General features: G+C 41.8%; 3 protein-coding genes across 4 annotated transcripts in view; 1 reads left to right on the forward strand and 2 right to left on the reverse strand.

Annotated features, from left to right (window-relative positions):
* The first annotated feature begins 35,768 nt into the window (after positions 1–35,768).
* On the forward strand, positions 35,769–36,161 carry LOC126209959 (speckle-type POZ protein-like). The gene has a single exon (XM_049939072.1). It carries the CDS (start codon positions 35,769–35,771, stop codon positions 36,159–36,161), a length of 393 nt encoding a protein of 130 aa, XP_049795029.1.
* A 22,520-nt stretch (positions 36,162–58,681) lies between these two features.
* LOC126210068 (serine/threonine-protein phosphatase PP1-beta catalytic subunit) lies at positions 58,682–158,066 on the reverse strand. Of its 2 annotated transcripts, none has more exons than XM_049939190.1 (8): positions 157,940–158,066; positions 157,559–157,690; positions 156,996–157,226; positions 122,650–122,826; positions 108,637–108,788; positions 92,485–92,619; positions 71,663–71,771; positions 58,682–61,009 (listed from the first exon to the last, which is right to left on the reverse strand). In XM_049939190.1, exons 1-7 carry the CDS (start codon positions 157,989–157,991, stop codon positions 71,673–71,675), a joined length of 978 nt encoding a protein of 325 aa, XP_049795147.1. In that variant the 5' UTR covers positions 157,992–158,066; the 3' UTR covers positions 58,682–61,009; positions 71,663–71,672. The 2 variants fall into 2 exon arrangements, with proteins under 2 accessions (XP_049795147.1, XP_049795146.1); XM_049939189.1 differs by having other exon boundaries at positions 58,688–60,977.
* A 42,606-nt stretch (positions 158,067–200,672) lies between these two features.
* LOC126210307 (basic proline-rich protein-like) overlaps positions 200,673–288,358 on the reverse strand; it is a 94,143-nt gene continuing 6,457 nt past the window's right edge. Inside the window, exons 2-8 of the mRNA XM_049939503.1 lie at positions 271,395–271,870; positions 263,090–263,594; positions 261,959–262,053; positions 230,882–231,013; positions 211,420–211,487; positions 206,753–206,821; positions 200,673–202,935 (exon numbers count right to left, since the gene is read on the reverse strand). Coding sequence (XP_049795460.1) covers positions 202,902–202,935; positions 206,753–206,821; positions 211,420–211,487; positions 230,882–231,013; positions 261,959–262,053; positions 263,090–263,594; positions 271,395–271,856 — 1,365 coding nt within the window. The 5' untranslated portion in view covers positions 271,857–271,870 and the 3' untranslated portion in view covers positions 200,673–202,901. The remainder of the gene's footprint in view (positions 202,936–206,752; positions 206,822–211,419; positions 211,488–230,881; positions 231,014–261,958; positions 262,054–263,089; positions 263,595–271,394; positions 271,871–288,358) is intronic.

A 288,358-nucleotide genomic window follows, 5' to 3' on the forward strand; every position in this document is an offset into this window, starting at 1 on the left:
TTGCTTATAATATATCCATGCAACCCTTCCTAAAATGTTCCCAAATAAGGGCTCTGTGTTATACAGACTCGAACTCGGGACCTTTGCCTTTTGCGGGCAAGTGCTCTATCACTGAGCTACCCAAGCACGATTCACGCCCCGTCCTCACAGCTTTACTTCTGCCAGTACCTCGTCTCCTACCTTCCAAACTTTACAGAAGCTCTCCTGCGAACCTTGCAGAACTAGCACTCCTGAAAGAAAGTATATTGCGGAGACATGGCTTAGCCACAGCCTGGGGGATGTTTCCAGAATGAGATTCTCACTCTGCAGTGGAGTGTGCACTGATATGAAACTTCCTGGCAGATTAAAACTGTGTACCGGGCCGAGACTCGAACTCGGAACCTTTGCCTTTCGCAGGCAAGTGCTCTACCACTGAGCTACCCAAGCACGATTCACGCCCCGTCCTCACAGCTATACTTCTGCCAGTACCTCGTCTCCTACCTTCCAAACTTTACAGAAGCTCTCCTGCGAACCTTGCAGAACTAGCACTCCTGAAAGAAAGGATATTGCGAAGACATGGCTTAGCCACAGCCTGGGGGATGTTTCCAGAATGAGATTTTCACTCTGGAGCAGAGTGTGCGCTGATATGAAACTTCCTGGCAGATTAAAACTGTGTGCCAGACCGAGACTCGAACTCGGGACCTTTGTCTTTCGCGGGCAAGTGCTCTATCACTGAGCTACCCAAGCACGATTCACACTGCGTCCTCACAGCTTTGCATCTGCCAGTACCTCGTCTCCTACCTTCCAAACTTTACAGAAGTTCTCCTGCGAACCTTGCAGAACTAGCACTCCTGAAAGAAAGGATATTGCGGAGACATGGCTTAGCCAAAGCCTGGGGGATGTTTCCAGAATGAGATTTTCACTCTGCAGCAGAGTGTGCGCTGAAATGAAACTTCCTGGCCAAGCATGACTCGCGCTCAGTTGGTAGAGCACTTGCCCGCGAAAGGCAAAGGTCCCGAGTTCTTCGAGTCTCGGCCCGGCACACTGTTTTAATCTGCCAGGAAGTTTCAAAAGCAAAATGAGATGTTGGGCAAGGTGTCTGTCATCACTGCAACAACCTCATGCAGACCTGTCCAGTATCCCATGTGCTGGCTGGCCACACACAGCTATGACCTCTGCAATGTTGGAACACATGGACACACTCATTCTAGGTGACTGACCAATCACAATCAAACATCTCACTGCTCAACTGGACATCTCTGTCAGTTGTGCTGACACACTCGTCCACCAGCTGGGGTACTCAAAGGTGTGTGCTCGCTGGGTTCCTCAGTGCCCGACAGAAGACTGTAGAGAACAAAGAAGGACCATCTGTGAGGAATTGCTTGTGTATTACCAGTCTGATGGCGACAATTTTTTGTCGAACATCATTACGCGCAACGAAACGTGGGTTCAGAACTTCAAACTGCAAACAAAACAGCAATGCATGGAAAGGCACCACACCTCTCTTCCAAATAAGAAGTTCAAAGCTGCTCCATCAGCCAGTAAAGTCATGGCAACTGACTTTTGGGACTCTGGAGGGTTATTCTGTTTGATGTCCTCCCTCAACATGCAACAACCAACTCTGAAGTGTACTGTACTACCCTCAGGAAATTGAAGAAACTACTTCAGTTTGTTTGTTGTCACAAAAATGCAAATGAGCTTCTTCCCCATGACAGCATGAGGGCTCACACAAGTCTGCGCACCCAGTAGGAGTTTGCAAAACTTGACTGGACTGTTCTTCCTCTCTTACCTTACTGCCCGGACCTCACACATTCTGACTTAATCTGTTTGGCCAACTAAAGGATGCACTGCATAGAAAGCAGTTTGTAGATGAAGGGGTGGTTACTAATGCAGCAAGACTTTAGCTCTAAAGTCGATCAGCAGAGTGGTACTGTACAAGCAAACAGGCCTTCCCAGTAACGTGGCATAAGGCCATCGCATTGGTGGAGACTGTGTTGAAAAATAGGATTTGGAACCAAAATAGTGTGGAATAGTGTGGTGTACTGGAATCCTGAATAAAACCAATCTGCTTTCAGAAAAAAATGTGTTGCATTACTTACTGAATGCCTCTCCCAAATTTAGTTATAGAAATAAGCTCACTGGACAAAAAAATAAACTACCCCATAAGACTTCGCAGTTACAATGACCTTATCTCCATGGAGAAGAGAGTCCATATGTCTCTTCATCAATGCCATATCCAGCTGATGTTGTTCATTGATAATTATATCCCACAGAACTACCAAACTGTGATCATTTTGACTGCTACATTTCAGCTGGTACACTGTTACAAATAGTCCCTGACATTGTTAATGGGACTAAAACTGGGTAATTTAGATGGCCACAAGAGGTGCAAAAGTGTGCTTGAGTGTTGGTGAAACCAAGAATGCCTGATTGCAACCCTCCAATGATGTACACATTTTTTTAGCAAATGCATGTTAACTTTGCTGTATAGAATTTTACATATTTATTCTGAATGGTTTTAGTTTTCAACCATCATCCAGGGAAAATGATTGCTGGTGTCATCTCGGAAAACAGGAGTATCCAGAGTATACTCATCATGGAGATATAGAAGAAGGGCAACACTTGGTCACTGAGATTTTTGAAATAAACATACTAGTTTCCTGTTCGGCACTAGGATGAGTGAGCCAAATCACTGTAAGAAAAATCCCCCAAAACATCACAGAACCTCCTATGGTCTAAATTACACTTCCCAAAGACTGATGGTTCAGTGACTCATTGGGCTGTTGGTCAACTCTAGGCCTTAAGTAGTTTGAAGAGAAAATTATGGCTCAATGGACTGTATTAAATGCTTTCTATCAGCTGCTGTCCAGTTACTGGAGTGCTTGGCCCAATGAAGATGTGCAGTTTTACGTGTGTGTGTGTGTGTGTGTGTGTGCGTGTGTGTGTGTGTGTGTGTGTGTCAGCTACGGCATTTTTTGTAATACCAGACTCAAAACATCCGTTACATGCAATCCCTCTGCAATATTCACTCTGAAGCTGGTTGAGATGGACCTGCATTCACTGACAGCAGCAGTTTCCATCAGTTTCCATTGCCATTTACAAGGAGTGACACTTGTCCCCAGTCCCAGTCATTTGCGATCTTTTCATGACTAGTGTCCTTACAATGTGTTACATGGCCACAAGTGTCACACCATTCTTTGCAGACACATTGAAGAGTCCACACTGATACATCAAAAAATTGGGCAACTTCATTCACAGTAGACACCACACCACTGCTATGATTTACCTCAGCAGTGGAGAGCCACATGACCACTTTTCCTTCTTCTTCTTTTTCTTCCATCACTCTTGTAATCAATTTGATGCAGCGTGCCACAGATTCCTCTCCTGTGCCAACCTATTCATCTCAGTGTAGCGCTTTCAACATACATCCTCAATTATTTGGTGGATGTATTTCAATCTCTCTCCACCTCTACAATTTTTACCTTCTACTGCTCCCTCTAGTACCATAGAAATTATTCTCTAATGTCTTAATAGATGTTCAATCATCCTGTCGCTTTTTCTTTCAGTGTTTTCCATATATTCCTTTCCTCTCCAATTCTGTGTAGAACCTCCTCATTTCTTACATTATCAGTCCACCTAATTTTCAACAGTCATCTGTAGCACCACATCTCAAATACTTCAATCCTCTTCTTCTTCACTTTTCCCACATTCCATGTTATGCTGTCATACAAAGCTGTGCTCCCAACATACATTCTCAAAAATTTCTTTCTCAAATTAAGGCCTATGTTTGAAACTAGTAGAATTCTCTTTGGCAGAAACTCTCTTTTTACCAGTACTAGTTTACTTTTTATGTCCTCCTTGCTCCATCTGTCATGCATAAATTTGCTGCATAGGTAGTAGAATTCCATGACTTCATCTACTTTGTGACCATCGGTTCTGATGTTAAGTTTCTCACTTTTCTCATTTCTGTTACTTCTTATTACTTTCATTTTTTTTTATTTACTGTCAATCCATATTCTGTACTCATTAGACTGTTCATTCCATTCATCAGATCCTGTAACTCTTCTTCAACCGAGGATAGCAATGTCATCAGCAAATCTAATCATTGATATCCTTTCACCTTTAATTTTAATCTCACTCCAAAACATTTTTTTGGCTTCTGTCATTGCTTCTTCAGTGTATAGATTGAACAGTACAGGCAAAAGACTACATCTGTCTTACACCCTTAAAAACCGAACACTTCGTTCTTGGTCACCCACTCTTGTTGTTCCTTTTGGTTCTTGTACATGTTGTATATTACCTGTCTCTCCCTACAGTTTACCCCTATTTTCCTCAGAATTTTGAACATCTTGCATCATTTGATATTATCGAACACTTTTTCCAGGTTGACAAATTCTATGAACATATCTTGATTTTTCTTCAGTTTTGCTTCCATTATCAACTGCAATGTGAAAACTGTCTCTATTTTGCCTTTCTCTTTTCTAAAGCCAAACTGATCATCATTTAACACATCCTCAATTTTTGTTTCCATCCTTCCATATATCATTCTTGTCAGCAACTTGAATCCATGAGCTGTTAAGCTGATTGTGCAATAATTCTCACACTTGTCAGCTCTTGCAGTCTTCAGAATAGTGTCGATGATATTTTGCCGAAAGTCAGATGATATACAGGGTGGTCTATTGATCGTGACTGGGCCAAATATCTCACAAAATAAGTGTCAAACGAAAAAACTACAAAGAACGAAACTTGTCTAGCTGGAAGGGGGAAACCAGATGGCACTATGGTTGGCCCGCTAGATGGTGCTGCCATAGGTCAAACGGATATGAACTGCATTTTTTAAAATTGGCACCCCCATTTTTTATTACATATTCGTGTGGTATGTACAGAAATATGAATGTTTTAGTTGGACCACATTTTTCGCTTTGTGATAGACGGCACTATAATAGTCACAAATATATGGCTCACAATTTTAGATGAACAGCTGTTAACAGGTAGGTTTTTAAATTAAAATACAGAACATAGGTACGTTTGAACATTTTCTTTCGGTTGTTCCAATGTGATGCATGTACCTCTGTGAACTTATCATTTCTGAGAATGCATGCTGTTACAGCGTGACTACCTGTAAATACCACAGTAATGCAATAAATGCTCAAACTGATCTCCATCAACCTCAATGCATTTGGCAATATGTGTAATGACATTCCTCTCAACTGCGAGTAGTTCACCTTCCATAATGTACGCTCATGCATTGACAATGCGCTGATGCATGTTGTCAGGCGTTATTGGTGGATCATGATAGCAAATATCCTTCAACTTTCCCCACAGAAAGAAATCTGGGGGCTATGTGTCAGACATCCATCATGTTGGAAGTACATTGCCATTCTGTCATGCAGTGCAAGATCTTGTAATAACATCGGTAGAACATTACGTAGGGAATCAGCATACATTGCACCATTTAGACTGCCATCGATAAAATGGGGGCCAATTATCCTTCCTCCCATAAAGCCGCACCATACATTAACCCACCAAGGTCGCTGATGTTTCACTTGTTGAAGCCATCATGGGTTTTCTGTTGCCCAATAGTGCATATTATACGGGTTTACGTTACCCCTGTAGGAGAATGAAGCTTCGTTGCTAAATAGAACGAGTGCAAAAAATTTGTCATCATCCCGTAATTTCTACTGTGCCCAGTGGCAGAACTGTACTTGAAGTTCAAAGTCATTGCCATTCAATTCCTGGTGTGTAGACATATGGTACGGTTGCAATCAATGTTGATGTAGTAGCGTTCTCAATACCGACGTTTTTGAGATTCCAGAATGAGATTTTCACTCTGCAGCGGAGTGTGCGCTGATATGAAACTTCCTGGCAGATTAAAACTGTGTGCCCGACCGAGACTCGAACTCGGGACCTTTGCCTTTCGCGGGCAAGTGCTCTACTAACTGAGCTACCGAAGCACGAATCACGCCCGGTCTCACAGCTTTACTTCTGCCAGTATCTCGTCTCCTACCTTCCAAACTTTACAGAAGCTCTCCTGCGAACCTTGCAGAACTAGCACTCCTGAAAGAAAGGATATTGCGGAGACATGGCTTAGCCACAGCCTGGGGGATGTTTCCAGAATGAGATTTTCACTCTGCAGCGGAGTGTGCGCTGATATGAAACTTCCTGGCAGATTAAAACTGTGTGCCCGACCGAGACTCGAACTCGGGACCTTTCCCTTTCGCAGGCAACTGCTCTACCAACTGAGCTACCAAAGCACGACTCACGCCCGGTCTCACAGCTGTACTTCTGCCAGTACCTCGTCTCCTACCTTCCAAACTTTACAGGAGCTCTCCTGCGAACCTTGCAGAACTAGCACTCCTGAAAGAAAGGATATTGCGGAGACATGGCTTAGCCACAGCCTGGGGGATGTTTCCAGAATGAGATTTTCACTCTGCAGCAGAGTGTGCGCTGATATGAAACTTCCTGGCAGATTAAAACTGTGTGCCCGACCGAGACTCGAACTAGGGACCTTTCCCTTTCGCAGGCAACTGCTCTACCAACTGAGCTACCAAAGCACGACTCACGCCCGGTCTCACAGCTTTACTTCTGCCAGTATCTCGTCTCCTACCTTCCAAACTTTACAGAAGCTCTCCTACGAACCTTGCAGAACTAGCACACCTGAAAGAAAGGATATTGCGGAGACATGGCTTAGCCACAGCCTGGGGGATGTTTCCAGAATGAGATTTTCACTCTGCAGCGGAGTGTGCGCTGATATGAAACTTCCTGGCAGATTAAAACTGTGTGCCCGACCGAGACTCGAACTCGGGACATTTCCCTTTCGCGAGCAAGTGCTCTACCAACTGAGCAACCGAAGCACGACTCACACCCAGTCTCACAGCTTTACTTCTGCCAGTATCTCGTCTCCTACCTTCCAAACTTTACAGAAGCTCTCCTGCGAACCTTGCAGAACTAGCACTCCTGAAAGAAAGGATATTGCGGAGACATGGCTTAGCCATAGCCTGGGGGATGTTTCCAGAATGAGATTTTCACTCTGCAGCGGAGAGTGCGCTGATATGAAACTTCCTGGCAGATTAAAACTGTGTGCCCGACCGAGACTCGAACTCGGGACCTTTGCCTTTTGCGGGCAAGTGCTCTACCAACTGAGCTACCAAAGCACGACTCACGCCCGGTCTCACAGCTTTACTTCTGCCAGTATCTCGTCTCATACCTTCCAAACTTTACAAAAGCTCTCCTGCGAACCTTGCAGAATTAGCACTCCTGAAAGAAAGGATATTGCGGAGACATGGCTTAGCCACAGCCTGGGGGATGTTTCCAGAATGAGATTTTCACTCTGCAGCAGAGTGTGCGCTGATATGAAACTTCTTGGCAGATTAAAACTGTGTGCCAGACCGAGACTCGAACTCGGGACCTTTGCCTTTCGCGGGCAAGTGCTCTACCAACTGAGCTACCAAAGCACGACTCACGCCCGGTCTCACAGCTTTACTTCTGCCAGTATCTCGTCTCCTACCTTCCAAACTTTACAGAAGCTCTCCTGCGAACCTTGCAGATTCAAATGGCTCTGAGCACTATGGGACTCAACATCTTAGGTCATAAGTCCCCTAGAACTTAGAACTACTTAAACCTAACTAACCTAAGGACATCACACACATCCATGCCCGAGGCAGGATTCGAACCTGCGACCGTAGCAGTCCCGCGGTTCCGGACTGCAGCGCCAGAACCGCGCGGCCACCGCGGCCGGCGAAACTTGCAGAACTAGCACTCCTGAAAGAAAGGATATTGCGGAGACATGGCTTAGCCACAGCCTGGGGGATGTTTCCAGAATGAGATTTTCACTCTGCAGCAGAGTGTGCGCTGATATGAAACTTCCTGGCAGATTAAAACTGTGTGCCCGACCGAGACTCGAACTCGGGACCTTTCCCTTTCGCAGGCAACTGCTCTACCAACTGAGCTACCAAAGCACGACTCACGCCCGGTCTCACAGCTTTACTTCTGCCAGTATCTCGTCTCCTACCTTCCAAACTTTACAGAAGCTCTCCTGCGAACCTTGCAGAACTAGCACTCCTGAAAGAAAGGATATTGCGGAGACATGGCTTAGCCACAGCCTGGGGGATGTTTCCAGAATGAGATTTTCACTCTGCAGCAGAGTGTGCGCTGATATGAAACTTCCTGGCAGATTAAAACTGTGTGCCCGACCGAGACTCGAACTAGGGACCTTTCCCTTTCGCAGGCAACTGCTCTACCAACTGAGCTACCAAAGCACGACTCACGCCCGGTCTCACAGCTTTACTTCTGCCAGTACCTCGTCTCCTACCTTCCAAACTTTACAGAAGCTCTCCTGCGAACCTTGCAGAACTAGCACTCCTGAAAGAAAGGATATTGCGGAGACATGGCTTAGCCACAGCCTGGGGGATGTTTCCAGAATGAGATTTTCACTCTGCAGCAGAGTGTGCGCTGATATGAAACTTCCTGGCAGATTAAAACTGTGTGCCCGACCGAGACTCGAACTAGGGACCTTTCCCTTTCGCAGGCAACTGCTCTACCAACTGAGCTACCAAAGCACGACTCACGCCCGGTCTCACAGCTTTACTTCTGCCAGTACCTCGTCTCCTACATTCCAAACTTTACAGAAGCTCTCCTGCGAACATTGCAGAACTAGCACTCCTGAAAGAAAGGATATTGCGGAGACATGGCTTAGCCACAGCCTGGGGGATGTTTCCAGAATGAGATTTTCACTCTGCAGCAGAGTGTGCGCTGATATGAAACTTCCTGGCAGATTAAAACTGTGTGCCCGACCGAGACTCGAACTCGGGACCTTTCCCTTTCGCAGGCAACTGCTCTACCAACTGAGCTACCAAAGCACGACTCACGCCCGGTCTCACAGCTTTACTTCTGCCAGTATCTCGTCTCCTACCTTCCAAACTTTACAGAAGCTCTCCTGCGAACCTTGCAGAACTAGCACTCCTGAAAGAAAGGATATTGCGGAGACATGGCTTAGCCACAGCCTGGGGGATGTTTCCAGAATGAGATTTTCACTCTGCAGCAGAGTGTGCGCTGATATGAAACTTCCTGGCAGATTAAAACTGTGTGCCCGACCGAGACTCGAACTCGGGACCTTTGCCTTTCGCAGGCAACTGCTCTACCAACTGAGCTACCAAAGCACGACTCACGCCCGGTCTCACAGCTTTACTTCTGCCAGTACCTCGTCTCCTACCTTCCAAACTTTACAGAAGCTCTCCTGCGAACCTTGCAGAACTAGCACTCCTGAAAGAAAGGATATTGCGGAGACATGGCTTAGCCACAGCCTGGGGGATGTTTCCAGAATGAGATTTTCACTCTGCAGCAGAGTGTGCGCTGATATGAAACTTCCTGGCAGATTAAAACTGTGTGCCCGACCGAGACTCGAACTAGGGACCTTTCCCTTTCGCAGGCAACTGCTCTACCAACTGAGCTACCAAAGCACGACTCACGCCCGGTCTCACAGCTTTACTTCTGCCAGTACCTCGTCTCCTACCTTCCAAACTTTACAGAAGCTCTCCTGCGAACCTTGCAGAACTAGCACTCCTGAAAGAAAGGATATTGCGGAGACATGGCTTAGCCACAGCCTGGGGGATGTTTCCAGAATGAGATTTTCACTCTGCAGCAGAGTGTGCGCTGATATGAAACTTCCTGGCAGATTAAAACTGTGTGCCCGACCGAGACTCGAACTCGGGACCTTTCCCTTTCGCAGGCAACTGCTCTACCAACTGAGCTACCAAAGCACGACTCACGCCCGGTCTCACAGCTTTACTTCTGCCAGTATCTCGTCTCCTACCTTCCAAACTTTACAGAAGCTCTCCTGCGAACCTTGCAGAACTAGCACTCCTGAAAGAAAGGATATTGCGGAGACATGGCTTAGCCACAGCCTGGGGGATGTTTCCAGAATGAGATTTTCACTCTGCAGCAGTGTGTGCGCTGATATGAAACTTCCTGGCAGATTAAAACTGTGTGCCCGACCGAGACTCGAACTAGGGACCTTTCCATTTCGCAGGCAACTGCTCTACCAACTGAGCTACCAAAGCACGACTCACGCCCGGTCTCACAGCTTTACTTCTGCCAGTACCTCGTCTCCTACCTTCCAAACTTTACAGAAGCTCTCCTGCGAACCTTGCAGAACTAGCACTCCTGAAAGAAAGGATATTGCGGAGACATGGCTTAGCCACAGCCTGGGGGATGTTTCCAGAATGAGATTTTCACTCTGCAGCAGAGTGTGCGCTGATATGAAACTTCCTGGCAGATTAAAACTGTGTGCCCGACCGAGACTCGAACTCGGGACCTTTGCCTTTCGCAGGCAACTGCTCTACCAACTGAGCTACCAAAGCACGACTCACGCCCGGTCTCACAGCTTTACTTCTGCCAGTACCTCGTCTCCTACCTTCCAAACTTTACAGAAGCTCTCCTGCGAACCTTGCAGAACTAGCACTCCTGAAAGAAAGGATATTGCGGAGACATGGCTTAGCCACAGCCTGGGGGATGTTTCCAGAATGAGATTTTCACTCTGCAGCAGAGTGTGCGCTGATATGAAACTTCCTGGCAGATTAAAACTGTGTGCCCGACCGAGACTCGAACTCGGGACCTTTCCCTTTCGCAGGCAACTGCTCTACCAACTGAGCTACCAAAGCACGACTCACGCCCGGTCTCACAGCTTTACTTCTGCCAGTACCTCGTCTCCTACCTTCCAAACTTTACAGAAGCTCTCCTGCGAACCTTGCAGAACTAGCACTCCTGAAAGAAAGGATATTGCGGAGACATGGCTTAGCCACAGCCTGGGGGATGTTTCCAGAATGAGATTTTCACTCTGCAGCAGAGTGTGCGCTGATATGAAACTTCCTGGCAGATTAAAACTGTGTGCCCGACCGAGACTCGAACTAGGGACCTTTCCCTTTCGCAGGCAACTGCTCTACCAACTGAGCTACCAAAGCACGACTCACGCCCGGTCTCACAGCTTTACTTCTGCCAGTACCTCGTCTCCTACCTTCCAAACTTTACAGAAGCTCTCCTGCGAACATGGCAGAACTAGCACTCCTGAATGAAAGGATATTGCGGAGACATGGCTTAGCCACAGCCTGGGGGATGTTTCCAGAATGAGATTTTCACTCTGCAGCAGAGTGTGCGCTGATATGAAACTTCCTGGCAGATTAAAAGTGTGTGCCCGACCGAGACTCGAACTCGGGACCTTTCCCTTTCGCAGGCAACTGCTCTACCAACTGAGCTACCAAAGCACGACTCACGCCCGGTCTCACAGCTTTACTTCTGCCAGTATGTCGTCTCCTACCTTCCAAACTTTACAGAAGCTCTCCTGCGAACCTTGCAGAACTAGCACTCCTGAAAGAAAGGATATTGCGGAGACATGGCTTAGCCACAGCCTGGGGGATGTTTCCAGAATGAGATTTTCACTCTGCAGCAGAGTGTGCGCTGATATGAAACTTCCTGGCAGATTAAAACTGTGTGCCCGACCGAGACTCGAACTCGGGACCTTTGCCTTTCGCAGGCAACTGCTCTACCAACTGAGCTACCAAAGCACGACTCACGCCCGGTCTCACAGCTTTACTTCTGCCAGTACCTCGTCTCCTACCTTCCAAACTTTACAGAAGCTCTCCTGCGAACCTTGCAGAACTAGCACTCCTGAAAGAAAGGATATTGCGGAGACATGGCTTAGCCACAGCCTGGGGGATGTTTCCAGAATGAGATTTTCACTCTGCAGCAGAGTGTGCGCTGATATGAAACTTCCTGGCAGATTAAAACTGTGTGCCCGACCGAGACTCGAACTAGGGACCTTTGCCTTTCGCAGGCAACTGCTCTACCAACTGAGCTACCAAAGCACGACTCACGCCCGGTCTCACAGCTTTACTTCTGCCAGTACCTCGTCTCCTACCTTCCAAACTTTACAGAAGCTCTCCTGCGAACCTTGCAGATTCAAATGGCTCTGAGCACTATGGGACTCAACATCTTAGGTCATAAGTCCCCTAGAACTTAGAACTACTTAAACCTAACTAAGCTAAGGACATCACACACATCCATGCCCGAGGCAGGATTCGAACCTGCGACCGTAGCAGTCCCGCGGTTCCGGACTGCAGCGCCAGAACCGCGCGGCCACCGCGGCCGGCGAACCTTGCAGAACTAGCACTCCTGAAAGAAAGGATATTGCGGAGACATGGCTTAGCCACAGCCTGGGGGATGTTTCCAGAATGAGATTTTCACTCTGCAGCAGAGTGTGCGCTGATATGAAACTTCCTGGCAGATTAAAACTGTGTGCCCGACCGAGACTCGAACTCGGGACCTTTGCCTTTCGCAGGCAACTGCTCTACCAACTGAGCTACCAAAGCACGACTCACGCCCGGTCTCACAGCTTTACTTCTGCCAGTATCTCGTCTCCTACCTTCAAAACTTTACAGAAGCTCTCCTGCGAACCTTGCAGAACTAGCACTCCTGAAAGAAAGGATATTGCGGAGACATGGCTTAGCCACAGCCTGGGGGATGTTTCCAGAATGAGATTTTCACTCTGCAGCAGAGTGTGCGCTGATATGAAACTTCCTGGCAGATTAAAACTGTGTGCCCGACCGAGACTCGAACTCGGGACCTTTGCCTTTCGCAGGCAACTGCTCTACCAACTGAGCTACCAAAGCACGACTCACGCCCGGTCTCACAGCTTTACTTCTGCCAGTATCTCGTCTCCTACCTTCCAAACTTTACAAAAGCTCTCCTGCGAACCTTGCAGAACTAGCACTCCTGAAAGAAAGGATATTGCGGAGACATGGCTTAGCCACAGCCTGGGGGATGTTTCCAGAATGAGATTTTCACTCTGCAGCAGAGTGTGCGCTGATATGAAACTTCCTGGCAGATTAAAACTGTGTGCCCGACCGAGACTCGAACTCGGGACCTTTGCCTTTCGCAGGCAACTGCTCTACCAACTGAGCTACCAAAGCACGACTCACGCCCGGTCTCACAGCTTTACTTCTGCCAGTATCTCGTCTCCTACCTTCCAAACTTTACAGAAGCTCTCCTGCGAACCTTGCAGAACTAGCACTCCTGAAAGAAAGGATATTGCGGAGACATGGCTTAGCCACAGCCTGGGGGATGTTTCCAGAATGAGATTTTCACTCTGCAGCAGAGTGTGCGCTGATATGAAACTTCCTGGCAGATTAAAACTGTGTGCCCGACCGAGACTCGAACTCGGGACCTTTCCCTTTCGCAGGCAACTGCTCTACCAACTGAGCTACCAAAGCACGACTCACGCCCGGTCTCACAGCTTTACTTCTGCCAGTATCTCGTCTCCTACCTTCCAAACTTTACAGAAGCTCTCCTGCGAACCTTGCAGAACTAGCACTCCTGAAAGAAAGGATATTGCGGAGACATGGCTTAGCCACAGCCTGGGGGATGTTTCCAGAATGAGATTTTCACTCTGCAGCAGAGTGTGCGCTGATATGAAACTTCCTGGCAGATTAAAACTGTGTACCCGACCGAGACTCGAACTCGGGACCTTTGCCTTTCGCAGGCAACTGCTCTACCAACTGAGCTACCAAAGCACGACTCACGCCCGGTCTCACAGCTTTACTTCTGCCAGTATCTCGTCTCCTACCTTCCAAACTTTACAGAAGCTCTCCTGCGAACCTTGCAGAACTAGCACTCCTGAAAGAAAGGATATTGCGGAGACATGGCTTAGCCTCAGCCTGGGGGATGTTTCCAGAATGAGATTTTCACTCTGCAGCAGAGTGTGCGCTGATATGAAACTTCCTGGCAGATTAAAACTGTGTGCCCGACCGAGACTCGAACTAGGGACCTTTCCCTTTCGCAGGCAACTGCTCTACCAACTGAGCTACCAAAGCACGACTCACGCCCGGTCTCACAGCTTTACTTCTGCCAGTACCTCGTCTCCTACCTTCCAAACTTTACAGAAGCTCTCCTGCGAACCTTGCAGAACTAGCACTCCTGAAAGAAAGGATATTGCGGAGACATGGCTTAGCCACAGCCTGGGGGATGTTTCCAGAATGAGATTTTCACTCTGCAGCAGAGTGTGCGCTGATATGAAACTTCCTGGCAGATTAAAACTGTGTGCCCGACCGAGACTCGAACTCGGGACCTTTGCCTTTCGCAGGCAACTGCTCTACCAACTGAGCTACCAAAGCACGACTCACGCCCGGTCTCACAGCTTTACTTCTGCCAGTACCTCGTCTCCTACCTTCCAAACTTTACAGAAGCTCTCCTGCGAACCTTGCAGAACTAGCACTCCTGAAAGAAAGGATATTGCGGAGACATGGCTTAGCCACAGCCTGGGGGATGTTTCCAGAATGAGATTTTCACTCTGCAGCAGAGTGTGCGCTGATATGAAACTTCCTGGCAGATTAAAACTGTGTGCCCGACCGAGACTCGAACTCGGGACCTTTGCCTTTCTCAGGCAACTGCTCTACCAACTGAGCTACCAAAGCACGACTCACGCCCGGTCTCACAGCTTTACTTCTGCCAGTACCTCGTCTCCTACCTTCCAAACTTTACAGAAGCTCTCCTGCGAACCTTGCAGAACTAGCACTCCTGAAAGAAAGGATATTGCGGAGACATGGCTTAGCCACAGCCTGGGGGATGTTTCCAGAATGAGATTTTCACTCTGCAGCAGAGTGTGCGCTGATATGAAACTTCCTGGCAGATTAAAACTGTGTGCCCGACCGAGACTCGAACTCGGGACCTTTGCCTTTCGCGGGCAAGTGCTCTACCAACTTTTTTTTTTTTCTTATTTTTTTTTCTTTTTTTTTTCTCCGCCTTTAAGAATGAATGTGTAAGTTGACGATGTGGAAACGCGCTTCTTCTGAAGAACGAACGAAGTATGCCCCTTCTGTTGCCTTTCTTTGCAACATGGCTTGAATAAAAATAAATGTAAATTCCATTGAGAAGGCAGTCTCATAATTGTTTTGGAAATGTAACTGCATCTGTAAATTTCGTTCTCCGTGCGTGGAAAAACGGAAAGAAGCAAACTCATTATTCCTGATAAGGATAATGTCCTTTTTCAGAAGGTAATGAAGTAAAATAGGCTTCTTCTGCTTGAGTTTACACTTGATTAACATAAATGTATCGTCTTGTGAAAAGAAAAGGAAAGAAAGACAGAAACTAAATAAATGGTGTATACCAGTTTCATCACTGTGTTTCACCGAAACCAAAGTAATAGATACACAGAGGCTTAATTGGTCTATACTGATGATCTCCTCTAACTACTTTCTGTTGGAAATCCTCCTCCTGCTACGTGAAGTACAAACTTTAACCAAAAATCATTCGTCTAATATACGAAATGCTTGGATGCGCAATGTAAAATACGCATTTCTGTTGATTACAGGATTGTTTTAGTTAAAAAGTTTGCGTAATTGTCTTTATATTTTTTAGTACACATCAACTTGTGGTGCTCAGTTGTAAGGTATACCCAGAAGTCCTCCCTATTGCTTGATTCTTTTGTTAGGACGTAATGCATCGTTTGGCGTTTCAACCAGTTAATTGCATTTCGTTTTGTTTTAGGGTAAGGTAGACCGTCAGGGTTTAAAAATTCAGCAGTCGTAACGGCATTGGGCGTAGTTCTGCTGACGCTCGCTATCTTTTGTCTTATGTAGAGCCATATTTCTTTTACCCTGTCACACAGCAATCTATGCTCTTCGGTATCTGGTATTTTACATAATGGACACAGCGGTGACTCGGCCAATCGAATAGAGTGAAGTTTAGAGTTCGTCGTAATTTTTCTGTTTACAGCAAAGTACCAGGTCGATTTGACATACGTTGGCAAGTTCCGGCAGTGAATATTTTCCCATATTGTTTCCCAGTCATAACAAGGATACTTTTGTTCTACGTCGTTTCTGGGTTTGTCTTTCATCAAGTTAGTATAAAGTTCTTTTACTTTCATTATGTCTTTTCCAGGAATCCTTGCCTGTATATAGCTGTATTCTACGAAAAATTATTTCAAGTGGTATAGCCCGTTGGGTATGTGTTGGACATTTATAGGTGCACTGACGTCAGCAGGAGCTATTTCGTTTAACAAATGTGAAGCAAGGGTACCACTTGGCTCTTTCCATTGTTTGTATGTGGTAGCAAGGTATAAGGCTTGCGCTTTTTTGCTGACATCGGTAAGATTTAACCCACCACATTTCGTAGGGAGCATCAGAATGTCATATTTGACTTTGAAAATACGTCCGCGGCTCACAAAGTGTCCTAGTGCAGATGCGATGCTATTCAACAAAGTCGCAGGTGGTGGCAGAACTTGTGCTACATAATTAACTTTGGATGTGATGTATACATTTGCCACTGTTACTTTTTGAAGTTCATCGAGTTTCCTAATACTATGTGCTTGTACAGAGGCGCGTATGCTGTTAAGTAATTTTCGGTAATTCGCAGCAATAGTGTGCTTGATATTTCTTTTAAAATCTATGCCGAGACATTTCATGGTTACAAGCTCGCGTAACAGATCCTGCGTTTGCGTCCCAATTCCACGGCCGATGTTGAAAATCCCCGACTTTGTTCTATTAAGTTTTGCACCAGATGCCTGTTCATGTTTTGTTACTATTCGTAGTGCGCTCTGTACTTCAGCGCCATTCATGACTAGGAAGCCAACATCATCAGCGTATGCCTTGCACACGATCTTTTCTCCATGTATTTGTAGTCCTTGTAGATGTTTCATAAGGGAGGCAAGCAGGGGCTCGATGGCGATGGCGAAGAGTGCCATTGACATTGGACACCCTTGCCTAATGGAGCTGGTGACGTCAATCGGGCGGCTGATGTGCCCATTGATGACAAATCTGGCTGAGTTGTTTCTTAATGTATTGCTTACTACCGCAATGAATCTAGGTGGGAAGCCCATTGCGCCCATGGTGCGAAGGAGAAAACTATGGTTAACTCTGTCGAAGGCTTTGTCAAAGTCGAGTGAGATGAGTGCACATTTTATTTTGCAGACGTCGGCCGTTGAGATTAGGTCCCTGTAATCACAGAGGGTCTGGAGAATTCTTCTGTCTTTGCCCACACTTGTTTGATAATGGCCAGTGACGCTGGTCATTGTGCTTTTCAGCCTGCGAGCGAGGATGCGGCCAAAGATTTTGTAATCGCTGTTTAAAAGCGTAATTGGCCTCAGAGCGCTTACAGATTTCGTATTGGTAGTTTTTGGCACTAGCACTACGAGTCCCTCACGAAATTCTTTCGCGATGTCATTCTCAGGGTTTAGCAGTTCGTTGCAGATGAGAGTAAACTTGCCTTTTACGAGGCCACTGAATCTGCGATAAAATTCTGCTGGAATTCCATCTGCCCCTGGAGACTTATTTTTCGTGCTTCCATATATAGCTTCTTCGACGTCTTCTTCAGTCACTTCCGAGATGAGAGTTTGTGCTTCCGCGTGGCATACTTTGCCCTGGAGGTTAACCATTAACTCGTCTTGAAGCTGTTCGTCAACCGGCTGACTAGACATTAAGGATTCAAAATGCTGTACGATTGCCTCTTTAATCTCTCTTTGCTTCGTCAGCTTCCTTCCATCATCAGTTGTTATTTCAGATAATATCTTGCGAGACGCCCTTTTGCTTTCACGAATGACATGATAAATGGAAGTAACCTCGTGCTGGGCTATGTTCTGGGCACGCGACCTTATTTGGTAGCCTTCCAGTTGTTTGTGCCGTAGTGCTAAAATTTTTGCTTTAATTTTGTTAATTCTTTCGTAGTTGTTCACAACTGTCAGTGCCAGAGTTGTACGAGCTAAATTTGCTTTCACACTCTCTCCATACCTTGTGAAATGCCTCCTGACAAGCATGGTCTTCCAGATGTGACACATTGAGCTTCCATGTGCCTCTACCTCTGAATGTCCCTTGTTTTATCAGATTGATTGTGCATATGTATGCAGCATGATCGGAAAAAACGGTAGGCCATACTTCGGACTGCAAAATGAGGTGTTTCAAATTGTGCGTGACATATATCCTGTCGAGACGGCTCGCCGAGTGACTTGTGGCGTGGGTGAAGCCAGGGGCTGCACCGTGCATATGTTCCCATGAGTCTATTAGTCTGAAGTCATTAACTATACGTTCCAGTTCAGTACACTTGTTGAAATTGGGAGTTTGGTCTTTGGCATGCAAAACACAATTAAAATCCCCTCCTAGGATAAGGTGTTCATATCGAGTTCCAAATAGTGGGACAATTTCTTCTTTAAAGAACTCCGTTCTGCGGTGCCTGTTACTGGATCCTGAAGGGGCATACACGTTAATGAGTCGTATTTTGTTTATTGTGGCCGCTATGCCTTTACTGTTTGGTAGTTTTACTACATCTTGGACTACTATGCCCTCCTTTGTGAGCAGAGCCGTGCCCATTTCCGCTCCATGCCCTGGGTTTGTAATGGCGTTGAAGCCAGGTACGTTACCAAGCTCAATGTCTGTCACTTATTGTAGAAGTATAATGTCACTGTCAGAAGCATATATAAAATCTTTTAAGTTCTGTAGTTTAAAGGAACTATGAATCTTATTAAGGTTTACTGTCGCGATTTTGTATGCTTGTATGTCAGACATTCTGCGTTCTACTTGATCTAACTTTAAAAAACATTCTTCTGTTTTGTCTCGCAAACGTCAGCTTTAAAACGCATCTTAATAATATTCACCGGTAGCAAATGTTTCAGCGGTGTGTCCTTGTCCTTTAGAATGTTCGTTCGCGGAGACGTCGTCGTTGAAGAAATCAGCCACCTGTGGGGCTAGCTTACAGTCTGTCTTAGTTTCTGAAACTTCTGTCATTTCAGCGTCGGCATTGTTATGGTCGCTTTCGTCTGCCCAGCTGGTTGAGGTTGTCGTCGTGGGTGGTACGAGGGAAGCTTCATGAGAGTGACTCGTTTCTTGAGGGTGGTTGGATGCTTTCTTTGTTGGCTTTCCTTGGACGTCTCGTTTTTCCAGCGCAGAAGGGGAACGCTCCACAGAAACTGGTGTCGCTTTCGCGTTGCTACAGATCTGTTGGTTTAAGGTACTACCTATTTCCTTCGCTTTTTGTCGGAGTGTGGGAGCTGTCTCCTCTGCACCATTGCGCGCCAGCCGGCGTTTCTTATTTTTCTTCGGAGAATTGCCTCTCGACGGACTTTCTTCAGTATCCAAGTTAGTGTCGCTTTCCTGCAAGGTGTGTCGGTCTTCAGCTTCCGGCGGATCTGCTGCCTTTACAATTGCAGGTGCCTGTGTCGGTGGAACTTCAACTGTTTCCGTAGATTGGCGGGACTCTTGTAGGTCGTCAGCTATGACGGCACTGACGTCCATCGGAATTTCAGTGTTTGGAGAATTTGTAGTTTCACACGATTCAGGGGCTGAGAAGACAGTCGGCCGTTCGCGTGCCACGGCGGCGTAGGTTCCCGGCAGTGTTGTCATCGCCGGTGGCCTGGCGGCCTCGCCGGCCGGCAGCTGTGCAACGCGCCGCTGTATACATTCTGCGCGAACGTGCCCAGGCGTGTTACAGGCGGCACAGGTTCGCGGTTGGTCGTCATAAATTACAATCCCTCTATATCCGCAGACATTGATGTACGACGGGATGTGCTTTTGTAACTCTACACGAAGCTGCCGTACGCCATTTAGTACTGGGAATTTATGCGCGCTTGACCATTTCTCGGCAAAGTTGCTGAGCACTTTCCCGAAGGGTGAAATTACATCATTAATTTGGTCTGTTCTAATCTCAAAAGGTAACTCGAAGATTCGAATTGTGCGAATGCCAAAACCAGCATGTGCAACGGTGACTTCACCAACGTTTCCATCGAAGTGCTTAAATTTCATGACACCTCCGGAAGACTCAACTATTTTCTCGCACAACTCGGAACTACGCATTTTAACAAACACGACACAAGCTACAATCGACAGCTGGATACCAATTACATCATTAAAGGAGAGCTTCACATCTTCTTCTAACCAATTTTCTACTTCAAACGACTTCGGTCTGGCATATCGAGCATCAAAAGTAAGTTTCAACGTATCTTTTCGACTTGGTTGAGCCATCACTGCATGCTACTCTTTACTTTTCAAAGCGCGCTATAAACAGAGTTTTAAGCCGCAGCAGGCGCAAGACTTACCACGCGGAAGCACAGACGGCGCAGCGTACACCACACTACGTCCTACCTCCACGCCGTCCGCCGGCGAACTGGCCAACTGAGCTACCGAAGCACGACTCACGCGCGGTCTCACAGCTTTACTTCTGCCAGTATCGCGTCTCCTACCTTCCAAACTTTACAGAAGCTCTCCTGCGGACCTTGCAGAACTAGCACTCCTGAAAGAAACGATATTGTGGAGACATGGCTTAGTCACAGCCTGGGGTATGTTTCCAGAATGAGATTTTCACTCTGCAGCGGAGTGTGCGCTGACATGAAACTTCCTGGCAGATTAAAACTGTGTGCCGACCGAGACTCGAACTCGGGACCTTTCCCTTTCGCGGGCAAGTGCTCTACCAACTGAGCTACCGAAGCACGTCTCACGCCCGGTCTCACAGCTTTACTTCTGCCAGTATCTCGTCTCCTACCTTCCAAACTTTACAGAAGCTCTCCTGCGGACCTTGCAGAACTAGCACTCCTGAAAGAAAGGATATTGCGGAGACATGGCTTAGTCATAGCCTGGGGGATGTTTCCAGAATGAGATTTTCACTCTGCAGCGGAGTGTGCGCTGATATGAAACTTCCTGGCAGATTAAAACTGTGTGCCCGACCGAGACTCGAACTCGGGACCTTTCCCTTTCGCGGGCAAGTGCTCTACCAACTGAGCAACCGAAGCACGACTCACGCCCGGTCTCACAGCTTTACTTCTGCCAGTATCGCGTCTCCTACCTTCCAAACCTTACAGAAGCTCTCCTGCGAACCTTGCAGAACTAGCACTCCTGAAAGAAACGATATTGTGGAGACATGGCTCAGTCGCAGCCTGGGGGATGTTTCCAGAATGAGATTTTCACTCTGCAGCGGAGTGTGCGCTGATATGAAACTTCCTGGCAGATTAAAACTGTGTGCCCGACCGAGACTCGAACTCGGGACCTTTCCCTTTCGCGGGCAAGTGCTCTACCAACTGAGCTACCGAAGCACGACTCACGCCCGGTCTCACAGCTTTACTTCTGCCAGTATCTCGTCTCATACCTTCCAAACTTTACAGAAGCTCTCCTGCGAACCTTGCAGAACTAGCACTCCTGAAAGAAAGGATATTGCGGAGACATGGCTTAGCCACAGCCTGGGGGATGTTTCCAGAATGAGATTTTCACTCTGCAGCGGAGTGCGCGCTGATATGAAACTTCCTGGCAGATTAAAACTGTGTGCCCGACCGAGACTCGAACTCGGGACCTTTGCCTTTCGCGGGCAAGTGCTCTACCAACTGAGCTACCAAAGCACGACTCACGCCCGGTCTCACAGCTTTACTTCTGCCAGTATCGCGTCTCATACCTTCCAAACTTTACATAAGCTCTCCTGCGAACCTTGCAGAACTAGCACTCCTGAAAGAAAGGATATTGCGGAGACATGGCTTAGCCACAGCCTGGGGGATGTTTCCAGAATGAGATTTTCACTCTGCAGCGGAGTGTGCGCTGATATGAAACTTCCTGGCAGATTAAAACTGTGTGCCCGATCGAGACTCGAACTCGGGACCTTTGCCTTTCGCGGGCAAGTGCTCTACCAACTGAGAAACCGAAGCACGACTCACGCCCGGTCTCACAGCTTTACTTCTGCCAGTATCGCGTCTCATACCTTCCAAACTTTACATAAGCTCTCCTGCGAACCTTGCAGAACTAGCACTCCTGAAAGAAAGGATATTGCGGAGACATGGCTTAGCCATAGCCTGGGGGATGTTTCCAGAATGAGATTTTCACTCTGCAGCGGAGTGTGCGCTGATATGAAACTTCTTGGCAGATTAAAACTGTGTGCCCCACCGAGACTCGAACTCGGGACCTTTGCCTTTCGCGGGCAAGTGCTCTACCAACTGAGCTACCAAAGTACGACTAACGCCCGGTCTCACAGCTTTACTTCTGCCAGTATCGCGTCTCCTACCTTCCAAACTTTACAGAAGCTCTCCTGCGGACCTTGCAGAACTAGCACTCCTGAAAGAAAGGATATTGCGGAGACATGGCTTAGCCACAGCCTGGGGGATGTTTCCAGAATGAGATTTTCACTCTGCAGCGGAGTGTGCGCTGATATGAAACTTCCTGGCAGATTAAAACTGTGTGCCCGACCGAGACTCAAACTCGGGACCTTTGCCTTTCGCGGGCAACTGCTCTACCAACTGAGCTACCGAAGCACGTCTCACGCCCGGTCTCACAGCTTTACTTCTGCCAGTATCTCGTCTCCTACCTTCCAAACTTTACAGAAGCTCTCCTGCGGACCTTGCAGAACTAGCACTCCTGAAAGAAACGATATTGTGGAGACATGGCTCAGTCGCAGCCTGGGGGATGTTTCCAGAATGAGATTTTCACTCTGCAGCGGAGTGTGCGCTGATATGAAACTTCCTGGCAGATTAAAACTGTGTGCCCGACCGAGACTCGAACTCGGGACCTTTCCCTTTCGCGGGCAAGTGCTCTACCAACTGAGCAACCGAAGCACGACTCACGCCCGGTCTCACAGCTTTACTTCTGCCAGTATCTCGTCTCCTACCTTCCAAACTTTACAGAAGCTCTCCTGCGAACCTTGCAGAACTAGCACTCCTGAAAGAAAGGATATTGCGGAGACATGGCTTAGCCACAGCCTGGGGGATGTTTCCAGAATGAGATTTTCACTCTGCAGCGGAGTGTGCGCTGATATGAAACTTCCTGGCAGATTAAAACTGTGTGCCCGACCGAGACTCGAACTCGGGACCTTTGCCTTTCGCAGGCAACTGCTCTACCAACTGAACTACCAAAGCACGACTCACGCCCGGTCTCACAGCTTTACTTCTGCCAGCACCTAGTCTCCTACCTTCCAAACTTTACAGAAGCTCTCCTGCGAACCTTGCAGAACTAGCACTCCTGAAAGAAAGGATATTGCGGAGACATGGCTTAGCCACAGCCTGGGGGATGTTTCCAGATTGAGATTTTCACTCTGCAGCAGAGTGTGCGCTGATATGAAACTTCCTGGCAGATTAAAACTGTGTGCCCGACCGAGACTCGAACTCGGGACCTTTGCCTTTCGCAGGCAACTGCTCTACCAACTGAGCTACCAAAGCACGACTCACGCCCGGTCTCACAGCTTTACTTCTGCCAGTATCTCGTCTCCTACCTTCCAAACTTTACAGAAGCTCTCCTGCGAACCTTGCAGAACTAGCACTCCTGAAAGAAAGGATATTGCGGAGACATGGCTTAGCCACAGCCTGGGGGATGTTTCCAGATTGAGATTTTCACTCTGCAGCGGAGTGTGCGCTGATATGAAACTTCCTGGCAGAATAAAACTGTGTGCCCGACCGAGACTCGAACTCGGGACCTTTGCTTTTCGCGGGCAAGTGCTCTACCAACTGAGCAACCGAAGCACGACTCACGCCCGGTCTCACAGCTTTACTTCTGCCAGTATCTCGTCTCCTACCTTCCAAATTTTGCAGAAGCTCTCCTGCGAACCTTGCAGAACTAGCACTCCTGAAAGAAAGGATATTGCGGGGACATGGCTTAGCCACAGCCTGGGGGATGTTTCCAGAATGAGATTTTCACTCTGCAGCTGAGTGTGCGCTGATATGAAACTTCCTGGCAGATTAAAACTGTGCGCACGACCGAGACTCGAACTCGGGACCTTTGCCTTTCGCGGGCAAGTGCTCTACCAACTGAGCTACCGAAGCACGACTCACGCCCGGTCTCACAGCTTTACTTCTGCCAGTATCTCGTCTCCTACCTTCCAAACTTTACAGAAGCTCTCCTGCGAACCTTGCAGAACTAGCACTCCTGAAAGAAAGGATATTGCGGAGACATGGCTTAGCCACAGCCTGGGGGATGTTTCCAGAATGAGATTTTCACTCTGCAGCGGAGTGTGCGCTGATATGAAACTTCCTGGCAGATTAAAACTGTGTGCCCGACCGAGACTCGAACTCGGGACCTTTACCATTCGCGGGCAAGTGCTCTACCAACTCAGCTACCGAAGCACGACTCACGCCCGGTCTCACAGCTTTACTTCTGCCAGTATCTCGTCTCCTACCTTCCAAACTTTACAGAAGCTCTCCTGCGCACCTTGCAGAACTAGCACTCCTGAAAGAAAGGATATTGCGGAGACATGGCTTAGCCACAGTCTGGGGGATGTTTCCAGAATGAGATTTTCACTCTGCAGCAGAGTGTGCGCTGATATGAAACTTCCTGGCAGATTAAAACTGTGTGCCCGACCGAGACTCGAACTCGGGACCTTTGCCTTTCGCGGGCAAGTGCTCTACCAACTGAGCTACCGAAGCACGACTCAGGCCCGGTCTCACAGCTTTACTTCCGCCAGTATCGCGTCTCCTACCTTCCAAACTTTACAGAAGGTCTCCTGCGAACCTTGCAGAACTAGCACTCCTGAAAGAAAGGATATTGCGGAGACATGGCTTAGTCACAGCCTGGGGGATATTTCCAGAATGAGATTTTCACTCTGCAGCGGAGTGTGCGCTGATATGAAACTTCCTGGCAGATTAAAACTGTGTGCCCCACCGAGACTCGAACTCGGGACCTTTGCCTTTCGCGGGCAAGTGCTCTACCAACTGAGCTACCGAAGCACGACTCACACCCGGTCTCACAGCTTTACTTCTGCCAGTATCTCGTCTCCTACCTTCCAAACTTTACAGAAGCTCTCCTGCAACCTTGCAGAACTAGCACTCCTGAAAGAAACGATATTGTGCAGACATGGCTTAGTCACAGCCTGGGGGATGTTTCCAGAATGAGATTTTCACTCTGCAGCGGAGTGTGCGCTGATATGAAACTTCCTGGCAGATTAAAACTGTGTGCCCGACCGAGACTCGAACTCGGGACCTTTCCCTTTCGCAGGCAACTGCTCTACCAACTGAGCTACCAAAGCACGACTCACGCCCGGTCTCACAGCTTTACTTCTGCCAGTATCTCGTCTCCTACCTTCCAAACTTTACAGAAGCTCTCCTGCGAACCTTGCAGAACTAGCACTCCTGAAAGAAAGGATATTGCGGAGACATGGCTTAGCCACAGCCTGGGGGATGTTTCCAGAATGAGATTTTCACTCTGCAGCAGAGTGTGCGCTGATATGAAACTTCCTGGCAGATTAAAACTGTGTGCCCGACCGAGACTCGAACTCGGGACCTTTCCCTTTCGCAGGCAACTGCTCTACCAACTGAGCTACCAAAGCACGACTCACGCCCGGTCTCACAGCTTTACTTCTGCCAGTATCTCGTCTCCTACCTTCCAAACTTTACATAAGCTCTCCTGCGAACCTTGCAGAACTAGCACTCCTGAAAGAAAGGATATTGCGGAGACATGGCTTAGCCACAGCCTGGGGGATGTTTCCAGAATGAGATTTTCACTCTGCAGCAGAGTGTGCGCTGATATGAAACTTCCTGGCAGATTAAAACTGTGTGCCCGACCGAGACTCGAACTCGGGACCTTTCCCTTTCGCAGGCAACTGCTCTACCAACTGAGCTACCAAAGCACGACTCAGGCCCGGTCTCACAGCTTTACTTCTGCCAGTATCTCGTCTCCTACCTTCCAAACTTTACAGAAGCTCTCCTGCGAACCTTGCAGAACTAGCACTCCTGAAAGAAAGGATATTGTGCAGACATGGCTTAGTCACAGCCTGGGGGATGTTTCCAGAATGAGATTTTCACTCTGCAGCAGAGTGTGCGCTGATATGAAACTTCCTGGCAGATTAAAACTGTGTGCCCGACCGAGACTCGAACTCGGGACCTTTCCCTTTCGCAGGCAACTGCTCTACCAACTGAGCTACCAAAGCACGACTCACGTCCGGTCTCACAGCTTTACTTCTGCCAGTATCTCGTCTCCTACCTTCCAAACTTTACAGAAGCTCTCCTGCGAACCTTGCAGAACTAGCACTCCTGAAAGAAACGATATTGTGCAGACATGGCTTAGTCACAGCCTGGGGGATGTTTCCAGAATGAGATTTTCACTCTGCAGCGGAGTGTGCGCTGATATGAATCTTCCTGGCAGATTAAAACTGAGTGCCCGACTGAGACTCAAACTCGGGACCTTTGCCTTTCGCGGGCAAGTGCTCTACCAACTGAGCTACCGAAGCACGACTCACGCCCGGTCTCACAGCTTTACTTCTGCCAGTATCTCGTCTCCTACCTTCCAAACTTTACAGAAGCTCTCCTGCGAACCTTGCAGAACTAGCACTCCTGAAAGAAAGGATATTGTGCAGACATGGCTTAGTCACAGCCTGGGGGATGTTTCCAGAATGAGATTTTCACTCTGCAGCAGAGTGTGCGCTGATATGAAACTTCCTGGCAGATTAAAACTGTGTGCCCGACCGAGACTCGAACTCGGGACCTTTGCCTTTCGCAGGCAACTGCTCTACCAACTGAACTACCAAAGCACGACTCACGCCCGGTCTCACAGCTTTACTTCTGCCAGCACCTAGTCTCCTACCTTCCAAACTTTACAGAAGCTCTCCTGCGAACCTTGCAGAACTAGCACTCCTGAAAGAAAGGATATTGCGGAGACATGGCTTAGCCACAGCCTGGGGGATGTTTCCAGATTGAGATTTTCACTCTGCAGCAGAGTGTGCGCTGATATGAAACTTCCTGGCAGATTAAAACTGTGTGCCCGACCGAGACTCGAACTCGGGACCTTTGCCTTTCGCAGGCAACTGCTCTACCAACTGAGCTACCAAAGCACGACTCACGCCCGGTCTCACAGCTTTACTTCTGCCAGTATCTCGTCTCCTACCTTCCAAACTTTACAGAAGCTCTCCTGCGAACCTTGCAGAACTAGCACTCCTGAAAGAAAGGATATTGCGGAGACATGGCTTAGCCACAGCCTGGGGGATGTTTCCAGATTGAGATTTTCACTCTGCAGCGGAGTGTGCGCTGATATGAAACTTCCTGGCAGAATAAAACTGTGTGCCCGACCGAGACTCGAACTCGGGACCTTTGCTTTTCGCGGGCAAGTGCTCTACCAACTGAGCAACCGAAGCACGACTCACGCCCGGTCTCACAGCTTTACTTCTGCCAGTATCTCGTCTCCTACCTTCCAAATTTTGCAGAAGCTCTCCTGCGAACCTTGCAGAACTAGCACTCCTGAAAGAAAGGATATTGCGGGGACATGGCTTAGCCACAGCCTGGGGGATGTTTCCAGAATGAGATTTTCACTCTGCAGCTGAGTGTGCGCTGATATGAAACTTCCTGGCAGATTAAAACTGTGCGCACGACCGAGACTCGAACTCGGGACCTTTGCCTTTCGCGGGCAAGTGCTCTACCAACTGAGCTACCGAAGCACGACTCACGCCCGGTCTCACAGCTTTACTTCTGCCAGTATCTCGTCTCCTACCTTCCAAACTTTACAGAAGCTCTCCTGCGAACCTTGCAGAACTAGCACTCCTGAAAGAAAGGATATTGCGGAGACATGGCTTAGCCACAGCCTGGGGGATGTTTCCAGAATGAGATTTTCACTCTGCAGCGGAGTGTGCGCTGATATGAAACTTCCTGGCAGATTAAAACTGTGTGCCCGACCGAGACTCGAACTCGGGACCTTTACCATTCGCGGGCAAGTGCTCTACCAACTCAGCTACCGAAGCACGACTCACGCCCGGTCTCACAGCTTTACTTCTGCCAGTATCTCGTCTCCTACCTTCCAAACTTTACAGAAGCTCTCCTGCGCACCTTGCAGAACTAGCACTCCTGAAAGAAAGGATATTGCGGAGACATGGCTTAGCCACAGTCTGGGGGATGTTTCCAGAATGAGATTTTCACTCTGCAGCAGAGTGTGCGCTGATATGAAACTTCCTGGCAGATTAAAACTGTGTGCCCGACCGAGACTCGAACTCGGGACCTTTGCCTTTCGCGGGCAAGTGCTCTACCAACTGAGCTACCGAAGCACGACTCAGGCCCGGTCTCACAGCTTTACTTCCGCCAGTATCGCGTCTCCTACCTTCCAAACTTTACAGAAGGTCTCCTGCGAACCTTGCAGAACTAGCACTCCTGAAAGAAAGGATATTGCGGAGACATGGCTTAGTCACAGCCTGGGGGATATTTCCAGAATGAGATTTTCACTCTGCAGCGGAGTGTGCGCTGATATGAAACTTCCTGGCAGATTAAAACTGTGTGCCCCACCGAGACTCGAACTCGGGACCTTTGCCTTTCGCGGGCAAGTGCTCTACCAACTGAGCTACCGAAGCACGACTCACACCCGGTCTCACAGCTTTACTTCTGCCAGTATCTCGTCTCCTACCTTCCAAACTTTACAGAAGCTCTCCTGCAACCTTGCAGAACTAGCACTCCTGAAAGAAACGATATTGTGCAGACATGGCTTAGTCACAGCCTGGGGGATGTTTCCAGAATGAGATTTTCACTCTGCAGCGGAGTGTGCGCTGATATGAAACTTCCTGGCAGATTAAAACTGTGTGCCCGACCGAGACTCGAACTCGGGACCTTTCCCTTTCGCAGGCAACTGCTCTACCAACTGAGCTACCAAAGCACGACTCACGCCCGGTCTCACAGCTTTACTTCTGCCAGTATCTCGTCTCCTACCTTCCAAACTTTACAGAAGCTCTCCTGCGAACCTTGCAGAACTAGCACTCCTGAAAGAAAGGATATTGCGGAGACATGGCTTAGCCACAGCCTGGGGGATGTTTCCAGAATGAGATTTTCACTCTGCAGCAGAGTGTGCGCTGATATGAAACTTCCTGGCAGATTAAAACTGTGTGCCCGACCGAGACTCGAACTCGGGACCTTTCCCTTTCGCAGGCAACTGCTCTACCAACTGAGCTACCAAAGCACGACTCACGCCCGGTCTCACAGCTTTACTTCTGCCAGTATCTCGTCTCCTACCTTCCAAACTTTACATAAGCTCTCCTGCGAACCTTGCAGAACTAGCACTCCTGAAAGAAAGGATATTGCGGAGACATGGCTTAGCCACAGCCTGGGGGATGTTTCCAGAATGAGATTTTCACTCTGCAGCAGAGTGTGCGCTGATATGAAACTTCCTGGCAGATTAAAACTGTGTGCCCGACCGAGACTCGAACTCGGGACCTTTCCCTTTCGCAGGCAACTGCTCTACCAACTGAGCTACCAAAGCACGACTCAGGCCCGGTCTCACAGCTTTACTTCTGCCAGTATCTCGTCTCCTACCTTCCAAACTTTACAGAAGCTCTCCTGCGAACCTTGCAGAACTAGCACTCCTGAAAGAAAGGATATTGTGCAGACATGGCTTAGTCACAGCCTGGGGGATGTTTCCAGAATGAGATTTTCACTCTGCAGCAGAGTGTGCGCTGATATGAAACTTCCTGGCAGATTAAAACTGTGTGCCCGACCGAGACTCGAACTCGGGACCTTTCCCTTTCGCAGGCAACTGCTCTACCAACTGAGCTACCAAAGCACGACTCACGTCCGGTCTCACAGCTTTACTTCTGCCAGTATCTCGTCTCCTACCTTCCAAACTTTACAGAAGCTCTCCTGCGAACCTTGCAGAACTAGCACTCCTGAAAGAAACGATATTGTGCAGACATGGCTTAGTCACAGCCTGGGGGATGTTTCCAGAATGAGATTTTCACTCTGCAGCGGAGTGTGCGCTGATATGAATCTTCCTGGCAGATTAAAACTGAGTGCCCGACTGAGACTCAAACTCGGGACCTTTGCCTTTCGCGGGCAAGTGCTCTACCAACTGAGCTACCGAAGCACGACTCACGCCCGGTCTCACAGCTTTACTTCTGCCAGTATCTCGTCTCCTACCTTCCAAACTTTACAGAAGCTCTCCTGCGAACCTTGCAGAACTAGCACTCCTGAAAGAAAGGATATTGTGCAGACATGGCTTAGTCACAGCCTGGGGGATGTTTCCAGAATGAGATTTTCACTCTGCAGCAGAGTGTGCGCTGATATGAAACTTCCTGGCAGATTAAAACTGTGTGCCCGACCGAGACTCGAACTCGGGACCTTTCCCTTTCGCAGGCAACTGCTCTACCAACTGAGCTACCAAAGCACGACTCACGCCCGGTCTCACAGCTTTACTTCTGCCAGTATCTCGTCTCCTACCTTCCAAACTTTACAGAAGCTCTCCTGCGAACCTTGCAGAACTAGCACTCCTGAAAGAAAGGATATTGCGGAGACATGGCTTAGCCACAGCCTGGGGGATGTTTCCAGAATGAGATTTTCACTCTGCAGCAGAGTGTGCGCTGATATGAAACTTCCTGGCAGATTAAAACTGTGTGCCCGACCGAGACTCGAACTAGGGACCTTTCCCTTTCGCAGGCAACTGCTCTACCAACTGAGCTACCAAAGCACGACTCACGCCCGGTCTCACAGCTTTACTTCTGCCAGTACCTCGTCTCCTACCTTCCAAACTTTACAGAAGCTCTCCTGCGAACCTTGCAGAACTAGCACTCCTGAAAGAAAGGATATTGCGGAGACATGGCTTAGCCACAGCCTGGGGGATGTTTCCAGAATGAGATTTTCACTCTGCAGCAGAGTGTGCGCTGATATGAAACTTCCTGGCAGATTAAAACTGTGTGCCCGACCGAGACTCGAACTCGGGACCTTTCCCTTTCGCAGGCAACTGCTCTACCAACTGAGCTACCAAAGCACGACTCACGCCCGGTCTCACAGCTTTACTTCTGCCAGTACCTCGTCTCCTACCTTCCAAACTTTACAGAAGCTCTCCTGCGGACCTTGCAGAACTAGCACTCCTGAAAGAAAGGATATTGCGGAGTCATGGCTTAGCCACAGCCTGGGGGATGTTTCAAGAATGAGATTTTCACTCTGCAGCGGAGTGTGCGCTGATATGAAACTTCCTGGCATGAGTGTGCTAGTTCTGCAAGGTTCGCAGGAGAGCTTCTGTAAAGTTTGGAAGGTAGGAGACGAGATACTGGCAGAAGTAAAGCTGTGAGACCGGGCGTGAGTCGTGCTTCGGTAGCTCAGTTGGTAGAGCACTTGCCTGCGAAAGGCAAAGGTCCCGAGTTCGAGTCTCGTTCGGGCACACAGTTTTAATCTGCCAGGAAGTTTTTGAGATTCCTGATTCTCGCGCAGTTTGTCTGCTACTGATGTGCGGATTAGCCGTGACAGCAGCTAAAACACCTACTTGGGCATCATCATTTGTTGCAGGTCGTGGTTGATGTTTCACATGTGGCTGAACACTTCCTGTTTCCTTAAATAACGTAACTATCTGGCAAACGGTACGGACACTTGGATTATGTCGTCCAGGATACCAAGCAGCATACATAGCACACACCTGTTGGGCATTTTGATCACAATAGCCATACATCAACATGATATTGACCTTTTCCAAAATTGGCAAACGGTCAATTTTAACACAGGTAATGTATCACGAAGCAAATACCATCCGCACTGGCGGAATGTTGTGTGATACCACGTACTTATACCTTTGTGACTGTTACAGCGCCATCTATCACAAAGCGAAAAAATTGGTCCAGCTAAAACATTCATATTTCTTTACGTACTACATGAATATGTAATAAAAAATGGGGGTTCCTATTTAAAAAATCGCAGTTGATGTCCGCTTGACCTATGGCAGCGCCATCTAGCGGGCCAACTATAGCGCCATCTGGTTTCCCCCTTCAAGCTATACGAGTTTCGTTCTTTGTAGTTTTTGTGTTTGATGCTTATTTTGTGAGATATTTGGCCCAGTCACTATCAATGGACAACCCTGTATAGCCAGACACATACATTCTGCACAACAGTGTGAATAGTCATTTTCTTGCCACTTCCCCAATGATTTTAGGAATTCTGATGGAGTGTTATCTATCCCTTCTGCCTTATTTGATCATAAGTCTTCCAAAGCTCTTTTAAGTCCTGATTCTAATATTGGATCCCCCTATTTCTTCTACAACAACTCTTCTTTCTTTTCCTTTCACATCAGACAAGTCTTCCCCCTCATAGAGGCCTTCAATGTTCTCTTTCCACATTTCTTCTCTATTCTCTGCATTTAAGACTTTAATTCCCATTGCACTCTTAAGGTTACCATCCATGCTTTTAATTTCACCAAAGGCTTTTTTTGACTTTTCTATATGCTGTGTCGTTCCTTCCAACAATCATTTCTTTTCCAATTTCATCACATTTTTTGGGCAGCCGTGTCGCCTTAGTGTCCCCGTACTTCCTATGTATTTCATTTCTAAGCAACTTGTATTTCTGTATTCCTGAGTTTCCTGGAACATTTCTGAATTTCATTCTTTCATTGATCAACTGAAGTATTTCTTCTATTATCCATAGTTTCTTTGCTGTTACCTTTGTTGTACCTATGTTTTCCTTCCCAACTTCAGTGATGGTCCTTTTTAGAGATGTCCATTCCTCTTCAACTGTACTGCCTACTGAGCTATTCCTTATTGCTGTATGTGTAGCCTTAAAGAACTTCAAGCATAGCTCTTCACTTCTTTGTACTTCCATATCCCACTTTTTTGTGCATTGATTTTTCCTTAGTAATCTCTTAAACGTCATCCCACTCTTCATCACTACCAAATTGTAATCTGAGTCTATTTCTGCTCCTGGGTATGCCTTACAATCCAGTATATGATCATGGAATCTCTGACTAACCATGATTTAATCTAACTGGAGTCTTCCCGTATCTCCTGGTCTTTTACAGATATACCTCCCCCTCTTGTGATTCTTGAACACAGTATTCACTATTACTAGCTGAACTTTATTGGCAGAACTCAATTAGTCTTTCTCCTCTCTGATCCCTAGTACCAAGCCCATATTCTTCTGTAATCCTTTCTTCTACTCCTTCCCCTACAAACGCTTTACGATCCCCCACGACTATTAGATTTTCGTCTCCCTTTATGTATTGAATTACCCATGGCATATATACCTGAACTATCATCAGTGTCTGTGTTGGTTTGTTGTAGATTCTGATGAGAACAACCTTATCACTGATCTGTTCACAGTAACTCACTTTATGCCTTACCTTCCTATTCGTAATGAATCCTACTCCTGTTATATCATTTTCTGCTGCATTGATATTGCCCTATACTAATCGACCAGAAATCTTTGTCTTCTTTCCATTTCACTTCACTGATGCCCACTATATCTAGATTGAACCTTTGCATTTCCCTTTTCAGATTTTCTAGCTTCCCTACCATGTTTAAACTTCTGACATTCCATGCCCTGACTAGTAGAACATTATCCTTTCGCTGGTTATTCAGTCTTTTTCTCATGGTCACATCCGCCATGGCAGTCTTCTCCCAGAGATCTGAATGGGGGACTATTCCAGAATCTTTTGCCAATAGAGAGATCATGAAGACACTTTTTCAGTTATGGCCACATGTCCTGTGGATACACATTATGTGTCTTAAATAAGTGGTTTCCATTGCCTTCTGCATCCTCATGCCATTTATTATTGCTGATTGTTCTGCCTTTTAGGAATAGTTTCCCACCCCGAGGGCAAGAGGGTGCTCTGAACCTCAGTCCACTCCTCCACCCTCTTTGACAAGCCCATTGGCAGAATGAGGATGACTTCTTATGCCAGAAGTCTTCAGCTGCCATTGCTGATAATTTTTATTCAAAATTTAAGCAGTGGTGCAGTTTAAACCCAGGTTCAAAGATGTTTCGATTGGTAATTGAAGACGCTACACCTAGATCACAGGCGCTCTCACTCATTCGGTGCTCAAAAGCTGCCATTGTGCATTTTTAAGTGGACAACTAATATTTTGTCCATTAAACTTATTTGTAGTAGCATTGGATGAATAACCCAGTGTGAATGCCTTAATTGGAAAATATTAGGCTGGTGCACAAACTTGTTAAGTTTTTGCTTTGCCTGTTGGTATTCCAGTTGGTATGGTTTTTTTTATCTATTGCCACTTTTTATTTGTAGTACATGAGTTTACATATTGTCATTTTGTCATTTGGAGATGATGAGTGAAGCTGTGGATGCTAGAAAATGTAGTGCTGAGTGGAGAAACGGAACATTTCTGACATATTCTTCTGTTTGAGTTCAGTACAGGGGTGATAGCAGTGGAGGCAGCCAGAAAGATTGACACTGTGTGTGGGGATAATGTCATTGGACAGAGCACAGCAAAAAAATGGTTTTCTCATTTTAAGGAGGATTGTTTCGACATTGGTGACTCTGCACATTCAGGAATATCTTCAGGGGTTGGATGAAGATTGTTTGAACACATTAAACCATAATGATCCAAATGAATGTACTAGAGAAGTGTAAGATATGGCGAACTGTAATCAACCCACCATCATATAACATTTGTATGCATTGGGGAAGGTTCAAAAATTGGGGGCATGGGTACCGCATGCCCTAAGCCAAAATCACAAAAGTTAACAGGTAGCAATACATGCATCTCTGCTTGCTCATCATTAATTAGCTTGTGTACAATGTCGACCATTTCTACCCTGTATCATTGCTGGGGATGATGAGAGGCATCATTATGCTAACATAAGGAAAGAAAGGAATTGTTGAGCCCAAACAAAGCAACAACTCCCAGTACAAATACCTGTGTGCATGAAGAAAAGATATTGTTACGCATCTGGTGGAACAGCAACATTGTGGTGTACTACAAATTGCTTCCCTGAGGTGTAACCATCACCTCTGACATTTATTGTCAACAACTGAGGTGTCTTTCAGACACAGTCCAAGAACAACAACCAGGAAGACTGTGAAGTGATGCTATTCCATTATAACACTTGCCCACATTCTGTTACACTGACAAACACTGTGCAGGAGATGGGCTGGGAATTCATTCTGCACCCAACACATTCACCTGATCTTGCACCCTCAGATTTTCACCTTTTCTGCTCTCTATTGAACAACATTCAAGGAACTTCCTTTCCATATGAAAATGCATTCCAAACATGGCTCAGTGAGTTATTCACCTCAAAACCACATGATTTCTGCAGTTGCGCAATATAAAAGTTACCCCAGCATTGGCAGACTATTATAAATAGTGAAGGAGAATATATTATTGATGACCAAAATCTATTACGCGTATCTGTTGTGTTTATTAAACTTATGGAAAAATTCTGTGATCTTACGCACCAACCTAATACTTACCGTCAAGTCTTTGCTATATTGCTTGTGTGACAGTGGCCATGTTACCTTGTCCAACACAGTTTGATGATATTTGTTTGTTGCAGAAATGAGTGATATGGCGAAAGTAGCAGCACATATACCAACTGTTCTCAAGTACTCAAGTGTTACAAGATTTGAGGAATTTTCATCTGTCCACACTTGGACTGTGATGGGTTTGAAGACACTGTGTGAAGGAACAGCAAGTATTGAGTCTGCTCCTTTAACCCATCAGAATTCCAGTAAATGGTGCATAGTCCTTACAAAGAAATCCAATGAACTTCATTTGTGTTTTTTGTTAAAAAAGAGTGAAGACAATAAGATACTGAGAGCAAAGTTGAAAGCTGACGAGATTCTTCCCACTGGTGCAATACGTGAAGTATTTCCATGCAAATGGTATGATCTAAAGGAAGGAGAAAAATCAGAAACGCACATCATTAAGAAGGTGGATGCTGTTGGACACGACTACAGTGAAAATGAGATAGTACTCCGGTGCAAAATCTGCATGCAGTGCATTATTCAGGATGAGCTGCCTGTGCCATGCACATCAGAACCACAAGATAGTATAGTGAAGGCCATGGATGAGATGTTTCACAAAGAAGTTCTTGCGGACTTGAGCTTCACACAGGAGACACAGTTCTAAAGGCACACAGGGCACTACTGTCTGTGCGGAGCCCTTGCTTTGCTGCCATGCTCCAGCCACACTCAAAGGAAGCAAAGGAAGGCAGCATGGAGGTCACGGATGTAGCGCCAGAAGTACTAAAGCAGGTTCTGCTGTACATGTACACAGGAGTAGCTCCAGCTCTCAAGGACATGCCGTTGGAGCTGTTGATGGCTGCTGAGAAGTACCAGCTGCACCAGCTAAAGCGTCAGTGTGAGACCCACATCGCCAGCTGTCTGAATGTGGACAATGCCGCAGCAACTGCAGCCAATGCATCTGTTTTCTCCTGCGACCTGCTATGGGATCGTGCTATCGTTTTCATCAGGCACAATCTGTGTGAGGTGATGCGCACAAAAGGATGGGCTGAGACTGTAACCGTACATCCTGAAGTCATACAACGTATCAGTGAGCTGATGGGATGAGTCAGTAACAGATAGCTAACTGTACACTGAAACACTCCCACTGCTTGAGTTCTTGAGTACTAAATATATTTAGCGATTTGTAACTGCATATTATGTCAAAATAATGGGTACATTGCAATGTTTTAAAAGAAGTTTGAGAGCATGACGCACAATTTATTATTTTGCTTGTCATTCATATTATTGGTTTTCTTGAAAGTACATTGCAGGCTGATGATGTGAAGATACCAGTTTTGTCCTATATTCTTCTTCATTTTTTTATGCTGCGAGTGCAATAAGTGATTTCTGGTTTTCTTAAAAATTAATTTCTCCATAATTTTTGTTATTGACATTAGTTTATTTAATTTGAGCTATAAAATATTACTTCTGAGCACATAACTTAACTTTACACCTACACTCGAAACAGTTCCATGCTATGTGCTACACAAAAATTTTGTCAGATATATTCAAAGATATTGATACATTATAAAAATTGCCCTTCCACTGTTATGAATGCTGGTGGTGATCTTTAAATAACATGTTTACAATTCAACATTTTGTGTCCTTTTAATGTGTGTTCAAATGTATTAAAATAAAAATGAAATACTTATTTGAAATATTTTAATTTTATATTGTTATAAAAACTGAAAAAAATTTAATAGCTGTTTGGATGTGACCCTCATGCAAGCATTATTTCTACAAACTTTACATCAAAAGGAAGCTGTAACGATTTAACTGAACCCATTGTCATGAAAATGATAGGCTTAATTGATTTATACAGCCTGGCAGTATGAAACAAAAGACTGATAAAATTCTATACCTCAGAGAAACATTACTACCTCTTGTGTTTCTTGAAGTTTTCCTGGCAGATTGAATGTGCCAACATTTTTGGGAGTGTATCTGGGATATTATTAATTCTTGTATCAATAATCTGGCTGATAACTTTTAGCCATTCTCAAGGTGAGTTACTTGCGAGGGCAGCAACAGGCAGGTTTATGCAAAACTCATCAGGAATGGTTACAACTTTTGCCTTCTCTTCTTGGCTTCCACCTTAAACATATGTCTCATAGATATGAGGACCTGAAATTGATCAATAAATACAGATCTTGTTTCCAGAGTATAAATGTGAACTTTGAGTAAAATGTATGTGAAATCGAGCTCATTAGTCAGTACTTGGTCATCTCAATCAAGCCATAAAGCTTGAATACACTATGTGATCAAAAGTATCTGGACACCCCCAAAGACACACGTTTTTCATATTAACTGCATTGTGCTGTCACCTATTGTTGGATACTCTATATCAGCAACCTCAGTAGTCACTAGACATCGTGAGAGAGCAGAATGGGGCATTCTGCAGAACTCACAGACTTTGAACGTGGTCAGGTGATTGAGTGTCACTTGTGTCACACATCTATACACAAGATTTCCACACTCCTAAACGTCCCTAGGTCCACTGTTTCCAATGTGATAGTGAAGTAGAAACGTGAAGGGACACGTACAGCAAAAAGGTGTACAGGTTGTCCTTGTCTGTTGACTGGCACAGACCACTGACAGTTGAAGATGGTCGTAATGTGTAATAAGCAGATATCTATCCAGACTGTCACACAGGAATTTCAAACTGCATCAGGATCCACTGCAAGTACTATGACAGTTACGCAGGAGGTGAGAAAACTGGGATTCCATGGTCAAGCAGCTGCTCATAAGCCACACATTACACCAGTAAATGCCAAACGATGCCTTGCTTGGTGTAAGGAGTGTAAATATTGGATGACAGAACAGTCGAAAAATGTTGTGTGGAGTGACGAATCACAGTACACAATGTGGTGATCCGATGGCAGGGTGTGGGTATAGCGAATGCCCAGTGAACGTCATCTGCCAGCGTGTGTAGTGCCAACAGTAAAATTCGGAGGTAGTGGTGTTATGGTGTGGTCGAGTTTTTTATGGAGGGGGCTTGCAACCCTCTTTGTTTTGGAAGGCACTATCACAACAGAGGCCTACACTGATGTTTTAAGCACCTTCTTACTTCCCACTGTTGAAGAACAATTCGGGGATGTCGACTGCATCTTTCAGCATGATCGAGCACCTGTTCATAATGCACAGCCCGTGGCAGAGTTGTTACATGACAATAACATCCCTGTAATGGGCTGACCTGCACAGAGTCCTGACCTGAATCCTATTGAACACTTTTGGAATGTTTTGGAATGCCGACTTCGGGCCAGGCCTCACCGACCAATGTCGATACCTATCCTCAGTGCAGCACTCTGTGAAGTGGAAGCTGTCATCAAGGCTAAGTGTGGGCCAACACCATACTGAATTCCAGCAATACAGATGGACGACGCTACAAACTTGTAAGTCATTTTCAGCCAGGTGTCCAGTTACTTTTGATCACATAGTGTATCAGAGTTATGTTGCTATCATATGAAAGGACCTGTGCTTCCAGATGTCAAGTCACGTATGAAATGTTTCCGTATAAAACCCCTTTTCCTCCATATAGACTTGGGATTGTTCCCTGGAAAAGAGCATTCCATCAAAAGCCTCTATGAACCAGTTTGACATTTAATATCTTCCAGAATCTCAGTATAATTTTAATAAATTCTGCTGCTGACTGACAATATAATATATTTTTCTTGCCCTCTACAGCTGAAATGAATTCAGCTAGTTGCTTGCTGAGTACTTGTAGAACAAGACTTACACTATAAATTGTTAAAAGAATACATTGCTGCTCACTATACATAAGAGACGTTGAGTCATAGATGGGCACAATGGAGACAGCTATACATTTAAGCTTTTGGCCAAAAGGCCTTGTTCCCAAAATGAGAGAGAGAGAGAGAGAGAGAGAGAGAGAGAGAGAGAGAGAGAGAGTGTGTAACCCCCCCCCTCCCTACTACCACCACAGACACACACACACACACACACACACACACACACACACACACACTCTCTCTCTCTCTCTCTCTCTCTCTCTCTCTCTCTCTCTCTGCGCCTCCAGCTGTTGTGGTGGAGAGTCAACTGCAACTGTCCTTGACAAGGTGGACGGCGGGGGGAGGAGGTTAAGGAGGAGTCACAGGGCGGGGAGCAGTAGATATAGCAGGATAGGGGTGAGGGAAGGTGTAGTGTTGCTCATGTGAGCATGCAGGGATGTGGTGGGTACAGGGTATGGCTGTAAGGTGTAGTTGGGTTGTTTAGGGATAGGGTGGGGTGGGGGTGGGGGTGGGGATTGGGGGGGGGGCGGGAGTGGAAGGGGAGTGGGAAACAAGAGAAGGGGAAAAAATATTAGCGGTTGCATTGATAGAATGGAAGGTTGTGTAGTGATAGAGTGGGAGTGAGGAAGGAGACAAGTGGATGGAGGACAAGGACTAGTGAAAGCTGAGACCAGAGGGTTAAGGGAACGTAAGATACGAGGTGCATTCAAGTTCTAAGGCCTCCGATTTTTTTTCTAATTAACTACTCACCCGAAATCGATGAAACTGGCGTTACTTCTCGACGTAATCGCCCTGCAGACGTACACATTTTTCACAACGCTGACCATGATTCCATGGCAGCGGCGAAGGCTTCTTTAGGAGTCTGTTTTGACCACTGGAAAATCGCTGAGGCAATAGCAGCACGGCTGGTGAATGTGCGGCCACGGAGAGTGTCTTTCATTGTTGAAAAAAGCCAAAAGTCACTAGGAGCCAGGTCAGGTGAGTAGGGAGCATGAGGAATCACTTCAAAGTTGTTATCACGAAGAAACTGTTGCGTAACGTTAGCTTGATGTGCGGGTGTGTTGTCTTGGTGAAACAGCACATGCGCAGCCCTTCCTGGACGTTTTTGTTGCAGTGCAGGAAGGAATTTGTTCTTCAAAACATTTTCGTAGGATGCACATGTTACCGTAGTGCCCTTTGGAACACAATGGGTAAGGATTACGCCCTCGCTGTCCCAGAACATGGACACCATCATTTTTTCAGCACTGGCGGTTACCCGAAATTTTTTTGGTGGCAGTGAATCTGTGTGCTTCCATTGTGCTGACTGGCGCTTTGTTTCTGGATTGAAAAATGGCATCCACGTCTCATCCATTGTCACAACCGACGAAAAGAAAGTCCCATTCATGCTGTTGTTGCGCGTCAACATTGCTTGGCAACATGCCACACGGGCAGCCATGTGGTCGTCCATCAGCATTCGTGGCACCCACCTGGATGACACTTTTCGCATTTTCAGGTCGTCATGCAGCATTGTGTGCACAGAACCCACAGAAATGCCAACTCTGGAGTGATCTGTTCAACAGTCATTTGGCGATCCCCCAAAACAATTCTCTCCACTTTCTCGATCATGTCGTCAGCGAGCCCGAGGTTGTTTCGGTTTGTTGTCACACGATGTTCTGCCTTCATTAAACTGTCGCACCCACGAACACACTTTCGACACATCCGTAACTCCATCACCACATGTCTCCTTCAACTGTCGATGAATTTCAATTGGTTTCACACCACGCAAATTCATAAAACGAATGATTGCACGCTGTTCAAGTAAGGAAAACGTCGCCATTTTAAGTATTTAAAACAGTTCTCATTCTCGCCGCTGGCGGTAAAATTCCATCTGCCGTACGGTGCTGCCATCTCTGGGCCGTATTGACAATGAACACGGCCTCATTTTAAAACAATGCACATGTTTCTATCTCTTTCCAGTCCGGAGAAAAAAAATCTGAGGCCTTAGAACTTGAATGCACCTCGTATATTGCAGGGAGACTAAGAAATTCAAGAAAGCTGGTGCTAGCAGGCTGTGAAGGAGTCATTGAAGTGAAGCACATAGCATTGGACAGCACGTTTAGCAACTGGGTGGTCCAGCTGTCTCTTGGCCACAATTTGTTGGTGACCTTTCGTACAGACACACAGCTTTTTAGTTTCATGACCACCCATAATACAGCACAGCAGTTACAGCTTAGTTGGGCATCAGCTTCCGTCCAGACAGCTGTAGTTCAGAGCACAAGCTCCAAACAATAAGAAGTGACTTACCATTTTATTTACTGTGTGCATTTCAGTCTAAAATCTAAAATTACTTGCATATTTGTGTTTCTGGTAGCCACAGATTCATGTTTTAATTGCTGTGTAGTGTCTATTTCCACAGTCTGTTTTGTGTCAGTCATTACAACTGTAGAACTCGTTATTTGGGCAGCAGTCCCTATCCTGGCAGCTGCACTTCAGAGCACGGCATTTCGTTTATGAAATCCACATTTTAATTAGAGTTTATTCTATAGTTCCTCTGTCTGTAGTGTGGATAGGGACTGTGATTGCTATGTTCAGATGGGAGCCGAGTTGTTGACCCTCCGGGCACAACTCTACTCGGCGCTGGCTTCGGTCATGTAACTTGATGCTGTTGCCTGGGTAGCTGGATGTGGGGATGCAGGGAAGTCCAACACGTCCCTCGTGACCCACGATCGGTCCACTACTGTGGCCACCTCGGGTACTGCCTGCATTGAGGATGATCCCTCACTCGCAGTCAATTGGAAGGTCATTTTGAGGTGTGGCAGGTAGCAGAAGACTTTCTGGGAGGCCGATTGGAGGGCTACCCCTGTTTGTCTGACGAATGAGTTTCAGGTGCAGTTTCGAGCTGACAGATATGCTGAGCCAGATGCAACAGCTCACCCTGTTCCACAGGAAGCTCCTATGCCTGCAACATGTGGGCATTCATAGAGGGTGGGTTCACTGGTAGCTGGGAACTCGATGTCAGGTGCATAATGGGATCCCTTAGGGCTATGGCTGCCAAGAAGGGGGCAAAATCCATTGCACACACTGTGTGCACACTGAAAAGGGTCACTCAAGATGTTGAACGAGTGCTTCTGGATGCTACGAAGAGCCATGCAGCCACCAGCAGGTGGTGGCTCATGTTTGTACTAACAATATGTGTCATTTTAGATCAGGAGAGATTCTCTCCAGTTTTGGATGGAAAGCTCAATTGGTACAGACTGCCAGTATTGCTTGAGAGATGAATTCAGAGCTCACAATCTGTAGCATCATTAACAGGACCAACTGCAGACCTTTGTTACAGAGCTAAATGAAGGGTCTGAATCGGAAGCGACTGTATAGGTTGCATGTTTCTTGACTTGCACCTCGGGGTAGTTGGGCTTCCGGTTTCTCTTAATAGAGCAGGTGTTCACGACATGCGGGAGGCAGCTATGTCAGTGGCAGTGGCTGTGTGGAATGGACTGGGTGCTTTTAAGGTTAGTGGGTCTTGGAAAAGTGTAGAAAATGCTTCAGTTTCAAAGGGTGCAGGGTGAATACGAGAAGAGCATAGACGTGGCAACAATTGATACTGTAGTTGTAAATTTTTGTACGGTAGCTGTGTTGGGGAGGAACCAGAGCTTCAAGCACTAATAGAAATCACTGAGGAAGATCCCAAGCTTCAAGCACTAATAGAAAGCATTGAAGCTCAAATCATTATAGCTACCAAAAGTTGGCTGAATTTGGAGACAAGTTCAGATAGAACTTTTACAAAGGATCTAACAGTGTTTAGAAAGGATAGATTAAATACAGAGGGGTCCAAAAAATGTATCCACTGTTTAAAAGTCCATAACTGGCAAACTAATTGACGGAGTTGTCTCATCTCTGGTAGTGTAATAGTTTGTAGTTCCAGCAATTGCCACAGAAGCATTGTATTCTGTTGTTTTTGTTTTGTCAGATGACAGTCACCAGATAGTGTTTTGTTCTTAGTTGCACCTAGTTACTCGAGTAAACATGGCTGGCACAAGGCTTACATTCGATGAGCTTAAGAAGCTTCAGACATCCATTTCACCTGCCATCTGAGACTCGTATGGAGATGGAAGAGTTTGCCTTCAACAAGATGGTGCCCCAGAACACTACCAAAATCGTGTTGGGGCGTATCTTGATGAAAATCTACCAGGAAGATGGATAGGCCGTAGAGGTGCTGTGAAGTATCCACCACATTCCCCCGACCTAACTCCTCTGGGCTTTTACCTGTGGGGAACACTGAAGGACATCGTTTATCGAAATAACCACGCACATTGGATGAACTTTGAGATCCATCATACATTCATGTGCAAATATCCAACTGAACACGTTGCAGTCAGTAGTTCGTGCTGCAGTTCGGTGGCATCGTCTGTGTGTGGATGTTAATGATGACCATTTCAAACACCTACAGTGATATTTTTAAGTTGGACTTTAAGCTACATTTTCACCAAAAATGAGACAACTCCGACAATTAGTTTGTAAGTTATGAACTTTTAAACAGTGGATACATTTTTTTGGACCCCTCTGTATAGTTGGTGGTGGTGTCTTTGTTGCTGTTAGAAGTAGTTTATGTTGCAGTGACATTGAAGTAGATTAATTCCTGTGAGTTAGTACGGGTAGAGGTTATACTTGACGCCTGGAATAAATTAATAATTCATTCCTTTTACTGAACCCCGAACTTGGATGATTCAGTTGCTGAACTGTTCAAAGAAAACATGAGTATTGTCACAAATAGGTACCCACTCATACAACAACAGCTGGTGGTGACTTCAGTCTACCTTCAAAATGTTGGCGAAAATATATTTTAAAAGCCACTGGTAGATATAAAACATTGTCAGAAATTGTACTAAATGCTTTCTGTGAAAATTATTTTGAGGAATTACCTCAGGAATCCACTCAAGAGTGTAAATGTTTGTGAAAAAATACTTAACCAATAGCAACAAATAATCCTGAGCAAGTAGGGAATGCCATGATGTATACAGGGATTGGTGATTATAAGGTCATTCTAGTGAGATTGACAGCTACAACATCCAAATCCACCAAAGTAAACTCATGATACACCTATTTAAAAAAGCAAATAAAAATTTGATCAACACCTTCCTAAGATGCAGTCTCCTCTCTTTCCCAATTAACTATGTAAGTGTAGTCCAGATGTGGCTTCAATTCAAGAAATAGCATCTGAGACAGTTGAGGATTTATACCGAACAAATTAATAAAATATGGTACTGATCCCCCATGGTACACAAAACCAGTCAAAATAATGTTACAGACACAAAAAAAAGCATGCCTAATTTGAAAGAAAATCTGGAGAGATTCTGGCCACATGTAAAGTACACCAGCAAAAAGACAAATTAATAACTTCACTTATGATTCACTAATGATGACAGCATCACTAAATTGGAGATATTAAGCACAGTTTTCTGAAATTCCTTTACCAAATAATAAAAAGTAAATATTCCAGAATTCAAGTTGCGATCAACTGCCAACACGAGTAACTAAAAAGTAGATATCCTCAGTGTAGCAAAGCAGCTTAAAGCACTTAATAAAGGCAAGTCTTCTAGTACAGATGGTATACCAATAAGGTTCCCTTCAGAATGTGCTGATACAATAGCCCCTACTTAGCAGTCATGTACAACCACTCGCTCAATGAAAGATCCATACTAAAGGAATGGAAAGTTGCACAGGTTGCGCCACTACTCAAGAAAGGAAATAGGAGTAATCCACTGAATTACAGACCAACATCACTAATGTCAGTTTGCAGTAGGATTGTGGAACATGTATTGTGTACAAACACAGTAACTCACTGACTGAAACCTTCTATCAGCTACTTAAAATCTAGCCTCCCATGTCAAAAACACCAACTACTTACTTCACCAACTCTCTGCCATCCCCACCCGTTTACCTCCTGAACCCCTACTCATCACTATTTACACCACTTCCCTATACACCAACATCCCTCATGCCCGTGGTCTTACTGCTATTCAACACTACCTCTCCCAGCATCCTTCAGACTCCAAACCCACTACACCATTTCTCATACATCTTTCTAACTTTATACAACAAACAATTACTTCTCATTTGAAAGGAGGGCATACAATCAAATCTGCGGCACAGTCATGGGCACCTGCATGGGGGCCTCTTATGCTGACCTGTTTATGGGCCAGGAAACCTTCCCAGCCTCCTAAAACCCCAAACTTGTGGTCAGGTCAGGTTCCTTGACATCATCTTCATGACCCTGACTCAGGGCCAAGACACCCTATTCTCATTCCTTCACAACCTCAACACCTTCTCTCCCATCTGCTTCACGTGGTCCTCCTCATTAGTGCATGCCTCCTTCCTTGATGTTGGCTTCCTCCTCTTTGATGGCTCCAGCCAAACCTTTGTCCACATTAAACCCACCAACCACCAACAATACCTTCATTTTGACAGTAGCTATCCCTTCCACAACAAAAAATCACTACCATACAGCCTGGTTACCCGAGGATGGCTTATCTGAAGTGACAAGAACTCCACTGCCCAGTATGTTGAAGACCTTCACAGACAGGCACTACCCCCAGACCTGCCCCAGCACACCCACACAGCCTTCCTTTTCCAGTCATGTTACTTGGCTTATCCTACCCATTCAAAGGCCGGGCCACCCATGGAAGCAACCATGTCATGTATCAGCTCTGTTACAATCATTGCACAGCTTTTCATTCTGGTATGATTGCCAACCAGCTGTTCACCAGGACGAATGGCCACTGTCAAACTGTGGTCAAGAGTGAAGTTAACCCACCCTGTTGCTCAAAATGCAGCTGAATATAACATGCTTGATTTAAATGGCTGCTTCACAATGCAGGCTGTTTGGATCCTCCCATACAACATCAGCTTTTCTGATCTGCATAGATGGGAGTTACCATTACATCACACACTATGCTCCCAAAATTATTCAGGGTCAACCTACCATCCCCATACTCTCCACTTGATAATTTCCACCCCCACCGTCCCCTCATTGTTATTACATGCTGCTCTGGACCAATGCACCCAGTGTCTTCTTCTCTGTTCCTCATCTGTACCATTCCTCTTCCCCCACAGCCTCCCAATGCTGCACTTGCAGCCTTGTCTTGCCCCCATCTACGAGGGCAGTTCAATAAGTAATGCAACACATTTTTTTTCTGAAACAGGGGTTGTTTTATTCAGCATTGAAATACACCAGGTTATTCCCCAATCTTTTAGCTACACAACACTATTTTTCAACGTAATCTCCATTCAATGCTACGGCCTTACGCCACCTTGAAATGAGGGCCTGTATGCCCGCACGGTACCATTCCACTGGTCGATGTCGGAGTCAACGTCGTACTGTATCAATAACTTCTTCATCATCCACGTAGTGCCTCCCACGGATTGCGTCCTTCATTGGGCCAAACATATGGAAATCCGACGGTGCGAGATCGGGGCTGTAGGGTGCATGAGGAAGAATAGTCCACTGAAGTTTTGTGAGCTCCTCTCGGGTACGAAGACTTGTGTGAGGTCTTGCGTTGTCATGAAGAAGGAGAAGTTCGTTCAGATTTTTGTGCCTACAAACACGCTGAAGTCGTTTCTTCAATTTCTGAAGAGTAGCACAATACACTTCAGAGTTGATCGTTTGACCATGGGGAAGGACATCTAACGGAATAACCCCTTCAGCATCCCAGAAGACTGTAACCATGACTTTACAGGCTGAGGGTATGGCTTTAAACTTTTTCTTGGTAGGGGAGTGGGTGTGGTGCCACTCCATTGATTGCCGTTTTGTTTCAGGTTCGAAGTGATGAACCCATGTTTCATCGCCTGTAACAATCTTTGACAAGAAATTGTCACCCTCAGCCACATGACGAGCAAGCAATTCCGCACAGATGGTTCTCCTTTGCTCTTTATGGTGTTCGGTTAGACAACGAGGGACCCAGTGGGAACAAACCTTTGAATATCCCAACTGGTGAACAATTGTGACAGCACTGCCAACAGAGATGTCAAGTTGAGCACTGAGTTGTTTGATGGTGATCCGTCGATCATCTCGAACGAGTGTGTTCGCACGCTCCGCCATTGCAGGAGTCACAGCTGTGCACGGCCGGCTCGCACGCGGGAGATCAGTCAGTCTTGCTTGACCTTGCGGCGATGATGACACACGCTTTGCCCAACAACTCACCGTGCTTTTGTCCACTGCCAGATCACCGTAGACATTCTGCAAGCGCCTATGAATATCTGAGATGCCCTGGTTTTCCGCCAAAAGAAACTCGATCACTGCCCGTTGTTTGCAACGCACATCCGTTACAGACGCCATTTTAACAGCTCCGTACAGCACTGCCACCTGTCGGAAGTCAATGAAACTATACGAGACGAAGCGGTAATGTTTGAAAATATTCCACAAGAAATTTCCGGTTTTTTCAACCAAAATTGGCCGAGAAAAAAAAAGTGTTGCATTACTTATTGAACTGCCCTCGTAATCCATGTACGATTCACCAGCAGCACTCACTTCTCTCCCCCCCTCCCACCCACCTGTACTGTGCTATCGCTCCCCCTTTCCCTTCCCACTCCAGATTGCTGTTTTCATTTGATGCAGTTACATTCTGGCTGATGATATCTGTCATGTACATGTGAGATGTGCTTGTTTTTGTGTGTGTGTGGTTTTCCTTCCTGAAAAACGCTTTGGTCGAAAGTTCATTGTGTAATGGTCTTTCCACTGTGTCTGCCTGCAAGTCAATCTGTCATCTTTGTAGTGAGTAGAAATCTATTATTTTCATAAAATTGTTGATATTCCTACCTGCACTTCCCATTGTTTGAGATATAAACATTTATAAAATGAAGATATAGCCTGTGCAGAGAAAGGTGCTCACAAGGTAAAGGCTTACGATGACTATACATTCCTGTTTGCTTACTTTGATCTCCAACAGGTATGTAACATGCCATACTTTGACATAACTTCTCCTTACTACAAATGAAAACTTAGCACTTAAAATTTTACTACCATAACACAGGGAACCTCAAAGGAGAATGTTTCACGTGGAATGTGGGTATGCACATAGAGTAAACATAGAAATAGCTAGGTGTATTTATATACTTCTCGATGCTGCATATTTGAATGGCTGTCAGACATTTTCTCTCTCTTCTAATAATTGTGCTGGCCAGAATCTAAACCATTTTTTCATGTATCTCTTCAGTGTGGCTAATCTATAAAATTATTCAGTTACCTTCCTCAAAGGGGCATCATCTAAGGTCACAAACTGGGCAACAGAAAACTGAGAAAGAATGAGATGGTATGAAGTTTTGATGGTGAAGAAAGATGAAACCGTGGGTCATTTTCCAAATATGAATATGTTGCAGAGTACAAAGCAGTCCATTTAATGCATAACTTTCGTGGTTACAGGTCATGTATGAAACATGCAGCTACATTGTTACTTGCATAATCATTGCCACTACCAGTTACAGAGGGGAAAAAATTCAGATTTATTACTACTATGTGGGATGATATACCAACTGTTTACCACAACTTTTACAACTTGAAACATGATAAACCTCATCTTGAAAATGAATGAAGGTGTGAATTATTTTTCTGATGATAGAAACATTTTGTTTAAATTTTTCCTTGAGTTCTTAGTATAAAAAACACACATAAAAAAAAGTTGTGCATCACCCCTGTTCCCAGAACTCCTGAAGATAGACATTTTGCCTTCCTCTCGAGATCATATAGATTCTAAAGATTTCTGCCACACACTGGTGGAATGGGGAGGGGGGGATGATCTGATATCCCTTGGAAAGTAATGAATAGTTGAGATAAAATCAGTTTTTATTTTTTAAACTGACCATATGACTTTCACACCATCGTTTCTGCTTTTCTTTTCATTACAATTACAGAAATGGGGCTCTCGTCTCATACAATGTTTTCTTAGAGTTAATCCTTATTTTAAAATGTACCGTAACATCTTCATCTTGTATTCGTATGACGTCAGTTATTTCATAACTGCTTAATCCCCGATGGTAATGTGCCATACTGCTCATTGTCTCGATCTTTTCTTACTAGTATTTTGTAAGCAATCTTTCATAGAGCTATTCTGCGGACCAAGATGATTTTCCATGATGACTCTGGATATTGTATCAAAGACACTGACCCTTTGACCTGACCAAAGATGTAAACAACCATGCAGGAGCAGTGCCTATTAGACAGAGGGCTCCGACAACCAAGCAGTTCCAGTCATTCCACCAGGAAGGAGGTACACGGTTCGTGTTATCAGTAGTTAAACCATGCCTAGGTGGTCAGTACCACGGTTCGATCACATCCGCATCATTACTTCATGCAAGGAAGTGCTCTCAACAAGGGAAGTGTCCACGCGGGGTGAACCAAAGCAATGCTGTTCGGACATGGAGGGGGATACAGAAAGACAGGAACTGTCAATGACATGCCTCAATCAGGCCGCCCAAGAGCTACAACTGTAGTGGACAACCGCTGCCTACAGATTACGGCTCGGAGGAACCCTGACGGCAACACCACCATGTTGAATAATGCTTTTCGTGCAGCCACAGGACATCGTGTTAAGACTCAAACTGTGCGCAATAGGCTGCATGATGTGCAACTTCACTCCTGACGTCCATGGCGAGGTCCATCTTTGCAACCATGACACCATGCTGCACAGTACAGATGGGCCCAACAACATGTGGAATGGACCACTCAGGCCTGCATCACATTCTCTTTGCCAATGAGTGTCACATATGCCTTCAACCAGACAATTGTTGGAGACATGTTTGGAGGTAGCCCGGTCAAGCTGAACGCCTTAGGCACACTGGCCAGTAAGTGCAGCGAGGTGGAGGTTCCCTGATGTTTTGGGGTGGGAGTATGTGGGGCCGATGTATGGCGCTGGTCGTCATGGAAGGCACCGTAACTGCTGTATGATATGTGAATGCCATTCTCTGACCAATAATGCAACCATCGGCAGCATATTGACAAGGCATTTGTCTCCATGGACAACAATTCGCACCCCCCATTGTGCACGTCTTGTGAATCACTTCCTTCAGGAGAATGACATCATTTGACTAGAATGGCCAGCATGTTCTCCAGACATGAACCCTAGCGAACATGCCTGGGATAGACTGAAAAGGGCTGTTTATGGATGACATGACCCACCAACCACTCTGAGGGATCTACACCGAATCGCCGTTGAGGAGTGGGACAATCTGGATCAACATTGCCTTGATCATCTTGTGGATAGTATGCCACAGAAAATACAGGCATGCATCAATGCAAGAGGACGTGACACTGGGTATTAGAGGTACTGGTGTGTACAGCAGTCTCAACCACCACCTCTGAAGGTCTCGCTATATGGTGGTATAACATTCAATTTGTGGTTTTCATGAGCAACAAAAAGGGCAGAAATGATGTTTATGTTGGTCTCTATTCCAATTTTCTGTACAGGTTCTGGAACGCTCGGAACCAAGGTGATGGAAAACTTTTTTTGATATATGTATTTTGTTGTATGTGTGGTGTCACTGCCAGACACCACACTTGCTAGGTGGTAGCTTAAATCGGCCGTGGTCCATTAGTACATGTCGGACCCGCGTGTCGCCACTGTGTGATCGCAGACCGAGCGCCACCACACGGCAGGTCTCGAGAGACGTACGAGAACTCGCCCCAGTTGTACGGCGACGTTGCTAGCGACTATACTGACGAAGCCTTTGCTCTCATTTGCCGAGAGACAGTTAGAATAGCCTTCAGCTAAGTTAATGGCTACGACTTAGCTAGGCGCCATTAGCCTTAAATAGCTTGTATATAAAGAGTCACTTGTATCGCCACAATCTCCAGATGTCTCATCAAGAACGATGTATACAAGGATGTATTAAAAGTTAAGTATATTCCAAAGATACGTATTTTCTTTATCACATTCATTAAGTCTCCTGTTTCAGACCTCACTCCATCCTTTGTGAGTTAGCGCGTGCATCTTGGCCGCCTCTTTCAATTAGTGTGCATAGTGTTGGCAAGTCTGCCGACACTACAGTATGTATGTATGTGATCATGCTCTGAAATTTATTACGATAATGTCCCTCTAGTTTTCAGTGTTACTGCCCTAAAGCACAACAGTTTTTCATATGTGCACATGGCACTGATACCATGTAAGCTTAGATCAATTTGCAAGTGTTCTTAATTTTGGTTACTAATAAATTTATAGCAACATTCAGTCCCAAAATGATTCAGGTATGTAATCAATGAAATAGAGTGAATAACAATGATGCGAAAAGGCCTTCTAGCTAAATAACAAAACTGTCAAGTTCAGTGGTGATTTTTGGCAAATAATGAAACTTTCAATTCGTTATACTGTAAATGTCACTTACAAATAGTATTACTCTGAACCATCAATATGTGGATTAAGACTTCAAAAGCCATCTACTGTTTTCCAACGGGGTGAGATAGTTTCTACAAATTCCTGTGTTTGTGAAATCAGTAAATTTAATTTTGTAAGTATGAAAGTGATGTGACTGCCATGACCAGCTACAGGTAGGTATATGGAACACACACAAGATTTTCCACAATGAAACAAAAGAAAGGATGGTCCTTCAATAAGTGAAACAAAAATGGATGCTGGTCCTTCAGTGAGACAAGTAACAGAGCCACCTCTACTTCCGGAATCACAAATTAAACAAATGAGTTCTCTGGTACTTGAAAGAGTTACACACACTTCAGTGAAAACAATCTGCAAGTCTTATGAGTTTTACTTTGAAAACAGTTAATTAAGTTTCCATAGTCACACACTCTTTAATTAGCAGATTCTACAAGTCATAATAACTATACATTAAAACAGAAAAATAAGTTTCTACTTCAGGCTTAAGACCAAAGTCCAAATCAAGCTTCAGTCAAGAAGAATAAACACTTAACAACTCCCATGGTGTACTTCACTTAAGAAGTATTGAGAGCCAACAGTAATGAAATACCTAAGTCTGGTAAGGATAGAAAACTCCAGCCTGACTATCTTTTTAGCTAGAAGACAAAAATATAATTGTACAAAGTCTCAATGAGTACATCGCTGATCACTTGGAGTCCCAGCTGGAGAGGCAACTTTCTATCCAGAGGTCGATGGCACAGTCCTTGGAGTAGTAGAATATCCACCGGTTAATGGCCACGAAGGGACTGCCATCTGGAGCTTGTGCGCCAACCTAAATACCCACCTCACAGATAGATATTTGCAGGTCTAGTTTCAGCAAGTGACATGGAGGATGCACGAGGAGATGTAGTTTGTCAATGACCTCCATCATCGTCATGTACGCTGCTTGGTGGCCTGGTGCAAACGCTGTTGATGCACTCTACTGACCTGGCTGCTGAGTTCCACGGTTGCAAAGTCCCACATCATTTGAACTTTAGGGCCCGAGCTCGCTGCAACCTGCACGACGAAAAGTTGTGCTTGGTGCCGTTGGCGCCTGATGTCTAGGGCACCACAGCAAAAACTTTTATTAATATGTTGACTGCTGCACGCTTAATGATGTACGTTTCACTGCCACACGTGCACATAGCATTAAGCATGAAGTTATGCTGTGGCCGCCAGCTGCCACGCAGTGTCATATGTGCGGTTCTGTTGTGGCCATTGCCGATCACATGGCAATCAATGTATTAAAGCTGAATTTCATTGAATAAAAAAGTTTTGGTTAACATGATTTTAGATTACCCCCCCCCCCCCCAACCCCCTGTGGGGAGAGCGATGGTTTGTAATTTTATATCCCTTTCCTGTCATGTTGCTCAACGTAAGACTGTAAAGTCCAAAACAGTCAATGTAATAATGACATTAAAGGAATGTTTTAGGATTTTTGTGGTAGCTGGGTGCATTTGAGAGCATGTGGGGCTGAGCGTTCGAAAAAATGTTGTAGCTTTAAAGCTAGTTAAGTCTACATGCTATTAATATATTTATCCACTCAACAGTAATCATCTTTAAGTGATTGGCTGCCTTCCTTTACTTTGTTTCCATCAAGGAATTTCTGTTTTTGTAGAATACAAACATGTATTTTTTAATGGTGCCAAATGTGAAAACCTCAGATTTCCTTCCGTGCACTTAATCTTCAAGCTGAAAGTTATCTTTTTTAGTCTTTGCTAATAACTGTTTCCATTGGAACGCAGAGAAGGATCTTGAAGCACTAATTTCAAGACAGCTGAATGCTATATTGTAAGAGAAATTTGTGTCGACTTAGTTCCATGGAGTAATATCTATTTGCTCATTGTTTATATGGCAATACCATTGCTATTTAGGACCGACGTGTGTAACTTTAATTTTACACACACAAATCTAAAAAATCAGAAATAACTCTTGTCAAATAAACTAACAATTTGTATTCAAAAGATACACACATGGTCTTGACTATCATTGTGCCCAGGAATGAGGAGCACCCTACCGACGGACCTTCCCACTCCTTTTTAGGTGGTACTCTGCCTCCCACCCAGTCTATGCAATATCCTCGTCCTGTATCACACCCGCTCTCACGCCATGCCAGTTGGGTCATACCCCTGTGGAAGACCCGTGGGCGAGATTTGATCAATTCACCCACCAACCACATTCTACTCCATTCACATGACAGGCTTAACCGTCTCAACGGTAAAACACCCATGTCATATACCAGCACTGCTGCCATTTCTGAACAGAATTTTATGTGGACATGATCACCTACCAACTGTCCAACTGAATGAATGACCTCTGCCAAACTGTATCTGAGAGCAGATCTTATTCACTTTTCTTTGTACACGATTTTGTTCCACTCTCTCATATGTAGAAGGATCCAGTGGCAGCACACACTGCTGAACCCAACATGCTCAATATCAGTGGCTGCTTTACAACACGTACTCCCCTGACCCCCATCATATTCTCTGAACTACATAGATGGGAATTATCCATGCAATGTGTCTTTTGCCCCCATAATCTCTGACCACAGTTTCCACCGAGCTCCGTAGACCCACACCCACCTCTGCCTTGTCTCGGGACCCTAACTTCACACATTCTGCACCCACATCCTCTCTTCTCAATTCCATCACATCATGATGCACTGCACGAGCTGACTGGTGCTGGAGCCTGTGTGTCTCATTCCTATTGTGTACACCTACTGCCTTTAAGCCGTCAGCCACCCATCCTCACTGCTCCGTGTCTCCTTTCTCCCCTCACCCACTTCACTGTATAAAGCATCCCCCCCCCCCCTGTCTACCTGCAGTAGTACAGGCCCAGCACTGTGTATTCAGCTGGCACAATGTAGCCGTGCATGCCTAATTTATTTAATACAGTGAACCCCACTTTTACACTTTTAAAGGGCTTTTAAAAAATGGTGTAGAAAGCTGGAAAATGTGAAATGTGGGAAATAACTATTTATGTGGTAAAAGTTAAATATAGGACCCCCTCTTCAATTTTCTCAATGTACATAATAGGAATCAAAATACTCATCAGGGACTCGTTTACAAGGTGTACAACTTTGCTTCCGTCATTTTTTCCCCAACATTTGAGGCTTTAATGAAACAAATAGGTTACACATTTATCATTCAACGTATTTTCCATCGATGGCCACTACTTTCTTCCATCTTTTGGGTAGTGTATGAATTGTTCATCTTTTGAAGCGATCCACAAATCGATCCAATTTGTGACTTCATAAGATCGGGAGTGTTGGTTAGCCAAGCCATGTGCCATTGATCTAAACAAGTGATAGAGGGAGCAATGTCTGGAGTATACAGCGGCCGGTTTTTTTTTTAGGGCGCAAAACTGCTATGGTCATTAGCGCCCGACCCGTGACTTAGGAAACAGTAAAAAACGAAAATGGAAACCAGCAGCAATGGGAACGAAACTCAAAAAATTGGAGAAACTACAAGCAGAAGGAAAGCTTAAAAATCCACTACAGAAAGGGATTGGTTGTCCCCAAAAAAAGCTTCAAATGACTGACGTCATATCACTGGCACTAATAAACTCGAGAACGCGATCGGCCGAGCGCGTGTCATCTGCCGCTTAACAGATGTCGATGGCTAAAAAGACAGTGCCCTATCCGAAGTCTAGTTAAAATTACCTCCTCCCGACGACGCGTTCGGGAGGAAGAGGTCCAAGCACAGGGAAGAGCTTTCACGTCCCGCAATTTATTATGGGGAAGTGTCGAGCAATGTGCGTACCATAAAAGAACAACACGACGACATAAAACGCACCGTAGATCGGCAAAGGGAATCGATCGAATAGCTGGCCGAAGAAGAGAGACTGCAGCCTTGGCCACTATAACGGCCGCCTCATTTCCACAGATACCAATGTGTCCTGGGAGCCAGAGGAACGCCACCGAGACGCCCCCCACGTGGAGCAAGCGCAGACAGTCCTGAATCCGGTGGACCAGAGGGTGGACAGGGTAGAGAGCTTGGAGACTGAGTAGAGAGCTGAGAGAATCTGAACAGATAACATACTGTATCCACTGATGGTGGCGGATGTATTGGACAGCCTGGAGAACAGTGTAAAGCTCCGCAGTATACACCGAACACTGGTCGGGAAGCCGAAATCGATTTGGGGTGACGCCAACAATATAGGCACTCCCTACACCTAACGATGTTTTCGAGCCATCAGTGTAAATAAATGTGGCTTCCTTCATTTGTGCACATAGAGCAGCAAATGCCCGATGATAAACAAGTGAAGGGGTACCATCCTTGGGAAATTGACAAAGGTCACGGAGCCAAGGCGGTGCTGTACCCCAAGTTGTCAAGAAGGTTTTAGGAAAGCGGAAGGAAAGAGAATGGAGCAGTTGACAGAAGCGGACTCCCGGTGGTAGTAGGGAGGAAGGGCGGCCTGCATACCCTACATCCAAGGAGGTGTTGAAAAAAATGTCATGGGCTGGATTAGCTGGCATGGAAGACAGATGGCTAGCATAACGTCTCAGAAGGACTGCTCGCCGATTGGACAGCGTTCAGCAGTCTCAGCATAAAGGCTTTCCACAGGGCTGGTGTAAAAAGCGCCAGACACTAAACGTAATCCACGGTGGTGGATAGATTCGAGACGCCGAAGAATAAGACGGCCGAGCAGAGGAGTAGACTATGCTTCCATAGTCCAATTTCGAGCGCACTAAGGCGCGATAGAGGCGGAGAAGGACCACTCTGTCCGCTCCCCAGGAGGTACCATTCAGGACACGGAGGGTGTTGAGGGATCGCAGACAGCGAGCCGAAAGATAGGAAACGTGGGAGGACCAGCACAGTTTTCTGTCAAACATAAGACCCAAGAATTTAGCGACGTCCGAAAACGGAAGGTTGACAGGTCCTAGATGTAAGGAGGGTGGAAGAAACTCCTTACGTCGCCAAAAATTAACACAAAATACAGCGGGTGGGGTAGGACTTCCCATTATAATGTTTCCAAGTACGTTTTGACCTATTTTGCAATGTAGGATCGAGCATTATCGTGCTGCAAAATCACTTTATAGTACCTCTCGCTGTATTGTGGCCATTTGTCTTTTAATGCTCTGCTCAAATGCGAATTGCGTTCGATAATGGCACCTGCGATTGTTTCACTTTGTTTTAATACCTCATACTACATGACACCAAGCTAGTCCCACCAAATGCAGAGCATGAATATTTGGTTTGGCCATCGACATGGGAGTGTGGCCAGGATATCACCATGATTATTGGTGTTGAGGGTTATCATAATGAACCCATTTTTTGTCCCCGGTCTCAATGCAATGCACAAATCCCGTCCGATTTTACTCTGAAGCAACTGTTCACAAACGCCGTTCAACGTCTCTTGGTTTCAACTCACATGGGACCCAAGTTCCTTCTTTCTGAATCATGCCCATAGCCTTGAGACGTTTTGAAATGCATGCTGTGTCACTCCCATTAAACGTGCCAATTCTTCTTCAGTTTGACGTGAGTCTTCACTCAGCAACGTCTCCAATTCTGCATCTTCGAGAACATTCTCTCTTCGACCACTATGATGGTCTACGACGCTAAAATCATCATTCTTGAAGCATTGAAACAGCTCACGACACGTTCTTTCACTAACAGCGTCCTTACCACACGTACTTGAGAGCATTCGATGAGACTCAGCTGCTGTTTTCTTCATACTGAAACAAAACAGTAACACCTCCCGCAAATGACGAAAATTAGGCTCATAAACTGACGTTTTCAATCAAGAACAACTTTATGATGCAGACACAAACAGACTAATGTTTGAATGAAGTTATGCTGACCGAGGTCCAAGCTAACTGCCTGACAATCTTTTTCTTTCGACCGCTACTTACCGTTGTTGCCACCTATCGGCAAATGGCAGAAGCAAAGTTATACACCTTGTACTATCTAAAAAAGGTTATCTGAATTCCGTAATACGTTTACCACCCATGTAACTGGAACTGGTAACAGTCTGGGAAGTAAAAATGTTTGACTCAATTTCATACATCATAATTGATGTTTCTGGAAGCCTGCAACAGTCCTTCCTTAAAGAATGAAATACTGCATCAGTTCTGGAGTTTTTCAAGCTTAGCATGACATCTTTTGAGAATTTAAACACATTGCCAATGTTTACACAGGTATTGTGTGTGGTGTTGCATATGTGCTGTTATCCATCTCTTTCACTGTAGTCTTTTTGAGATTGTACGGTTGGCCTACTGTACCACCTCCCTTATGCAGAAACAAACAAACACACACACACACACACACACACACACACACACACAGTGTCTGTGAAAAAAAAAAAGAAAAAAAAATACTTAGTAAATGTTTGCACTTGATAACGGGAATAAATTCTCAAAATGTGTCTTGCTAAGCATGAAAAAACATATAACTAGTGCAAACCAAAAACATTTGAGCAAAGCAGAGAGAGAAAATGAATGAACTAGCACTACAAATGACCAAACAACGAAACACACGAGATATGAATTAAACGCAAAGGTGCCACAATGATCACAACAATCATGAAGTTGTGCATGCCAGTGGAGAGGGTTTGGAAATGGTTGGGACTGTTCATGATACTTTTATTCAAACAAACCTACTGACTCCCATCACCCATCACCTTGAATAGAGCTTGGCAGCAACTGGAGATAGAACATGAATTGCTCCAACTTTTACCAAATTAGCTCTTTTGAGTAAAGTGCCCTAGCGCCAAGAAACTTAACTACATAATATTTTAAAATATTACTTTAAGGCCAATGCAATGCCAACATCATTTTTTGTCAATTATATCAGATTTTACTTCACTATCATTTTTTCATAAAGCATACATCGTGGGAAAATTATAAATATGTAAACACAAAATTGGATGCTAATTAACATTGCGATCAAATAAAATTTGATGGGAGCAATAAAAAATGTAACAGATGGCAGCAAAATGTTAGTTCCAGGAATGTAAAAGCCAGGTTGCACTGTAGTGATTTAATATACATCAAAGTAATTTTGTGTGTATTAAAATGGTTTTATTTGTGTGCTACAACATCTGAAACCTAGGTTTAATTTCTATTTCTGTTTTGTGTCAAGCACCTGAGCAACAAACAGCCTGGCAGTAGCATCTTTGATGCAGCAGCCAGAAATGCTATGCCAGCCACCACCACAGCTTACGTGACAACCAGCTATCACCTGGATCCTGTCCTGTCCCCTAGTGACACATATCTGACTCCACTGTCTTAGTTAAAATTCAATAGTACATATTAAAGTAACTGAAGGACTTGTATTGATCATGTAGTATGTCATGTTGAAACAGTTCACTTCCTTGTCAGTAAAACCTCTGAAAATTTACTATAAAGCATTCTCAGAAAGTAAACACAATCATCCATGCTACATACACATCAAATAAAGGGAATTATCTTTACTCTTGCAATGAAATAATGAACCTGCAAATACAGACAAACTGCATTTTTACTACTTCAATCACAGAATTACTGCACCTAAAAGTCAGGAAGAAGTTATTGTTCTGAGCACAATCAGAACGCAAAAATCAGATCTTCAGAAATCCAGTCATCGGGTTGCAGATGGCATATTAAAACAACTGATGTTACAATTGTGCTTTCCACTGGATTCTTATTACCTCACTGAATCAGTGATATTTGTTATATGTATCACATATCTGGCAAGTGGCATACTGGAGATAAAAAAGATCTTATAAACATTGGTTGAAATCTTTATTTGTAACACAAAGGCTAACACTTCTGATCATCATTAATACTAATTGACAAGTTTTAATTATAATTATTTTAAAAGCAGTTTCCAATATCTCTAACTATATGAGGAAATGAAATGATGAAAGCTCTGAATTTAACAAATATGAAATCTAACAAGCTTTTCAATAACTGTAACATGTATTATTTTACAGTGACATTTGTGTCCCAACAAAAATAAATGCAACTTGATGCATCACCAATTACACGGAACCATGCACAACATTTAAAGAAAAATATTTCTCTCAAATGACAAATATAAGCTACAGAAATTGAAAGCCAATACATTAGTAATGAATTCTACATAAGCACAAACACAAGTGCCCGTTCATTACAGGTAACACACAGACATCTCTCAAAATAGGGAATACTTTCTGGTACCACTAACTAACTCTCACAGAGATGCTGATAAATGCACTGTAAACAGTGAACATAACAAATTTTCTACTACAGAAAACTGTTGCAAAATAAACTGAGAAAACATCACAGTGCGTACATACATGAAAGTATGATCAGCTTTCTTCAATACTGTTATTTTTAATAAACAGACTTTGCACAACATATGCTACAAAAGTCCAAAATACAATTCAATTCAACTGGCATTATAATAATTCAAATTCACAACATTTATAACAAAAGCAATTTTCCATCTATCTGATGAAATATGCTGACTTACGTGAGTCCACAAACAACTTCATAAACAAATCAGACTAATAAAAACTGTTTCAAGACGTACTGTATATACACACATACATAAAAAAATGATCGAACCCGGAAAGAAAGCTGTCTATACACTTTACTTAAATCCCTTATGAACATCATATATTGTAGCATAAAAGATACACCAATTAAAAAGAAAACTTTTAAATGCAGTTATATCAATATGTTTCTTTGGTACTCATTATTTTCAAATAGAATGTGCAACAAGCTACCTTGCAGCCAGTAAGCAATAACATTTTTGTACTTCTGTTAACACATCAATTAAAATTAAAGTCGTCTCTTAGAATGTAAAACTGTATGTTTACACTAACAAAAACAGTATATATTTAACAGCAGCATATGCACATTTCCCCTTCAGTAAAAAATTCAGAGTATCAAAGAAACAAACACATTTAAAGCAGCATACTTTGAGAAAAAAAAGCTTTCTTTCAAGTCCTTCCATTTCTGCTTATGGTAAAGACCAAGTGTGCCTTGTATTATGTAACTGTCCCACATATGAAACATTTGCCAGAAGGGCAGACGTATGAAATTAAAATAGGACTTCCTTTTTAAGGCAACTGGCATGGGTCTCCAGTAAGCAACCAAAAGTCAGTTGCAGCCTGTTCTAAATGAGTGATTTAAAAAAGGCCAAGAAAACATGGCAAACCTTCAAACCAGCAGCTGTGAAATAGTCTCATAAATGTCTTTTTGAGGTTTGAAAAGCACACTTAACTGAAATTAACATCAAGTCCCCAACATGATTACAACCAACTGGTTTGAGGGTCATTATAATGACAACATTACAACATTCCACAGTGAACTGAAAAGAAATATATTAATGAACTCCAGGAATATAATGAAAAGAAACTGAAAGACAGTTAATGAACTGAAATACTGAGAAATAAATAAATAAATAATGTACCAGCCATTTACAGAATAAGTAGAGATTTGAATTTAAAGGTTTTTTTTTTACATAATTCAATATACATGCAGTTTCTCCAGCACTTTGACAGCAAACAACTTTGGGCAAAAGAATTCACTTTACAGTTGTCATACGAGGCTAATCTGTTCCACAGCAAAAGTAAGTAATAAGTAGGAACGGCATGCATCACATGAGAGATGTAATGACTGAAGATGTGATGTATATTCCTGGGATGAAGAATACTTTATAACTTATCTCTACAAACAGTGAGAGTATCTTGAATTTGTATAGCAAAATATCATCACAGATTGTAGGGCTGTAGCCAGAAAATAGAAGAAACACACAAGTTCTCTCCGTTCTCACACACACAGGATTTTTCAGCACCTGTAGAACACAATTAAGGAGGTGCATTAAATCTGGAAAAAGAGCATAAAACATTAAAAACACACACAAATATTCATCAATTACAGAATAGTGTTGTTAATATATAAATTTTATGCAGGCAGTAGCCCACAGCTTGTCAGTATTTTAAAAGTACCTAGAGCGGCTGTTAAAATAATTCAAACTTCCCATCATCCTCCGGTATCAAAATTATTTACAACATCCCATTCAGTGGCAGTTTACTCCGCATCAAATAAAATGAATCCATCATGAATCACAGCAAGTTGCACCATGACTCGGAGTACATGTTAAACTGTAGGTCCATCTGTAACCAGGAGCATAAGTCAGTTCAAAGGCTGGAGGAAGGCAATGTCATATTACCTGTAATAGAACTGCATCTGGTGAAGCACTGCAGTGTTTGAAGACAGGTTTACCTTCACTTTTGTGGTCAAGAAGGGATCGAGAGTTGTATAGCCTACCCCTCATTTTATTCAATTTGTACATTGAGCAAGAAGTAAATGAAACCATGGAGAGATGTGGAAGAGAGTTAAAGATCAGGAAAGAAAAAATCAACTTCTTGATTTGCTGATGACATTGTATTTTGTCAAAGATAGCAAAGTAATTGGAAGAGCAGATGAACATACTAGACTGTGTCTTAAAAACAGGTTGTCAGAACAAGGGTAATGGAATGTAGTTGAGTTAAATCAGACGAGGGTGTTGAAATTAAATTATGATATGAGTCACTAAAAGTAGTCTATGACTTATTATTTGGGTAGTGAAATAACTGTGGATGGCCAAAAAGGAGAGGATATAAAATGCAGACTAGTTATATGAAGTAACACCAAATACAGATTTAAGTATGAGGAATTCTTTTCCGAGGCCATTTGTGTGGAGTGTAGCCTTGTACAGAACAGAAATGAAATCTGGATGATAAACAGTTCAGATTAAAAGAATAGAAATTTCTAAAATGCATTACAGAAGAAAGTTGAAAATTAAATGGGTAGGTCAAATAACTAAAGAGGCTGTACGGAAAAAAATTTGGGGGGTGGAGGGAGGGGGGAGAAATTTGTGGCAAACTTGACTAAAAAAAGGGGCCAGTTGATAGGACACATCCGGATGCATCAAGGAATCATCAACTTGCTAACTGAGGGAAGCCTGGGAGTTAACACTGACATGGAGACCATCAAACCTGTTAATCACTGATTCTGATGAGTCTCCAGTGTGTTCTGCAGACACCTGTCCTGAGTACATGGCTAGTGGCTCTTCATGCAACAGCCCCTAGTTTCTGAGAAAACTAATGTTGGAAGTTTTATAGATACATCCTATCCCCATAATGTCAGTCATGTTTAGACAAAACAAGTGCAGCGCAATGGCTGAGGTTCATGGTGGCATCCTGCGGATCAACCGATCGAGTGATGTTTGCTTTTACAGACATGTAAAAATTTCCAAATAAATAAATAAAATACTTCAAAATGTTCCCAAATTGTGAAGACAAACAGATACATAACTTTGAACATTCAATAAAAATACATTCTTCAATTCTACATCAATTTAATGACCTGCTTTCACAGGAATGGTCAAATGTGTGTGGTTCATATTGAAGTTTACCGAAGAAATAACAATAGTTCTGAATTGAAACGAACTGCATTTTCTGGTTCCGACTCTGAAAAATTCATGTGCACGTTTCATGAAAGCTACTGTCTTGCAGGCACAGGAATTTTTCAGAATCGGTACCAGAATCTGTGTTTCCGCTGATTCTATAACAAATACCATCCATAATTCTGTTCTAACACAACAAGTGGTAGCAAGTAAGATGATTGTGTAATCTTCTACACAACAAACAGAACACGTATTATTCAACAAAGTTGGCTGTAATGGTTGATTTATTAATTAAATTATTACTGTGAAAATTACTACTTTTGAACAGTTTTGCATTACATATACTATTTAATGATATTCTGTAAATTCTGTAAAAACTGAAGAAAAAAGTGAACATGCAAGGTTTGAACCCATACCACTGACATTATAATTGTGAACCTTAACCACTGCACTACACTCACTTGGCCAAAACTTTCAGGTATTAGAGGTACCCTTATATCAAGATTTATTTTCTTAGAAATTAGAGGCTGTAGCATGGAAAGCCACTAGACGTGTACTCATGACAGATCCCTCTACAACATACCTAAGACTCATTGAAACCAGTGATTAACAGGTGTGATGGCCCCCATGTCAATCGCAAACCCAAGCACAGCGTGTGTGACAGGCATGCTGCAAGTGTCCCAAGCTCTAACTCCACTCTTCTTCCTCCATTCACATGTTTTTCACTTGTTTTTGGGTCTGACTGTCCATGAAATGACCTCTGCATTGTGGTGCCACCATGTGGATGTTCCTCAAAAACTTTCGGTGTTCTCAAAAACAACCCCCCCCACTTATCCAAAACCACTGCACTGACACGTGACATCTTAGTTTTCATGGGTTTCTTGTTATGCTAGCAGTACATTTTACAATAAATACTGGAGAGATTTTGACCAATAGTGACCTCGAGAAGCTTTTGAATGAACCACCTGAAGATTCAGGTTCTGGAGGAGACATTTTTTAAAGCAAACAGTGATTTTGCTTCTGATTTAGGCTCTGGCACAAAAACAACATTATTTCAACATTACCATTCCACTGTTCTACATTACTGTGCTTGATATATCAGCCATGTAAGTTATATAGAAGATGTTTTACTGTTGAAAAATCTTCAGATGAGGAATTAGGATGGACCACATCTGATGAAAAACCATCATTACCTGAATCCGAAGAAGAAAGTGGATATGTGGCAGAAGTGGATGACAACAGCAGTCCTTTCAATAGTTTTTCAACTTTTCTACCTGAAGCAATAATAAATCACATCAAGGCAGAAACTAACAAATATGCGAAATCCATTACAGAAAAATGAGAAGTTCAAAAAACATGAAACCCACAAGCATTTGGTGCACATTGACTGGGGTATAAACTTCAAGACATTTATTTTGCTCTTTGTTGTTCTAAGCCATGTGTCTCTCTTAAAGAAAAACAAAATATGTGATTACTGGTCTACAAATAACTGTTTCCACGCCTTTTGCAGATTCAGTTCTGGCTGGAAATAGATTCTTTGCTATTCTCTAGTGTCTGTATGTATCTACAACTACATGTAAATGACATTGCATAAGATCAGACCTTCGCAGAATCATTTGCTTTCACAGTTTCCAGCATTGCTTTCACCTGAGGAAAATCTTATCAATGATGAAGGTGTGTGTAGATTCAGAGGAAGTTATTTTTCACGTGTGTGGTGATTTAAAGACAAGATATGTTTTACACAATGAACTGTACATGGTTAAAGGCCAGTTAAACAGTTCACGTTCACTGCCCCGACTGGCTACCTCAACAAGGGACAGGGACAGATACTACGGTTCACCAGATTTTTTTATATTCTGTGGGAGAATAAGTCCAAGGCTGTGGGAATGTATGAGTCAAATCAGAATGGATTTCCTATATAAGGCATAGCCAACAAAGCTAGAGAAAGATGACTGTATATTAATGGGGGAGGAACATTTATTGTGCCTGAAGTGGAGGGACAATAGAGTCTTTCTATGATTATCAAGTCTTCACGAGATGACACGAACAAAAGTGGAGGTTCTTAACAAAACTCAGAAGACAAAGAACCTGACCTGATACCATTCAAGGCTACAATCTTGACAAGACTGGTGTAAACAAGAATGGTCAACTCATTTAACTACCTTTTCAAGAAATGGCAAATGACATGGTGAAAAACTATTTTCCAACCTGCTTTATAATGGTGGAGTGAACACTCTTGTCATACTGAAAACCACAAAATAATCAGGACAAATTTTCTTCTGCAACAAAGTTTGCAGTTTGCAAAGAAATGAAGCATACATCAAAACACTGTTCCCCACCAAGATGTATGTAGCAACAGATTTCTAGAAAAGCATTTTGCTGATAGAATTCCTTCCATGGAAAAGAAGAAAGAGAATGCAAAGTTTGCACAGGAAAAGCATAACTGTTCACAGGAAAGCTATCAAGTAAAGAAACAGCATTATGCTGCCCTGACTAAAGTTACACCATGCATACCAGAGTATTTAAAACTGTACCATACAATGACAAATTCTTGTTAATTGCAGTAATAAGAATCCCCACAGATTTTTTTTCATAAACATGTACTGAAATTTAAATAAAATTTGTGTGCTAAATTTGTAGTAAATTATTTTGTAATTATAATATAAAAGAAGCTTTCTAAATTTAAAAAATTTATCCAAATTTGTACTTAACATTATGAGAATGAATTGTTAAGCACTTAAGATACGCAAACAGGCTTGGGATTCTGTGACACGCATGCTGAAAAGAACCAGGACTCAAAATGCCTACTGCACCAATGCCAATTAAAAGTTAGTTCACATTTAAACCTGGCCAATGCAAAATTCCACTGCACCAACCTCTGTTAAACAAGGGAGTTAATCACAGTTAAAGTTGATGGAGGTTGGAGGCTAGTTTAGGTTATCATGGCTAGAATGAAGTAAACACGTCCTATAATAAGGTGGTGGTGCATTTTTATGTTTTAGGTGTCACAGAAGATGAAGAAATATTATATCTTCACCATGTAAATCACCACTCCCTGGTGTACTTGTGGAAAGGGGAAATCCTTTTGCAGATTACAAGGACAGGAAATTTGAAGAAACATTTTGTCTTTCAAAGGAAACAGTGTAGTGATTATTCTGTCAAATCAACGAGAGGTTGGAATTTCCTACTTATCAGAATAGCACTGTCTTGACAATGAACAGACTTCTAAAGACATTGAGTGCACAAGCATCTGGTGCATTTGATACAGCTATTGGTGGTAGTGCTGATGTACATAGTACAACAACATAAAGAATTATCAATGACATATTGGGGATCATAGCAGCAGAGCCTCCACAATACATAAAGTTCTGTCCTCCAGCAGAATTACACTTCGAGATGGATGGTTTCAGAGTACTTGATGGACTTTATGGATTTCCTGGAGTCATTGGTACTGTGGACTGTACTCACAGAAGGATTCAGTCTATTATGGGGTATAATGTGGAACTTTCCTACAGTAGGAGATCTTATTTGTCATTTAACTGCCAAACTGTCAACGACCACAATTTAATAATATGGAACACTGTTGTGGCCTGTTGTTAGACTGTGTTACTATATTTGACCACGCCTCAAGTTTCTCCCTAACACTACACTCATACATTTTTTTGCATTCTAAATTATTTACATTACAGCTGCCCAGCTCTGAAAGGACATCGGTTTCAAATTTTGAGAAATTCAGCATCTGTTAGTTACGCTTCATAGTGCAGTAACAATACCCAAGTTATGATAAACTGAAAAGTGTGACTAAGTACCAAGGAGGTTATACAGGTAAGTACCACAGACTACAATTATCATTATCTGAGCATGTACAGTGGGCACTTTCTTTTTTCTAATCTGCGTTAGTGCACTGCTGAGAAAACTTAATCACAATTAAGATTTAAATGTGATGACATAACTGTAGGATATCTTGCTTTTTAATTGACATTGGTGCAGTTGGCCCAAAGTGTTAAAACTTCCTGGGAGAGGGGGGGGGGGGGGGGCTCTTATCATTCGTGTACTGTGCTTAACAGTATTTTATGCCATTAGATTGTTAACATCGCTCTTTACTACAGTCTGTCAATGGCCATTCGTTCAAGAGGACAGTCTGCTGGTGACTGTTCCCACACAAGGCTGTGCAGAAGTTACAGTAGATCTGATATATGACACGACTTGTTTCACAGATCTCTGGCAGGGTAGGATACATCTATGATTAGAATGTAAGAGACTTACAATTATTTCAGTCTCTTACCAGCTGTCGACCATTTAACACCTCACTACACTGTCACCATGTATCTTTACTCATTCCACAATTTAAAACGGAAATACTACAATATAGAGTAACAGTATGTCAAAAATAATAAATTCGAAAACAGATTTTTGTAACTGCAAAATCAAGCCATAATGAAGTCAAGGGAATCTAACAATTTTAACACAGATTACACACAACACAAAAAATCTCTGAGAAAATTAGAAGTGAGAAATGCCATCTATATCATTGGAGTGAATTTGGCTGGATCTATATTCACATTCTGGAGGCCACTGTGGACTGCGTACTGGAGGTTCTTTGTACCATTGTCAACTACTCCATGTCCTACTCTATTTAAGTATAAAACAAACAATGGAAAATCCAGGATGGAATGTAACAATATGAGAGAAGGAAAGTTGCTACTCACCATACAGTGGAGGATGCTGAGTCACAATAGGCACAATAAAAAGATTCACACAATCATAGATTTCGGCCATTAAGGCCTTTGCCAGCAGTACACACACACACACACACACACACACACACACACACAACTTGCACATACATCTGCAGTCTCAGAGAGCTGAAACTACACTGCAAGCAGCAGCAGCACCTGTGCATGATGGGAGTGGCGACTGGGTGGGGGTAAGGAGGAGGCTGGGGCGGGGAGGGGGAGGGATAGTATGGTGGGAGTGGCGGACAGTGAAGTGTTGCAGTTTAGATGGAGGGTAGGAGAGAAGGTGCGGAGGGGGCGAAGAGGGTAAGTAGCGGAAAGGGGAGAAATAAAAATAAATTATAAGGGTGGGTGTGGCAGTGAAATGATGGCTGTGTAGTGCTGGAATGGGAATAGGGAGGGGGCTGCATGGGTGATGACAGTGACTAACTAAGGTTGAGGCCAGGAGGGTTACGGGACTGTAGGATGTATTGTAGGGAAAGTTCCCACCTTAGCAATTCAGAAAAGCTGGGGTTGGTGGGAAGGATCCATATGGCACAGGCTGTGAAGCAGTCATTGAGATGAGGAGTATCATGTTTGGCAGCGTGCTCAGCTACAGGGTGGTCCACTTGTTTTTTGGCCACAGTTTGTCAGTGGCCGTTCATTCGAACAGACAGCTTGTTGGTTGTCATGCCTACATAGAATGCAGCACAGTAGTTGCAGCTTAGCTTGTAAATCACATGACTGGTTTCACAGGTAGCCCTGCCTTTCATGGCACAGGTTATGTAAGTGACCAAACTGGAGTAGGTGGTGGTAGGAGGATTTATGGGACAGGTCTTGCATCTAGGTCTATTACAGGGGTATGAGCCATGAGGTAAGGGATTGGGAGCAGGAGTTGTGTAAGGGTGGACGAGTATATTGTGTAGGTTTGATGGATGGCGGAATACCACAGTAGGAGGGGTGGGAAGGATAATGGGTACCATTTCTCATTTCAGGGCATGGCGAGAGGTAATCGAAACCCTGGCGGAGAATGTAATTCAGTTGCTCCAGTCCCAGATGGTACTGAGTTACGAGGGGAATGCTCCTCTGTGGCCGGACTGTGGGGCTTTGGGAGGTGGTGGGACTGGAAAGATAAGGCATGGGAGATTTGTTTTTGTACCAGGATGAGAGGGTAATTAGTTAGTGAAGGCTTCAGTGAGACCCTCAGTATATTTAGAGGGGGACTGCTCATCACTGCAGATGCGACGACCACAGGTGGCTAGGCTGTACGGAAGGGACTTCTTGGTATGAAACGGGTGGCAGCTGTCGAAGTGGAGGTATTGTGGTTTGATATGGTTGGAGGTACTGATGTAGCCATCTCTGAGGTGGAGGTCAACATCTAGGAAAGTGGCTTGTTTGGTTGAGTAGGACCAGGTGAAGCAAATGGGGGAGAAGTAGTTGAGGTTCTGGAGGATTGTGAATAAGGTGTCCTCACCTTCAATCCAGATGGCAAAGATGTCATCAATGAATCTGAACTAGGTGAGGGGTTTAGATTTCTGGGTTTTTAGGAAGGTTCCTCTAGATGGCCCATGAATAGGTTAGCATAGGATGGTGTCATGTGTGTGCCCTCCACCTCAGAGATGACTACATCAGTACCTCCGACCATATCAAACCTACTAACCACCAGCAATACCTCCATTTCGACAGCTCCCACCCGTTTCATACCAAGAAGTCCCTTCCGTACAGCCTAGCCACCCGTGGTCGTCGCATCTGCAGTGACGAGCAGTCCCTCTAAATATACCGAGGGTATCACTGAAGCCTTCACTGACTAATTATCCTCCCATCCTTGTACAAAAACAAATCTCCCATGCCTTATCTTTCCAGCCTCCCACCACCTCCCAAAGCCCCACAGTCCGGCCACAGAGGAGTATTCCCCTCGTAACTCTGTACCACCTGGGACTGGAGCAACTGAATTACATTCTCCGCCAGGGTTTCGATTACCCCCCATAAATCATCCTACCACCACCTACTCCAGTTTGGTCACTTACATAACCTGTGCCATGAAAGGCAGGGCTACCTGTGAAACCAATCATGTGATTTACAAGCTAAGCTGCAACCACTGTGCAGCATTCTACGTAGGCATGACAACGAACAAGCTGTCTGTCCATCGAATGGCCACCGACCAACTGTGGCCAAAAAACAAGTGGACCACCCTGTAGCTAAGCACGCTGCCGAACATGATACTCCTCATCTCTGACTGCTTCACAGCCTGTGCCATATGGATCCTTCCCACCAACTCCAGCTTTTCTTAATTGTACACGTGGGAACTTACCCTGCAATAAATCCTACGTTCCCATAACCCTCCTGGCCTCAACCTTTGTTAGTCACTGTCTTCACCCATCCAGCCCCCTCCCTGTTCCCATTCCAGCACTACACAGTCGTCATTTCACTGCCACACCCAGTCTTTTAATCTCTTTTTATTTTTATTTATCTCCTTTCCGTTACTTACCCCCTCCCCCCTCCGCACCTTCTCTCCTACCCTCCATCTAAACTGCAACACTTCACTCCCCGCCCCAGCCTCCTCCTTACCCCCGCCCAGTTGCCACTCCCATCATGCACTGGAGCTGCTGCTCATAGTGTAGTTTCAGCTCTCAGAGACTGCAGTCTGCAGACGTGTGTGCAAGTTGCCCTTGCACACTGTGTGTGTGTGTGTGTGTGTGTGTGTGTGTGTGTGTGTGTGTGTACTGCTGACAAAGGCCTGAATGGCCGAAAGCTGTGATTGTGTGAATCTTTTTATTGTGCCTATCACAACTCAGCATCTCCGCTATATGTTGAGCAGCAACTTTCCTTCTCTTGTACTGTTCTATTTGAGTATGAAAGGAGGAGCAAAATCACCGCCTCTCGATCTGCCCTAATCTCAGTTTCATTACTCTTCTGAGAGACATACAATTGAGGCAGTAAAATTGTGGAGTGACATTTGGATTGGGGAAAAAAAAAAAAACTACTTCACCAAGTGGCAATGGTATCTTCTAAGACAACAGTGCAAATGTTGGAAAAGTGTATTCAGTGTGGTTCTACATACCGCAACATAGAATACTGCCACATTACCAGAATGAATTTTCACTCAGCAGCGGAGTGTGTACTGATGTGATACATTCCAACAGATTAAATCTGCATGCTGGATCAAGATTTAAACCTGGGACATATGACTTTTGCGGACAAGCACTCTATTGACTGAACCACCCACTTCCTCTTCTGACGCATCAGGGAGGTAGGAGAAGAGGTACTGATGGAAGTGAGGCTGTGAGAGTAAATCGTGAAGCATGCTCGAATAGCTCAGTCAGCAGTATACTTGGCTGTTTAAGGTAAAGGTCACAGGTTTGAGTCTTGTCCAGCACACAGCTCATAATCTATGAAGAAGTTTCATTGCCACATTAGATCACCACCCTGCAAAGGGAAACGGAGAAACTACACAGCAGGCACACCCACATCAACAAACCTACACCCAACCCCACCCACACAAATACACAATTCAACGGTTTGTTCCCAATAAAAAAGGAGAGCCTTTACATAAATATTTTCACCACTGACTCAACTAATTGCTGCAATTTCTTTGTTGTTGGCCTTCTTCACTTCTCAGCATTGTTTGTATTTATGCAACAAAAATTTTAGAAATTAACTCAATATTGTCATTGTTTTAAACAAATGTGAGATGAGAACTGAGCAGAAATCTACAACGGAAGCCCATATCAACAAAAGATATGAGTTTGATGTAGTCATTGTAAAGGTATATTTGAATTCTGATAAGTATAATTGATTCTCGCTAGCAATGATTTTACTAATCCAAGGCAGATTGGGGGAACAGCCACTCGAAACAGAAAGCACTTCATTTGTCCAGTTCAGAAGTTGCTACAGGACATAATTCTCAAGATCAGCTTTTTATAATTAATTATTATACCAAGGACATATTGTCTCACCGTACCCGCCGAATCTGAAGTTTCAGTTTCTTTCTAGCTGGTTAGTTCTTACTAAATCTGCTTTCTGCTGGTATCCATTCTTTTACATAAGAATTTATTCCATCTTGAGGTCAATGCCTCTGTGAAATTCACCCAACTGGCCCTTGCCATCAAACACATAATCACCATAACCGTTATATTTGAATGACATGCCCTATGCCAAGAACGTGTTCCACCAACGCATTCTACAACCAGTTTCCCCACAATGGCAGCGATATTCTTAAAAAAAAATTACAGATCTCATTTGGACCAATGACAAATGACACTGAAACCTTTAATTTTACTAAATTAGCGTCTAAAATGAGAGGGAGTGGTGCATTTAATAATTGTATACCGGGCATAGTAATAAAGAAATAATTTGCAATAATTCACTACTAACCTGTCACACTTTATTTCTTCTTTGCTGGGTTCCTATGGGGTGTTGCTGGTCGCCCAGAATTCATTCCTGCATACTGGTATTTTGCCTTCTTTTCTGATGGTTTTAAAATCTGGAACAGGAAAATAAGTTCAGCAAGTTAATTTTGTGAGCTATGAGGCACTTCTTTATATCAAGATGAATAATTGCATAGTTCCCACGGAACCACAAAATGGTTATTGCCATGCCTTCACATTACTAGTGTATGAAGATTTTTTGTAAAGTGAATGTAAAAAATGTCGATATCTGGGACAAAAGCATCTAACGGCTACTACAACAGGAATGACTCTAGAGAGTCGATAGGCTCAAAAAACACTGTTTAATCTCTAGGGTCTAGAAATTTTGGGAAATTTTTTCCTCAGGTGAAAGACAGGAAACAGGAAAAGAAGGGTAACTTTTATATCAGCTGAAGGGGAGGAAATCCACTAGGTATAGGAAAAGATTCAGAAGTAAAAATGGACTAAGAACCAGGATATATGTGCTATCAAAACTCAGGCAGAGCATAAAATTACTTGCCCTTCCACAAATCATAAGCACTTGAGAAGCACCGCTGTTATTTGTCTTCACTGTCAAATATGCACTGATCTATCTACATCCTGGATAGTCGTGATCTTTAATAAGCATTGTTTTAGTAAGTATTTTGATCACCTATCTTGCGAGAAATTTCGTTTCTTTTGTGCATGTCATGAGCAAAAAGGTGGACACAGCGTATAACCAAGGCACCTACATTTCCTGCACATGGAGACACCTGCTCATAGGGAAAGTTATTCCCCGAGAACACTGCCCCACCTCAGAGATTCGCTGCAGGCCATAGAATCTCGCCTTGCAAGACAATGGTCGTGATGACACTGGTCAATGGAGACACACAGAAGACATACAGAGCTCAATGGAGACGGCATACGAGGTGTGGCTAGAAAAAAACCGGACTAGTACTGGTGAAACAATAAAACGAATGCAATGAGGCTGAAAGTCGCGTGGCCTGTCACGTGACTCTCGCTCCACCTACTGCTCGACTTTCATCTGCCTCCTGCACTCGGTCTGCCCGTGGCGTCTGTTTTAAGTAGTTGACGTTTTGTCTGTGCGTCGGAAAATGTTGAGTGTACAGAAAGAACAGCGTGTTAACATCAAATTTTGTTTCAAACTAGGAAAATCTGCAAGTGAAACGTTTGTAATGTTACAACAAGTGTACAGCGATGATTGTTTATCGCGAACACAAGTGTTTGAGTGGTTTAAACGATTGAAAGATTGCCGCGAAGACACCAGTGATGACACTCGCACTGGCAGACCATTGTCAGCAAAAACTGATGCAAACATTGAAAAAATCGGTAAACTTGTTCGACAAGATCACCGTTTAACAATCAGAGCAGTGTCTGAGTTAACAGGAGTTGACAAGGAAAGTGTTAGGCAGATTCTTCATGAAAGTTTCAACATGAACAAAGTGTGTTCAAAAATGGTTCCAAAGTGTCTCACAATGGAACAGAAGGAACGCCGAAGAATGATTTGTTCTGACATCCTGGAAAACATTGAAAGTGATCCCACCTTCTTACAAAATGTTATTACTTGCGATGAATCGTGGTTTTTTACTTACGATCCCGAAACTGAACGCCAATCGATGCATTGGAAAACTCCTGGTTCTCCACGACAAAAAAAAGCACGAATGTCAAAATCGAAATTCAAGGCAATGATGATTGTTTTTTTTTGACATCAAAGGGATTGTGCACATTGATTGGGTACCAGAGGGACAAACAGTGAATCAGCATTACTACATTAGTGTCCTGGCTACCCTATGCGAGCGAGTACGGAGAAAACTGAACGATTTGTGGAGAAAAAAGTCATGGATCCTTCACCAAGACAATGCCCCAGCTCACAGTGCGTTGTCAGTGAAGACGTTTTTGGCAAAACACAACATTCCCATCTTAGATCATCCACCCTACTCACCTGATTTGGCCCCCTGTGACTTGTTTCTTTTCCCTAAAGTCAAGTCAGCTTTGAAAGGAACTAGATTTGCGACTGTTGAAGCAGTAAAAGAAAAAGCGACGGAAGTAATGTATGGACTTACCGAAAATGATCTGCAGCATTGCTATGAACAGTGGAAAATTCGTATGGAGCGGTGTAGAGACCGAGGAGGAGAGTACATTGAAGGAGATAACATGAAATTGTAAATAATTGTAAATAAATGTTTTTTCAAGCATCAGTCCGGTTTTTTTCTAGCCGCACCTCGTATATGTATTGTGAGCTATGTCAAGCCTTTGTTAAAGCCTTGTTACAGTAAAATCTAATACGGAATATCATAACTGGGATAAATACATGTGCAATAGAGAAGCAATACAAGAATTTATTTTGTAGTAATGGGTGTTTTGAGATTTCCACCTGGCACGGACTTGCCATCTTCAAGAACTGAGTGTGCTGCCTCAAGATAGAGCAACTCAGTCCAGTCAAATAGCTAACAGAGGTTAAAGTAACAGTGACCACAAAAGCTTTTAGCCAACATAGTCCACCTATATACAATGCCGGAACAATGGTAGGTGCATTACATTCCACACCTAATCATTTTGTATGCTTCTACAGTCACTCAACAATGACACTTTTCTGCACACTACAGTTTGTCAGCAAATAGTCACAGACTGCTGCTCACTATCAATCCCATCATTAATTTATATAGATAATAAAAGTGGTCCTATCACTCCTCCCTATGGCACTCCTGATGATACAGTCATCTCTGATCTGTCACATGTCTTCGAGCCACTCATCTACCTAGGAACCTATTCCATATGCTTGGCCTTTTGTTAACAGTATGAAGTATGGCACAGTGTCAAATGCTTTCTGGAAAGCTAGGAATAGAGAATCTGTCTGCCACCATTCATCCACAGTTCACAGGACATTGTCAAAAGTTTCGCACGAGAAAATCTTTTAAATACTGGGATGAGGCATATACATAAATGACCTTGTGGATGACATCTGAAGTTCACTGAGGCTTTTTGCAGATGATGCTGTGGTACATCGAGAGGTTGTAACAATGGAAAATTGTACTGAAATGCAGGAGGATCTGCAGCGAATTGACGCATGGTGCAGGGAATGGCAACTGAATCTCAATGTAGACAAGTGTAATGTGCTGCGAATACATAGAAAGAAAGATCCCTTATCATTTAGCTACAATATAGCAGGTCAAGCAACTGGAAGCAGTTAATTCTATAAATTATCTGGGAGCACGCATTAGGAGTGATTTAAAATGGAATGATCATATAAAGCTGATCGCCGGTAAAGTAGATGCCAGACTGAGATTCATTGGAAGAATCCTAAGGAAATGCAATCCGAAAACAAAGGAAGTAGGTTACAGTATGCTTGTTCGCCCACTGCTTGAATACTACTCAGCAATGTGGGATCCGTACCAGATAGGGTTGATAGAAGTGAGAGAGAGAGAGAGAGAGAGAGAGAGAGAGAGAGAGAGAGAGAGAGAGAAGATCCAACGGAGAGCAGCGCTCTTCGTTACAGGATCATTTAGTAATCGCGAAAGCGTTACGGAGATGACAGATAAACTCCAGTGGAAGACTCTGCAGGAGAGATGCTCAGTAGCTCGGTACGAGCTCTTGTTGAAGTTTCGAGAACATACCTTCACCGAGGAGTCAAGCAATATATTGCTCCCTCCTACGTATATCTCGCGAAGAGACCGTGAGGATAAAATCAGAGCGATTAGAGCCCACACAGAGGCGTACCGACAATCCTTCTGTCCACAAACAATACGAGACTGGAATAGAAGGGAGAACCGATAGAGGTACTCAAGGTACCCTCCGCCACACACCGTCAGGTGGCTTGCGGAGTATGGATGTAGACGTAGATGTAGATTCATGGACAGGAGCTCTCATAGTTAGAATATGCAACAAACTGACATTAAGGATATTAATCTGTAATTTTGTGGGCCCGTTATTTTACAGAACTCCCCCCTGTGTTTTTTCTGGAGTGACAGGATTTGAGATACAGCCATTCAGAAAAATTTAAATGTAAAGCCTCTGAGAAGGCTATTGCAACTGACAGGTTAAAAGATTTGCCTATGTCCAGCTAAAGTTAAAAGATTGTTAAAATAAACGAATGCCGTAAGTGTAGATAGCAAGAGAGGTCAAGGAAAGACATTGAAGAATGGAAAAGAGAAGAAGCAGAGTGGGCAACAAACATGACTCCAAACACTAAGGAATGGGGACTGTTCAGATCTGCTACACCTCAAGGTATATTTGGGAAGAATTAAATTAAGTAATACAGCAAAGCACAATGGATACCCCCCTCCAATAAATCACTGCAAGTGATACGATATAAGAGCAGAAAATTTGTATACAATGTAGTTAAGGCCTGCAAAGAAGGCAAGCAGAAAGGGACCACTATTATTACTTTTTATTTTATTTATTTGATTCCAAGGGACTAACGCGATGAAAGTTACTTGGTCATGGAACAAATCAGTACCTAACTTACAGAATGCTGTTCCTAATTTTTTAAAACAAAAAAATTAATAAAAAGAAAAAAGTGTATGAATAAACAACACATTACAAAGGAAAGTTCATAGGTGTTACGAGAAATTGCTGTACAGAATAGGTATGAGTCGTAAGGAAACCTTTCAACTTGGATATGAATACAAACTGGCTTACGGGAACAAAGGACAAGTTCCAAAGAGCACTCTCACTCACGCAATTCAGGAAAGCTGGTTTGGTGGAAAGAATCCAGATGGCACAGGCTATGAAACAGTCATTGAAGTCAAGCATACAATGCTACGTGGCATACTCAGTAACTGGACAGTTAAGCTGTCCCTTTAGCACAGTTTGGTGGTGGCTGTTCCCGCAGACAGCCATTTCTTAGTTGCCATGCCCACATAAAATGCCACTTGACCACTAACAAGCTGTCTGTTGGGATGAACAGCTACCACTAAACTGTGCCCAAGAGACAGATGGACCATCCGGTTGCTGAGTATGTCATGTAGCAATGAGTGATTGACTTTAATGACTACTTTACAGCCTGTGCCATCTGAATTATTTCCATCAGACTAGCTTTTCTGAACTGCAATATATCCTCCTTTCCTGTAACACCTTTGTCTCAACCTCCTCCTCCTCCTCCTCCTCCTCCTCCTCCTCCTCTTTATGTTACGGCCTCTGTAGGACCACAAGCAGCCCCTTTGTGCATTGCATTTTCCTCTTCTTCTCCCAGAACCTCTTCATTCTCTCTCCTTTTCTCTCCCACTCTTCTTCAGAGATCTTCAGTGTCCTTTTCTCCTGTCAGTTTCACTGGTGACACACTAATCTTTTCCCGTATTATTCTCTGTCATTGATCCCTAGCATATTGGTTGGTGTATATTTGTTCCTCCAATTCTCCTTTCCTTCAACCTTGATCCCCAGTTCCAACCAGTCCTTCCAAAGTTCTACTACCCATTTGGTTCCTGTCTTTCCCCTTGTCCTCCCTGCTGTTTCCCACACACTCTTTGTCATTCTGTCCATACTCATCCTAATTATATGTCCAGCAAACCTTGCCATTTTGAGTCTGATTTTCCCTGACATTCTTCTCATGTTCCAGTACAGTTCTTCCCTTGGTCTTCACATCCATCTATCTCTGCCTCTTTTGGGACTTAGTATTTTTCTCTCTTCTTTCTCTAGTTTTTCTGCCCCATTTTCCCCAGTGTCATCATCTCAGCAGCATACAATAGTGCATTCCTCACCGTTGCCTCTGTGGATATATTCTTTTTAATATGTATCTCTCTCGTCACACAGAAGGCTGACCTCATCTTTTTATCCTCTCTCTTATTCCCTTCTTGCTCCTGTTCCTTCCTGTTATAAATTCTGCCAGGTATTGAAAAATTTGTCTACCATTTGCACTGTGTCTTCTGGTGTTTCCCAGTCTGTCTCAACCTTCATTAACCTTTGTGCCACCCGTCTGCCTCTACCCCTTTCCTTGCTATCACTCCAGCCTCACAGATATGTTCTGTCCCAGCTCACCTGCACAGTCCTTTCCTTTTCTCTGCTTCTCTCTTTTCCCTTCCCCTCCAGCAGCACTGCTCTTCCAATGCTGCACTAGGAGCCCACCATCCTGACTAACATTCCTGCACACTCCCTCAGGCAGTGATACAGCACCCCTAACTGCTACCATTCATCCACCCCCACCCCACATCTTTTCTGTACTCCCACTACCCACCCCAGCCAAGCCGAGCCGAGATTGCTACTCACTACAGTATAGCTGCAGCATTCAGAGACAACAGTGTGTGTGTGTGTGTGTGTGTGTGTGTGTGTGTGTGTGTGTGTGTGTGTGTGGTGGGGGCACAGCTATTTCCCAGTTTAAGTATGCCAATTGTACTGTTTGTACTTAAACATCATGGACAGTAGCATATTTTGACATTGCTTATGGTAACTCTTTGGCAGCTATGATAAGCCTAGTTTACACAATGATACTGGTTTGTACAGAACTGCGCTACTGGCCACTATGCATGCCTGGCATATGTCTGTGCAACTCGGCGAAACTAAACATTTGGCTTTTTCCAACTTTGGCGACACTAGCTGCATGAGTACTGAGGCTAGGTGTGTTGGTAGAGAGTAAACAAACTGAAATTTTAAGTGGGGAATGGAGGCCACTGTTTGCTTTTTGGGTGTTAATGCTATGCACAGGTATTTGTCGTATTTTAACGACACTGACTATAAAAATGAGCAGCGACTTGTTGCTGCGCTTGAGACTCTTGTACGCAGTCTGAACATGGTTTCATAGGTAATACCTGAGATGCACAGCAAAACCCTTTCAATTGCAATTAACAGTGTACATACACAGATGAATTAAGAAAGATACAGGCAAGCAAAACATCTAGCTGTGCAACAACCCATGTCTACAAGACTAAAATCCTGTGGTCTGAGTTGGTGATTCTTTTCTAAGGGGCTCCGGAACGCCCTATACTTGCAATGTTAAAATAACGCTTATAAATTACATCTTTCCTCACAAAGTATTTGAGGTAGGAAGTTGAACTTTTTACAGATTATTTATTGGAATATGGGCTACAACTTAACATAGGGATTTTACAAAATTTTAGTTCAGCTATTAAAGATGATTTTTTTTTCAATTGTAATGAAAATTCACAACATTTTTTTGCAATTTTTTATTTATATATTCAAAAATATACAGTTTTTTGGAAAAAGGCTGTGTTAAATTATGCAGAAGGTACTGTGTAACATTTACTGAAAGTTTGAAACAAATATGTTTGGAAGATCCTTAGAAAACATGTAATTAGTATGAGAAAATAAAAGTTTTGGGAATCGAGCGACAAAGATTGGATTAACTTTTTAGTGCATTCCAGGTCCATAGGATGGATTATCTTCATCCTCTGCAAACTCCTCCTCCAGCTTCCTCTTGTTCCTCCTCCTTTTTACTCTTGCTTGTATTTCTAGACTCTTTACAGCCCCGTCTGCAGCCCGAAGGCGTTCCTTGTCTAAAGCAAGCATCGCTCGTACCATGTTAGAACCTATCTTCATTCCCATATTTCTAAATACCTTGCACCTTACAATGTTGCCATCATTGAAAGTCGCAACAGCATCATACACACCAAAGTGAAGTGTTTCTATTCCAACAAATACAGTCTTGGGGATTCTCGACCATATAACATTATTTACACTTTCATTGGGGTTTTGAGTTTTTCCGTGAATACACTTTTTCAACAGTTCAGGTGCTGCTAAGTCTCTGAAAATAGGTTTTATCACCTCCATTATTGCATGAGGCAGACTCTGCTTATGAGTGTACACTTCACCAGTTAGCAATCCTTTGTTATATTTACACCAACTGTCTTCTTCTTTGGGACACAAGCTATGTTGGGGATTTTCATCGTCTTTATTGTTTACAGTAATAACACATACCTTTGGCTTTCCAACATTTCTCCTTTTCTTAAAAGCCTTCAGAGGATTTCTAATAACTTTACTTTTACTCATTATTATACTTCAACAAAACAGAGACTCAAGAAACAGAATTAATTACGAATATTTTCGAGATAACGACAGAGTAAATAAACGTGAAACAATCGACAATCACACCAGCGATATATATTGAACCATCACAGGTTAGCCACAACACATACTTTATCTCACATCACTAAAATGTACCTGATGAACATGGACGTTAATAATAACACCATTTGACAGCAGTTTAACAGCGCCACAGTGGGTCACACCCATGTAGAACACATTTCAAAAAAAATTTAAAAATAGTTGTAGTCTTCGGAATTGAATAAATTATATATCTATTAAAAGGTAATAGTCTGCAGATTCTGAAAACGCAAAAAAGTAAAAATTGAACTTTTCATGATTTTGAGCCTTTCCGGAGCCCCTTAAGGAAGATAACTGATAGCGAGAAAAAACAGGTAACCTGAATTCTTCAATCAATATTAATTTATTTAAAAATTTACAAAAGTGTTTCCTATTCACAAACTACAGTACAGATGATTAAAATAAATTTTAGAGTCTTCCAGTACAATTTCTTTCAAGAAGCTCTGTGAGTAACCACTACGTTGACCTCTTTTCTTTATGCAATCAGGAACTCAAACACGTTTCTTTTTTTCCATCCTTTGTCTTGTGCAGCAATTTCATGCAAAAAAGGTTAACTCTGACACATTTTGTAATGATGAATCGTAAGTGTACAATGGTCACACCATGTCAACAGACATATACGAAACTACTTGCGTGCAACTCATTGTACGAAACGAGTGGCGCAAGCGTGTGTCATCATGTAAACGAGGCTTTACGTTCACATTACCATCTGATTATTTCAGATTCATAATGTTGTGTACTTTTTAAAATGGCACACTGTCACATGCTGTTTTGTAATGTGCTGCAGCAAACAAGCATAACTGTTACTCACAATTTTGATGTCTGTATAATAATAAATGTGCCACCACAGTTGAACTTTTGGTGTTTTAGTAAGACACAGTGAATTTTTACATTGTTATTTACAGCATATTTATTAATGATGTATGAGAAAACCTGAAAATGGCTACAAAAGCCAAAATTGGTTGTGTGACCATAACAGGCACAAACAAATATCACAAATCAAGCAATGGAAAATCCAGGATGGAATGTAGCAATATTAGAGAAGGAAAGTTACTACTCACCATACAGCAGAGATGCTGAGTCGTGATAAGCACAACGAAAAGATTCACACAATTATAGCTTTCGGCCATTAAGGCCTTTGCCAGAAATACACACACACACACACACACACACACCTTGCAGATGTGTGTGCAAGGTGTGTGTGTGTGTGTGTGTGTGTGTGTGTGTGTGTGTGTGTGTGTGGGCACGCGCATGTCTGTCTATTACTGACAAAGGCCTCAATGGCCAAAAGCTATAATTGTGTGAATCTTTTTGTTGTGCCTATCGCGACTCAGCATCCTCACTATATGGTGAGTAGCAACTTTCCTTCTCAAATAATTATTATAGCGTTAGTGGGAAAATGTCACCTTCATTATTCTTACATAAGATATAGGACGTAAACGGAAGTCTCCAGATGTACATCGCTCAGTGTTACGAAGCTGCCAGCTACTTTTAGTTTAGGATGTAATTTTTGCTAGTAAAGCAAGCTTCCGATAATCTAGGTGCAGATTATCCAGTTTGCACATTATCCATGGATAAGCTATTTCTTCTTCTTGTAGCATTGTTACGATGTCTTTGCAAGTTTATTAAAGAAAGCACTGGATTTCATGATCTGTCTAGGTTGATTTAAATCTGTTAATTAAATCGTTTACCAAAAAAAATTCAACTGCTGCTTTCACCACCAAGTTCCAAATGATAGATTCCGTGCTGCAATTTCAACATTTTCATACTGCACTAAATGGCCGGTGTCAATGCAATTTTCTGCCACAGCCGATTTAATGGACTGTAAGAGTCGGGTGTACCTATTGTGTTTGACACGTCTTTCCTGAACAGTACAAATCGTTTGCACAATATATGGAAGGCCACACTTGCAGGGTATCTTTTAAATCCCTGCCTTGTGGAGCATCGAGGCATCTTTGACAAAACAAACTAACTTTGTGTTTGACACTTTTTTTTAATAAACACCTAGACACATTGCTCAGTTAATAATGAAATCAATAACATAACACTGATCAACACCATAGCAAAAATATTAAATGTAACAGTATTATTGGAAAAGAAAGTTGCTACTCACCATATAGCAGATATTTTGGCCACCAAGGTCTTCGTCAAAAATAGATGACTGATGCACACGCATGCACGCACTCACAAACAAATGCAACTCACACACACTACTGCTGCTGCTGTCTCTGGCAACTGAAGCCACACTGTGTGTATGTGTGTGTGTGTGTTTTTGTCGAAGGACTTGCTGCCTGAAAGCTCATTTGTGAAAATCTTTTTGTTGTGCCTATCTGCAACTCAGCATCTCCGCTACATGGTGACTGGCAACTCTCCTTTCCATAATATTGTTACATCCCATCCTGTATTTTCCATTGTTTAAAAATTTAATTTATGCATACTCTTTGCTGCCAAATGACATTTCTGAAGCTTGGGTTTCTGCGGTTTAAACTGATGGAATGAGTACTGTAGCATACTGTAGCTTTAGTGTGTTAACTCTCTCTGAAGATGGCCGAAAAGTATATGGCAAAAGTATTAGAAGAACAAGTAGATTTATGTTGTTGCACTCCTAAAATTTAAAGATTCAATTATTACCATGATAAAAACATCACGGCACATATCCACAGATGATGGTTTGTCGAATTTTTAAATGAATAAAAAATTTAGTACTGATGTATTATTATATCCAGAATAAATATTAACATTTAGAATACATTATTATGCATGTGACTCTCGTTTCACTGCCATTAGATGATGTAGGCTCCAATCCCACCATCTGGCATCCCAAAATATTTTCCCCATTCGATCTTCAGGAAAATGTCTTCAGTAAATTTCCTATCTATATATTTGCCTAGCTCTTTCTCAATATACCAAAGGTCAATAATATCAACCCATCTGCTCCTGGTGAGTACCACTTAGGAGGTGGGCTTCCAAAAGTGTCATTGAAACAAAGGAAGGTAAAGTAGTTCTAACTGCAATAATACCCCTCGCAATATCAGTTTTTTCCGCACCCCCATCCATACGTAATACATATCCATGCACATATGAAATCTCCAAAGTCTTATCCACACTGTATTCCTCAAAACTTTGTAGTTCAGTTTCTATTTTACAGTCTGCTGATAACGGTGTAGATAGTTCATGTAGAAACATCTGCATTAGAGAAATATTCAAAATTTACAATTTGTGAAATCCACATGCAACTGTTAAAATTTGACCCCTCTGGATAAGTATGTGTTTTGGGATCAATATACTTTATTTGAAAGCCTCCATTCCATCTTTCTAAAAACCATCTTATCTTTTCTGGGAACCATGTAATTCAAAATTGGTGTCCTCTTAAGTATTCTAGAATGTGTCAATCTCAAAATGTAACCCATTCAAAAATCCAGTCACTGTCTTATAGTAATATTTCTGTTTACCTTGAATAGTATTTTAGTTTATGCAGTATTTCAATTAGACAATCCGAGTTGGTCGAAAAATATCAACAAGCTTTGGAAACCCTATATGCATTCCTACTTCCGTCCTATAAAACAAAACCATCATATGCACCTATCTAGGGCATGAAGCCAACTTCTACCTTTGTCAGAAAAGTTCCAGGACAAGTTTAAAAGAAATAGAAAATGGCACTTGTCAAATACTGATCCTAGCTCCTACTGAAATAGCCCCTTGGTTATCTATACACAGGTGTCAACATTTATGGAGATCTTGGAAGCAATCAGGGAAACTTTCAACTGCAATGCTTGTAAGATCATTTGTCACAGCCTGTTGAATGTAAGTGATATCTTGATGAAGCTTTCCTTACAATCACATTTTCACCTGTGGAAATAAGAAAATCACAAGGCAAGAGGTAGGGCGAATATGGTTGATGTGGGACAGCATACTAGAATGTCTGGCCAGATACTAGACTCACCAAGCAATGGCAGAATACGCACACAAAAGGAGGTCGTAATTAGGTAAGCTTTCGGAACCAGTGGCTCCTCCTTCAGGCAGCAGGGTTGAAGGGGAAAGAAGAAGGGTGAAGGGAAAGGACTGGAGAGGTCTAGGAAAATGGGTAGATTTCAGTAAAGTGATCCAGAACAGCAGGTCAGGGGAGACTTACTGCATGGGATGATAAGGAAAGACTGATTGCTGGGGACTGCATCAGATGAGATTTGAAAACCTGAGATCTTAAAAGTAGAAGACAGGATAATATGCAGGTCAGAGATTACAGCTTAAACATCATGCATGAGTTAATAAGAGTGAGAAGGTAAGTGCATTGTACATAACAGAGGTGGGAGGGGGGCTGTGAAAAATAGACGGGTAAGATGAAAGATGTAGAAAACTAAAACTTTTAAAACTTTTCTTCACTCCAGATACTCAATGACAGGTAAAGCAGTATCGGATTTTGCATTGTGATGCAGTAGTAACCAGCTCTCAGAATGGTACAAATCAGGACGGCAATGTTGAATTGCTTCTCATAAACGTTTCAAGACCGATGCAAAGAGGTTGGCTCACTGCTTAACATGGGGGAACATACTCTTGGTGAACTAATCCTTTACTATCAAAGAGTACTATCAGCATTGTCTTTGTTCTTGAAGGTTGTCAGACTTTTTTCAAGGCTTGTGATCCAGGTCTCCACCATTCAGCACTTTGATGCTATTGTGAGGGTCATACTGGTAGCACCAACTTACATCTCCAGCAACAATCTTTGACATAAATGTGGGATAACATCTGGGTCTATCCAATGGTTCAGTGGAAATTCTTCACCTATCCTCTTTCTCTTCATCTTTTAGTGTTGGTTGGTTTGTGGGATTAAAGGGACCAGACTGCGATGGTCATCGGTCCCTTTTTCCAAATACTAAAAACACCCACAAAGAATAAAAACGAGTAACAGAATAGATCACAGGCAACACAGAACAAGAGAGCCTTAGACAAAGACCAGACAAGACGAACTAAAATCACAAAGAGTGTGACGGTGGTTGGCCGACCATAGAAACAAAAAAGGAAAAGCCAACCACCGAGAAACACATTAAAAATTCAGATTAAAATCGTAGGCCAATGGCCAGAATCAACACAAAAGAACATAACAAACACTCAGAGTAAACGATAAAAACCCCCTGCCCGAATAAAACATAAAACTAAGCCAGCCATAACAGGGTCATCAGATAAAAGGGCAGGGAGCGTATCAGGCAGCGCAAATGTCTGCCTGACCACAGCTAAAAGGGGGCAGGCCAACAAAATGTGGGCCACTGTCAAAGCCGCCCCGCAGCGACATAGAGGAGGGTCCTCCCGGCGAAGTAAATAACTGTGTGTCAGCCGGGAGTGGCCAATGCGGAGCCAACAAAGGACGACTGAGTCCCTGGGGTTGGCTCGCATGGATGACTGCCACACAGTCATCGTCTCCTTAATGGCACGGAGTTTATTGGGCGTGATCCGATCGCGCCATTCAGCGTCCCAAAGCGCAAAAACTTTTCGGCGGAGGACTGCCCGCAAATCAGTCTCTGGGAGGCCAACATCCAGAGATGGTTTACTCGTGGCCTCTTTCGCCAGGCGGTCAACATGTTCATTGCCCGGGATACCGACATGACCGGGGGTCCACACAAAGACCACAGAGCGGCCACAATGGGCAAGGGTATGCAGGGACTCTTGGATAGCCATCACCAGACGAGAACGAGGGAAACACTGGTTTAGAGCTCGTAAACCGCTCAGGGAATCGCTAGAGATAACGAAGGACTCACCTGAGTAGGAGCGGATATACTCTAGGGCACGAAAGATGGCGACCAGCTCAGCAGTGTAAACGCTGCAGCCATCCTGCAAGGAACGTTGTTCGGAATGGTCCCCTAGAGTTAGCGCATACCCGACACGACCAGCAACCATCGAACCGTAAGTGTAAACAATGCCAGAGCCCTGATACGTGGCCAGGATGGAATAAAAGCGGCGGCGGAAGGCCTCTGGAGGGACTGAGTCCTTCGGGCCCTGTGCCAAGTCGAGCCGAAGGCAAGGGCGAGGAACACACCATGGGGGTGAATGCAAAGTGGCCCGGAAAGGAGGTGGAACAGTGAAAATCCTAAGCCCGGAGAGAAGCTCTTTGACGCGGACCGCAATCGTACAACCAGACCGGGGCCGACGTTCTGGCAGATGGATGACCAATTGCGGGAACAGGAGACGATAGTTTGGATGCCCAGGCAAGCTAAAAACATGGGCAGCATAAGCGGCCAGCAAACATTGACGCCGTAACCGCAGGGGAGGGACACCTGCCTCCACTAGTATGCTGTCCACAGGGCTGGTGCGGAAGGCACCAGTGGCAAGTCGCATCCCACTGTGTAGTATTGGGTCCAGCACCCGCAGCGCAGATGGGGAAGCGGAGCCATAAGCCAGGCTCCCATAATCCAGACGGGACTGGATTAACGCCTGGTAGAGCCGTAACAGGGTAGATCGGTCGGCGCCCCAGCTGGTGTGGCTCAAGCATCGCAGAGCATTTAGATGCTGCCAACACGCCTGTTTAAGCTGCTGAATATGAGGCAGCCAAGTTCTCCACCACAGCAAGAAGTTTGCCGTCAAGATAAAGCCGCGGCTCAGAATGGACCGTTCGGCGCCGGCAGAAATGCATAACGCGGGTCTTGGCAGCCGAAAACTGAAAACCACGTGCTACAGCCCAAGACTGCGCCTTGCGGATAGCGCCCTGTAGCTGACGTTCAGCAGCTGCAATATAGTAACGGCAGAAGTCGTCAGCATACAGGGAAGCGGAGACAGAATTTCCCACCGCTGCAGCGAGACCGTTTATTGCAATTAAAAACAGGCAGACACTGAGTACAGAGCCCTGTGGTACCCCGTTCTCCTGGATGCGGGAGGAACTATGGGAGGCTGCGACTTGGCATGCGGAAGGTACGATACGACAGAAAATTGCGGATAAAGATCGGCAGAGGGCCCCGAAGGCCCCATCCATGAAGAGTAGAAAGGATGTGATGACGCCATGTCGTATCGTACGCCTTCCGCATGTCGAAAAAGACAGCGAGCAGGTGCTGACGGCGGGCAAAGGCAGTGCGGATGGCTGACTCCAGGCTCACCAGATTGTCGGCGGCGGAGCAACCTTATCTTTTAGTGTGTAAGGGACGACTTCCACATTAAGTTTCTGTTTCTCTAAATCTTTGTGTAAGATCTTATGACACATATCACAATTCAAATTAAGTTGTTCTGATATTGCATGCACAGTTACATGATGGTCTTCTTGCAATAACTGCCTTACATATTCCACATCTGAATTGGTATGTGCTGTAGACAGGTGACCAGCTCTGGGATCTTTTTGCACTGAAGTTTTGCCTTTATGAAAACTTTTGTGCCACTCAAAAACATGACTTCTTGAAAGTGCCTTGCCTGCATATGCTTGCTTATTCACTGCCCACATTTCACTAGGGGTTTCCCCGAGCTTAACACAGAACTTAATTTTCACTCTTTGCTCACAATCAGCATCTATTTTATCTAGTGTGTTACTAAGCACAACCCTCCCACCAAGTGAATTTGGCAGAAACATGGCCAAGGTAATTTCAAGGATGTGTGGATACCATATAACAAACAAACATTTGTTCCTTTTTAGTACTGTAAACTCGAAGGGGGGGGGGGGGGGGGCTGTCCTGAAGCTTTTCTGACAAAGGGAGTATCAATCAAAACAGTGTCTTTGCTTAGTGCGTATCTGTACTTTTTTTGTTTTTTCAAGTTACTATCTAAAGTGCAATAGGTTATTATTCTAAAATTTTATAATTGTCCTGTGCACATCTTTAAATTGGCATTCTGCACAAAGCAACAGTCAGTGGCCAGCATCCAGCGTGTGAAGTTCCAAGTGAATTCAAGCCTAATACTCAGCATTTAAACATTGGTGTCAGGTAGACAGTAGTCAACATTCTAAGACCATAATCACGTAACTTGTTCGTCAGTTTGTGTAGTCAGTCCATAAGCATTAATTAAGTATAAATACCACATAATGTTTCGTACCAATCACAATTATTTTCAAGTCGGCAAGCACTCAACACTCAATTTGTAAAGTTCTCTATTTGTGAACTGTGGGTATGCTTTTATTGTATACAGTCACTTTGATACTGAGTTGGGGCCTAACAATCGTTGTGTAATGCTCTGTATCACTAATGAATAACTGAACTGTGGAAATTAGTCCTCTGTATTGAACTGGTGCTCTATGTAGACAAAACATTATCCCCACTTATGTAATCTCACTGATCCGTTGAGTGAATTATATGAAAACTAATAGTCAGCTGATCATCATTGTGAGTGACCACATTAATGCACACCTATAAGTGTGCTGTGTACAATTATTTTAATAAATCACTTCAAAATCCTTCCAATTGCCAAAAGAGCTTTGCAAAGAAAACTATTGAGAAACATAACTTGCAGGTCAGTAAGTTTGCAATATACACTGTGTTTTTTAAATAGCAGAAAAATATATTTTGGGTTATTTGTGTCTGATTATCTGCGAAGTCTAGGGTCTCTAATAACGAAGTCTAGGGTCTGTAATAACCTGGTTAATCAAGCCTCTGCTGTACTATTATAGGGTTTAAATTTTGAGGACGTCATCTCAATAAGTTTAGATATACTGAACTGAAATATGGTGAATAGTTGTCCTTGTGTTTGTGGAAAAAGTGATCTGACAGACAACTGAAACCCTGGTGCATCCGAAAGACATTCAACAGATTTCAAATTGGCATTTTTGGCGGGCTTATCTGACACATACACTGTCCCTTACCATGTTGACATCAGCTTTATCACTCCAACACATGGATATTGTTAGTAGAAACTTCATCACTCTGTGGGATGCAAATTGCTCTCTAAACTTCTTTGATAAACACAAGTATTAATGTTTCCATCAACCAAATCCAATGACTTCAAAAATATAAAAAGCTTGACAAAGCACCTCACCACTTCCACCGAATATCACTTCTGGGGTAAACTTTGGAAATAAAGATCACAGTTTTACGAAATTCAGAAACTAAATCTACATAATACTGTCATCTAACAAAATTAGAATTTGATGCATATACAGTCCTTGGCCAAATTATTAGATGCACTGTGCATTTTAAATGTTATTTGTAATAATTGCATGTTGAGTATTATATTTAATGTGATTGATCGAAAAATGTATGACAGTTATGCAGGGCACTTATTATATTGTTGAATTTTGTTATCTATTGGTGCTACATGATATTGGATTGTTGACTTACTGTATGTCTCAATGTGCAGAGTACATCATCATACAGGAAAGGACCTGTTCAGTGGCATTCTCGCTTGTAACTGGTGTAATACTTTGTTCGCTTTGATTATCAACTTCGTAATATCGAAATCACAACTGATTGTTTAACAGTCAGATATTACTAATTGTGACCTTTAAAAATGGGTAGAAGAGGGGATATTTCACCCCATAAAAAAGTGAAGGTCAAAGCCGTCATTAATATGAAAATTTATTCCAATCGGGAAATTTCATGAAATTTGGAAATGTCAGAAGCTCACGTGAGGAGCATAAAGAATAAAATTGATTCAGGTGAAGAAGTGAGCCCCAGAAGGAAGAATAAATGTGGAAGAAAACCAATTTGCACCCCAAGCTCAGAAAGATTTCTCAAAATAATTTGCCTAGAAAACAGATTTGAAACAACAAAACAGATAAAATCTCCACGAAGAGGCTAATGTGAATGCAACTGAACACACTGTTCATAGAAAGTTGAACAATACCGATTTCAAGACTTGTCGACCCGCTAGAAAACCAAAGCTAACAGTCACAAATAAAGGATGTGTCTGAAGTGGGCTAAACAATGGTGTGATAAAGATGTGGTCTTCTGGGGATCGGTAATTTAACTTTAAAATTATTTATGACATTATTTAACCTATGTAACTTTATTCACAGTACATTAATTATGTGCAATGGGAACCAGGATGGCTCTGTCCTATGCCAACCTCTTCATGTGCCGCATTGAAGAGGCTTTCCTGAAGACCCAACAGCTGCTTCCCCTGGCCTGGTATAGGCTTATAGATAACATCTTTGTGAAACTTCCTGGCACATTAAAACTGTGTGCCAGACCAAGACTCGAACTCGGGACCTTTGCCTTTCGCGGGCAAGTGCTCTACCAACTGAGCTACCCAAGCATGACTCACGACCCGTCTTCACATCTTCACTTCTGCCAGTAGCTCGTCTCCTACCTTCCAAACTTTACATAAGCTCTCCTCAGTTGGTAGAGCACTTGCCCGCAAAAGGCAAAGGTCCCGAGTTCGAGTCTCGGTCCGGCACACAGTTTTAATCTGCCAGCAAGTTTCATATCAGCACACACTCTGCTGCAGAGTGAAAATCTCATTCTGGAAATATCTTTGTGGTCTGGAATCATGGTGAAGAAACACTCCTTAATTTCCTCCATAACCTCAACTCCTCTTCGAATCTGAATTTCACCTGGACCTTCTCCAACACCCAAGCCACCTTCATGGATGCTGACCTTCATCCTGTTGAAGCTCACATCCACACCTCTGTCCACATCAAACCCACAAACAAACAACAGTACCTTCACCTTGATAGCTACCATCCATTCCACATCAAACACTCCCTTCCCCACAGCCTAGGTATTCGTGACAAACATATCTGCTCCAGTGACGAATCCCTCAACAATTACACCAATAACCTGACCAGTGCTTTCCTCTCCTGCAACTATCCTGCAGACCTTGTCCACAAACAGATCTCCCAAGCAATACATTCATGCCCATCCAACAACAATGTTCCTACCCCCAGACCACACAAAAGCATCCCCCTTGTCACTCAATATTATCAAGGCCTCGAATACATCAACAAATTACTCCGTCACAGATATGACTTTCTCAAGTCAAGCCCCGAAATGATATCATCCCTTGACAATATTCTCCCCACACCACCCAGATTTGCCTTTCGTCGCCCCCCTAACTTCCGTAACATCCTTGTCAAACACTACAATATTCCCAGACCACCTTCTCTACCCAGCGGTTCCTACCCCTTTAACACACCCCACTGCAAAACCTGCTACTGGTAAAACACACCCAATTCAAGGCAGGGCCACATGTGAAACAAAATATGTCATTTATCAGCTGACATGCCTGCACTGCACAGCCTTTTAAATTGGTATGACGACAACTAAACTGGCTGAGTGCATAAACGGGCACAGACGACTGTCCGCCTAGAAGATGTCCAATACCCAGTAGCAGAGCATGCCCTCCAGCATAACTAGGGACCTGCTACACCATACGTGCCATTTGGCTTCTCCCACCCAACACCAGTCCCTCAGAACTGCGGAGATGGGAACTTGCACTCCAACACATCCTTTCATCCCGCCATCCCCCTGGACTGAACCTACATTAACCAACCCCACTCCCATTTACTCTTCAGTCTTCTCCTCTTTAGCTATTAACGCATCTTTTCATCCTACACATTTGTGTTTATTTTTATACTATATACCGCTTTACTTCTGTATGCATCCTCTTTGGTTTGAAGCTGGCACAGTACTTCCCTCTGACATCCATGCCTCCATCTTTGCTACCCTCCCTGTTTACCTTTCCCCCGTTGCTTCATAACCTGGGTTATCCACTTTCCCTTCTTCCCCTTTTTTTCCCCTCTCTCCTCCCTGATGAAGGAACAAAGTTCCGAAAGCTAGGATACGTAAATTTTCTGTTCTGTTTTGTGTATCTATCGGCTGTACTGAGCTGAGGTAAGTACTGGCCAGCCCCTCTATCTCTTTGTTAGTATTTGTTTCACATCTTTATATGAGATTTTCCATTAATCATTTAATTGTTTCTTGATTTTTACAGGTATGATTAAGCGATGAAAGCACATTTGAAGTTTTAACCAACAAATCTCAGTATGTGCACCATCAAACAGAAGAAAAATTTCATACAGACTGCGTTATTCAGAGCGTAAAACATGCAAAGTGATTTGGTCTGTCATCTGTGGCAACGGTACAGGACATATTTGCGTGGTTAAAGGCATAATGAGGCAAGACCAGTACCGAGAATGGTTCTCGAATGGGGAACCATTTATTTTTATGCAGGATGAAGCTCCCTGTCACACAGCCAGGTCAGTTAAATCCTTTCTGAAGGAACAAAATATCCCTCTGTTAGACTGGTTAGGTAATGGTCCTGACATGAACCCCAGAGAAAATGTATGGGAACTAATGAAGAGTCAGGTGGCAAAAGATGTCATCACAACAAAACACAGCTCTTAGAGAAGGTCATCCATGTGAGGTACCATCATCCACAAATGCAGGACACAGTGCAGTCCTGCATCGACAGCCATGTCGTATTAAGGCTCTCATAGCTACAAAAGGTGGCTCAATGAAATATCAAAAGTAATGTTTTCACTTTCACAATATTTTTTGATGTAATTACTGAAATAAAACATTTTCAACAAATACTACATTTTATTTCTTTGTTTTATCACCTTAGTTGTGAAGTACGCTACACACAATCATTTTATCACACTTTATGTGCTGAAAAAAAAAAAAATCATTAGACATAAATCAAAATTTGCTTAAAAACTGTAGTGCATCTAATAAATTGGCCAGGGACTGTATATTAAACTTAACTCTAAAAACACAGGACCATAATTTTACTGAAAGTACAAGGCAGATTTTCCATTCTTGCAACAACTGCAAGAGGCAGGGGCAACATTTATTTATTCTTACACAAACACTAATGGTAATTATTATTCCTATTTACCTGGAAAGAACACATGAGCGTTTCATCCACTGACATCATCCCACCAGCATTGTCAAATTCACCACAATAGTTTGGTGCAGAAAACAGTGTTACCAGCTGCCTCTTCGCAAAGAACTCATAGCCGTCCTCCACAACCTAAAACAAACTTTAACGTGAATCTGAAAATATTGTTAAAAGTAATTAACATTATTGCAAATATATGGTAATGTGAAGGCCTTGGTGGAATATACATAATTTCAAGAGTACAGGTAACAAACGTGTCAAATATTTGAGGAGGTGGATCATCGATATGCATTTAATCTAGACAAAATGTTGCTAGCTTCCAGACAAATCCTGCCTCAGAGCTGCAGAATAGGATACATTGTCAGCTGGAACCATGCAGTGAAACTGATTGTAACAACCCAAGATTAAGTTCCTTTTGTCTTAGTATACTATTGATGCCAGCCTCACTGTTAACGAATCACTCAGTAACACTTTGTTCAATATTTGCATAATTCTCTGCAGTTACTGGGAGGGTGGGGGGGGGTTGCTTTTTACTGTATTTAACAATTACTTCTATTTCTTTGTCCTTTGGATAGTTTTGAAAATATTTCGCACCCTTTTTTCACAAAAATATGTACATTCTGAAAACTATTCATCCATGTATTCTTACATTCAACTTAAACAAGTTATATTGAACAATATTAAATTGAACTATTGAAATTAGTATTTCAGTCATTTCATAACTTCATTTTTGCAGTATCTGAATCGAATTTGGCCACTCCTGGACACTGACACTGAAACAAGATAAGTTGAAATTATCTTTTCCTGTTTTCTACCACACTTTATTATAATAAATATTTAGGTCATTGCTGTAAACGTGGTATACAAACAATATACAATGCTAATAATTCATCTTCACAAAGCTACTCAACAGCAGAATGGCAATTAGAAGGTATATGAGCATGTGTGTATTCTACAGCTCACTTTCCAGTCGCACTAGACATCCTTTGATATTTCGTATGCCCCTGAGAGGTGGCAGGGTGTCAACAGCCTGTGATGTGTTCAAGCCTTGTGTGCACTCTATAATTCAGGCATTTGCTCCATACGGAAGGGCATAGGCCCAGCAAAATTAAAGTTCGTGATTTGCTTCTAAAATATCTTTCTCCACTAAGAAACACTCATTCTTAAGGTTTTATTGTTGAAAATCACTATGAATTCACTGGGGTAAGTAGTATGCAGCACACCCCTCCAGTTCAGTAAAATCATGTAGTACTAGAGCTGTTGAATACTAAAGGTCTCCTTGTCACTGGAAAGTGTCAGCCAACACTATGTCTCCGATGTGATCTACCATCCGTAGACATTTGATACATGGAGACAAACATCCTGTATATAGAAGATCTGGTGGATAACACTGAAAGCCCTACAAGGCTGTTTATGGATGACACAGTGGAAAATTTTACTGACACAATACTGTAACAAAGTGTGGAGAACTGATGTAAAGCCGTAATGACTCATTATGGTTGGACTGTATTATTGCTGATACATCACTGAAGACACTAATAAACCAAAAATGTGTAGATCTGCAGCAGTATACAGGGGAACTTATTGTGTGTGTGTGTGTGTGTGTGTGTGTGGAGGGGGGGGGGGGGGGGGGAAGATGGCAAAGAGGTTTAAAAAAAAAAAGGTAATGTACCCACAAAAGAGGTAAGCTTAAAAAATCACAACAGATTCTTGGGAATTGTTAATCAGTTTGACACCCTTTCTTTACACATACTATTAATAGATCAGATAGAAATATTGACTTAAGAGTGGTGTATTTGCTTAAGGATTATTTTAATAAGTGCAAGAGTGTTATAAAGATACTCACTGAACCTGGTATTAGATGCTACAGGAGAGGTGCTGTACATCACAGAGAGATTTACAGTTAAAATTCCACAACTATACAGCACAAAAAGAGTCAGACAAGATATTACTTCTTCCCATGTGAATCTCAAGATATGACAATGAGGAAGAATTCAGATAAATTACAGCTCTTACAGGGGCTTGCTGACAGTCGCTCTTTCCAGACATAATTCACGACTGGAGTTTATCCCCACACCCACCCACTGATAGATGGCTTGTAGAGAACAAATTATGTACATGTTGTTCTAATTTTGTTGTCATGATCATTACATGAGATGGCTGTAGGAGAAACTAATATCTTTCTTCAGTTGCATTGCAATGTGCGCTTTTCGTATTTTAACACTTTGCCATCTGCACGTCTCGTACAAATTTATTAACTAGGTGCCAGCACCGCTAATTCAGATTACTTGGCTTGTCGCCAGCCGTTCTTGACATTATCGAGAGATTATAAATTGTTACGTTTTACTAATCTCATTGTTAGCTCTCATAAGTTCTAAATCCTGTTTCCCTACTTTCATGAAATTTTGAAGACATACATATGTAAATACAAAATTTGTTTGTTTCATATATTTGTTTATTTGCATTGTCTTTGGTACTCAGTATTTCTCTTTCATATGATACGCAACAAAACAGTCTCCAAGATGTAATGTAACTCCACATTAAGTTTGTTGTTCTGTTTGTGTTTTGGAATATATATGGCAGTTTCTTCGTTTTCATTTATTGTTTCGAAAATACATAGGCCTATTAGTTGGTATTGCTTTATGTGACCGGAAAGTCTGTCAACCGGATCATGAGACATATGCGATGTAGTCGCAACTTCCAAGTTGTGCTCCATGCATTCATCGTAAATAATTATATCGTCTCTTTCATCAGCCACGATGAAAGGCACAGGAAGTTATAAAAACAAAAAAACTTGTTGACTTGTGAACTTATTGTTGCCTAAACAAAACACCAACATAATGCAAAAGATACTGAAGTGCTGCTGCCAGCCACTGCACGATACTATGCGCATAATACCACTGTGGTGTCGCTAGACGACAGAGTGTTAATAGTATGTCTTTACCTAGCATTAAATATACCTGTAGAGTTTACTAATGGAAACTATTGAGAATTTTTGTGACCCTTCAAAGCAAACTATATAAATCCTACCTTCCAAAATCATTTCCTATATCCACACTGAAGACAAAACCTATGTTCTGGAGGTAGGGATGCTGCGATGTATTTTTATGTTTTCTGATCAGCTGTATAGGTACTTTCACTTCTGAAGGTACACTACCGAATTCAGAAGTATTCAGACATGCCTATTTTACACGAAACTAACTATAAGGTGTCACGTGATGCAGATCCACCAGTATAAAAGGAGACAGGAGTATTGTGTCATCAATAAGGATGCCATTACAGCATAACCGGTAGGTTAGAAGAGCTCAATGACTTCAAACATGGATTAGTCATTCATGTCACCTTAGTACAAGTCGATCAGGGATATTTCAACCCTTCTAAAGCTCCCCTATTTGGCTGCTGGTGATGTGATTGTTAAGTGGAAATGTGAAAGAACAACCACGGCAAAACCACACCCAGGCACACTGCATGTACTGACAAACAAGGACTATCTATCAATGCATATGGTGTTTGTAAAACATCACATCAGTGGAAGAAATTACTCAAGTGGAGTGCAGGACAACCACCCCTTCAGTCAACAGTCAGCAATTATAGTAAGATGGCAGCAACGTTGTCAAGCTATCCTACGACCTTTACTGAAAAACAGTAACTAGATTGTAATCATCTAATCAATCACTCAGTGACCATAGCAGCAACAAAACAGCAGATGACAAGAGAAGGCTGTAGTGCCGAACTTGCTTCCAAAACGGTTTCACTGCAGAAGGCTGTCATATGGTTCCTCCTCTTGCTTACTGCATGAATGCAGAAATGCCAGCAATCAAGATCAGTGACCATGGGGGAAAAAAAAAAATGGTTCAAATGGCTCTGAGCACTATGGGACTCAACATCTTAGGTCATAAGTCCCCTAGAACTTAGAACTACTTAAACCTAACTAACCTAAGGACATCACACACACCCATGCCCGAGGCAGGATTCGAACCTGCGACTGTAGCAGTCCCGCGGTTCCGGACTGCAGCGCCAGAACCGCTAGACCACCGCGGCCGGCGGGGAAAAAAATAAAACTGTTCAACACTGGAAAGACAACAGGACCATGTGAGATACCTCTGAGGTTCTACGGACATAATGTGGAAGAACATGCTCCCAATCTAGTAGTAGTTTGTTATAGGTCACTGGAGCAAAGAAGGTACCTACCAATTGGAAAAAAGCACATACTCACATTTTCAAGAAAGGCCATCTGACAGACATAATTCTAGGTCTGTACTGCCAACATAAATTTGTTCTAGAATTATGGAACAGGTTTTATATTCAAACATTATGACATTCTTACATAACAAAAATCTCCTCTATAAAAATAAACACTGCATCCGGAAACAAGAGAGGTTGCAAAATTCAGTTCACTCTGTTTGGCCATAGGCATCTGGTTGATGCCATACTCCTTTATTTCTGGAAGACATTAAATACAGTTCTGCACAGTCGTTTACTGAACAAAACATGAGTTTACCGAATACTGGACCGAATCTGTGATTGGATACCGGACTTCCCTACAAATATAACTTGACAAAATGCAACAAAAACAACAAATGTAAAGGTAATTTTGGGAGTACCCCAAGCGTTTGTTTTGGTTATTATAGTTCAATGTCGGATAGACCACCAGAGACAGAGCACCTCGTGTTCCTTCTGCTAATAAGGCGAGTACACCGTTCGTTATATATTTTTACGAGTTTCCGACAGAAGTGACTGCAGTAATGGATAGGAACTGTGACTGCTGTGTAGAGAATCGAGTTGAGTTGGCGACCCTTTGCTCACCGCTCCAGGCTGCATTGGCTTCCTTCACACAGCTTGAGGCTGCTGCCAAGGGGTAGCACTGTGGGAGGTTGGATGCTCGGGACGTCCCACGTGTCCCCCCGATTGGTGCACTGCTGGGGCCGCCCCGGGTACAGCCTGCACCGAGGTTGATCCCTCACCCATAGTTGAATAGGAGATCATTCCAAAGTCTGGCCAGCAGCAGAAAACTACCCAAAGGGACGATTGTAGGGCCTCCCCGGTTTGTTTGACGAACAGGTTTTGGATGTTATCTGTGCCTGACGATGTCTGAGCCAGAGGCAGTTATCCAACCTGTTCCAGATGAAGCTTGTCGGCCTGCAAGGTCTGGGCATTCACAGAGGGTGCGTTTGCTGTAGTTGGGAGCTCCAACATTAGGAGCATAATGGCTGCCAAGGAGGAGAAGGAAGCCAGTGTGCATTCCGGGGGGGGGGGGAGTCATTCCAGATGTGGAAAGGGTGCTTCCATATGCCACGAAGAGTACAGGGTGCAGCCAACTGGCTAACTGCAGGTAGTGGCTCATGTCTGTACCAATGACGTGTGTTGCTTTGGATTGGAGGAGATTCACTCTGGTTTCGGGTGGCTAGCAGAAATGGTAAAGACCACCAGTCTTGCTTGCAAGATTACGGTGGAGTTCACCATCTGCGGCATTCTTGATAGAACTGACTGTGGTCCTTTGGTGCAGAGCTGGGTGGGGGGTCTGTATCAGAGGCTCAGGAGATTCTGTGACTGTGCAGACTGCAGATTCCTTGACGTGCACCATCATCAGGTGGTGGGTTTCCAGGTTCTGCTTAAGAGTTTGAAGAGACTGGGTGGTTTTTTAGGTTAGAGGGTCTCAGGGAACCACAGACAGGGCATCCGTCTAAAAGGGGAGAGATAAAACACAGTCAGTTAGTTGTAGAAACGAACAGTATTGTAGTTGTAAATTGTCGTAGCTATGTTGGGAAAGAACCAGAGCTCCAAGCCCTCATAGAAAGCAATGAAGCTCAAATAGTTATAGCTACAGAAAGCTGGCTAAAGACAGAAATAAGTTAAGCCAAAATTTTTTCAAATGATCTAACAGTGTTAAGAAAGGATAGATTAAATACAGTTGGTGGTGGAGTATTTATTGCTGTCAGAAGTAGTTTGCCTTGTAGTGAAACTGGAATGATAGTTCCTGGGAAATAGTATAGGTAGAGGTTATAGTTGAAAATCGGACTGAACTTTTAATTGAATTGTTTCACCAACCCCCCCCCCCCCCCCCCCGACTCACAAGATCTAGTTGCTGAACAATTCAAAGAAAACTTGAGTCATTTCAAATAGGTACCCCACTCATACAGTTATAATTGGCAGTGACTTCAATCTACCCTCGATATGCTGGAAAAATTATACGTTTAAAGCCAACGGCAGGCATAAAACGTCATCCAAAACTGTACTGAATGTTTACTCAGAAAATTATTTTGAACAATTAGTTCACGGGCCCACTCTAAGCGTAAATGGTTGCAACAGCATACTTGACCTTTCAGCAACAAATAATCCTGGACAAATAGTTAGTATTGTGACGAATACAGGGATTAGCGACCACAAGGCAGTTGCTGCTAGGCTGAATGCCGCAAAACCTACAACCATAAAAAAGGAACGCAACATATACTTAAAAAAGCTGATTAAAATGCTCTTTCTGATCTGGTCATGTAAGCGTAGAAAATTTGTGCAATGATTTGAAAGAGATATTATCAACAGTAATTGAGAGATATATACCGCATAAATTAGCAAGTGATGGTACTGATCCCCCATGGTACACAAAACTGGCCAGATGGCTGTTGCAGAAGCAGCGAAAAAAGCATGCCAAATTTAATAGAACACAAAATCCACGAGACTGGCAAAGTTTTACAGAAGTTCAAAATATAGCGCGTACATCAATGCGAGATGCTTTTAATAATTTCCATAACAAAACTCTGTCTTGCAATCTGGCAGAAAACCCAGAGAGATTCTGCTCATACATAAAGCACACCAGTGGCAAGACACAGTCAATACCTTCACTGCACGATAACAACGGTGAAGTCACTGATGACAGTGCTACTAAAGCAGAGTTATTGAACACGGTTTTCCAAAACTCCTCCACCAAAGAAGGCTAAGCAAACATTCCTGAATTCCAATCAAGAACAACTACCAAGATGAGAACATAGAAGTAGATATCCTCGGTGTCACAAAGCAGCTTGAATCACTTAATAAAGGCAAGGTTGTGGGATTAAAGGGACCAGACTGCTACGGTCATCGGTCAATATAAAGGCAAGGCTCCTGGTCCAGATTGTATACAAGTCATGTTACTCTTAGAGTATGCTGATATAATAGCCCATATTTAGCAATTATATACAACCACTCGCTCACAGGAAGATCCGTACCTAAAGACTGGAAAATTGCTCAACTCACGCCAATACCCAAAAAGGGAAGTAGGATTAATCCGTTGAATTACAGGCCCATATCACTAACGTCAATTTGCTGTACGGTTTTGGAACATATACTGTATTCCAACATTATGAAGTACCTCGAAGAAAACGGTTTATTGACATATAGTCAGCACGGATTCAGAAAATATCGTTCTTGCGAAACACAACTAGTTCTTTATACTCATAAAGTAATGAGTTCTATCGACAGAGGATGTCAAATTGATTCCATATTTTTAGATTTCCAGAAGGCTTTCAACACCGTTCCTCACAAGCATCTTATAACGAAACTGCGTGCCTATGAAATACCACCTCAGTTGTGGGATTGGATTCGTGATTTCCTATCAGAAAGGTCTCAGTTCGTAGTAATAGACGGAAAGTCTTAGATTACAACACAAGTAATATCTGGCATTCCTCAAGGAAGTGTTATAGGCCCTCTATTGTCCTGATCTATATTAACGACATAGGAGACAATCTGTGTAGCACTATTAGATTGTTCGCAGATGATGCTGTCATTTAACATCTTGTGAAGTCATCAGATGACTACAACGAATTGTAAAATGATTTAGATAAGATATATGTATGGTGCAAAAAGTGGCAATTAGCCCTGAATAAAGGAAAGTGTGAAGTTATTCACATGAATACTAAAAGAAATCCACTAAATTTCGATTACGTGATAAGTCACACTAATCTGAAGGTTGTAAATCCAATTAAATACTTAGGGATTACAATTACAAATAACCTAGATTGGAACGATCGCATAGCTAATGTTATGCATAGAGCAAACAAAAGACTGCGATTCATTGGCAGGACACTTTGAAGGTGCGACATGTCTACTAAAGAGACTGCTTACACCACGCTTGTCTGCCCTATTCTGTGCGGTGTGGGATCCGCATCAGGTGGGACTGACAGATAACATCGAAAAAGTACAAAGAAGGATGGCTCATTTTGTATTATCGTGAAAGAGGGGTGATAGTGCCGCAGACATGATATGTGAATTGGACTGGCAATCATTAAAACAAAGGCATTTTTGTTGCGACGGGATCTTCTCACGAAATTTCAGTCAATAGTTTTCTCCTCTGATTGCAAAAACATTATGTTGGCACCCACCGATATAGGGAGAAATGATCATCACAATAAAATAAGAGAAATCAGGGCTTGCACAGAAAAATTTAAGTGCTTGTTTTTCCGGCGTGCCGTTCGAGAGTGGAACGGTAGAGACAGCTTGAAGGTGGTTCATTGAATCCTCTGCCAGGCACTTTACTGTGAATAGCAGAGTAATCATGTAGATGTGTGCTATAGGGCCACTATGTGCAATTTGTATCAATAATTGGGTGGTTAACCTTTTAGGCTCTGCGAGGCTGTTCACAGATGATGCTGTTGTCTGCTGAAAGGTTGCAACTCCAGAAGACTCTACTGTAATGCAGGAAGACCTGGAGAGGGTCTACAATTGGTGCAGGGACTGGCAGTTAACCCTGAACATAAGAAAACATAACATTGTGCATAAGTAGTTAACTGCACTATACTGTTAGACTATAGGCAACAAATCACTGGAACCTAGAATAACCATCCAGTACTACCTTAAGTCGAATGACTGTACAAAATAAATAGAATAAGCTGACACCAGAGGAGAAATGCAAACATAAATTTACATTAAGGAAATATAATTCATCCATGAAAGACGTGGCTTAAAAACACTTGTTCAACCGATTCTTGAGTGTTATTCATTAGTCTGGGCCCTATACCGAGTAGCATTAACAACATATATAGGGAAGAGCCGACGGGGAAAAGCACATTTTGTCACGGGATCATTTGCTCAGCAGGACAATGTTACAGAGATGCTCAATGACCTCCAGTGGCACACACTACAAGAGATGTGTATATCACAAAGAGGGTCACTATTGCTACTTTGAGTGCTTTGATTCCAAAAAGAGTTGGGCAACTTATTTTTTCCCCACGTGCATCTAGTGAAATGATCAGGGTGGGAAAATCGGAAAATCAGAAGTCACACAGAGCCCTAGCAACAATCCTTTTTCCCCATGAGCCATTCGTGAACGGAACAGGAAAAGGGTAAAAAGATAGTGGTTGTAGATGTACCCTGCACCACACACCATAAAGTACCTTGCAGAATACATTTTAGTAGAAGGATGAGAACACATAGCGTCTAGACACTAAGAAATCCAATTATTAAAGCCTGGATTTTTATGTAATTACATATTCTTTTCTTCCATACCTACGCACATGGAAAAAAGTGTACACGTTCGCAAGTTATGTTGCCGTGACTGATATTTCATTTTATTATTATAGTTTGCTACAATGACAAATTTGTATATATTTTAACTTTATGCTACATAAAATTACATATTCCTTTATTACTGTTCATATTTCCTCAATTTCTATGTGCCTCTCTCTTGGCACAATATCAGAATCCAACCAACTCAAAGTTTAACACAGGAAGCAAATGATCTCCAAAAATCACTTTCCAGTGCAAAAATGTGGATAACTGCACTTTGAGTTGGATTGTGAAGGATGTGCTTCTGTTTGATTTTCTAACATCCAGAATTTCAATTCTCAAAAGGAAAGCTGATAAAGCAAAAATACTGTGTGTAGTCTTGTAGCAGCCATTATTGTGTGTAGAGAAGGGCTTTGTGAGCTGTCAAGACTGGCAGTGGGGCATACAAAAGACTATCCCGCCAAAGTTTTCTGATTACTCGCAGCTTCTATCTATCCAGAGCTAGGGAGTGTATGCACCAAGTAAACTCTGCCAAATAGTACTTCCTAAGAGATAACTGTGTGTTCATGATGCCTCCCCTGTTGCATCAAAAACTACTGTCTACCACTATGTATATTATGATCTTGGGTTACATCAGACAACACTTCACTACTGATGAAGGGATTGTTCTATTTTATAGTGTGCAATTAGCATATTGGCTGCTCTATAAAGTGTCAACTTCAATAACACTGTGTGGTCATGCACACGCAAAGGACAATTCAGTCGAATTGTCTAAGAAGTAAATATTATTGACACATATGCAAAAGACTCCAAACTCTATAAATGTCTTTTTCCACGTTATGCGTTCTGCTATCTTCCTCTGAACATTTCACGGTACAAACTTTTAGTTCCTTCAGATTGCCAATGAATCGAAATTATGGAGAAACTCTCTAGATTTTTGCTATCAGGAAACTCAAAAATGCACTGCATTATTCAAGTAACCACCACATATTCATAGCTATCAACGAAACTGGCAAATGTCAACATTTCATTTGTAATCTCACTGCTGGCAAACTTGACACAGAAGATTCCCCAAAGCCACTGATTTCCTGCAAAATGTTGGAACACACATCATTCAACAGTATCTTGTTGTGAAAAAATAATATTCTTAAGCTGCTGGACTGAGGAAATGCAAGAAGAACAAGTTCTTTCACACATTCAGATGCTGTGACCTACATACTGAAGATGGCAACTGCCCTACACCTATTTTATTCATATTCAATCCACTTCAAATGAGTGGCTCATGCACTGCAATGTATTGCTGAAGATGTGTACACAGCTATCCAGAAATAAAATAATTTCATATAGCATGAACTGTTTCTCAAAACCCCAAGACAATTTCTACTGAACCTAACACTACCACCTGAGTGTGTTCTATTGGTTTTTATAATGAACATTTTAAAGTCTTGAAATCTGCAACTGATTCTTTTACAAAAGAATCTTCAGTTTGAGAGAGGGGGCAAAAAATACTTTCGCCGAACCTAATATATATATATATATATATATATATATATATATAAAAAGAAAGATGATGAGACTTACCAAACAAAAGCGCTGGCAGGTCGATAGACACACAAACAAATACAAATATACACACAAAATTCAAGCTTTCGCAACAAACTGTTGCCTCATCAGGAAAGAGGGAAGGAGAGGGAAAGACGAAAGGATGTGGATTTTAAGGGAGAGGGTGAGGAGTCATTCCAATCCCGGGAGCGGAAAGACTTACCGTAGGGGGAAAAAAGGACAGGTATACACTCTCGCGCGCACACACACACATATCCATCCACACATACAGACTCAAGCAGACATATTTAAAGACTTTAAATATGTCTGCTTGAGTCTGTATGTGTGGATGGATATGTGTGTGTGTGCGAGTGTATACCTGTCCTTTTTTCCCCCTAAGGTAAGTCTTTCCGCTCCCGGGATTGGAATGACTCCTTACCCTCTCCCTTAAAATCCACATCCTTTCGTCTTTCCCTCTCCTTCCCTCTTTCCTGATGAGGCAACAGTTTGTTGCGAAAGCTTGAATTTTGTGTGTATATTTGTATTTGTTTGTGTGTCTATCGACCTGCCAGCGCTTTTGTTTGGTAAGTCTCATCATCTTTCTTTTTAGATGTATTTTTTCCACGTGGAATGTTTCCCTCTGTTATATATATATATATATATATATATATATATATATATATATATATACTTTCACCGAACCTAAAATAAAAAAAATTCTTTAGTGTATGTCCTTAGCAATTTTAGCTACCTTACCAGCAGGATTAAAGAATTAGTATTGGACTAAAGAATTAGAATCTATCGGGTTGTCATCGCAGAAATCGTTAGAAATTATTGAGCGTGTTCAAAGCCAACTGACATTAAGGATAACATTGAGTAGAGGGTGGTGAATGAATTAGATGCTGTTTTGCTACTACCTGTAATATCTTCAATGGTGAAAAGACTACAATCCTTGACCTCTATCTGTAAATATTTCATGTCCGAAAATTTGCACAGTCAATATCTTATGATGTGAGGAGACTATTTTCCACCTGTAGAAACACTGTTTGTGATCAGTGACACTCTCTCACTCCAGAGAACTTTGAGAAGTAACTGGTCATCCACTGTGTTTCAAAATGAAAGTTAAGATAGCGTAGATTAGTAATTTCAGAGGACATGAACACTTTAGTAAATAAATGTGACCAAAAATAGTTTATTTTAATAGCACACTATAAACTTTCAAAATACAAAATAAATAATGCAAAATGTTCCTTCTTGATGCATAGGAGGTGCACAAAAATATGGAAATAATGAAAACACAAAACACTACCACATGTAACAGGAGTACGAAAACTGTTGGCATTCATAAGGACTTCCAATCACCTCAGAATGGATAAATACAAGTGCCATATGGTTTTCACAGGAATCGTTTATCATTCTTCCTGAAAAATAGTGGCAGGTTAAGGTAATGATGACTGAAGTGAATACCAATCACACAATTTTGTTTCCAAAGTAGACAACAAAGGCTCAGTAATACTGAGCTGTCATGACTTATCAGGGGAGATGCGACAATTCATCCTTGTGCTCAGAAAATAAGTCCTGGATGATGCGATCTTGGAACACAGTATCACCAGGGGGGACAAATATTGTATCATGGGATGGACCTGATCAGCCAAAATGGTCTCATGTTCTTTGACAGTAATGGGACTTGCAGATTACTCATGGGGTGTGGGAAATATCACAATACAGCTCCCCAAAACATCACCAAACCCCCACCATGCAAGCTTGGTAGCAAGCAGTTTGCATCGCAGTCTCGGAATGATGCACGCCAGACAAACTCTGCCGTAAGCTCAAAACAGTGTGCAATAAGACTCATCTGACCAAACAATGTACTTACATTGCTCCAAAGACCAGGTTTTATGGCTCCAGGACCACATTTTCCTTTTATGGCCATTAGCAACACTGTTGAGTGGTTTCGGAAATCCAGCTGTAATTTCCAGCTTACGGGGCTGTCTTCGTGTTGTTTTGGTGCTGACTGACAGAATTTTCGGGTGCCACATTAAGTTCTGCAGCTCTTACTTTTTGTCACAACTCTCTTCAATGAACATCTGTCCTGATCACTCGACACGCACTTCCGTCCTTATTGTGAATTAGCAGATGATGTTTTTCCACTTCCCCTGTATGTGGTATGAACCTCCAAGACTGTGTCTCTTGAAACACCACACACTTCCATCACCTCGGTTACGGAAGCACCCACCATACGAGAACCAACAATTTGTCTGTGTTCGAATTCCCTTAGCTCGAACATAATGAAATAAAAAATACACAGAACACAGTTCTGACAATCGCAACATACTGAAGGCATTGCACAGGTGCTGTTCATGGTCAACTACAACAGTGACACCCAAGAGCTTGGCTCTCATCTGCATTCAGGTTTCTCACAGTGTTTCCGTATATTTGTCCACCCCCTCCCTCACATAATTTTGTGTTTGGTACATTTAACCCTTTCAGACCTGAATTTTTTTCCGCAGGAAGGAAAAATCTTTATGCTCCCATGCTCTTAGATGATTTTTTTAATGATTTTAGAAGCATGATTTATACAAATATATGCACCTGTTTACAAAATATACTTTGTACATGAGGCTTCTTTTTATGGGCTAAAATAATTTTTAAATATTCACTGTTGTAATAAATTCACAGAACATTCAATAATTACCATGCAAAATAACAATAACAACATCGAATTATTCAGCAGACTATGACTAGCAAACACTATCATGTATTCCAACAGTAACAAGCTGCTCCGCACGGCTTCATTCCCTTTTATAGTGATGCATAACATGGGGCAGCACTTTTGCACCGTGAAAAGATTGAATATTCACGTACATGTAAAAATGAGATCGACAGGAAGTGCAAAATGGCTAAGCAGGGATGGCTAGAGGACAAATGTAAGGATGTAGAGGCTTATCTCACTAGGGGTAAGATAGATACTGCCTACAGGAAAATTAAAGAGACCTTTGGAGAGAAGAGAACCACTTGTATGGACATCAAGAGCTCAGATGGAAACCCAGTTCTAAGCAAAGAAGGGAAAGCAGAAAGGTGGAAGGAGTATATAGAGGGTCTATACAAGGGCGATGTACTTGAGGACAATATTATGGAAATGGAAGAGGATGTAGATGAAGATGAAATGGGAGATACGATACTGCGTGATGAGTTTGACAGAGCACTGAAAGACCTGAGTCGAAACAAGGCCCCCGGAGTAGACAACATTCCATTGGAACTACTGACGGCCTTGGGAGAGCCAGTCCTGACAAAACTCTACCATCTGGTGAGCAAGATGTATGAAACAGGCGAAATACCCTCAGACTTCAAGAAGAATATAATAATTCCAATCCCAAAGAAAGCAGGTGTTGCCAGATGTGAGAATTACCGAACAATCACTTTAATAAGCCACAGCTGCAAAATACTAACACGAATTCTTTACAGACGAATGGAAAAACTAGTAGAAGCCGACCTCGGGGAAGATCAGTTTGGATTCCGTAGAAATACTGGAACACGTGAGGCAATACTGACCTTACGACTTATCTTAGAAGAAAGATTAAGGAAAGGCAAACCTACGTTTCTAGCATTTGTAGACTTAGAGAAAGCTTTTGACAGTGTTGACTGGAATACTCTCTTTCAAATTCTAAAGGTGGCAGGGGTAAAATACAGGGAGCAAAAGGCTATTTACAATTTGTACAGAAACCAGATGGCAGTTATAAGAGTCGAGGGACATGAAAGGGAAGCAGTGGTTGGGAAGGGAGTAAGACAGGGTTGTAGCCTCTCCCCGATGTTATTCAATCTGTATATTGAGCAAGCAGTAAAGGAAACAAAAGAAAAATTCGGAGTAGGTATTAAAATCCATGGAGAAGAAATAAAAGCTTTGAGGTTCGCCGATGACATTGTAATTCTGTCAGAGACAGCAAAGGACTTGGAAGAACAGTTGAACGGAATGGATGGTGTCTTGAAGGGAGGATATAAGATGAACATCAACAAAAGCAAAACGAGGATAATCGAATGTAGTCGAATTAAGTCGGGTGATGTTGAGGGTATTAGATTAGGAAATGAGACACTTAAAGTAGTAAAGGAGTTTTGCTATTTGGGGAGCAAAATAACTGATGATGGTCGAAGTAGAGAGGATATAAAATGTAGACTGGCAATGGCAAGGAAAGCGTTTCTGAAGAAGAGAAATTTGTTAACATCGAGTATAGATTTAAGTGTCAGGAAGTCTTTTCTGAAAGTATTTGTATGGAGTGTAGCCATGTATGGAAGTGAAACATGGACGATAAATAGTTTGGACAAGAAGAGAATAGAAGCTTTCGAAATGTGGTGCTACAGAAGAATGCTGAAGATTAGATGGGTAGATCACATAACTAATGAGGAGGTACTGAATAGGATTGGGGAGAAGAGGAGTTTGTGGCACAACTTGACCAGAAGAAGGGATCGGTTGGTAGGACCTGTTCTGAGGCATCAAGGGATCACCAATTTAGTATTGGAGGGCAGCGTGGAGGGTAAAAATCGTAGTGGGAGACCAAGAGATGCATACACTAAGCAGATTCAGAAGGATGTAGGTTGCAGTAGGTACTGGGAGATGAAGAAGCTTGCACAGGATAGAGTAGCATGGAGAGCTGCATCAAACCAGTCTCAGGACTGAAGACCACAACAACAACAACAACAACAACAACAACAACATGTGGCAGCACTTTTGCACCGTGAAAAGATTGAATATTCACGTACATGTAAATCAGGTTTCGAATGAAGAAAAATGTTTCTGTTGCATGTAGGATAAAAAAAAGTAATGTACATAATTGTAGGCAGTGCGTCAGTAAGGGTTACATGGTTATTAAGATAGTATTGTAAATTATCATGTAACGTTTCACTTTTTTCTTTATACAAGTATGTTGCACATTAATATTGCATAAAATCTGAACTATTAGTCACCACCAATGATTCGTCATTTTAACTCGGTTGCACAAAAAATAATATTTTAAGAGCAACTTTGGTTACACGCTAATAGAATCACCACAACTGCGCAAGCATTAGGTGATCACCAGACAAAGCCCTTACTTTGAGGACGCATCTCTACTGTCAGTGTACAAGCGAACATCTTACCTGATGTGCACGGCAGATGAGGTCGAGATCGTGTCTGTTCAGGAACTTGCTCACAACATCTGCACCAAATGTGAATGACACTCCTCTATCGTTTTCTCCCCATCCTTGGACATCTTTGTCAGGATCAGACCACAGAAGATCACAGAGAAGACCTACAAGGAGAAACGTCAGTTGCTTACAATGGAAATTATAGAATCAGTTCTTCACTGCCCAAAGATAAGTCAACAAAGCATGTCATATGCCACTCAGTAACATTGGAGTTAAGTCTAGTAGTTTACAAACCTTTTTCAATTAAGGATACAGGGTACTTTTGCGGCTCAATATTATGTAAAAATCAACACATATTTCTTTCAGGCACTGTTTATAATGTGTATATTTTACAGATTCTTTTTGTTGGTATCAGGTAATGCAGCACACTTTCTAAACAAATTAGAAGTATTTTGAATATTTTTGAACCTGCTTAGGGTTATTAAAAAAATTACAAAGAAATTTATGCAATTTCTTTCCAGAATGCTGCTTCAAATTGAGGTACCATTTAATCCAATGTTTTACATCTGAAGGAGACCAAATTTTAACCAGATACGCATAACATGATGCTGATGTACTAGACCTATTTAATTCCATAATTATGTACATTACAAGGATAAAAAATATCACATCTTACACTTTAATTTTATAATTTTTTTCCTAGTACAAATGTTATTTTTTCTATAATTTAGTTGATTCTGCAATAAAGCTTAGGTCAGCTATGTAAGTATGAACTATTGCAAGCTGCGGAAAAAACTTAAAGCAAATTAGTAAATATTTGTACCTGAATTCTGAAAAATACAACTTGCGGGAAATTGCGAACAAAGGTATGAGTCCAATTAAACTGTGCCTCAGCACATTCCTGAAACTTCATCCTGCAGCATTCTCTTCATCTTCAAGCTTCCTCTTGGCAGTCCTTTTAGCACTTCTTGCTTCTTTGGTAACTTGAAGAGCGAATCTTTCAGCTTCATGTGTCTGTTGTCTGTCACATGCAAGCAACTGATCTTCCATATTAGAGCCACATTTTATTCCTAAATTTCTCAGGACTTCAAAACCTGCCTATCACTCCATCACTGAAACATATCACAGCATCTAGTACACCAACTTTTAAAGTATTTAGTCCTACAAAAACATTCTTGGGTAATCTTTCCCAAAGGCAATGGCTGAAACTTTCATTTGTATTCTGAGTGCCCGCATGAAGACATTTACTAAGCAAAACAGGGTCACTCAGGTCTCTAAAAATTGGTTTTATTTCATTCATAACAGACTCAGGAAGAGAATGCTTATGATGGTGTATTTGACCATTTTCTTTTGCTTAGAATCTTCTCCTTTGGGGCAAAGTCTGTGAACAGGGTGGCCATCTATGGACAACTTATGAAAATTGGTGGGCCATACAGTTTTTCTCATTGCTGTAACATCATTCGGAGGTGCAGTTCATCTAATGGCCAATCCATAATAACTCTGAAGGAGATCTATTTCAGTTTCTGTCAATCTGCCTCGGCTAGACAGCGATTTTCCATCAGATAGCAACTTTCCTTTCATTTCTCTTCATAGCTTTCTCAATCTAGCACCCATCCTCTTTTGCACATGTCCAAACACTCGAGTTTTGTTACCAAGGTTTCACCATAAACATTGAACTTGTTAATTTTATTGAAAGCTTCGGAGTCCTCATCTCCTAGGTACTTTGTGTATCATAAATGGGCACCAACCTCTGAAATATTTTTAGAGCTCCATCACACTCCATACATCCATTGTAACCATCGTAATTCTTAGAACAAATGCTCAATGTCCTTCAGTGTTACCATGGCAGGTGAGGCAATACTTAGATAAGCACTAAACATCAACAACTTTTCCACTCTCCAGAGAAGTAGCACTTACAACACCATTCATGAAACGATGTCTTAGACATTGCCATGTCCTATCAAGTGCAACAGCAATGTCCCTGGTTCCACTAATATTTACAGTTTCTTCTACTGCATGTTTCATAGATGCTTTACACACAACCATCAAGGCACCTAGAAGTATTTTTACGTACTTGCTGAACCTACTGGGAGGACGAGGAGGGTCCATCAAACCACAAAACGTTTGAGCAGCCTTTTTACCTTTTCCTATTGCATGCATTGCATACACTAAATTCAAATAATGAATTATGCACAATGTTCGAAGTCATTTTCGAGGTAGATTTACTGCAAGATCCACACAGAACAACTAATTTTGATGCTAAACCCTTCCTGCAACTTTGTTGTTCATTTATTTCCAGACAGCCTACACCATCACATTGTTTACATTTTGCCACTTCCTTTATCAAAGAAGATAAGATACCCACAACAACAAAAAATTCACTACAAACAGCGTCACTGTAAATGCAAAAATGAATCACCAGGAGGCATGCCATGTGGGAGTTTCTTTCCTGAAGAACTGATACATTGGTTACTTTCAACAGTGTGGCTTGCTTTGTTTGTGAACTGGTTACCACGGAATTTCCTTTTATTGAATTTCTTGATGCATGGCATAGTTCATATTTATTGCTCACTAAAGGATATGTACCTCCACAAATATATGTACCACTTGGGTAACAAACATTCAGTAACACATGAACAAACTGCTTCAGCAAAACAAAAGTAAATACTAGCAAAGATAATCATTTACAGACACTAGAAACCTGCACTGTTACCAACATATACAATGTATCATTCATAAAAACACTGAAAATAAAGTTCACAGTTCTTTTAGAAATAATATTGGTTTTTGTAATAGAAATAAAGGTGGCATACATTACTGTAACTTTGGTATATTTAGGTCATTTTTCATTTAAAATCCTATAATGTATATATCAATGTAATCAGATGTGGCAAGATGGCATCGAGTGAACATTTTTCGTGTAGTGATGTACCAGTGTCTTTAAAAAGTGATAGTGAGATTTGTAAAATTTGCGTGAAGGTCAAAAGAGGTATCCTGTGTGCCGACTGCAAGTACTGGTACCACGATAAATGTGTCAAGGTCAATTTGAAATATATAAAAGACGAACATGACTGGACACGCCGACAGTGCTTCGTAAGTGCCGCGGAAAACGAAATAACGAACACGCTAAAGACAAAAGAAAAAATAATAAGCGTGTTAACAGATGAACTTCTGAGAAAATATCAAGAGCTGGAAACTAAATATAAAGCAGTGGTTCGGAATTATCGCCTAACTCAAGACAACACCATTGTTAATAGTCATTCCGCACAGAAAATGTGGCGTGTGCCGAAAAAAACAAACAAGCAAGAACTACATGTAAGTACAGCCCCAGTGATACCATTATCAAACAAATTCTCAGCACTTCTAGCGGATTGTGGTAACACAATAGACATGAACAAACCAGAAAGTAATCACAAAACTCCCGCTAAAGAACCAAAAAAGAACTTGCCGACAGTCATGGAAAAGATCTATCCAAACGTTTTCGCGAAAGTATGCCTTCAAAGCATACAGTTTTCGCGAAAATCAAGCCTGGTGCAATGTTAAATGCAGTGGTGGAGAATATTACAACAGAAACAAGTCAGTTGAACAAAGACGCTCACATTGTGATTATTGGTGGCAAAACGACGTATACAAAAACGAAAGCAAGACAGCCCTGCGAGGCTTCCGTAACATATTACCAAAACTATTTCAAATGAACATTGTCATCACAAACGTGCCAGTGTGACACGATTTACCACTGTGGTCATGTGTAAACAAAGAGATTCGACACTACAATTCCAAGCTAAAGAAACTGTGTGATAAATTTAGCCATGTACATTTGATAGACTTAAGTAAGATGAGTCGTGATGAACATACAAAACACAGATTCCACTTAAACAGGAAAGGGAAGGCCACCAAGCTAGTTTCCCACATAAGCAAACTGTGAGAGAAAGACAGTGTGGAGAAAGCTCCAATTGCTCTGGGCTACAACAGCGAGACTTTTTTAGAATAAAGGACCATAATAATAGTTTTCAGGGATGTATTTCGGATATGACTGAGTCCCGTGCGCGCAAAGAAAAGCCAGGCTGTGAAGTAAGTGCTCAGTCATTTCAGGTCAGTTCCAAAAAACCAGTGTATGCAAAATGTCGTAAAAAGTGTAACTCAAACAATTTTGATTCATGAAAAATGGTAAATAAACAAGAAGGGATAACACCCTTAAAGTTAATGCACTTAAATGTGCAATATCTCAGAAACAAACTAGACATTCTACCAATATTCATAGAGGAACACTTGCCACATGTGCTAGTAATAACGGAACATGGGCTAAAAAGCAGTGAAATAATATACTATACATTAGAAGGTTACTTACTAGCAAGCAGTTATTGTAGGCAAAACCATAAAGGTGATGGTGTGGCAATTTATGTTAATAAGGATGTAGAAGCTAAAAAAATTCCTTTCTTGAACACCACACCAAAGAAGGATCAATTGAAATTGTACTCTACAGTAATGATCTTAAGTTACCAAAGCATAAAGTGATTGGAGTATATAGGCCACCAAATGCTGATGTAATGCTGTTTATGGATAATCTTAGTAGTGTTGCTGGTCAGGCTGGTTCTAATGACCTTACTATATTAGGTGACTTTAATATAGATGCAGACTCAAATAGTATAGTAAACTCGAAACTCAGTGACGTACTGACCTCATACAACCTTGTAAATATAGTGAACTCTGACACCAGAGTGACGGACACATGTTGCACTAGAATAGATTATGCTATAATCAACAAAGATGTTATAGATAAGGTAAATTACAGTAACTTAGGTTTTCCTTATTCTGACCACTTCTGTCAGGCGATAGAATACAAAAATTCAGTTGTGCCTAAAATATCAAAAATTGTGCTACAGAAACGAATGCTGAATACCTCAAATATTAATGCTCTTAAAGACAAACTAGCGAATGAGAAATGGGATTCTGTGTGCCAAGTAAAAGGGTCGGATGAGAAATTGAATGAATTCTACTCAAACCTACTGCATCATTATGAATATAGTTGTCCAGTCAGAGAAATCCAGACGGTAGTAATCCTAGACTAAAACTCCCAACAAATCTGATTAGGCTCAGGCAGCAAGTACATGATTTAAACCAGCTTTATAAAGCTACTACTATGCAGGTTTTCAAGGAAAAATGAAATAGGGCCAAGCAAACTTTTAAAACTGAAATTGTCAATCTAAGGAAGCAGATTAACAGCAAAACAATAGAACAATCTGACAACATAAGCAAAGCATCTTGGAAGCTGATTGACAAATACCGAAAAGGTCCCAACAAGATGAACATGGAACCACCCAGCATAAGACATGATGGTAACATTATAAAAAAACCCAGATACTATATGTAATATTTTTAATAACTACTACATTTCTGCTGAACAATCAACACATTTTACAGATTCACAGATAGAGATCCGATGCCATCTCACCCAGTGTACCGAATTTGAATTTGTGGAAGTGAATGAGCAGGAGGTTCGCAGGGCAATATACATGCTAAAGAAAAAATTTTCATCTGGATGGGATGGCGTATCCAGTGCTATTACTAAAGCACGCTCAAAAGAAATTTCTAAACCCCTTACTCACCTGATTAATTGCAGCATTAGAGAAAACATGTATCCAACGGTTCTAAAAATGAGTGTAGTGACACCAGTGTATAAAAAGGGAAGTAAGGAAGAAGTCTCCAACTATAGACCAATATCATTAATTCACACTTTTAGTAAGATATTCGAAAGCATTATCCTTTCTCAACTAAGTGCCTTTTTCACAAAACATAAACTGCTTGTAGATTCGTAGCATGGCTTCAGAAAAGAGCTAAGTACAACCGCAGCAGTTACACAGTTCATCCATGAAGTTTACTGTCTGTTGGACCAGAAGATGCAGACTGCAAGTATATTTTTGGACCTGACAAGAGCATTTGATACGGTAAACCATAGGGCACTTCTTAAAAAGCTAAAATCTTATAGTATTGGGGATCAAGCCATAAATCTTCTAACCACGTACATGTTGAATCAAGCACTAAATTGTCATACAAACTAGATAATAAAATCATGACCGCCCAGTCCACCAGTGAACGTGTATTACAAGGTGTACCACAGGGCTCAATCCTAGGACCCTTTCTCTTCCTTATATGTATATTAACGACATTGCACAACCCATTAACTCCCATATTGTAAGCTATGCAGATGACACGTCTATCTTCTTCTATGGGAGCGAATCTAAAGAACTAGAATCTCTTGCTACTAGTGGTGTAACAGAAGTAACAAAATACTTCAATGATCAGGAACTCAAGGTGAATGTCACCAAATCTCAACTACTGACATTTAAAACAGGCAGTTCTCATCACAACAATATGAATAGTGTGTGTAATATTTCTGCAACAGAAAATGGTAACTGTAAATTCCTGGGTGTATATGTTGATGAAAATTTATGGTGGACATACCACATTAATTTCGTATGCAGAAAAGTCAGTAGTGCCATATATCTCCTCAGCCAGCTCGCAAAGATAGTCCCTAGCCAAGCAATGAAATTAGTATATTATGGAACACTTTACCCCTTTCTCAATTACGGAATTGAACTATGGGGCTGTGCAGCTGATGTACATTTAAAAAGAATACTACTACTACTACTACTACTACTACTACTACTACTACAGAAAAGAGCAATAAGACTTATACATGTGATGGGACAGAGATTCATGTCGTGAAGTGTTTGTGCAGCACGAATATCTGACAATATGTTCTCTGTAAATCTTCAAAATAGTTGTATTTTTTATAAGTCAACCAAAAGAAGCTATCAAGGGTAGTGATGTACATGATCACAACACTAGAACAAAGTGTAACTATTTCCGTAACAGAACAACGTTAAGTATGACTCATAGAAGTCCATATATCAGTGGTTTGATTTGGTATAACAAGCTACCAAACTCTCTAAGAACGTACATGAGAAATGTTTTTAAAACAAAATTAAAATCTTTTCTAATAGAAAAATGTTTATATTCTTTCAATGAATTTTAAGATAGTGATTGTAACACGAGGCATTAGCATATCAGTTGTAATGTGATAAATGTAAAAAATAGACATAAGAAGCAACAGATACAGAATATAGTGTATTTTATAAGTATAAATATAACCATAGTACTAAGTCTGATGTTTGCAAAAGCCATCATTACGATGGCTCCACGCAAAGAAAATGTAAATAAATAAATAAATAAACAATAGAGTCATAAAAAAATTCAATTTTTCCACCATTTATAAGTACCCTGTATCATTACTATCAATCAATTGAAAATAAATCTGAAATAATACTGCGGCAAAAGATGTACCTATGTACCATTATATGGGGCCATCCAGAATGAACCTCAATAAGGCTATAAATAACACAAATAGTTACAGCAAATTTGTCAGAAAAATCCTATTGCCTTCATAGTACTTCTCCCACAACCATCAGTCAGCCGTAACGAGTTGAAAAATCTTGCAGTGTAAAATTCTGCTGCCCGAGTTTACAGCCTGCCTGTAACAGCATCTAAAGGTTCTTGATCGGAGTCAAAATACTGGGAGCCAAGCCAGTTTTTCACATGTGTGAAGAGGTGGACATTACTTTGAACCAAGTCTGGGATGTGTGTTCAAAAACAATTTGTGTGTTTTCCAACCAAGTTGTGGCTAAGCACAGCATGCAAAAATACACCACTAGTAGTCAAAGAAACATTGTCACTTATTCTGAATGGTTCTTCTGCATTCTTTTTTGTCCCATAGCATGATTCAGAACTGGCTGGCCTTTCACACTCCATAAAATACAAGAAAAAGATTTCTTTAGCACCCCAAAAAATGGTAACCATAGCTGTTCTGGTTATCGCCTCGCCAGACTCCAATTTCTTCACCCTGCACCACTGACTGCTATCATCTGTCTGCATTATCAAAGGAAATCCGCATCTCGTCAATGGCCGCAAGTTTCTTTCAGTAGGCCTTCTTCTGGATCATAACAACAAAGAAAGTTCAGAGAAGCCATTGTATGATGAATTTTATGGTTCTCTGAAAGGAGTTTTGGAACCCCGTGAGTACAGAACTACTGTACCTTAGCTGGTTAGCTAATGCCACACAAAACACTGAGGAATCTGTGGGATATCACATGACAGTTCCAATATTGTGGAATGTCAGTTTTCAATCTTTTTGCCATATTTCATAACAGTTAATTGGCTGCAGACAGCCTTCTTGTCGGCACGAGCATTCATCATTGCACTCTGACAAATAACACCACTGACACAGAAGAACTATTTCTTCAGGTCACCCAAGATGGTGAAAGATCCAGGCTGCTGCAGTGTTTCCCAACCACACTGCTGAGGCAAAGTCTTCATTTGATTGGCAATGCAGGTACAAGGGTTGTCATGCAACTGGATGATTCAATCTGAAAGCAGCCCAGAAGACCAAGAGCAAACAGGAAAGCCAACAGTGGAGACATCCCATATCTCCACCTCCAAAGAAATCCAAAGCTCTTCACATAAGTTTATGTAAAGTCATGATGACCACCTCCTACTGCAGGGGCCTTCTGCTCGTCCAGTTCCTAAAGCGTGGAACCACAATCAATGCGCAACAACACGAAGACTCTTTGCAGAAATTGTGAATCACTATAAAGTCAAAACACCCAGGAATGCTGCCAGATGAAATAATCTTGTTGTATGATAATGCCTGACCTCACCCTACCAATCAGGTGAGTGCTACACTCCTTCAGCAATTTGGTTGGGAAACACTGTGTAGTCAGCAACTGACCATGTTCTGTGAAACAGGAATGGACTGCACCATCTTCCAGTGGGTTAAATTTCTTAAAGCACGGGGTGACTACTTATCGAATGGAACAATTCCATAGGCCTGTTGCAGCAGGTGTTCAGTTTTCATTTGACTACTCCTTATATGCTGAACTATTGACAGAAATAGCCACATAAATAAAGAGATACAACATAGGTCATTTTCATTTTCAGAATATATGAGATGCAACTGTACTGCCTGGAAGTGGGGCTCTAGTCTGTAAGGGAAAACACTGAACAACAAAACAATTTCTCGTCTCACAAGGAGCTAGAACAAGCAGAATGGGAGGAGTAAATTTAACAATTTATCATGGAATTGAGTGGTCAATAGGCCCATAAACCAGATAAGAAACCTTGCTAAGCTTCAGACAATGTTGTTGTTGCAGTTGTATTGTTATCCATCCATGGATCACTTCCACAAGGATCCTGGAAAGGCTGAAGTATTAAAACTTAAGAACAAGGTAGTAACATAATTCATACACACATGGGGGTGTGTAAGTTTTGTACTTCGAGTTCTACAAAATACAATAGGTATACTGTATTTTTATCTGTTCTAAGAACATTTTTCTATTTCTACCAGATACTCTGATAATCATGGCTGGTAATTTAAGTGACATCCGGACATAAATGGACAGAACAGTTCTATACAGCTCTGCTATCAATTCGCAATCAATTGAATTGGGTCTATCTTAATGCGTCAGAGTGGTCAACCAGTGAGAGATACCATCAATGCAAATGATGGTTATAGTTGTGCAATATTTCACCCAATGCCCAAGGAAACCCCAAAGGAGAGCCATGTTGAGTTTGACATTTCCCACACATCCTCTGATCATCTAGTGCAATATTTAGGTTTGCATGTGTATCAGCCAAGATTACTTCATGGACTGCTAGAGGATGATCTGGATCACGGTTTAGAATTCTGCAAGATGCTTTTGAATGGAGAAATGCAAAGTGATGGCATAATTCTAAAAACTTGTTGGTCTGATGAAGTTAATTTTAAGATGTCAGGCACTGTTGACAGGCATAACAGTGTACACTACACCACAGAAAACTGCCATGCTATAACTGAAAAATTAACTTGGGGTTACAATTTGGGCATGCTTTCCATGTCAAGAGATCAATGAGCCTATTTTATTTCCAAGTAACTGTTACCTACGGTGCCTCTCTCAACACGTTGCGTGATACTGGTATTCCACCATTACATCTACAGCAGGGTAATGAATAGTTCTACTTCCATTAAGACAGAACTACTCCCCACCAGGCTTTAAGGACTGTAACAGTGTGTTGGTCTTTTGACAACAAATTACTCAGTAGAATAGGGCGATGAGGGCCATTTGAATGTGCATAACAATCACCAGACCTTAATGCAACAGACTTTTTCTCTAGTGATGTTATCAAAAATTCCATTGCCATATTTAGACTCAATAATAGGAACACTAGAAAATTGCACAATTATTTTACATAGAGAATTAATCAGGTTCCATATTTGTATTGTAAGCATGGGCCTTTCCTTTTTATTTGCCTGCCCTTGTATGCAATGAAAACAGCTGACATTTATAGCAATAAATATTCCGTTATGAATAATTACATGATTACTTAAACCCTACCATTTCAAATTGTATGGCACTGCTATTTGTCATGGCCTGTCCTCACACACTCCAGAACATTTGGGAAAAGCAGATGAATTAATTCTAGCACCAAAAAACCCTATCCTGTCAATGTGCTCACATCATAAAGAGCATGTGATAAATAAGCCTTTATAACATAGCTAACAAGCTGATATTTAAACCCCAAATGGCAACATGAAATGAGCCAAATGTCATTTCATTTATTTTCTGTAGGGCAGTTAACAATCCGAGTACCAAGCCCCATATTTTATGACTTGTCTGCTAAAGAACCAGCTGTTAGGCATTTGCAAGACTTAAGTGTTACTGTACTCAGTGACCAGAATCCAACATTGGATCTGACAGGTTAACAGCTCTGCAAGCAAACTGCACAAATACACAACACTGCATTGCTAAGTTAATACTAAACATCAGCACCACGACGCTTGTAACATTTTAGCATACATTAGCACAATTGTGTGAAGCTGTCAGTGTACTTGACAACATACACAATCCAACCTTTCGCAATCTTCTGAATGCAGAAACTTATTATACAAAAACACACTTCTATGAATTGAAAGCTATGACAAATTCCATTTTTAAGATGCAGAAAATATACAATATGAAAGACTATTTCATTATAAATCACTCTTGTGTTGGAATTAATAAGTCACATCTCTAGCATTGTGAAACAAAGTAAAAAAATCTGAGATTTCAATGTAGTCAACGTGGAAAGATAAAAGTGCCCACACAGAAGAACAGTATCAATGTGCCCAAACTGCAATTTACAGTGATGTATAAAATGTGATTCTCTTATAAACAGCAAGAGAGATTATGCATTCAGACAGGATCTTTCAAGTTCCCACTATGATACCAACCATCTTCAGATTTTTGAACTTGCAGCCAAATTAACATATTTGAAGACTCTACAATCCAGATATTATACACTGGATAGTCTAACACACCTGGACAACCAACAAACTGCATATGGGATTTATCCAAAAGCTCAGACTGGCATGAAGTATAATAGCATTACTGTGAAGGGCCTCAGCAGCCTGATTAAAAACAAGAAGATTTGTTTCATAGCAGTTTCTGGCTAAACCCATCAGCTATTGCTGGTCAGTGCTATGAACGACTGCACCAGTTTTCCAGTTTCTGGGGATCAGGAACCATTCTCCAGCACGGAGATATTGGCCTGTCTTCCTTTAAACCAGCTGATGGTATGGTGGCCCAATCTGATCCTGCTGCTTTCAAAAGCATGTAATTTCCACAGGATGGCCATGTTTTTATGGCTGATAGTACCTGCAGAAAGCAGTACCTTACTGCTATGAGCCTTACCATGAAATGGGCCACTTATGAACTTATATTCTGCCCTCGAGAAGATTGGTCAAAAGATCTGCATATTAAATAATTTCACAGAGCAGATTAGGAGCACACCACATTGAGTCTGCTAATAGTTCTCGCAACACTAGGAAGGAGTTGTGAGCCCTGTGGGGTGTAGCTGAAGTTTAAAAAGTGTTGTGTGTATGAAGTCTGGACCGAATGACACTCAGTGATCAATATAGTTATTTCCTGACTCTTGTGAGAAAAGGAATGACTTATAGAGGGAACTTTCACTAGGTGGCCAGAAGTCTCATATCAGAAGGTAGAGATATTGATTAGCTGCATATATGTTTGATAACAACAAGGTGGCCTTTGGCAAGGTATTATAGAAGACAATAAATTCGAATGTTCCGTTGGAAACCTGATGAGTTTTATATGTGTCCTTCCCTCTTTTACTTTTAGACTGTTAACCAGTTTAGTTTATGGATGAGTTACTGTAAACTGGTTAGAGATGACGTAATGACCGACTGGGATAGTTGTTTTCCAATCCAGCAATCAGTTCCTTGTCTGGTACTGGCAGATGCAAAGCTATGAGGAAGGGTCATGAGTTGTGCTTTGGTAGCTAACTTGGTAGACCTGCCTGCAAAAGGCAAAGGTTCCAAGTAAGTGTCTCAGTCTGGCACACAGTTTTAATCTGCCAGGAAGTTTTGGTTGTATTTTGTTTTAACAAGTCTTTAAGACAAAAGCATGCTGCTGACTTGATCCACATTACATGGTTACACTTGGTTATTCCCAAACTCTCGATATGCTTCCACCACACACACACACACACACACACACACACACACACACACACACACACACACACACTATGCCTTCCATAAATTTTCACACATCACTGGCACACCAGCAACAGTAAGTTACAGCCATATTACTTCTCAAATGTGCTACACTATTGACAAACCATTATTCTTTGATTGGCACTGCAACTTTACACATTCTGCAAGTCCCAAATGTTATAATATAACATACACTGAAGCACCAAAGAAACTTGTATAGGAATGCATATTCAAATAGAGAGAGACGTAAAGAACCAGAATACAGTGTTGCAGTCAGCAATGCCTATATATGATAAAAAGTGTCTGGCGCAGTCGTTAGATCAGTTACTACTACTACTACTACTACTACTACAATAGCAGGTTATCAAGATTTACGTGAGTTTGAATGTGGTGTTTTAGTCGGTGCACAAGCAATGGGCACAGCATCTCCAAGGTAGTGATGAAGTGGGGATTTTCCTGTATGATCATTTCACAAGTGTGCCGTGAATATCAGGGACATGGTAAAACATCAAATCTCTGACATTGCTGCAGCCGGAAAAAGATCCTGCAAGAACAGGACGATCAACAACTGAAGAGAATAGTTCAACGTGACAGAAGTGCAACCCTTCCACAAATTGCTGCAGATTTCAATGCTAGGTCATCAACAAGTGTCGGCATGCGAACAATTCAATGAAAGATCATCGATATTGGCTTTCGAAGCCGGAGGCCCTCTCGTGTACCCTTGATGACTGCACGACACAAAGCTTTACACCTCGCCTGGGCCCGTCAACAATGACATTGGACTGTTGATAACTGGAAACATGTTGCCTGGTTGGATAAGTCATTTCGAATTCTATCGGGCAGATCCTATGATAAAACACTGTGTCCTGCTGCATGAAGAAGACCATAAATACCTGTTGCGCATCCTCATCCGATAAGAATCACCGACCTTTTTAAGACCTTTTTTCAGGGATGAATGATGTGATAATTGCAGGGGAGAGAGACCAGGACTACTGGGCAAGTGTTTGAGTATCTACCACTTTAACTGGATGAAACTACCCTCCCAGATCGACCGGCAGCATCTTTCGAATCACAATGGTATTTTTTTGACAGGCGTACTGCTCCGTACACATTCTTCATTCTCCAATGAATGTCTAGCAGCATCTGTATACGACAGTAGCCAAGAAAAGAATAACAGCACATTGGCCCTGTTTGGACATACTTGGTAATAAAGTCACCATAGTTCCCATTTCTGCATTTACTGCGCACATTTCAGAAGGACATGCCACACTAATGCCTTGCCTTCATGTCAGTGCTTATGCACTCACATCACAGTCATGCTATGCCACAGATACACTGCAGTCACACTCTCAACGGAAACTTTTTGATTGGCCCTTACAGAAAAACACTTGCACGAAGCGTAAGTTATTTATTTTTAGTTATTAATTATGAGTTCTTACCTGTGTCTGGAACATCAGTGGGTCTCATTATACGGCGAATCTGTTCCATGCCTTGAAGATCTGGACTTAGTCCTCCATGACAACAGAAAATCTTCTCATCAATGATTGCTGCTATTGGCAAACAATTGAAGCAGTCTGTAAATGTTTTCCACAGTTTGATGTTGTACCGCCGTTTACCTGTATCAAAATGTAACATTCATTACTGTTGTAAAATTACATTATTGTATGCATAAGAATCAAGAAAAGAAAGAGAGAGAGAGAGAGAGAGAGAGAGAGAGAGAGAGAGAGAGAAAACACAAGTACACAAGAGTACCTAAGTTCTTTCCTCGGGGAGGACAGAGAAAGATATCAGGGAGCAAGAGGCAACATTGTGCATTGGTAGGCACTATGCCAGCAATAAGTTGCATACTTTCACTTTGTTACGTTCATCAGTAGTGCTGAATATCTTGTTTCTTGAAGGAGAGTACTGGCTAGAAATTCTACCCCGTAATTTCCTTGCAAATGATAATATGACAATGGAAAGAGACATAGAAATGTAATAAAAGGACACCCTTCCAATAACATGGAACGTAAGAGGTGGACTAGGTTTTAAGGAGATAGAACTGCTGCAAATAAACAAACAGGTCAACAACAGTGTCATAACCGAAATGAAAAAGAAATTGAGACGTATCAAGCATATAGGCTCTTTCACCGTGACATATAACAATGCTGGGAAGGCATGGTTGATAAGCTTGATTAGTCCAAGGATCACAAAGAATTTCAACAATGTACAGTATACAGTACGGCCAAACGAAGATTAACCTTTTTTGGACACCTCTACCGAATGGGTGGAAATAGACAAACAAAACAAATACTCCTATATTTCCGGAAGAAGAAATTGACAATAGCATGGATTACAGAAGTAAGGAAAGCTCTAGAAAGAAACATCAAAGAATCAGAAATAGCAGAAAGAAATCATTTTAAAAATAAAATACTAAATCTGGAAGGCTTTCAAAGTAGAAGAAATAAAAAATCATGAACAAAATGGACAGAAGAAAGGAAGAGACTTCATGGGGAGAAAATGAGGGAATACTGGAAAAATAGGAAACAAAAACAAAGGAAGTTGTTAACGTGATCCCAGTTGGTCAATACTATTATAAAAAGAACAGTATTCAGTTCACTGTTGACAGCCATCTGAATTAGTATGTCAACTGCAACTAAAAATGAAGAAAATATTTTGTGCTGTTAGTAAATATTTGCATTCGAAGGGTTGAAGTTCCCGCAGCACCACTGAAGACCATTTACTTTTCAATTAATGAATTTAAATGTGGTTGGACAGCACTGAAGACTAACTGAGCTCTGGGCTTCCAATTACGGTCATCACAAAGGGAACCATTGACAAAATTCATGGCATGGTGATGCAAGACTAACGAGTAAAAATTCACAATACCGCTCAGAGTGTGTACACATTTTTCAGAGGATAAAATTTATGATCTTTTCATGACTTTTTCATTACCTCTTTAGTTACATTCAGGACTTCTCAAAAATAATGTGTGGTACAACGGCAAAGACATTTTTTATGAATCTGAAAGCCAACTGAAATGAAAGCTGAATATAGTAATTCTTATCTCACTCAAACTGTATGTCATCAGGAATAATTTAACATGTATGACCTGTTATATACCACTCATCAAATGCAATAAATATATTAAACTCTCACATAGGATGGGGTGTGACTATTTTCAGATATACTTATCATATCAATTAAAATACAAATTGTTTTACCACAGTAATGCAGAGAAAACTTATGTCAAATGTTAAACTTCACCGTAAAAGATTCAGTGTTTAAATTCCTTAGCTAAAACTTGAAATTTCAACATCTAAAACTTCAGCTGCTGCTTTTGCCTTTTGAGTAATCAGTCTCTCTTATTTTTTAGCTCTTATTTTTTTGAAGTGTTGTTCTTTTAAGACAGACAGCTTTACTGTATGGTTAAATGATGATGGCGTTCTCTTGGGTAAAATATTCCGGAGGTAAAATAGTCCCCCATTCGGATCTCCGGGCGGGAACTACTCAAGAGGACATCATTATCAGGAGAAAGAAAACTGGTCTTCTAAGGATCGGAGCGTGGAATGTCAGATCCAAAACCGGGCACATAGGTTACATAATTTAAAAAGGGAAATGGATAGGTTAAAGTTAGATATAGTAGGAATTAGTGAAGTTCGGTGGCAGGAGGAACAAGAGTTTTGGTCAGTTGAATACAGGGTTATAAATACAAAATCAAATAAGGGTAATGCAGGAGTAGGTTTAATAATGAATAAAAAAAATAGGAGTGCAGGTAAGCTACTACAAACATCATAGTGTCCAGATTATTGTGGACAAGATAGACATTAAGTCCACACCTACTACAGTAGTAAAAGTTTATATGCCAACTAGCTCTGCAGATGACGAAGAAATTGATAAAATGTATGATGAGATAAAATAAATTATTCAGATAGTGAAGGCAGGCGAAAATTTAATAGTGATGGGTGACCGGAATTCGATAGTAGGAAAAGGGAGAGAAGGAAACTTAGTAGGTGAATATGGATTGGGGCTAAGAAATGAAAGAGGAAGCCGCCTGGTAGAATTTTGCACAGAGTATAACTTAATCATAGCTAACACTTGGTTTAAGAATCATAAAAGAAGGTTGTATACCTGGAAGATGCCTGGAGATACTAGAAGGTATCAGATAGATTATATAATGGTAAGACAGAGATTTAGGAACCAGGTTTTAAATTTTAAGACATTTCCAGGGGCAGATGTGGACTCTGACCACAATCTATTGGTTATGACTGTATATTGAGCAAGCAGTAAAGGAAACAAAAGAAATGCAGAGTAGGAATTAAAATCCATGGAGAAGAAATAAAAATGTTGAGGTTTGCCGATGACATTGTAATTCTGTCAGAGACAGCAAAGGACTTTGAAGAGCAGCTGAACGGAATGGACAGTGTCTTTAAAGGAGGATATAAGCTGAACATCAACAAAAGCAAAACGAGATTAATGCAATGTAGCCGAATTAAATCGGGTGATGCTGCGGGAATTAGTTTAGGAAATGAGACACTTAAAGTAGTAAATGAGTTTTGTTATTTGGGGAGCAAAATAACTGATGATGGTCGAAGTAGAGAGGATATAAAATGTAGACTGGCAATGGCAAGGAAAGTGTTTCTGGAGAAGGGAAATTTGTTAACATTAAGTATAGATTTAAGTGTGAGGAAGTCGTTTCTGAAAGTATTTGTATGGAGTGTGACCATGTATGGAAATGAAACATGGACGATAAATAGTTTGGACAAGAAGAGAATAGAAGCTTTCAAAGTGTGATACTACAGAAGAATGCTGAAGATTAGATGGTAGATCATATGACTAATGAGGAGGTATTTAATAGAATTCGGGAGAAGAGGAGTTTGTGGCACAACTTGACTAGGAGAAGGGATCGGTTGGTAGGACATGTTCTGAGGCATCAAGGGATCACCAATTTAGTACTGGAAGGCAGCGTGGAGGGTAAAAATCGTAGAGGGAGACCAAGAGATGAATACATTAAGCAGATTCAGAAGGATGTAGGTTGCGGTAGGTACTGTGAGATGAAGAAGCTTGCACAGGATAGAGTAGCATGGAGAGCTGCATCAAACCAGTCTCAGGGTGAAGACCATAACAACAACAACAACAACACATTTTCATCAGATTTCTTATTTCTTTCGATGATGCATTCTTCACAGCTACTACTACTGATTTTGTGATGTCCATATTCAGTTGTCTTTCACAAACCACTTAACGACTTTATTGCATTTCTGCAACAATTTTATCTTCTTCCAAGTTTTCAGCTAAAACCTCTTTGTTAACGGAAAAGCCTCTTTCAACTGCAGCATTTCCATGAAACATGCATATCAGCTTCTGCACGAACTTGATGAAGTCATGGTTTGCACTTTGCACTAAAAGTTTGTCCTCAGGATTGAAGTGTTCAGATGTTTTTCAGAATATTCACAAAATTTAAAGCATTCTCTCTTCACCATGTCAACTGTTGATGGAGTCATATGTTTTTGACACGAATTCTTCCAGCACAATTGGCACTCAAGACTTTCTCAAAAAGGAGTTCTGAATAATTTTGGGTGATAAACACGAGCCACCTTTGACTATCTTTAATATCGAAGGACTCTTCTCAGCAATTTTTAGAAACTCTCTAAAATACCTGTGCGCTTATTTCTGGAGATGAGGATACACTTTTCCGAGTAGTTGTTGCTAGCAGCAGTGGCACCAGATCCAATATCTACATAATGACTTACTTTGTGACTACATACTTTGTAACATTAACAGCAGGTAATTTGTCGCCATTTCCATAACAGTTTTCTTTATGAACCAAGAAGCAATGCTATACATTAAACTGAGAAAATCTTTGTTCAAAATTTGGAAGAGAGTCATCTGACTAATACTCAGTTAAAAACTCATCAAGGTCAACTGATAATGACATAAGAAATTCAGGTCTTGCACAAAGGAATTTATCTTTTAACTGGAACTTATGTTTTTCAAAGTTTCTACTTTCAGGTGGTCTTTTTGTACTTCAGCAACATACTTCTCCAAATGTGGAATAAATCCCAGTGCTCTCTTCGTGAGTTCAATATTCTCAGCCCATCTTATAGAACAAAATTTGTGATAAAACTTGGAAAACCCACTGATATTTGAGAAGGTTGCCCTCCTTGAAGGAAAATGCCTCTAAGTACCATAAGAAATTCATGAACATTCTAACCACTTTTACTATAAGCAGATTTCAGAGCTCTGTTCACTACATGAAGTGGGCAAATGCCACAATGAAACATTTTTGGTTATTTTCTTCAGCTGATTAAAAACGCTTGCAAATCATGCAACATCTCTACGTTCAAATTTTGCTCAACCATTGAAATTTGAATTATTTTCTTAGGTGACAAATTTAAACCATTCAAACCCTCCAGGAAACTTTACATCATAAGGTGTGTGTGTGTGGGGGGGGGGGGGGGGGGATAGATGTTAAATATCTTGTACATACAGACCGATTTTGTTGATCCCAGAAAAGAAGCTCCTGTCCCTTTTGGATAATTATGTTTAAACTCTCATCACATGACACACAAAAGAATCCAATTTCCCTGACTGTTGGCTAGGAGGTCCTGAAAACGAGGGCCAAGTCCATAAGTAATTCTATATAACAGCTTACCCTTGGATAGCTATTATTTTGGCAATCATGCTGTCGGGAAACAATTTCTATTATGTTTCCAGAACTTCTAACTGGTGAATGAGACATGGCTTTATTCATAGCTCATATATTTTCAGATTTTACTGTCTCATCAATGACTAAAAACTATTTCAATAAGTTTGTTTTGGAACTCTCTTCAACTGAAGTTCTAGAGGTTGTAGCAAGAGCAAGTGGTGGTAATTTATTACTGCCATTCAAATTGTTCAGAAGAAACTTGTGACTGTGCAGGCACTGTATATACTACAGCAAAAGACAACTTGTTTTGTTACCTTGAAACTAATAAGTGAATCAATGCTGAGTGTCTTTCCTCTTTCATACTTTTTTTTTTTTACACATGAAATACCACTGTCACTAATGTCAAAGTCACACTTGCACAAAATGCTCAATGGATACCAAGTTATAGTCTGCGAATAGTACTAATAGGGCACAGGAAACATTTTGGCTGGCGAAGAATCTATTTTACCCTGATCGTCCTTAATACCATTGAAATGAGACTAAAATTACAATAGTTTTATATTTACTAATGAAAATCTTTAAGGGCGTGCCTTTCCAAAAAGATAGAATTAAAGAAACAGCAGCTCTAACTGATAATGCTCCAGCAACAGATGAAATGGCAGCAGTGTCATCAGCAGAGCTACAATTTATACATCATTTCCCCTAGGTATACACATCACATTTAGCTCAATGAAGCCACACCCTCAAATTTCTCCATCCGCATCTGCCCCTCAAGGTTGAAAACTACGGTAACAGAGGCATTGCTAAGACGGCTTGCACATATGAACACTTCACATAAAGCCTTTTAAGAGTTTTGGTGAATCTTTATACATGGTTTTTTATTAAATGAATTGCTGGATAAAGCATTTTTGGGGGGTAGTTCTAATTTGCTATAACATTCTAGAACCACAACTGACTGACAAAACCAATTGGTGGTTGGTTGGTTTGGGGAAGGAGACCAGACAGCGAGGTCATCGGTCTCATCGGATTAAGGAAGGATGGGGAAGGAAGTCGGCCGTGCCCTTTCAGAGGAACCATCCCGGCATTTGCCTGGAGTGATTTAGGGAAATCACGGAAAACCTAAATCAGGATGGCCGGACGCGGGATTGAACCGTCGTCCTCCCGAATGCGAGTCCAGTGCCTAACCACTGCGCCACCTCGCTCGGTGAAACTGACAAAACCAATTCATGACAATCCACTCAATTTCATTACCTTTTCTTATTACTTTTAAGACCACCTGTCCATTTTCACCTTACTTTTTCATGACTTTCATGACCTGTAGGCTCAACTGAGCAAGTGCATAATATATCCTGCATGGAGTACTGGCTATGAAGAAGCTGTGTACAAGGTGGGTGCCATGATCGTTCAGTCGATCGAAAGTGTATCCGTCATAACATTTCAACACAACATTTGGTGATGTTTAGTAATAAACTGCAAGACTTTTTGCACCAATTTTTGATTGTTGATGGAACTTTGATCCATCATTATACACTAGAGTAAGAACAGCCATAAAAATAATGGCAAAAGGCTGGTGAAAGTGCACTGAAGAAGGCATAGAGCATATTGTCAGCTGGTAAGGCAATGGCCATTTTTTTTTTTTTTTTTGGGAGGGGGGGGGGGGGGAGAGATCCCGAGGAATAATCCATATTTTGCATAAAGAAAATTATGTTAAAGTGACACCACGTTCCACATCATTACAAAAATGTTTTATTCATGATCTATGGATGTGGGTTTTAAGGGAGAGGGTAAGGAGTCATTCCAATCCCGGGAGCGGAAAGACTTACCTAAGGGGGAAAAAAGGACGGGTATACACTCGCACACACACACATATCCATCCACACATATACAGACACAAGCAGACATATGTCTGCTTGTGTCTGTATATGTGTGGATAGATATGTGTGTGTGTGTGTGTGTGTGTGTGTGTGTGTGTGTGTGTGTGTGTGTGTGTGCGCGCGCAAGTGTATCCCGTCCTTTTTTCCCCCTAAGGTAAGTCTTTCCGCTCCCGGGATTGGAATGACTCCTTACCCTCTCCCTTAAAACCCACATCCTTTCGTCTTTCCCTCTCCTTCCCTCTTTCCTGATGAGGCAACAGTTTGTTGCGAAAGCTTGAATTTTGTGTGTATGTTTGTGTGTCTATCGACGTGCCAGCGCTTTCGTTTGGTAAGTCACATCATCTTTGTTTTTAGATATATTTTTCCCACATGGAATGTTTCCCTCTATATATATATAAAGATGATGTGACTTACAAAATGAAAGTGCTGGCAGGTCGACTCGACAGACACACCAACAAACACAAACATACACACAAAATTCGAGGGAAAAATTCCACGTGCGAAAAATATATCTAAAAACAAAGATGATGTGACTTACCGAACGAAAGCGCTGGCAGGTCGACAGACACACAAACAAACACAAACATACACACAAAATTCAAGCTTTCGCAACAAACTGTTGCCTCATCAGGAAAGAGGGGAAGGAGAGGGAAAGACGAAAGGATGTGCGTTTTAAGGGAGAGGGTAAGGAGTCATTCCAATCCCGGGAGCGGAAAGACTTACCTTAGGGGGAAAAAAGGACAGGTATACACTCTCGCGCGCACACACACACATATCCATCCACACATACATAGACACAAGCAGACATATTTAAAGACAAAGAGTTTGGGCAGAGATGTCAGTCGAGGCGGAAGTGAAGAGGCAAAGATGATGTTGAATGACAGGTGAGGTATGAGTGGCGGCAACTTGAAATTAGCGGAGATTGAGGCCTGGTGGGCAAGTTCCCATCTCCGGAGTTCGGATAGGTTGGTGTTGGTGCGAAGTATCCAGATAACCCGGACGGTGTAACACTGTGCCAAGACATGCTGGCCGTGCACCAAGGCATGTGTAGCCACAGGGCGATCCTCATTACCAACAAACACTGTCTGCCTGTGTCCATTCATGCGAATGGACAGTTTGTTGCTGGTCATTCCCACATAGAATGCATCACAGTGTAGGCAGGTCAGTTGGTAAATCACGTGGGTGCTTTCACATGTGGCTCTGTCTTTGATCGTGTACACCTTCCGGGTTACAGGACTGGAGTAGGTGGTGGTGGTGGGAGGGTGCATGGGACAGGTTTTACATCGGGGGTGGTTACAAGGATAGGAGCCAGAGGGTAGGGAAGGTGGTTTGGGGATTTCATAGGGATGAACTAACAGGTTACGAAGGTTAGGTGGACGGCGGAAAGACACTCTTGGTGGAGTGGGGAGGATTTCATGAAGGATGGATCTCATTTCAGGGCAGGATTTGAGGAAGTCGTATCCCTGCTGGAGAGCCACATTCAGAGTCTGGTCCAGTCCCGGAAAGTATCCTGTCACAAGTGGGGCACTTTTGTGGTTCTTCTGTGGGGGATTCTGCGTTCGAGGGGATGAGGAAGTGGCTCTGGTTATTTGCTTCTGTACCAGGTCGGGAGGGTAGTTGCGAGATGCGAAAGCTGTTGTCAGGTTGTTGGTGTAATGGTTCAGGGAGTCCGGACTGGAGCAGATTCGTTTGCCACGAAGACCTAGGCTGTAGGGAAGGGACCGTTTGATGTGGAATGGGTGGCAGCTGTCATAATGCAGGTACTGTTGCTTGTTGGTGGGTTTGTTGTGGACGGACGTGTGAAGCTGGCCGAAATATCACTTTGCCACGAAGAAAAATGATCCTAATCCTACTCCTAATGATCCAACTCCCCAAGACACCATCCAAATTGAACCCTGCCTGGAACAGTTCTGTCCTCCGTCGCAGCGGGACCCACCTCCTCTTCCTCAAAATCACCCTCTCCAAACCTTCCAGGAATTTCTGACTTCCAGCCTTGCCTCTCAATCCTTCTTAAAAAACCTTAATCCTACTCCCAACATCACCACTGCTGAAGCCCAAGCAATCCGTGATCTGAAGGCTGACCGATCCATCGTCATTCTTCCGGCGGACAAGGGTTCCACGACCGTGGTACTTGATCATCGGGAGTATGTGGCTGAGGGACTGCGTCAGCTTTCAGACAACACCACATACAAAGTTTACCAAGGTAAACCCATTCCAGATGTCCAGGCGGAGCTTCAAGGAATCCTCAGAACCTTAGGCCCTCTACAAAACCTTTCACCTGACTCCATCAACCTCCTGAACCCACCGACACCCCGCACCCCTACCTTCTACCTAAAATTCATAAACCCAACCATCCTGGCCGCCCCATTGTAGCTGGTTACCAAGCCCCCACAGAGCGTATCTCTGCCTACGTAGATCAACATCTTCAACCCATTAAATGCAGTCTCCCATCCTTCATCAAAGACACCAACCACTTTCTCGAACGCCTGGAATCCTTACCCAATCTGTTACCCCCGGAAACCATCCTTGTAACCATTGATGCCACTTCCTTATACACAAATATTCCGCACGTCCAGGGCCTCGCTGCGATGGAGCACTTCCTTTCACGCCGATCACCTGCCACCCTACCTAAAACCTCTTTCCTCATTACCTTAGCCAGCTTCATCCTGACCCACAACTTCTTCACTTTTGAAGGCCAGACATACCAACATTTAAAGGGAACAGCCATGGGTACCAGGATGGCCCCCTCGTATGCCACCCTATTCATGGGTCGCCTAGAGGAAGCCTTCTTGGTTACCCAGGCCTGCCAACCCAAAGTTTGGTACAGATTTATTGATGACATCTTCATGATCTGGACTCACAGTGAAGAAGAACTCCAGAATTTCCTCTCCAACCTCAACTCCTTTGGTTCCATCAGATTCACCTGGTCCTATTCCAAATCCCACGCCACTTTCCTTGACGTTGACCTCCATCTGTCCAATGGCCAGCTTCACACGTCCGTCCACATCAAACCCACCAACAAGCAACAGTACCTGCATTATGACAGCTGCCACCCATTCCACATCAAACGGTCCCTTCCCTACAGCCTAGGTCTTCGTGGCAAACGAATCTGCTCCAGTCCGGAATCCCTGAACCATTACACCAACAACCTGACAACAGCTTTCGCATCCCGTAACTACCCTCCCGACCTGGTAAAGAAGCAAATAACCAGAGCCACTTCCTCATCCCCTCAAACCCAGAACCACCCACAGAAGAACCACAAAAGTGCCCCACTTGTGACAGGATACTTTCCGGGACTGGACCAGACTCTGAATGTGGCTCTCCAGCAGGGATACAACTTCCTCAAATCCTGCCCTGAAATGAGATCCATCCTTCATGAAATCCTCCCCACTCCACCAAGAGTGTCTTTCCGCCGTCCACCTAACCTTCGTAACCTGTTAGTTCATCCCTATGAAATCCCCAAACCACCTTCCCTACCCTCTGGCTCCTATCCTTGTAACCGCCCCCGGTGTAAAACCTGTCCCATGACCCTCCCACCACCACCTACTCCAGTCCTGTAACCCGGAAGGTGTACACGATCAAAGGCAGAGCCACGTGTGAAAGCACCCATGTGATTTACCAACTGACCTGCCTACACTGTGATGCATTCTATGTGGGAATGACCAGCAACAAACTGTCCATTCGCATGAATGGACACAGGCAGACAGTGTTTGTTGGTAATGAGGATCACCCTGTGGCTAAACATGCCTTGGTGCACGGCCAGCACATCTTGCCACAGTGTTACACCGTCTGGGGTATCTGGATACTTCCCACCAACACCAATCTATCCGAACTTCGAAGATGGGAACTTGCTCTTCAATATATCCTCTCTTCCCGTTACCCACCAGGCCTCAATCTCCGCTAATTTCAAGTTGCCGCCACTCATACCTGTCATACAACAACATCTTTGCCTCTGCACTTCCGCCTCGACTGACATCTCTGCCCAAACTCTTTGTCTTTAAATATGTCTGCTTGTGTCTGTATATGAGTGGATGGATATGTGTGTGTGTGCGAGTGTATACCCGTCCGTTTTTCCCCCTAAGGTAAGTCTTTCCGCTCCCGGGATTGGAATGACTCCTTACCCTCTCCCTTAAAACCCACATCCTTTCGTCTTTCCCTCTCCTTCCCTCTTTCCTGACGAGGCAACCGTTGGTTGCGAAAGCTTGAATTTTGTGTGTATGTTTGTGTGTCTGTCGACCTGCCAGCACTTTCATCTGGTAAGTCACATCATCTTTGGTTTTGGATATATTTTTCCTACGTGGAATGTTTCTCTCTCTCTCTCTCATATATATATATAAAAAGCAAGTCACAATTGGAGCTTACATGCTTCATTCTTGGATGGTTTAAACTTACACTGGCTGAAAAAAAGACCAAATTTGGCATGCAAAAACAAGCTCTTTCACCAGCACAGCCCACACATCAGCAATAACAATGGCAGAAGTGCATGAATTGGGCTTTCAACAGCTTCCTCATCCACCCGGAGAAATTTTCATCAAATGAAAAAGTAACAATTGCAGTCAATGAAGTATTTAGCAGAGTTTGACAGAACCTATTTTTCTAGTGTGATGAAAAATCTGTAGGACTGCTGGACCACGTGTATGAAACAAAAACTTTTTCTTGCTTTTTTTTTTACCAGATTTATCAAACCACCCTCATCTATCCAAGAGGATAATACCACATCATTTTAAGATTGAGAGGGGGCATTCATCTGCGACTGGCATTTATGCTTCTGAAGATGGTAGAGATGAAGAAAGTGGTATCTTCTTTGAACAATTTCAGCAACTTCTCAACCAGAAAAATAAAAAAAAGACCATTTTCATAGTCAGACCTGAATTCTTGTATGCAAAACAATTCAGCAGGTAGTGGGAAAACACACACACACACACACACACACACACACACACACACACACACACACACACAAATACAACAAAAATGACCAAAAGCTTAGACTTCTCTGCTGTTTACTCCCTAAAAGATAACCAATACCTTCTCTTGAAAGGAAGAAATTAATAAATACATATGAAGAGCAAGAGGAACTAGATCCATTATTGATCATGCAATTAATAACTCCATATTAGCCCCACAACTGGCACACGTTTTTGAAGGATTTGATATTGCTTTGATCACTTCATGATATGCTCTAAAATTCACATTTATGCTGGATGCGGAAAAAATGAGACAGAAAAATAGTCTTAAAGGTGTCAAAAATACAAGGTATCCCTTAATATAAAAGGTGAGTATTAGATAACTTTAACAGCCAGGACTAGCTGATAACTACTGCAAGTGCAAGAGATTTAAGTGAAAGAGAATGGCAAACCATTAAAAATGCAGTTTTGAAAACATGACGAGGCTCTTGCCAAAAAGAAACAATATACAGAAGAAAGAAAGGCTCAAAAATTTTGGATGAAGAGATACAGCAAGCAGTGAAAGAAAACAAGCATGTAATATATACCTACAATAACAATCTGAAGATCATGTCCAGATATATCATAGGAAAAGAAATATAGCTAGGAATATAACTAGTGAAAAGCAATAAGGATCATGGCACTGTTTCATTAACGAAATTGAAAATGGCATTCATGGATCACAGTCAGTATCACATGAAGTAATAAGACACATTAACCCAAATGAGGAAGATAGAGCCAAAATAAATACAATACCTTTAGAACAAAGGGAACAGCACTGTAAAAATTCTCTGGATTGGCGATTCAGCCATGAAGGAATACTCTGAGAAATGCCCGATCAACAGAAATAGAGACTTCATCAAAATAAATTAATTGCATTCAACAGTGTAAAAACTGAAGAACAGGAAAGCAACAGGGGCAGATGCAATAAATAACAAACTGTTTCAATACAGGAGTATTTTAGTGAAGGAACACATGCGCCATCTCATTATTCTATGTTGAACTGTAGGTCAGGTACCTGAGGAGTGGAACACGCTAAAATTTGCTCCCTTTTCAGGAAAGGCAGCAGAAGTCAGCCAAACAACCAGAAGGGAATTAGTCCCATTAACACAGACTATAAAATCTATAATACTGTCTCAAATAATAGACTGCGTCCTATCTCTGATATAATTTTATTGGAAGAGCAAACAGGTTTTAGAAAAGGACAATCTTGCACAGTTGGTGTTTAATATAAAACTACTGGTAGAGAAAAGGAAAACAATTAACTTAATGGTGCACACAACTTTTGTAGTTTATGGAAAAGCTTTTAAAAAGTCGGTAGACATCTATTTTGGCAGATTATGGAAAAGAGGCTTCCTAACACATTTAACTATGTTAAACCTCTTACAGGTACAAAAATTATAATTTAGGTTGGTTGGTTTGTGGGATTAAAGGGACCAGACTGCGATGGTCATCGGTCCCTTTTTCCAAAAAAAAAATTAAAACCGCCCAAAGAGAATAAAAAACAAACAGCAGGAAAGACGTCAGACGACACAGGACGAAAAAGACGCCGACAGAGATCAGACAAAACAAAGTAAAACACACAGTGTGACGGTGGTTGGCCGACCGTAGAGAAAAAAAAGAGGAGAAGCCAACCACCAAGAACACATTAAAAACTCAGATTAAAATCAAAGGCTAAAAGCCAGAATCAACGCTAAAAAACACTCAGATTAAACTATAAAAACCCCCTGCCCGAATAAAACGTAAAACTAAGCTAGCCATAACAGGGTCATCGGATAAAAGGGCAGGGAGCGTATCAGGCAGCGCAAATGTCTGCCTGACCACAGCTAAAAGGGGGCAGGCCAACAAAATGTGGGACACTGTCAAAGACGCCCCGCAGCGACATACAGGAGGGTCCTCCCGGCGCAGTAAATAACTGTGTGTCAGCCGGGAGTGGCCAATGCGGAGCCGACAAAGGACGACTGAGTCCCTGCGGTTGGCTCGCATGGATGACCGCCACACAGTCGTCGTCTCCTTAATGGCACGGAGTTTATTGTGCGTGATCCGATCGTGCCATTCAGCGTCCCAAATCGCAATAACTTTTCGGCAGAGGACTGCCCGCAAATCAGTCTCTGGGAGGCCAACATCCAGAGACGGTTGTCCCGTGGCCTCCTTCGCCAGGCGGTCAGCACGTTCATTGCCCGGGATACCGACATGACCGGGGGTCCATACAAAGACCACAGAGCGGCCGCAACGCGCAAGAGTATGCAGGGACTCATGGATAGCCATCACCAGACGAGAACGAGGAAAACACTGGTCGAGAGCTCGTAAACCGCTCAGGGAATCGCTACAGATAACGAAGGACTCACCTGAGCAGGAGCGGATATACTCTAGGGCACGAAAGATGGCGACCAGCTCAGCAGTGTAAACGCTGCAGCCATCCGGCAAGGAACGTTGTTCGGAATGGTCCCCTAGAGTGAGCGCATACCCGACACGACCAGCAACCATCGAACCGTCGGTGTAAACAATTCCAGAGCCCTGATACGTGGCCAGGATGGAAAAAAAGCGGCGGCGGAAGGCCTCTGGAGGGACTGAGACCTTCGGGCACTGTGCCAAGTCGAGCCGAAGGCAAGGGCGACGAACACACCATGGGGGTGTATGCAAAGGAGCCCGGAAAGGAGGTGGAACAGTGAAAACCCGAAGCCCAGAGAGAAGCTCTTTGACGCGGACCGCTATTGTACAACCAGACCGGGGCCGACGTTCTGGCAGACGGACGACCGATCGCGGGAACAGGAGACGATAGTTAGGATGCCGGGGCGAGCTTAGAACATGGGCAGTATAAGCGGCCAGCAAACGTTGGCGTCGGAACCGCAGTGGAGGTACACCTGCCTCCACTAGTAAGCTGTCCACAGGGCTGGTGCGGAAAGCACCAGTGGCAAGGCGTATCCCGCTGTGGAGAATTGGGTCCAGCACCCGTAACGCAGATGGGGATGCTGAGCCATAAGCCAGGCTCCCATAATCCAGGCGGGACTGGATGAGCGCCTGGTAGAGCCGTAACAGGGTAGAGCGGTCGGCGCCCCAGCGGGTGTGGCTCAAACATCGCAGAGCATTGAGATGCCGCCAACATGCCTGTTTGAGCTGCCGGATATGAGGCAGCCAAGTCAACCGGGCATCGAAAACCATCCCCAAAAACCTGTGGGTCTCCACCACAGCAAGCAGTTCGTCGGCAAGATAAAGCTGCGGCTCAGGATGGACTGTTCGGCGTCGGCAGAAATGCATAACGCGGGTCTTGGCTGCCGAAAACTGAAACCCATGCGCTACAGCCCAAGACTGCGCCTTGCGGATAGCGCCCTGTAGCTGACGTTCAACCGCTGCAATGCCAGTAGAGCTGTAATAAAGGCAGAAGTCGTCAGCATACAGGGAAGCGGAGACAGAATTTCCCACGGCCGCAGCAAGCCCGTTAATGGCTATTAAAAACAGACAGACACTTAAAACAGAACCCTGTGGCACACCGTTCTCCTGGACGTGGGAGGAACTATACGAGGCCGCGACTTGCACGCGGAAGGTACGACACGACAGAAAATTGCGGATAAAAATCGGCAGAGGACCCCGAAGACCCCATCCATGAAGCGTAGAAAGGATGTGATGCCGCCACGTCGTATCGTACGCCTTCCGCATGTCGAAAAAGACAGCGACCAGGTGCTGACGGCGGGCAAAGGCGGTACGGATGGCCGACTCCAGGCTCACCAGATTGTCGGTGGCGGAGCGGCCTTTACGGAACCCACCCTGAGACGGAGCAAGAAGGCCCCGAGACTCCAGTACCCAATTCAAGCGCCGGCTCACCATCCGTTCAAGCAACTTGCAAAGAACGTTGGTGAGGCTAATGGGACGGTAGCTGTCCACCTCCAGAGGGTTCTGTCCAGGTTTCAAAACGGGGATGACAACGCCTTCCCGCCATTGCGACGGAAACTCCCCCTCGACCCAAAGACGGTTGTAAAGATCGAGAAGGCGCCGCTGGCAGTCCACTGAAAGGTGTTTCAGCATCTGACAGTGGATGCCATCTGGCCCAGGAGCGGTATCAGGGCAAGCAGCTAGGGCACTGCGAAATTCCCACTCACTAAATGGAGCATTGTAAGATTCTAGGTGGTTGGTGCGAAACGAAAGACTCCGACGTTCCATCCGCTCTTTAATGGAGCGGAAGGCCTGGGGGTAATTCGCAGAGGCGGAACTCATAGCAAAATGCTCTGCTAAGCGATTGGCAATGACGTCGGAGTCAGTACAAACTGCTCCATTCAGTGAGAGCGCAGGGACGCTGGCAGGGGTCCGATGGCCGTAGACGCGTCGAATCTTGGCCCAGACCTGCGATGGAGTGACATGGAGGCCAATGGTGGATACATACCGCTCCCAGCACTCCGACTTGCCTTGGCGGATAAGGAGGCGGGCCCGCGCACGCAGCCGTTTGAAGGCGATAAGGTGGTCGATGGAGGGATGTCGCTTGTGACGCTGGAGCGCCCGCCGGCGATCTTTAATCGCTTCAGCGATCTCAGGCGACCACCAAGGCACAGTCCGCCGCCGAGGGGACCCACAGGAACGGGGAATGGCTGATTCGGCGGCAGTAACGATGCCGGTGGTGACCGATGTAACCACCGCATCAATGTCATCAGTAGAGAGAGGCTCAAAAGCGGCAGTGGAGGAGAACAAGTCCCAGTCAGCCTTATTCATAGCCCATCTGCTAGGGCGCCCAGAAGAGTGGCGCTGTGGTAGTGACAAAAAGATCGGAAAGTGGTCACTACCACACAGGTCGTCATGCACACTCCATTGGACAGACGGTAAGAGGCTAGGGCTACAGATTGAAAGGTCAATGGCGGAGTAGGTGCCATGCGCCACACTGAAGTGTGTGAAGGCACCATCATTTAACAGCGAGAGATCGAGCTGCGACAAGAAACCCTCAACGATGGCGCCTCGACCTGTTGCCACTGACCCACCCCACAGAGGGTTATGGGCGTTGAAGTCGCCCAAGAGCAAGAAAGGTGGCGGCAATTGGGCGACCAGTGCAGCCAGGACATGCTGCGAGACATCACCATCCGGTGGAATGTAAACACTGCAGACGGTAACAGCCTGTGGCGTCCACACGCGTACAGCGACAGCCTCTAAGGGCGTCTGGAGAGGGACAGACTCGCTGTGCAGAGTGTGATGGACATATATGCAGACGCCACCAGACACCCTTTCATAAGCTGCTCGGTTCTTATAATAACCCCGATAGCCACGGAGGGCGGGGGTTCGCATTGCAGGAAACCAAGTTTCCTGGAGAGCAATGCAGAAGAAAGGGTGAAGGCTGAGAAGTTGGCGGAGCTCAGCGAGATGGTGGAAGAAACCGCTGCAGTTCCACTGGAGGATGGTGTTGTCCATGGCTGGGAAAGGCGTGATGGGACGGGGAAGGCAGATTACGCCGCTGGGTCACCTGCTGCCCCCGATGGAGCACCCGTGGAAATGGCATCCATTGCGTCCGAGGGACCGGCAAGAGCGAGGTCCTCAGCGGATGCCAGAATCTTCACCTCGTCTTCAGAGGCAGAGCTTGTAGGAAGCGGTGGGATGGGTGCCACCGCAACATCGTTGGTCTTGGGGACTGTCTTCTTTTTCAGCTTGTCGCGCTGTGCCTTCGGTGGTTCAGGCTTCATGGGCTTCACTGGATCAGTCTCAGGGACAGACGACGACCGCGAGGCCCGACGACCAGGGACTGGCGGTTGTTTCAAGCCCTTGCGGGCGTCCGCTTTTCCACTGGTCGGGACGTGCGAAGGGAGGTCCCCAAGGGATCCCTTCCTGGCGAGAGTAGCCGAAGAAGACTTACGCTTCTCCGGCTGGGAAGGGGGAGCGGATGTCCCCGATGGTTTTGAGGGTGTTGCTCCTGGAGAAGATGGAGCAGGAGCAACAGGGTGTGAAGTGCCCCCCACAAGCAAGGGGGGTTTTGGAAGCTGACCAATCACAGAACCAACCGTATGGGACGACACAGGAGATGGAAGAACCGTCGTAGCAGCAGCGGCGTATGGTGACGTCATTGGCACAGGATGGAGTCTCTCATACTTCCGCCGAGCCTCAGAGTACGTCAGGCGGTCCAGGGTCTTATATTCCATTATCTTCCGTTCTTTCTGGAAGATCCTACAGTCCGGCGAGCAGGGGGAATGGTGTTCTCCGCAGTTAACACAGATAGGAGGCGGGGCACACGGAGTATCAGGATGCGAAGGACGTCCACAATCCCGACACGTGATGCTGGAAGTACACCGAGATGACATGTGCCCGAACTTCCAGCATTTAAAACACCGCATCGGAGGAGGGATATACGGCTTCACATCACAACGGTAAACCATCACCTTAACCTTTTCGGGTAATACATCACCCTCGAAGGCCAAGATGAAGGCACCGGTGGCTACCTGATTATCCCTCGGACCCCGATGGACGCGCCGGACGAAGTGAACACCTCGTCGTTCTAGGTTGGCGCGTAGTTCATCGTCGGACTGCAGAAGTAGATCCCTGTGGAATATAATGCCCTGGACCATGTTTAAACTTTTATGGGGAGTGATGGTGACGCAAACATCACCCAACTTGTCACAAGTGAGCAACCTCCGTGACTGGGCAGAGGATGCTGTTTTGATGAGAACCGACCCAGAGCGCATTTTGGACAAGCCCTCCACCTCCCCGAACTTGTCCTCTAAATGCTCCACAAAAAACTGGGGCTTGGTAGACATAAACGATTCGCCATCAACCCGCGTACACACGAGGTATCGGGGTGAATATTCTCCACTGCCTTCTTTAGCAAGACGTTCCTCCCATGGAGTAGCTAGGGAGGGAAACGATCTCTGATCAAATTTCTTCCCGTTGAGGTTAGACCTCGATCGCTTAGAGACTGCTGGTGGCTGGCCACCAGCAAGAGAAGAAGTGCCACGCTTCATTGCGTGTCATCCACCCTGATGCCACCTACTCCGACCAAGGGCCCTCCCCACGGGCGCCACCCAGCCGCAGCAATAGCCACCTGGCAGGACGGCCATTGCCGGGAGTCCTGATGCCCCAAGGAGATGGGCATCTACTCCTTGGCATACGTGGGGAGTTAACGGCGCAGGCATCAGTAGAGCGATCCCTGTGTTGTCAGGGGGCTACAACCAAGAGGGTACATGGCGGCCCCACCACAACGGACTGGCTACCGTGCTGGATCTTAGGTGCAAAACTGACCAAGGTCGTCGTCGCAGATAAAAGAAACACTGCAGAGTGCAGCGTGGTAATCGCCCAAGAGATCGAAAACGAGTGGGACACCATTGCAACGACGAGAAAGCCGGCTAAAGGTCTAATTGCACGACGGATACAGTGCACCATGTAAGGCGCCCTTCCCCAATTGGCTCGCTCTTCGGAATAATTTAGAAAAGTGGAGGTCAAACCCGAGAGGGGACCATCACATAAGGCCGAAACATTTGAGACTCCTTTTAGTCGCCTCTTACGACAGGCAGGAATACCGCGGGCCTATTCTAACCCCCGAACCCGCAGGGGGTAATTATAATTTAATATGGATATAACTTGTCTAAACAACACTGAGTTAAACAAGATGTGACCCGTCTCCGGCACTCTAATACCTACATGGGTGACAGAGCTTGGGAACAAAGTATTGTCTATGGCATGAAGATCAACAGTGAAATGTGTTAATACCGTAATATACACAAATGATCAAATAATAACAGAAAACAACAATCTTCAAAGAGCCATCTATCATCTTAATTTGTTGGCTTCTCAATATAAAATGAAAATCTCCACTAATTACACAAAAGTTGTGGAATTCAAGGGAAACCTTTATATCTGAAATTGTAATAAATAATGTAGCACCAGAACAGATAACCCACTTCCAGTATCCAGTGTAGGATGAAATTGTAATCATGAAATTGATAAGAAAAACCCTAAAATTTAATGTAATCTGTGGGAGACGTAGAAATATGCTACAAAAGCAAACCACTAAAGAGAACCAGATGAAGTTTTACAGAGTTGTGGCAATTCCTACTATGCTCTATGGACCTTGAAACTGGGTTTCCCGCGCAAAAGGATATGAGCAAAATCCAGGCTGCAGAAATGAGATTTCTCTGTAGAATTAAAAGGTGCACCAGATAAGATCGCTTCAGAAATTAAGATATCAGGAATGAATTATAAGTTGATTCAATGAACAAGAAAATAAATCTGAATATAAAAAGAAAAAACAAAACAAAAAACAAAACAAAAAAAACAAAAAAACACAAAAAAAAACAAAAAAAAAGGCCGAAACCTGCAGACAGTGCACCTGAAAATAGACTTCCAAAGCAAATTCCTGACTACAGACCTACAGGGACAAGACAGAGGGAAACCATGAAAGAGATGGCCGAGCCCTATGGGCCAGAACAGATGAAATCACTTAATTCATGAAGAGGTGGGAGGACGGGGGGTGGGGGTTTAGGGGGGGGGGTTTAGGGGGGGTTGGGGGGGTGGGTGGAGGAGGAGGACTTCACTGGGTCATTACCAGAGGGGTTCTCTCCCCTTGTAACTTACAACTATCAATCTTTGCAGCATGCGAATACAGAATCCATTTACTTTGAGGCTTTCTTCTTTCTTGTTAAAACTACCATCATGTTCATTAATTTCTATGGCTTCCCTGAACAAACAGGTGAAGTAGCTTTTCTCCAAGGACTGGTGTGCCAGCAACTCTTATTGCGTGCTCGGTCTCTCTCAATGTGCACTCAGCCACGACTGATTTGTTAACCTCTCCCAACTTGCAATATCTTTTATGTTCGATGATGCTGGCACTAATGGACTGTCCTGTACAGCAACACAGACTTTTCTCATATGTACACTGTATGTGGTGTACTCCTGGCATTGCAAGTGGATTCCTTGCTGATGTAACATACTCTTGATCTTCATGGTTTGTAAATATAAGAAGACTCAATGCTGTGCTAGCACGATTAAATCTGAAAGCAGTCTTTTCACTTTTTCTTTTCTTTTGCATCACGAATACTAGCCAGAAGTAGTCAATAATAATGGTCTGTTTCATGATCATTTAAACTTTCATCAACCATTATGTTGGGCAAAATTCCAGGAATCTGAAGCAGATTCACCACCTTAAGACTTTGCTTCCCCTTCGAGGCTTCTTTGTTTAATTTCAAGGCAATATTTCCACCTTGAAAATCACTTGTCTGCAGCACCAAAGTCTTTCTTTCCATGTAAAAATAGGCTTCCGCGGCCATTATCACAGTAAATAAAATTCTTCTGCGTTTGAGGCCGCATTGTCAGTTATAAAATTCCGAAGTTTTGGCAAGTACTGCAAGACACATTCCTCAGACTGTATTGCAAACTACTATGGGGGAGTGCTGTCATTGGATAAAAGGTTGAGGAGGAAGGGTATTAGGTGTTCTTTTAGTGGTCTTTGCATTGCGTGTTGTCATTGGCGGAAATAAGAAAAATTCAACTGTCAAGTTTCATTATATTCATCTCAAACAATCCAACAAATCAGCGGTGGTAGAACACCAGGAACAGTGCAGGACAAAGACCGAATTTCGAGGGGCCCGCATACTGGCAAAACAGCCGTTTAGTTTGAGAAGGAAGATTAGAGGGGCTACAAAAATAGCCAAGCAACTTGACAACATGAATAGAGAGGACGGGTACCATCTAAAGCATCTTGGCTGCCAACAGTGACAGCTTTGCAGAAGGACAGTTCTTGCAAAGCAAGAGGCGCGTGGTAGGCCACAGTGGCAGAGGGTACACAGATTGCTGATGCACCCTAATTGATACTAGGCGAATAGTAAACAATGATACGCTACAGTCGTTGCCCTGTTCCTATTCACCGATTTCCAACGATGGTGAGCAATAAAGGAAATTCCAATGGAAAACTCCTATTCCCGCCAATGACAACACGCAATGCAAAGACCAAAAAAAAGGAAAACACCTAATATCCTTTCTCCTCACCCTCATATACAATGACAGCACTCCTCCGTAGTATATAAGTAACCAAACTAGTGCTCATTCAGCAGTTAGCAGTACACCCTGAGGAAGGCATCTTCCAATAATCACTGAAACGTCAGAATTTTATAAATGACAATGCAGCCCAAACCCAGAAGAATTTTGCTGTCTTTCTTTCCATATTAAAGGAAGTGAAATGTTGCACCTCGGACTTCCATAATTGGGCTAGAAAGTGGTAAACATCCACTTGGCTTTATTAAAAACTCCACTTGGCGTTATTAAAAACCACCCATAAGGACATTTGTAAAGTTCACTGTTTTTTTACTAGTTTCATCCTTTTTTTTGCCCTCCTACATCCCTTTCAAAAGCACTTACAGAACTTCCATGTTTATTCTCTTCTTTCATCCATCACCTGATTGCTCAATCAGGTACACCACACACACATGCTAAACTCGCTTTTGTATCAATATTCTGCACATGATTAATAATTTTTAGCTTATCACTCACAAAAAATGCTTTACACACAGAGATACACAATGTCTGTTCAAAGAATTCCGGAACTTTGCCCGCAAAATTTTTCTACGCTTACCTTTTGCTTACTGTGCATAGTCTCCTTTGAAGTACTCTCCTCCACAACTGATACACTGCTCCCAACGCTGTTTCCACTTCTGGAAGCAGGGAAGCAGTCTTCATACACCTCTTGCTGGATCGTGTGAAGCGTCATCTGCAAATTTTCTTTTATTTGGTCTATCGTTGCAGATCTTCACCCTTTCAATGGGTTTTTCAACTTTGGAAACAAAAAATGTCCACAGAGGCCAGGTCTAAGAGGATGGAGAATGACGCAGCAGTGATTTCATTCTTTGTGCAATAGTCAGGCACCAACAGGAATGAATGGGCGGATGTGATGTGAAGCAAGGGCCACGAATTGTCTTGTCACGTTTCAGGCCATTTCCTTCTCACAATTTCTCGCAGGCGTTGCAACATGTCCCATTAGTACTATCGATTAACAGTTTGCCCCTGTGGCACAAATTCATGATGAACTAATCCTTCCAAGTCAAAGAAAACTATCAGCATGGCTTTGACATTTAACCTGACCTGAGCTTTGGAGGACCTTTACTGACCCATTGTGACGAACACTGGCCTCAACATCATAACCACACACACACGTCTCATCATCAGTTATGATCTCTTAAGGAACATCTCTTTCTCATTTGCACGATCCAAAAGATCTTCACAGATTCCGAAGCAAAGGTCTTTCTAGTCTAGACTCATGAGCCATGGAACAAACTTGGCAGCAACATGATGCATTCCAAGATGCTGTGTCAGGGTTTCATGAGACAATCCAATTGACTTCTGCAATTTCTCTGACAACCATTCTTCCATTGGCACACACAATTTCGTTGACGTTCCTGACATTAGCATCATCATCATAGACGTCTAAGGGCATCCTGAACAAGTGTCATCCTTAACTTCCATCTGGTCATTTTGAAACCGTGTGAACCAGTCTTAACACAGAGTACGACTTAGGCATTCATCACCATATGCTTCCTGATCCAATTTGTGTCTCTCTGTAAGGGTGTTCTTGAGTTTCACACAACATATAATGCAGACACCTTGCTCCTCTAACTCTGCCACCTCGAAATTCACAAACTGTGCGACATAATGTTGTACTCAATACAACACTGAATAACAACAGACATACAACAATGAAACTTCAAGCAGTTACACATTAAACACAGGCATGTACAAGGATGCCAACCACACTTCGTACCAACACACCATTGGTGCAAAATTGTGAATGTTCCAGAACTTTCTGAACAGACCTCATATATAAACTCTTAATGAATAGTGCAGCATGTGCATTATGGTCACACTCATTTCAATTATTGTCAACCATTGCTACACAATAATTTTGTTGTCTACATCACAATGACAACCATGAGATGTGTTTTCCAGTTATCTCCAGCGACAGTCTTGGTATAATGACATACCCAAGGTTGAATTTAGTGACACCTCTCCCCATCAGTTATTGTCTTCAGATCCTGACAGTTGCAGGTGTAAATGTTGCAACAGATATGCTGCACACCAATTGTAGCACAATTTTTGCACTGCGCTGGATCAAAATCTGCAGTATATTGGACTTTTACTGTATACGGATGATTCTCTCTCTCTCTCTCTCTCTCTCTCTCTCTCTCTCTCTCTCTCTCTCTGTGTGTGTGTGTGTGTGTGTGTGTGTGTGTGTGTGTGTTTTTTCAAAATGTCAACAACTTGAGAAGTCTACTGTGTTCAAAAATGTCAACTTGAGAAGTCTTCTGTGTTCAAAAATGTCAACTTGAGAAGTCTTCTGTGTTCATTTCTTGTCCTTGCCTACTATCAATGAAGTTCTCGGTCAAATGTATACTTTTTGCAATGCTAAAATCATGTTCCTTTGAATTATTCTCTTATTACAGCTCTCACATTATATTCACATCAAAAAAACTGGATTGCAACTTTTATGTCGTTTGATGCAAACTACAATTAGCACAGCATCACCCACTGTGCAACAACAGTTCATTAACACATGTGAAATCCAAATGTACATCTGCTTACATACTGCAAAGTACTGAAGTGCATGACAGAGGGCACTTGTCACTGTACCACATATTACTGTTTCTTCCCATTTTATTTTTGTACAGAGAAGGGAAGAATGACTGTTTAAACACACCTCTGTGCAAATTCTAATTAGTCTACACTTGTCTTTGTGGTCCCTGTGAAAGCAACACATGGGGAACTGAAGTATAATTCAAGAGCCTTCACAAAATAGTTTAATTCAGCCATGTAAATGCTAAGGTTGTGTACATTTACATGACTTCATATGCACCAATGATAGCTATGTATACTGTAGCTGAATTTGAACAATGCTCTCCCGTGGGCCAGCCAAACCTGTGACTATTACTGCAGCTGTTCTTCATATATGTTCAGCATCTCCTGTCAGCCCTGCTTGTTTGGGCCCTACACACTTGACAAATGTCCTAAGTTGGAATACACAAGTCACTTGTGACCAGTCCGGTTGCTGCAGTTGAGAGAGACCACTTCTGAGGTGATACAGGGTATTTTGTTCCAGTTTACATTCAAGTCTCTGGCTGTCAGTGACTTCTATGTGAGGGATATACAGGGTGGTCCATTGATTGTCACCGGGCCAAATATCTCACGAAATAACTACAAACAATGAAAAAACTACAAATAACGAAACTTGTCTAGCTTGAAGGGGGAAACCAAACAGCGCTATGGTTGGCCCACTAGATGGCGCTGCCATAGGTCATACGGACATCAACTGCGTTTATTATTACATACTTGTGTAGTACGTAAAGAAATATGAATGTTTTAGTTGGACCACTTTTTTCGCTCCGTGATAGATGGCACTGTAATAGTCAAAAACGTATGGCTCACAATTTTAGACGAAAAGTTGGTAACGGGTAAGTTTTTAAATTAAAATACAGAACATAGGTACGTTTGAACATTTTATTTTGGTTGTTCCAATGTGATATGTGCACCTCTGTGAACTTATCATTTCTGAGAATGCATGTTGTAACAGCGTGATTACCTGTAAATACCACATTAATGCAATAAATGCTCAAAATGATGTCCGTCAACCTTAATGCATTTGACAAAATGTGTAACGACATTCCTCTCAACAGCAAGTAAGCCGCCTTCCGTAATGTTCGCACATGCACTGACAATGTGCTGATGCATGTTGTCAGGCGGTGTCGGTGGATCATGATATCAAATGTCCTTAAACTTTCCCCACAGAAAGAAATCCGGGGACGTCAGATCCGGTGAATGTGCGGGGCCATGATGCTTCGAAGACCAATCCACCTGTCATGAAATTTGCTATTCAATACTGCTTCAACCGCACGCGAGCTATGTGCCGGACATCCTCATGTTGGAAGTACACTGCCATTCTGTCAAGCAGTGAAACATCTTGTAGTAACATCGGTAGAACATTACGTAAGAAATCAGCACACACTGCACCATTTAGATTGCCATCGATAAAATGGGGGCCAATTATCCTTCCTCCCATAATGCCGCACCATACATTAACCCGACAAGGTTGCTGATGTTCCACTTGTCGCAGCCATCGTTGATTTTCTGTTGCCCAATAGTGCATATTATGCCGGTTTACGTTACCGCTGTTGGTGAATGGCGCTTCGTCGTGAAATAGAATGAGTGCAAAAAATCTGTCATCATCCCATAATTTCTCTCGTGCCCAGTGGCAGAACTGTACACGGTGTTCAAAGTCGTTGCCCTGCAATTCCTGGTGCATAGGAATATGGTACGGGTGCAATCAATGTTGATGTAGCATTCACAACACCGACGTTTTTGAGATTCCAGATTCTAGCGCAATTTGTCTGCTACTGATGTGCGGATTAGCCGCGACAGCAGCTAAAACACCCACTTGGGCATCATCATTTGTTGCAGATCGTGGTTGAATTTTCACATGTGGCCGAACGCTTCCTGTTTCCTTAAATAACTTAACTATCTGGCGAACAGTCAGGAGACTTTGATGATGTCGTCCAGGGTACCGAGCAGCATACATAGCACACGCCCGTTGGGCATTTTGATCATAACAGCCATGCATCAACACGATATTTACCTTTTCCGCAACTGGTGAACGGTCCATTTTAACATGGGTAATGTATCACGAAGCAAATACCGCCTGCACTGGCGGAATGTTACGTGATACCACATACTTACATGTTTGTGAATATTACAGCGCCATCTATCACAAAGTGAAAAAAGTGATCCAACTAAAACATTCATATTTCTTTACGTACTACACGAATATGTAATAAAAAAATCGGGGTTCCTGTTTTAAAAAATGCAGTTGATAACCGTTTGACCTATGGAAGCGCTATCTAGCGGGCCAACCATAGCGCCATCTGGTTTCCCCCTTCAAGCTAGACAAGTTTCATTCTTTGTAGTTTTTTCGTTTGATGCTTATTTCGTGAGATATTTGGCCCGGTCACTATCAATGGACCACCCTGTATTAATAATATTCTGTCTTCAGTCATAATATTTTTGTTTATTAATTACTATGCAATGCATTTCAGAGCTACAACACTACTTTCATGGATGTAATCCCCATTACATTTATACAATCCTCAAAAATGGACAGTAAGTAGAATATAAAAATGTTGGGGCTGAAGACGGAGTATTATTATTTAATATTTCCCTAACCTAGAATTAAAACATTCTACACTAAGTGTTTCTTTCAGCAGTATTAGGAATTTAACCTCCTGAAGATATGCACTGGCTAGATATTATGCCAATTCCTAATTTTAACTTGTTATACACAGGTTGACCAACAGCACCATACCAAAGACGCTATACATTCTTCCTTAAATACTTGGTCATGAAATACTCCTGATTTTAAAATTTAATACTAGTTGTAGCTCCACCGAGTGAGGTGGCGCAGTGGTTAGCACACTGGACTCGCATTCGGAAGGACAACGGTTCAATCCCGTCTCCGGCGATCCTGATATAGGTTTTCCGTGATTTCCCTAAATCGTTTCAGGCAAATGCCGGGATGGTTCCTCTGAAAGGGCACGGCCGATTTCCTTCCCTAACCCGAGCTTGCACTCCGTCTCTAATGACCTCGTTGTCGACGGGACGTTAAACACTAACCACCACCACCACTAGTTGTAGCTCCCCATAATACTTGTAAGCAAGCAACAAACATATTATTAAATGAATAAAAGTGAGTATTTAAGTTACATCCAGGTACATACAAGGGACGGACTAAACTGTGACCTTCTGATGTCAGTGATTTCTGCAAATACTTCTCAGCAATGGTGTTTCTACATTGCGATTTGTCACAATTTAAAATCATAATTAATGAATTCACAGCTTGTATTCCTCTGCACTCTATCAAAGCTATTTCTGTGATAATCACACTACACAAAATTTATACCTGTCCACAGGAAAAAACATCACCTCAACAAAACAGTCAGTAGTAAGTAGATTTTATATTTGTTCTTCCTTTGGCTTTAATTTTGTATTAATGGACCGGGTTTACAAACATTAATAGCATGATGTTGAGGCTCATAACAATTTGACACACAGTACTGCAAGAGTTCACATTTAGAATGCAGACTGTTTCGAAACAGTGCTGTTTCATTCCGCCCCTGTCTCGGATAACCGGACCAGATTCAATCTCGAGCCAGAGACAGAAACTGTATCGTTTTTTCAAAATAAGGCTGTTTCAGTCCACCTGTGCTGAAAATGGACTAATTGTATCGAAACAGTGATGTTTCATTCCGCTCTGTGTCGGACGAGACTCGGGCTCGGCACAGGTACTGAAACACAACATACCACTTCATGAAACACTTTCAAAAGTGTCGAAATCTTTTTGGAAAGCAACAGCATGAAGCTTAAGATATCTGAAAATAAAGCTTCATTTCTAGCTGACTGTCCTATTCCGAAATGGCGTAACATCTGCTTTATAAACACTAACCAAACAATAAAACAACGCATATTATTCACATTCAAAATAATAAATATGTGAAAATCATTCAGTTAAATTACGTGTTTTTATAACATATGCTTCTCTGTTCATGTACAGTAATCATATTAAGAAATGCTCGTAAGCCTACAACATTTTGAATAAAAAAAAAAAAAAAAAAAAGGCATGGAGTGACAGTTATTAGATATATACATAAATTTGATGTAGATATAATTGCAAGCAATCTGTTTGACATATCACTGATAGTGTAATGGTGAACGGGAAGGGCTGGGAAGCATGGTGAATTTATAGTAACGGTTCGAAACACCTTGCAAGACAATTTTTTACTGTTATATTTTGTTATTTATTCGAATTATTTGGCATTATTTGTGAGTGTATAGTCACTGTGCCTATTATCCACAATGATTCCCTTTGTGTGCATGGAAATTAGCAGGATGGGTATATTACCCATACTAACGGAATGTGGGAATCCCAGTAGCATATCCGTTGTTTCTGCAATTTGCTCCGATCTCCAGTTCCGTTCGTGGTGGTTCTTCTGTTTTCAGCTATGGCTGTCCTCAGCCAACTGAAAAGTCACACGACACGAAAGCAGCGCATTTGCTGCAGGAAATACGAAACTGCCAAGACGCCTAAGTGATAGTTTCATATTTTCTGCGACATGATTAGCGCTCTCGCACCTCATTTGTGTTTATATGGACATACTTATACAGTAGACATTCAAGACGATAAAGTGTGTAGGTTTATTAGATTACAAAACACAAACTGTTTCACTGTTTCGAAACAGCGTATCGAAACATTACTTTGTACTGTTTCATTTGTTTCGAAACAGTTACGCGTTTCACTTTGCCCATCTCTGCTGGGTTGTGATGCCAGACTAACCTGTAGCGTAGCCCAAGGTCCAGCTAGGATGGAAGGTTGTGCGTTTTAAGGTTGATGATGTACAAGTGAAAACAGAGGAAAGTACTAATCTTCCAGTTAATAGATGACACTGGTGATAGTTAATGCTGTAACTGACAATACACACGAAAATTTAGACTATGTGTGTATTGTAGCATTAAAAAATGCTATCTGTCTTGCGAATATACTGTTGTTAAGCATTTGGTAAGAGTTACATAGTGGACCACTGATTGCATTTTTAGCAGTTTATGTACAATACATGCATATAATATCAAAATACTCATCAGAGCCTTGTCCATTACCTAATATACGTATATTTTCTGAAATTATCTAGTTTTTACAGTGAAAGGCATGTTAAGTGGCTTTAAATGTGGCATGAATGCAAACATCAGGCTATAGTACAGGGTCTATCTATTAGCACAACCTTTATTTGGCATTCACATTCATTGGCTTCAATAATTCTCAACCAATTTATCAACTTTCAACTTAACCTTGACCACAGGCTTTGTTGGGGAGGCAGGTAGAGATGGTGTCCAATATCACACTCCAGCCAAACATGTAAGTGCTCCGTCAAAGTAGAGCAAAACTATAAAATTTTTCTCACACCATATAAGCTTCTTGGTTCATTTATTTGACCACAAGTAAGTTGGTTATATGTCCATAGCGTAAGGCAAAAGGTTGTCAGAAAGAAGTATGAATTTCAGTGAATTGATGGCACATGGCAATGAGTGTTAAATGCTACTTTCTCAGTTGCTATTTGCGACTTTACTTGTGACTTGTCAATGATATCACAGCCATCAAGACACAATGTTCACAGGAAGAAATAAATAATTTGGCAAACAGATGGCACACAGCATGAATGTTAAATGCTGCTTGTGACATCTAGTTGTGACAAATTACAGTCAGATTCTGTAAAGTTATTGTGATATCTGTGACTTCTCAGTCATTGTGATTTTTAACAGATACCAGATTTCTTGCCCATCCTTACTATATACGTGAGGGGAAATGCAAGGGAGAGAAATTTATGGAACTATGCTACCTCAGCAAGATATTGATATGTAATGCTGAAGACACTGTCTGAAATTTATTAAATGTAGAAGGTATGTTCACAAAGTAAGTGAACTAGATTTTTATATTTTTTAGGATAAGCATATTTGAAAAAATTACAGGATGTCATTGATACACTTGTTAAACTTTTACACACAATCACCATCTTTATCAGCCTCTTTATGCTCTTCTCAGAGAACTCACCCGTGAGCTCCTTCCCCCTTCAGAACCTCTTGCTGCACCCACTCGTCGGTTCAAAACTTACTTCCACTGATCTGTGCCATCAGGGAGGTGAAAAGATGTTAATCTGAAGGCATCAAGTCAGGGGAATTAGTGTGGTGGTTCAAAACATCGCAATCAAATGAGTTCAAGAGCACTCTGTGGCTAAGGCTGTAAGAGGATGGCTGTTGTCGTGCAACGAACCCATCAGCATCCCCCCATTTTGTTTTGAATGCTCCTCCTGAGTTCTTTCAGGACCTCACAATATCACTGTGCATAGACCGTCTCCCCCTAAGGTAGAAATTCACCCAAATTGTGGTTTTGAATTTTTTGACAGTCAGGGAATTGGTGTGATGCCACTATCACAATAGAGCCCAAAAAACACAGGATTACAGAAGTGTTCGATTCCACTCATCTGATTTGACCCATGACGTCACCAATATGGCGGAAATGACCATTCTCAACATCTCCAATGTGGCACCTATGACATCATTACATAAATGACAACAAACACGAAAATACATTCAAAACCAACAACATCTCTCTCCAAAAATATAATCAAAGTAATGGGACCAGTGCAGAAAATTGGGGGTCTTTGAGTGGGGACAAACTAAATATAAACACATATAGACATACACCATGATCACAAACCACACAAAACGATGACATAAAAACACAAAATTCCCAAATTCCGCTACACTTACAATATCGACAGGAACTGGTCACTTCCCTCCACCTACATAGCTCAACCACGATTGTCGATCCCACAAATTAAGAAACCAACTACTCCAAAAATTATGATCACACCGCAGCTATCGATACCAAAAACCACCACCTAAACCAACAAATATTGTAATCAGGTACTTTCCTTGACCTATATAGGTTAACAGCAGCTCACAATACAAAAAACAGCTACAATGTCACACTGGAATCTGACACTTCCCTTGACCTATACAGGTCAACAACAGCTCATGATACCAAAACACACATAGCTACGATGACAAATTGGAATCAGTCACTTCCCATGACCTACAGCTCAGATACAACTGACGATACAAAAAAATTGAAATCGAGTACTTTCCCTAAATACATAAATCAACCACAAGTGCCGATACCAAAACCATCAACCACCAACACTTGCAGTAAATAACACCGACCCAACAACACATAAAAACCCTACCCGAACATCATAAAACACAAAAAAAAAAATTACTACTTACCACAAAAAGTTCCAGCACTACACACTAATCCCCAACTCACATATTCTGCTTGCATGCACCGCATTTCACTATCTCCATCACAAGTCCAAAAAGTTGCGGGAATTTAATGACGGACAACATGTCATCCCCCATTTCAGCCCACAGACATGCACTATTATACTTAGAAGTCATATCCATACCTAACAAAAGAGGCCCCAAATTGAATTAAACGACTTACCATGCGACAAACAGAGAACATTAACATCAAACGACACCGCAATAACAAACACAACGGAAACTTAATTCTTAACTCACCGACACTAACTTCCATTCTTCTATAACAGTCATGACCGATAAATGCACACTTTAAGCACTGACACCCACATGAACCCAATACATCACATAACACGTGGACCATACACACACCACCAGAGGGCACCACCAACCGCAACTAGACGAAATCTGCAAACACAACACACTCATAAACTAAACTCCACACCATCATGACGTCACACAACACAACACACCCTTATGTAATGGGTCAAAGCTGACAGGTGGAATCGGATGCCTCAGTTGACTCAAAAATCCTTGTCTTCCAGTTCAAGTTTCTCCAGAAACTTGCAGGTAGTACTGACCAAATTTTTCTTGTGGTGACCTGTCAGCTGTTTTGAGACCCATATTGTACACAGTTTAAGTATCCCAACACTTCTGTGAGTGCCTTATAAGAAAGTTCTGGGGAACTGTGAAAACATCAGAGGAATTTCTTTCACTATCAATCAACGGTCTTCAAGAACATTTTCTTCTATTTTTTGCACCAATTCATCAGCCAACGTGGGATGTCACTAGGCTACTCCTCTCTTCGTATGAAGATTTGTTCTGCCTCCACTAAACTTCCTACATTGCTTAAAGACATTCTTTCTGTTCATAACACTTTCATTTGATTTGCAAATACATTTCAGTGGCTATTATTCTTTCTGCAAGTATGAAGCAGATCACAGCACTTGGTTCGGACTTGTCGGGACTTCAACGACATCTTTCATGCAACTAGAAGACTACATCAGTTTACATACTACTGTGTTCCTGCAAAGCTCGTTTGTCAGGGAATCCCCTATACCAGTAAAAAAAAAATAGAAACAGTCACAGTACACTTATTTATTGAACATGCCTCTTAATTACACACATTTACAGAAATTGTGATTTCTATGTATGAAGCAAATACTTTTTTCCTCTTGCAAAAATGTTTCCGTCAACTTCACATATCAAACCTTCATACTTAAATTGGACTTTTAAAGTGGGAATTGCTTGTGATGATAAAACTTCTACCTACATTATCTGTAAGTATATTTAGAGACTTTAGGTTACACGATATGTCGAGAGGACATATCCTGAAAAAGTTGTACCGAGGGACCTACAAGAGTTGCACTTGCACGCAGTAGTGAGACATTGGCAAAGTGTCATGGCAAATTGGATGCAACCAATATCGATACTCTCAACATCAAGAACTGCTTGCATTGTTTTTTTGTGTTATTTATTTTATTTTCTGCATTTGCAGTTTTCCTTGGGATCTAAATGACAATAAATGAAAGAATGAATGAATGAATAATAAGCTATTCTTCATTTAAATGGAAGTTATGATGACAGACTGAACTTTAGTTTGGTGCCTAGCTGGATTCACTGTACTACCTATAGTTATGTTTGCAGCCCCACTGAAAACCTCAATTTTTCCATAACGGTCTAGCATTTTTAACTTTGTACAAGGTCTGAAGACATTAGTAATAATCTCCTTACACAAAAAACACATTGCTAAAGTAATCTAAATACTTTGATAATTAAAACACACAATTGTCATAGTAATCAAAGTGATTATTTGATGCCGATGAATAGTTACATGGTTAATAGCATTACTGGCCAAAGAAAGGTGGTTGAATTGTAGGCTAATCCTTATCACTTCCATATGAAACTTTTACAACTAGCCTAGTGAAAAAACTGCCTTCGACTCAAGTGTGATTTACAGATAGATTTTTGAACAAATTTCAAAGATGTGCTGATTTTGATCCTTCCAACTACATACTAAAATTTAATTTGCTTAATACAACAATTTTCTTGCATGTTCATCAACAGCTCTCTGTAGGCCACTATCGAACAGGAATTTCATGAATATTAACAGGCTTTCACTCCTGACAAAAATACAATGATCAACAGGTAAAGCACCTTATATGACTTAAAGTGGCAACTACAGAATAGTTTATCAAGTTGTTATTTAATCATCTAAAAATCAAACCACTTTCAAATTACAGGCATTCATAGAGAGAAGTATCACACAGGCAACTTAAGCTTGTCTAGATTATTAACTGCCAGGTAAAAAAAAAAACTACATACAACTTCAATTCCACACCTACTTCGAGATAGAAGCCAAGTTTAAAAGAAAATACCAATGCAACGATATAAGTAATTACTACACCCTGCAAAATGAAAAAAGCTACGTATGATATCATCTAATTCTATGTCTAGCAAGAAATTTATAAAATACTTACATTCATCATAGAAACCATATATCCTGTTAATACTGGCACATTCGTGATTGCCACGCAGAAGGAAAAAATTTTCTGGATATTTTATTTTGTATGCAAGCAGAAGACATATAGTCTCTAAACTCTGTTTGCCACGATCTACATAATCACCCAGAAATAAGTAGTTTGCCTCTGGTGGGAAACCGCCATACTCAAAAAGCCGCAGGAGATCTGTATACTGCCCGTGGATGTCACCTGAAGCATAAACGGAAAGGAGCTGAAGTTTCTGAACTTCCCGGTTTGGGAGTATCAAATCTGATGCATAAATACGTTATTAGGTATTGTCAATAAAATCTACTATCCCTGAATCCTAAAACACAGAGGAGCATAAATATCGATGGTTTCACTTAATTCCAACACAAGAAAATGTCTGGCACAAAAAGTTTCCTTTGTTCGCATCTGTATGGAAACATTTTCTTTTTTAGTATAGTTTTATTTTAACAGATTTTTAATTTCAAAAACTACGACGCACTGTGCACCGCATATAATTTCAACGACTGATTCAATCACGATAGATCGTAAATTACCACAAATTTTGAGGGGAGCCTCTAGCTCCAACAAAATTGGCTGCTGAAGGAAGATTTCTCTTGATTTCAAGCACAGTCCGCGCACTTCTGCTTCGGACATCTGCACGGACTTTCCTGGGCGACATCCTCTTACTGCAAAACAAAACGTACATTGAGTTAAAACAGTGGAATACTGCTTACAGGCTTCTGTAAAGGGTTCTGCCACACGCTATTAAGCTAAACTACTTTGCCTGCGATAAAATTCTCAAGATTTTGACATTTGACAGATACGCCCATTTCATCCAAGCAGTACAATTTCCGGCAAATGCATAACTCGGAGACAAAATCTATTACACAGGATCTACATCCGATGGAAGATTTGCACGTAGTAATAAACGTTACCTTCAAGAAGCCTTTGTATAAGGCTGTCTACGTTTAAATCGATGTCAGCCATTTTGGTACTGCTCGCTGCAGCTCGAAGTGCACGTAAAAGATTCGTATCAAAGTTCTTCGAAAGATATGTCTCAAGGCAACTGGCTAGCGTAGTTTGATAGAAAGGCACTTGCCGTTGGGGGCAGCTCGGCTCGAAACGAGACCAACCAATAGCATTTCTAGGTAGCTAGAGCCAATAGGATTGCTTCGTTTCAGTAGAACCTGGCGTGGACATTTGTATCTTTGGTGTTTACATCAAATCTAGTAGAAAGGTGGCTTCGCGGCTGTACAATCACCGTTGACTTGATGAGTGCCATTGTTGAGAATTCTGTTTTGTTCAGGTTTCGCTTTTGCAACTTAAGCTTTCGATAAGGAATATGTTCCGATTTAAAACATGCAAATACTACAGCTGTAGTACTGAGCAAACCTGTAGTTTTCATGAAAAAGAATGAACCTGGGAAGAAGCATTAAGAAGAAGCCCCATAACGAATGTAGCGAGCGAAGCGAATGAAGTGATGCCAGTGCTAAATGTTTGTTGAAGAGATTAGATTACATGATAAGTGTGTAAGGTTTTCGATGAAATTATTCGCATGTAAGACACTTGTATTTACGTCCAAATTCTTTTATTTCCATTATGTGCCGTATTGTATACATCCCTTCAGAAAGCGACTTATGTATATCATTGTACAAAGTCATTGAAAGATTAATAAATATTATTTGTAAAGAAACAAAGGCCGATCTCTAGTAATATTGAAAACATTCAAAGAATTGCAGTACCAGTGGTGACAAATATGCTGCCTGACGAGTCTCATGAAAATACTGAAAAACCTGGGGGCAGGCAGTTGATAAAAAACTCCAACTATCCCCCAAGAGCCTTCGTACACAATTGCAAGAAGCAGTAGTCAGAATACTTCAGGAATCTGTGAAAACACTGTAGTCCTCTGTGTATCGCTCCAGTAGGGATGACGAAAACATCAGATTAATTACAATGCGCACAGAGATATTCCAGCAGGCGTTCTCCCCGCGTTCCATACATGAATGGAACGGGAAGAAACCTACATGGTACAATAGGAAGTACCCCCTGTCATACAGATATAGATGCAGATTTTCATACGGTCATGAAGGGAAGTAATTCTACTGCGACGGAACTATTTCCCACAAAACTATATCTTTTGTAACTGAAATTTATTTCTTCGTGCTTCGAAAGAGGAAAATCACTACACTTCTTTCGGCGTCAATAAGGGTGTGTTTCATGAATATAGAACCCACTTACAACACTCTATAAACTACCTATTGCATCATCAAAATTGCAGTGAATCCTGAAACCGGATGTTATTTTGTAGGATATTTCACAAGCTCACCAATGTTATGTAATTCAAATTTTTTTGCATCTTCTTTAATACTCTGTGGAGCATTGTCAGACATTCGCAGGTCGTTTGAGAGAAATACATTAAAACTTGCATTTGGGGTGGAACTGGTGAAGAAGACCAAAAATAAGAGATAATTGTGCTATATAGTGGAGTTCGAGAGAGCAAAAAGTAAAAGGGAGATTTGTGTAGCATCCATAGTGTAAGTAAATCTAACACGAGTTCCCTCACTGCTGATATAGTTTATGATTTCCGTAGCTGTATTATTTAGAGAAACTGAGGATGAAGAGAGGACCAGAAACCATTACAGTGATTTTTTGTGAATGATGGTAGTGCTCTCTTCATACTGCAAATCAGATGTTGTCAGAAAGAGATACTCAGGTAACAATTCTATTGGGGAAACAGCCAATCACAAAAAGCCCTGCCCCTGCAAGAAACAAGACACTCAGCTCGTCATTATTGATTCCCGCATACACTGAATGAGAAATAAAATCTGCACACGAAAACTGTTGTATCAAAATAATTACTTCTCTCTCTCTCTCTCTCTCTCTCTCCAGAATTATTTCTATTTACTTCTACCCCCTGTTCTCGTTCTTAGTTGCTCTATTTATTTTTTAGCTCATGCTGACAAATATCTTTCAAATGGTTTCATGTTGACCTCTACCTTTCTTGCATCTTGCTAAGCTTTTTAGATTAACCATGTGTGTGCATAATACAGTGACATTGAAGATGTGTGGCAAGTCTCCTGTAACTAGGCATCAACGCAGCATCGCTCTGTCAGGCAGCTAAACAATGCGGCATGAGAGATGCTATGAATAGGAGGCTCTGTGCCCCCACCCCTGCCACCCAGCAGTAGAGAGTTTGGCTACAGAATTCAGCAGACCTGAGTATTGGGTCAGACAGCTACAGCCAAACTCAATGTAGTCTGAGGCTAGACGCCACAGGGCTGTCCTGTGAGCATCGCTGATCTTCGTCAAGTCGTCACACGTTCTGCTAACTGCAGCTGAGCCTGATTCCAGGGACACTGTGTTGCCACCAGCTGGCCACCACCACAGTGCATCAGCTCAATGCCTGTTAGCTGTCTATATCTTTTTCAGGCATGGCTTCCACTGCTGTCTCAGGTACAAGATGGTTTGAGTCAACATCAGGTTGCACCCGCTGTATGAGATCATGCAAATGTGTCTCCTCCAGCTCGAAATAAAAATAAAGAGTTTTTCCCTAGCTAGATCACGGGTAGGCAACTGGAGGCCCACGGGCCAGATCCAGCCGGTGGTCGATTTCAATCCACAACGCAGACGATATCCGTGGGAGAGGATAAGGCACTCACACTGTACTCCACCCGGGACGCATTTTCGGGTATTCCTGCTGACAGTGGGCTAGGCTCGGCACAGGTTTGCAGCTCATGATGCAGACCAGTGAATGTCTTGCTTAAAGAATTGACCAGACAAGAATGCAGCCTTGTGATACGCCCCAGACCGTGGCGGACAGCTGGTGTTTACTAGGCAAGGGATGCCACACAGGCAAGAGCTGCATCAGCTGTCACTGTGGAAGTGGCCAATATCTCATTAACATGAAACTTTCTGGCAGATTAAAACTGTGTGCCCGACCGAGACTCGAACTCAGGACCTTTGCCTTTTGCGGGCAAGTGCTCTACCAACTGAGCTACCGAAGCACGACTCACGCCCGGTACTCACAGCTTTACTTCTGCCAGTACCTCGTCTCCTACCTTCCAAACTTTACAGAAGCTCTCCTGCGAACCTTGCAGAACTAGCACTCCTGAAAGAAAGGATATTGCGGAGACATGGCTTAGCCACAGCCTGGGGGATGTTTCCAGAATCTGCCAGGAAGTTTCATGTCAGTGCACACTCTGCTGCAGAGTGAAATTTCTCATTCTGGAAACATCCCCCAGGCTGTGGCTAAGCCATGTCTCCGCAATATCCTTTCTTTCAGGAGTGCTAGTTCTGCAAGGTTCGCAGGAGAGCTTCTGTAAAGTTTGGAAGGTAGGAGACGAGGTACTGGCAGAAGTAAAGCTGTGAGTACCGGGCGTAAGTCGTGCTTCGGTAGCTCAGTTGGTAGAGTACTTGCCCGCGAAAGGCAAAGGTCCCGAGTTCGAGTCTCGGTCAGGCACACAGTTTTAATCTGCCAGGAAGTTTCATGTCAGCGCACACTCCGCTGCAGAGTGAAATTCTCATTCTGGATCTCATCAACACCTTGCAGCTGTAGTGCGGTTCAGAGCTGCCACCCAATGCTGCTGCAGCATAGCAGTCAAATGCGCACGTTATTTACGGCCTATGTCTATGTTACACATTGGTAGAGCACAAACGATTGTAGTAGGCAACAATGCCACTAAAATTACAGAGTGCCCGTGAAATGTGCTGACTTCAACAACGGCAGCAGGTCCCACTGAACAAACTAGTTCTCTGTTGTCAGTTCACACGTAAAGTTCTGTGCTAATTGTGTCTTAATTTCATGCAGTGTCCTTGTGTGTCAAGTTTACTCACAAAATGTCTGGCGTTAATAAGAGGAAATTAGAAGCTTAATGTTGTCAATTCCAGGAGAAATGGACTGAGAATTATTTCTCCACAATGCACAACAATAAAGCTGTTTGTTGTGTAGTGAATCATTGCCTGTTGTGAAAGAATATAACATGAAAAGACACTTTTCTACAAAATACACTGTTCTAGAACAGCTTACAGGGCAACTCTGGAAAGACAAAATTAAGTCATTAATTTTCAATTTGGACAAGCAACAGCAAATGTTTGCCAAACCGAGGACGCAGTGGGTTTCTGTGCAATCTCCTTTCTCTCCTTTTCCTCTTGAAAATTTTTATTTTGGGTTATGAGTTATTATGATGTATTGGAAGGAACAAAAATGCCAATTTAAAGTATGGCGCGAAAATAAACATCTGAAAATGGGGTGTCGGGTATTGTCACAGTCATGGACAACCAAATTCCACCTAATTCACTGGGCTAGCTGCTGTCAAGCCAGGTGAGTTTCCTTTTGGCTGTATGGTTGTGGTTGCTATATTCACACTAGATAAAAATCCAATGCAGTTTTTTCTAATAACAGCCTTTTGCTATGATAGTGACACTGTGGTGTGTAGTAATAAGTATGGATAAATAGGTGAACAGTGTATCTTGTGGCACCATCTGGTTAGAAAAAACACAACAGCATACAGACAAATGCCTTGAGCCTTATGACTTTTCTTGTTTTTAAAGCAGTTTTGTTCGTATCCTAATTTAAGGTGAAATCAAACAGTGGAAACACCAGGCTGGAAAATAAACAATATAAGGAAAATATAGATTGCTACTCACCATAAAGATGACTCGTTGACTTTCAGACAGGCACAATGCAAAGATACACTAGTTTTTCGCCAAAGCCTTCTTCATAAAAGGAAACACACTTACATTTGTTCACACAAGGAAGCACACCTCATGCACACATGACCACCATCTCCGGCATCTCGGACCGGAACGCAACTGTCACGTAGAACAGAGGCGGCAATCTGGGGGAGGCAAGGAAGGAGAATGGATAGCAGGGTACGAGTGGGGGGAGAGAAGAGCACTGTCTGGCTGAGTGTGCAGGGATTAGACTGCCGACAGACACTGTGTTGGGAGGCTATGGGGAAAGAGGAGCACAAAAGGAGAGAAGTGCGGAAAGGGAAAGACAGGTAGGTACTTTGGCATAGGATGGCTCACAAAGAGGGTGATGGGGTGAGAATAGGGGAGACGGGATAGTACAGAGGAGTTGGAAAGTGTGGGGAGAGTAAATTACTGTAGGTTGAGGCCAGGATGATTTTGGGAGAATAGAATGTGTTGTAAGGATAACTACCATCTGTACATTTCGGAAAGGCTGGTGGAGGAAGGGTGGACCAACATGGTTTGGGTAATGAAGCAGCCATTGAAATCAATGTTATGTTCAGCTACATGTTGTGCCACAGGGTTATCTACTTTGCTCTTGGCCACAGTTTGGCAGTGACCTTTCATTCTTGTGAACAGCTGGTTGCTTTACGGTGAGTATCAACCTGCCTTTTCCTTATATTGTTGATAATTTAAGGTGACACATGCAGAATGTAAAATTTTTGTCAGCTCAGCACAGCGTATTTTAGTAAGCTGTGGTGATGAAATCATTCGTAGGCAGGTTTACTGTGTACTCAGGAAGGAAATCATTACAATCTATAAAACACTGTGATAGCATATGATTAACAAAATTTAAACATTACCTTTTCATTCTTTTTTGTAAAACAGTTGTTGTTGTTGTGGTCTTCAATCCTGAGACTGGTTTGATGCAGCTCTCCATGCTACTCTATCCTGTGCAAGCTTCTTCATCTCCCTGTACCTACTGCAACCTACATCCTTCTGAATCTGCTTAGTGTATTCATCTCTTGGTCTCCCTCTACGATTTTTACCCTCCACGCTGCCCTCCAATGCTAAATTTGCAATCCCTTGATGCCTCAAAACATGTCCTACCAACCGATCCCTTCTTCTAGTCAAGTTGTGCCACAAACTTCTCTTCTCCCCAATCCTATTCAATACCTCCTCATTAGTTACGTGATCTACCCACCTTATCTTCAGCATTCTTATGTAGCACCACATTTCGAAATCTTCTATTCTCTTCTTGTCCATACTTGTTATCATCCATGTTTCACTTCCATACATGGCTACACTCCATACAAATACTTTCAGAAACAACTTCCTGACACTTAAATCAATACTCGATGTTAACAAATTTCTCTTCTTCAGAAACGATTTCCTTGCCATTGCCAGTCTACATTTTATATCCTCTCTACTTTGACCATCATCAGTTATTTTACTCCCTAAATAGCAAAACTCCTTTACTACTTTAAGTCTCTCATTTCCTAATCTAATTCCCTCAGCATCACCCGATTTAATCTGACTACATTCCATTATCCTCGTTTTGCTTTTGTTGATGTTCATCTTATATCCTCCTTTCAAGACACTGTCCATTCCGTTCAACTGCTCTTCCAAGTCCTTTGCTGTCTCTGACAGAATTACAATGTCATCGGCGAACCTCAACGTTTTTACTTCTTCTCCATGAATTTTAATACCTACTCCAAATTTTTCTTTTGTTTCCTGTACTGCTTGCTCAATATACAGATTGAATAACATCGGGGAGAGGCTACAACCCTGTCTCACTCCTTTCCCAACCACTGCTTCCCTTTCATGTCCCTCGACTCTTATAACTGCCATCTGGTTTCTGTATAAATTGTAAATAGCCTTTCGCTCCCTGTATTTTACCCCTGCCACTTTAGAATGTGAAAGAGAGTATTCCAGTCAACATTGTCAAAACCTTTCTCAAAGTCTACAAATGCTAGAAACGTAGGTTTGCCTTTTCTTAATCTTTCTTCTAAGATAAGTCATAAGGTTAGTATTGCCTCACGTGTTCCAACATTTCTACGGAATCCAAACTGATCTTCCCCGAGGTCGGCTTCTACCAGTTTTTCCATTCGTCTGTAAAGAATTCGCATTAGTATTTTGCAGCTGTGACTTATTAAACTGATAGTTCGGTAATTTTCACATCTGTCAACACCTGCTTTCTTTGGGATTGGAATTATTATATTCTTCTTGAAGTCTGAGGGTATTTCACCTGTCTCATACATCTTGCTCACCAGATGGTAGAGTTTTGTTAGGACTGGCTCTCCCAAGGCTGTCATTAGTTCTAATAGGATGTTGTCTACTCCCAGGGCCTTGTTTCAACTCAGGTCTTTCAGTGCTCTGTCAAACTCATCACGCAGTATTATACCTCCCATTTCATCTTCATCTACATCTTCTTCCATTTCCACAATATTGTCCTCAAGTACATCGCCCTTGTATAGACCCTCTGTATACTCCTTCCACCTTTCTGCCTTCCCTTCTTTGCTTAGAACTGGGTTGCCATCTGAGCTCTTGATATTCATACAAGTGGTTCTCTTCTCTCCAAAGGTCTCTTTAATTTTCCTGTAGGCAGTATCTATCTTACCCCTAGTGAGACAAGCCTCTACATCCTTACATTTGTCCTCTAGCCATCCCTGCTTAGCCATTTTGCACTTCCTGTCGATCTCATTTTTGAGACGTTTGTATTCCTTTTTGCCTGCTTCATTTACTGCATTTTTATATTTTCTCCTTTCATCAAAACAGTAAATTTTAAAATGTCTATTTCCATAGTTTTTTTAATAACTTCCCTTAACAGGGTAATTAAAGTGATAAGTCTATAACAGATACAGAAAATCCATAATTGCTGGTAGCCATGCTATTGGCTTCTCAGCACCCCAACTACTTTACTCCTTTGATTATTTATATTCCATCATCAACTTCCCATTACCAAAGCTGCTGCTGAGACAGACATCTCATTGAGGTCAAACGGGCAAGCTCGGATATGCAAATGATAAACATTTCAATACAAACACATATAATACACAGGACTAAAGATATTTATATTCTGTACATAAGAAAGGGTTACACATTTGAATGTTTTTTGTGGGATCGTTTTGTGTCTCACATTAGAAAGAATAGTGTGTGTGAGCCTATGCCTGACTTCGACAATGGGAGGGTCATGGCCTGTTGAGACTATGCTTTATCGTTCCATGATACAGCTGTTTGTGTTGCTGAAAGTCACATGACTCTCTGGGGAGTATGGAATGAATGGGTTCAGGAGAGCAATACTCATGCAGGATCCTAATGGCCCTACGAGACTAACACCTTACAGGACAGACATTTCCATCAATAGGCCATGCAGGATTGTACAGCTGTATTGTGTACCTTTACTTAGGAAGTGAGCATGTTTGCAACAACACAAATATCCACTAGTGAGGTGGAGGGAGGGGGCAAGGGGGTCTATCGGGCCCCAAGTGCCACTTGTACATGGGTGCCAAATGATCTCCAAGACAAGCAAGATTTTCTAGAAAATGTATTATTAGTAGAGTAAATTCTATACATTAGATTACTATATGTGTTTCTGGAGGGGGCAGGATGCCAATAAAGTGGAGTGTCGTAACTGGCAGGGAGAAGGGGTGCCAATTAAGTGTTGTGCCCTGGATGCCAATGGGGGCTGCCAATAAAGTGTCATGCCCCGGGGGCCATTTATGTTCGTTACGCCACTAGTATGCAGAAAGACAGTGCTACAAGTCTGGCACACCACAGGTTCTCAGCACAGCAATCATTGTTGTGAATGCTCATGATGCAGCAGCAGAGAAAGGCATGCCAATAGGGTGCACTCGACAGAAGTGGCCCTATGTTTTCAGACAAATCCTGGTTCTGCCTACAGCATCTTGATAGACATCTGCAAGAAGAATGAACATCGTCATATTGCATTTGTTACTGTTATCAGGGGCAATTAGGTGCACTTTAACTGTCACCTCCAGTTCACATAACTGATAATTTGAACAGTTGGTGTTATGTTCTCAATGAATACATATTGCTTGCACTGCCCTGACCTAGCTCTAAATGTAGTGTATTTGACTATTGTCCTGGATGACATTGCCCATTGAAAACTTCTGGTCACGGATTGTTGCTTGCCAACCACTACAGTCGATGTACTCTGCCATAGAGTTGGGAAAGCGTGGAATAACTTATTCATATCTTTCAATAAATGATGTATACAGCCAACTGGTTGCATAAAATTTACTGTAATAAGCCTTGACCAGGTTTCAGTACCACTAGGGTTATCACCTTCAGAAGGAATACAGCCATGAACTCATGCTAAGTTAAAATTTTAAGCATCATTATGAGTTATCTACCATGCAAGTTCAATTCAATTCGATGCCTGGCCTGCTTAGAGCCATTGCTCCTGCCAGAGATGGCACCTCTGTATATTATATTTTGTACCCTGTATATCCCCAAATCACCTACAAATTTAATCGTGTATTCTTCCTTCTATACTGTATATATGCACTATTAATGCATTGTCCAGTCACATTAATGTTACCACCAGTGATAGGCATGAATAACACTTTTTGCAGCATGAACCACTTCGAGATGTGCTGGAAAAGAATCAACGAGGTTCTGGATGGTACCGACATGCCGACCCCAGTGTTGTGGCCAGCTGCACTAGGTTCCTCGGTTGAGGCTCCATGGTGCAAACTGCCTAATCAAGATGGTTCCACAAATTCTCAGATGGGTTTAAATCTGGTGTATTTGGTGGCCAGGGGAGTACAATAAACTCATTCTGGTGTTATTCAGACCACGCACATACACTGCAAGCTGTGTGACAGCTGCAGTGTCCTACTGGTACATACCATCGCACCAAAAATTGTGTGAAGGGGTGGACATGGTCCCCAGGGATAGATGCATACTACTCTTGATCCATTCTGTCTTCCAGAATGACAGGATCACCCAGGGAATGATGCAAAAATATTCCCCAGGCCGTAATGCTCCCTCCTTGTTTGCTTTCACACATTTCACACTGTACAGCCTTCATTGCCCATGAGCAGCCATCAGCATGGGTGCACGAACTAGATGCCTACTGTAGAGAGCCCTACGCAGCAACGTCGGATGAACGGTCGCTGAGGAGACACTGTTGGTAGTCCCTTGGTTCATCTGGGTGGTCAGTTGCTCAACAGTTGCACATCTATTCGCCCTGTTCAACAGTTGCACATCTGTTCACCCATAGTCACCTCTGCAGCCATGTTCATCCCTATTATCTATGGCCCTTTATGCCCCACAGTTGTCTCAGCACGATTTCTGAATGGCCCCATTTTGCCATGGATGATATACTTGAACCATGGTGGCATGCAAACAGTTTAAAATCTTAGCTGTTGCAGAAATACTTCCACCCTTGGCCCAGAAGCCCATGATCATGCCCTTTTGGATATCAGATAAATCGATCCATCGCTGCATTACAGTGACTGCACTGTTTCCCATGTTGCCCTCCTCCCAACATGCTTTATATTTATGTACACTCCACTGCTAGTGTTGCCACCTTATGTCTGTAATTGGTTACTGCACATTGACATTGAAAATAAGTGGTGGAGACATCAGTGTGACTGGGCCATGTAAAATTTCATCATTTGCTAGACATCCTGGCGTTGCAATTTTAATGGTTAGCAGTGTAGTTACATCATCCTCCATTGTATGTGTTGGTAGCAATGGTGGTGGATAAATTATAAGTATTTAAAGGTAAGTATCAATTTGTGTATTACTCTTTCTACAATCTTATCTACTATTTTAGAGTGTGTCACCACAACAAGCAGGCTGCTTGATGGGCTCACGTATACTGATCAGCCAGAACATTATGACCACCTATCTTATAGCTGGTATGCCCACCTTTGTCACAGCCAACAGTGGCGACACATGGTGGGATGGAAGCAATGACACCTTGCTAATTCACTGGATGGTGTTGGCATCACATCTGTACACGCAAGTCACTCGATTCCCATAAATTCGGGGAGGGAGATGATGATCTCTGACGCCATATCCCAAATGTGATCGATCGGGTTCAGATGTGGTGAGTTGGGAGACAAGCACATCAAGTGGAACTCCCCACTCTGTTCCTCAAACCATGCCATCACACTCCCGGTCTTGTGGCATGGCACATTATCATGTTAAAAAGTGCCACTGCTGTCAGGAAGGACCCATGGATGCCCATGTGAATGTTCCCCAGGGCATAATGGAGCCACTGCCAGCTTGTCTCCGTGTCTCAGTACAGGTGGCAAGGAGCTGTTCCCTGGAAGATGATGGACTTGCACCCTCCTAATGTCATGACAAAGAAGGTGTTGGGATTCATCAGACTGTGCAACACACTGCCACTGCACCAGCGTCCAGTGCCACTGGTCACCTGCCCATTTCAGTAGTAGTTGCCGATTTCGTCGTGTTATCGTGGCATATGCACGGGTTGTCGGCTGTGGATGCACCATCTGTGTGGTGTGAAAATTGGCAATTGACCCCAAATAATGAAAAGTGTGAGGTCATCTAAAAAAGTGCTAAAAGGAATCCGTTAAACCTTGGTTACACAATAAATCAATCAAATCTAAAGGCCATAAATTCAGCTAAATACCTAATAATTACAGTTTCGTACAACTTATATTCGAAGGAGCACATAGAAAATGTTGTGGGGAAGGCAAACAAAAGATTGCATTTTATTTGCAGAACACTTATAAAATGTTGCAGGTCTGCCAAAAAGACTGCATTCACTAGACTTGTCCATTCTCTTCCGAAGTACTGGTGCGCAGTCTGGGATCCTTACTAGATAGGATTAATGGTGTAATTTGAGAAAGTTCAAAGAAGAGCAGCACATTTTTATTATTGCAAAATTGGGGAGAGAGTACCATTGACATGATACAGGATTTGGGGTGGACACCATTAAAGCAAAAACGTTTTTCGTTGCGGTGGTACCTTCTCAAGAAATTTTGATCGCCAACTTTCTCCTCCGAATGTAAAAATATTTTGTTGGTGCCAACTTACATAGGGAGAAACCATCATAATAAAATAAGGGAAATCAGCGCTCACACAGAAAAATATAAGTGTTCATTTTTTCCACCACTGAGAATTATTGTGAAGGCGGTTCGATGAACCCTCTGCCAGGCACTTAAGTGTGTTTGCAGAGTATCCATGTAGATGTAGATTAGGGGTGTCCAGTGCACTGTGTATTCAGACGTAATTGTACACTGCACAGCAGTAAAGTCTGATGTTAGTTTCGTCACAGTTCACCACCTCGTCCTATTTTACCAGTCTGTGCAGCCTGCAACCTCCGACATCTGTGATGAGGGTGGCTACGCAACCCCACGACATCTGGACATGGTTTCAACTCGATTTCTCCATGTGTTTAAAACACTCACCACAGCACCCTTCTTCAACCCTTCTTCAAAACCCCCCAACACGTCATGCAGTTTCTGAAACGCTCGTGCCAAGCCTCTGGGCCATCACAATCTTCCCTGCGTCAGACATAGATAATCGATTGGATTCCCCATTCTACATAGGGACAGCATGCTCACTGATACTACACTCATCATGCGTGTATCTGACAAGCAGTCATTCCTCACCAAGTGATGTTGCTATCACCTGGATGGGTTTATATCAATAGTATGTCAGTGGTCGTAATGTTCTGGCAGATCAGTGCACAAGCCAGTCACATAAAGCTGCTCTTGGGAGGAACAGTCCTGCCTCATGTCAACTCCTGTGATTTTTCAGTATGTGTCATTGTAATTTATTTATCATCACTGCAGTGTACATTATGGGGGGGGGGGGGGGGGGTTGGACTGCAGTCTCTTGAAATTAGATGTGAGGTCACTGGAGATCAATGAAACCCATGGCAGACACACTGTTTCTCAAATAGAACTGAAGAAAAAAAACTACAACCAGCCATGTTTTAAAGGAATGATTCATTTCACCATAGCCATTATGCAAATATGTAAAAGCTTTTGTAAACAGGAAAATCATGAATATTCTGTTATATTATTAAAAAGCTAAAAACTCCTCCCGAACAGGCCACGAAGGCCCAACGGTACCGACCGGCCGCCGTGTCATCCTCAGCCCACAGGCGTCACTGGATGTGGATATGGAGGGGCATGTGTTCAGCACACAGCTCTCCCCGTTATATTTGGACAAAAAAAAATTTGTGCAAAAAATCTTTGTTGTTGTCTGATGTGTCCAGGCCTGAAACTAGATGACATGAAATAAATCATTCATTCAAAAAGTGTGACCAGTTGTATGTTTTTCATCAGTGATGTTTACAAAAACAGTCACAGTGTTCTCAAATCGTAATATGTGAAACAACACAGTTCCTCTCTTATCAGATTTGGTTTAACACAATGGCCAGCATTACATTACAAGTGAAATGGCATCCTATTGCCATTATAGAGTATCAGTGACCTCAAAATTTTCAGCAAAAACACAAGTGTGAGGATAAAAACTATAAATAAGTGGTGTGGGAAACCTGCAGAATCTAAAGTGTTCAAAAATTCTAAAGTAATGAACTGTTTTCTCTGTGCTTACAGCTGTATTGGTTAGTTTGTACATTATTTCAGGTGCTTTGCAGATTTCAGCAGCATTGCATGACAGCTGCTTGGTTGTTTTTTTTGTACTCGAAGTAAGAATGTCTACATTTCACAGGCATTTCATAGGCTTGTCCTTAATGTGTGCAATGTCTGGATCAGTTGTTGATATCAGATGTGGTCTCCGCAGTGAACAATCTGCTCTGGACAGTTATCACACTGTTTATTTCTCAAAGATCAGTGCTTCCAATCTTGACCAGAATATGTGGAAGATGAACAGCTGTTATGTCATTTTTCAGATGTCCTCTTTCCACAGTTTTGGTAAGCACAATAATATTAACTGAGACCCCAAAGAAGAACACTAGGCATATGTTTATTTCATCAGTTCACATTCCCCTTGTGCAAAAATCTCCTGCTAGTAACACTACGACACCGCCTATCAAGTTATAGTTACTTTAATTTTCTGCAGAGTACTGCTCAAAACTTCTAGTGGGTTTGCAATATTGCCTAAATAAAGGGGAAGCTGTCATCAACCTGAACATCAGTCGGAACTCCATAGTGTGTTGCGAGATGGACTCCTACTGAGGGTGGTTGCTCTTGCCTCGCTCTGACCTGTTAGCCGATTTACAAAGCCAGTTATTGTTGTACCTACAATGTAACATTGACTCAGAACCATGGTGTAACTTCACATACACAAACCACTGCCAAAGAAGTGAAAAGTGACAAAATAATGCCTTGGCTGACTGAGGATTGAACCATAGGTAAAGGATGTCTTGTGTGCCACGAGCTTCACTTCAAAAGTATGGCATACACAATTTGATCAAAAGTATGCGGGCACCTATTAGCAGACACTAACATGAGGTGTGTTCACCCTGCTCCTTTACAATGGTTTTGGCTCTGCTGGAGACACTTTCAACTAGGTGTCTGAATGTCTGTGGAGGAGTGGCAGCCTATTTTTCCTGAAGAGTTGAAATGAGATAGTGATGTTGATGCTCAGGACTGGAGCAAAGTCAACACACTAACTCATTCGGAAGGTGTTCCATCAAGTTCAGGTTAGGACTCTGGGCAGGGCAGTCCATTTTAGGAATGTTATTGTTTATAAACCATTGCCTCACAGATGCTGCTTTCTGACAGGATACACTGTCACGCAGATACAATCATTGTCTCCAAACTTTTTCTGTACTGTAGGGAGTACGCGGTGATGTAAAATGTGTTCATATCCTTCAAAATTTAGTATTTTCTCACATGCAATAAGAGGACTACACTCTAATCACAGAAAACACCCCCATATTTTAAGAGCACCTGCTCCACTACACATGATGACAGGCATTGTTCTCTAGCCATTCACTAAATCCAGACCCTACTGTTGGACTGCCACATTGTATAGAGTGATGCATCACTTCAAATCACTAGTTTCCAGGGGCATCGTCTTAACACTACCTCAAATGTCGCTTAACATTAACTGCAGAAATTTGTGAATTACGGAGAACAGTTTACCCATTGTCACACGGTCTGTGTGTTAGCTGGACTGATGGCAGTACTGGTCAATAACCTGCAGCAGAACTAAAATCACAATCATTTTCTTCACTACAATTAAAGTAAGCTATGTTATAACTATCATTGGTTACCTGAAACTACCCTCACGCAAGCTAAACAAGCTGCCACATTACCAACCGATGAGCAGTCTTCCTTTGGCATTTTGTTGCAGATTATAGACAACACAGGCATATTGCAAATGAAAAAAGAATGACATGCAGAAAAAAAAGAGCAAATAAAGTCAGTACGATGACGAAACTGAAGCAAATTAAAAAAAAAAAAATGCTATTTTCATTTAGTTAATTTGTTTAAATGTAATCAAAATCTTGTGATTCAACTTACAAATTAAAAAAAAAAGAAGTTCTCTACAGTTGACATTTTCTGAAACCACGACCTTTCACACATGAAGTAAATGTGCTAACCACTGCACTAAACCACAAGACTGGAAGCAGCCCTCATATTTATGCTTGTCATGGGTTCAGTTGCAGTGATGAATTGCAGCCTTCAAATATCCAGCTTCTTATAATGTTGTACGAAGTAAGCCAGTCTCTGAAATTACGATAACTGTATATGTGGCGGTGAATCATGTCTTCTGCGGAAGTATCCAGTATTATTTGGTTAGCAGTGTGTATGGAATGTGTGTATTTCATAAGCATCATTTTGAGTGTGCACAATGTTTTCGGCGTGGTTATCCCTGACCCAGGGTCCAAACACATCAAGAAATAATGCCGCACAAGGCAGTGAAAGTGAAATGACCAACTGTTGCAGTAGTTTGGGAATGGTGAATGGTTCGCACGTGACATTGAGTGCTCTGATTGGAGGAAACCAGGCATAAACATGTGAATAGTCAACTATCAAGTAATTTTAACTGAATTATAGTGGTCAATTACACATTACACAGGGATGTCTGGATACTTTTGATCAGATATTGTATAATGTTGTACATATAGATCAGACAATGTTCCTGTTAAATCTAAAAACTTTATGATCATCATAAATTACATCAGGCTCTATGGCACACAGATTGTCATGTGTACATATTATAAGATAGTAAAACGATAAATGGAATAAAACTGACCACTTTATAAAATACATATAAATGTTCTATGATTTGTATGTGAAGTGCAATGTCACTTGTCTTAGCAGCCACACTTCCAGGTCATTACCATAATGTTTGTTAGATATATAATTTGATGTTCCATAAACTATTTCATGATGCATCCTAATATGGATGGAGCAGGATGTATACGACCCGGGACAACCGGGAAAAGCCCGTGAATTTTTTCATCCGGGAGAAAACCGGGAAAAACCCGGGGATTTTTTTGAATTCCGGGAATTTTTCATTGTTTTTGCTAATTTTTTGTAATTTTGACTGGTAAGAACAGATACTCTATCAAAGGACATTACTGTATCCCTCTACAACAGAAGAATACCGCAGCAATAAAACATGAATGAGAGAAAACACGAAAATAAAGCTTAAATTGCAAATGAAATGCGCCATATATAAAAAAAGAGTGCTCATACAACCGTCTGACAGCAGCAAAACGTGTCAAAGACTTTAGGAAGACTATGCAATGCTTCATAACAAAAAATTGCCTCCGATGAGCGTGACGTCATAACTGTTTATATTAAATAGATTCATTTGAGCATTTACAAGCGGCCTCATGCGGTTACGCAGTTAGTCGCGTATGAGTAGTATCTTCTCCCGCTTTTGGCTACAGAGATGTGGCTGTTGGCTGTGTAAGCAGTAGCAGTAAGCAGCCACATGCTACCCGTAGAAATTGGGACATCACACAAATTATGGAAGAATATGACGATTCCAAATTTATAGAAACATTTCGTACTACTATTTTTCGATCTCATGCTTGAGAAACTGGAGCGTATGAATGAAATATGAAACTATTTTCTAAAATTAAGCTTTTTGCTTATTGTAAACCAAATAAGCCTTTCATATTGGTACTTCGTGAATTATATTCTGTCGTGTTATAAAAATGACCAGTGTTGCCAAAACAGTTTCGCTTATTTGGTGTGTGTTACAGCTGCTGAAATATTTGAAAGACCTATTTTGTTTTATCTAGCAGACTGACAAAATAGACGTAGTCAGATCGATAAACCACACCAGTCTTTGGTACTATTTGTATTAACAGATTTTCCCGTATTAGACAACGACATTTTGATTTTTCGTGTAGCAAAACATTTGACGAACTTTGATGAGGTAATAGATTCTTTCGCAGAAAGGAAAGCACACTATTTAAAGCTGTAGCCGGATTAGACAGAAGAAAACGCTAGGGCTTAGGGATTAAAGAAATGTTTGTCTTGCTTGTCTCTTTAATGATTTTATGTATCTTATATTTAATTGTGTGTCACACAGAACAGCAAGTTATTAGCTAATACGCAATAAAGAGTGAAAATTTTCTGAAGAGTCCTTGCTCTCCTGGTTACAAATAATTCTATTCAGTATTAACTGCGAGATTTTTTTAAAGAGGGGCAGCATGTCAAACCGGCCGACTGGGAGCAGGAGAGGCAACACAGGACATTTTAATCTGTACTGTCCTGAATATAGTTTGATGACATCCATTGCAAAATATACACGTTTTGAGTTCCACACAGCGAAATACAGGGACGTGCGGTTTTTTAGCAGACTCTTCAGAAAGATGTGAGCTACAAAATGAACATATTTTTGTAAAGTTGTTTCCTTTTATATTTTTGACGTCCTATCTCAAGCGGTCGTGCCAAGGTCGTGCGATGAGTGGCAGGAAGGGGGAGGGGGAGGAGCTGGTCTCCACGTGACCCGTGTTTACATTTTGTGATTTTGCTGTTTCCTCTTCGTTTACTGCTCTCACGTCAAATGAAAACAAAACGGATTTTTTTGCCTGGGAGCAATCGAATGAATTAAAACACATTCACATAATTACAGAAGGCTAAAATATGTTATTAGTTTCAGATTTGATTTTATTTCCAACTGTCTGACAGTCAAGCATTAATCGCTTTGTAGAACAATGAAGTTAATATTGTCAGTTTGCTTAAGAAATTTGCCTTTTGTCTTTCCCACTGAGACAGTCAATTTATTTAAAACGAAGCGTTTAATTCCACACTATTGGCTAGTTTCAACCGTCCGATGTATTTCAAGAGCACATTTTCATATTCTAGCATGTGTGGTATTGCCATAATAAAGAACCAAACATGAGGTAATACAGTACTGGTACTCCAGGAAAATTTACATCCCGAAAACCACACTGAAAAGCATAATATCAGGTCAAGGCCTACTTCATTGGGAATCTGGACATATGAATGTGCGCTTTAAGGCGAATTATGCATTTGAATATGGTTCACGAAATTCCGACGGTCTTTGAGTATCCTCTGATGTCTTGTTTCTTTTATGACATAATGTTTTACACGTACGAACGTACGGCCTTCCTGCGTCATCGTAGCTGCGCAAGCACGGTGATGCCTTTTATCTGGTGTTCTCTGGCAACTACTGCCATAATCTATTTCAGACAGGTAGCGGGAAAATATTGCGAATTGTGGAATGAAAAGCGTTATTTTCAAAATAAATTCCTCTTCCACAAGATGAACTATGTGCGAGAATTTACGATGAATTTCTTAAATCATAGAGCATTTGACTCTCGTTTAGAAATCAACTCTTTCATGACGAGCTATTTAGAAGAATTTCGAGCCCAGAACATCAGAGATTTATGTCGGCATAAAAAAAATTATGACCACATTTGTGTGATGTATCTTAAAGTGTAACACGCGCAAAAAAGATGAACATTATTTGTGAAAGCTTAGCTTCTCTTGTAGCTTATTAATCTTCGAGACAAATATTATACGTGAAAGCTTTGCTTTTCTTGTAGCAACATTGTGTATATTAATTTAAACCATTAACTCTTCCTGTTCTGTGTTTTTCTCGCTACTTAACTGTGATGTTGCTGTTGGCTGACTACATCACGTGTCCTATGCTCTGAATATCCGCTGTCATCGGCTGAAGAGATCACGTGACATTAGCTATGACTGGCTTACAAAGCGCATCGCAATCTTGATTCCAATGCTTCGGAAAGTAACATGCGGTATCTGATGGAATTCAAATTTATACTTTCGTAATATGAAAATATGCAGTGTAGATGTTGCTGCACATCAAAGATCTTTCCAAAACTTGTTTTTCTTTGCCTGTGTCTTACGTTATCTTATTTTACTGTTGACACCCGTCTCAATCTGTTACTGAGCGGCTGCTGAAGACCTTGCCGTCGTGCGCCCTTAAAACCCTCTCCATCCCCCATCTTTTTCTTAAGTGCCGGGAAATTCTACGCCCCTGTTTAAAACCATAACAATTCAAATGACTGATAAGTTTTAAAGTTCCGAAGGAGAGTATACTGTCACTTACCAAGAGAAAGTGTATTTTCACCCGGGAGAAAGTGTATTTTTAACCAGGAAATATGGGAATTTTCTTTCCTTGTCCGTGTACACACCCTGATGGAGTCATTTTACATTCGAATAATAGATTAAATTGTAAACATGGCTACACGCTGACCATTGTTTTAATATACAGATGTAAGTTAGTAATTTCTACCCACCAGTAGAATAATAACAGAAATTCTTCTGCAGAGTGGGAGGAATTGTCATTTTATATGAATGGTTAGGCCCAAGTGACCAAAATTTTTGTTTGCAGCATTGTGCCCCTCTTTTTGTTCTAAAGACAAACTTAATGTGGTGTGATGAAAGTCATTTTTTTTTCTTCTGGTGTTGTAATTATGCACATCATTGTTCCTTTTGAACTGCAGTGGATTATTTACAACAAACTTCATGAGGGAATAAATGTACTGTGAAGCAGTAGTCAAAATGTCCAAACACTTAAATGGATGTCTACAAGATGGTAGCAGGTGAGCATTCTGAATTATTTTTACATCACTTTTTGACCAATGAAGACTTTCTTCCTTAAAGATGAGTTAGCCCATAACATTATTTCACGTGACATTATTGAATGGAAATATGTAAAATATGTCAACTTACTGATATGTCTCTCACCAAGATTTGCAAAGATTCTAAGTACAAATAATGTTGAAGTCCACGGACGTATTTAAGGAGGGGGGGGGGGGTCCGGAGCCACCCCTCCCCTCCTTAGTTTACACAAAAAACGTCAATATTAGACGAAACCCACTTCTGAAACCCCGTGCACAAAATAGTCGTGTACTGCGCTGGGTTGACGTAGTGACAAGCCATGGTGGACTGCAAAAAATAGCTGTGCTCTGCAGCAGGGTGTCTACCCCCACCCTCACTGTGTGTCCAACCGTAGCAGAATTCCGCAAAAGACATATCATGCCAAGAACAACTAGCGTTATGTTTACGATATTTAGACAGCTCATCTGGAAAGTCGATTATCAGGGAGGTTTTTCTTGACTTTATCTACGTGGAAGATGTTTCAGCGCAAGCATTGGCAAACATGATCATAACACATCTCTTATCTTATAACTTGGATGTGGACAAATTGGTAGGGCAAGGCTTTGATTGCGCTGCAGTAATGAGCGGCCGGTTACGAGGCGTGAGAACAATAATTGCAGAACAATATCCAAGAGCGCAATTTGTACACTGTGTAGCACATGTTCTTAATTTAGTGCTTGTGCATTCGTGTGGAATACCTATGATACGGAACTGTATTGGAACAATAAAAAGTATAGTAGACTTTTTTCGACAATCTCCACTTCGGGACAACCTTTTGAAGAAAATTTCAGATCAAACTGACTCATCTCATTCAACGCTAATCTCCCTTTGTGAGAAGCGGTGGACCGAAAAGCATGTGGCTGTTGAGAGATTTGCAGAAATGCTTCCTGTAGTACGCGCAACACTTGAGGCCACTTGAGACTGCGAACCTGAATAAAGCAATGCAGAAGGTCAATGTTGACCTGATGAACACTTGCAGTTATGCAAAAACAGTTAAAACTACTCTACAAAATATTTGGAATGAAAGTGAGTTCTCAGTTCTTTTCGAGCAGGCAAAGCAGATGAGCTCAAGTGACATAACTGTTCCAAGAACAACTGGAAGGCAAACCCAGTGCAGCAATGTACCAGGAGAAACTGCTGAAATATATTATCGTCGAAATGTATTTTACCCTTTTATTGAAGATGTGATCACAGAACTTGATGCTCGTTTTAAACCACATGCAGAAACAATCGAAGGAATTCAGATGCCTGAGAAAACCAATAATGACTCCAGCACAAAAGAAAATCTTAAGAAGATAGCGCAAATATTTCTTGCTGAGAATGTAGGCACAACAATTCTGAGTGAATACGAGATATGGCACAATCACTGGAAATCTGTAGAGGAAAAACCTGTCACTGCAATAGAAGTTACTGATCAGTGTGATGAACTGTTTTTCCCTTCGAAAAAAAAAAAAAAAAAATTCTTATGTTAGCCACAACTCCCAGTGTCAACGGCGACCCCTGAAAGATCTTTCTCGACTATGAAGAGGCTAAAAACTTACATAAGGAATAAAATGGGAGGTGAAAGACTTACTGGTCTTGCTCTAATGAGTGTTCATCGTAATCTGGCGGTGCAACTAGATTGTGAAGAAATTATTAGTAAGTTAGGAGGAGGACGTAAAAGGCTAAATATAATACTTTAAATTAAAGTAATTAATGTTTATTTTTAAATTAACTTACGACCTGAAGTTACAGCAAAATGCCAAAGTGTCACAATTTAAATACAAAGACTAATATAATAATATTATTGCTTAATATAAATGATTAATAATGATATTAAAATATATAATTACCTCAAATGTTAGCTTACAATTAATTGCTTTTTCATAAATAAATACCTCAACAGCTACAATACATTTGTTTTATTTAAAGACGCTGGGATCAATTAGTGTTTCTCTACAGTTTTACCCGCATGTAATGGATGCTAACGTATTTGTGGGTTTTTTAATTTCTGCTTGATTGACTCTATTGGCGTTAACAGCAAAACCTTTTTATGTGGTGGGCGAAGACAGGTTTACCTTCCTAAATGATAGTGTTGGACCCCCTCCTCCATGCAAAAGCTGTAGGTATGTTCCTGGGTTGACCTAAGTTGTTTTAGGAGTTCCACAATGTGATTTTTGTAGTTTAAATTCACATCCGTATGGACACCTAAAATTTTTGAAGTTTCCATGCTATTTATTATTTACTCACCATGTGTCTTGTATTTTTTATATTGAGTGAGACCATTTGCAGAAAACCAGCCAATGATACATGTGAAAACGTTGTTTTGCATTTCTTATGTTGTTGTATATACACTTGGATTGCTTGCAATACTGGTGTCATCTGCAAGAAAACTAATTCTACATGTATATTAAATGGAAGATGGCTTGCATATATGAGGAACAATAGCGGATCTAAGATTCAGCCTTGGAGAACCCCATGCGTGGTTTCTCCCTAGCGAGAAGAATCTCTCCAGATTCCATTGGCTGAATTACTAAATACAACTTTCTGCATTCTTTTGGTTAAATATCACATCATCCATTGGTTGCATTTATCATCAGTTATACAAAACCTTCATTTATCTATGAGAATATTGTGATTCACACAGTCAAATACCTTAGATAGCTCACAGAAAATACCAACCAGTGGAACTCCTAAAACAACTTAGTTCAACCTTATTTGTACTTAGAATCTTTGAATATTATTTGATGCTTGTAAAATATGATGAATGAACACATTAAATAGTATTCTCAGTTGAGCAACTCTTCTGAAACCTATATTGTGATTTACTGAGGATATTATTGTCACTCAGGTGGGATACTATTCTAGAATATATCATCATTTTAACAGTTTTCGAAAATGACATCAGCAGAGAAACGGGTCAGTGGTTATTGACATCTCTACTATCATCTTTATTAGAGACAGGTTTAACAATGATGTATTTATGATGCCTCATACTTATTATATGGGAATAAATCCTTAGTACTCTGTTGAAAACACAATCAAATCTAGATGAGCTTTTATTTTCAACAAGATAACACATGACTGTATGATGCCTGTGCTGTCCTGACCGGTCTGGATGAGAAGCCTGCACAGTATACCCCATGGATGATGGGCTGTGTGTCGAAATATGTTTGTTAAATAAATATTTTTCACCGGCAGCTTATGGTGTACAACAAGCTGTCCTTTATTAACCCTTAAGTGGTCGCACGGGTTGTTCAGAACACCCCAGTCATTCTCATAATGGATATGTTCTTTGGAACTTTTCTATGACGTAATATGAAAGCTTTGAGTAACAATAGAATCTACAATGGAAGCACAAGTTCCAAGAAAACACGCAACAATGTGCCTTGGGGTGCTGCGGCACCCCATGGCACTCTTAACATTGCAGTGCTGTGAGAAAGCGCGCAGTTGTGTTCCGTAGCAGCTGCTTGTATTTTGTCGCTCTGTGCAGTTAAAACAGCTATGGATCATTATAAAATAGAACAAGAAAGAGTGCGGAAACTTCTGGAAGAGGTCTTAGATGAAACTTTTGAAGGAGGGGAAGAGGAAGAGGAGGAAACAGACAGTTGTGAAGTTTTCTCTCATCACAGTGACACGGAAGCAGAGGACGAAGACAACTTGGAACTGGAATCGCAACTAAGTGCAGCGGCGTTATAGGATTCACTGCAGTGTGTAGTGAATGAGAGGACATTCCCTTCCACCTGCCGTTTGAGAATGCGAAAGGCTGAGGGTTAATTCTCCGATGCAGAGGCTCGAGCAAAGTGCTCGGCAATCACGTTTGCGTCAATACATGACTCGCCATTTATGGTAACACCGGGGAGAGCTGTTGGGACCTGGTCCCCGAAAAGATGTTTGATCTTTGCCCAGACTTGTGAAGGTGACGTGTGGCACCCAATGGTGGAGATATATCTCTCCCAACACTCCTTCTCCCGTTGTTTGATAAGGTAGCAAACATGGGCACGAAGCTGTTTAAAGGCTATGAGGTGCTCCAGGGAAGGGTGCCGCTTATGCCACTGTAGAGCTCGCCAATGCTCCTTAATTGCTTCATGCGACTTCTGGCGACCACAAAGAGGCTGCCTTACACCTCGGGCACCGTAAAGAGCGAGGGATCGCGTTTTTCTGCCACAGAAACAATTGTGCTAGTCACCTGCTCAACCATCACATCGATGTTACTGTGTGGGGGACATTCGGCGGTGACAGCAGATGTGAAAGTTCCCCAGTCCGCCTTGTTCATAGCCCATCACGGCAGGCATCCGTGTGCCTGACACTGGGGCAGTGACAGGAAGATAGGGAAGTGGTCACTACCACACAGGTCATCATGTGCTCTCCAGTGGATAGATGGGAGAAGTCCTGGGCTGCAAATCGAAAATCAATGGCCGAGTAACTACCATGAGCCACACTGAAATGTGTGACGGCCCCAATATTTAAGAGGCAGAGGTCGAATTGCGAGAGTAAAGTTTTGACATCTCTGCCTCGACCAGTAAACATGGTACCACCCCACAAGGGGGTTATGGGCATTAAAATCTCCCAGAAGTAGGCAAGATTTAGTGAGTTGACCAATCAGTGCAGCTAATACATTCTGACAGCCACAGCTTCAAGAGGGGTTTGAAGGGGCACATGTTCACTACAGATCAAATTTAGGACACTGACGCAAACTCCACCTGACACTCGATTATAGTCGCTATGGTTCCTGTAATATCCCTTATAGCCATGGAGGGCAGAGCAGGTGTAAAGCTTAACAGTTGCTGTAGCTCAGCCAGGCGGTGGAAAAAACAGCCGCAATTCCACTGGAGGATGACTTCGTGAGACTGGGAAGGCATGGAACATTCAATGAGGCAGTTTACGCCTCAAAGTCACCTGCTGCCACCGATTTATTGCTTGAGCAGTCTATATCCATTGTGTCTGAGCGCCTGGCGAGATCTAGGTCCTCAGTGGACGCCAAAATCTCCACCCCATGCTCAGACGCAGAGCTTGTAGGTAGTGTCGGTGTGGGTGCCACCGCAGTTTCCTTAGTCTTGGGGGCTTTCTTTTTAGATTTCTCTCGCTGCTCCTTGGGTTTCCCTGGCTGGGAGGACTTCACTGGCTTGGTCTCTGGGACTGAGGATGAGTGTGAAGCCCTACGACCAGCAGCTTTTGGGCTCTTCAGCCACTGGCGGGTTTCATCTTTCCCACTAGAAGAAGCCTGGGAAGGGAGTGACCCAAGGGACCCCTTCCTAGCGAGAGAAGCCGAAGAAGACTTACACTTCTCCGGCTTAGAAGTGGGGATGGATGTCCCCGATGGTTGGGGGGTTGTTGCTCCCGAAGTAGGTGGTGCAGGAGCAACAGTGAGGGAAATGGCCCCCACCATCAAGGGGGGCAGGTGTAGTCTTCCGGCTCTGAGAGGTGACCTGGGTTGGTGGAGCTGATGGTGCCAGAACTGTTGTAGTGGTGGCATAAGACGATGTCATACGCACAGGATGCAGGCGTTCAAATTTTCTCTTAGCCTCAGTGTAGGTCAGTCTGTCCAGGGTCTTGTACTCCAAAATTTTCCTTTCTTTCTGGAGAATCCTGCAGTCAGGCGAGCAAGGTGAATGGTGCCCTCCGCAGTTGACACAGATGGGAGGTGGGGCACATGGAGTATTGGGATGTGATGGGCATCCGCAATGTTGGCATGTGACACTGGAAGTACAGCGGGAAGACGTATGGCCAAACTTCCAGCACTTAAAGTACCGCATCGGGGAAGGGACATAGGGCTTTACATCACACCGGTAGACCATCACCTTGACCTTCTCAAGCAATGTATCACCCTCAAAGGCCAAGATGAAGGTACCAGTGGCAACCTGATTATCCTTCAGACCCCGGTGGACACGTCGGACGAAATGTACACCTTGCTGCTCTAAACTGTCGCGCAGCTCATTGTCAGACTGCAAAAGAAGGTCTCTGTGCAATATGATACCCTAGACCATATTTAAGCTCTTATGGGGCGTGATGGTTACAGAAACATCCCCCAGCTTGTCACAAGTGAGTAACTCCCGTGACTGGGCAAAGGATGCTGTTTTGATCAAGACTGAACCAGATCTCATTTTGCAGAAGCCCTCCACCTCCCCGAACTTGTCCTCTAAACGCTCAACAAAAAACTGAGGCTTCAACATCATGAAAGATTTCCCATCGGCTCTCGAACATACAAGGTACCGGAGCAAATAAGATCTGCCACCATCCTTAGCCTGATGTTCCTCCCATGGTGTGGCCATGGAGGGGAACGAGTTGGGGTCTTACTTCTGTCCGTTAAAGTGAACTCGTGATCGCTTAGAGACTGCTCGTGTTTCACCACCAGACTGCTCGTGTTTCACCACCAGACTGGTTTCATCACCAGACTCCTGGTGTTTCACCACCAGCAGGAGATGATGGACTACACTTCATCACATGTAATCCGTCCTGATGCCACCCACTTCAACCACGGGCCCTCCCCACGGGTGCTACCCAGCCGCAGCAAAGGCCACCTGGCAGGATGGCCATTGCCAGGAGTCCCAATGCCCTAGGAGGACGGGCATCTATCCCTTGGCATAAGTGGGGAGTTAACGGCGCAGGCATCTGATCCCTGTGTGGTCAGGAGGAGGAGGAGGAGGAGATTAGTGTTTAACGTCCCGTCGACAACGAGGTCATTAGAGACGGAGCGCAAGCTCGGGTGAGGAAAGGATGGGGAAGGAAATCGGCCGTGCCCTTTCAAAGGAACCATCCCGGCATTTGCCTGAAGCGATTTAGGGAAATCACGGAAAACCTAAATCAGGATGGCCGGAGACGGGATTGAACCGTCGTCCTCCTGTGTGGTCAGGGGGCTGCAACGAACAGGGTACATGGCGGCCCCACCACAACGGACTGGCTACCATGCTAGATATTAGGTGCAAAGTAGTTCATGGTCATCGTCGATGCAAAAATCGACACTGCATAGTGCACGGTGGAAAACATACCCAAGAGATGGAGAATGGGCAGGGCTGCAATGCGACGATGAGAAAGTGGGCTAAAGACCTCTATGCACGATGGACATGATGCACCTTGTAAGGTGCCCTTCCCCAACTGGCTTGCTCTTTGGGAAAATTTTGAAGAATGGAGGTCAAACCCTACAGGTGGCCATAACATAAAGGCCGAAACATGTGAAAATCCTTTTAGTCGCCTCGTACGACAGGCAGGAATACCTCGGCCCTATTCTAACCCCCGGACCCACAGGGGTTGCGAAATATGGTTTGAAAATTTTCAGCTCATGTGACAGAAGAACATGGTACACTTTGGGGATGGAAATCTATGTTGGGAAACAGCCAGAGGGTCCTCTGCACTGTCAAATTTGCCTAAGGAGATAGTAAATAGACTTGTACGGCTTATCAAAGGTACAGGACGCAATGTGACACTAGACAACTGGTTTTGTTCCACACCACTGGCTGAAGAGCTCCTGAAAAAGAAACTTTCTGTAGTAGGAATTCTTAGAAAGAATAAGAGGGAGCTCACTCCAGACTTTGGTTGCACAAGAGGTTGTGAACTTAGAAGCAGCCTTTTTGGATTCAGAAAGCATATTACCATAGTTTCATTTGTGCCAAAGAAGGGCAAAAAATGTTGTTCTCCTTTCATCTTTGCATCATGATGGTGCCATTGACACCAATACTGCGGAGGAAAAGATACCAGAAATTTTAACAATATACAATAAGACCAAAACAGGTGTGGACACAATAGGTGAAATGTGTGCAACTTATTCAACCTCAAGAAAAACTAGACACTGGTCACTTGCCCTATTTTTCCGAATGATAGTCATTGCTTGCATTAACGCCTTCATCGTATACGCAAATAATAACAATGAGAGGATTTCCCAAAGAATGTATTTACGTGATGTCAGAAGGTCACTAGTATATCCTATAGTGTTCAAGAGAGCAGCCATTCACTCCCTGCCTAAACAAGTTAGACAGAAAGCCACTAAAATGCCGGGAATTAGAGACAGCAACAATGCACCATCTTCTGAACAAAGAATACTTAAGCCCAGGTGCTGCACAGTTTGTCCATTAAAATTGCTACACCAAGAAGAAATGCAGATGATAAACGGGTATTCATTGGACAAATATATTATACTAGAACTGACATGTGATTAAATTTCCTTGCAATTGGGGTGTATAGATCCTGAGAAATCAGTACCCAGAACAACCACCTCTGGCCGTAATAACGGCCTTGATATGCCTGGGCATTGAGTCAAACAGAGCTTGGATGGAGTGTACAGGTACAGCTACCCATTCAGCTTCGACACGATACCGCAGTTCATCAAGAGTAGTGACTGGCGTATTGTGACGAGCCAGTTGCTCGACCACCATTGACCAGACATTTTCAATTGGTGAGAGATCTGGAGAATGTGCTGGCCAGGGCAGCAGTTGAACATTTTCTGTATCCAGAAACGCCAGTAGTGGACCTGCAACATGCGGTCGTGCATTATCCTGCTGTAATGTAGGGTTTCACAGGAATCGAATCAAGGGTAGAGCCACGGGTCGTAACACATCTGAAATGTAACATCCACTGTTCAAAGTGCCGTCAATGCGAACAAGAGGTGACCGAGAGGTGTAACCAATGGCACCCCATACCATCACACCGGGTGATACGCCAGTATGGCGATCATGAATACACGCTTCCAACGTGCGTTCACCGCCATGTCGCCAAACACAGATGTTGTAAACAGAACCTGGATTCATCTGAAAAAACGACGTTTTGCCATTCGTGCACCCAGGTTCGTCGTTGAGTACACCATCGCAGGCGCTTCTGTCTGTGATGCAGCATCAAGAGTAACCACAGCCATGGTTTCCGAGCTGATAGTCCATGCTGCTGCAAACATCGTCGAACTGTACGTGCAGATGGTTGTTGTCTTGCAAACGTCTCCATCTGTTGACTCAGGGATCGGGACGTGGCTGCACGATCCGTTACAGCCATGCGGATAAGATGCCTGTCATCTAGACTGCTAGTGATACGAGGTCATTGGGATCCAGCACAGCGTTCCATATTACCCTCCTGAATGCACCGATTCCATATTCTGCTAACAGTCATTGCATCTCGACCAACCCGAGCAGCAATGTCGCAATATGATAAACCACAATCGCAATAGGCTACAATTCGACCTTTATCAAAGCCGGAAACGTGATGGTACGCATTTCTCCTCCTAACACGAGGCATCACAACAACGTTTCACCTGGCAACGCCGGTCAACTGCTGTTTGTGTATTAGAAATCGGTTGGAAACTTTCCTTATGTCAGCACGTTGTAGGTGTCGCCACAGGTGCCAACCTTCTGTGAATGCTCCGAAAAGCTAATCATTTGCATATCACAGCATCTTCTTCCTGTCGGTTAAATTTCGCGTCTGTAGCATGTCATCTTTGTGGAGTAGCAATTTTAATAGCCAGTAGTGTATTAGTAAATTTATCTTGATTTTTTATCACTGAAATAACATCACATACCCATGCAAGCCATTAAGTTTCATTTCATTTCCTCTTTCCCTTCTTGGAGCTTCACTATGTTTGTCAGGCAGTGTATTTTGATGGAACAAATGTAAAAAGTAAATGTGAGAACCTCCTGGCAAACCTCAGTTGTGCGACTGGATTCGTGATTTCCTGTCAGGAAGGTCGCAGTTCGTAGTAATAGACGGCAAATCATCGAGTAAAACTGAAGCGATATCAGGTGTTCCTCAGGGAAGCATCCTGGGACCTCTGCTGTTCCTGATCTATATAAATGACCTGGGTGACAATCTGAGCAGTTCTCTTAGGTTGTTCGCAGATGATGCTGTAATTTATCGTCTAGTAAGGTCATCCGAAGACCAGTATCAGTTGCAAAGCGATTTAGAAAGGATTGCTGTATGGTGTAGCAGGTGGCAGTTGATGCTAAATAATGAAAAGTGTGAGGTGATCCACATGAGTTCCAAAAGGAACACGTTGAAATTCGATTACTCGATAAATAGTACAATTCTCAAGGCTGTCAATTCAACTAAGTACCTGGGTGTTAAAATTACGAACAACTTCAGTTGGAAAGATCACATAGATAATATTGTGGGGAAGGCGAGCCAAAGGTTGCGTTTCATTGGCAGGACACTTAGAAGATGCAACAAGTCCACTAAAGAGACAGCTTACACTACACTCGTTCATCCTCTGTTAGAATATTGCTGCGCGGTGTGGGATCCTTACCAGGTGGGATTGACGGAGGACATCGAAAGGGTGCAAAAAAAGGGCAGCTCATTTTGTATTATCACGTAATAGGGCAGAGAGTGTGGCAGATATGATGCGCAAGTTGGGATGGAAGTCATTAAAGCAAAGACGTTTTTCGTCGCGGCGAGATCTATTGACGAAATTTCAGTCACCAACTTTCTCTTCCGAATGAGAAAATATTTTGTTGAGACCACCCTACATAGGTAGGAATGATCATCAAAATAAAATAAGAGAAATCAGAGCTCGAACAGAAAGGTTTAGGTGTTCATTTTCCCCACGCGCTGTTCGGGAGTGGAATGGTAGAGAGATAGTATGATTGTGGTTCGATGAACCCTCTGCCAAGCACTTAAATGTGAATTGCAGAGTAGTCATGTTGATGTAGATGTAGATGCACCATTGACTGGAAAATTACAGTTTCCTTATATTGCATAATCTATATTGCAAAACTGATTCTACTACAGTCACGAAAAAGATCCCTGTCCGGACAATTTTTCAGACAGTTGCTCCTCGAGTTAGAGATAAGATGAAATATTTGTTCAGTAAATCCACTCAAAACTACTGACATGAAACACTTTTACTATATTGTGACATAATCTAAATGTCAAACACAGTTTACAGTAAACCAGTCTCATCCTCTACAATTACTTAGTCATTCACGAATTAATATTCACTCTGCCAGGGAGTGTACATTGATATGAAACTTCTTAGCAGATTAAAACTGTGACTTGACATAGGACCTTCGGTGTTACTCAAGCACCGTTCACATTCCGTCTTCACAGTTATCCTTCTGCAAGTACCTCATTTCCTACCTTGCAAACTACACAGGAGTTCTACGTAATTTGTGGGACTAGCACTTCTGGAAGAAAGGGTATAGTGGAGACATGGCTTAGCCACAGCCTTGGAGATTGTTTCTAGAACAAATGTTCACTCACAGTGCAGTGTGCACTGATAGGAACCTCCTTAGTAAATTAAAGCCGTTTGCCGAACTGGGACTCAAAACTGAGACCTTTGCCTTTTGTGGGCACCTAAATCACAGAAAACAATATGCACGGATTGATATCTTTGATGACAAAACACATTGCTGGTATGTATAATATAATGACAACATGCTAAAAACCAACTTAAAAATCAAAGTAAAATCTCCTAACTGTGAACACATACCAAGTCCTAAAAGTATTATGTACTGTATTCTATAGCATGTACTGTGTTACTGTTTATCTTCTGTAGGACCGCTGGAAACGAGCATACTGTCCAACACCAGTCCAGTGCAAAATAAAAGTAAACCAGCAGCGTTGTGAATAATGTAACTCATCAACTACATTAAGGCTGCAAGACACTTATTACAAAATTTTTGTTCGTTAGATTTAAACCAATTGTATAATTAGTTCAGCTATCATATGAACTGTTCCTTATTGTAATGCCATTAAAAAACTAAGGATTATAACTTACCACCCTTTTTAGGATCCGGATTTGGTGCCCTGCTGCTCCTATTCTGCAATTTTAATCCACAATTTTCTGGGCTGCCCTCATTTCTTACCACCTCCTCTCCATCTTCCTATCTGCCTTACATTCCAGCTTCTTATTTCAGAGGAAGAGAAAGGAAAAAGCTAAGGAGGAACACACATTGTTGTGTATATTTTAATTCAGCAAGGAAGATGATATGTAATAGAAATGGCAGTGTGACTTGTTGTGAAACTTCCTGGCAGATTAAAACTGTGTGCCCGACCGAGACTCGAACTCGGGACCTTTGCCTTTCGCGGGCAAGTGCTCTACCATCTGAGCTACCGAAGCACGACTCACGCCCGGTACTCACAGCTTTACTTCTGCCAGTATCTCGTCTCCTACCTTCCAAACTTTACAGAAGCTCTCCTGCAAGGTTCGCAGGAGAGCTTCTGTAAAGTTTGGAAGGTAGGAGACGAGATACTGGCAGAAGTAAAGCTGTGAGTACCGGGCGTGAGTCGTGCTTCGGTAGCTCAGATGGTAGAGCACTTGCCCGCGAAAGGCAAAGGTCCCGAGTTCGAGTCTCGGTCGGGCACACAGTTTTAATCTGCCAGGAAGTTTCATATCAGCGCACACTCCGCTGCAGAGTGAAAATTTCATTCTGGAGTGTGACTTGTTATTGATCCAGTCATTCAAATTTTTCAACATTTTCAAAATCATCTGTCAAACATCCATGCTAGTACCTTCAGTAATAATCAAGTGTTGCATATGAATTAACTGTATCTACTGTGAAAATCTTTTTCCAAATAATGTAATTCTTATAATTCAGCTGTGGCATCATAATTTTCTATTCTTTCTCCACAAAATAATTTTTTCTCTCATTTTGGCAACTGCCTGTTTCCAACAGCACTTTTATTAATTTTGAACACCACACTTCAGTCACTTTTCAGATAGTTCAATTCTTCCCTTACTTAACAACATGTGTTATTAGTCTATTGCTCAGAATACAATTATCTGCAATATTTCAATGAAGTGTTCCTCAATGTGCTCAATGGCAGTTATGGTTGCACTCTTCTATTACTTCACTTTTCGGACTTTAATTTAGAATTTGCACAAATGTTTTTAGTTATTTATTTTTCTGCACACTGCAGAAGACCTATCCCATGACACACGAGAAAGTTTTCCCTATTTTTCATCCATTTATGTACCATTCACACACCTCTTTTTTCAAAGGTATGCTATGTTGGAACAATTTACAGGTTACACTAAACAAATTCGTAATCCCAATTTTACCTAATATTATGGAGTCTGTAACGAAATACCAGACATTAAGTTACTTTGAAGACTATAAACTCTACCAGGACACACAGCACAATTTTCACAGAGAAAAGACAATGGTTACAACAGTACTGGAATTACAAATATAAAGCAGGCGTTTGAAGAAAGAGAAAGTGTGGCACCAACGTACTGTGATCTCAGCAAAGCTTCTGACTGCATTTCAAACAAGATACTGCTTAATAAGCTACAGTACTGTAATACTGAAGGTGGTGGTCTGACAACACTGCAGTCTGCATTTGGAGCCCAAAAAAAGGTAGTCAGACCACAAACCAATCTTACGACAACAAAAATTGGAGCATGCCATACCCCAGTGATCTGTCACAGGACCTCTCCTATGCCTTATCTATATCAATGTTGTAACAACCACATGTTGCAGTTTGCTGATAACACCACCATTATGGCTAAAGGAAAAAAACTGCTGCACAAGCTCTACTAATAACAGGTGTGCTCTCTGTAAATGTCAAGGTGTGGCTCATCAAAAATAAAATGAACAAAGAAAACCACATCATCTGATACACAGCCTCAACAACATTGGGTACCGTGGTAATATGGAGGCTACTAAACTTCTGTGCTTTATGACCAACGGCAAACTGTCAATGAATGAGTGCACTGGGCATGTGTGTGCCAATCTTTCCCATGTGATACAACTAAAGGCAGTATTAATTTACCAGTTACTTATAACAGTGTATTATGTGCCGCACTGTTGAAAGGAATTAGGGGAATGTGTGTATCGACATCCATTATGTTGAATCTATTTTGTTCCAGGTGGTACCTGTGGTCTCATTGTATGGCTTGAGATATTTGTTTTCAATGTAGGCAACAATTGAAATTATTTTTCACCTACTGGTTGTGTTGTGCATTACAGTGTCAGTTAACTCCTCATAAGAAACTGAACCATGGACCTTGCCGTTGGTGGGGAGGCTTGCGTGCCTCAGCGATACGGATAGCTGTACCGTAGGTGCAACCACAACGGAGGGGTATCTGTTGAGAGGCCAGACAAACATGTGGTTCCTGAAGAGGGGCAGCAGCCTTTTCAGTAGTTGCAGGGGCAACAGTCTGGATGATTGACTGATCTGGCCTTGTAACATTAACCAAAACGGCCTTGCTGTTGTGGTACTGCGAACGGCTGAAAGCAAGCCGTCATTTTTCCCGAGGACATGCAGCTTTACTGTATGATTAAATGATGATGGCGTCCTCTTGGGTAAAATATTCCGGAGGTAAAATAGTCCCCCCATTCGGATATTTGGGCGGGGACTACTTAAGAGGACGTCGTTATAAGGAGAAAGAAAACTGGCGTTCAACGGATCGGAGCGTGGAATGTCAGATCCCTTAATCGGGCAGGTAGGTTAGATAATTTAAAATGGAAATGGATAGGTTAAAGTTAGATATAGTGGGAATTAGTGAAGTTCGGTGGCAGGAGGAACAAGACTTTTGGTCAGGTGAATACAGGGTTATAAATACAAAATCAAATAGGGGTAATGCAGTAGGTTTAATAATGAATAAAAAATAGGAGTGCAGGTAAGCTACTACAAACAGCATAGTGAACGCATTATTGTGGCCAAGATAGACACGAAGCCCACGCCTACTACAGTAGTACAAGTTTATATGCCAACTAGCTCTGCAGATGACAAAGAAATTGAAGAGATGTATGATGAAATTATTCAAATAGTGAAGGGAGATGAAAATTTAATAGTCATGGGTGACTGGAATTCTGTAGTAAGAAAAGGGAGAAGGAAACGTAGTAGGTGAATATGGTTTCGGGCTAAGAAATGGAAGAGGAAGCCGCCTGGTAGAATTTTGCACAGAGCACAACTTAATCATAGCTAACACTTGGTTCAAGAATCGTACAAGAAGGCTGTATACATGGAAGAAGCCTGGAAATACCGACAGGTTTAAGATAGATTATATAATGGTAAGACAGAGATTTAGGAACCAGGTTTTAAATTGTAAGACATTTCCAGGGGCAGATGTGGACTCTGACCACAAACTTTTAGTTATGAACTGTAGATTAAAACTGAAGAAACTGCAAAAAGGTGGGAATTTAAGGGGATGGGACCTGGATAAACTGACTAAACCACAGGTTGTACAGAGTTTCAGGGAAAGCATAAGGGAACAATTGACTGGAAGGGGGGAAAGAAATACAGTAGAAGAAGAATGGGTAGCTTTGAGGAATGAAATAATGAAGGCAGCAGAGGATCAAGTAGGCAAAAAGACGAGGGCTGGTAGAAATCCTTGGGTAACAGAAGAGATACTGAATTTAATTAATGAAAGGAGAAAATACAAAAATGCAGTAAGTGAAGCAGGCAAAAAGGAATACAAAGGTCTCAAAAATGAGATCGACAGGAAGTGCAAAATGACTAAGCAGGGATGGCTAGAGGACAAATGTACAGATGTAGAGGCTTATCTCATGAGGGGTAAGATAGATACTGCCTACAGGAAAATTAAAGAGACCTTTGGAGAAAAGAGAACCACTTGCATGAATATCAAGAGCTCAGATGGAAACCCAGTTCTAAGCAAAGAAGGGAAAGCAGAAAGGTGGAAGGAGTATACAGAGGGTCTATACAAGTGTGATGTACTTGAGGACAATATTATGGAAATGGAAGAGGATGTAGATGAAGATGAAATGGGAGATATGATACTGCGTGAAGAGTTTGACAGAGCACTGAAAGACCTGAGTCGAAACAAGGCCCCGGGAGTAGACAACATTCCATTAGAACTACTGACAGCCTTGGGTGAGCCAGTCATGACAAAACACTACCATCTGGTGAGCAAGATGTATGAGAAGAAACCTCCTGGCAGATTAAAACTGTGTGCCGGACCGAGACTCGAACTCGGCCAGGAGGTTTCATATCAGCGCACACTACGCTGTAGAGTGAAAATTTCATTCTAGAAACATACCCCAGGCTGTGGCTAAGCCATTCTCCGCAATATCCTTTCTTCCAGGAGTGCTAGTTCTGCAAGTTTCGCAGGAGAACTTCTGTGAAGTTTGGAAGGTAGGAGACGAGGTACTGGCGGAATTAGAGCTGTGAAGACGGGGTGGGAGTCGTGCTTGGGTAGCTCAGTCGGTAGAGCACTTGCCCGCGAAAGGCAAAGGTCCCGAGTTTGAGTCTCGGTCCGGCACACAGTTTTAATCTGCCAGGAGGTTTCATATCAGCGCACACTCCGCTGTAGAGTGAAAATTTCATTCCAGAAAGATGTATGAGATAGGCGAAATACCCTCTGACTTCAAGAAGAATATAATAATTCCAATACCAAAGAAAGCAGGTGTTGACAGATGTGAAAATTACCGAACAATCAGTTTAATAAGCCACAGCTGCAAAATACTAACGCGAATTCATTTCAGACGAATGGAAAAAGTAGTAGAAGCCGACCTTGGGGAAGATCAGTTTGGATTCCGTAGAAATACTGGAACACGTGAGGCAATACTCACCCTACGACTTATCTTAGAAGCTAGATTAAGAAAAGGCAAACCTACGTTTCTAGCATTTGTAGACTGAGAGAAAGCTTTCAAATTCTGAAGGTGGCAGGGTTAAAATACAGGGAGCGAAAGGCTATTTACAATTTGTACAGAAACCAGATGGCAGTTATAAGAGTCGAGGGACATGAAAGGGAAGCAGTGGTTGGGAAAGGAGTGAGACAGGGTTGTAACCTATCCCTGATGTTATTCAATCTGTATATTGAGCAAGCAGTAAAGGAAACAAAAGAAAAGTTCGGAGTAGGTATTAAAATCCATGGAGAAGAAAGAAAAACATTGAGGTACGCCGATGACATTGTAATTCTGTCAGAGACAGCAAAGTTGAACGGAATAGACAGTGTCTTGAAAGGAGGATATAAGATGAACATCAACAAAAGCAAAATGAGGCTAACTGAATGTAGTTGAATTAAGTCAGGTGATGCTGAGGGTATTAGATTAGGAAATGAGACACTTAAAGCAGTAAAGGAGTTTTGCTATTTTCGGAGCAAAATAACTGATGATGGTCGAAGTAGAGAAGATATAAAATGTAGACTGGCAATGGCAAGGAAAGCGTTTCTGAAGAAGAAAAATTTGTTAACATTGAGTATAGATTTAAATGTCAGGAAGTCGTTTCTGAAAGTATTCGTATGGAGTGTAGCCATGTATGGAAGTGAAACATGGATGATGAATAGTTCGGACAAGAAGAGAATAGAAGCTTTCGAAACGTGGTGCTATAGAGGAACGCTGAAGATTAGATGGGTAGATTACATAACTAATGAGGAGGTATTGAATAGAATTGGGGAGGAGTTAGTGGCACAACTTGACCAGAAGAAGAGATTGGTTGGTAGGACATGTTATGAGGCATCAAGGGATCACCAATTTTGTATTGGAGGTCAGTGTGGAGGGTAAAAATCATAGAGGGAGACCAAGAGATGAATACACTAAGCAGATTCAAAAGGATGTAGGTTGCAGTATGTACTGTGAGATGATGAAGCTTGCACAGGATAGAGTAGCATGGAGAGCTGCATCAAACCAGCCTCAGGACTGAAGACGACAACAACAACAACAACAACAACAACAACAACAAGAAACTGAGTACTGGTGTCCCTGTGTTTTCTAGTGAGATACAGAGATGGCAGTTCTCATTTGTGGACATTGTATGCAACCAAGCATATGCAATGCTGCCACATATTAATGCAGCGCAAATTGCAAGTGGAGTCTGTTTGATCCAAGAAGGACAGACTTTCGATCATGTTGCTGCAAATGCTAATGCCTCTCTATAGTCATCCATGATTTGTGGACATGCTACAGGGAGACAAGGCAAGTTGGATAAGGTCGCCGAAGCATTATGACACCAAGTGAAGACCAAAATCTTGCTATCTCTGCATTGTGGTGTCATACATATACCGCCAGAGCACTGAAAGATAATCTAGACCCACTGTGACCGATCATACTATAATGAACAGATTACAAGAAAGACCCTTAAAATGCAGATGTCTTGTTTGAGTACTCCACTTGACATGAGAACATCTTGCAGCTCACCCTCAGTTCTGCTCTTCCATGTCAGCAGGCAACTTCTTCACTGGCGAAACATTTTAATTCATAGACGAGTCCAGATATCCTCTGATGCAAGGTCATGGCCACGTATGTGTGTGAGGTACTGTGATGGCATGTGTAGGCTTCAGTGTTGACAGCCATCTGGATCTTGTCGTGGTCCACAGCTGACTTACCACCAGACAGTACATTGAACAGATGCTTTTGGACCATGTGGTGGCTGCTGCATACAGTGGTGGCCCTGAATTCCTTCTAATGGAAGGTTCTATGAGGTCAGTGATGCAGGGATGTCTTGTGCAGACTGGACACTGAAACGATGGAGTGGCCCATGGTGAGTCCTACCTAAACCCCATTGTAGTAGTAGAATCATTTGGCAGTCAGCTTAAAATGCTGGTTCTCTAAATTTTCTCAATAGTGTTCCTGCAAAAGAACATTATCTTCGCTCCAAGGATTCCCATTTGAGTTCCTGAAGCATCTCCCTAACACTTACCTGTTGTTCAAACCTACTGGAAACAAATCTAGCAGTCTGCCTCTGAAGTGTTTCGATGCCTTCCTCCAGACTGACTGGGTACAGATTCCAAAAACTTAAGCAGTACTCAAAAATAGGTCACACTAGCATCCTATATGCAGTTTCATTTATATGTTAGCCACACTTTCCTAAAATTCTCCCAATAAACTGAAGTTGACGATTCGCCTTCCCTAACAAGGTCCTCACATGTTCGTTCCATTTCAAATCGCTTTGCAATGTTATGCCCAGATATGTAAATGACTTCACTGTGTCCAGCAGGACACTACTAATACTGTATCCGAACATTATAGGTTTCTTCTTCCTATCCATCTGCACTAACTTATATTTTTCCACATTTAGAGCTAGCTGCTATTCATCACACTAACTAGAAATTTTGTCTAAGTCGTCTTGTATCTTCCTACAGTACCTCAACTTCAATGCCTCACAACACACTACAGCATTACCAGCAAACAACTGCAGATTGCTTTCCACTCTGTCCACCAAATCATTTATGTACACAGAGAACAACAGCGGTCCTATCACACTTCTCTGGGGAACTTCTGACGGATCCCTTGTCTCTGATGAACACTTGCCACCAAGGACAACAGACTGGGTTCTATTACTTAAGAAGTTTTCGAGCCACTCCATATTTTTGAACATACTCCATATGCTCATATCTTTATTAACAACCTACAATGGGGCACTGTGTCAAATGCTTTCCAGAAATGTAGAAATATGGAATCAGCCTGTTGCCCTTTATCCACAGTTCGCAGTTATTACGTGTGAGGAAAGGGCAAGCTGAATTTCACATGAGCAATGCTTTCTAAAACCGTGTTGATTCGTGAACATAAGCTTCTCAGTCTCAAGAAAGTTTATTACATTTAAACTGAGAACATGTTCAAGGATTCGGCAGCAAACTTAAGTTAGGGATATTTATCTGTAATTTTGTGGGTCCGCCCTTTCACCCTTCTTATGTACACAAGTCACCTGCACTTTTTTCCAGTCACTTGGAAGTTTCTGCCGGGCGAGAGGTTCACGATAAATGCAAGAAACTAAATTGGGATTCCATCTGTGCCTAACATAGGAGCTCCCGATAACCAGTAATTCCCCCTGCCGGCCTTGTGCCTGCTCAGACCCTGCTGAAGGAGTGCCCATTTGTCCACTCAAAGGGTGAATGGGTGAGGCCAGGTGGCCAGTCTCCATATTGGCCCTCCGCTTCGAGTGACGCAAATGCGCTACCACTCGCCACTCACCGTGCTGTTGGGGCAGATCCACCAAGTCGGGTACACTAGGAGATGCCTCTGAAGCAACACAAGCAACACCTGAGGTGTCTCATGTGACGCACCAGATTCTCTGCCACCACCACACCTCAAGACAGCAGCTCGAAGGTGACTGACCGTAGCCAGAATCACATTCAGCTGTTCGAAAACTGCGACCAACTCCTCCTGTGTCTGCATACAGCATGCACACGTCCTGCCCATCCTAGGAAGACTACCTGAAGAACTAAACTATAAACGCAAATATAATCCTAGATATACAACTTGCTGCCTTCCTTATACTACAAGGTATCAGATAGAATATATAATAGTAAGACGGAGATTTGGGAACTGGGTTTTAAATTGTAAGACATTTCCACAGGCAGATGTGGACTCTGACCACAATCTATTGGTTATGAACTGTAGGTTAAAACTGAAGAAACTGCAAAAAGGTGGGAATTTAAGGAGATGGGACCTGGATAAACTGAAAGAACCAGAGGTTGTACAGAGTTTCAGGGAGAGCAAAGGGAACAATTGACAGGAATGGGGGAAAGAAATACAGTAGAAGAAGAATGGGTAGCTCTGAGGGATGAAGTAGTGAAGGCAGCAGAGGATCAAGTTGGTAAAAAGACGAGGGCTAGTAGAAATCCTTGGGCAACAGAAGAAATATTGAATTTAATTGATGAAAGGAGAAAATACAAAAGTGCAGTAAATGAAGCAGGCAAAAAGAAATACAAATGTCTCAAAAATGAGATCGACAGGAAGTGCAGTATGGTTAAGCAGGGATGGCTAGAGGACAAATGTAAGGATGTAGAGGCTTACCTCACTAGGGGCCAGATAGATACTGCCTACAGGAAAATTAAAGAGACCTTTGGAGAAAAGAGAGCCACTTGTATGAATATCAAGAGCTCAGATGGAAACCCAATTCTAAGCAAAGAAGGGAAAGCAGAAAGGTGGAAGGAGTATATAGAGGGTCTATACAAGGGCGATGTACTTGAGGACAATATTATGGAAATGGAAGAGGATGTAGATGAAGATGAAATGGGAGATATGATACTGTGTGAAGAGTTTGACAGAGCACTGAAAGACCTGAGTCGAAACAAGGCCCCGGGAGTAGCCAACATTCCATAAGAACTACTGATGGCCTTGGGAGAGCTAGTCCTAACAAAACTCTACCATCTGGTGAGCAAGATGTATGAGACAGGCGAAATACCCTCAGACTTCAAGAAGAATATAATAATTCCAATCCCAAAGAAAGCAGGTGTTGACAGATGTGAAAATTACCAAACTATCAGTTTAATAAGTCACGGCTGCAAAATACTAATGCGAATTCTTTACAGATGAATGGAAAAACTGGTAGAAGCCTACCTCGGCGAAGATCAGTTTGGATTCCGCAGAAATGTTGGAACACGTGAGGCAATACTGACCCTACGACTTATCTTAGAAAATAGATTAAGGAAAGGCAAACCTACATTTCTGGCATTTGTAGACTTAGAGAAAGCTTTTGACAATGTTGACTGGAATACTCTCTCTCAAATTCTAAAGGTGGCAGGGGTAAAATACAGGGAGCGAAAAGCTATTTACAATTTGTACAGAAACCAGATGGCAGTTACAAGAGTCAAGGAGCACGAAAGGGAAGCAGCGGTTGGGAAGGGAGTGAGACAGGGTTGCTGCCTGTCCCCGATGTTATTCAATCTGTATACTGAGCAAGCAATAAAGGAAACAAAAGAAAAATTCAGAGTAGGTATTAAAGTCCATGGAGAAGAAATAAAAACGTTGAGGTTCGCCGATGATATTGTAATTCTGTCAGAGATAGCAAAAAACTTTGAAGAGCAGTTGAACGGAATGGACAGTGTCTTGAAAGGAGGATATAAGATGAACATGTGGTGCTACAGAAGAATGCTGAAGATAAGGTGGGTAGATCACGTAACTAATGAGGAGGTATTGAATAGGATTGGGGAGAAGAGAAATTTGAGGCAGAACTTGACTAGAAGAAGGGATCGGTTGGTAGGACATGTTCTGAGGCATCAAGGGATCACCAATTTAGTATTGGAGGGCAGCGTGGAGGGTAAAAATCATAGAGGGAGACCAAGAGATGAATACACTAAGCAGATTCAGAAGGATGTAGGTTGCAGTAAGTACTGGGAGATGATGAAGCTTGCACAGGATAGAGTAGCATGGAGAGCTGCATCAAACCAGTCTCAGGACTGAATACAACAACAACAACGCCTTCCGTATGTGTCACCAATTGACACTGCTGTGTTAATTAGCTATGTAGCTGGATTCAGTGAGCAACTATTGCACTGCAGACTGTGTGAATTTACACTTACAAAGACATGAGATTAAACCCCTTAAACATAAAAAACATGCACGAACTGTAATAAATATAATTTTTGAAAACACAGAAAAAGATAAACTTTAACTTGCCCCAATGTATATGTATGTCAGCTGAGAGCTGTGGCCTGACTGATTTACTAAACAAATGGACCGTTCTCTTCAAAAACAGAACAAATGAGCAACAAGTGCACTACAGAGTTAATTTTATTTACACTTACAAAAACATGAGATTAAACCTCAAGTGAAAGACTGGAGCACTGCAAGCCAGGAATAATGACCATTTTCAGCCAATGTGTTTTATGCAACAGTGTAAAAGAAAACCAAGATGCTTCCAAGCATGAGGAAAGAAATAGACAATAATGACACCTGCAACAAAAAGAAATACAAAGCTGCTGGCTATATGGAACACAGGACAATTTTCTACAGGTTCTCTAAACATTTTCAATACACTGCCTCCAGAAGTGCAATGGTCTTGCATCTGTTTTATATATTCTTGTTGTACACAATTTCCTTCATATGTAAAATGATAAATTATTTATTTTGAAGCAGGCTGTCCCATCATAAAAGGCAAACCAATGCAGAACTAGTAATAAAGTAATACATGTTTCTCACTGTATTTTACATCTCTCCTCATGTGGGCATCTTAGTTAACATACACTATCACTTTCCATCAAACACATACCTACAACACAACCACAAATGGTGTCTAACCACACCATGCTTGTTAAATATGCCTCATTAATTTTATGTAAGCCTGTCTTTAAGAAGCACTATGAAAGCATAAACTGAGAGAAGCTGGAGAAGTATCAACTAATTAAATATTTGATTCTTAACATCATCTATATATTTATTCATAAATATTTTACAAAAGTATACAGGTCTCACTGTACCTTAAAATAAACAAACCAACAACTGAAAACAGGATTGTAACTTACTTCTATGCGCATTACTGGTGCTTAAAGAACACAGAATGGCTAGCTGGTACACAATAACTCATATTGTTTTCTGCATTAGAAAAGTGACTAGAAATTTATATGAAGCACTTAATCTACTTCTAAGATTTTACGTAGCACTGTCTTCTGTCACAACACTGCCAACATACATTCAAACTAAACAGCTATTCAATCATACGTTGCACAGAGAACCACAATTACACACATAACATAAAATATTGACTTTTGACTAAAGGAAACCAGTAAAAAAACTGGCTCAAGTAACAAGTTCTTTGACATTCACAGTTCACAAATTATTAGACAATGGTGTATTGAAAAATATGCACCACTGTGAATTTCACAAACACACTGATAAACACATGTTACTTGCATTGAAGTTAACATTTCTCATTCATATAAAAGCCCCATCTACCATTGGTGTTGTCATTTTTGGACATATATGTTTAGTTACTAAATCTGCAGAATGAATGACAGCTGCTAAGGTCACAGTACGTCTACACATCCAAAGACTGCCAACAGACTGTATTCTGGAAAATGGTTAAAATAACAATTTACAGACCTTCAACCCCACCAACTTTGCATGTACTTTCATGAACTCTTTCCACAGTTCTTTTTTAACTTATAGGTTTACAGAACACAAACAGTTGGAAAGCATACACTACACTTCATTAAAGGTGAAGGAAAGAGGAGGATGCTTCAACTATGACAACATTAACTGGTGGCAGTTGATTCCTTTAGATGTACGCAACTGGGATCTTTTAAAATATTTTTCTTTCCCTGTCAGGTATACTGAAAAAGTGATATATGATGTCTGTTCATTTATGACAATACTGTACACATATGTAAGTCACTGTCACTCCTTGACTTCTTGCCAGTGTGATACATAAAAGAACCCACAGAGAGATCAAAAATGAAAAACACATAGAAAATAATGTTGTACCATAACATGTGATGCTAGAACTTGAGACCCTCTCCAAGCATCTTTTACATGACAAAAGCAGTCAGTATATTTCGGTCTACAAATAAATAAAACATTAACAAGGCAGTCATACTAACATAATTAGTTTTATAGCTTCGTGTGCTGCTGGATGACTGTATTGTGAACTTTGGTGAATGAGAAATAATATCTTCCAATGCTACATATATATGGCTAACCACAACTTCTTTCATGGACATCTACAGTGATTCACTTACTTTCTCTCATAATACTCCAGAACTTGCAAAATTTGGTGCAAGTTACATATCTGAATAGCAGATCTTCCTCTGCTTTCATACAAAATCAAACTGGTACATTAACAAGTTGTTCTGGTTGTTACAAGAGAACAGAAGCATATATACACCACGTCATACGCAGAATGACATGGAAAACATTGATAGCTTGGTGACCAGATGAACACAATTTTGTGCTCATTGACTTCTCATTTTATATTTTTAAATAGCCAAGCTGAAACTCTACTACATAACTTAAAAGATTTGAGACACGCAATACATACTATTTTTTTTACAGTGCCAATGAATCATTATGTTAAACCAAATGTCTTTTTTACGCACATGCTAGGAAAAGACAACATTGCCAAGAGTCTCTTTCTGGAAGAGCAGATCAGTATTTTATAAAAGATAGAATTTTGAAGATTATATTGAAGAAAATGACAAGGGGTGATCAGCTTCAATTTTATCAGTTTCAAACTGTTAAATCATTAACATATAATTAGTTCTATATGTCGCAATTGTTTGATTACATGTCTAACGTATTCTGGCACATGCATTTGAGAATAATGCACATTCAGCAAACTCAAACAAAAATCTCACATAATAATGTTGAACAGCACACTAAACACACAACATTTTTTTCCCTTTTTTTTACCACACAGTATCATGTGAAAGACAGTCCCAAAGCAATGCCCGACGTGCACATTCATCATCTTGCATCAGTCTGTTAATGTGGCATTATAACATAAATACAGGAAACTAATCCATCATTTTGTGATGATATCTAATTTTATTCATCACCCACACTTTCTCTCTAGAAAATTTCCAAATCCACATCATTTCTCCCTATATCCACAAGTAATACCATCATTGATGGACTCTCTCATTGCTAGAACGGTGTTGCTAACTATTTTCACCTGATGAATTCAGCAACACCCTGCAACATTGTTCACAGTAGAAAATATTAGTAAAGAATAACTCTTTAAGACAATTTCAATAAAACTCAAATATACAGTTTTAATTATATTTGTTGTACCCTACACCAATAAATAAATTAACACTCAAGTAAAATAACAGATAAGCATAATGACTTAAAAATTTAAAAAATCAGCACAGTAAATTCGACAATAAAGAAACCCAAAGCAGATACTGAATGAATGACAACAATCAGTTTTTAGGAACTAAAACGGGAGAGGGGCTGGGTATTTATGATGTAACATCACACGAGTAAGACTTAAATGTGATGAATATGACTAGAAATAAATGCACCACAAACACAGAAACAATAAAAAAGAAAACAGTAATTTTCAGTAGTTCACACATTCACAAGTAACAGCTTGGGTTAACAAACAGTATCAAAAGCTATTAAAAACACAAGATGACAATTCAATTTCTAACGGCCCCTAGTACCCAACATAACAAAGTTTGCATTCATTCATAAAACCTGACATAAAATTTTTTTGGCTTAAGTGAAGATTTATTGAGTACTAGACGGGTCATAATAAAGTAGTACACACTGACAGTGAATGGAAGTTTGGAAGGCAAACTACAGTTACTGCCACCTTCTCACATGTCATTCCACCACTCAGTGTCATCTTCTCACATTGAATGGAGGTCTTTCCTCGTGTCACGAATTATCTTCGGTCCAGCAGTTTTCCTTATTGTGCACGGAAGAGTACATACAAAAATATGAACTATATAAGCAGCATCAATAGAAACATAGAACATCAAATCCCAAATTTTTCAAATTGGCACAAAATAAATAAATAAAATAAAAAAGTAATACTGTTGAGCAATATGCAAGGTGCATATAATCCAAAATTTTTTGTAATTGCACTGTCTTGCAGCAAAGAAACTGCCAGTACCAAATATAAGATTTCTTTTTTTAAAATTTGTTCTTCTGTATTTGCACTCCAATGGTCTTCTTTTCTGGAAAATGGTTTGAGAGTCTGTGCTCCATGAACTGCGGATCTTGCTGAAGTGGGAGGATTTGCATGTCTCTACAAAACGAACAGCTATCCCATACCAGATGAGTATCTGTGGAGTGGTCAGAAAACCTATGGTTCCTGAAAAGGGGGCGGCAGCCTTTTCAGTAGTTGCAGAGGCAGCAGTCTGTATGATTGATCTGGCATTTTAACTTTAGCCAACGTGCCCTTGCATTGTTGCTACAGCAAATAGCTGAAAGCGAGTTGTTATATTTTCTGAGGTACAACTGTCTCCCATCCAGATCTCCAGGATGGGACAACTCAGGAGCATGTCATCAGGAGAAACAAAACTGGCATTCTACAGATGACAATCTGGAATGTTAAATGCTTTATCTGGGTGGATAGGTTAAGGAATTTAAAAAGAGAGAGGGATACGTTGAAGTTAGCTATAAGAGGAATTTGTGAAGTGTGGTGGCAGGAAGAATAGGACCTCTGGTCAGGGCAGTACAGGGGGTCAAGGTCAGTACAGCACCAGAAATTTTCATGAAAATGTGTACCTTATACACTCCTGGAAATGGAAAAAAGAACACATTGACACCGGTGTGTCAGACCCACCATACTTGCTCCGGACACTGCGAGAGGGCTGTACAAGCAATGATCACACGCACGGCACAGCGGACACACCAGGAACCGTGGTGTTGGCCGTTGAATGGCGCTAGCTGCGCAGCATTTGTGCACCGCCGCCGTCAGTGTCAGCCAGTTTGCCGTGGCATACGGAGCTCCAGCGCAGTCTTTAACACTGGTAGCATGCCGCAACAGCGTGGACGTGAACCGTATGTGCAGTTGACGGACTTTGAGCGAGGGCGTATAGTAGGCATGCGGGAGGCCGGGTGGACGTACCGCCGAATTGCTCAACACGTGGGGCGTGAGGTCTCCACAGTACATCGATGTTGTCGCCAGTGGTCGGCGGAAGGTGCACGTGCCCGTCGACCTGGGACCGGACCGCAGCGACGCACGGATGCACGCCAAGACCGTAGGATCCTACGCAGTGCCGTAGGGGACCGCACCGCCACTTCCCAGCAAATTAGGGACACTGTTGCTCCTGGGGTATCAGCGAGGACCATTCGCAACCGTCTCCATGAAGCTGGGCTACGGTCCCGCACACCGTTAGGCCGTCTTCCGCTCACACCCCAACATCGTGCAGCCCGCCTCCAGTGGTGTCGCGACAGGCGTGAATGGAGGGACGAATGGAGACGTGTCGTCTTCAGCGATGAGAGTCGCTTCTGCCTTGGTGCCAATGATGGTCGTATGCGTGTTTGGCGCCGTGCAGGTGAGCGCCACAATCAGGACTGCATACGACCGAGGCACACAGGGCCAACACCCGGCATCATGGTGTGGGGAGCGATCTCCTACACTGGCCGTACACCACTGGTGATCGTCGAGGGGACACTGAATAGTGCACGGTACATCCAAACCGTCATCGAACCCATCATTCTACCATTCCTAGACCGGCAAGGGAACTTGCTGTTCCAACAGGACAATGCACGTCCGCATGTATCCCGTGCCACCCAACGTGCTCTAGAAGGTGAAGTCAACTACCCAGGCCAGCAAGATCTCCGGATCTGTCCCCCATTGAGCATGTTTGGGACTGGATGAAGCGTCGTCTCACGCGGTCTGCACGTCCAGCACGAACGCTGGTCCAACTGAGGCGCCAGGTGGAAATGGCATGGCAAGCCGTTCCACAGGACTACATCCAGCATCTCTACGATCGTCTCCATGGGAGAATAGCAGCCTGCATTGCTGCGAAAGGTGGATATACACTGTAGTAGTGCCGACATTGTGCATGCTCTGTTGCCTGTGTCTATGTGCCTGTGGTTCTGTCAGTGTGATCATGTGATGTATCTGACCCCAGGAATGTGTCAATAAAGTTTCCCCTTCCTGGGACAATGAATTCACGGTGTTCTTATTTCAATTTCCAGGAGTGTACTTCTGCACATATAATAAGACTGACATTATTAATGATGCACAGAAATGAAATTTTGTTAAAGCTGCCAAGTCACTTATTAGTGGTTATTCTGAGCTCAGCTAGAATTTACAGTTTTACAAACTATTCTGAAAGTTATAAGCTTGTGTCATCCCTGGAAATCCATTCATTACATCCGTCTGTCGCTCTTCTGTCCCGTGTAATGTGATTGTTCAGTTATCTCAAGAATACAAGAAATTCTCATAGTAGCATACTTCAAATTGTTTACACTGGAATGTAATATCAACAGCCTCTGGTACCAATGGTGCATCACATTTTAAAAAGTTTGCTTTTGTGTAAATGATAAATTCACAGTTACGCAACACACCCTCACACACGTTATATTCCATTGCACTCGCAATCATGTGATGAGAAAGGAACCAGGCACCTGAGAATCCACAAACCATAACAAAGATTCCTCAAGACTAGCAAGTGTGCCACAGGTAGCTGTGATCTAGCAACAAACATTACAACAATGCAATGCACTTCTTCACCTTTCCTTATGCGTCCCCACAGCCAATTCTTTCTGAAACAGAATCTCAATTTCATCCTGACAATGAATAGATCTACTCTCCCTAGAGTCACGCAAAAGGCCCTGAGATTTCTCACTTTACCAGTAAATTCAGTTCTCCTGAAAACCTGAAAATTCCCAATTTTCCATACATGTTGCGACCTTGACACAGACTAGTTATCTACTGCAAAATGGTTTACACTGTCACTCAATTGCATAGGACAATGAGCAATTATAATCTCATTTCAGTAATGTTATGTTCAAGTTTTACTAAGTATGTCTGCTACTTGCTTACCTTCCATCATTAGTATTCGCAGTAGCCTCCGGATGCACTGAGTTGGGTTTGTCTGTTGGCCCAGATACCCTAAAACCAGCAAAAATAGTTTCATAAATGACTACAACAGGTTGTAACTAAAACGCGCGTGCGTGCGCGCCCACACACACACACACACACACACACACACACACACACGTATGAATGTGCAACAGGATACTATATTGGTGTATTATGGATGTTCAACAGCATCAAGTGATTGAAGACAGATGCTTCACTTGCACCACACTGGAGAAATAAGAAAATAAGGAAAAGTCCTGGGTGAAATACAAATAATGGAAGGAGTAAAAATACACTCAATGTACAGTCAAGGCCCTGAATGGTTAACACGTACAAGTCACTAAACTTTCAAATAATTCACTATGTCAGAGCTAACAGACTCACTAAAACACCTAGATGTACATACCACTGTGTGTGTATGTGGGTGTTTTTGCTTGTCTGTTAGTTCTGACCAGAGAGACTGTCCAAAAGTTTAGTTTCTTTAGAATAACATTAATGTGAATGGGGAAACTCATGGTTTTTGGTTCCTATCACAACGGACAGTGTAAATGTCTTCAAGCATAGCTTAGTTTAGTGTTTCAAACAATGGAAAATTCATGATGAAATTATGGCAGTATTATGATAAGGGTAATTGATACTAACTATATAGAGGAGATGCCGGGACACAGATAGGCACAACAAAAAGAATATCAAACAAAGATTTTGCCCAAACAGGCCTTCATCAGACACACACAGTGTGTGGCTACCAAGGCCAGTGTGTGTGTGTGTGTGTGTGTGTGTGTGTGTGTGTGTGTGTGTGTGTGCGCGCGTGTGTGTGTGTGTGTGTGTGTGGAGGTGTCTAACTGATGAAGGCCTGTTTGGCTGAAAGCTTTGTTTGACAGTCTCTTCTTTGTGCACACCTGCGACTGACCATCTCTGCTATATGACGACTATATCTAAATCTACATCCATACTCCGCAAGCCACCTGATGGTGTGTGGCAGAGGGTACCTTGAGTACCGCTATTGGTTCTCCCTTCTATTCCGGTCTCTTATTGTTCGTGGAAAGACAGACTGTCGGTATGCCTCTGTGTGGGCTCTAATATCTCTCTGATTTTATTCTCATGATCTCTTTGCGAGATATACATAGGACGGAATAATATACTGCTTGACTCCTCAGTGAAAGTATGTTCTCGAAACTTCAACAAAAGCCCATACCAAGCTACTGAGCGTCTCTCTTGCAGAGTTGTAACGAAGCAGGATTGCCCACTGCTATCCTGTTTTGGTTTTACACCCCTTCAGCAACTTAGTTAAGCAATGATTCTCCCCCCCCCCCCCCCCCCCATTTTCACTACTCAGATTCCGACTACACATTCTGTGGCCTTCAGCCTCATAGCACAGAATTTAGAAACAGTTTAAATAAAATTCCCCTAGTAGAATCTCTTGTTTCAGTACATGCTAATGTCTATTCTGAAAGTAATGAGCTAATTAGTTTTATTGGAAATGCATCCTATTAAAAGTTATGAACAATGACGTATATTGTGCAATACATATTAAGTGAAATTGAGTGAGCTAATAGATCGAATTCAGCTATAAGACTGCATCCAAAAGAAAGCCTAAATTTTACTGATTCCAGCAAAGTGTTTAAATTAACCTAAAGTCTATTAGTTAAATAGATATTAAGACTTGAAATCTGTAGCCTGTATGACTTTCAGTGCCAATTGTGGCCAAACTACTGAATAATTCCAAGATCTGTTTTGATACTTTTGCTACCTTTGTTTTTCTACGTAAAATTACTCCAGTCTCAACTTTGTAAGTGCATTAATTAAGAATTAAGTAAATTTGAAAAAGTAAAAATTATTGTTCAAGAGGGCTGCTATGGTTATAAGTCGGGAATTCCCACTGCGGATGCATAAGTTAGTTCTGCATATTTAAATTGATACAGCTCACTCATGTTATTAAAGTAATAAAACCCAATAGTCAACTTCAAAACCAATTAGAAAGGATCATTTTAACCCTGGGAAATTATAAACTATAATATATTAACAGAAATAGTCAAATATTCAAGCACTCATCTATATAAGGTCTGAGCTGGTGCAGTTCTCGGATAGTTCTCGGTCAGATTCTCATGGAGCAAAAGTGCGACAAGTCGGTTAACTTTTCCGGTCAGTACCAAAAAAGTGTAATTGTATTCGGCTTTGAACAGTTAAGGCGTATTGTGAACATTGTTAAAGACTGGAAATTTTTGACCTACCTAATGTGACGATTATTAAGTGTAAGAGGCCTGGTCACATGAATATTGTGTGTGTGAGTGATAACAAACAAATCGCACTGTGGTTGTCATAAGTGTTCAACAATGAATACCTTCTTGACTTTCGATTTTGGAAAACATAATCTAGGATCCCGGCTTCTTAATTGCAGTGTGATTTAGGTGAGACAGATGCAGCTACCGAGAAGACAATATTGAATAAGCAAAGCAAGGTAGGTCAGGAACACTGTGCACTATCTACTGGGTGAGGAAATGTTTCAATACATCCGCTTGTGATGTGAACTTTAAGAGGCACTAATAAAAGGATTTAGCCCGGCACATTACAGAGTCTTCTATTGGAGTTTATCCATCATATCCGTAACACTTTCACGATTACTAAATGATCATGTAATGAAGCACGCTGCTCTCCGTTGGATCTTCTCTATCTCTTCTATCAACCCTATCTGGTATGGACCAGACAGCAGTGAGCAGTATTCATGCTGTGGGTGAACAAGTGTACTGTAACCTACTTCCTTTGTTTTTGGACTGCATTTCCTTAGGCTTCTTCCAATGAATCTCAGTCTGGCATCTGCTTTACCAATGATTAATTTTATGTGGTCATTCTAATTAAATCACTCTTAATGCCTACTCCAAGATAATTTATGGAATTAACTGCTTCCAGTTGCTGACCTGCTATACTGTAGCTACATGATAAAGGATCTTTCTTTCTATGTATTCGCAGCACATTACACTTGTCTACATTGAGATTCAATTGCCATTCCCTGTACCATGCGTCAATTCATTGCAGATCCTCCTGCATTTCAGTACAATTTTCCATCGTTACAACCTCTCGATATACTACAGCATCATCGGCAAAAAGCCTCAGTGAACTTCTGATGTTATCCACAAGTTCATTTATATATATTGTGAATAGCAACGGTCCTACGACACTCCCCTGTGGTACACCTGAAATCACTCTTACTTATAGTGTTTATCCTTTTCATAATATTGTCATTAGTTCAATGTTTCATGTTAGTGTGTTTTTGACAGGCTATGTGATGGCTGTGGTATGCAATTTGTAACAATAAGGAATGTGGATCAATTTTTTGCTGACCCTGCGACTGCATGGACCTCAAAATCTTTTGGCTAATGGATAACAGTTCAGGCAGTTACTACCAAAACTGAGAAAAGGTCATTTGTTGTGCAATGACAAAATGCTTTAAAGTTTATTGTTCTGATAAGTTCAATGCCACAAAACATTTACTAGTATCAATAAACTTTATACACTGAATAACTGCGAACTTTCAACAAAGGACATATAATGGCTGGTGACATTTAATCATAAATATTCTAAGACAAAAAATTCTGTAATTACAAACATTAAGAAATACATCTTTTTTAAACAATGGAATATCCAGAATGGAATGATGACAATATTATGAAAAGGAAAGATTGCTAGTCACCATATAGAGATGTCGAGTTGCAGACAGACAACAAAAGCACTGCCGTACATGTTGAGCTAACACACATTCACGTAAGCACAACTTGCACACGTGTGACCGCTGAGAGGCTTCAGTGACCAGAGACAGTAGTCGTGTGTGTGTGTGTGTGTGTGTGTGTGTGTTTTGTCTACTTTAGAAAAAGGCCTTCTGGTCAAAGGCTCAATTTGTATGACCGTCTTTTTGTTGTGTCTTTCTGTGACTCAGCATCTCCTCTATATAGCGATTAGCAATCTTTCCTTTTCACAAAATTTGCATTAGTTTTTCTTTTCAATAAACAGAGCAATTGAATATGAATATAGGAATTACAAATGGCTATAAGTATTTAATTCACAGTGATAGTTTTATGAGAATTACAAAAAATGTAGAAGAAAGTTCAAGAATTCATTTGCTGCAAGAGTTCAGTGAATTGGAAGCTGGCACACATTTTTAAACTGATATCTTCTGAACAGTTGGATCGGTCTCGCTGGACACGACAACACTGTCTTCTGCTCTTGGCCACCCAGACCCCCAAACCTGACACTCACAGATTTCTTTTTTTAGTTACGTGAAAGACTGAGTATGTGCCTCTTTTGCCAGAAACAATCCCAGAACTCAAAATGGGCATTCCTAATGCACTTGCATGAGTGACTGCATATGCTTTGGAATATACAGCACAAAATGGATTTTTATTTTCATGTGGTCTGTGTGACCAATGGGAGTCATGTAGAACATCTATGAACTATGAAAAACACTGAACTTCCTGCAGTTCTTATTGATGTATTACTATGCATTAAACAGTTACAACTGTTTGTAATCACCAATCATTTGGAATTGCCCCATATATTTGTGGGTATGATCAGCACATATGAACAACCTTAGGATTTTACCTTCTTTGAAAACTATAGCTTCATGCTACACATACCCGACACGTCCAGCCTTTTGGTGTGATGCATCCTGGTTGTTCTGGAGAGGAGTTGTCTGCTGACCGATCTGAAACACAAAATATTTATATCACTGTAAACATCTTTCTTAGAGGTACTACCAAAAACATCAACTTCTCATACAAGCAATATGGTACCTTTAATTAAATGCTGAACATATGTGACATTAGCAAAGGGATAATGTTGAAGCCAGAAGAGTTTGGAAGGAGCTGAATGATAAGTTTTAAATACTCCAAAGACTGAATGAATATACATAATGGATGATGAACATTACACAAAGTACAATGAAATGATTAAGAATGGAGTGCTGGAAGGAAGGAAAGATAAGTGGAGGAACTGAGTATTCAGTAGCCTGTTACGACATGCAATGTATCATCCCCTATACAATTCCAATACTATTTATTGCAGACAGGCATCAGAAGATCTGAAAAGCATTTACGATGGTACAGGATTGGGTTGCAAATTAGACTCAGCAATCAGTGCCAACTGAAGATTACACTTACTTGTGCATTTCTTATTTTGCGAGACCACATTATATTTTGATGATACACTGACTGAAATGGAGACAATCCCACCATGAATGCTATGACCAAGTAATTCGAGGCCTGTGGGATGTGTTAATAAAATTTCATCTTTATGTGAGCTTATTTTCAGTACAGGTGAAACCCATTCCTATCGGATGTGTCTAATATTAATGAAACTTTTCAGATGGCACTCACAATGTAGCATGTCCACAGAACATGACATGTACAGCTTACTGTCATCTTTCAGATCCTGAAAGACCACAAATCATTGGTGTGAGGGACACAGAAGTATCACACTGACAGACTGCAATGACTGCAGAATGAGTGATGATGAGATGGACTGAAGACAACAGTGTGGCAACAACAGCATGCACAGGGTCCTTCTTGAAAGACTATACCACAAGACTGTCTTGGCTGCAGATTTCTGGACCTGCTTTATCAGGTGGGGAATTGTAGGACTTCCATTAATAACTCAAGGGTACATTACACAAAGGAAGCAGCTGCTCAGGTAACAGAGTACTTGTGGAGAGCACACGCAGGTTTTTTAGGCTTGGTAGTAGTTTGAAGTACTCTGATGAACACTCGCCAGTTGATACACAGATAGCGAAATCAGACTGCGTTCAAGTAAAGACACTTCAACGGTCAAAATTTTAACAATAAATTGTCATTGTATTTGTATCAGAGTTTTGAATTTACTGCCATCCAGGAAAGTTCTCATATTCACATTATTCTTGGAACCGAGCTGCCTGAGGCCTGACATAGAAAGCTCTGATATATTAAGTGAGTCACTGAATGAAAGAGAGGTTAGATGGCATAGGAGGGGGAGTGTTTATTGCAGTTGACAAAAATATTGTCTCTATTGAAGTTGATTGTGACACTGAATTCAGGTGAATGCGTGTCACAGGTATGAGTGAAACCATGTGAACTGCTGGATGCTTTTACTGTCCACACGATTCAACTGTGACAGCTATCGAATCGTCCGAAGGAAGTCTGCAACCAGCAGCACGCCACCATAGCATCTGTGGTTACTAAAGTTAATAAATCACTCAAGAAGGCTAGGAGTGTGTTTCTGATAGAAACAGCAGATGTATCATTGCCAGCATCTCATTTACACAATGAATTGAAATGACTTCGTTCCATTATGAGGGACACACAGGAATCATTGCCTAAGTTTAAACAAATTTTAAATTGCGGTATGGAGAAGGATGTGCCTAGTAAGTGGATTAAGGACAGAAAAGCCCCATCGTGGTATAACATCAAAATTCAAAAAATGCTGAGGAAGCAAAAGCTATTGCAGTCTCAGTTCAAAAGAGAATGTACAAATCACAACTGGCAACGGTTAGTAGGGACTCGTGTGTCTCTGAAAAGATATATGCGCAAAGCATACAACTGATACAGTCCTGCCTTTGCAACGAATCTGGCCAAGAACCTAAAAACATTCAGGACCTATGTTAAATCGTTAAGCAGGTCCAAGGCTTCCATACAGTCACTAGTCAACCTGCCTAGAGAGGCAGCTGAAGATACCAAAATGAAAGCCGAAGTTTCAAATTTCATGTTTAAGGAACTGTTCACATTGGAAAATCTTACAAACATAGCATTGTTTGACTGACTCCCTTATGGGTGGCACAGGAATAAGCATCCTTGGCATACAGAAACAACTGAAAGAGCAGAAAACAAGTGAGTTGCCAGATCCGGACGGAATCCCAATTCGGTTTTACAATAAGCACTCTGCGCATTGGCCCCTTACTTAGCTTCCATTTATGATGAACCTCTTGCCCAGTGCAAAATCCCAAGCAACTGTATATAAGAAGAGTAAAAGAATGGACCTGGAAAATTCTCCATGAAGAGGTTTGCAACAGCTGGAGCCAACAGGCTACCCATTGAGGATATTGCCACAGATACTGCAACATTGAAGCCTAAGTGTTTTTTTCGATACGTTGACGACACGTTCGTCATTTGGCTACACGGACGTGAGAAACTAGACGAGTTTTTGGAGCACCTAAATGGCATCAGTTCACCATGGAGGTGGAAAAAGATAATCCACCGCACTTCCTCAACGTCCCTGTCCACCGTAAACGAAATGGGTCCTTGGCCACAGCGTCTACAGAAAACCCACAAACACAGACCTGTACCTGCACGCCACCAGCCATCATCCAGCACAGAAGCGCACAGTATTACAAACATTGGTGCATCGTGCAAGAGTAATATCAGACGACGATAACCTGCCCCATGAACTGAGCCACCTACGCAAGGTTTTCAGGAATAACGGCTACAGTGCCCATCAATCAAAAGAAGTGATTTCTGAGAAATATCAGAATAACACCACCGACGAAGAGCAGGAAAGGAAACTTGCTTTGCTGCCATTCTGTGGCTCTGTGTCAGTCAAGATAAGCCGCCTGTTGAAAAGACACAAGATCAAATCAATCTTCAGGCCTCCAATGAAAATCCGTCAATTACTGAGACCAGTTAAAGATTCAATAGGTCTCAGAACACCTGGAGTCTACAAAATACCTTGTGAGTGTGGCCAGAAGTACATCAGACAAACAGTGTGCACTGTGGAACAATGCAGGAAAGAACACGAGAGGTATTATCGCCTACGCTATCCAGAGAAATCTGCGTTAGCTGAGCATGTGTTAGAAAATGGTTACCACATAAAATTTGACGATACCTCTGTTGTGGCTCGCACTAACAGCTTCAGGGACAGTTTAATAAAGGAAGCTATTGAAATAAAAATTACCGCAAACACCCTGAATAGAGACACTGGCTTGCAGCTCAGCACTGCATGTGATCCAGCGATTGTGCAGTTGAAGAGGGCACATCGAACACCGACTCAAAATACGCCCATATATGGCAATGTCACGGGCAGCAGTGACGTCACAGCCATCGGCTAGAGTATATAAGGGCACACCAACAGCCCACTGGCAGTCATACCACTTGACAATGGCCAAGGAGTGCTTGGCCGAAAGCTCGTGTAGTTTTAAGCAACTGACGCAATTGGAAACCTGAGAACATTTAATTCAATGTTATCACTGCGAGACTCTGCATTCTTTCATCTTGCCCTTTTTTCACAATACACCATGAACTATGAATGAAGGACAACAGGGAGATTCCACATTTCTAGATTTACAAAAATGCTTCGCCCTGTGCCCGAACTGTTAACGAAGGCACAAACATGTGAAACAGGTTCACAGATATGTGAGTGGTTCAGAGACTTCTTAAATAATAAAATCCAGTATGTTGTTCTTGACGGTGAGTGTTCGTAAGAGTAGGGTATCATCAGGAGTGCCCCAGGTATGTGTGATTTCCTATGTACATAAATGATCAGGTAGAAAGGGTGAGCAGCAATCTGCAGTTGTTTGTTAATGAAGCTGTGGTGCACGAGAAGGTGTCAAAGTTGAGTGACTGTAGGATGATACTAGAGGACTCAGACAAAATTTCTAGTTGGTATGATGAATGGCAGCTTATTCTATATGTGAAAAACTGTAAGTTAATGCAGATAAGTACAAAAAACAAACCCATAACGGTTAAGTACAACATTAGTAGTGTCCAGCTTGACCGAGTCACATTGCAAAGTGATATAAAATGGAATGAGCATGTGAGGATTGTGGTAGAGAAGGCAAATGGTCGACTTCAGTTTATTGGTGAAATTTTGGGAAAGTGTGGTTTACCTGGGCAGGAGCCCGCACACAGGACATTAATGCGAACTATTCTTGAGTAATGTTCAAGTGATGGATCTGCACAAGGTTTGATTAAAGGAACAGATCATAGCAATTCAGAGGCAGCCTGCTACATTTGTTATTGGTAGGTTCGAACAACATGCAAGTATTATGGAGAAGCTTTGAGATTTCAAATGGGAATACCTGGAGGGAAAGTGACATCCTTTTTGAGGAACACTATTGAGAAAATTCTGAGAACCGCAATTTGAAGCTGACTGCAGAAAGATTCTACTGCCTTCGATATAAATTTCGCCTAAGGACAGTGAACAAAAGATACAAGAAATTAGGGCTTATTTGGAGGTATATCGACACTCATTTTTATCTCGGTCTATCTGCGAGTGGAACAGGAAAGCGAATGAATAGTAGTGGTACAGGATACCCTCTGCCATGCACCATACGTTTGCAAGGTGGCGTCATACCCCTGTTGCTAAATTTGATTGACATTGACAATTACTTAACCATCCCATGTCCCCTGGCCATGATGGATCAACAGAGGTTTTGTATTTAAATTGCTCATGCTGAGATAGATACAGAAGGACTAGTTGTGGGCCATATATGCAGCGCAGTGTGGTTCGAACTGAAGTTTTCGTCTGCATGTCAGTAACCATGTTGACAGCTAAATCAACTAAAATCTCGTGTGCTCTGTCAATGATAGGTGAGGTGCCAATTTGTACAGAAAAGTGAAAAAAAAATGGTATTATTGTGTTGGTTGCTATTTTTATCTGCGCACACTGTGCCATAATCAGGAGGCATCACTTCAAAAGGTTCAAGAAAGCACCCATTCTCAAGACCCAAACCTCTGTCTCTCAGAATCATGGTGTGGGGAACTATCGAATGTGACAAGAGGATTGATTTGGTAGTGATCAAGGGGAAGCCGAACACTCAACAGTATGTGGCAAGAATATTTAGCTCTACTGAAATACCCTTCAAACCCTTGGTGGGGACATTCTAGCAGGATAATGTGAAACCACATCACTTCAGTTCACACTGCAAATGCCTTGACGATTGTACATATCCTTGAATGTCCCTTGATTTGCCACCCACAGAGAATGTTTGGGAAGCAATGTTAAAACATATTCTTTCACACCAGCCTCCAGGCAGAATTCTTCATGGACTGACATCATACGTTTCAGGAACATTTGGAGGCTGTTTGCTGCCAACACACACATGGGAGTATTTGTCCCTGTAGGAGCCATGCCTCATGCTGATATTAATGGACAGACACCATTTCCAAATGGAATAAAAGCTTAACCACATTAGTACCCATTACGTGATAAGCATCTCCATGAAGTTTACTGATGCTTCACAGTGTAACACTTGCCATTTCCTTCAGCATATTTCAAACTTGGGCAAGAACATACTGAAAGTCAGTGATTACTTGTTGTGTGTGCGCACTCCTCCTCTCATCACCCATACATTATGTTAATTCTCACACTGTCATTTTTAATATGCCTCCTCATCACTTTCTATGAACCTATCTTGACATACCGAATCCTACTTTAGATTTTCTCATTTGTCTCCACTGCCAACTTTTATTTCACATTGTAGACTATCAACTGTCATCTGTGTAGTTATTTAACTAACACAATTTATCTTTTTTGTAACAGATCCCAGTACTCTCCACTTCTAACACAGATCACTTTCTATTTCCTCATATTGTACCATCTTCTCTGGATAATGTCTTTCCTCAGAGAAATAACAAAGCGCTCACTGTAAGAAAACTATTGATGAGGGGACTGAATCAAAATATGTCAAATGCCATCATCTAATATTGGTGCTGTGTTTATTGCTTTTATATCCACAAAAACAGGAGTGATAAGGGGTGTTAATGATCACTGAAATGTTACCTGTAATTGAATTTCAAATCAGTTCATTTATTGACTGTTAGCACAGTGTTGGCGACTAACTGGAATTCTTGAAAATAAAAGAGCAATCAATACTGATCAGTACCAACTGATTGTTATCGATTTAACTGCTCCTATCAACCATTTCACCAAGAGCCTTCTTAGAGTGTGCATAATGCAATAATGACCATAAGACTAATGTAACTCTTTCGAACTTGACACCATACACAAAACTTGAATCTATATACATAACATCTGGACTGAAGTACAACTAAGAAGTCAAAGAATTGAAAAGGTGTCAGTTTATGGCAACTGAGTGCTATCTTCCATTGCAATTATAAAATTAACAAAAATACTAATGCCCCTAAATAAGTTGGAAGAAATCATTTAGGCTAATATATGACGTCCAAAAACAGTCAGTGAAAACATATGTTTAGGGAAAAGAAACAGCAGTAGGAAAGAAAAAGGGGGGATGGGGGGGGGGGGGGGGGGTGGCGGTGTAATACATGTTACACATTTCCCATATAATACACAGAAATCAGATTGATCCATTGTTCATTGTGTACCACGCCCTGCACTTCGGCTCCACAGCATTTAGCAAATGCATCTCAAATGTGGTCACTAGTAATTTATTGGCTCAGCAGTAATTTGCTAGCTGCATGCTGTGACATGTCCACTTCTTACACTGACATTCCTGGTTTCTAAATACCATGTGAAATTAAAACTATTCTGGGTATCAAATTTAGCTGTTACTCTTCTCTTGCTTTTAACTATCATAACACTTCCTTCATAGACTACTGCTGCTAACCCTAGAATAACATCCTTTAGTCATTCTTTTATAACAGTGTGACAAACAATGTCTAATACATTACTATTCCTCTGAGCCGCATCAAATACACCTTATTCCCATTCAGTTAACAAATGTTACTGGCATTCTGATTTTTTGAGATACAAATATCCAAATATCCCTGTACATCTAGGCACATTTAACATTCCAGATACCTTCCAAGTTTAGCATATGTGCTTTTCCCATATTTTCCCCAAGTCCCTAGGTTCCTTAAAATAGACATGTACGTTTTTAAAGATACAAGTTTTTGCTAAGCACAACCCACTGTTCAACAGAGTGGACTGTTTGGTGCTTCCATTTGCTGGAGCTTGTGCATACTACATGAACAGCTGAGCTTCCATCTTAAAATTTCCTTGGAAGGCAAAAATGGCTGATGAGAGTGTATGGGTTATTAGCAAATAATGTTTTATACCCAAATAACTGGAAAATATTAGCTTCTAAGAAGGCATAATTAATTTACTAACAAATTAATACAGTTTTTCACAGCTTGTCTTTGAGAGAAGTAGATGTCCATTTTAATGGACACTGGAATTCACTGCTAAAAAGAAACAAATCTTCACATAACCCAAAACTCATCAAACCGCCTAACACCAGAGTGTGTGAAATATTGTAAAGCATTGCAATTCTGATTAGATGCCTGTTTAAAATACGCTATATGTTTTACTATGAAAGATGCCCTTACAGATGAATCACTAGTAGATTTGTTGGTGAACGGAGGATGTTCTGACCTGAGCGCTATTGCAATCATGAGGAAGATGACCCTATAGATTGCAGTCATTAGCAGCAAGCAGTTGTGGATGAAATACATCAAGAGCCAAAACATGCAGACAATTCATCAAGTGATGATAGTGCTGAAGAAGAAGAAGAAGAAGAAGAAGAAGAAAATGATGCCAATGATAATGATGCTAAAAGTATAGGTGATGGGATTCCGAATGGAAACATAGGCAATGATAGGAGGAAATTTTTGAAAAAATGTGAGAATATGTTCTTAGAAGTAAACCCCCCCTTTATTTTAAGTAGAATGAGATTTAAAGAAATTGTTGATGGTATACAGTGACCAGCCACAAATTGTTTCTAGGTTACTTTATTCAAAAAATACCATTACCAATTTCATATTTTTCAAAATTCATTATCAGATAGTTTTTTTCTTTCATGTTTAGTTTTTTTTCTTTAATGCTTTTATCAAAACAAATTACACATGGGTTTCCTGTGAGTTTCCCTAGGAGAAACAATAATTCACAATTACAAACGTGTAACCAAAATAGTTGCACTACAGATTTGTGCCGGAATACAACTTACATGAAATTTCCATCTGGCGCATTTATTTTTGCAGTTTTCTTAAATTGAAATACACTCTCAAGAATGTTTTTTTACAGTCACAAATGTTGCAGTGCTTTTTAAACCACTTTCATTTGGCCACAAAATGAATTTTCAATGTGCACAACATGTTTTGATTTGCAACATATCAAACAAAATACACAGTTTACAAAGTAGAGGAGTGTCAAAGATGCTGCAATGCAATGATACCTAGATACTCCATTATTTTTGGGGAAAGGCAGCCTACATTACTATTATGTTAGGTTGAAAAAGTACTTTACTTTAAATCTAGCGCATTAAATCCAAACAGAAATGATAAATATGTGGGATTTTGTGAATTATATCATATTTTCAATATGTCTGCTTGTGTCTGTATATGTGTGGATGGATATGTGTGTGTGTGCGCGAGTGTATACCCATCCTTTTTTCCCCCTAAGGTAAGTCTTTCCGCTCCCGGGATTGGAATGACTCCTTACCCTCTCCCTTAAAACCCACATCATTTCGTCTTTCCCTCTCCTTCCCTCTTTCCTGATGAGGCAACAGTTTGTTGCGAAAGCTTGAATTCTGTGTGTATGTTTGTGTGTCTGTCGACCTGCCAGCACTTTCATTTGGTAAGTCACATCATCTTTGTTTTTAGATATATTTTATATAATGATAGAGATACAAATGTGGGCAAGAAGGGAATGAAAACTGTATGTACTATTTGAACATTGATGATGATAGTACATTACAATTTATTAGTATTTAGTGCCATAAAGAATACTGACTATTGTAGGAACATGCAATATTATAAGATCAGGTACTTTATCTCCAAATAAGTGTACAAATATTATTTATATTGGCGTACAGAAAGTACTTTCTGGAAGTTTTTCAGGAAAGGAGTGTTAGCCAATTCATTCTGCTCATTAATGACATTATCAGGGGAAGTGTTTTTGTGTGTATTTATTTCTATTTCCCTCCAACTTATCCGTAATGACTCCTTTTTCTGTTAAATATAATATTTTCTTGTTGCTTTCAGTGTTTTTTTACTGAATGGTTTTCTTCTGCAATGTGAGCTGCAACTGTAAATTTGTTCAAGTTCCCAAGCCTTAAGGCATCAAAGTGTCATTCTGCCTCTTTGACTAATGTAGAATTTTGGGCATGAAACATATTGGAGCTCATATATTCTAATTTATTGTAGGGAGGCCTTGGAAAGATTTACGTCATTTTTTGTTGTAGTTTACTATTAGTAGAGAAGCTGATATTAGTATTTTTCTTTTTAGATAAGTTTGCAATTTGTTATGATATTGGGCCTATGTATGGGATAACTGTATATTTATGTTTGACTTCTGCAGGAAGCTGATGTCTTTTGGATTGAATACTGTGTAAACTGTTGTTCTGTGGTGCTGTGGCGTTTGTTTTTATTTTGTTGTGGAGTTTTTCTATTATGATACGATTATAGCCATTACTATACACAACTGTTTCAATTACAGTGATTTTATCTGTGTGATTCAAAGGTACCTTTTACATTCAGTGTACCATGGCCCTGAAATATGACATTTCTTGTTGGCTGGGATGACATAAGCAGTTGTCGATGCTGACATCTGTGGTGGTGGGTTTCCTGTAGATGATAAACTGATGTTTATGGTTAATGCTAGAGATTTTAAGATCAAGAAAATTTTTGCTCTTATTTGCTTCATGCTCAACAGTGAACTTAATATTTTTATGCCTTTTACTGAGGTCTGTTGCCAGTGCATAAATTTCACTGTGCTATCAAAAAACAGGATTGTATCATCAACTTATCTTTTGCACTATAATACTTTCTTTGCGATTTATCGATTAGCTGAGAAATATTTCTGTTTCCAGAATGAGATTTTCACTCTGCAGCGGAGTGTGGGCTGATATGAAACTTCCTGGCAGATTAAAACTGGGTGCTGGACCGAGACTCGAACTCAGGACCTTTGCCTTTCACATGCCAGTGGTAGAGCACTTGCCCGTGAAAGGCAAAGGTCCCGAGTTTGAGTCTCGGTCCGGCACACCATTTTAATCTGCCAGGAAGTTTAATATTTCTGTTCTTTGTGGTTGATGTAAATGTCAGCTATTATACCAACTAAGCTGCTTCCCACTGTCAAGCCATCATGTTGTTAGTAAAACTTGTTGTTGAAGCTACGAAAATTGTGCTTCAGGATGAGTGAGAGTATTTCTATGAATTCATAGGTCTCTGCAGTACTAACTTTCTTATACCTAAGCAGATTTTTTTCTTATATTGTTAACAGTCTCTTTAACAGGAATGTTTGTGTACAGATTGACTATGTCAAGTGATGCGAATTTAGCTGTGGGTGGGATGCGGATGTCTTCAACAGAGGCTATGAGCACACGGGTGTTGTGTATGGTAGTGCTATTTTCAATGTACAATATTTGGCAATGAGGTCTTCCAGCTTACGGCTTAAAAAATATGCAGGTCTGCTACTTTAGTTAACTACAGGGAGAATAGGACAGCTTTCTTTATGATCTTTGGCTGTGCACATACTTCTAGTGCTGAGGATTCATTGTTATACAGCTACACATTTCATATGTATTCGGTGAAAAGTTACTGTTACTTAGAAGCTTACAAAGTTTGGTTTGTAATTTCCTTGTGGAGTCAGACTTTATTTCAGTAATGTTGTTGCTATGGAAAAATTGTGTTTTCTCTATGTATCCTTTTTATGTAATATGAAAAATCAATAAATGCAACCCACATTGCAGAAGAAAACCATATAGTAACTAAACACTGAAAGTAACATGAAAATATTGCATTTAACAGAAATATGTTAGAGAAAATAGAAATACACACACACAAAAACACTTTCTCTGATAATATCCTAAATGAGCAGACTGAATTGGCCAACACTAATTTCCTGAAAAACTTCCAGAAACTACTTTCTATGCTCCAATATAAACACTTACCTGCAGATCACATAACTAATCATATTGTATATTCCTACAATAGTCAATATTATTTATGGCACTAAATACTAATAAATTTTAATGTATTATAATCATCAATGTTCAAATATAACATAAGGATTTCACATGCTTCTTGACCACATCTGTATCTCTTATGTTACAAACAGTAAGACTGTAGTGCTGTAATCAAAAAAAAGAATGTATTTATCATTTCTGTCTGCATTTAATGCACTCAATTTAATTTAAAACACTTTTTCGATGTAACATAACAGTAACTTATGCTTCATTTCCTAAAAAAATATGCCTTATCTTGGTATCATTGGATTGCAGCATCTTTGACCCTCGTGTACTTTGTAAACCATGTATTTGGTTTCATATGTTGTAAATCAAAACATGTTGTGCACATTGAAAACTCATTTTGTGACTGAACAAAAGTGGTTAACAATGCAGTCCATTGTTTCTGACTGTGAAAATACCAACATCCTTGAGAATGCATTTCACTGAAAGAAAACTGCAAAAACAAATGTGCCAGGTGGGCACTGCATCTCAGTTGCATTCAATTACAAATCTGCAGTGCAATCATTTTGATTAGACATTTGTGACTGAATAACTGTTCACCCTAGAGCAGCTCGCAAGAAACCAATGTATAGTTTGTTTTGGTGGGGGGGGGGGGGGGGGGGGGGGGGGGAACGTTCTGATGAGTTGTAAAAATTTAAAACCAGTAACGGTAGTTTTTCAGTAAAGCAACCTAAAATCATTTTGTGGCTGGTTGCTGTACATCATCAACTATTTATTTCATGTAACAGTCACGGTCTCCAATCATGTCTTTGACAAAATTGCAGAAATAGATTTGTTTATTGGGCATTAATGGCAGCTTTTGCTATAATAGGTTTTTTGATATCATGTTTGCTGGCACCAGTATCCCTTCTCCTGCAGTGAAAGGATACATTCCATGTATGGGACATGTGGGTAGAATGGGATTATTTTTCACAATATTTTATTGCTGATGATGGAAGGAAAAGACTTAATTTACTAACATGAGCTAAGCTGAAATTACTGGCAAGTCACTGCAATTGACTGTGAATGAAATGTATGTGTTTTTAAGAGTCATCAAACTAATGTATTGTCTTTAATTCTCAAGAATAACAACGTACTTGAAAAAAATCAGCACAGATGGCAGCTATAGCCAACCAGTTTATACAAAATAGATATTTTGCTATCTAAAGTAATGAAAAAGTAGTCAATGACCACAACACCTCAGAAGAAGAGGAAAACAAACTTTGGAAATTTAGATCCTTAATGGACAGAGTGAAAGAAGGATGTATAAAACTACCACAAGAAACCACTTTGGCCATTGGAAAACAGATTATTTTGTTTACAGGTGTCTGCACTGTTAAGCAGTTTGCTCAAGGCAAGCCCAATCATTAGGGATTAAATAAATTTGTTTTGGCTTCTCCTGTAGGATTTGTTATGGATTTGTAGGTGTACCTGGGAAAAGAACATTTTGTTGTTCTCCAGATGACAATAATCTGGGTGTTCGAGTGTCCGCAGCACTTAAGCAATTTGAAACAGTGACTTATCTTCTTTTATAAGTATTTTATTTTATTGTCTACTGGAAACCCTAGAAGGAAAGGGCATTGCATGTTCAGAAACAATTATGAAATTTTGAGCACCACCAGAAACACACCTCACAGCAGATAAAATTTTAAGCAAAATGCCCAGGGGGCTCTTCAGTCTGTATGGCAAGACAATGTACTATGTGTGATAAAATGGTACGACCTGAAGTCCATTCTGCTTGCATCTACAAAACTAAGTGTACAGCCTGAGAATAAAAAGTTAAAAATAAAATAAATAATTTAATTTAGATTCAGGTGACAAGAAATTACTTGTGTCTCAATACAATTTCAACATGGGAGGCATAAACCTTGCCGACAACATGATCAGCTATTACAGGGACAACGCTCAAACAAAAGGGTGGACTGTAAGAAATATTTTTCATTCTCTTGATTAGTAATTGCAAACATCTTTGTACAATATATGGTGAACACGATTAAACTAAATGACCCTGAAAAGAATATTCTGCAGTTCATGGCTTGCAAGATAACTTTGGCAAAGGAATTCGTAGAAAAAGATTATGATACTTTCCTTGACACATATAACAGAGACAATGATAAATGAAAATGGAAGAGAAGTAATGACGATTGTACACCACCAAAGAGGAGGAAAAACAATCTTCCAGTCACAATGAGGGGGGGGGGGGGGGGGGAGTGTTCGTTGTGAGGACAGTGGTTGCAGAAAAATAAAAAAAATGTGTCAAACTTGTGAACCATATTTTTCTCTCTGCATACTGCATAAAAACTGTTTTTCAGAGGTGCATGAGAGACTATTTTGGGAAAGAGTTAATGATCTGTAGTGTTGTGTTTAGTGTAACATTTTTTGATATATTTTTCTTAAGCTTAAATTATAAATGTTATATTTCCTTTACATTTTATTACTAATGACTTTCATACTATGCAGGTAACAACTTACATTTACACAACAAAACAAAAATAAGTTAAAGATCTTAATAAAATATACAATCAATTCATTTTGGAAGAAATATAAGCAAGCTTACTCATCACTGTATGTCAAGGAAGAACTCTTTTTAAGTCCAGCAATATCTATCTATTCAAACCTAATGTCCACCACTTTAATCCTCCTCGTACCACTGGGCCCTACAAGCACACTGCAAATGCACATATCCTTGTTTTCAAAAATGTTGTTGTTGTTGTTGTTGTTGTGGTCTTCAGTCCTGAGACTGGTTTGATGCAGCTCTCCATGCTACTCTATCCTGTGCAAGCTTCTTCACCTCTCAGTACCTACTGCAACCTACATCCTTCTGAATCTGCTTAGTGTATTGATCTCTTGGTCTCCCTCTACGATTTTTACCCTCCACGCTGCCCTCCAATGCTAAATTTGTGATCCCTTGATGCCTCAAAACATGTCCTACCAACCGATCCCTTCTTCTAGTCAAGTTGTGCCACAAACTTCTCTTCTCCCCAATCCTATTCAATACCTCCTCATTAGTTACGTGATCTACCCACCTTATCTTCAGCATTCTTCTGTAGCACCACATTTCGAAAGCTTCTATTCTCTTCTTGTCCATACTAGTTATCGTCCATGTTTCACTTCCATACATGGCTACACTCCATACAAATACTTTCAGAAACGACTTCCTGACACTTAAATCTATACTCGATGTTAACAAATTTCTCTTCTTCAGAAACGATTTCCTTGCCATTGGCAGTCTACATTGTATATCCTCTCTACTTCGACCATCATCAGTTATTTTACTCCCTAAATAGCAAAACTCCTTTACTACTTTAAGTGTCTCATTTCCTAATCTAATTCCCTCAGCATCACCCGATTTAATTTGACTACATTCCATTATCCTCGTTTTGCTTTTGTTGATGTTCATCTTCTATCCTCCTTTCAAGACACTGTCCATTCCGTTCAACTGCTATTATTTTCAAAATGTATTATTTTCTCACTCTGAGTCCACTGTATCCAAAGATGATTTGTTCATTTTCATATTTACAACACATTAAAATTTATACATAATTTTTGCACTGAGTACCACTGGGGTCAATATGACCCCATATACACACTGGAAATATGTATGTCCCTTGTTTTCAAAGTTACTATTTTCAAAATATGCACAATGGAGATACATATCTCTTGTTTTCAGAGCACCTATTTTCGAAATATATGACTTTCTCCCTGTAACTCAGTTGTATCCAATAATGTTTTCTTCAGTTTTATATTTACAACATACTGTATTAAAATTTATTCATTGTTTATCACACTGAATACCACTGGGGATTTTTTTTTTATTCTTGAATGTAACATTTATGAAAATACAATGATAACTGTTGCATTAAACAGTTGTAATGTATATTATTATGTTAGATCATTAAAATACTGCCAATACATCCAGTGTAAATTACAATGGAACTCAGTGAAACAAAAAAATCTTGGCAGTACAACAGTTAATATGTCGTTTGTAATGATCTAACACAGTTCTGAGAATTTCATTATTAATATGTTGGTAAAATAGCTCTGCTCCTCAAGAGATTAAGTTCTCATGTAATGCTACTTCATTATTTTCATTCAATCATTAATTCATTCACACAAACTCTGATCTGAAAATTCCACCATCAACTGAGTCTTCCTTCTGACATTTGGACTAAGTGAAGTTATACATTAATAGGTGGAAGCAAACTTTCCTGGCTAAACCACAAACAAGTATGACTAGTGCTAATCTACTAAAACTGGTTATAATGAGAATTACTTCTAAATTACTTTATAGGCTCCCCATAAAATGTGAACCCTGGCAAGGTGAGGGTGGCTTATGTGCTTCAATGATACAAAAGCCATACTGTAGATACATCCACAACAGAAGGGTATCTGTGGAGGGGCCAGACTAACTCGTGGTTCCTATAAGCCTTCACAGTAGCCGCAGGGGTAACAGACTGGACAATCGACTGATTTGGCTTTGCAAAATTACCTAATATGGCCTCGATGTGCTTGCGCAGCAAAGGGCTGAAAGCAGGGGAACTACACGTCTCCCTCCCCGAAGGCATGCAGTTCTAAAGCATGGCTTAATAGTGATGGCATCCAGACACTCAGATCAAATATTCTGGAGGTAAAACAGTCATTCATTTGGATCCCTGGAAGGGGACTACTTATGAGGATATTGTCATGAGGAAAAACAAAACTGGGGTCCTGTAAGTATGTACGTTAGATAATTTAAATGGGGAAGTCAGATATAGTGGCAATTAGCAAAGTGTGGTGGCAAGAAGAACAAGACTTTTAGTCAGGTGAGTAGTACAGGATCAAATAGAGGTAATGTGGGAGTGGGTCTAATAATAAATGATAAACTGCAGATGTGGGTAAAATGAAGCGAACACCCACCACAGTAAACCACGTAGTCTACTTGGCAGATGATGAAGAGTTTGAAAGCTGGAAGATGAAATAAAGGAAATTACTCAGACAGTTCAGAGACACGAAAATTTAATTGTGATGGGTGACTGGAGTTCATCAATAGGAGGAGATATACGGGGAAAAGGAATGAAAGAGGAAGCTACATGGTAGAATCATTGCTCTTTATCTGGAAAACCAGTATCAAGTGAAGTCACCGGCGAGCAGTCAGTAGTATAGTGGAGATAGTAATGAATGCTGTCAGATGAAGTACACGACTGACAGAGTGGTCGAGAAGCGGCAGTATTTATGCCAGCCGCAAGGGACACTACTGGCTGGTGTATTCACATTGCGGGACGGTGGCACACTCACTAGACGTGTGCAGCGCCACGGTGACAGTGTCCTCTATCAGCCATCAAGATCCATTTGTTCCAGCAGACATTCAACTTCCGTGTGGCCCGATACCAGTTATGTATATTAGGTTTTATGGAAAGGAAACAACTTGTGGACAATATTAGTATAACAGAAGAGTAAAAAGGTGACGACGAAATAAGAGATACAATATGGTGTGAAGAATTTGACAGAGCACTGAAAGACCTGTCAAAACACGATCCCTGGAGTAGATGGCATTTGGTCAGAAATATCGAGATCCTTGGGAGAGCCAGCCATGACAAAACTTTCTCACAAAGTGTCCAAGTTTTGGGTATGCAAGCAAAATGGATTTCTGGTCATAACACTTTATCACACACAATACATTGTCTTGCCTTACAGACTCATCAGAGATCCCCTGTGCATCCTGCTTAAAATTTTATCTGCTGTGAGATGTACTTCCAGTGGTGCTCAAGATTTCATAATTGTTCCTGAACCTGCAATGCCTTTTCTTGCTAGAATTTCCAGTAGAGATTGTGAAGTAAAATATCTATCAAAGACGATAATGCCAAAAGTTTTGGGAACTTTTTTAAAGGTGCTGTGGAAGGTAGAATGACACAGCAAGTACCCCACTTTTCAGTCAGAGACTTTTAAATAAACAGGAACATATTCACATTTCTGTGCTCTGATAGGAGCATTTTTCCGCTGGCTAATATATATTTTACGTGAAATGATAATTAAATGGATACCCTAGCTGCAAACAGGCGTTGATGTACTTCATTGGGGACATGTTGAAAATGTGTGTCCCCAATGAAGTACATCAACGCCTGTTTGCAGCTAGGGTGTCCATTTAATTATCATTTCATTTCTAGCAAAGCTGCATGGTCATCCACGGTAACTGTTCTTTCGGGAACAGACACTACCGTCATATATAGTTATATATTTTACGTGTTTGGAACCATTTTCTGGAATTGTGTACCCTTGCATGGTAACGTAATGTGGACAAAAAGAAATGCTAAAAATTAGATGGGCAGATCTGTTAGACATTGAAGATGTACAGATTCAAACGGGGGGAAGAAAGACAGTTTTGGCTAAATCTGACAAAGACAGGACAGGTTGACAAGACACATGATGCAACAAAGAATTGCTGATTTGGTAATGGGAGACTGTAGGAGGAGTAAAAATTGCAGAGGGACACCAAGGTACAAATAAAGTAAGCAGGTTCGAATGGATGTAGGTTGCAGCAGTTACATGGAGATGAAAAGGCTATTGTGGAGAGCTGTCTCAAACCCACCTATAAACCGAAGAAACAACAAACTTGTATATTATGACATAAAAATACCTACGCTGCTCAGGAGCGGTTTTTATCCAATCCTTCAAAGGAAACTCTTATGTCACATACAAAGAACAGTAACAGCTGTCAGTATACTGACGAAGTGAAAAATCTATGTAATGCGAATAAATGTTAGGGATGTAAATTCTCTGTGACTCTTAAGTTCATTATTTTGATAAATTTTATGAAGAATGACTGGTGAGGCACTGTTCTACTTCATTTTTGAAAATCTGAGGATTTTCAATTTCTTGCCTGATGTCCACTGGTAAAAATCTATTAAATTTTTGCACCAGAGTATAAAACTACAGTATGTGTAGTCTGTAGGGAAATTATTGTTACTTCTAATACAGTGGTTGTAAACTGCAGCTAATTTCATCCTCAATTCACTCTTATTATTAGTCATTGGAGTACGTGCATTGCCAAATCGGTTCTACTAGTACACTGCTTGACAACTGCTAAGAAACAGAGACTTTGTTGGGCAGAAATAATCACAGGCACTGATGAAGGACATGAAACACAGTGCACAAGTAATTGAGATGGAGTGATACATTTATATAGATTTCACCACATGAGAAAATGTGATAATAGTCATGCATAATGTTCCTGTTTGATCCAGAAACGACTCAATATAAAGGGACTCTCAGTTAGGAATATGCCCTCCTTGAGGAGTGATTCCCATTTTGCATCTGATATTCATTCTAGTTACCAAACTGTTGAGGAGTCGTTGGGAGGGGGGGTATTGTCCCACTCCTCTCTCAAGGCAATTTTCAGTTCTTGTACAGTTTAGGGAGGGGGTGGTCGCTGAGGAACATGTCTGCCAATAGCATCCCAGGCATGATCTATAGTGTTCAGGTCCAAGCAGTAAACAGGTTATTCCGTAAATTCCATATCTTCACTTTCTAGTGTTTCCGGCACCTCACTAATCCCGTGTGGGCGGGCACTGTCAGGACCTACTGCACTCCTGAACAGACGTGACCATAATCATTTGCCATGGTAAAGTGGCAGTCATTGGTGAACATCACTCTGGACCACTGTTGCTGAACCCACCCAACATGCTTCCTACACTAATGAACTATCTCTTGACAATGCTGTGGTTGAAATGGGGTGCATTTAAGAGGTTTCCCAGAACACAACCCAATGAGATGTCTGTTCCTTGGTGTCACTAGGGTTGCATATATCGGTTCTCTTGCAGTATGGTGATCCATCTACGATCACCAGTTTGCTTTCACATAGCATTTCCACCTTCAGTGGCCTTTTCTAATCACGAGATGACACTTTTAGGCATACCAATTACTTTGGCTACAATAGTGATATCTGACCAGCTTCGAGCCATCCAACTGATAGTCCATGATTGCAAGCTCTCAAAGGATGTCTTGCAGGCTTGGTGTTGTATCAGATGGAATATTGCCCTAATTGGATCCACTACAACCTTCATTAAATACCACACCGCATGAATTGCCAAATGCATACAAGACATTCATGCACAGGCTTCAATGTAGTTTTCATTTTACTATCATTGGTCGCATGTTCCATAGCAATTGCAAGTTGTTCCCTAGCAAGTATCAGCTGTTCCCTACCAGTGTCAAGCAGTGTATGTAGGCGCACAGACCTGTCTCCGTTCTGGGCGTGGCCGCTTGGCATCTGGTTCGCCACAGTCCGGTGTCCTTTTTGTCAGCTTCTGAACTTTCAGAACATGCTTTCTCGATGAATAATGTTGCTTCGCTTGAAATGGGGACCCAAACTGAAATAGAAAATACAACTGCTTCATTGTGTGCTTCCAATCAACTCCAATAGCAATGTTGTGTGTAAAATTACTAAAGGCAGAATTAATTCACTGGAAACAGTGAGTCTACAAAGTTATTCCAAATCGTATCATTAAGGCTGAAACATTGAGTCTATTGAATCTGGAAAACATTTTTTTAAATATGAAACATTTTGAAAACTGAGAATACAATAATGTGGAATTGATTATAAAACATCACTTTTATTACATGTGAATAATGACACGTGATCTCTGGCATAATTCACACCACAAATTATTTGTAAGACATTGCGTGCAAAAACTATCATAACAGTTCTATAAAAGGTCACAAAACAAAAATGAGGAAACTACATGGACATCAATTTACTACATAACACTCCCAATGAAAAAAAGCATGTCACTCTAGTTCCTAAAACAGCAAGAGTTACAAAATAAGCAACACTGATTCCAAAAAGAGATATCATGTTCAGATGCAGTACCCATAGTGAAATAAGCACTTGAAGTAAAGTGATTCAGCATCATGTATTATCTTCAACTTATTTGAGAGATAAAAGTTTCCAACATATGAAATACTGGATATTTAGTTTCTTAATTGAGGAATTAAGTGTTATTACATCCTATATAAAAAGCAGGAAAAATAATAATTCAACAAAATATTCTTCATGACAAGTTAAATTTATAAACTATGGTACTCTCATTCATGAAACAATGAAGACTGAAGACAGTCCTTCACAAATATTCTTAAATATATGTCTTAGAATTAGAAATGTAACCATCAGTGTATTCCACATAACAAATGTTAATCATTTTTATGGAGAGGTAGAAACTTCAGAATAATAAGCTTATGTATGCTGACAAATATGCACCTCAAAAATTTATCAGTAAGAGTTAAACAAATTTGATATAGTTCTTGCTAGAAATTTTAGTCATGTGTAATTATTTACCTAAGAAAGTTTACTGTTAGGAAATTTAAAAGGAAATAAGCAAGGAAAGTTAGTAGCTACCATTCCCAGTAACAAAACAACCATACAAACATTAAGAAATGTCTACCATCTTCTCTGCACAATCACCTCTCTCTTATTATTTAATTATCCACAAAATCCTCTGAACATTCTGTACCTTATTTTCGCTACTGAAGCTTAGTTCATTACAAATGCAATGAAGCAAAGTTGTGACTGTAAGAGCAAGAAAGGAAATCATCCAGATCCACCTGTTCTGGATTCTTCCCAGATTGTAACTTCCTTGCTCTACACCTCAATCGAGAAAAACCTATAAATAATGTAGAGAATTGTCAGTCATAACTCCATTAATAAATAAGTTTGCTTCATGCTGCATGAATCAAGAGCACTGTTGCCATACAAGCAGTGTCAGTGACAAGCATCTACAGTTTTTGGTAATATTTCTTTCTTTCATACACTACATGGACAAGTGTCACAGTAAAGACATCATTTTGAATGAGCAATTGTATGAATGGTCTTTTATTACCACCAGTTTCAATCTACATTGATCATCTTCATAATACTTTAACTATTATACATCTGTGATGTACTGTCAAGCAGTCTTGGCATGCAAGATGAGTATTTGTATATTCTCATTCCATTCACTCCAAGTGGGCATCTAACAATGTGTATGGTTGTATTCAAGAACAGTCAACAATACAGAGGTTTGCCTGCAGATCGTGGTCTCTCCTTTTCAGCAGATTTATTACTTTAATGTCTTTTTCATTACCATGTAATGTTTATTTCGGTCTTTAACAGAGGAACACATGAAATCTTAGCTATAATGTGTATGGAACCACGAAACGGAATGGTTGTGGTAAGTTCCTATGGGACCAAACTGCTGAGGTCATTGCTCCCTGGGCTTACACACTACTTAATCTAACTTAAACTAGCTGAAGCTAAGGACAACACACACACACACACACACACACACACACACACACAAGGGAGGACTCGAGCCTCCAATGGGGCGAGCCACGCGAACTGTGGCAACATGCCTCAGACCGCGTGGCAGAACCGTAAAATTACATGATACACATTTAATTTGTCATCATTAAAGTAAATACATATACATATGTATTCTGTAAATATTGTAATATTATTTTCTTCATATGCTCATTACTTTTTTATTCATGCACAAACGTATATTCTGATGCCACAGAGATAATCAATGTGTGTCAAAACAAGTTACAATAAAAGATCAATCATAGAGTTTCGTGTTCAAAATAACTTTCCAAAAAATACTTAAAAGCTGTTTCTCAATGCCTCTTGAAAATGTTAACAAATGACAATGTAACAATAGCATGCAGTTACAGCCATGGGCTGAGGAACAGGATTCTAACTGGCAGTTACATAAAAGATGAATGTTACTGATGAGAGAACCTACATTTCACTCTCTCACATGCCTCCTTGGCAGTTCATTCATTCATTCACAAATTGTCTTCTGTAAATCCCATCATGAATGTGAGTCTGCACGAGTGTGGATCCAGTCAAATTGTATATTAAAAGGCAAAAGCAGCCACTGCAGGCTACTTCTAGATATGAGTTATTATGACTAGTGTTTTTTTTTACTCTCAATGATAATTATTAAGGTTAGGAATGTAAGTTGTAAGGGGTATTACTATCAATAGCGGTATGACAGTCACATGCACCACTGCTTCTCTGGAACATACGGTGTTGAGCATGCCTTTTTGCGCAGAAGGCATTCTCCTGGAGGTTTCTTTTGATCAACAATGCCAGAGACCATTCAAGCACCTCCCACGTGAGGTGATGGCTGGTATTGAGGTTTCATGTGGAACAATTGTATGCCAGTTGAGTTGCAGCAAAAAATATGAAGTTTGTAGATGATGATAAAATATAATTTTGGAAATTCTCTATCAAATGGAAGGCAAACTGATTAAACAGTTTATTTGCAGAGGTTGTGTGTAATTACACATGCAATCAGTCAACAAATTAGTATTGTCATTCTAAGTCAGTATTGTTTGTTGGGGCTACATTATTAATTCAAGAAGTGTTAAGGCTATGGTGAACAGTTACAGTGTGATAGTTTAAAATGAAAAAACAATACAGGAATGACAAACTTCAGTATGAAAGTGGATCTAAGTTCAACTGTTAATCTGAGCATATATGTACTTATCTGTTGTTAGGAAGTGTCTTACTTTTGTACTCAATAAACAAAGTAAACAGTATGAACTATTGTGCTTTCAAAATCAACCCTTTTATTTACAGCGAACAACTGATGACTTTAATATACGTAAAGAAAAGAGACTCATTTTCATTTTCGACAACACGGTCAGGTTTCGTACTAAGTATGTTGTCTCTGTTAACCATGTCAAACTATCACAAAGAAAACCATTTAAATTGAGGAGGAGGAGGAGGATATTAGTGTTTAACGTCCCGTCGACAACGAGGTCATTAGAGACGGAGCGCAAGCTCGGATGAGGGAAGGATGGGGAAGGAAATCGGCCGTGCCCTTTCAAAGGAACCATCCCGGCATTTGCCTGAAGCGATTTAGGGAAATCACGGAAAACCTAAATCAGGATGGCCGGAGACGGGATTGAACCGTCGTCCTCCCGAATGCGAGTCCAGTGTGCTAACCACTGCGCCACCTCGCTCGGTTTTAAATTGAGAATCAGTGCAATGTAGTTGGGAGGTTACAAACATTTAGGAAGGACAGCTAAATTAAAGTGGCTGTGAATGGATCACAGAGGGATTTATAGAAGTCAAGGTGTTACACTTGCAATCTGAACTCTACTTCCCTTCATTATAAGAGGTGCACTTATTTATTTTGCATGAGCCATAATTAACTTAATTTTGTGTTCTTGGTCTTGAAATACCTGATATATCATGGAACTGTGGCAGAGCGTTAAACAAACAGAGGGAACAAATGTATCACTTTCATTCCCCATGTTCAACAAATATCAAATGCACCACATTGTACAGGGTGATTCAACAAGAATACCACAACTTTAAAAATGTGTATTTAATGAAAGAAACATAATATAACCTTCTGTTATACATCATTACAAAGAGTATTTAAAAAGGTTTTTTTTTTTTCACTCAAAAACAAGTTCAGAGATGTTCAATATGGCCCCCTCCAGACACTCGAGCAATATCAACCCGATACTCCAACTCGTTCCACACTCTCTGTAGCATATCAGGCGTAACAGTTTGCATAGCTGCTGTTATTTCTCGTTTCAAATTATCAATGGTGGCTGGGAGAGGTGGCCGAAACACCATATCCTTAACATACCCCCATAAGAAAAAATCGCAGGGGGTAAGATCAGGGCTTCTTGGAGGCCAGTGATGAAGTGCTCTGTCACGGGCTGCCTGGCGGCCGATCCATCGCCTCAGGTAGTTGACGTTCAGGTAGTTACGGACAGATAAGTGCCAATGTGGTGGCGCTCCATCCTGCTGAAATATGAATTGTTGTGCTTCTTGTTCGAGCTGAGGGAACAGCCAATTCTCTAACATCTCCAGATACTGTAGTCCAGTTACAGTAGCACCTTCGAATTAAAAGGGACCAAAAACTTTATTGGCTGAAATGGCACAGAAAACGTTCACCTTAGGCGAGTCACGTTCTTACTGAGTTGTTTCCCGCGGATTCTCAGTGCCCCATATACAGACATTGTGACGGTTGACTTTCCTGTTAGTGTGGAAAGTTGCTTCATCACTAAACACAATCTTTGAAACGAAAGATTCATCTGTTTCCATTTGAGCAAGGATAAAATCACAGAAATCGATTCTTTTAATCTTATCAGCTGCAGACAGTGCTTGAACCAATTTCAGACGATAAGGTTTCATAACTAACCTTTTTCGTAGGACTCTCCATACAGCTGATTGTGGAATTTGCAGCTCTCTGCTAGCTCTGCGAGTCGATTTTCCTGGGCTGCGAACAAATGCTTGCTGGATGCGTGCTACATTTTCATCACTCATTCTCGGCCGTCCAGAACTTTTCCCTTTGCACAAACACCCATTCTCTGTAAACTGTTTATACCAACGTTTAATACACCACCTATCAGGAGGTTTAACACCATACTTCGTTCGAAATGCATGCTGAACAACTGTCGTCGATTCACTTCTGCCATACTCAATAACACAGAAAGCTTTCTGTTGAGCGGTCGCCATCTTAGCATCAACTGACGCTGACGCCTAGTCAACAGCGCCTCAAGCGAACAAATGTACAACTAAATGAAACTTTATAGCTTCCTTAATTCGCCGACAGATAGTGCTTAGCTCTGCCTTTTGTCATTGCAGAGTTTTGAATTCCTAAAGTTGTGGTATTCTTTTTGAATCACCCTGTATTATACACTTATATGTTTTGTGACAAGTTTTTTATTACTAAGAAATAAATATTTGTTTCAGATTTTTTTGTTTTTCCTTATTCTACATATGTGAAGATCATTTCACTTAAAGTGTATCTAATCTAATCCAATCCAACCCTTGTCTTCTGTACTTGTTTCTGGCCTGAATATTAAATGCCTCAATACTGGTTTCCAGAAAAAGGGTACTGTATCCAGAAAGTTAACAAGTTAAACAAAAATGCATGTGTACAGTGGGACTTCAAATATGGAAGTGGTGCAGGGGCTCATGCTAAAAATACAATTCAATTCTCCTTCATAAATGAACAAGCAAAAACTGCCTTTTCCTACAATTACGATACAAATATTGTATTGCGTCAAGTATGTGTGTATACTTTTATCAGAGCACTGAAATACATGATTAATTTAGTCACACTGTTAACTCACTATTGGATACAGAAGTATGTTGAACATTTCATTTAAGATATGCATAGACTTTTTTCCAAATACAGAATACAAAATGTTAATACAGTGTAGATCGTGCAATCCCATTATTTATGTTGTTTTAACTCTTTTAAACATAAAAAAGGTCAACAGTCAGAGAGCAGACATAGCAATTCCTTTACTCAATATTCTGCATTGTCCTTAAATTTCTTTTTCTGGTTATTCTGATACTCAGTTGCATAATGCTCTTACAATAATTCATATTCATAAACTGTAGCTACTTTTTCACCTCTGTTCATCCTCAGCACACAGCTGAATTACACTGAAGAATCAAAGAAACTGGTACACCCGTCTAGTACTGTGTAGTGCCCCCATGAGCATGCAGAAGTGCCGCAACATGACGTCCGTAAATCTGTAAGAGTATGAGGGGGTGGAGATCTCTTCTGGACAGCACATTGCAAGACATCCCAGATATGCTCAATAATGTTAACGTATCAGGAATTTGGTAGCCAGCAGAGGTGTTTAAACTAAGAAGAGTGTTCCTAGAGCCACTCTGTAGCAATTCTGGATGTGTGAGGTGTCACAGTGAACTGTTGGAATAGCCGTAGTCTGCCGGAATGCACAATGGACATGAATGGATGCAGGTGATCAGACAGGATGCTTATGTGCATGTCACTTGTCAAAGTCGTATCTAGACATATCAGGGGTCTCATATCACTCCAACTGAACATACCCCACACCATTATACAGAGCTTCCACCAGCTTGAACAATCCCCTGCTGACATGCAGGGTCCATGGATTCATGAGGCTGTCTCCATACCCATACATGTCCACATCCATCCACTCGATACAATTTGAAATGAGACTCATCTGGCCAGACAAGATGTTTCCAGTCATCAACAGTCCAGTCTCGATGTTGATGGGCCCAGACGAGGTGTAAAGCTTTGAGGTGTGCAGTCATCAAGGGTACATGAGTGGGCCTTCGGCTCCCAAAGCCCATATCGATGATGTTTCACTGAATGGTTTGCACACTGACACTTGAATCTGCAGCAATTTGCGGAAGAGTCCCACTTCTGTCACGCTGAACGATTGTCTTCAGTCGTCGTCTGTCCCATTCTCGCAGCATCTTTTTATAGCTGCAGTGATACTGGAGATATGATGTTTTACCAGATTTCTGATATTCACGGTACACTTGTGAAATGGGTGTATGGGAAAATCCCAACTTCATCGCTACCTCGGAGATGACGTGTCCCATTGCTCGTGTGCTGACTATAACACCACTTTCAAACTCACTTAAATCTTGTTAACCTGCCATTGTAGCAGTAGTAACCAATTTAACAACTGTGCCACACACTTTCTGTCTTATGTAGGCATTGCCGACCACAGCACCATATTCTGCCTGTTTACACATCTCTGTATTTGAATATGCATGCCTATACCACTTTCTTTGGTGCTTCAGTATATTTCTCCAGCCTTTGGCCTTTCATTAATTTTACAGGCTAATTTTTGCAGAATCAAGAATTGAAACTACCAGCATTCATGACAGAAAAAGAGTACATCTTTTCCAACAGCCAAAACAATAACTAGCAAATGAAAGTTCATAGGAGAAACATAATACCTCAGTTTAAAAAATGTATTAAACAAGCCCTCATCTCCTGCAATATGTACCAAAACCACTGTTTTATAAAGCCATATTTATAAGGTTTTTTAATTTGGTTTTATGATATGACTAGCACAAACAAATTAACCACAATGATATTAACATTAAAAGTCCAAAAAATTTCTATGAAGTATGTCCAAAAAACACCTTCGTGAGAAATAAAAAAAAAGCAATTGCTGGCAGTTATTTATTTGAACAAAGGAAACATTAAATGACACATGCAGAGTGCAAATCAGTTGTGATGTGATGATGATGGTGATGACAAAGCAAGTAACTTTGTAAATAGTACAACTTAGTGGAGAAACAATGCAAAAAAATCAGTTACAAAAGGCAAGGGGACTTCAGGTGTTTTCACATCTTTTTTCATTAATATTAGAGAAAATTACAACAGTAAGAAAGAATTTTGTAAATGAATGTGTCTGAACTCCAAGGAGATGTACCTAAGAGACCAGAGAGGTGGCAACAGTGTCCTCCTGTTTGACCAGGAAGGTCCCTGTTACATCAAGCTCATTCAATGGAAAGTCACTAAATAAAGTGTAAACACGAAAACAGATACAGCAGCAATTATAAACAATAAAATAAAATTACATGTGAAAAATCAGTTCCACTGAAAAAAATCTGTTGCCAAGTATGGAATTACTGATAAATTTTTAATTACCACCTCACCTCAAAGTGATATTTTACTTCAAGGTAAAACATATTTCATAAATGTCATTTCTATAATTAGATACAGAATAATTGTTCCAGTTATTCTAACTGTGTTTATAAAAATAAGAACCATAATAAATTTCCCCTCCCACATGTAAATAAATGTCTCCTTTGCAACCAACACACCACCTCCATGAGAAAAGGTGTGATTCAGCATTGAGCGAGTTTCAGATGAGCCCCTAACCATGACATGGGCTTTTCATATGATATTTTGGTTCACACAGGGTATGAATGTAGGAAAGTGGGGCATCCACACTAGATCTGACAGCACCCCTAGAGTGTATATTTCTTTTTGCAATTTACTTTCAGACTACCATTACTTAGTAAATGTCAAAAATTCTTAACAGGATATTTTTACAAATTCTTATTGCTCCAACATCACTTTATGTTATGCTTATTTCTGTGGAATAGTTAATATTGATGAGGACCTCAATATTTAAAATTTAATAGTATCATGTGCTCTAAAAATGTCTAATCAACTAACAAACTTTTGCTGAAACATTGACCTGTACTAAGTTATAGCACCAACTTTCTTGAAATTTGATTTTACTTAATATGCAGTAAGTATGAAGTGACTTTGATTTAAAGATTTCACTATTTACATAACAGCATAGTAATAAATACTGTGTCAATTATGCTACAAAACAGTAGGATCGAAATCATTAATATTTAAAAAGGGCATATGAATTGCTGACATATACAATCAAATGTATTTTAATTATATTATGATAATATCAGATTAGCATAAATCATACAAAATAACCCTATGTAAATAATTATTCAAGTATTGGTTGAATATAATAGAGGGAAACATTCCACGTGGGAAAAATATATCTAAAAACACAGATGATGTGACTTACTGAACGAAAGTGCTGGCAGGTCGATAGACACACAAACAAACACAAACATACACACGAAATTCAAGCTTTCGCAACAAACTGTTGCCTCATCAGGAAAGAGGGAAAGACGAAAGGATGTGGGTTTTAAGGCAGAGGGTAAGGAGTCATTCCAATCCCGGGAGCAGAAAGACTTACCTTAGGGGGAAAAAAGGACAGGTATACACTCGCGCGCGCGCGCACACACGCACACGCACACACACACACACACACACACACACACACACACACACACACACACAAGCAGACATTTGTATGATGTCTGCTTGTGTCTGTGTATGTGTGTGTGTGTGTGTGTGTGTGTGTGTGTGTGTGTGCGCGCGCGCGTGAGTGTATACCTGTCCTTTTTTCCCCCTAAGGTAAGTCTTACCGCTCCCGGGATTGGAATGACTCCTTACCCTCTGCCTTAAAACCCACATCCTTTCGTCTTTCCCTCTTTCCTGATGAGGCAACAGTTTGTTGCGAAAGCTTGAATTTCGTGTGATTGTTTGTGTTTGTTTGTGTGTCTATCGACCTGCCAGCACTTTCGTTCGGTAAGTCACATCATCTGTGTTTTTAGATATATTCAAGTATTGGTATAAATATGCTCTGATTTGGACTATATATTGTAGTGTCACAAAAGTAAACGACTGCACTCTTATTTCTACTGCATCTGTAACGTATGGTTATGAAAGAGAAGAATGTATCTTTTGTATGAGTACTAGTTGGTAAAGCATGAGAATGGATTTCTTGACAAGTGCTTTCTATATTTCAAAATAGTTCACTGAATGACAAGACCGAGTCAAGTCCATCCAGTGCAAGTCATAGTCTGCCCATAGAGCTGGTCATGATATGAACATGTGGTGCGAGTCTGCAGTTCCAAGAGTGTCAACTTTGTGTGACTGCAATATCATTACATATTGTTCTTTAATTGTTAAGAAATAAAATGTATTATTTGATCTGTAGTAAAGATCAGTTACTGCCTTGTCTATTACATGGATACTTAGTTTCTGGTTCACTGTTGTGATACTGTAACTGGACTGCACTACAATATTTATGCATTTAATGGTTGAACTTCATTTATTAGAAGTGAAAAATGTAACACACAAATATTTTAAATACTGGAACTCACATGTGAGAATGTGGTTGATATTTTAGGAAATAGTAACTTTTCTTTGTAAAGTAAATATTTTTTAAAAAAATTATCAGCCTGAAAGATGTTGACAGAGGTAGTACAAAAGTGAGCTGACAGATAAAAAGCAATGTCAAAAAAGAACTGATTTAACAAAAACACTTTCCTCTTATGCTGGTGCTTTACTTTGATCCCAGACAAATAATTTATTTAAATACTTACAATCTACTAAATTGAAGGAAATCTACTAAAGAATAACCCATGTAGCACGAATTACCATCACCAACATTATTTCCTTGCTTTTTATAGATACTTTTTGAAAATGGGTGAAGAAAAATTATGCAGTGGGACTTCTTTGGGAAAGTCTGTAAGTATTTGCTACAAACTTTGCTACCCACCTTGAGGGCAGTAGGGACTGACTAACAATTTTTAATGAAATTGGCAGGCCTAAGGCAGCTATGTAATGTTATTCAGTGCTATGATCATTGAGCAGGGATTAAACACAAGTATCATATGATTTGTGCTTCACGACATCAAGCATTACGAAGCTTTAATACAACCAATTTCTTTACTGGCTGCCGAATTAAAATACACCATAAAAGGACAGTGTCCGCATAATGAACACAAACACTATACAATATAAAACCACAAAACAAGGTGGAGTGGCATTTGCTGTAACACACTGTTAGTAACATCAAGTACTGTTAGTAACAGAAAGTACACTTAAGTGATAAAAGTCATGGGGTATCACATAATATCATATCGTATCGTGTGGTTTTTGGTTGGCATAATGCAGCAACTCGACGTGGTATGGACTCAACAGGTCATTGGAAGTCCCCTGCAGAAATACTGAGCCATGCTGCCTCTACAGCCATCTGTAATTGCGAAAGTGTTGCCAGTGCAGGATTTTGTGCACGAACTGACCTCTCAATAATATCCCACAAATCTACACTGGCATTCACGTTAGGTGATCTGGATGGCCAAATAATTCACCCAAATTGCCCAGAATATTCTTCAAATCAATTGCAGACAGTTGAGGCCCAGAGAAATGGCGCATTATCATCCATAAAAATTCAATCATTGTTTGGGAACATGAAGTCCACAAATAACCATTTCCAGTCAGTGCAAAGCAGATTTGATCACACTATCACAATGGATACATTCAACATTCATGCCACATTGATTTCCGTGATCATTTCACGCAGAGTTGCTTGCCTATTAGCACCGACAACTCAACGCAAATGCCGCTGCTCTCAGTCATTAAGTGATGGCCATCAGCCACTGCGTTGTCCGTAGTGAGAGGTAATGCCTGAAATTGGTATTCTCAGCACATTCTTGACACTGTGGATCTCAGAATATTTAATTTCCGAATGATTTCCAAAATGGAATGTCCCACGCGTAGCTCCAACTACCATTCCATGTTCAAAGTCTGTTAATTCTCTTTGTGTGGCTATAATCTTGCTGGAAACTGTTCTTTGTGAATCACCGAAGTACAAATGACACCTCTATCAATACAATGCTCTTTTATACCTTGTATAAGTGATACTTCTGCTATCTGTATGTGTGCACACCACTGTCCCACGACTTTTGTCAAATCAGTGTAATGATCTGTAAGTTACAGGCACACTGTGATTTGGGGTTTGTTAAGACTTGGTAAAATCCTCTGTGCTGACCCCAACCAGAATTCTGCATGGTAGCAGATTAATACTTTGTATGGACTATAGCCATTTCAGTGTGCTAGGCTTTGGACAATCATACACGAATGTGCTCACTCAACAAATGCCAGTTCAAGGCATGGCTTATTTAACATTGAGTTGACTGTTTATGAAAACCTTCATCACAAACTGGGAAATTTATTGGAAGAATGCAATTACAGAAATAACTGAACAGTGAACTTTGGAACTATATTAGGTCGGAACACCAAAGACAGTGATGCAAGAGTGAAGCAATGGATAGATGGAGTTGTGCACAGTGACAAATGGGTGGTCGGCCACACAACGTGATCACAGAGTGGGATGCCCGACATGCAACCTGCACCGCTATAATGAACTGTACAGCTGAGTCCAAAATGGTAGTTAAATACTCAAACACAACAAAGGGTATGCGTTTGGCAACCGTGGCTGTTGGACTAAGTTGGTGGATGCATAAACGGTAAGGGACTACAGTGGTGGTGACAGGCTGGCAGCCACATTGTTAAGTAGCACAGTGACTGAATGGTATGAGAAATAATGTGAGGTGCTGGTGGTCAAGAATGGCTTGGATGAAATGATAAAGGCAGTGCTATCCTCTGAGTCGAAATCTTCCTGACGCTCTCATGAGGGATGCACAAAGCTTACGCAACGAGTAGGTCCTTTGATGCACCAGGAACAATATACGAGGGCAGTTCAATAAGTAATGCAACACTTTTTTTTTTCTGAAACAGGGGTTGTTTTATTCAGCATTGAAATACACCAGGTTATTCCCCAATCTTTTAGCTACACAACACTATTTTTCAACGTAATCTCCATTCAATGCTACGGCCTTACGCCACCTTGAAATGAGGTCCTGTATGCCTGCACGGTACCATTCCACTGGTCGATGTCGGAGCCAACGTCGTACTGCATCAATAACTACTTCATCATCCGCGTAGTGCTTCCCACGGATTGCGTCCTTCATTGGGCCAAACATATGGAAATCCGACGGTGCGAGATCGGGGCTGTAGGGTGCATAAGGAAGAACAGTCCACTGAAGTTTTGTGAGCTCCTCTCGGGTGCGAAGACTTGTGTGGGGTCTTGCGTTGTCATGAAGAAGGAGAAGTTCGTTCAGATTTTTGTGCCTACGAACACGCTGAAGTCGTTTCTTCAATTTCTGAAGAGTAGCACAATACACTTCAGAGTTGATTGTTTGACCATGGGGAAGGACATCGAACAGAATAACCCCTTCAGCGTCCCAGAAGACTGTAACCATGACTTTACCGGCTGAGGGTATGGCTTTAAACTTTTTCTTGGTAGGGGAGTGGGTGTGGCGCCACTCCATTCATTGCCGTTTTGTTTCAGGTTCGAAGTGATGAACCCATGTTTCATCGCCTGTAACAATCTTTGACAAGAAATTGTCACCCTCAGCCACATGACGAGCAAGCAATTCCGCACAGATGGTTCTCCTTTGCTCTTTATGGTGTTCGGTTAGACAACAAGGGACCCAGCGGGAACAAACCTTTGAATATCCCAACTGGTGAACAATTGTGACAGCACTACCAACAGAGATGTCAAGTTGAGCACTGAGTTGTTTGATGGTGATCTGTCGATCATCTCGAACGAGTGTGTTCACACGCTCCGCCGTTGCAGGAGTCACAGCTGTGCACGGCCGGCCCGCACGCAGGAGATCAGACAGTCTTGCTTCACCTTGCGGCGATGATGACACACGCTTTGCCCAACGACTCACCGTGCTTTTGTCCACTGCCAGATCACCGTAGACATTCTGCAAGCGCCTATGAATATCTGAGATGCCCTGGTTTTCCGCCAAAAGAAACTCGATCACTGCCCGTTGTTTGCAACGCACATCCGTTACAGACGCCATTTTAACAGCTCCGTACAGCGCTGCCACCTGTCGGAAGTCAATGAAACTATACGAGATGAAGCGGGAATGTTTGAAAATATTCCACAAGAAATTTCCAGTTTTTTCAACCAAAATTGGCCGAGAAAAAAAAAGTGTTGCATTACTTATTGAACTGCCCTCGTAGAAGAGGCCTCCAGAACTTAAAACATACTGCAGTGTTTTGATGAAGCTTTGAGTAAGCAACGTTTTGATACCATTGCACAACCTGGCTCTCCTTGTTTGTGCTATGGATAAAAAGAAATATTTGCTTTAGTTGACATACTTATTTTGTCAAATGATTATCAGTTCAATACCAAGTACCACAACGGTTATTTCTCAATTCAATATCTAAAAGAAGTATAGCAACTCCACCACAGGTGCTATCTGAATTAAGTTCAGCTTCATTCTGGTGGAAATTTCTACAACTCTCTACCACTGAGACACCTCACCTCCCTCCACAATCTGGCTGAAGGAGGAGAATTTTATTATGATTCTGAGAGACATTTTTGACATGAATAAACAAAGTGATGTTTGGAAACACAGACAGAGTGAGGAGATGCACGAGAGTGTAGAACCAATTCCAAGCATGATATAAAAGAGAAGATGGAGATTAACTGGGAATATGAGGAAGGATGACAACATGTTGACCCAAAAGATGTGGAATCTGACATGCTTAACAGAGAGCAATTGGATGAAAGAAGCCTGCAAGTATTGGGAAGTGATGGGGGTATGGGGGGAAAATCCAACAGCAATGCAGTACAGGTCGAACTACGGGTTAAAAAAATCTGAACTGATATAAAGATCAAAACAGAGATCAAGGAAGCAACGAGAATCAGACAAAGCAAGAAAATCAACAGGTACTGGGTTGGATGAAGGCTTACTAAGCAAATCACTCTTGATGGCAAAAGGCTGAAACAATGCAGATAAATAAACCAGAACACTAAATTTCATGATGCAATACAATAGAAGATCTCTCAAGCCTGTATCTACAATTTATGACATCACACCCGCAGCTGTAAAATTAATCCATTAATTACTATTTAGGTGTGGTGTCTGTTCAGTTGGACATGTCTAACAGAACAGACACCACACATATGTAGTATACCTGTAAGCTTGACTGCTGTGGTATCCTCAACGCAGATGTATGATAATGTCTGAACCTCTTGAGGAGAATACAGGAAATGCTGCAAGCAAATCAGGTACACGAACAGATATACTATTTAGTAGTATGCGGTAGGTTGAGAATTTGGGTCAGACACAAAGTGTGCTTGGATAGCTGAAGCAGTTAAGGTGACCATTTGCATAAAGCAGGAAATCCGGGTTTGAGTCCCGGTCTGAAACAAATTTACAACTTTTGTCACATAATTGATTCAATATTCAATGGCAGCTGATGCCAGTACCTCCCTCAAAATAATAATCAATACAACCTTACTTTTATTTACTGAGGTCATTTACGATCCCAAACAATATCTAAGAAAGTAATCCAAATAGAAACGTCATTGAAAAAAATATTCAATGTCGTGAGTTACACTGAGTGTTGTTACCATTTGCAGCTCTGTATTCTTGTGCATATGATTACGGGACAAACTATAACGAACACCACGAGGGAGTTCAGCATTCAGTTACCAAATTTACACACAAAAGGTCAAATAATACCACAAAATGTCACTAAAGTTAGGTAAAAAATGTACAGCCACAGACAAGATTAAAGATGCATACAAAGAAATTCTCTAGTTTGAACCATACTTAAATCACATCCAAAAATTATTCAATTTGGAAAGCATTTTAAAATCAGATAACTTGTAAATTTTAAAGACAGTGACTGTCAAACATTCAATGGCAATGCACAAGTGTACTACAGTACACATTCCCTTAACAAGCATCAGAAAAGAAAGAGCAGGGTGGATTCACCATTTAGTAGGAGTCAGAGAGGAAATAAATTGAAAGCCCACATTGGGAAAGTATAAATAAATTCATATTTTGTTGCTAAAAAATGCAACTTTTTATGCATTTTTAATACACATTGGCATTCTCCTAACAGGTAATTTGCTCCATACAAAAAAAGAATATTCATCTCTGTTTTATCTGCCTTTTATCTCTTTCCACTTCCCACTACAGTTGAGCTGTTAAAAAGTAATCCTACATTTTATATTTTATTCAAAAACACAACTTTACCTACAAGATTACACTTCCCCAGTCTTCATCGGGCAAAAAATCACCTGAAAGTCTAACTTCCACAAAAAGCATGTAAAAAAATCTTAAATCCATATATGAATTACACTACTGGCCATTAAAATTGCTACAACAAGAAGAAATGCAGATGATAAACAGGAATTCATTGGACAAATATATTATACTAGAACTGACACGCGATTACGCAATTTGGGTGCATAGATCCTGAGAAATCAGTACCCAGAACAACCACCTCTGGCCGTAATAACTGCCTTGATACGCCTAGGCATTGAGTCAAACAGAGCTTGGATGGCATGTACAGGTACAGCTGCCCATGCAGCTTCAACATGATACCACAGTTCATCAAGAGTAGTGACTGGCGTATTGTGACGAGCCAGTTGCTCGGCCACCATTGACCAGACATTTTCAATTGGTGAGAGATCTGGACAATGCGCTGGCCAGGGCAGCAGTCGAACATTTTCTGTATCCAGTAAGGCCCGTACAGGACCTGCAACATGCAGTTGTGCATTATTCTGCTGAAATGTAGGGTTTCGCATGGATCGAATGAAGGGTAGAGCCACGGGTTGTAACACATCTGAAATGTAACGTCCACTGTTCAAAGTGCTGTCAATGCGAACAAGAGGTGAACGAGATGTGTAACCATTGGCACCCCATTCCATCACGCCATGTGATACACCAGTATGGCGATGACGAATACACGCTTCCAATGTGCGTTCACCGCAATGTCGCCAAACACCGATGCGACCATCATGATGCTGTAAACAGAACCTGGATTCATCCAAAAAAATGACATTTTGACATTCGTGCACCCATGTTCGTCGCTGAGTACACCATCGCAGGTGCTCCTGTCTGACATGCAGAGTCAAGGGTAACTGCAGCCATGGTCTCCGAGTTAATAGTCCATGCTGCTGCAAACGTCATCGAACTGTTCGTGCAGATGGTTGTCGTCTTGCAAACGTCCCCATCTGTTGACTCAGGGATTGAGACGTGGCTGAATGATCCGTTACAGCCATGCAGATAAGATGCCTGTCATCTCGACTGCTAGTGATACGAGGCCGTTGGGATCCAGCACGCCGTACCGTATTACCCTCCTGAACCCACTGATTCCATATTCTGCTAACAGTCATTGGATCTTTACCAACGCGAGCAGCAATGTTGTGATACGATAAACCGCAATCGCGATAGGCTACAATCTGACCTTTATCAAAGTGGGAAACGTGATGGTACGCATATCTCTTCCTTGCATGAGGATCACAACAACATTTCACCAGGAAACGCCGGTCAACTGCTGTTTGTGTATCAGAAATCGGTTGAAAACTTTCCTCGTGTTGTAGGTGTTGCCACCATCGCCAACCTTGTGTGAATGCTCTGAAAAGCTAATCATTTGCATATCACAGCATCTTCTTCCTGTCGGTTAAATTTCGCGTCTGTAGCACATCATCTTCGTGGTGTAGCAATTTTAATGGCCAGTAGTGTAGTACAACTGGATCTCTAAGTACATAAATAAATTGTTCTTAATTTTCATCAGGACCAGAATACAGCAATTTACTTTCTTGAAACCGGTGAAATTTTCTTATCCAGAAAATATCTTCAAATTTGTGATGTATGAGTTATCAACAAAATATTTCTTTTCTTCATTGATTAGCAAAATACCTCACTCAGCAACAAGTCATTTTGAGGTTGCATGCACAATCAAGTGCACGCGCGCAGCAGCATGGACTATTAACTCTGAGACCATAGCTGCAGTTACCCTTGACACTGCATGTCAGACAGGAGCACCTGCGATGGTGTACTCAGCGACGAACATGGGTGCACGAATGTCAAAATGTCATTTTTTTGGATGAATCCAGGTTCTGTTTACAGCACGCGCACACACACACACACACACACACACACACACACACACACACACACACACACACACCTCTCCCCTGCCTTCGCTCTAACCTGCAGCACTTCACTGTCCTTTTGTTGTGCCTATCTGCAACTCCACTATATGGTGAGTAGCAACTTCCCTTCTCATAATATTGTTACATTCTATCCTGGGTGTTGCATTGTTTGATTAAAATCCACTTTTAGTATAGATCTCTACATTCAGCCCATGTTGTATCACTTTTGAATACCTTCATTGGACATCCTAAGGCATACAAAGCTGAATATTAAACTACTCTTCATATTGTAGTGGCTCTTTGATAACGGGATTGCCAACAGAGTGGGAGCCAACAATGCCACGCCCCCAACAGTGCACTGATGGTGCAAACACCACATTATGCTCACTGACAAATGTAAATTACTTTCAACTGAATTTTACATGTTTCAAACTGCAATTTTAAAGCACAGCAGTAACATGAAGATAGTGCACACAATTCTAGTGAAACTCGAACGACAACTTCCCTATCAGCACAATAGTGCTTATCTTAACATCTGTAAAAATATCAGACATGACACTGCAAGCATTCATGTAATTGCAATGTAAACATTTGTTCCAAATGCTGCCAACCTTTTTCATTACTTTATAAGTCAATAGAAGCATTACCGATATCATGCAGCTTGTTGGAAAGTCAAGCGGAGAAATGATCTGTTAAAATATTTCTTTCGATATACCAAATCATAAGAATGAACACAGATTTATACAAAAGTGAAAATAAAAGGTCTTAGTAAAAGGAATACAGTATTTCAGTCCAAGCCCTGGATATATTGAAGTTTCTGCATGGTAATTCCCAAGAACGTTTAAGTATTTTAGTTGGTTAAGCCAGGTAAATGATAAATGCAGTGCTGAAAGCTTACAAAGTTAAATCTCACACACTTTTTTATGTCTCTTTTGTTCTAAGTAATTCAAGGTCAATGATGCTTGAAATCAAAATCACTTATAGAAACCACCACAGTCAGGACATTATGTATTCCGTACTTAAGCCATTTGATTTTACTGATGCCTGAAATGCAATAGCTTCAGTGACGTTTCCCCATTCAAACAATGACATACTTCAGTTCACAATATTTTATAACAGAGAAAGAAAAATGAGAAGGGAAAACACAAAGGAAAACAAAACCAAACAAATGTGTCACAGAAACATTTCAAAATAAACGAAACATTCTGAAATTCCAAAGACAATATTACAAATTTAATATAATAAACAAAACTCTTAGATAGAATACAAATAACAATGGACTGAACAAAGACAGCCACTTCTCATATTGTGAGACGTTGAGTAGTTGATCCAAGACAAACAAACTCTAGTGCCATAGCTAAGTTTTGAAATGGCACTTGCATGCAAACCCCTCCCCAAGACAAACCCCCTCCCCAGATATCATTTTCATTCTGTGTCTCGCTCGAAGGACATATGCTTGAAAGCTCAGGTACATGTTCAATACCTATTGCTCATGTGCCTACTAACTATACAACAACTCCACCATTCAGTGAATGCTTGTCTTAAGTCATTCCATGATTCATATAAATTTATGTCTTTGAACCAGTGCTTTTCATTCTGTGTCTCGCTCGAAGGACATATGCTTGAAAGCTCAGGTACATGTTCAATACCTATTGCTCATGTGCCTACTAACTATACAACAACTCCACCATTCAGTGAATGCTTGTCTTAAGTCATTCCATGATTCATATAAATTTATGTCTTTGAACCAGTGTGTGAAGAGAGAAACTGTTCTTGTTTTAAAAAAAAATCTGAAACTATACAACACTGGTAACTGAACTGATTGTGTGTTTAACATTCACATGAAACACGAGTTTCTGGAGCAAAATGTTACACATGAACGTTAGAACAGCCAAGTTGAGATATCACATGTGGTTCTTTAGTTCATGCTACGCAAAACAAAAAAATCAAATCTTGCATTAACATTAAGCATGAAGGACAATTCAGTGATAGTTTATTATAGAGAAGAAAATAATTAATATTTGAGTGGAAGAAGGTGCAATGTCAAACCCACACAAATACTCAGTAATTAAAACTTCCGGGCTAAGAGGCCGTGGTCCAATAGTAGAAATACGTCAGGGAGAAGTATTTCTACTATTGGACCACGGCCTCTTAGCCTGGAAGTTTTAATTACTGAAGACGCCAGCCGTGAAAGCCTACACGCTATGCCCACACAAATACTGTTTTCAAAAACCATGACTGATGTTTACCATTGTTTAAGGATCATTATCCATGTACACAAGAAGGGGAAAGAGGGGAAGGGGGGGGGAGAGCACTCATTGGAGTATTCACACCAGCATTCAACTGTCATTATTAATGACAAACAAAGAATACTGCAGTCATGATTATAGAATGTGGATTTAATTCCCAGTAATTCTGAATGAGAGTGAATTTTCTTATTTATTAAACTTCCTATTTGAGTTTTTAAAAACTTAGTTAACCAATTAAGGAACAGGGCATAGCATCACAATGGAGAATATGAATGAAAAGACACAGAAATATTCTACCTTACTATTCTGGTTAAAACACAATTCCACCACAGTAAAAATTACATAAAAAACACTGAAAAAACTAACTTCTTATCATGCTCACAGGCTTTCAGCTATCCATACCTATCACACAGTTTTGTTTAACTTTGAGTACCTTTGTGCTGAGTGAAAGCAAAATTAGCAAAACAAATCTGGTACAAAAACAATGCTTCAATAATAACCTTGCACGGCAATCAACAGGCACATCAGCTTCCATCAATCAATTTTTGTACATTGTTGTCATAGTTTTCTTCAATCTGAAGACTGCTTTGTCTCTGAATAACTATTGGTCTACATCCATTTGAACCTGTATACTGTACTCATGCCTGTGGTGTGGAATCCACATCAGACAGGACTGATAGAGGACATCAAAGAAGTCAAAGGAAGGACAGCTCATTTTGTATTATCATGAAATAGGAGAGATGGTGTCATGGATATGACACGCAAATCATGGTGGCAATCATCAAAACAAAGGTGTTTTTTATTGTGCAGGATCTTCTCACGAAATTTCAATCAACAACTTATCCTCAGGGTGTAAAAATATTTTGTTGGCACCCACCTACAAAGGGATAAATGATCATCATAGGAAAATAAGAGAAACAAGAGCTTGCACGGAAAGATGTAAGTGTTTGTTTTTCCTGCACACTGTATGAGAGAAATAGCTTGAAGGTAGTTCAATGAACCCTCTGTCAGGCACTTCATTGTGAATTGTAGAGTAAGCATGTAGAGGTAGACTGTATTCCTTTCCCCTGATTCAGCCCAGTGTGGTCCCTATGACAGTCTCAGCAAGCTCTGGCTATTTCAACTTATCCAAGCCCTGTTTCCTTACATCCCTACCTTTCTGTAATTCCTTTAGTTTTAACCTTCAGTTCATAACCAATAAATTATGGTACGAGTAATCATCTGCGCCTGGTTATGTTCTGCAGTTAAAAATCTGATTTATCTGAAACATTCCAGTGTCTCCATGTATCTTCCACATACATAACCTCCTTACATGATTCACTGACCAAGTTTTTGCAAAGATTAAATTATGCTATGTGCAAAATTCTCCAAGATGGTTTCCTCTTTCATTACCTTACCCTAATCCACGTTCTGCTATCAAATTCCAGTCCCTCATCACAACTAAATTTTCATCTGTCCAAATTGTTTGAATAATTTCTTTCACCACATCATCCAGTCTATCAATACCATCATCATCTGAAGAGCTAGTTTGCATACAAACATGGACTACTGTGGTGGGTGTTAGCTACATGCCTTACAATGTATTCATTATACTGTTCATAGTAAGTTACCCACATTTCTACTCTCTTATTCATTACTAGAGCCACGCGTGAATGATCTGTGTTGATAAATCAGTACCAACCTGGTCAGAAGTCCTGTTCTTTCTGCCACTGCATTCACTAATTCCCACTATATCTAACGTCAAGCTATCCATAAATTTTCTAACCTACCTACCCAATTAAGGGATCTAATGTTCAGTGCTCTGACATGTAGATAATCTGTTTTCATTTTCCTGATGATCACATCCTACGAAACAGTCCCCTCCCAGAGATTCAAATGAAGGGGGGGGGACTATTTTACCTCCAGAATATTTTACATAGAAGGATGTTGTCATTACTAAGCCTTAGAATATGAGATGCATGCCCTTAGCAAAACAATAATGGCTTTGAACCATTGCTTTCAACCATTTGCAGAAGCCACCACTTCATGGCCATGTTGACTAATGTTACAAGGCAAGCTTAGTCAGTCATCCAGACTGCTGCCCATGCAACTAATGGAAAGGCTGCTACTACTGCTCCTCCTCCTCAGGAATCACAGGTTAGTCTTAGCTCTTCCACAAATACCTCTCCTTAGTGGTCACACCTAAGGTCCACTTATCTGTATTGTTGAGGGATACAAGCCACTTTGTTTCAACAATATCCATTGTTCATTGAAGGGATGGTGGGAAATAAAATGCATATTTTTCATTCAGGGTGTTATAAAATCTTTAGCAGCAAAATTATACAGACTGTACTGGATACTAACTCAGTACACTGAGAATAGTTGGATAAAAATACTTCAGGTGATACAATGTCCTGAATGAGCAATATGTACATGGCACACATTTGTAAACTGCTTATGTTTCACATAGGGTGCTGAACTCTGCTATAATATGGGAGTTCCTGGGAAATATGAGAATTTTTTAATTCTCCGGACTCCCTTATTGTCCACCTGTCTCTCCCATATATTTCATCAGTGATCACTCTTATAAATATTAGTATCGTGAAGTATTATCGATTGTTCAAGTTTCCTTCCTTCAGATTTCTATGTAAAGATGGTTTGGATCAAGTTAATGTGAGGAGCAGAGTCAAAATGACTTAGCCTATACATCTAGAGAAGTTGTGAGAAGGGAAATATCATTCGTCAGTACTGGCAAACAACAAATGCACTTGCCTCATCCAATCAGCAGTTATAGTATATAACAGTGACTTGTGAAAGTCGATTGTAGACACATTTATATTTAAACACACTCATTGTATTATTTATTTGTCAATTGACTTACACAACACAGGTAACATAACAGACTAAAAGGAACCAAACTATGCCAGTTTTTTTCTAAATGTTTGTATCTACATTGTCATCCATTCCACGAAAATGTGACATGGTTTTGCAGTTGAAATTAACTGCACCTGTATCTCCCCCTTAAACATCCCTTAAAATCAAGGTCAGATGTTGGTCATCTCTCTTAAAACCATGATCAAATGTTGGTCTCCCTAGTTTTGCAACAAAAAACTGCCTGCCACATTGATGTCACTAGAACTACCTTAACAACAACATGAATTTGTCTGCTTGGTCCTTGGTGGAGAATATAACTTTTTATGGTTCACATGTATTGCTCAAAGAGGAGCATTACTTGTAAGGGAAATTGCAGACAAACATTTGGTGTACATTGCAGCAATTTCTAAGCATTGAGACCCCAAACTTCAACAACTGTTCCTGCAGTAGAATTTGAAGAATACATGAAAAGTTCAGTAATACACTTCTGTCAATTTGTCTACTAAATACACATTTCAAGTTTACAGTTGGTGAGTACTGATGGAGCAGCAACTGTACTGTCACTGCAAACAATGTGTGCAGGCAGTGTGGTGCCTGAATGATTCTGAATGCAGAGCTTATTTCTGACAATGGATTATGTTGTAATGCGTGCGTGGAGACTGGTGGCCATCACTCTGAATGCATGGATCTCTCTCATCCTGGCGTCTGAGTGACCACCCATTTCCATCTAAGCTTCCGTAGTTTATCCCTCTTTCCACACTGGGAAATAATAGTTTTCGAAGATAAGTTTAATGGGCAACCTTCACTGATGTCTTGCCACATAAGTTTTATACAATGATTAATCAGAATATTATGACCACCTACCTAATAGCTGTTATGTCCAAATTTGGCATGGATAACAATGGGTATGAGTCTTGGCCTTGATAAGTCACTGGAGGGAGCTGGCACCACACCTGTACACACAAGTCACCTAATTCCCATATATTGTGGGGAGGGGGGCGATTAGCTCTGAAGCCACATTCAACCACATCCCAGACGTGTTTGATCAGCTTCAGATTTGGTGAGCTGGGGGACCACTAAATCAATTGGAACTTGCCACGGTGTTCCTCTAACCACTCCCATCACACTCCTGGCCTTGGAACATGGTGTATTACCTTGTTGAAAAATGCCACTGCTGCCAGGAAACATGATCATCATGAAGGGGTGTACAAGCCCAGCAACTGTACGATATTCGATATTCCTTGGCCGTCATGGTGCCTTGCATGAGCTCCACTGGACTCATGGGTGCCCTTGTGAACATTCCCCAGAGTGCAATGAAGCTGCTGTCAACTTGTTTCTGTCCTGCAGTACAGGTTTCAAGGAACTGTTCCCTGGAATATGATGGACTCATGCCCTATCACTGGCATGATAAAGAAAGTATCAGGATTCATGAGACTCTGCAATGCTCTACCACTGCCCGAACATCCAGTGCTGATTGTCGTGCTCATTTCAGTCGTAGTTGCCAATGTCAACTTTCGCACATGCACTGGCCGTTGGCTGTGGAGGCCCATCGTTAGTAGTGATCGGTGCAATGTGTGTTCAGTCTCAATTCCACTCCACCCAGCATTAAAGTCTGATGATAGTTCCACAATAGTTCGCCACCTGCCCTGTTCTAGAACACTAGACAAGTTGTGTGGTTTCCGAAATGCTCATGCCAAGCCTCCGGGCCATCGCAATCTGCCCTCGGTCACACTCAGATAGATCTGAGTTTTTCCCATTTTATGAACAAACAGCACACTCACTGATACTACATACACTGTGCATGTGTCTGATAGGAGTCATTCCTCACCAGGCGACATTGCTATCACCTGGAAAGGTTTATATCAATACTACGCCCGTGGTCATGACGTTCTGGCTGATCAGTACATATACTCTCAAGCTGCTTCTACTACCTCTGTTGTTTTCATCAGGAGTTACCCAAAAGCCATATGGTACTTTACCATGTTACATTGAAAGCAAGTCACTTTGTAACATTGCAACCCAGTGTTACAAATATTTTTAGCTACTTGATTTCACAAGTGTAAAACCACTTTTCCACTTTTTGTAACTACATGTATTTATGAATTTTGTCAGTAGTTAGTATTTATGAAAATGTAATGTAAGCTAAAAGAATAAGTAAGAAATAATTACATCATACCATTGTAGTAAACACAATGGCAATGTCAGGGACATATATACTATATGACACACAGAGAATCGATTTCATGTAAAAGTAACACCGCTGGTGAGACCTTGCAGTTGTACAAATGAGTACAGAGTTGAGCTGCAAAGCATCTGTGTTGTGGTACAGATGTGCATTGATCACAAATGCGATATGGAGATTGTGCTGGAAATGGTGGTGTATGTGGCAAGGCAAAATATAACTAAGCGAGCACCTATGTGGGCACAGCAACAGGGTCACAAGAAGATTTTGGAATTAATGAGAAATACTATGTGACCCAAATTTATTCAAGGTGCTCATTAATTGAGAAGAGCATATTGCCAATACTGAATTTGATAATAAACACTACATCACGTCACAAGCAACTCATCACAATGTCAGATCCAGTCAGTAATTTTATAGTTGTGTAATAGTCATGCCAGTGCAACAAACTTTTTTGGAACACCGGAATGTGTTAATGCAAAGCCTAAAGTTTGTGACAGAAACTTTATAGACCCAAGTCGTTAAAGATCTGCGGGATCTTATCTTCCTTACCACGAGTTCCGCAAAAGTTACAGAAAACAGATTCATTTAAAATTAACAGTTGATTTTCAATCAAGTGATTCTTGTAATAAAATTCAGTGATAACTATAGTTATTCACAGAATGTTGCACTACTACTGCACACAATCAGTTCAAACTAAAAGTGATTTGTACGCAGTTCATATTTCTATGACAAAAATATGCTGGATTTCTTGTAGTCAAAATTATTTTATGATTTTATGTTGCATTTTGTGACTGATATTTTGTGCATTTATTTAAATAACATTAGTGCAGATAAATAGCTGCCACGAAAGAAAGTTTTTAACGACATCATTTGAAAAGTAGTCAGTAAAGAAGATTATTTAAGTTTGGTCATGATTACACTACCATTCAAACAGACAGCAGTACTGTGAGTTACATAATACAGTACAGTTTCTATGAAATGTTGGTTTTCATAATTATAATTAACATCATCACATTACAAATTAACGTCTTTAGTGTTTATGTTACACATTTTCCACGTCTAAGCTCATGTGAATCTATTTTGTTCAGTTGCCGTAATTATCATTCTTGCTCAGTATTTGTGCAGTTTCAGTCATTACAGCCATTTACCAAATTTAACTTTTGTTCATTTTTGGAGCTGGCCACCATTTTTATTCTGCAATCTAAATTCATTCAAACCATTTTCAAATATCTAGTTATGGCTAACTACAGTGAAACTTTACCTTATTATGTTCTTTTAACATTTCTATCATTGTTGTACACAGTAAACACTAGTGCGATAGATCAGGTTGTAACTATCTACGCTTTATCAGCAAGCACTGATCTTCAGATTTGATGACTTGTTTCCATTAATCACAGAACAGGTACTCCTGTGACAAAAACCTTTTTATGCGCTGGACAGTACAGGTACATTATAACTTTACTACCACAGATTACATTGATGTTTATGATTGGAGCAACACTGATAGCGATGATGATTTAGCTAGATAGTGAAAAACTCAAGTTATTTCACTGTAGCAATTCAGAATAGAGTACTCGTTTTCAGGCACCACCAAGAGTGCAGCACCTGTCCCAGCCAAAGTTGCTGTTGCACACCTATATTATTAAATGGTTAAAACGGGCAGACGGATGTGTCATCCTACTTGCACATTGCCCACCTAACAGCTTACAGATTTGATTTTCAGTATCTTGTTTAGTTACTGCCGTAAAGGTATTTTCATATGAACATGGATAATTGAGGTAACAAACTGAATAAGTCATAATTACATTATTATTTTGTGATGAGGCCATGGAGACTGCATGTCCCTTATACCAAAATACTCTGAATGTATCCCAGAACAACCTCCACAATTTTGTTAGTGGAGTTTGGTTTTATCTTGTAGTGGCAACTAGAAATATCTGAGGACTTCATAACAAATAAGAGCATTTACTGTAAAAAGACAAGACATACACTCAATAAATGTGAGTTCTATTACATTCACATCAACACTGTTATTAATAATTCTGCCTACAGAAGTATTTTGTTGTAATACCGTTTAACAGTATATCCATTTTCTGAATAGTCAAAGAGAAAATCTCTCTCAATGTGTGTGTTGCTTGTAATGGCTAATGTTATGTACCCCACTTTGCTGCTGTGGTTTTTGTAGAACTTCTTCAGTAGAAACAGTAGTGAGCACAGAACAAGTGTAGGGACTGACAGCATCAATGTGTACTTAACGTACGCAAGACAAATGAGTTCCAGCATCTTTGATGTGAAAAGCTACATTTGGAGTGAGTTTTTAAAGATAATAGGCACTCTAGAAAAAGATGTATAATGGGAAAGGATGTTCACGGACTGTAACACCCTATTTATAAAGGTAGCACGTTTTCGGAGGAAAACCTCTATTGTAAGAAAATTGCACGATAAGCAGCTAATATTGTTTATAGTAAGAACAATTGTGTAATATATCTGTTCCATACTTAAATGACATCTCATAATGATGAAAGCTACAAGCTACTCAATTACAGGAAGACTATCTGTGGTGGGAAAAGCATTAAAATAAACAGCAGTTGCAAATCCAGAGAGCAGCAACGCTAGTTCAGAATATTTAATGCATCATACAATAATGTATAAATGTAGACCTTCCGGCATTTACTATTGGTGAAAAGTTCTCATGTTTCCCTGGTTGGTGGCAGTGTTAAAATGCTATGACATTTTGAAGAATGCCACAGTTGCCATCTTTTGCCAAAGTATTGAGAGATTGCTGATGTCTTAATATCTATACGAGCTAAGTGCACCCTCCAGGGTGAGGTTGCAGTGCTGGGGGAAGCCAGTGTGCCAGAGGCTGTGCTCGAATTTTGTCTGTGTATTCCTGACGCATCTTTGTGCTGGACACTGCTGGGCGTACTCCTATACTATTGCCACTAGCACAGGATTCCGCGGACAACTCAGTTGGTATTTGTCCCTATGGACTAGATTCTTGTGAATCCTAATTCCTACAGATTACTTTGTAACGCTGTCCCAATAGCCGAGAAAGTACCTCGGTGTTCCAAAAGACAAAAGTATGGTCTTCCTTTATGCTACACTCTGCTGTCACTGATTTCTCTGTGTGTCTCAGTCGAACGCACCTGATGTACTCGTCGCAGCCTCTGGCGCACCCACTACCACACCGACCTCACAACCCTCCCCACCAGACACCAAACGGTAGCCCCTCCCTTCTTGACATCAAACAGTACTCAGCCGCTGCCAACCAGGTGTATGGAGTGCATCCCTAGCATAAATATTACAACATCTGTAATTTCTCGTCACTTCCCCAGATGATGACGAGTACGTCACTCTTCAAAATGTTGCGGTATTTTAGCACAGCCACCTGGCTGGAAACTTGACAGCATTTCATCAACTCTAAAATAAATTGGCCACAGTTTGCAGAATCATTTAATTGATGACATAGTGACATGTTTTGTTGTAAGGGGGGGGGGGGAGTCAAAGGGTTACTCAATTTGGCTTAATTTAAGGTTGAGAGAGTCGCCTATACTCTGACACTTCGAGAAGATATGTATTTAGGGAAGACTTGTACGGCTACTTTTCCAGAAACTTATGGCAAATTACAAGGTTTCATCTACACTAAGAGAGGGAGTATCACCTGAACTAATCAATATGTGCAGTGTATTTTTGGGATGAGATTAGACTAGACAGATCACACCCGAAATGAAATAGGATATTAGTGTTTGGTAGAAGAAAAGTGGCACCTCTGATTAGGGATAATTATTTTGCATAACAGTTATGACACACAAGCATGCAAGCAATAGGTATTAGTGGGAATAAAGTTATTTTTATCACACTGGTGAAGCAAGTACTAAATGTACCAAAGCTGAATTTTTAGTAAGTAGATAGCTATCATGAACAGTTGTCTTTTTTGGCTAACACTGATATTTTGATGTTAGATAAAAAGCAAATTTAATAACATTTTCATTATATGAATTAAAATTCCTTACTATAAATAAATTTAATTTAAAATAAAACAAAATTATTAAAACAGAAAGACTGAATATCCAAGAACCAAGTTTCTACATAGGTGAAATGATGTTAATTAAATGCAAGACAATGATTCTCATAAATGAATCTCTGATGAAGAATCTCCTACCATATTTTATATTCTAATGCTGAATTGCTTTCACTTAAATATCAATATTAATTTCTATATAGAAAAAAATCAAATACATTTTTTCAAGCTAAGTTGGTTAATTTTTTAAATAATGTTGTGTACAGAGAAATAAAGTGAAATGTGGCATTTTAATAACAAGTTTGCAGAAACTGAAATATTGTTGCTGCTTGGTTGAATAATATCATTGGTGTGTGCGATACAAATAAAATAACATGTTACTTCTACATTGATGATTAAGGAGAAAAGTAGGCAGCAATCCTTAATAACAACTGGTGTTTCGGTCTATCAACTTATTTCTCCAAGGAACCAAAGAAAAATATTTAGAACAGTAGTGATGTTTAATTTTTGACCTACATTCACTTACCGAACAAATCGACAAAGCATAGTCCCCGTGGCTTGTCGGGTTAAGTTGCATGAATTTAGTTTTCAATTAGTCACAGAACAACGGAAATTAGCATCGGTGAGGCAAGCAACAACGTTAGTTCCACTCTCAATGGTAACCTGCATCATCGAAACAAATGATATTTCATTGGCTGTGTGTTACCATTTTGAAGAGATGAATGATGTCTGCATCTTTGTGATTAAACGAGTCACAAAATTTTCTTTGGTCTTTGTTTCATACATCTCTTGTCACTATTCATCAAGTTGAAGAAAGACCACAAATATCCAAGAAGACAAAAGTTATTTACAGTGGAAAGTTATTTACAGTGGAAAGTTATTTACACCTCCTCCTGTGTAACTCCACAAACCATTGTACCCGTGAGTAGGGTTTCTTCCTGTTTCACACTAGCATGGGGGCACAGGAGGGGTGATTTCTTAAACAACTTTATGCAGCCCTTAATTAGTCAAACCTTGTCTTCTACAATAACAATATGTAGGGGGGTTGTATAGTTCTCACTTAAAGTTGGTTCTCAAAACTCTGGAAGTAGGTTTACACGGGATAGTTTGTGTCTACCTTCAAGCATTTGCCAGTGCAGTTTTTTCAAATCTCTGACACTTTCCTGTGAGGGGGAAAAGAAACACCTGTGACCATTTTTGTTGCTTTTACTTTTAAACATTTGATATAAATACCCCTGTAAGTCCTGCATGGTGTGTGTTGCGCACACTTCAGCTGTATTTCCTTCTCATCCTATCCACTAAGTCTCCCATGCCCCCTGTTCCGGACAACTTTTCCAAAATCTACCTCTTTTCTTAAATCTCTCCAGTCCTTTTCCTTCACCCCTTTTCCTTCCCCTTCAAACCTACTGCCTGAAGGAGGAGCCACTGGTTCTGAAAGCTTGCCTAATTATGCCCTCCTTTTATGTGTGTGTTGTGCTGCTGCTTGCTGAGTAAATTTTTTGTCTACACTTTAGTTTAGGCTGCACCAGTGCTTTGCATGCAATAAATATAATAAATGCAATTGTATATTTCTAATCGTATTTCCTTTCACAAAACAACATAAAATTTCTTATATAGGCATACAATACATGTCTGCACTCGCCGTTGCTTCCAAACACACCTGTACTGTACAACTGTGTTCAATGAATGGAAGATGCTGCATTAAGAAAAGTCATAACTTACTTCACTAGCAAAGATCACGCAGTAAGACAAACGAACAAATTATCTGAAATAATCAACAGGAAAATGAGACAATATTATTCATATTTCAGTGCTTCGCACGAAATCTGGAAAGTGTACGCACCGTCATAGAGCAGATGTCACACTGGGTATCGGTGCATTTCTTCTTGAGGTCATCTGGCAGTGACATCCTTTCAACCGAAGAGCCTCCAGCGGCACCTTAGACATACGACAGAAAGTATTGCAGGTGAACACTTCTGTTCCCCACTCAAACACAGACTGGGTATCACAGAAGTGGCTTACATAAACAGCCAACAATTCTTTTTTTTTTTTTTTTTTTACTGCCTTACTAAAATGAACTGTATGTGGCAGGAGGAGACAATGCAACATGGTGTAATCGCTTAAAAGGCAGCATCAGGGAGAAGACAGTAGTCAAGGCATTTAGCTGTTCCATGGATAGCCCTCAATGACAGGAAATGTGGCCAAGGAAAACCTGGAAACAGGACATCTATTGAAGGAAACCCCCAGAATTATACTCTTTTAAAGGTTTATGGCACCTTACTGTTAGGATCAGTACTAAGAGACCTAAATTAGTACCAAAATTTATAAAATATTACACACAAACTGTTACAAGACAACAATAAATAATACAAATATTTTATCAAAAGTAAAAAAAATAAAAGAATCCTTCCTTATATGGTTTACTTGACTGCATGACAGAAGCCCTGCCATCAGTACATACTGCATCTTTACATGAATTTCACTCTTTCCAATATTGTTTTCGTTCTACAAACACAACTTCAAACCCTCCAACCATGCGAAATGCATGCTGAGTAAAATCAAAGCTCAATTAGAATCATTGAACACAAGCAATTTACAGCATTTTTCTTGCATGCATTTTATTTGCTGTAAAAGCAAAGAAACAAAGCTTTATGGTCAAAATAATGTGTGAATGTCAATACAAATATTATTACTCAAGTGCAATTTTTGGAATCTGCACATCAGCTGTCAATCATTATTCAAGTTTGCAAAATCATTTTAAGAAAACTTTTTTTGACAGTGGCAAAAATATGCTTAAACACGTTCTTTAACAACTGTTAGGTTTCCACTACAACTGCTACAATAATTAACTCTGTGCACCATCAACCGCCTAGGGCAAAAAGTTTAAAAGACAGAGAGACAAAGTGAAAAATAAAAATATCGCAGGCATCAAAAATTAACATAATCTCCAAAAGAGGTGGTGCCACTCACTCACCGGGAGGCTGGCCAAGGGGAGGGCACCTGTCAGGAGGCGGAGGCCGAGGGCCGGGAGCCGCCCGCGGGGGCGGAGGGGGCGGTCTCACCAGCAACAGCTGCCGCAGCACAGGCGGCGGCACCCCGCAGCGTGCAGCGTATCCCCTGCACGCAGGAGGTGGGGGCGGAGGGGGAGGTCGTGAAAGGAAGGCTGCGGCAGCAGCTGCGGCCCTCGCAGCACCGGACGAGGGTGGCGGAGGTGGTGGTGGAGCAGGAGGCAGCAGGCCGAAAGGGGGTGGCGGGGGAGGCCGCATGGGTGGCAGAGGTGGGCCATAGCGCGGTGGTGGGGGCGGCGGGTAGCGGCCAGCTGGTGGGCCACTGATCCCGGGCTGGCCGGGCGGGGGTGGCGGAGGTGGTGCCGGAGGCATCGGACGAGGCGGGCCGTAGCCACTTCCGCCACCGGGAGGCATCCTCGGTCCCATGTCATGTCCCTGCCTCGGTCGAGGTGCCTGACGCATATCTGAGCCCTGAAAGAAAAGCAAACAAAATCTCCATCACAAAAGCATCTCAGTCACAGAAAGCAACTGTTAAATGCCCGGAGAGGCATTCACAATGTAAGCATATCTGTGCTATGATAACAGCACAGATACAGTCACACTGTGAGTGTGCGTCTGGAGATCTTCAGCAGACAACTTACAATGTAACATATTCACATCACCAGACGATGTTTCGGTTCAATGTCGAAAATGTTAATGATACCTTTTGTATCACCTAAGGATGAGAAACACAACAAAATATTTTACAAGGCAGTCACTGTATTTCCCTAATGCCATATACCCAGGTGGTCGTTTCTGATATTTTCCCGTCTCAACAATTTTTTACGTTATTAGTGGAACAAACAATTGCATATGTGAGCCAGTTAACAGAAGGAACATGATTGGGGCAATTAAATAGGTTCTCAAGTGAAGGGACGCAGATTAGCGTGAAATGAAAGTAGTTCTGCACCAGTTGCTGTACACAAAACATAAGAATATTGGATTAAAGTTTCTTTTTATACTGTTATGATAATCTGTTACAAGCAGGAATATTTTTCACCTTTCACACAGCTCATAGAAATATAATCACCAGGTCTACAAAAGCAACCAGTTGCAGACTATTTCAACAGCACGATGAGCAAGAATTACATTCCCTCTGTATTGATAAATCACCAGTTTTCTTGGACAATCACCCTTTTGTTTACACGTAAAACGTAAAAACCAAGAAACCCAAACATCGTGTGAAGCATTACCAACTCTGAATCAAATGGTTGCACTCCTGAAAACTTTTGTGGAACAGTAGTTCACCACAGTAAAAATCTATACGGCAGACACAGCTGAACAAAATATCTGTACAGAGATCACGAATGAAGACAATTAATGCTTGTACACCAGTATTTTGTGACTTTACTGAAGATGAAATTGAAGTCTTTGGGGGGCAGGGGGGGGGAGGGGGGTGGTAGCATTCTGTAGATGAGATCATTAGACATGAGGACAAAGTCAGAATTAAAGGTGAATTAGAGAGGAACAGAAATGGGTAGTGCAATTAAGAATGAGGGGGAGCACAGGCGAGGAAGAAGGATGAAGAGGAAAATGTAAAAACCAATGAAGATTATACTGAAGCATATAGGAAGAAAGAGAAAATAGAAGAAATGTGTTAATGGAAGTCAAGTCCCAGTGAGTGCAGATCCAAGGTTGGGTCACAGGACAAGTGCCCATCTCTGGAGTTCAGAAAACTGGTATCGGGTGTGAGGATCAAAACAGCTCATGTGATGTAGCAGTAGCAGGCACTCAGGTTCCTCGAGTCCTGCTGTAGAGCACATTCATCATCTCGGTACTAATTGTCCTAAAGGCAAGCAGTTCTTTGATACCCATTTGTGCACTCCGTCAAAATAACAGTGGTCAATCCTACACAAGCATTGTGTAGTTCTTAACACATTGGAGATCAAGCTCCAGCATAGCTCAAGCCACAACTTTCTGTCAAAAAGAATGCACCCTAGCATAGGTCGGGCCGCGATTTTGTCTGCACGTGAGTCTTCTAAGGCTAGAAAACTCAACTCGTTTCATCTGAGAACAATGTCCAAACATCTGGATACCTGTTCTTTGACTGGTACTGCCTTTTGTTATCAATTTTTAGAATTATTCTTAAAGAAACATTAGCCAATGTAACGGCTGCCGTCCTGAATGGCTGAGCCAATATGATCACACAGACATAATTTCGTGCAAGTACTTGTTGGGTTTTGCAGTTTGCCATAATTCTGCTACAAATACATCATGTTTGTTGAGTCAGCAAGAAACTTTGGGAACTTGAAAGGAAGAAATTACACAATAACTCACCTCGCACTTCCTTCTTGGGAGGATAATTGTCCTTTCTGTCATGATTATTTTAAAATATATAAGCCACCACAGTAAAAAAGTAAATATGGATAATAAATCTTGACATTTGATCCCTTTTCATATGTATTACTCTTTAAGATACATCAATTACATATGTGCCAATAACACTTTAAATAATGGCATAAATGGCTGCTTTCTTAGGTCTGATATTCTTCTGAGTGGCCGGACTCCCAAGTGTTAACTGCACTACTCACTTCTCTTCATCCAATCCATCTTTAGTTCCCACTCTGTGCTCATAATCTCTGGACTGAAATGACTGAGTGTTTTTTTGTCTCTGATGCCTCCCACTACGTCTGTCTCTCCTCCTCGGAACACGACAGTCCCTTTCTTATCCTGGGGTTAATATGACATTCCCTTCCTTTCTAACCTTCTCCAACCTATCCCTCATCCACCTCCACAGCTAAGTGGTCAGCGTAACCACTACATGGATGATTAATTGAGATGGGTTATGGGACCGAACAGCAAGGTCATCAGTCCCGCGATTCCGAAGTTAGTCACAGAAGAAAGAGGGTCTGCTAAATGTGGATGGATCCAGTCACGGGAGTCAAATCACAAAATAAGGACGATTAAACAGACATAATGAATGGCATAAAAGCTGAGACTAAATCTAAAAACTGGAGAAAATGGGGGCAATCTTTCCGTGGAAACATGGTCATGGGGTGCCAGACCGAGAAGACTGAAAAAGAGGTCCCAACCACAACTACCTCGCCCCTGCTCCAAGACTAAAGTACAACCTTATATCTGGAAATAAAAACCACTTTCAAGGAGGAAACTGAGGACCAGTTCAATCATCCGTGAATCGTCTCCTAATATTAAATTCAAGGATACAGGATGACTATACTTAGCACGAAGGGCAAAAAGTAGGAGACATTCCACCAATATGCGGGATACCATCAGTCTGGCTCCACAACCACATCGTGGGGGTGGGGGTCATTACGTAGGAGGAAACAACGAGTGAGCCTGGTATGACCAATATGTAGATGGTGTAAAACAGTGGACTCCTTCCAAGAGGAGTGGAAGGAAGAGCGCCAAACTGCAGTAGACTCCTCGATTGTGCGGAGTTTATTACTATGAGCAGTAGAGTAGTGCACCAGATGTCATTCCATTTTTGGGCAACGAGAGATTTGACATAGATCTGCATATCCGCAGCTGATATCACGAAAGGAAATGACGGGTACGTACCTGCTTTTCTAGCCAAACGGTCAGCCAGTTGATTCCCTGGGATGTCCACGACTTGGGACCCAGAGGAAGACAACGGAACAGGCGGCATGACCAAGGGCAGAGAGAAGATCGTGGAAAACAGAGACCAAAGGGTGAAGAGAGTAGCATCGGTCGTTAGCCTGCAGGCTGCTCATTGAATCTGAACAAATTAAAACACTGTGGAGGGAGGCCTGAGAAACAGAAAGGAGAGCTCTGTGAATGGCTAGAAGCTCTGCTGTGAACACACTACATGATCCAGGCAATAAATGGTGTTCTAAGTCAGTAGGAGATGTGGAAGCATATGCCACTTTATCGACTGTCTTAGAACCATCAGTGTAAAAGATGGTGACACCTTACTCTGCAAGGATGGCACATACAAAATGCTGGAAAACCATACAGGCGACAGAGATCTTAGGACCCTGGAATAAATCGGTCCTAATCCATGGTTAGGCACCATCTAAGGGAGGTATGGGAGGAAAGACATGGGGTGCATTCCAGTGAGTGGAGATGGAGATCCCGACAGTGGGAAGTAAGATGCATGTCAACTGGCAAACCCACTCATGGGCAGGTTTCTGGAGGGAAGCATCCCTCATTGCCAAAGAGCACAGGATACAGGGGATGGTCAGGGGATTGGCGAATAGCAATTGAGTAAGAAACCAGGAATTGGCTCCATTGTATGTGTAGAGGGGGAACCCCTGCTTCTGTGAGGAGACTATCAACGGAACTAGTGCAAAAGGCACCAGGGTCAAGCAGTTTCAAAGTAGAAAGAGCTACTAAGCCATAAACCTGACTACCACAATTTGGTCTGGATAAGACCAGAATACAGTACAGATGGAGAAGAGTGGTACGGTCTGCACCCCAAGATGTGTGGCCAGGAGGCGGAGTGCATTAGGCATATGCATGCACGAAGTCTTTAGGTGACAATATGGAGCAGCCATGTCAGCTTGTTATCAAAAATAAGGCCCAACAAATGAGACCTTGCTACAACATTGACGAGCTGGTCAACTAAATAAAGTTCTGGATCGTGGTGTACTGTGGGTCGACGACAAAACTGCATAATCTGTATTTTGGAGGGAGAAAACTGGAAGCCATGGGAACTGGTCCATGCAGAGGCCCATCAGATGGCGCCGTGGAGCTGGTGCTCAGCAGGTGCTACCAAGTGGGAGCTGCACGAGATGCAAAAATCGTCGATGTACAATTCTGGGGTAACCAGAGGCCCAACAGAGGTCACAAGCCCATTGATGGCAATGAAGAAGAGTGTGTCACTTAGCACAGAATCCTGTGGGATACCGTTCTCCTGAATCCGAGGGGCGCTGAGTGAAGTGCCAACTTGAACCCGGAAGAGCCAGTGAGATAAAAACTCGCATATAAAAATCTGAAGCAACTACAGAAGTCCCAGTCATGGAAGGTAACTAAAATGTGATGGTGCCAGGTCATTTTGTATGCCTTATGAATGTCAAAGAAGACTGCGATAAGGTGCCAGCAATGAGTAAAAGACTGTCAGATGGCTGTTTCCAATGTGAGTAAAAGGTCAGTTGGAGATCATCCTACCTGAAAGCCACACTGATACAGGGACAAAAGGCCCCGAGATTCGAGTACCCAACATTATCTGAAGCTAACCATCCTCTCAAGCAGTTTACATAGTACATTCATCAGGATAACTGGGTGGTAGCTGTCTAGAGATGTTGGGTCCTTCCCGGCCTTAAGGAAAGGGATAACTATTCTGTCTCACCATTGTGACTGAAAAGCACTTGTGAGCCAAATGCGGTTGAAGACCCTGAGAAGATGTTGCCTCTGGGGAACCTCCAAGTGTTGGATCATCTGGTTGTGGATGGAATCCGGGCCTGGGGCCGTGTCTCGTGAAGCAGTAAGAGCCTGCACCAATTCCCATTCAGTGAAGGGTTCATTATAGAGCTCAGCATGGTGTGGGATGAAACAGAGAGGGCTCTGTTCAACTCAACAATTGGCCCTGCTGAATGCCCAACATTGGGGCCTGTCTGCCTGGCGGCAGCAGGGGAACGATAGAATCACCGGAAAGTGATCACTGTCAGAAAGGTCATCATGTGGGTTGGGGAACCATCATTGAGGAGGCACAAATCAAGGTCCTTAATAAGTTGGTCAGTTAGGAGACCCCTACCCATTGAAGCGACACTCCCCCACAGTGGGTGGTGGGCACTGAAGTCCCCCATGAGGAGAAACAGGGGTGGGAGTTACTGGATTAAGATAGACAGTGCAACGAAAGGAAGTGACCTACCTGGAGGGAGGTAGACATTCCAATTGGTGAGTGCTGGAGTCATTTGCACTCAAACTACTATTGCTTCCAGGTTGGTATGTAGTGGGATCCAGTCACTAATAATATCGGAGCGAACCAGAGTGCAGACCCCAGCAGATGCTATGCCGGGGCCAGCACAGTTCTGACAAAATGCATGATAACCACCAAATGTTGGAGAGTGGTCATCACGGAAATGCATTTCTTGAAGAACAAGACATAATGCAGAATAGGAGACATGACGTTTCATTTCCGGAAGGTGACAATAGTATCCGTTGCAATTCCACTGGATGCTCATGTGGTGAGAGATCAGGTTAGACATAAAGAACCCAAGAGGAGGTCATTTCACTCGGTCAGTAGTCGTTACTGACCAGGATGGGGTGACATCCATAAATAAGACATCAGACTCAGGTTGTGAGGGGGAAATGGCAGCTCCAGGATCTCGGGGAGGGGGGGAGTGGTAGCCTTGTCTTGGGACTTATGTTTCTTCTCCTCCTCCTCCTCCTCCTCCTCCTCATATTTCAGAGGTGGAGGAGGGCGGGGAAGGGAGTACAAGCATCTGAAAGATCTGGAACCGAAAGAGAGCGGGCAACCTTGGGGCACACAAATGGTATGTCTTGTGGCTGGTTGGAGTCCTCTGGCCTGAGGGACGCCGGGGAAAGGGGTCCCCAGGAGGGAGCCCTAACACCGCCAGGTGCTGTAGAAAGGAGGCACTTCTTTGGCCGTGGAGGAGGAGCAGGTCCCAGATGGGAGGTCGTGGGAACGGGGTTGGGGTAAGCAAGAGATAGGAGGAGGAAATAAAGTAACAGTGGCAAACATTGAAGATACTGACACTGGATGGAATCTCTCATATTTTTAGCGAGCCTCAGCATAAGACAAGCGATCAAGGGACTTTTATTCTTGCATCTTCTTCTCTCTCTCTTGTAAGCCGGTCAATCTGGCGAGTGAGAGGAGTGGCCTTCAGCACAACTGAGACATGCACGTGGTGGAACACAGAGGCTTCCCTCTTGGAGTGGAGGAACTCTTTTTCAACAGGCAGCCTGACCACATCTTTCTACAAGACTCCACTTCACTTTGGCAGTGAATGTGTCCCCACCTGTTCTAGTACAGACGAGGCAGTGGGGAAAGTGTTTCATCCCAAGACACCAAGCCTGGCCCTCCTCCCATGGTGTAGCCAAGGAAGGGAAGGTTGACAGCTCATATGAAGCAGCATTCAATGATCCTTCGCCATTCGAAGAGACGGCTGTATGAGAACGGCCAGATTTCTTCAGCTCGATACACATCACGTGCCAAGCTTCCGCCCTGATACCACCCACTCTGAGCAGGGGGTCTCCCCATGGGCACCACCCAGCCACAGCTAGGGCTGTCTGGCATGGCGGCCGTTGTATGGAGTTCCGATGCTCCAAGGAGACAAGCAACCACTCCTTGGCATACATGGGGAGGGAACAGTTCAGCTATCAGTAGTATGATCCATGCTGTCAAGAGGGGAAGGAAGGGGGAGAGGAATCCACACCACTGATGTTAGGGAGGACATTCCTCCCCAAATGGTTCTTACTAAAAACATGAAGGACGTCAAACCTCAAGTGGGAACCTAAATGCCAGAAAGGATGATAGAACACACTGAAGGAACTAAATTGCAAGCATTACAGGAAACCAGGTGGATAGCCAGGTTGATATAAATCAGAAAACGGCGAGGGGAGAAGGAGGGGGTAACGGGGAAGGAGTGAGGATAGGGAGGGAGAGCAGGGTGAAGGAAATACAGCCAGGGAAGGAAGAATTGGCTGCAATAGCTAGGGGCCCCATGTGCACCACTCGTGAACTCGTGAAAGAACTGTGAGCCCCTGAGGGGGGCTCCTTATGTGGAGGATATGGGTTCAATTCCTGGTAAGGCATGGGTTTTTTCCTCACTGGGAGGATTGGGACAGTGTGCACTCATCTTCGTGACACTAGCTGACTGGTGACGTGCTGATCACGTGTCTCACAATCACAGATTAGACTGATCCTCGTACTGTCTTGTAGGCAGCAGTCACCCAGCCGGGACAGCCCTAAGGCCTAATTCTTGACTGATGTGTACAATTTTTTTAACATTATCTTTCAGTCTTCTAGAACGACATTATTTCTTTTCTATAACATTATCTTATTGTTGTTGTTGTTGTTGTTGTTGTGATCTTCAGTCCTGAGACTGGTTTGATGCAGCTCTCCATGCTACTCTATCCTGTGAAAGCTGCTTCAACTCCCAGTACTTACTGCAACCTACATCCTTCTGAATCTGCTTAATGTATTCATTTCTTGGTCTCCCTATACGATTTTTACCCTCCACGCTGCCCTCCAATGCAAAATGTTGTTTATAACTCAGCTAGACCTCCAGACTGGCAGTAATGTGTATAAACAGTGTTAACCTAGATTTAAAATGGGAAGTAACTCACAGGTGAATTGTGAGGTAGGCTCCCATTAGTGGCTCCAGGCTGTTGTGGCCTCTGGGGCTGTGGGTGTGGCTGTGGCGGCTGTGGTTTCTGTTGTTGATGCTGCGCCTGCTGCTGTGGCGGAGGTGGAGGGGGTGGCGGCGGCGGAGGAGGTGGTGGAGGCTGCGATGGTTGTTGTGGCTTCTGCAGCTGCTGGAGCTGTGGTTTCTGTTGTGGCTGCTGTTGCTGCTGCTGTTTCTGCTGAGGCTGCAGTTGTTTCTGCTGCAGTTGGGCCTGTTGTGGCTGGATTTGCTTCTGTTGTTGGGGTTGCTTTGGCTGCTGCTGTGGTGGTGGTGGATGTTGTTGTTGCTGCTGCTGTTGGTGCTTTTGCTGCTGCTGTTGCTGTTTTTGATTATGTTGCTCCATGGGAGAGCATGATGGAATGGGAGGACCATCAGATGTGCCTGATGCTGTTGAGACAGTCATCACTTTACTGCTACCTGGAACAAAGATTTAGTCTGATGTAGGATGATTATCTCTCTCTCTCTCTCTCTCTCTCTCTCTCTCTCACACACACACACACACAAACACACACACACACACACACACACACACACACACACAAATTGTGCCTGTCAACAAATCCACATCTCGGGAAAAAGAACACCCAAGCTTTTAGGCTGAAGATTTTAGTGTTATGCATTGTGGCTGGCCCACCATGTTTATTCTGTGGATCAGGAAGCTGCAGTTATTTGATGTAGCATTTTCATTCTTTTCAGTGTTTTCTCTTTTTTATTACAATTTTTAAACCTGAGTAAATGCATGATATTGTGTGTGTGTGTGTGTGTGTGTGTGTGTGTGTGTGTGTGTGTGTGTGCACGTGCGAGAGAGAGAGAGAGAGAGAGAGAGAGAGAGAGAGAGAGAGAGAGAGCGCGCGCGCAAGAGACAAGACACTGTGAATTACAAGGTCTGACTGCAGCTTTGTATCTTTCATCACTATAGATTTGTGGAGATTTATTATTAACAATAATATTTTGTGATTCAAGCAATTGTTACAGGTGTACAAGGTGTGATTCAGAAGTTTCAAGACTGATTCATTTCTGAATAGGGGAGCGCGTGCGGACTGGTTCCGAAAGGTGGAGGAAGTAGTGGGGGGTCTCAGGGAACGAACTGACGCTGTGGCAGTTGTCTCCGGAAACCTGGAGAGTGCGCATCACTTGCAGTGTTAGTGCTTGTCATTAACCTTGGTCGAAAAGTGGGAGAGGCGAAAATGGAGCAGCACTTGGAGCAGCGTTATGTGATTAAGTTTTGCATGTGACAGAACAAAACTGCCACGGAGACTCTCAGTATAATTCAAGAGGCCTTTAAGGAAGAAGCCATGTCCCGTGCAATGGTTTTCATGTGGCACAAACATTTCAAAGATGGCCGTGGGAATGTTGAAGACGACAACCACTCTGGGAGTCCATCATCAAGCCAGATGGATCAAAATGTGGAGAGAGTGCAGGAACTTTTAAACAATGACCTTCGTCTTGTTGTGTTGTTGTTGTGGTCTTCAGTCCTGAGACTGATTTGATGCAGCTCTCCATGCTACTCTATCCTGTGCAAGCTTCTTCAACTCCCAGTACCTACTGCAACCTACATCCTTCTGAATCTGCTTAGTGTATTGATCTCTTGGTCTCCCTCTACGATTTTTACCCTCCACGCTGCCCTCCAATGCTAAATTTGTGATCCCTTGATGCCTCAAAACATGTCCTACCAACCGATCCCTTCTTCTAGTCAAGTTGTGCCACAAACTTCTCTTCTCCCCAATCCTATTCAATACCTCCTCATTAGTTACGTGATCTACCCACCTTATCTTCAGCATTCTTCTGTAGCACCACATTTCGAAAGCTTCTATTCTCTTCTTGTCCAAACTGGTTATCGTCCATGTTTCACTTCCATACATGGCTACACTCCATACAAATACTTTCAGAAACGACTTCCTGACCCTTAAATCTATACTCGATGTTAACAAATTTCTCTTCTTCAGAAACGATTTCCTTGCCACTGCCAGTCTACATTTTATATCCTCTCTACTTCGACCATCATCAGTTATTTTACTCCCTAAATAGCAAAACTCCTTTACTACTCATTTCCTAATCTAATCCCCTCAGCATCACCCGATTTAATTTGACTACATTCCATTATCCTCGTTTTGCTTTTGTTGATGTTCATCTTATATCCTCCTTTCAAGACACTGTCCATTCCGTTCAACTGCTCTTCCAAGTCCTTTGCTGTCTCTGACAGAATTACAATGTCATCGGCGAACCTCAAAGTTTTTACTTCTTTTCCATGCCATCTGGTTTCTGTACAAATTGTAAATAGCCTTTCGCTCCCTGTATTTTACCCCGGCCACCTTCAGAATTTGAAAGAGAGTATTCCAGTTAACGTTGTCAAAAGCTTTCTCTAAGTCTACAAATGCTAGAAACGTAGGTTTGCCTTTTCTTAATCTTTCTTCTAAGATAAGTCGTAAGGTTAGTATTGCCTCACGTGTTCCAACATTTCTACGGAATCCAAACTGATCTTCCCCGAGGTCCGCTTCCACCAGTTTTTCCATTCGTCTGTAAAGAATTCGCGTTAGTATTTTGCAGCTGTGACTTATTAAACTGATAGTTCGGTAATTTTCACATCTGTCAACACCTGCTTTCTTTGGGATTGGAATTATTATATTCTTCTTGAAGTCTGTGGGTATTTCGCCTGTCTCATACATCTTGCTCACCAGATGGTAGAGTTTTGTCAGGACTGGCTCTCCCAAGGCCATCAGTAGTTCTAATGGAATGTTGTCTACTCCCGGAGCCTTGTTTCGACTCAGGTCTTTCAGTGCTCTGTCAAACTCTTCACGCAGTATCTTATCTCCCATTTCATCTTCATCTACATCCTCTTCCATTTCCATTATATTGTCCTCAAGTACATCGTCCTTGTATAAACCCTCCATATACTCCTTCCACCTTTCTGCCTTCCCTTCTTTGCTTAGAACTGGGTTGCCATCTGAGCTCTTGATATTCATACAAGTGGTTCTCTTCTCTCCAAAGGTCTCTTTAATTTTCCTGTACGCAGTATCTATCTTACCCCTAGTGAGACAAGCCTCTACATCCTTACATTTGTCCTCTAGCCACCCCTGCTTAGCCATTTTGCACTTTCTGTCGATCTCATTTTTGAGACGTTTGTATTCCCTTTTGCCTGCTTCATTTACTGCATTTTTATATTTTCTCCTTTCATCAATTAAATTCAATATTTCTTCTGTTACCCAAGGATTTCTATTAGCCCTCATCTTTTTACCTACTTGATCCTCTGCTGCCTTCACTACTTCATCCCTCAGAGCTACCCATTCTTCTTCTACTGTATTTCTTTCCCCCATTCCTGTCAATTGTTCCCTTATGCTGTCCCTGAAACTCTCTACAACCTCTGCTTCTTTCAGTTTATCCAGGTCCCATCTCCTTAAATTCCCACCTTTTTGCAGTTTCTTCAGTTTCAATCTGCAGTTCATAACCAATAGATTGTGGTCAGAATCCACATCTGCCCCTGGAAATGTCTTACAATTTAAAACCTGGTTCCTAAATCTCTGTCTTACCATTATATAATCTATCTGATACCTATTAGTATCTCCAGGATTCTTCCAGGTATACAACCTTCTTTTATGATTCTTGAACCAAGTGTTAGCTATGATTAAGTTATGCTCTGTGCAAAATTCTACAAGGCGGCTTCCTCTTTCATTTCTTCCCCCCAATCCATATTCACCTACTATGTTTCCTTCTCTTCCTCATCTGCAGAGCTAGTTGGCATATAAACTTGTACTACTGTAGTAGGCATGGGCTTCGTGTCTATCTTGGCCACAATAATGCGATCGCTATGCTGTTTGTAGTAGCTTACCCGTACACCTATTTTTTTATTCATTATTAAATCTACTCCTGCATTACCCCTATTTGATTTTGTATTTGTAACCCTGTAATCACCTGACCAAAAGTCTTGTTCCTCCTGCCACCGAACTTCACTAATTCCCACTATATCTAACTTTAACCTATCCATTTCCCTTTCTAAATTTTCTAACCTACCTGCCCGATGAAGGGATCTGACATTCCACGCTCCGATCCGTAGAATGCCAGTTTTCTTTCTCCTGATAACGACGTCCTCTTGAGTAGTCCCCGCCCGGAGATCCGAATGGGGGACTATTTTACCTCCGGAATATTTTACCCAAGAGGACGCCATTATCATTTAATCATACAGTAAAGCTGCATGTCCTCGGGAAAAATTACGGCTGTAGTTTCCCCTTGCTTTCAGCCGTTCGCAGTACCAGCACAGCAAGGCCGTTTTGGTTAATGTTACAAGGCCAGATCAGTCAATCATCCAGACTGTTGCCCCTGCAACTACTGAAAAGGCTGCTGCCCCTCTTCAGGAACCACATGTTTATCTGGCCTCTCAACAGATGCCCCTCCGTTGTGGTTGCACCTACGGTACGGGCATTTGTATCGCTGAGGCACGCAAGCCTCCCCACCAATGGCAAGGTCCATGGTTCATGGGGGAAGGACCTTCGTCTTAGTACTAGATTAATTGCCAATGAACTGGGACTCAGAGTACCGTGTGGAGGAGTGCGACGGAGAATTTGATGATGCGAAAAGTGTGTGCCAAATTGGTGCCAAAAGTTTAGTCGATGAATCATAAGAAACGGCGCATGACTGTATGCCAGGAAATGCTCCAATGGTTGAATGTTGGTCCGAACCTTCTGGAGAAAGTGGTTACTGGTGATGAGACCTGGGTCTACAAACACGATCCTCAGCTGAAGCGTCAAAGCTCAGAATGGCACACTGCTTCCTCGCTGAAGCCCAAGAAAGCTTGCGTGAGCAAGTTGTGTGTGAAGTGCATCTGATTGTCTTTTTTTTCCCTTGATGGTAAAGGAGTGATTCACAAGGAGTTTGTTGCTTGTGAACATACACAGGTGACTTTTACACTGGAGTGCTCCGCCACTTGAGGGATTGAGTTTGCCGTGTCCACGCGGAGACCAAGGGCGACTGGATTCTCCACCATGGCAACGTGCCCGCTCACACGCCATGCGCAGGCACCAAAGTTTTGGTCAAGTTCAATGTCACAGCACTGCCGCAGCCACCTACAACCCCGACTTGGCTCCAAGTGACTTTTTCCTCTTCCCCTAAATCAAGACAGGCCTAAAAGGGAAGCAATGCGACTCCATCAATGCCATCCAGCAGGCTTCAACGAGAGCCCTTGATAGCATGACGCCCGAGGCCTTTCAGAAGGGCTACGAACAGTGGAAGATGCGCTGGAAGTGCTATGTTGATACTGAAGGATCATATTTTGAAGAATTTTAGTCCACTGTACTTAAATATCCAATAAATTTCTAGTTCCGAGTCAAGTCTTGAAACTTTTGAATCACACCCTGTAAATATTCATGACAGACTTTCAGTACTTTAATGTATACACTGTACAGTTACAAACATGAATTCTATAATTTATTTTCATTGTAATACAGATAATTACTTTACACTTAGTCTCAGAAAAAAATATCTGCTGTGCAAGGAAGATTGTGGAATGCTTCATAAGAAATGTGCAGCTCCCATCTTTTGTATGCACAATAGACAGTGCAGCTGACAAATGGGAAGGGGTTTAGAAGCCTACAGAGACAGTCTTGGTCAAAGTGTTGATCTGTTTAACTCAGCCAATATTCTTGTTAAAGTACTCAAAATCATAATTTGACTGAAAGTTATGTAAACACAGTCTTCTGTGCAAACATCAAAGCAATTATGACTGTTAAACTGGAGTTGGGCATGTATTTAGACGTAGGTATGTCCAAAAAGCATTCCCAGGCCATCAATAATATAAGTACAAAACTAACTTCCCATAAATCCACTGCCAAAGTGAATCTGTACAATTTTGACAACAGTTTTCCATTTTTAATAATACGTAAATCTGACCTAGACCTGACATGCATTCATTTAAATAGCTCACTTTGTTTTTTAACCTACGTTCCCTAACATGAACCTGTGTACATTCATTCAACTTTGTTGCATTGTTCGCTACAGAGAAGCAGAAGTAAAATTTAAACACTACTATCCATGTTTTTGTATTTTTGCGTACTTTCGACCATTAATTTACAATTCAGAAACTATTCTGAGGAAGTTCCAGAAAAATGTTTTGGCCATCCTATAATTTATCTTTTATGTAAACTAGACATACAGCCTTAGAGGAATGCAGTGACGATTTTGTACATATTTTTCATTTTATATTTTATTATATATTTAGAAAGAAAGAGAAAATGGTTTAGTAAAATTCTAGGAGACTATATCAGAAAATTGAATTAACTCCTCTCAACAACTACAGAGACTCAAATACGTCACATTGTAACAGATCAAAGAAAACCTCAAGCTTGGCCTATCTGTACATACCAAAGACTTTTAGTTACAGGTACAACACTCAGAAAATGCACAGGTCTACTAAAAAGATTGCTTATACTATACGCCTGCGACCTCTTCTGGAGTCTTGGGTGCAGTGTGGGATCCACGTCAGGTATTATTGACGGAGGATAGTGAGAAAGTCCAAAGAAGGGCAGCTCATTTTGTATTGTCTTGAAACAGGGGTGGGAGTGTCACGGAAAGAATACACAAAGTGGACTGTCAATAATTCAAAACAATGTGTCTTTCACTGCGGCAGGATCTTCTCATGAAATTTCAATCACCAAAGTGTGAAAATATTTTGCTGGATCCCCTCTACATACGGATAAATAATCAGCATAATAAAATAAGATAAATCAGAGCTCACATGGAAAGTTTTAAGTGTTTGTTTTCATCACACTGTTCAAAACTGGAACGTTGGAGAAATAGCATTAACGTGGTTTGATGAACCCTCTAACAAGCACTTAATGGTGAATTACAGAGAAATCATGTAGATGTAGACATGAATGCTGCTCAATGACCAATGAAGAGATGGAACAAGAAAGGACTGCCATGTTAGACAGTTATCTACATCCCTCTCTCTAGGTCACCCCCACATTCATGCTCCATAAGAGACACTGTGGTGCACAGCAGAGGGTACTTTCTACAACTACTATTCCTTCACTTTCCCTATTCGACTTACAAACAGAACGTGGGAAAAATAATTGTCTATATATTTGTGCACGAGACCTGGATTACCTTTCTTATTTACGCGGGATTTATGCGAGATGTAAAATGGTGGCAGTAGGGTTGCTCTGCAGTCTGTCGGAAAACTTTCTCAAGAGAGTTTCAAGAAAAGAACATCATCTTCCCTCGAGGGACCTCTCCGGGGGACACCACCTTGATGAAGCACTGTCTGTGCGGGTGGAGAGGCTGGCATATCTGCGGGAAGCTGAGGGCTATGCCGAAGGTAGAGGACCTACTGCCGGAAAGGCCTCAGCCGATGGATCAGACTAAGAGTGTCCCACAACGTCCCTTCTTCCCTAACCACTCCTAGTCCTACCCTATTCCCTGACTCAACCCAAGGTGTGATGGGATCCATGCTGAGGGGTGCGTGGCACATGGTAAGATGTGTCACAAACGGAGCCTCAGGGATACCGGGCGACCTCCCTGAGTAATTAGCCTTACACCGTGCGGGGTATTCGTGGTGCGGACCTTCTAGATTCCCAAATCTCGTGGGACCAACATGGACACGACTACAGAAAAAGAAACTGAGGGCAAATTGAGACCTCAGATACCCAAAAATCGGGGACTGAACCGATGGAAGGCACTTCCACTACTGAATTAGGGTCTAGACCTGAGCCAGAAGTGGGAACTGTAACCGAGAAGCTGGACCAGATTAAGATCAAAGGCTTGTTTGAGGCCCAAAGGAGGAAGCTACTCAGGGAACAGAGGGAAAAGGAAGGAAAACTATGACTTCCTAAACACAAGTGGAGGGAAGTAAAGGGACTAGAACCCAAGACACCCTGGAAAAAAAACTGTCTCAGGTTGAAGGGGACACGCTGACCCCCACAACGTCAAAGAGAGGTAGTAAGTGGATAAGAGAGGAATCGAAGACTCCCTCCTCCCTGGATAAGCGACTCCAGAAAAAACTGAGGCAATAACTAGGGAAACAGACCTATAGTACTGCAGTCTCGGTTTTTAGGATGGCAGTTATCCAGGAAGTTTATCCACTGGTGGCCATTACCTCGCAGCAGGAAGAACTAGTACAGATGGTCCTCTTTGAAAAGAATGGGGGGGTGGGGGGGGGGACACTGGCCCAGGTCCCAACTTCAGGAGAGTCTGTCTAGATTGTGGTGCACTCATTTTTGTCTGTGAGGAGGTGCACACAGTGGCTCAAGGACAAGGTGCCCATGATATCCCCGTGGGAAGACGCGAAGCTGCTGGTCAAGACGGCAGCTGAGCTTCTTAAGACCGCAAAGATATCATTATGGGTACCCGAGATCCTTAAGGAAGTCTCTCCCAAGACTCTGTTCGGGAAAATAGGGGCCCAGAACCCAAAAGTCCCGACAGAAGACTGCAGAGTGATTAACCAGAAGGTTGCTCCGAAAGGACGAAACCTGGTGGTGGAGGTCGGTGAGAAGACCCTGAAGGCGATGCGGGAGCAGGACCTGAAACTGTTTTTAGGGTTCTCACAGGTCACCATCAGGGTTCTCAAAGACCTCAAACATGGCAGTAAGACGGAGCCTGGAGATGCTGCAGATTAATCTGCAGCACAGCATAGGGGCCTTTGCTGCCCTGAGCCGCTGCCTGGGAAGACAGGAAGTGGACTTGGCCCTGATACAAGAACCCTATTTATACAAAGGGGGTGTATCGGGCATCGGAGGCACTGGAGGTAAGCTGATCAATGCTAGGAACTCCAAAACATGCATCTATGTTAGAAACGGCATTTCTTTCATGCCAATGATGGATTTCTGCTCTAGGGACTTAGTGACCTTAAAAATTCAGCAATGTGAGGAAGGTATCACGAGGGAAATTGTCATGGACTCAGCATACCTTCCTTACAAAGACAGTTCTCCCCCTCCCTTGGAGGTGAGGAGGCTGGTAGAGACTTGCCATCGGCAAGGTGACCAACTACTGGTGGGGTGCGACGCCAATGCCTACAACCTAGTGTGGGGCAGCAAGGACACCAACAGTAGAGATGAGTACCTTCTTGAATTCCTCTTAGCTAACAACTTAGAGGTCCTGAATAGGGGCAATGAACCTACATTCAGGAATAGCAGAAGGCAAGAAGTAATTGACATAACATTTGGTTACATGATGATGGGTAGCTATGTCAAACAATGGCATGTGGTGTTGGAGCCATCCTCATCGGACCACATGTACATTAAATTCAAGGTTGAAATGGGAATCAGACAGACCATGACTTATAGAAATCCTAGGAAAACAGACTGGGAGACATATAAGAGGGACCTTGACTTAGGCTTATCAGAAATTAAAACCACGATAAGGAAGTCAGTAGAATTTGAGGCAGTAGCAGAGGCTGTTACCTCTGCCATAGTGACCTCATATCAGGACAACTGCACAATCACCAGGAAATGCACAAATAGGAGTGTTCCTTGGTGGAATAACAAATTGGAAACACACAGAAAACAGGTACGGAGAGTGTTTAATATTGCGAGACGTAGAGGATAATGGGCTAAATATCCTGAGGCCCTTGTCAGTTACAATCTTGCAATAAGACAAGCAAAGGAGGCATCCTGGAAGGCATTCTGTGAGGAAGTGGAAGGCATGACTATACAAGCCAGACTTCACAAGATTCTCACTAGAGTACCAACTAATCCAGAAGGTACGTTGAGGAAGGAGGATGGGGAATATACAAAGACAGCACATGAGAGACTGGAATTGCTCCTCAAAACTCACTTCCCTCAATATGCTCTGCCAGATAACACAGACCAGTATGTAACCCCAGAGAGACAATGGTTCTCAGACACTCTAAGAGAGGACTGGGAATCCGCCAAGGAGTGTGTGAACTTCAACAAAATCCAGTGGGCGGTGGGAACATTCCAGCCGTTCAAGTCACATGGCCCTGATGGAATTTTTCCAGCGCTCCTGCAACAGGCAGGAGGACAGCTTATAAGAATCCTATCCAGGCTATTTAGGGTTAGTTTAGCAGTAGGAATCATTCCCAATGTTTGGAGGGCAGTGAAAGTTGTCTTCATTACAAAGCCAGGGAGGATTGATCATACCAAGGCCAAGGATATGAGACCAATGTCTGTCCTCCTTCATTCTCAAAACATTGGAAAAACTGGTTAATGTATACGTTGGGGAGAGGAGGCTATGTAGGGTCCCTCTACACCTGAACCAACACGCATACCAACCAGGTAAATCACGTGAGACACCTCTCCACCAACTCGTCGGGAAGGTGGAAAAAGCACTTCACTTCCAAGAAATAGCCTTCTGCATCTTCCTGGATATCGAGGGGGCCTTTGGTAACACAACCTTCGATTCCATGGTAAGGGCAGCAGAGGTGCATGACCCAGGGACCACTATATGTAGCTGGACCAGTGGAAGGAAGGAAGGTAGAGGCTACCATGATGAATGAAAAGATGGTAATTAAGACCACTAGAGGCTGCCCACAAGGAGGAGTTTTGCCTCCTCTGTTGTGGAATCTAGTGGTGAATGAACTCATTGAGAAACTAAATTCCAGACAATGCTTTTGTGAAGGATACGTAGATGACCTTGTCATAGTAATACTTGGCAAATTCACTGACACAGTCAGGAATATGGCACAAGGAGGGTTGGACATTGTGCAAAAGTGGTGCATTGAACAGGATCTTAGAGTTAGACCTAAGAAGACTGTTGTGGTGCCATTTATGAAGAGACATATTCAGCATGCAAGTTGGAATCTAAAGCTTGTTGATGAAACTCTACCTGTGAAGGGGACAGTGAAATATCTAGGGGTAACCTTGGATGAGAAGCTAACTTGGACCCCTCATATTAAAAGTATCTGCTCCAAGGCAAAAAGCACTTTAGTGAGTACTAGGAGGGCTTGTGGCAAAAACTGGGGCCTAAGCCCCAGGGGTATGCACTGGATATACACCACAGTGGCTAGACCTAGGATTTCCTATAGGGCTGCAGTGTGGTGGAAGAAGGTAGAACGGCAGGTTGCTGCTAAAGAGCTTGCTAAGGTGCAGATATTGGCCTGCTTAGCCATAATGGGCGGAATTAACAGCACACCAACTGCTGGAATGGAAGCCATGCTGTATATGCCTCCAATTCACCTTTGGGTTAAGATGGAGGCAGCAGCTGGGGCATACAGACTTAAAACTGGCAAAACTGAGTCTCATTCAGATATCCAGAATCACACACTAACATAGTGAGTGAGGTAAATATAGGTATGGCTGGGGAAATGCCCGCTGACTATATAGTAACTCCGAACTGCCAGTTCGACACCGTACGGGGGACATCGTTTGGTTCACCGATAGGTCAAAAAACAGATCAAGGCATTGGGGCAGGGTTGTACGGGGTTCAGCCAAGACTGGAGAGAAGCATCTCTCTAGGGAAACTGGCCTCTGTATTTCAAGCTGAAATTACTGCAATCAGGGCATGTGTGGAGGAGAATATGAGTAGGTGCTACAATGACCGTAGCATCTACATCTATTCAGACAGCCAGGCAGCCCTGAAATCATTGGCAACTCCTGCAACAAGATCTAAGATTGTTGCAGATTGCCACAGGGTTCTGGTGGAGCTAGGGGGAAGCAATAGGGTGCGCCTAGTGTGGGTCCCTGGCCACTCAGGGATCTGTGGCAATGAACAAGCCGATAGATTGGCTAGGATGTGGGCAACAACTCCATTTGTTGGACTGGAATCTGTCTTGACAATCACCAAGGCTATTATCAAATTAGAACTACGGAACTGGCTTAGGAAACAGCACGTAGGATATTGGACCAAGGTCCATAAACAAAAACATGGTAAGGTACTGATGCCCAAGCCATGTTGTAAAAGAAGCTCTGTAATCCTGAGATCAAACAGGAAAGAGATCAAACTCCTGACTGGACTGATGACCAGCCATGGGAATTTCAAAAAACACCTACACACAATGGGGATAATGGAAGAGGACCCTAAATGTAGGATCTGTGATGAGGGTGAAGAAACTGCATCACACCTAATCTTTGAATGCATGGCACTGGAGAGTAAAATATACAGAATCTTCAAGAAAACTAGACCTGAAGAAATTGTATCTAACAAAAAACTGGTAGAGGGACTCCTTGCACTATTTAAGGGCACTGGTTGGCTTTACTAGATATACAGGGAGCGATACCGCACAATAAACCTAGTTTCGGTGCGGGCAGTGGCGGGTTAGACCTAAGCTGTTTTAGCTCTCCTGTTAACATCAATCAATCACTCAATCAATCCCTCCAGGGATTCCCATTTGAGTCCACAAAGAAACTGTGTTATACTCAGATATTGATCAAAGATATATGCAAGTAATCCAACAGCACAGCTCTGAATTGCCTTGATGTCTTTCTTTAATTAGACCTGGCAGGGATCCAGAGCACTTTAGCAGTGGTCCTGCAAGTGTTCTGTATGTGTTTTCCTTTATAGATGAGCTACACACAACTGAAGTTGACCATTCACTTTCTCCAGAGCTGACCTTACATGCTCCTTTCATTTCATATCAATTTGCAACGCTATGCCTAGATATTTAATCGACGTCCCTGTGTTGAACAAGACCCTACTAATATCATATTTGAACACGTCTTTCCTGTTCATCTGCAATAACGTATTTTCCCACTTTTAGTCACGTCAACAAAGGGGAAAAATATCCATATAGCTACAAATTTTTGTACAGTACTAGGAGGGAGTGTCATGAACAACATCCTAAAAATCGTCACCAGTAGGGTGTGAGTGTGGGGTAAGGAGGGGGTGTTTAAAGGTCGCTTTTCTTGTCTCAAAAACTGGAGCTTCTAACAAAAATTTACCAATAAAAATTTAAACTACATTATGATTCAGCAGACAGACAAACTGAAAAATCCAGTGAACTGATTAAAAGGACCTTAAGCAACACAAAATCTATGGTCAAGTTCAGAGGTAAGGTTTCAGAGGCTTTCAAGTTTAAAAGTGAAGTGAGACAGTGAGAGACAAAGTGCATCAACGCTACGTGGAATACAGACACGAGTCACTAATAATACTAATGTAAGAAAAAATATGGACAGAAATTATTTAAATCTGTGCACACTGCTCTACGCTGCCAGAGGGCATATTGATTCTCAGTCATCATGTAAGGCAGCTGTTGTGTTCTTACAGCAAAGGCAAATTTCCCCACCATAACTGCTGTTCACTTTCCAGTTTACATACAGGCTATACCTCCACAACATTTCCTGTTCAGTTCCCTTAAAAGACATCACAGAACTCTTGACATATAGTGGAGTTATTTTCAGTTTAATAATTAAGTACTCATTTTCAGTTGTTAAGTGAGTTTTAAGATAAAATGTGTTCCTATAAACAAAGGCTGAGAAGTGTGTAATTTATAAGTGTGATGTTGTCAGTGACATTTGCAGTGTTGGGGGTACGGAACTGGATTGCTAAAGGTGGCACCTTGCTGCCACCTACTGTTGACAGTGTATTTGTAAAGCCATGCATTTGTGCTGTAATCACTTGGCGGTAAATTAATGAATGACTAGAAAGTTACTGAACCACTCTCATGATTAACTGTGCTAGTAGACTTCGTAAATCTCTCCCAGTCAAGAAGTGCTGACAAAGTGGACAGCACCAAGTTGAACCACTTATCTAACTTCCACAGTGTACCTTGCAAGATGGGTGTGAATACATCTGAAAATGGAACTGATCATGTTCAAGTCTGTAAAAATAGTTCCTAGATTTACAGTGAAATTATCTGAAATTCCATAACATGAAAGGGACCAACCTGGGTTGCAGAGGGAGACAATTTAAGCCCCTGGGCCTCTTCAGATGTTGGGTGAGGTATTTGATACCCCTCATGCTATGAAAAGTATCCCAGTCTTTGATAGTGCAGATAATTAAATACATACTGACAGCATGTTATACACAGGACAGGCTCTTCAGTGTGGTATTTAGTTGAAATCTCCAGCTGTTGCTAGTTAAAAAGCAGATTTTCTGGGATAAATAATCTGGACAGATCTGCCACCAAGTGGTGGCAGAACACACACATGAAACACGGTTGTAACTGGCAAGGTTTCGGAGTTTGTGGCTCCTTCTTCAGGCAGAAGGGTTAGGACTGAAGAGGACTGGGAAAAGGGGTAGATTTTGGGAAGGTCACCCAGAACCACAGGTCAGGGGAGACTTAGCATGCAGGATGAGAAGGAAAGATTGATTTTTGGGGACTGCATTGGACGAGATTTGAAGGCCTGACAGCTTAAAGGTGGAAGACAGGGTAATATCCAGACAGAGATTACTGCTTAAAAACCATGCATGACTTAATAAGAGTGAAAAGCTAAGCACATTGTACATAACAGAGGTGGGGGGGAGGGGTGAAAAATAGAATGGTAATACAATGAAAGATGCAGAAAACTAAACCAGAGTGAAGCAAAGAGTAGTTATTGTGAAGAAATGCTGAGACTGAAGTAATTAACATACATTAAGGCCAGTTGGATGGCGAGAACCGAGGACGTGTTACTGTGCTAGTTCCCACTTGCGGAGTTCTGAGAAACTAGTGTTTGGAGGAAGAATCGAGACAGCACTTGTGGTGAAACAGGTGCCAAGGTCACGACTGTCATGTTGTAGAGCATGCTCTGCAACAAAATATTGCAAGTTACCAGTATACACCCTCTGCCTATGCCCAACCACCACAGTTGATAAATTGGTAGTAGTCATGTCGATGTAGAAGGCCGAACAGTGTTTGCTTAACAGCTGGTATATGATATGTTTTGTTTAACACGTGACTCTCTTTTCGATAGTATATGTTTTGCCAATTACAGGGCTGGAATAGGTGGTGGTAGGAGGTTGCAGAGGGCAAGTCTTGTAGCAGGATGCTTACAGGGTTAGGAGCCACAGGGTAGGGAGATGGGTGCAGAAGGAGCATAGGGTCTGACAAGAACATTGTGCAGATTGGGAGGGTAACGGAAAAGTAGTCTAGGTGTTGTGGGAAAATTTTCAGACAGAATGGATCTCATTTCAGGGCATGATTTTAGGAAGTCATAGCCCTGTTGAAGTAGCTGATTAATACATTTCATACCAGGATAATACTGAGTCACATAGTGTGCTCCGAAGTTGTGTTCTGGAGGGATCAGCAGTACCAGGATTGAATGTGATGGCCCAGGAAATCTGCTTTTTAACTAGGCTGGTGGGGTAATTGGGTAATTATGTGCACTGGAGGCTGAGGTGAGAATGTAAAGAGTCTACATCCGAACAAATGTTTGCCTCAGTTGCCAAGGCTGCATGGGAGGGAACTTATGACATAGAATGTCAAAATGCAAATACTGTTATTTGTTGGTAGGTTTAATATAGACGGAGGTGTGTAGTTGGCCTTCAGTGAGGATGAGATCAAATCAAGGAAAGTGGCATGGGATTCAGAATGAATCATGTAAAATTTAATTGGGAGAAGTTATTCAGAGATTCTGGGAATTTCAACAGGTCAGCCTCACCATGAGTCCATGGTAAAGATCTCATCAATGTATATAAACCAAACCAGGGGCTGAAGACTTATGGATCCCAGGAAAGTGCCCTCCAAGTGATCCATGAAAAGGTCAGCATAGGAAGGAGCCATCCTGGTTCCCATGGTCGAACCCCTGGTCTGTTTGTATGCTTGCCAATCGAAGGCAGATAACATAATAGCTCACTTGAGAACTGCAAATAAGTATCCATTCAATAAACTGAAAATAACTCCACTATATAAAAAAGACATTTTTGTCTGTGACATAAGAGTACTGGACAGGAAATGCAGGGGAAGTAAAGCCTCTCTGTAAACTGAAAAAGAGCAGTCCCAACGGTGGGAAAATATGTCTTTAGCAGAAGACAGCTGCCATACAGGATGACTAAGAATCAGTTTCCCCTCTGGCCGTGTAGAACAGTGTGCAGAGATTTGTATAGATTCAGTCTATATGTGTTTTTTGTGTTAGTATTATTAGTACTGTATTTGTATAAGTCTAATGTGCACTTTTTTTTTACCACAAGCAGTATTTAAAATTGGACTGCACTTACAATCTGATGGCACATTACATACAAACTCGAATCCTTCATTCACTGGCAATATCATTGAATCTTAGGTATTGTTTCTCATGTCACAAATTCACTCAATTATCATTGGTCTATCACTGCCAGTTGTGTTAGCATTAGGTGGTCACTAAATGGAAGGCAAACAGAGAAAAACATTGTACGATGTTATTTCCAAGCGTAAAGTAATTCTTTTTGTTGAAAAATATGGTAACAGGAGAGTGGGACGAGAATTCCAATATAGCTGACAGGAGCGTTTGCTTATGAAAGAAACGAAATTGGCAGTATTTGTTACTACCGCTATTAGAAAGACTGGCCCTCCACAGAAGAAGACATCCTGACACTGAAGTAAAAATTTTGGAATTTGTCTGTAAAAGGAGGAAGAATGGGAAACATGTGACTAGGACACCATCACCAAAGCAAAAGGGGTTGCTGCAGTTCTCGGTATCCCGAGTCAAGAGTTTAAGGCTAGCCGTGAATGGGCTGATCGCTTTATGAAACAGGTGGGCTCACCTCTACAATAGTAAACCAAAACCTTTCATAGGATTCTGAAAAAAACCTTCGAGAATTTCAGTGGTCTGTCACCACACTTCAAAAAGAGAAGAATTTTTTAATGAGCCAAACAAGGAAACACTGTTGAGATGCCAATCTGGTTAATATGCCACTTAAATTCTTTTGTCTACTTCTCATTAATTATGTAATTATCATAAAAACATAAGGGTGTGAAGGGAAAAAAGGGCATAACTGCAACAAGCCCCAAGACCCATAAAAATGAAAAGCTGTTCCCTGATGGCATTACACTTTCCAACCAACCATTAACATTTTGTCTCAATGCATTTCACGGTCATCTCTCATATGTTGTAAGAACCGAGATCC

The sequence above is a fragment of the Schistocerca nitens genome, chromosome 10, assembly GCF_023898315.1.
Source record: "Schistocerca nitens isolate TAMUIC-IGC-003100 chromosome 10, iqSchNite1.1, whole genome shotgun sequence".
Classification (NCBI taxonomy): Eukaryota; Metazoa; Arthropoda; class Insecta; order Orthoptera; family Acrididae; genus Schistocerca; species Schistocerca nitens.

Coding starts and splice junctions, on each gene's coding strand:
- LOC126209959 (XM_049939072.1), top strand. CDS start 35,769: ATGCTCCAGCCACACTCAAAGGAAGCAAAGGAAGGCAGCATGGAGGTC.
- LOC126210068 (XM_049939190.1), bottom strand. CDS start 157,991: ATGGCTGACATCGATTTAAACGTAGACAGCCTTATACAAAGGCTTCTT. Junction 157,691..157,939: donor TATACAAAGGCTTCTTGAAG/GTAACGTTTATT, acceptor TTTGTTTTGCAG/TAAGAGGATGTCGCCCAGGA. Junction 92,620..108,636: donor TCATCTGCCGTGCACATCAG/GTAAGATGTTCG, acceptor AGTTTGTTTTAG/GTTGTGGAGGACGGCTATGA.